This window comes from Taudactylus pleione, unplaced genomic scaffold (assembly GCF_031769625.1).
Source record: "Taudactylus pleione unplaced genomic scaffold, aTauple2 ptg000019l, whole genome shotgun sequence".
NCBI lineage: Eukaryota > Metazoa > Chordata > Amphibia > Anura > Myobatrachidae > Taudactylus > Taudactylus pleione.
Window position 1 is genome coordinate 20180938 of NW_028284421.1, and position 288358 is coordinate 20469295.

Consider the following 288358-nt stretch of genomic DNA (forward strand, 5'->3'; position numbering starts at 1 on the left):
GATTCCTAAGAAACCTCTGATCTCTGCCTCCACTCACCTTAAAAAGGATCATTGGCTGCCCAACTAGGTGAGTGCTAGTGTTCCTTTGAACCTTTGCCTGCACACAGGATCTGTATTTTACTGATCCTGGAATATCTCTATGGGATATGCCTGCTGCTGTCAGGGCAGAGAGCCAGAACCCACCCTCACAGGAGTCAGAGATATGGAGGGTTTCCCTGCTCCACAGAGGCTGAGCAGCAGTGGCATAACTAGGGGGAGTCGAACGGGGGCTCGTCACCTGGGTGCCATCGGACAGGTGACGCGGGGGGGGGTGCCGCTGCCCGCGGTCAAGGACACGGGTGGTCAGTGTAGTGTGGACTGCACGGAGTGCAGTCCACACTACACAGTAACAAACACAGCTGCCGGCTAGTACACTCGTACACTGTATAAGGGGCACTACTGGGAGCACTGCATAGGGGGGGACACTACTGGGGCACTGTATAAGGGGCACTGCATAGGGGGGACCACTACTAGGGGCACTACTGGGAGCACTGTATATGGGTGACCACTACTGGGGGAACTATATAAGGGGCACTACTGGGAGCACTGCATAGGGGGTACACTACTGGGGCACTGTATAAGGGGCACTGCATAGGGGGGACCACTACTGGGGCACTGAATAAAGGGCACTGCATAGGGGGGCACTATTGTGGCACTGTGTAAGGGGCACTACTGGGGGCAATGCATAGGGGGGACCAATACTGGGGGCACTGCATAGGGGTACCACTACTAGCAGCACTATATAAGGGGCATTACTTGCGGCACTGTATAAATGGTACTACTGGGGGCACTGTATAAGTGGCACTACTGGGGGCACTGCATAAGGGGCACTGTATAAGGGTGCATTACTGGGGGCATGGTATAAGGGTGCACTGTATAAGGGGCACTGTATAGGGACACTACTACAGGTGGCACTGCATAAAGGGTGAAGCTACTGGGGACATTGCATAAGAGGCACTATTAGAGTGGTCATTGCAAGAGGGGCACTACTACTTGGGGCATTAAGGTGCATATGGAATGGAAAGGAATGTTCCCAGAGTGACAAGAAATGGTGGTGTCATGTTGCCACACCCCCATTTCCAGTGACCACTCCCATTGTGGCACGTGACCATGCCCACTTTTTTTATGCACACCATTTTTTAACTTGCCCTGGGCTCCAAATATCCTAGTTACGTCACAGCTTAGCAGGGATGCAGATTAATGAGATGGGTGCTGGACAGTAGAAAACCGGCTCCCACCTGTAATAGTACTGCAGCCACCCAGGAAGAACCAGCGCTGCCAGACTCAGTAAGAATCTTGGCTCTGTCGCGTTGTGACACTGCCTAGCCATAGTCTTTGCTTCTCAGTCTGGTGTCACTGTTACATTCATCTGTTGCTTCTTCCCCAATGCCATCTATGGGGGCCACACATTGGAATTTTTCTGAAACATACTTTAAGTAAGTTCTATACACAGTTCATGTGACACACTTACGCAACAAACGTGGTATTGCTATTGTTCCAAAATGTCATGCTGAAAATCTTAATGTGTGTGATCTTGTGAGCATGTGTATATACCATGAAGTAAAGCATGAAATGTTGGTTGATTTATTAGCAGGAAGTATTTAAAATATGAAGAAGTAATTTAATATTACTGTAATTTATATCAACAAAATCTTTGCTTCCAAAAAAGTTTTAAATGATATGCTTCAGAAAGGTATTGGTATTATAAACTACAATAGAGCAAATGCTTTACCCTACCATCATTTTCGAGATATTCTTCTAAGACACATTTTAGAGTTCATATTCCATACCACCCCCTGGTACACTTGTTTTATATAGGGCAAGCATTACTAAAAGTATTACAGTGAAGTAAACTGATCATAAGGTTTTACGAGGAAAGAAAGAAATCCTGAGAAGCTTTGCAAACACAGCCTCACCTTCAAATCGACTGAAGGCATTTACCATGTCAACATTCTGACAATGTTATAGAACCAACCAAAGTAAAAGAAAATACTGCTGTAGGTGCACTTGAGACCATTTATAAGTAAAAAAATTTAATTTTATTGATATACATTAAAATATATCACAAAGATATCAATAAAGCAACAGTGAAATATTTAAAATTAAGAATTGTGCACAAAGATATAGAATAAGTGTATTAAAATATTACTCAAAACTCTATGGCTGCTGTCTCAGTAATTTGGCATTATTTTCGTATAATAAAGGCTATATTGCCAGTGAATATCTCCTAAATGTTAATTCTGGATTTTGGGTACCCTCAGTTTCTCTGACGTTACAAAACTTCCCATATATTCCCATATATTATTAGTGTGTTAATATTCTCTTATTGGTTCAAGTGAATCAGACAAATATTCAAATGTAAGTATTATACCTTTTTCTATCCACTTTCATTCATTAGCACTGTGAGGTGAGATACTTTGTTCCTAAAACTGTGTTCTGGAGATAAAAGACACACTGGGGTAAATTTACTAGAGTGAGAGTGTTTAGAAGTGAGTTTTAAAAGTGATGTTGCCCATAGCAACCAATCAGATTCTACTTAACAATTAACTAGCACCTTCTAGAAGATAATAGCTAGAATCTGATTGGTTGCTATGGGCAATATCACTTTTAAAACTAATTTCTAAAAACTCTCACTTTTGTAAATTTACTCCACTGTGTCCAATTTATAGATATCTTGTTTCCAGATTGTATCAGAGCTTAAACAGACTCAGTATATATCTCCTCCTAATTGACCACAGTTATACACCCAGGCCTCTCAAAACTGTATTTTCCTCCAAATATGATTGTTAATATAATATACATAAGGTAATCATCCAATAGATAATTTATCCCACACTTCTGTGGCTTTATATACAATACCTAAATATGGGGCTTTATAGTGTCCTTTTTATACACCAGGGATAGGAAACCTCAGGCCCGTGGGCCATATAAGGCCCCCGGAATAATTTGGTCTGGCCTTTTGAGCTTTTTTCTGCTAGCCTCATCTGGCTAGTAGGGTGCGTAGAATGGCACCCTGCAGCCAGAATCTATGCAGCAGTGCCGCCTGGAGCCATAGGCGTCTTTATAATGGGTGCAAGGTGTACGGTGCACACGGGGGGCCCACACTGAACACCCTGCACCGATAGGTAATTATACTTACCGCTCCGCCGATTCCCGAAGTGCTGTGGCGCTGCAAAGCAGCAAACACTCACTGGGAAAATGGCGGCGGCCATTTTCCCAGTGATCTGCGCATGCGCAGGAAAGATGTCCCCTGGGAAAGTAGGCACAGGCGCCATTTTCCTGGAGACCCGCGCATGCGCAGTAGATGCTCCGGTTATTGCTGTAATCACCGGCGATTGTGGTATCACCCCCGTGTGACATCACACGGAGGGGGCAAGGCCTGCATCGGGCCCGCGAATAATGTTATATATATCTGGAATGGCCCTCGGCAGAAAAAAGGCTCCCCACCCCTGTTATACACCAATAGATAGATATGGTTCTATATAGTTTTTTGCGGGTTATCCCATCCAAACTCTTACGTTAAGTTCACTGCTATATTGAATGTGGCTGGATTCTATTGTCAGTCACAAACTACATATTGATGCATAACATTGAATGACATTGACAATATGTATTTATGGATAATTAAACTATACAAACACTGGGAGTCCCCAGTTGTTTAAGTCATTAACTCATATCCTCACAAAAATAATTATCACAATCCTAGGTTGCATTATAAAGGCCGGGATGTACTAAAGGAAAAATGCGGTAAAAACCCCATTTTCAGGGTTTTTACCGCATTTCCATATGTTCTAAGCCCCGGGCACACTTTTATCGGTGCAGAGGGTAACGCCAGAAAAACCTGGCCTATAGAAGCCAAGCGCTGGCCCTCACTCACCTGCTCTCCATGGTTGCCGGCCCGCGCTCTTCCTGAGTCCTCCACCTCCTCCTAATCTTCTTCCAGGTGTAGGGAGGAGGAGGAGGAGCCCGGGGCTTCCTGCACAGGTGACCAGCAGGAAGTTCCCGGGCTCGGAGGGGGCGGTGTCCCACGGAGACCCTGTCACCTGGCGTCGGCTGCTTCGCAAAGGGCAGCTCTTATCGCAAGAGCTGTCCTTTGCGATACTAATCGCATATGTTAGTACATATGACATTAGTAAGGTTGCGGTGACTGGCGGAATGGTCACCGCAACCTTAGTACATCCCGGCCAAAGTCCCCTATTATAAACATCACATTCGTTATTCCAGTCTTTCTTTCAATGTGTGTGAATCTTGTCTGTTTCAGACAAAGGTAAGAGGGAACTATGTAGCAGTATTAGTGATTTATGACAATGTGGTCTTAGGTTAACAGGTTCCTGCCTGTATAACTTATGCTCTGACAGGCAGTCTCTATTAACCCACGTCTGCCGTTACTCTCTATTCAGACTTGGTATCAGCGTCTCCCGGAAGCGTGTGATTCTATGTTCCAGGAGCTCATATTTCAATCACATTATCATCACTGTGACATTTACAACAAATAGATAATTATCAAGACAGCAGCCATAGAAATGCCAATGCACGTTTCACCTTAGGCTTTTTCAAGGCATACTGACATTGTTAACATTAGGGGGCATATTTACTAAAGTGCGTGATTTTAGAAGTGGAGTTATTGCCCATAGCAACCGATCAGATTCTAGTTATTATCTTCTAGAAGGTGCTAGATAAATGATAGGTAGAATCTGATTGGTTACTATTGGCAACAACTCCACTTCTAAAAACACACACTTTAGTAAATATACCCCTGTATCTCCATTTTTAGCAATCTAATAAACAGAAACTCACTCTATACTGAATTAAGTCACTATATTATTGCCTTAGATACCATACACTCTGCTCGATTTCATCTTTTGGTGGAATGAAAGATCCAAGTGCCAGAGGGGGCCCGAAATACCTGAAAGCTTAGGGGCCCGGCAATGTGTTAATACAGCCCTGTGGCCAATCCACAAAATATGGTTTTAAGTATAGAATACAGGGGCTGATTTATCACAGGGGTAAAAATTGGTGTTTTTTGCTGGCTAAAGAGCTTATTTTCACTACCTACAGTATATACAGTGTTAATGGGGTTATCAGTTATAATAACCATTGGGCCCTGTTTTGGAAAAAAAGAGTCCTACAATGGCTTTACCAGAAGAGAAGCATTTTTTAGAAAGTCTTTATTCGTTGAATAAAGCATTTTATATAATGCAGTACTGTTTAAATAGATATTTCTCATTTATAAAATAGAGGTCTATGAGGACGGGGACAAGTGACCCTAACTACAGTTATTATACTTGCCTACTCTCCCGGGAGTCGCGGGAGGCTCCCGATTTTTTGGGTAACCCCCCGCACACCCCCGGAGAAGAAGGCAGACCTCCCACTTCCCGCCCACTTCCTAGTGAAGTGGGCAGGATGGGGAGATTTTCCAAGAAATTTGCGGGTCCGTATTGAGGGGGCAGGGCTTAATATTGTAAATCTCTGCATTTAGCTCCACCCCCTTTTCATGTACCCGCAAATTGCGGGGATTTACTGTAAAGGGGTGGGGCCTAATGACGGCTATAGCCTGGCCATGCTCCCCGAAGAGCAACAGGTCCTCTCAAGCTGATCCCAAAAAGGACTAATTAAAAGTCGGTAAGTATGCAGTAGGTGTGTGCCTTTTGCTAACATGCGAAACGTTGATACCACTGAAAAGAGAGCTTTGCTCAGCCTAACAAAAAAGACCCATAAATCATTTCAGTTTTTGAAGATGATAAGCGACACAGCAAAAGCAATTTGATTTTAGAAAATACATTCTTTTAAGTGTAAATAAAATGCATATGTGTTACCTGTCACAAATCACATAGTGGTCTTAAAATAAAATAAGTTCCTCCTAAGCCTCAGGCAAGTTCCTCCTATTGTAGACCTCAGGCTAGTTTAGTCTAATCTCCCACAGATACATGCACTTTGAGATCTAGCCAGCAGATACTCAGCTTCACTGATATTTATTTGAGTTGAGTGAAAGGGCACATGTGTCTCCACATTATTATTCTTTTACAGTAATGTCAGTGTTACACAAGACAATCCTAATTTTTACAATAACATTTACAGAGATTGTACTATGACAGCCGCCCTCTGTAACTTTCTTCAATATGTTCCTTGTCAAATAATCTTTGGCATATAGCAAACAGATTGCAATGATACTACAATGATCCACTGTTTATTTTATTGTGACATTTGTTTAGTTGCTTTCTAGCTGGTTGAAGTACATATGGGGGAACCCACACAATTTTTCCCCCCATATTTCAACAACCAGGATCGACTCAGGAGCCCGGTGCTGGTTCATTGAAATAAGGGGAAACCCCACAACATTTTCCCCCGTATTTCCTGAACCAGGACCAGCTCAAAATGCCTGATTCTGCTTATGCTTGGGAGGGTGTAATCCACATGATTTTAACCAGTTTTTTACACTTATTTTTTAACACTACACACACATAACAGCCTGCACAGAGCTCACTGATCTGTGCATGCTGCATGTACAGGTGGGTTTGGCTGTGGTCAGACACAGGGAACACAGGGAGAAAACAGGATCCCATACACCATTGGAAAACACAAAATGTATAATTCAGTGTTTCAGCTGTCAATACTCTCCTGTGTTTCTGTGGTGCTGAGTGTGTTGAAACTGGGGCCAGACACAACTGGGGCCAGACACAACTGGGGCCAGACACAAAATTATCCCTAAATGTTTCTTATTATAAAAAACATAGGAATTAATAAAGTACTATGGGTCTATTTATTAAGCCTTGGATGGAGATAAAGTACCAGCCAACCAGCTCCTAACTGTCATTTTTAAAACACAGCCTGTGACATGGCAGTTAGGAGTTGGTTGGCTGGCACTTCATCTCTGTTCACTTTATCTCCATCCAAGGCTTACTAAATAGACCCCATAGTATTTTATTCATTTTTAGATACAATAACATACACACACAGTATCATATTCAAATAAAAAATTAAATATTTATTCAAATAACACATAACTCCTGGGGGTGGTTCAATAAAAAGCGGCTTGTCACAAGCAAAAACATAAAACTGCATATATAAAATACACAATCATTAGACACGGGCAATGCCCATAGTGTTTCTCAGTCTCGCTTTATATTCAATCAGAGCAGATAATATAGATATAAAATCACGTCCTGCAACTTTCGGTCCTCAAAATTGGTAAAACTTGCAGGAATAAAGTCACAAGTAAAATAAAGTGTTGCTAATATGGCTATAGGGCCTGATTCAGAGCTGAACGCTCTGACCAGAGCGCTCGCTCTGAATCAGTGCCCTCCTACCTGAAAATGGAGCGGCCTCCTGGCCGCTCGCATAGCTGTGGGTGACCACCCACAGCATATTCGAGCGGCCAGAAAGATGGTCGCGATGGTCTTTTCCATCGCGACCATCGGGCTTGCGACGAGACCCTGCGGTAGGGTCTCGCTGCCGCAAGCCCAGGAATGATTTTGGCTCTATCAGAGCCAAAATCACTCCCACTGACATCACTAGTAATGTCAGTGGGGCCGGCTTCAGACGGTAGGCGTTCTCATGGGAACGCCTCCGTATGGCAGCCACGCCCCCGGCACGCCCACCAAAGGCACACCCACCAAATCAACATCGACAGCACGCCCCTTTTGGTGCGAGACCCGGAGCGACGGAGGGCCCGTCGCTATCCGGGTCTCGTGCATGCGCACGACGGAGCTCCCTCGACCCGATAGATCACTGACAGCTTGTCCACAATACGCACTGGAATTACTTATCCATCAGCAACTCTTTATTTGACTTGTGATTTTAATCCTGCAATTTATATCAGTTTCTAGGACCGGATGTTGCCGGATGTTCAACTTCCGGTACTACACTGCGTCATTTCTGACAGGTTCTTAACAGCAGGTATATAAAGGAAATGTCTGGACTTTACTTGCACAAACCATTTAAAAAAAGAAAGCACAGCTCAAAAAGCATCAAGGTTACATGCAAGCTACAGTACTTTGAGGGACTACCAACAGATGACATTAGTCCTGTCAGACCATATTTACTAAAGGTCGATTTTGGTCAATGTTTGGTAAATTTTTGGTCGATTTTGTATTTCAGGGTCTGAATTATACATTCACTAACATGATTATTGACATCTTTTTTAAAACAATGTCAAAAATCATGTGTTAGTAAATGTGTGATTTAGGGGCCTATTCATCATAACTAAAGTTTCCCAGGAGGTAATTAGGTTTAGAACTCGCATGGAGTTCTACCTCATTACCGGAGGAATTCATCATTCCTCCTCCCTATAACTATCTATTCCGAAAAGCTGTCATTTTTGCGATGACAGCTTTTCATGAAATAGAGAGTTATCCCTCTCTTCTCTAACTTACCGCAGCTGGAATCCGTGCTGCGCATGCGCTGTTACATCTGTAAAATCAGCGCATGTGAAGCACTGCCTACAGATTCGGTAAGTTTGTGCACCCCCTCCGCTCACCTGCCCCCCCTCCCCCCACCCGCTCACCTCCCCCCCGTCCAGCACTTACCTGTCCACGCAGCAGCCTCTGGCTCCGTCTGCTATGCGGTCATGTGGTCTCCCAGCAGCACACAGTACTGTTTAGAAAAAAAAAAATGTTTTTGTCTTTTTTTCTAAACTTTATTGTGTTCTGCTGGGGAAACCACATGACAGCATAGCAGATGGAGCCAGAGGATAGACCAGAGTGCCGGAGGGAGACGCCGGGGGACCTGCTCACGCTGACACAGGTAAGTGTTACCTACTATACGCCATCTCACAGTGGCGGATAGTACCTCCATCAAATTCCGAAAATACATAATTTTCGGAATTTGATGTATACCATAATTTCCATATCCCCATATGGGGAGTGTGGAAATTAACGCAGGGAGACTTAGCAAGGAGATATCAGTGTTATCTCCTGTGCTAAGTATCTTCATGAATACTAAAATAACGTTATTTAAGGAAAATGTCCTTAAAAACGTTATTTTAGTGTTGATGAATAGGCCCCTTAGTAATAACTTTAGAGATGATTTTTGACATAGTTTAAAAAAAGATGTCAAAAAATATTTGTTGGTAAATGTGTGATTAAGGGCTCTATTTACTACAGTCCACATTTAGAATGCTGATGTAGTCTGATATTTCCAACTAAATTTGCATTTGCGAATTTAGGAAATATCACAGGGATTTATCAAAAATCCTTTGTAGAGACAGAGCTTGCGATAAAGCTCTGTCCCTGCTTTGTCCCTGCGATTTCCTCCCGACACCCCTCCCTGTATTTTTCTGAAAAATACAGGGAGACTGTGTCTGTGCATGCGCCCGCCACTGGATACTGCAACACCCCATCACGACCGACCTACCCCGCAACATAGGCAAACGCAGGGGGGGTTTCCGTCTGCCTGGAAACCCCCCTCCCCAGCACATACCATGACCACAGTAGAAATAGTAATATAATAGAATTTTACTAGTGCTGCATGTACTTCACAGTATCACAAATGAAATAATTAGCACCACATGTGGATCTATTAACATGTATCAGCCAGTAATAAATAACCTGTGCACTAACTAGGAGTTCTGGAAAACATGCACTGTTAGGGATGGACTGCTATAGAGCCCAATATGTACATATATGTCCAGGGCAGTGCTAGGTTATTCTGCTGCTCCCCCAGACTCCCGGACTTGCTCCAATACTCTGGAATGGTGCTCACATCTAAAATAAAAACGTTCAGCTCAGGCAGGATGGCCATACTGCCGCATCTAATGGGTTACTGTGATCCTGTATATGGTGGAAGTATGACACACAATACACTTTATATGCAACATATTAAAGCTGGATAAGTGCTAATTCTGCCCTCTTCATGGAGTGGCCACACTCACTCTAAAATCAAGCATTTGGAAACCCCCCTCTAGAAATCCTGCGTTTGCCACTGCGCACGACCCCCCCTTCAGATCACACTTACCTTCCGTGACCTGTGCTCTGTTGATATCCTCTGGGGCTCCAGTCAGCTGGCTTCCCATCTTGCACTGTGACCCCAGTCAGCTGTTCTATACAGCAGCTGCCTGGGGTCACAGTGCAGGATCCGCAAGACCAGCTGACCGGAGCCCCATAGCACATCACTGGACACATCCCTGGATCATGTAAGTTATTTTTTTTAACATTTTTTTTTTTGTTGCAGTAACCAGCTTGTGGTCTATTTAGAGCACACCAATGATCACTGAGACAGGTTCCTGGCTCTGCTCTGCCTGTTAGAGCAAAGCAGGAGTCAGGTGAACCAGGGAAAACCCTGCATATCTCCATCTCCAGGTGGTGTTATTATCACAGGGCTTCCCCCAGTATTTTTTCACTTTCTATTTTTAGTAACTCTGGCCTGTTCACATTTCCCATTACAATTATGGGAAATGTGAGCTGGTTTGGAGAAGAATTTTACGAATTCTACTCCAATTGCCCTTTCGTAAATGTATGCGAAACTAAATAATGTGAAATGGGTGTGAAAACACCCCTTTTCACTTTATTTTAGTAAAAAATAATGTTAATAAATATAGCCCTAAGGGCCCTATTTACCACAATCCGCATTTAGAATGCAGATTGTAGTGTGATATTTCCGACTGAATTCGCATTGTGAATTCAGGCAATATCACAGGGATTTATTAAAAATCCCTTGCAGGGACAGAGCTTGCAATAAAGCTCAGTCCCTGCAAATCCCCTCCACAGCCGTATCACTGTATTTTTCAGAAAAAATACAGTGACAAGGAGCAGCGCATGCGCCGACCAAGGCGCCACTACTGGGGGCACTGAATAAGGGGAACTATCACTACTGGGGGCACTGCTTAAGGGGCACCACTACTGAAGGCACTGTATAAGGGGCACCACTACAATGGGCATTGCATTAGGGGCACTACTGCTGTGGGCATTATGTGTAAGGGGCACTACTGCTGTGAGCATTGTATAAGGGGCACTACTACTGTGGGCATTTTGTTTATTAGGGGAACTACTACTGTGGACATTGTGTATAAGGGGCACAAATGCGGGCATTGCTGTGTGTCATACATGAAATACATGAATAAGGGTCACTACTATGTGGTGTAATGTGAATCAGGGGTGAATCAAGATTGTGCTACTGTGTGGTGTAATTTGAATTGGGAATACTATTGCGTGACAACGCCCCTTGTTTTGAGACCATGCCCATTTTTAAAAAAAAGGGACTGAGGGTGTTGGTGAGTTCCACTACTTCTCTAGGACCACTTTAAGCACTGGGGGGAGCTTTAAGTTTAGGGTGCAGGGAGGGGGGGGTAGGGTGAGGGGGATGGTTAGCATACTGAACAACAAGTGTCGGTATGCTAGCCCTGTCGGGATGCCGGTTTTGGGATTCTGACAGCCGGGTTCTCGACTGCCGGCATCCCATACAAATTCCGTACAATGTAAATGGTGTGTGGTATATATATACTGTAGTTTACTCTGATGGTTTAATTCCTTATATTCAACTTAACTTGTTCTAATGCTCAAATTGTATAATATTTGACACGCATACATCTATTTCCTCTTTTTGGGGGATATGTCTCAAAAATAGGGGTGTGCACCGGCCACTTTTCGTTTTTTGTGTTTTGGTTTTGGATCTGGATCTTTCTTCGTGTTTTGGATCTGGATTGGTTTTGCCAAAACCACCCTTCCGTGTTTTGGGTTCTGGGTTTTGTGTTTTGGATCTGTATTTTTTTTTTAAAAAAAGCATAAAAACAGCTAAAATCACATAATTTGTGGGTTTTTCTGCTCCTATGCTATTATTAACCTCAATAACCTTAATTTCCACTCATTTCAAGTCTATTCTGAACACCTCACACCTCACAATAGTGTTTTTATGTCCAAAAGGTTGCACCGAGGTAGCTGGATGACTATGCTAAGCGACACGAGTGGCCGGCACAAACACGTGGCCCATCTAGGAGTGACACTGCAATGGCAGACAGGATGGCAGTTTGAAAAACTAGGCCCAAACAGTACATAATGCAAATGCAAAGAAAAAAAGAGGTGCAAGATGGAATTGTCCTTGGGCCCTCCCACCCACCCTTATGTTGTATAAACAGGACGTGCACACTTTAACAAACCAATCATTTCAGCGCCAGGGTCTGCCACACGACTGTGACTGAAATGATTTGTTCATTTGGGCCCCCACAAAACAAGCTGGCAATTAATCTGTCCCTGCACAAACTGGCTCTACGGAGGCAAGATGTCGTCCTCATCCTCCTCATCCACCGATTCCTCACCCTCTTCAGTGTTGTGTACATCCTCATCCTCACAGAGTAGTAACTCGTCCCCGCTGGAATCCACCAAAACAGGTCCCTCTGTACGTTCTGGAGGCTGGTCTCCCTGGAAGAGTTGATAATTCATTTTTATGAACATCATCTTCTCCACATTTTGTGGAAGCAATCTCCTACGCCTTTCGCTGACAAGGTTCCCGGCTGCACTAAACACTCTTTCGGACTACACACTGGAGGGGGGTCAACTCAGGTAAAATAGAGCCAGTTTGTACAGGGGCCTCCTAATTGCCTCTTTTTCCTGCCAGTACAGGTACGGACTGTCTGACATGCCTACATTCTGTCAATGGTGACAGTATCATATGCAGTGACAGTAGACATGTCAGAAATTGTTGCCAGGTCCTTCAGTCCGGACCAGATGTCCAAACTTGGTCCTGCCTGCCCTGCATCACCGCCAGCGGGTTGCTTAGGATACCTAAGTTTTTTCCTGGCAGCCCCAGTTGCGGGAGAAAATGAAGAAGGAGCTGTTGACGTGTCACGTTCCGCTTCAGCTGACAAGTGTTTTCACCAGCAGGTCTTTGCACCTCTGCAGGCCTGTGTCGGCCGGAAAGAGAGACACCACATAGGCTTTAAACCTAGGATCGAGCACGGTGGCCAAAATGTAGTGGTCTGATTTCAACAGATTGACCACCCTGGAATCCTGGCAAAGTGAATGAAGGGCTTCATCCACAAGTCCCACGTGCCGAGCGGAATCGCTCCGTCTTAGCTCCTCCTTCACTTTCTCCAGCTGCTTCTGCAAAAGCCTGATGAGGGGAATGACCTGACTCAAGCTGGCAGTGTCTGAACTGACTTCACGTGTGGCAAGTTCGAAGGGCTGGAGAACCTTGCACAACACGGAAATCATTCTCCACTGCGCTTGAGTCAGGTGCATACCCCCTCCTTTACCTATGTCATAGGTGGATGTATAGGCTTGAATGGCCTTTTGCTGCTCCTCCATCCTCTGAAGCATATAGAGGGTTGAGTTCCACCGCGTCACAACCTCTTGCTTCAGGTGATGGCGGGGCAGTTTCAAGAGTGTTTGCTGGCGCTCCAGTCTTCGGCACGCAGTCGCTGAATGGCGACATTTTTCAGGCCACCCAAAGCGTCTCCTGCACGCTCCTGACGCTTTTCAGAAAATTCTGCACCACCAAGTTTATTGTGTGAGCAAAACATGGGACGTGCTGGAATTTGCCCAGATGTAATGCCCGCACAATATTGGTGGCGTTGTCAGATATCACAAATCCCCAGGAGAGTCTAAATGGGGTAAGCCACTGGGCGATGATTTCCCTCAGTTTCTCTAGGAGGTTGTCGGCGGTGTGCCTCTTACTGAAACCAGTGATACACAGCGTAGCCTGCCTTGGAACGAGCTGGCGTTTCTGAGATGCTGCTACTGGTGACGCTGCTGTTGTTGCTGCGTAAGGTGATACATCTACCCAGTGGGCTGTCACAGTCATATAGTCCTTAGTCTGCCCTGTTCCACTTGTCCACATGTCCGTGGTTAAGTGGACATTGGGTACAACCGCATTTTTCAGGACACTGAGGACACTTTTTCTGACGTTTCTGTACAGTCTCGGTATCGCCTGCCTAGTGAAGTGGAATCTAGACGGGATTTGGAACCGAGGACACACTACCTCCATCAATTGTCTAAATCCCACTGCACTAATGGCGGATACCGTACGCACGTCTAACACCAACATAGCAGTCAAGGCCTCAGTTATACGTTTTGCTTCAGGATGACTGCTGTCGTATTTCATCCTCCTCGCTAAGGACTGTTGGAGGGTCAATTGTTTAGTAAAAGTAGTGGTGTTCCTACTTCCTCTCTGGGATGATGAACAACTCCCAGCAGCAGCAACAGCAGCAGCGGCAGCAGTAGGCGTAGCAATGCAGGATCCTCCGGAGGAATCCCGGATAGGAGAGTCAGTCATGCCAGAGACATGGCCTGCAGGACTACTTCCGATCCTGACTAAGGAGGAAATTGACGAGGAGGGAGTTGACGGTGTAGTTTGCAGGCGCTTGGATACAACAGGACAGCGGGATTTAGGTGTCCCTGGACTGCGTACGGTCTTAGCTTTTTATGAACGCGCTGCAGGTGCCGTATAAGGGAGGATGTTCCTAGGTGGTTAACGTCCCTACCCCTACTTATTTCACCTTTACATATGGTACATATGGCAAGACAGTTGTTGTCCGGATTTGGATTGAAATATTGCCAGACCAAAGAGGTGGAATGTTTGGTCTTCTGCCCAGGCATGACCGTGATGGGCTTTTTCATCCCACGGACAACAACTGTCTCCCCCGGAGCCTGATTTAAACAAACCACATCACCATCAGAATCCTCCTCGCCAACTTCCTCCTCAGCACCAGCTACCCCAGTATCCTCATCCTATTGTACTTCAACAGTGACATCTTCAATTTGCATATCAGCAAGTGGACTGTGGGTGCTCCTTTCAGCACTTGCAGGGGGCGTGCAAATGGTGGAAAGAGCCACCTCTTCCCGTCCAGGGCTGGGAAAGTCAGGCATCGCAACCGCCACCACACTTGGACTCTCCTTGGGGATTTGTGATATATTCTTAGAACGCACAGTTCTTCGCTGTGCTTTTGCCAGCTTAACTCGTTTGATGTGTTTAGCGGTAGGAGGGCTTCCATCGCCATGTGAAGCTAAACCACTAGTCATGAACATAGGGAAAGACCTTAGCCGTTCCTTGCCACTCCGTGTCATAAATGGCATATTGGCAAGTTTACGTTTCTCTTCAGATGATTTAAATGTTTTTTTTAAGGTCATTTTCCTGAACTTTGTCATTTGGGATTGTATGTGCCCTCTACTATGACATTGGGCATCGGCCTTGGCAGACGACGCTGATGGCATGTTATTGTCTATGTCATGACTAGTGGCAGCAGCTTCAGCACTAGGAGGAAGTGGTTCTTGATCTTTCCCTATTTTATTTTTATCGGAGAAAGTTTGGTCCTCCATTTAAGTTATATTGATATATACGTGCGGCTAAGGCGCACACAAACACAGAAAATTATTTTTTATTTTTGTTGGAGACTAGTGCACTTTGTGGGTTACACCACCCTTTAAGAAATTAGCCAGCCGGCTCTTTACTTATGGGACACAGGCGCACGCTTGGCGCTGCTCTTTTGTTGATGCACGTGCACCTACAGCCCACACAATTCACAAAGACAGGAAAAAAAAGGAGAATTTTAAATATTTTGTGGAGCGCACTTTGAGGGTTACACCACCCTTTAATGGACAAGCCAGCCGGCCCTTTACTTATGGGACACAGGTGCATGCTTGGCGCTGCTCCTTTGTTGATGCACGTGCAGCCACAGTGCACACAATTCACAAACACAGAAAATATTTTTTTATTTATGTTTGGAGTGCACTTTGGGGGTTACAGCACCCTTTAATGGTCAAGCCAGCCGGCCCTTTACTTATGACACAGGCGCATGCTTGGCACTACTTTGTTGATGCACGTGCGGCTACTGCGCACACAATTCACAAACACAGAAAATATTTTTTTATTGTGTTTGGAGTGTACTTTGGGGGTTACAGCACCCTTTAATGGACAAGCCAGCTGGCCCTTTACATATGGGACACAGGCGCACGCTTGGTACTACTCCTTTGTTGATGCACGTGCAGCCACAGTGCACACAATTCACAAACACAGAAAATATTTTTTTATTTGGTTTGGAGTGCACTTTGGGGGTTACAGCACCCTTTAATGGTCAAGCCAGCTGGCCCCTTACTTATGACACAGGCGCATGCTTGGCACTACTTTGTTGATGCACGTGCGGCTACTACGCACACAATTCACAAACACAGAAAATATTTTTTAATTTGGTTTGGAGTGTACTTTGGGGGTTACAGCACCCTTTAATGGTCAAGCCAGCCGGCCCTTTACTTATGACACAGGTGGACGCTTGTCACTACTTTGTTGATGCACATGCGGCTACTGCGCACACAATTCACAAACACAGAAAATATTTTTTAATTTGGTTTGGAGTGGACTTTGGGGGTTACAGCACCCTTTAACGGTCAAGCCAGCCGGCCCTTTACTTATGACACAGGCGCACGCTTGGCACTACTTTGTTGATGCACGTGCGGCTACTGCGCACACAATTCACAAACACAGAAAATATTTTTTTATTTGGTTTGGAGTGCAATTTGGGGGTTACAGCACCCTTTAACGGTCAAACCAGCCGGCCCTTTACTTATGACACAGGCGCACGCTTGGGACTACTTTGTGAATTGTGTGCGCAGTAGCCACACGTGCATCAACAAACACAGAAAATATTTTTTTATTTTGTTTGGAGTGTACTTTGGGGGTTACAGCACCCTTTAATGGTCAAGCCAGCCGGCCCTTTACTTATGACACAGGCGCACGCTTGGCACTACTTTGTTGATGCACGTGTGGCTACTGCGCACACAATTCACAAACACAGAAAAAAAAATTGGGGGGGGGCACTTGGGGGGAGCACCCCTGATGGACAGAGCACCCCCTGGACAACACTACAGCACCCCTTTAGGACTGGGACACTGCACAGGACTTTGGAGTGGACACAGCCCCTATGGACAACTGATTGTACAACACAGCCCAGCCAGCCCCTATGGACTTTGGAGGAGTGGACACAGCCCCTATGGACAACAGCAGCACAGCACAACACAGCCAGCCCCTATGGACTTTGGAGGAGTGGACACAGCCCCTATGGACAACAGCAGCACAGCACAACACAGCCAGCCCCTATGGACTTTGGAGGAGTGGACACAGTCCCTATGGACAACAGCAGCACAACACAGCCAGCCCCTATGGACTTTGGAAGAGTGGACACAGCCCCTATGGACAACAGCAGCACAGCGCAGCACAGCACAGCACAACACTACACTGCACTACACTACACTACACAGCCCAGCCAGCCCTTACTCCCACCCTCCCTCTTCACTGTCCACAGTCGAGTGAGAAAATGGCGCCGACGCGGGTACCTTATATAGGATCCAAAACCCACGAGACCCGGAAGGCGGGATGACGACATTTTGCCTCGATTTCAGATCCGAGTCAGGCGGGAAAAGTCGAGCCTGACTCGGATCTGCCTCGGATCGGGGGGGTTCGGATTTCAGAAATCCGAACCCGCTCACCCCAAATCAAAACATGCTGTAAACCCGAGGTCAAGTAAATTTTGACTACTTTTTGTAAAATATATCATCATATGTATCAAATATATTTCGGTGGGAATAAGAAAATGAAATGCTCCCTGAAATGCAATAACATCACATTTTATTTTATGCAAAATAATTAACTGCGCATGCTCTGCTTGTGAGTTGGACATGCAAAGTGCATTGATGTCAGCATCCTACGCATGTTACAGACAGAACAAATGGTTTCCTCTACTGATAACAATCTTCAGAAGAATAAGGTGACTGTGGGCTGTATTATTAACATTATTTTTACTAAAGTTTTCACACCATTTTCACATTATTTTAGTTTCACCTAAATTTACTAACGGGCAATTGGAGTAGAATATGTAAAATTCTACTCTAAGCCCTAATTATCACATATTTTTAGTAAGCAGATCGCATTTCCCATAATTGTAATGGGAAATGCGATCTGCCTGAGATTTACTAAACATAAAATGTGAAAAAATACCGGGGGAAGCCCTGTGATAATAATGCCACCTGGATTTGGCGTTATCCAGGGTTTCCCCCAGTTCTCCGACTCCTGCTCTGCCCTAACAGGCAGAGCAGAGTTGGGAGCCGGGCTCCAGTGATCAGCCGTGTGGTCTAACAGACTACAAGCTGATCACTGCTAAAAAATAAATAGTAAAAAAACTTACCTGAGTCCAGGGCCGGTGATCGGTGCTCCGGTGATGTCCTTCAGGGCTCCGGTCAGCTGGTCTCCCGGCTCCTGCACTGTGACTCTGGTCAGCTGCTGCAAAGAACAGCTGACCGGGTCACAGTGCAGGATGGGAGACCAGCTGACCAGAACACCCGGAGGGAGGACATCACCATAGCAGCGATGGCCAGAGGCAAGTGAAATTATGGGGGGGTTCATGAGGGGGGGGGGCATGGTGGCTCGCAGGGGGGTGTAGTGGCGCATTGTCAGCGCATGCGTGGCACCTTGTCACTGTACTTTTTCCAAAAAATACAGCGATAAGGCTACGGAGGGTATTTGCAGGGACAGAGCTTTATTGCAAGCTCTGTCCCTGTAAGGGACTTTTAATAAATCCTGTGATATTGCCTGAATTCCCAATGCGAATTCAGTCCGAAAAATACAGTGATACAGTGAGGGGATTTGCAGGGACAGAGCTTTATCACAAGCTCTGTCCCTGCAAGGGACTTTTAATAATTCCCTGTGATATTGCCTGCATTCGCAATGTGAATTCAGTCGGAAATATCACACTACAATCTGCATTCTAAATGTGGATTGTAGTAAATAGGGCCCAAAAGGAGGCTAGTAATATCTGTACACAAATTGGTTAGGTCATATATCAGTGGTGGCAATGTTTTTATTGTTAGAATATTTATTGGGCTGTATTTTCATGTGAAACAGGTGCTGGAGGCAGCACATAGAGAATATTTGTTATTTTCCTCCATGTGGTGTAGTTTATGTACTTCACCATAAAAACATCCTTATTTAGTGAACTCTTTCATCAGATATTACAATCCAAAGGTCATTTACTTATTATTAGTTATTTATATAGTAATTGCAAATTAAAATCTATCTACTGACAAATCACAGAGAATTTTTTCCTAATAACACCAGCAACAGTTGCCATTTAAAATACACGTTAAACATCGAGTACATTTCACGTGCTGAGAATAATACATACGATTTTCACTCACTTGCGATACAAAACTGGAATTTCCAAGCAGAATGACGAAAGTGACTGATTACCGGAAAAAAATATGTAAATTATAGTGAAACTGCTTCTTACATTCTGAATATATTATTTATTATGAAAATGTTCCAGTTTTTCATTTTAACGCATATTTTTTTTTTTAAAAACCTATCTTGATATAGATCTCCCTTTGAGTGGGGACACTACCCAAAAAGGTTGAGTCTAGGTGGGGCGTTGTCATGTGATGCTGACAACATGCCATATTGCCCAGTGGGGTGTTTACTGCTTCTGAAATGCAAGAGTGTGTGTCTTTGAAAGGCAGCATATATTACTGTACTTACTCTGTTTCTTCTCATTTTCCCATTAGCTGCTCCCCAAAACATTAATTAAAGTGGAAAAACAGTAAATTTTTTTATCTTGTGTCAAAAATCTGTATTCTTTTATAATTCAATTTAAATAGTATTTTAAGAGTATGTCTTGAAAATGGAGTGTATATACTGTAATTGCTTTGGGTGTTGTCGTGTCTATGTTAGCTGCACCCCAAAAACATAATTCAAGTGTAAAAAAATGTATCTGATGTCAAATAAAATCTGCAGTCTTTTACTAAAGCTAGCAAAAAAAAAGGTGAGGTAACAAACCATCACTAATGGGTGCATCAATATGTATAAAAACCAAACAATATAAGTATATGATTTATTAATTAATTAATTAATTAAAAAAACATCCACCTAGGTGGCAATGAGCAAATATTAAAAATATAATATGAAATAAAAATAGATAAGGTCTAATATATTTAACAAATGACACTGCAGATAGCAACTGCTAGACAAACCAATGTCACTTTCACCCTGTAATTGTATACAGTCACTTTGTACAGCAAGTACACCAGAGTGTTAAAAGGTCCAATCCAATAATGATGTTGTTGCATATTAGCCAACTATCCCTCATTGTCAGGGAGACTCCCTGAAATAGCAGCAATCTCCTTGTCTCCCTGAAGAGTCTAGCAATCTCCCTGATTGCACCTTACCCCCATTATGAAACTATTATATACAAAAACAGAGATATATACATTCAAATGGGATCATTAGTATCACTTACCTGCATTGGTTACAGGTAGAGATAAGCGTGTCCGGTTCCCCGGAAACTAGACCCACCCGAAATTCGTGTATCCGAGCTGAGATCAGAGTCCGGCTCGGGTTTTCCTGCCTAACTCGAATCCGAAAATGAGGCAAAATGCGTCATACTCCAGCTGTCGGATTCTCGCGGTTTTGGATTGTATAAAGGTTTCGGTGATCGGCAGCATTTTCACTCTGGCTGTGGAAAGTGTACAGAACAGACGTGCTGCTCTGTCTGTGCACATGCTGCTGTGTCACTGTGTTGTTCTGTTGGGGGCTGGGGCAGCAGGCTGCTGCTGTGTTGTCCATAAAGGGGCTGGGGCTGCAGTACATAAAGGGGGGCTTCAGTAATCAGTACATAAAGGGGTGCTGCTGTGTCACTGTGTTGTCCTGTTGGGGGCTGGGGCTGCAGGCTGCTGCTGTGTTGTCCATAAAGGGGCTGGGGCTGCAGTACATAAAGGGGGCTTCAGTAATCAGTACATAAAGGGGTGCTGCTGTGTCACTGTTGTCTTGTCAATCAAGGGGCTGGGGCTGCAGTACATAAAGGGCTGCTGCTGTGTTGTCCATAAAGCAGTGCTGCTGTGTTGTCCTGTCCATTAAGGGGCTGGGGCCGCAGTACATAAAGGGCTGCTGCTGTGTTGTCCATAAAGGGGTGCTGCTGTATTGTCCAGTCCATTAAGGGGATAGGGCTGCAGTTCATAAAGGGGTGCTGTGTTGTCCAGGGCGGGGTGCTCTGTCAATCCAGGGGTGCTCTTCCCCAGTGTAAAAAAAATCAAAGTTAAATAAAATTATCATTCCACAAAAAATTAAAAAATATATATTTTTTTCAGTTTTTTTTGTGTGTGTTAGCTATGCTACTATTGTTTGCTTACACAGACCGCAGTTTATCATCCACATATTTGTGACTCTGCAGGTGGTCCGTCCTCACTCCGCAGGGGTGCTTTGTCCATAAAGGGGTGCTGTGTTGTTTATCAAGGGACTGCTGCCAGGTTGGGAATTGCTTTTCTATTGAAGTGGAATCTAGATGGAATTTGGTAGCGGGGACACATATTGGAGGATATTATTAATATTATTATCCTTTATTTATATGATGCCACAAGGGTTCTGCAGCGCCTTACAAAGTACATAAACAAATGAGCACACAAGAAAAGCAGTTATTAACAGTACAGACAATGCAGGACAAATACATGATTTATAAACATTGCTGCATAACACTTAAATAAGCAGCATGATGTCAGCAACCAAGTGTTAGGTGCTGTTGTAAATGAAAATATAAGTAAGGGAAGGAGAAGCACATGAGGGAAGATGGTCCTGCTAGTGAGAGCTTACATTCTAAAGGGGAGGACCAGACAAACAGGGGTGACACAGATGGGCTGGATATGTGAGGAAGGAACATGGAGTAGTGGTGTCAGGGTTCAGCCTAGGACTGGCCATCTCTCACCTCCGTGCCGGCTTCCCCTGACTTCTCATGCGGTCAGACATCTGGTGCGTTGATGGGCGAGGTGCTGAGCATTCTGCCTTAGGTGCTTGCGGACTTCCATGGTTGGCTGTGTGTGTCAGGGATCGGAGTTCCCGTAATGGGCGCCGCCATGACAGTTCCTCTCATGTGACGGTATCCCAACCAATGGTAGCATGGTCTAGGTCAGCTGATGCTGTGCTCCAATCATCTGATACCCCTGGGTATATATCGGGCTCCAGAATGCCAGGAAGTTGCCTGATCAACAATTGTCACTCCTAGTGTGCTAGTAGAGTCTTGTTACAGGTTCCCTTGGTTTTTCTCGTTTCCCAGTGTTTCCTCGAGCTACAGTGCAACCAACATCCCTGTCTGTTAGCCTGGTATCCAGTGTCTCCTTTGAGCGACAGTGCGATTACATCCCTGCCTGTGTGCCTAGTCTCCCGTGTCTCCTTGTGAGCAACAGTGCAACCTACATCTCTGCCTGTGTATTTGTTCTAGTGCATCCACACACCATTATCTGTGTCTTCCTCGAGTGCCACTCCATGGTGCAAAAGTGCGTCCACACGCCATTACCTGTGATTCCCACGAGTGCCACCCCGTGGTGCAAAAGTGCATCCACACGCCATTACCTGTGTCTTCCTCGAGTGCCACCCCATGGTGCAGAAGTGCATCCACATGCCATTGCCTGTGTCTTCCTCGAGTGCCACCCTGTGGTGCAAAAGTGCGTCCACACGCCATTACCTGTGTTTCCCTCAAGTGCCACCCCGTGGTGCAAAAGTGTGTCCATGCGCCATTACCTGTGCCTTCCTCGAGTACCACCCCGTGGTGCAGAAGTGCGTCCACACGCCATTACCTGTGTCTTCCTCGAGTGCCACTCCATGGTGCAAAAGTGTGTCCACACGCCATTAACTATGTCTTCCCCGAGTGCCACCCCATGCAGAAGTGTGTCCACACGCCATTACCTGTGTCTTCCACGAGTGCCACTCCATGGTGCAAAAGTGCGTCTACACGCCACTACCTATGTCTTCCCCGTGTGCCACCCCATGGTGCAAAAGTGCGTCCACGTGCCATTACCTGTGATTCCCTCGAGTGCCACCCCGTGGTGCAAAAGTGCATCCACACACCATTACCTGTGTCTTCCTCGAGTGCCATCCCATGGTGCAGAAGTGCATCCACATGCCATTGCCTGTGTCTTCCTCGAGTGCCACCCTGTGGTGCAAAAGTGCGTCCACACGCCATTACCTGTGTTTCCCTCGTGTGCCACCTCGTGGTGAAAAAGTGCATCCACACGAAACTACCTGTGATTTCTCAAGTACCTCTCAAGTGCCAACTCTAGTGTACCTCTCAATAGCCAATTCCAGTGTACCTCAAGTGCCAATTCCAAAGAACCTCTCAAGTACCATCCCCTGGTGTATCTCCTTGTGTAGTAGTACCTTTGTTAGGCACTTCCCCTGGGCCACTGATTTTCGAGTCTCTATTCTAGAGATGAGTGGGTTCGGTTCTCAGAGAACCGAGGCCACCCGAATTTAGCATAACCGAGTCGAATCCAAGCAGGCTCAGAGGTTCCCGCCTTACTCGGTTCTCGAAACCGAGGCAAAACCATAGAGACAGAAATCTCGCGGTTCGCGAGCTTTCATCTCTATGATCAATGTAGTATATATACCATGCGACAGACGCCATTTCCACTCCGGCTGTGTAAAGTGAACAGGGAGGGTGGGTAGCGTAGGGCTGGGAGAGTACTGGTGCTATCTGCTGTGTCCTGGGCTGGTGACTGCTGATCCATTCTGGTCTCTGGTCATGGTGCTGTCACTGTCATTGTGCTGTGTGCTGATCCATTCTGGTCTCTGGTCACGGTGCTGTCACTGTCATTGTGCTGTGTGCTGATCCATTCTGGTCTCTGGTCACAGTGCTGTCACTATCACTATCACTGTGCTGTCTGTGCTGATCCATTCTGGTCTCTGGTGACGGTGCTGTCTGGTGATCCATCTGGGCTGTCTGCTGTGTCCTGGGCTTGTGCTGTGTCCATCTCTGGGCCCAAGTTCTGGACTCCAAAAAAAAAAGTTAAAAAAAAAATTGTCTTTTTAAGTTTGTATATTTTTCTGTGTGTGCATGCATGTTAGGCAGGCTTAACCACAGTAGCGCACAAGAGCCAGCCAGCAACGCATGTTGCACTTGCAACCTTGTGCTGCCGACTCCAGTCAATCTTAAAAAAAAAAACAATACAAGTGTCACTATCTTATTAATTTTTTCCTTCTGTGTGTGCATGGGTGTTAGGCTTAACCACATTAGTGCACAAGAAGATCCATCGACTACAGTACAGTCGTGTACAATAAAAATAAACAATACAAGTGTCACTGTCTTATATATTTTTTTCTTCTGTGTGTGCGTGGGTGTTAGGCTTAACCACATTAGCACACAAGAAGATCCAGTGACTACAGTACAGTCGTGTTCAATCAAAAAAAAAAACAATACAAGTGTCATTGTCTTATATATTTTTTTCTTCTGTGTGTGCATGGGTGCTAAGCTTAACCACATTAGCGCACAAGCTACAGCGACTACAGTCGTGTTCAATAAAACAAAAACGATTAAAGTGTCATATTTTTTTCTTATTTGTGTGGGTTGGTTTTCGGCTTAACCGTAGTAGTGGACAAGATCCAGAAAGTAATGCAATTTGCAGCCTTGTGCCGACAGACTCCAATCGTTCTTAAAAAAACAATAAAATTAAAGTGTCATATTTTTTCTTGTCTGTGTGGGTGGGTTTTCGGCTTATCCATAGTAGTGGACAAGATCCAGAAAGTAAAGCAAGTTTCAACCTTGTGCCGACAGACTCCAATCGTTCTTAAAAAAATACAATTAAAGTGTATTATTTTTTTCTTGTTTGTGTGGGTGGGTTTTCGGCTTAACCCCATTAGTGGACAAAATCCAGCCAGCAACGCAAGTTGCAACCTTGTGCTGACAGACTCCAGTCGTGATCAATCTTTACTCTGGGGCCAAGTTCTTCTGGAGCTGACAAAAATATAAATCATCATTTGTCGTTTTTTCTAATATTTTTGTGTGTGCACACGACTGCACGTGTGTTAATTTTGTAACTGCACCTTGGCTACGCTATTGGTGATTGTGAAAATGCTTCTAGACTGCAAAAAAATATGGAGGACTGTCACATGACAGGAGAGCAAGGCCAAGAACCACATGTTGTAGCTGCCGGCAGCAGTGCAAGGCCGTCAACTTCCTCGACCTCTAGGAAGGCCCATGCCCCAGGGCTTAAGTCACGCCATCGATATGGTAAAGCAGGTTTTACTGAAATTAAGAAAAAAACATTTCAAGGATATTTGACTTTAGATAAACCAAAAATTGGCAATATGCCATTCACTACACAAAGTGGCAAGGAAAGGATAAGGACTTGGCCTTCTTACTTTATGAAGAAGACTGCTGATTCTGATAGCCCTTCTGTTTGTAGTACTTGTGGTGGTAGTCCAATTAAAAATGTGAAAGTTGTTAAGACAGCTCTGGAAAAACCAACTGTGTGCCCTGAGAAATCGAAATCACAAATCCCCGAGGAGAGTGCAAGTGTGTCCGCGATTGCCATGTGTGAGCCCGACCTAAATACTAGTTACTGGAGGACCTTCCAGGTTCCAACATTTGTGTGCCCTCTGTAAATGTGGGGAAGGGCAGTCAACATCTTGCACACGTAGTCATTGAGGATGCTTCTGTGGAATTGCACATGGAGGAGGAGGATATTTTGATGGATGAAGGCGCTAAGGATGATAAGGATGTTGATGATGAAGATATTGGTGTTGGTGATGAGGATATTGATGCTGAGGATGTCCTTTGTGTAAGTAAGGCAACAGCTGTTGCCCATGGTTTGAAAAAGCCAAAGCCCATTGTTGTCATGCCGGGGACAAAAGACAAAAAAATCTACTTCTCACGTGTGTAATTATTTCCATCCCGATCCGGACAACAGTTGTCAAGCCATATGTGCCCATTCCCATGCAAGAGTGAGTAGAGGGAGGGACCTAAACCACCAAGGAACCTCCTCTTTGTTACGTCATTTGGAGCGCATTCATCAAATATCAAAGTGTACGTTGCAAAGTTCCAATACTCAAAACTTAACAAGTCCAGTGTCACCTACCTGCTCCAGTATACGCCATTACTGCAGTGGGTTTTCAACAGTTAATTCAGGTCCTGTGCCCTCGCTACCAGATCCCTTCTAGATTCCACTTCACTAGAAGAGCAATTCCAAATCTGTACAAGGACATTAAAAAAAACCTTATTAATGTCCTCAGAAATGCCGTTGTACCCACTGTCCACTTTACCACTGATATGTGGACAAGTGGGACAGGGCAAACTAAGGATTACATGACTGTGACAGCCCACTGGGTAGGTGTATTGCCTACCACAACACAGCAGCAGCAGCAACATCTACCAAAAGACAGCTGATACAGAGGCAGGCTACTCTTTATATAACTGGTTTCACTAAGAGGCATACCGCTGAGAACCTCTTAGAAAAACTCAGGGAAATCATTGCTAAATGGCTTACCCCACTTGGACTCTCCTCAGGATTTGTGATTTCGGACAATGCCACCAATATTGTGAGAGCATTACATCTCGGCGAAATTCCAACACGTCCCATGTATTACTCACACAATTAATTTGGTGGTGCAACATTTTTTTAAAAATGACAGTGGCGTGCAGGAGATGCTCTTGGTGGCACGCAAAATATCCGGACATTTTAGACATTCGGCAACCGCTTGTCAAAGATTGCATGATCAGCAGGTATAGTTAAATTTGCTCTTCCATCAGCTGAAGCAAGAGGTAGTAACTCGGTGGAATTCTACCCTCTATATGCTTCAGCAGATGGAGGAACAGCAAAAGGCCATCCAGGCCTATACAGAGGACTATGACATAGGCCGTGGAGGGGGAATGTACCTTACTCAAGCGCAGTGGAGAATAATTTCCGTGTTGTGAAAGGTTCTCAAACCCTTTGAACTTGCCACACGTGAAGTTAGTTCAGACACTGCCAGCTTGAGTCATGTCATTCCCCTAATCAAACTTTTGCAAAAACAGCTGGAGAAACTGAAGGAGGAGGTGAAACGGAGCGATTGCGCAAAGTATGTCGGACTGGTGGATCAAGCCCTTGATTCACACCAGGATCCAAGAGTCATCAATCTATTGAAATCTGAAAAATATATTTTGGCCACCATTCTGGATCCTAGGTTTAAGTCCTACCTTTTGAGTTTTTTTCCAAAAGACCAAAATCTAAAACTATGCAAAGAGGTGTTGGTCAAAAAATTAACAGCTGCAGCCACATGTGAAATGCCTTCATCTCCTCCTTTAGTTTCAACAGCTGCCAGGAAAAAACTAAATTTTCCTTACAGAATGCCTGCTGGTCATGCAGATCAGTCACCAAAAAATGACATCTGGTCGGGCCTGAGAGAACTGCCAGATTTTGAAATCTGAAAAATATATTTTGGCCACCATTCTGGATCCTAGGTTTAAGTCCTACCTTTTGAGTTTTTTTCCAAAAGACCAAAATCTAAAACTATGCAAAGAGGTGTTGGTCAAAAAATTGACAACTGCAGCCGCATGTGAAATGCCTTCATCTCCTCCTTTAGTTTCAACAGCTGCCAGGAAAAAACTAAATTTTCCTTACAGAATGCCTGCTGGTCATGCAGATCAGTCACCAAAAAATGACATCTGGTCGGGCCTGAGAGAACTGCCTACTAGTGACATGTCTTCTACCGTGACTATGTGTGATACGGTCTCCATTCACAGAATGGTGGAGGACTATTTCAGAGATAACATCCTAATAGACATGTCAGACAGTCCCTTTCAGTACTGGCAGGAAAAAGAGGCAATTTGGAGTCACATACACAAACTGGCTTTGCATTACTTAAGTTGCCCACACTCCAGTGTGTACTCCGAAAGAGTTTTCAGTGCAGTTGGCAACCTTGTCAGTGATCGGCGTAGGAGGTTACTTCCTCAATAGATGGAAAAGATGATGTTCATTAAAATGAATTACAAATTCCACGAGGAAGACCTCGACCAACAATTACATCAAAAAATGACAGAGGCGCCTATGGTGGAATCCAGCGGGGATGAATTAATATTGTGTGAAGAAGAGGATGTACACACTGATGGGGATGACGAGGATGATGACAACTTGTAATGTAAAGCTAGTTTGTGTATGGGATTATTTTTCTTATTTTTCTTTTCCATGTCCAAAGCACATTGGCAGCTTGTTTTATGGGGGTCCAAACAAACCAATAACTTCAGCCACAATTGGCAGTCCTTGTCGCTGAAATGACTGGTTTGTTAAACTGTCCTGTTTCGTATACAACATAAGGGTGGGTGGGGGGGCCCAAGGACTATTCCATCTTGCACCTTTTTCCTTTCCATTATGTGCTGGTTGGGGCATTGCTGCCTGACATTTTAAATTAATGTTATGGTTGGTTTAGGAACCAATTATTTATTTTTAAATTAATTTATGATCAGTGTAACAGCCAAGGGCTGCACCCAATGAATTGTTTTTAAATTAATTTATGTTCAATTTAACAGCCAAGGGCTGCACCCAATGAATTATTTTAAGATTAATTTATGATCAATTTTACACCTGGCTGTCACTGTCATCGGCATAGCTGTGCAGGGGTGCTGTGCTCCTGTCTGTCGAGGGGTTGTTGCCCAAAATAATAAATAAACAATTTTTTTTGTGGGCGTGTCAGCCACAACTGTCATTGGCATAGCTGCACAGGGATGCTGAGCTGCTGTCTGTCAAGGGGCTGCATGAATATTGCAATGAATACTTTTAAGTTATTGGGTTAAACATAGCAGAAATGTTATCCTAATAGCTTATAAAGTTATATGCTCTAAAACACTAAAGCCTATATTTGTAAAAAAAAACAAACTAAAGCCTAATTCAGCCAAAAGAGAGACTGACACCACGGCTAAACATAAGAGTCACCTTCTGGATATGAATTGTCTCATTTGCATTGGGAAAACACAACCCTCAGATGAGATGGATCTCAGCCAGTGGACAACATTGAAATCACCATTAAAAAGTCACAATGGAAGACTACAGTGTGGAGAATCTTTCTTGACAGTCAGGAGACTCCTCAGAGAACATGAAAAAAGATGCTCTATGTGCTGAACTTCAAGGGATTTCTCCATCATGTTCTGCAGTGTGGAAAGGTTTCATTCACATGTTTTCTATAAAGCAGGTCAAAGTTACAGCCTTCGAGGTGTCTGGTAATTCCTGGCAAAGGTGGGCGTTATATATAGCCAAAGATTATTACAAGCAAAGGATTCATCTGTCCGGAATCTGTCTGGGAATTCATGGATCGTATTTGGCCTGAATGCACTAAGACATCCAGTGATTCTGTCACTGTGTTCTGTAGCCCACTTTATTTCTACCTGAATCGCAAACTGAAATACGGAATAGTAAGCACAGACAACATGGAGGCCTTTGTTATTCCGCTGCCTGCATTCCAACCAATACCTCCCAGACTACACCCACTGTGGAGACCAGGTCTTGATAATGACCATCCCCATCTGTTGCTAGGCCTTCTTCTTCCAAACCATCCATCCTGGACTTCCTGTCCAAAAAGGGTAAGCAGGGTACAGAAAGAGGAGCTAGATGTCCCGAATGACATTTTTTTCTTCTATCATAGATGATGTGGAGAGATAAGAGCTTCAGATGTTGGACTTGGAACAGGGGCTCCCACCTATTTGGCTTCCGTCCAGAGAACAGAGCTCTGTTCCACAGGAACTGTCTATGCCTGAGCTGATAGGTAGGTAGTCTCGGTCTGTTGGTAAATACCATTCAGGAGATTACAACCCAGAATAACAACAACTATAATAATAATGTGTCCACTGATAACCAGCAACATACCCCATATGGCCAACTCATCATAACATGACACCCAGTTTGCAGCCTCCTCTTCCTTATGACACTAATCTAGTTGCCATAGTTGATCAATCAGCCATGTGTGGTCCACCCAATTTCTGGCTTTCTACATTCTAAGTTTCTAACATTCACATATCTAAGAGAAGTGGATAGTGGCAACAATGGCAATTTGAAGGCCACTAACTAACTATGTTTTTTTTTTAATGTCCCTGTACAGGTCGGAAAATTCCGTTACAGAAAAGAAGGTTTGCAAAGGATTATTTAAGACAATTGTCTATTTATTTTTGGAAAGCACGCTTCCTGATCCCCTTCTGGGATGAAAAAAATCTACTCCCAGCAAGCAGGCATGGCGCAGCCGCACAACGTAATACTTAAACCTTAGGTCTGAAAGGTTGCATTTGCTGCTCAGTTCCGCTTGTTCATAATATATCTCATATGGTTAAGTGGACAGTGGGAACAACGTCAGTTTGTAGGACACTAACTAACTATGGGCCTGATTCAGACCCACTCGCGAGCGGCTGTCCGCTCGCAAGTGGGTCGATGTTATGGACTGAGCATGCGCACGACGGAGGGAGCTCCGTCGTGTGCATGCGCCAGACGCGACGAGCGAAGGAAAGTCCTTCGCTCGTTGTGTCCGATCAAAGGGGGCGTGCTGTCAATGTTGATTGACAGCACGCCCCCTTTGGTGGGCGTGCCGGGGGCGTGCCTCCCTGACGGGGGCGTTCCCACGGGAACACCTCCCGTCAGAAGCCGGCCCACTGACATCACTAGTGATGTCAGTGGGAGTGATTTTGGCTCTGATAGAGCCAAAATTACTCCGGAGCTTGCGGTTGAAAACCTCAACCGCAGGCTCCGGCTCGCAAATTCGATGGTCGTGATGGTCTCGACCATCGCGACCATCACAATGCACGCTCGTATAGCCTGTGGGTGGTGACCCACAGCTATACGAGCGTCCAGGAGGACGCTCCATGAAAATGGAGCCCGGCCCTCATTCAGAGCGTGCGCTCTGCTCAGAGCGTACGGCTCTGAATGAGGGCCTATGTTTTTTTATGTCCCTTTCGGAAATGCCAGTTTATAGAAGATTTACAAAGCATTATTTAAGTAATTTGTTTATTTATTTTTGGAAAGCACACTTCCTGGTCCTCTTGTGAGCTGTGAGGTGGTCAAAATTGACTGGAAACTAGTGGAAATAAATGTTATTGAGGTTATTAATACTGTATGAACAAAAAAAGGCCAATTTTATGTGATTTTAGCTGTTTTTTTTATTTTTTAAGAAAAAAATCCAGATCCAAAACCAAAACCAAAACACGGAGGTGACGTTTTGGCAAAACCAATCCAGATCCAAAACCAAGTGAGATCCAGATCCTAAACTAAAACCAAAACACGAGGGTCGGTGCACATCTCTAGTTATTTCACTCTAGAACATTATTTAAAATGCAAATGTGTGACTTATCCCCCTATAGTCATATTTACCTAACCACACACTTACATGAGAAATACTGTGTATGGCCTTTTGTCATATCTCATTCCCACCCTCTGTGTTCACCACATCATTTCATGGGCCAGGATCATGCACCTCCACTTCTGCTGCAATATCCCCAAGGTCAGCCTGCACTTGACCCAGGGTAATGTTATGGAGTATGCAGCAAGTGTTAACTATGGGCCTGATTCATTATGGATCACTATTCTGCTTATACGCACACAATGCAGTTACTAATATCAGTGGTGCTATGTAAATGTATGCATTCGCATTGTGACCGCAGCCTGATATAAGGTCACCCACTTCCCCTTACTCCCATCCGTATACTAGGGCAACAAAGTGAAACAATCAGTAACATCAGGTAACATCAGACCCATACGCACAGTTAAGGAAGCCCAGACCCTACTCAGGAATTGCTTCTGGACATGCTATGAGACCTCAGGTGGCATCTGGTATTGCAGTGGATAATTTATGTATGCCCATGCAATGGCGTTGAAATGCACTGGCGCGCCTGCATTCACCCAACCACCCCCCATCACCACCCACAAATGGCACTTCCTGTCAATCACTCTGTCTTGGGTCTGCATAGCCTCTGCGATCGCAGTTCTGAGCGTCTGGCTTGCACATGCATGCTGTGATGCATACGCATGTGCAGTATGATTTAATCGACCGATTGCATGCGTATAAGCAACTTTGTTCCTTGCTGAATCAGGTTCTATGTCTTCTAATTTAAGGCATCATAATGTAAGATCCCAGCTGATTGGTCCAAACAGCAGAACCTGCTCTTTAACACCCCAAATCTCACTGTGGGTGGCAATGTGTGCATTGTACTGGTTTTGTGGAGTGCCTCATGGTGTCAGTCAACAAAGGTGTCATGAGCCAAGTTTGACACCCATACCCTGAATCACCTGTACTTTTTGTTGACACAAAAAATTATGGCATGCCAAACAACAAAAAATTTTCTACAGTATAACAGCTACTACAGCACACATGTTTACAGAAGAACGTGAAGGAACAGTTACATGTATACTTGGGACCAATTTAAAGTTTATAGTGAGGGGCCTTTACTGCACAACAAAACTTTACAAATAATGATAGGTGGTAGCATGCTGAAACTTGTAGTGCCATACACACACAGCAAAAAAATGCAGGTGCACACTCTACAGATTATTAATCAGATTATAACAAATTCTGCCATTTTCAAACAAAGACATTCTTAGCATAATATTGTGCAGTTACTGATTACTAATGTATAGAGTGTGCACCTGCAGTTTAGCTATTTAAAGTTGCTGTACTGAAAGGGTTTTTGGGGGCTTAAACAAGCTACCACAAACACACACTAAAATACTGTAGTTTTAAATTACTGTGTGGTAAACACTAAGCACATGCTTGTTTGTAACTCTGCAGTCAGATATGTACACACAACAGGTTTAGCACAAAAAAAAATGTTGTTGGGGTACAGCAAGTCCAACATACCAAGTAGTCAGCCCTCCGGCATGTGTGCTCTTTCAAACCTCTCCCATAGGTCTGACTGGCGCAGGAAATAGGAATCATGGGAAGACCTTGGAAAACCTGTAACCACACTGAGAATACAGAGGTTAGCATTGCAGACTACATTCACAGTGAAAGTGGAAGTTATGCCTATTAGCATAGACAAAACACCTCAAGCGTGGTGCTCTATTTCCAATGTGGGTGCAATATATGGCTCCCAGCACATTAGTGAATGCAAAGAGCCTATAGAAGGTTCACCTCAGGTCATGCCACTCGGACTCACAACTGGGGAATGAGATATATGTATACTACAACTTCTTCATGGCAGATTATTATTATTATTATCCTTTATTTATATGGCGCCACAAGTGTTCCGCAGCGCCTTACATAGTACATAGAACTAATAAGTGAACAAGAAACAAGTAACTTACAGTACATTACAGTGCAGGACAGGGACACAACTTATATACATTGCTGAAATAGTGATTAAAGCACTCACAATAAGCTGCCGGGAGTTGGCGGTCCCGTGTTAGGTGCCCTAATGGTGAGTAGAGAGTAGAAGAAAATGTAAAGAGAAGCACATGAGGGAAGAGGTCCCTGCTCATGAGAGCTTACATTCTAAGGGGAGGGGCAGACAGACAGGCGTGACACAGAAGGGGAAGATAGGAAGGAAAGAGCATGAGGTGGGTTAGGAGGAGTGCTGGAAGGCCTTGATGAAGTAGTGGGTCTTGAGAGCCCGTTTGAAGATTTGTAGAGAGGTGGAGAGTCTGATAGGGAGAGGGAGAGCATTCCAAAGGTAGGGAGCAGCACGGGCAAAATCTCGGATGCGGGAGTGGGAGGAAGTAATCAGTTGGCAAGAGAGGCGGCATGCATTAGTTGAGCGAAGTGGGCGGGTGGGAGTGTGAAGGGAGAGAAGGTCAGAAATGTATGCGGGAGAGGATTTGGTGAGGGCTTTGTAGGTGAATGTAAGAACCTTGAATTGGCATCTGAAGGGGAAGGGGAGCCAGTGTAGGGCTTGAAGGAGAGGGGAAGCAGATATAGAACGTCTGGAGAGGAAGATGAGCCGAGCAGCAGCATTGAGAACAGATTGTAGTGGAGAGAGGTGAGAGACTGGGAGGCCAGCTAGGAGAAGGTTACAGTAGTCCAATCTGGATATGACCAGTGAGTGGATGAGGGTTTTAGTGGCATCCTGGGTGAGGAAGGGTCTAATCCTGGAGATATTTTTTAGGTGAAAACGGCAGGACTGCGAGATGTGCTGAATGTGCGGTTTAAAGGAGAGGGAGGAGTCTAGGATAACTCCAAGACAGCGCACTTTGGGGCTAGAGGAGATAGTTGTGCCATCAATAGATAACGAAATTGTGGAAAGTGATGTAGTGGAAGAGGGTAGGAAGATGATCAGCTCAGTCTTAGACATGTTAAGTTTAAGAAAGCGCTGGGACATCCACGAAGAGACAGCAGAGAGACAGTTGGAGATACGGGTAAGGAGCTCAGGGGTGAGCTCAGGGGTGGAAAGGTAAATTTGAGTATCATCTGCATAGAGATGATATTGGAGGTCAAAGGAGTTAATGAGTTCACCTAAAGAGGATGTATATAGGATAAGTCTTGAGTTAAATGCCTTGAGAATGTGGCCAGCGTAATCCCCAACACCCAAGAGCTCACAGACTGAAAGGAGCCTGTGGCAAAAAGTGCAGGGCACACAGTAATTTATGCAGCCCAGGCACTTCAGAATTGCTGCCAGTCAAAGGTTCTAAATCATCTCTCACCTGCTTATATAAGTTCATGAGGTTTGTGCGGTTTAACCTAAAAAGATCAACCACCTCTTGATGTGAGAGGGAGTCCAGGTCCAACCACGATCTATAGGACCATTTGGCATATACCCGACTAGGGATCTACAGTAGATCTGGTGATGCTCCTGTGCCCTCCTCCTGTGCATCTCCTTTATACTGATGATCCCACACAAATACAGTTTATAGGAACTCTTCAGGAACACCATTGCTACATCCACACAGGTGATATTGATGAAGGTGTGGTTTATATAGGGGTATGATTGTTGATTATGGTGTTCTCCTATGTTAATATGCCTCAGATGTTGAATTTGGTAGCTTAAACTCGCCTAACTGATGCTGGATGATTTTTTTTGATTTTTGGTAATGTTTTTTTGCACGTTTTAAATTTGCACCCTTTTACATTAGGTGAGTTGTATGTAAAAAATGGGAAACCATTTGGATGCGAGTTTGTCCATTGCAAGTTGCGGGAATGCGAGAAACATGCAAATTTGTATGTCTTTGCACCCTATTACATTGGGCGACTTATAAAAAATGTGAATGTAGTGCTAAACTCACATTTTTAAACAAATCACAACCTATTACATTCCGCCATATAACGGTGAGACGATTTGGAATCAAGAGGATCAATTAGAAAGAGTATTGTGTAGTGTGTATGCTCCACATGGGTTGTTATGGGGATTGTTTTGGCTAGTCAGAATTGGTCTAGTCTAGTGGTTCCCAAACTGTGTGCCGTGGCATCCTGGGGTGCCTCGGGACACTTGCAGGGGTGCCTCAGGTTGGTGGTCCAGCATGAAATTAAATAATTTATAGTCAAAGTATTGTAAATATGTGGATAAACAGAAGCACAAACCTGTCCACCACCACAGAACTGAAGCTGATAGTGACAGGATGACAGGTAAGCAACATTTACTTAATTTTACTACATTTTCTTCTAAATTGCTCAATAAATTTTTGGCCTAGGGGTGCCGTGAAAACAATGCTGATACTCTAGGGCGCTGTGATTAAATAGAGGTGGAATTTAGTGGAAGCCAGGTAAAGCTTTGATTGATTAATCACAGTGTTAATTTGACTCTTCTGTCCCCTTTACACATCAAACTCTGACTTATGAAGAACTTTTTCAGGGGGAGGAACAAATATGGAGAAGCTTTCAAGTACCTTAGAGGAAAATTTCCACTTCTGAGTGATTCTAAAGTTAAGGAAGGAATCTTTGCTGGTCAACAAATTTGTCAACTTCTTAAGGATGAGAACTTCGACTGAGTCCTCCAGGTTAATGAGAAAGCAGCTTGGGAAGCCTTTAAAGTTGTTGTATGTGGCTTCTTAGGTAACAGAAGTGCTGGAAACTATGTTGAAATTGTGAACAACCTTCTAGAAAAGTATCATCAAATAGGCTGCAACCTGTCACTTAAAATCCAATTTCTCAATTCTCATCTGGACTTCTTCCCTGATCACTGCGGTGCAGTGAGTGATGAGCAAGGTGATTGCTATGCTTGCTGACTACTGTTGGACAGTGGGCCTGATTCAGCTTTGGGAATAGAGTAACATACAGCAAGTAACTGTGCATCTTGGTAAAACCATGCTGCACTGCAGGTGGAGCATATTTAAAATGTGCAGATAGAATTAGATTTGGGAGGGAGGTGTCCAAACTGAAATCTAAATTGCAGTGTAAAAATAAAGCTGTGCAGCATTTGTGGGCTACATGCAAAAGCAGCCAGTATTTACCCTTTGTGCAAAATAATTGTATGTATTTGCACCCCTAGCATTGCAACATGGTTTGTCCAGGTTCACAGATACTTGCTATATCTTACTCTATTCCCAAAGCTGAATCAGGCCCAGTGACAAGAGATGCCACAAAAGAGGAATACAAGCGACAATCAAAGAGAAAGCTCTCTCATGAATAGGCCACTATCTGAGATAGTACTTTCGGTTGCTGTATGTTGTTTCGTTTTGTATTCTTATTTGTGATTGATTGAATTGAAACTATTTATGTTGTATCAAGAAAAGATAAACTTATTTTAAATTTGCTTTTCACTATGACACTAGAGATAATAAAACCTTCTGAAGTCATATTCATTTTTCTTGACAAAGATTATTTTTAGAAAGGAAACAAACTATAAGTATTGCTTTGTTGCACAGTGCAATATTCTACACTCACCCCCTCAGTCTTTTAACATAAGCAAGGTTCTCATATGACTTTGGAGCTCAAGATCTGAAAGTTTTCACAGTTAACATTGTCTAAGGGGGATCCCCGATTTCTCTCCCATACCTTCCCCTCACTAGCCTCCTGCCCCATCCCCTCCTTCCAGTTTTTCTTTCCTTTTATTACAGTTCAAATACATTTGTTTGCAACTATGAAACAATTTCTGATGTTATTATGTCTGTTGCTTAAGGCATTTAAAAATAAACCTGAGTTCCTGTTATCAAGTACTTGAACTAGGTTTCATCAAAACCCACAGCACTGGTTTCATGTAGGAGAGGTGGCTGACCTGAGGTATTATTGAAGAAAGCTCAGAAATGTATGTAGTTAGGAGAAAGAAAAGAACAAACCTGTTTTGTGTCCTGTTTCTGAAAGAATGAAGAATGGCAAGAATGAGAGATAAGAGTAGATGGGAATTAGTTTCTGTTCTTTTGCTAAGGTGAAAAGATTACACTCTTATACAAAGACTAGCTCTACAACTTACACTACTGTAGCACTTTGTAGACATGCATTGTGGTGCAGATTGGGGCATTAAATATATTAGTCTAAAGCAGTGTTTTGCAGTACCTTTCCCCTTATATAACTCACTAAATATGTATATACAGCATTTATCAATGACTGTCACACCTACTAAGATGCAGATATAAAGGTACTGTGTCTACAGTATTTAAACCACTCCACCTAGGCAGTAAACTGAGGGGTTCTCTCCGCCTTAATCCTCCTTCCTTAATTTAAGACAGGGACTGACAGAGATCAAATTATGCGTGTGTGAAGAAGTCTATCCAGTCTACAAATCATATTACTCTGAAGGGCAAAATCTGTACACATTCCATTCATTTCTAGTTGAATATAAGTTATGATAGAGGGCTGAGTTGTCACAGACTGGACTTTCCCTTTAAACCAAGTTTCCTCATATCTATGTGACTATCAGACCTTGTTTATTTTAGACTTACTAATATTGTTAGTTTTTTTTAGTTCAATGTAACAGGTGTACCTTACCTCTTCTCTTACCATAATTTAGATTAAAGTTTCTGACTAAGGAGCATATTTATCAATTATTGGGTTTTAAATCCAATAACTGTAATTTCTTATCGCAGCTATTTGCGGCAATGAGAAATTAATTACCACTCGAATGTATCAATAGTTACTCGCAGGGATAGGGGTTCCGAAAAAAGCCAGTCCCTGCTACGTGCTCGGAGTGAAGTGACTGCACCAGCGGCCTCTTCACTTCTCTATCAGGACTCCTGTGCATGTGTGGTGTACTGACCATGCATGTGCGATGGCCATTGCCGGGGAGGGTTCTGGAGGAACCCTGTACGAGTAATTTTTGCAAAATAGTAGCCCATATGCTACTGTAGAGTAACACATTCCGTAGCTTGGTAAATCTGACAGCCTAGCAGCCCCCATTGAAACCTATGGGGCAGCGGCTGCTGTCAGAAATGTATCTGCTATTTTTGAGGAATATAGCGCAACTATTACTTGATAAATAGGCCCCTAATTCTTTATTCATTTCTTTTTGTGAATTTTTTCACAATTTAAAAAAAAAAAAAATTATTTAAACCTTCAACTATTTCAGATAGTAAAAAATAAGTTACTAAATTTTGACATCCTTTCTCTTAATAATTTTCACTGTCTTGAGCTAGTCAGTAGAAGGAAGCAAAGGGTGCAGGTAAATTAATTCTGTATCCAGAAATTAATACAAAAGGTTACTATTCATTCAGTGCTCTTCTTAATGCAGCCTATTACACCTATAGGTACCCATCAAACCCACATACAATTTCTAAGAAAAAGAGATTAAAAATACTGCTGTTCCAAGAATCATATGACAATACTAAATATATAAATTCAAAATATAAGTTCTTAATCAGTTTGTGTCCTTTTTTATGTAAATACACTTCATAAGTATTATCCTAAATATGGTGTTCTTCAAATACTTCTAAATCTTTTCCAAAGTGAGTCTGTAAGTAGTATAATACCTTGAAGAAATGCACACTATGTATATTATTCAGAAACTCAAAAACGAAAATCTCTTGAAAACAACATACCACAAAAACAAAGATTGTGTCAATATTGCATGGCAATACCACACCACGTGAAGCAAAACCACACACTATATTGTGGCTATCACCACACCCAAAGGTAAACAGCACTTACACCAACATAAACACTGCTCATATATTGTAAGATAGTCCAGATATAGAGCAAGTAAATGTAAGAGATCGCATACTGTGTAACCCCTTTTATGTAATGACGGTAGAAAAAATTGGAATCCCACAAACACTTTATACTGTAAGGATGTACTGTAAATCCATCTTAATAATGTTGTATAGGTGCTTTGTCCTGCAACATTCCTTATGTTTCTATGTGTTTCTTGGAAACATTTCACACAATTTCCTCACAAGAAAATGGAAAAGTGGATAGTGTACAGTAATAACTTTTTTAAGTCATGTTTGCATAAAATGGTAATTATACCACTCATATTTAAGAAGTGCGGAAATGCTTTTATATATACTCTACAGACTACTCTTGTTTGATGTGGGATCGCCATGTCTGGATTTAATGCAGAAGATCAGTAAAATTATATCAATCTTCTCTAAGATGGATTTTGTTTTGACGCATGCGTCGTTAGCGGTTAGATTAGTACTGTACATACACAGTTCAAAAAGAAAAGATGAAATATGTGCAAAAGTGCAAGAAATGGTGGGTACCAGGTAAGAATATCCCTGCTGCAGCATCAGGGCAAAAGACGGTGGGTACCAGGTAAGAATATCGCTGCTGCAACATCAGGGTTTTTGGATCGATTCTTTGAAAACATCACAGGTCTGATTCTGAGTTGCACGCAATGCCAATATTCAGGCAAATGATCTATGTTCTTCAGCTGCACATGCGTCTAAGCCTCTAAAAATGTTGCACAGTGTTGTATCCCATTGTGCGTACACACATTAAGACACATGGTATCCGAAGTGTCTTGGAAATGTGCTGAGCATTCATTTGCGATGACTGGGAGCAGTGGTGGTCCTAGGGGCAGGCAAGCAGGGCTATCACCCAGGGTGCTGTGGCCTGAGGGCATGGCCGCAGTCTCCCGCCGACACCATCTAATCTGACGGTGCCAGCCCGCTCTAGTCAAGCGCCACACTACAAGCTGCGGCAGCCGTGGTGCCATATTTACAAACAACACTGCTGTTCCCCCCCACTGAGAGTCCTAGTCTCCCAGAATGCCAGATTAAGGCAAACGGATCCCTCCCAGCAAATGGCCTCTTCCCCTCTGGCAAACGGCGACCCCCCCTTCCGTGTAGGGTGCAAGCAGCCCTGCTATTGTCTTTATTTTTTTTAATCCATGGCCACACACCCAATCAGGCCACACCCCCTGAGCTAAGGGCACCAAATAAAACACTTGCCCTGAGCTCCACAAAGTCTAGAACCAGCCCTGACTGAGAGTTGGCTATTCAGGTGCTGGAAGATCATAAATCTTCTGGGCAGGACCAGACTGGCCGGTCCGATGTCAAACCTTGGCCGAGCAACACCGCCAACCAGCACTCTGCTCGGCCGGGATACTGAAAGATTGGGGCATGCCACAGGGTGACTCGCGGTATGCCTCCTAAGGCAAGGCCACATGCCCCAGTCTGTCCCTGCTTCTGGGTGTGTTATGGGAGTATCGCAGGCATATTGTTCAAACTGGTTGTAAACTTAGACACTTAATAGCTCACATTGGAGACCATATTCTGGCGGAGATTCTGTACCTACCATCAGGCTGGTGCAAGTTGTGATGGTGTAACCAATGGTGGCATCTAAAGGCACACCAAAGAGTATTTCAGCATCTAAAGATGCTCAAAGTGGGCATCTCAGTCCTGGACATGCAGATGCATGGCTGTACACCAGGGATGGGCTTGAAGCAGCTTTAACATAAAGTAGCTCAACCGGCAAAAAATGCATACATGGAAGCGGCAGAGTCCAATTCAGACTCACCCCTGTTTCTCCAGAATCGATCCAAAAATAACGATGCTTCAGCGATTAAAATCGACCTTTATATTTGGTCGGAGATCAATGTATATCCCTACTCTGAATGTTCTTCTATGAGCCTTTCTCCTCCAATGATATATTAGGGTCAGAAAAATACATTGCCTCCGTAGTGTAATATGTCAAGACTATCACATTAAATAATTTTTCCAGAATAACCACTCACATTCACAAATCTTGTATTCTAAGTATGTATGATCCCAACGACTGCATCCCAACAGGGTTAGGATACCGACAACTGTCGGTCAGTATCCAAATGCTCCCCCTCTCCCTACCCCTAAACCTCCCTCTCTGCTGTCTAAACCTAACCTCCCCCCTAGTGCTTAAACCTAACCTCCCCCGCACCCTAAACCTAACTCTGCCCCCTTAGTGCCTAACCCTCCCCCTAGTGCCTAACACCAACCCTCCCCCTAGTGCCTAACACTAACCCTCCCCCTAGTGCCTAACACTCCCCCTAGTGCTTAACCCTAACTCTTCTCCTGACCCCAGTACTTGCTGTCAGGATGCCGGTACCGGGATTCTGACAGGTGTCGGGATTTCGCCACGTCATCCCGACTGTCAGTATTCTCAACGCATCGCGTTAAATATGTACACATTGCATGTATGAAAATATGCAACTGTAGCAGGCACCTAGATTTCTATTAAGATGCCCACCAGCGGCTTCGCTACTACAAGCGTCTGCGTACAAAGATTAAGCATTGGTCGCAGATCCTACCATGATCTACCATTTGAGCAACCCAATGGTCAGCAGAATGGCTGTGGGAACTGAGATGTTGGAGCCATGTTTTCTGCCTTACAGATGATAATGGCAGACACACCCCTGAAAATGGTAGCAACACACACCTGCATTTTTACCACCTCGCCCCCATTACCACCTCTCCCAAATGCCGACAGTAATGTAACTTGACACATGCACAGACCGTGATAATCACTCAACTGCCTAAACATCTGCATGGAGTCCATCTCTGAACCTATGTTTGGTTTTTGTCTTTTTTTTGGCATGGTGAGAGCTTCTATCAATTTAAGAGTAACAGATACAAACTTATTGTGAGACTAAAGCCATACCAACTGTTGTTGGACACTAGGGATGTGCGCCGGACCATTTTTGCCGGATTTGGATTTGGATTTGGTTCTAATTCGTCGTCCGGCTTTGGATTTGGATTTGCCAAACTGCGGTGACTGGCTTTGGATTTGGATTTGGATTTTTTTTACAAAAATTGACAAAAAAAGCTAAAATCACATAAATTGGTCTTTTTTTTCTTCCTAGAGTATTATTAACCTCAATAACATTAATTTCCAGTCAATTTAGACCATATCACAGCTTATAATATTGTTTTCAACAATATTGGCCAAAGGTTGCAGTGAGCTGACTGGTTACTAAGCGACAAAGCAGCGGCACAATGACACAGACACAACAGTATAAAGCACATCTATGACACTTTGCCACACAGCAGTGGCAGAAATGAAAAGTAGTGCACCCACCCAGTGGGTATGGCCAGCAGAGTCACAGTACTTGTTTACATAGTGGGCTACGGCCCAAAGAGTCACAGTGCACAATCTTATTCACATTACACCGCACATAGGGCCTGATTCACATTACACCATAAAGTAGTGTCTCTTATTTATGTTACGACACACAGTAGTGCCCCTTTTACACAAGGCCCACAGTAGTGCCCCTTTTACACAATGCCCACAGTAGCGGTGTCCCTTACACAATGCCCCCAGCAGTGGTGCCCCCTATGCAGTCCCCTTAGTAGTAGGGTCCCCTATACAGTGCCCCCAGTAGTATGCCCCCCAGTATTATGCCCCCCATTAGCATGCCACCCAGTAGTATGCCCCCCATTAGCAGGCCCCCCCAGTAGTATGCCCCCAATTAGCATGCCACCCAGTAGTATGCCCCCCATTAGCAGGCCCCCCCAGTAGTATGCCCCCCATTAGCAGCCCCCCCAGTAGTATGCCCCCCATTAGCAGCCCCCCCAGTAGTATGGCCCCCCAGTAGTATGGCCCCTCAGTAGTATGGACGCCCAGTAGCAGACCCCCCCAGTTGTATAGCCCCCCCAGTAGCAGACCCCCCCAGTAGTATAGCCCCCACAGTAGCAGGCCCCCCCAGTAGCAGACCCCCCCAGTAGCAGACCCCCCCCAGTAGCGCCCCCGGCCCTTGCACAACTTTCACAAGTTAAAAAAGAAAAAAACTTACCTGATTCCTGATTCCCCGCTCCCGCGCCGTCCGCTCTGCTGAGCCTGTCACACACTGCGGAGGGAGCCGGAAGACGGAGCTCATGTGTGAGCTCCAGCCGGCTCCCTCCGTGCAGCAGCCAATGAGAGTCTGTGTGACTCTCATTGGCTGCTGTAACAAACACACAGCTGCCGCTGGCGGCTGTGTGTTTGTATCTGTGTAGGGCAGAGCGCTATCACAGCGCTCTGCCCTACACAATAGGAGACCTGATGTCGGATTCTCTAGTGAGAATCCGACATCAGGCGGCCGCCGTTCGGCCCCGAACGGGGATCCGAGTCAGGCGGTGAACACCCGAACAGGGTTCGGGTGGACTCGGTTCCCCAATGTTCAGAGCGGTTCGGATTCCACAGAATCCGAACCGCTCATCTCTATTGGACACTAATCAGATGCCACATTATTGTTATTTTACTGCTCATTATAAGCTGAAATTTTTTTTTCTGAAACAGAAAAAATTAAAAACCAAAGATATTATATGGGTATTATTACAAATAATCAGAGTGATTTGTTTTGACAAATTTAAAAGCTGAAAATTCCGAGGCTCCGGAGCTGGCAGAGACTTGGCCTTGCATGCATTGACAATACAGTGATTTAGAAAAGTGGAGAAGTTGACCATAACAAGCTATCAGATTCCAGCTATGTTGTCAGATATCATTTACGATATTTGATTGCAATATAGTGCAAAATCAGAAATGACTGTAAATAAAAATGACTAAAAAAAAATCTAAGATCCCGATTTAGTGTCGACAATCTTAAAACATCAAGAAATAAACACAAAGTTTATGAAAATTTTAAACCATATGTATTTTTTGGAATTCTCATTTTAAATTTTTTTTACCTTGAAATGGTGACTTCAATAAGCCTAGTCATGTGGTATATCAATTAAAGCCTGTTATTTTATTTTTTTTTGTAATATCTTTATCATGGCCTGAAAAAATGGTTCTAAATATTTCAATGAGTGATATTCTTGTTATAATTGTTACTAATCTTAAATGGTGCTCTAACCAATCAGCTTCTTACTGTCATGTTTTAGGAGTTAGGAGCTGATTGGTTGGAGCACCATTTAAGATTAGTAACGAGCAGCGGCTCCTACCTGCCCTCTTAGATGAGGGGGGCTAACACCACCGAGAATCACTTACCCTGCCCTGGTCCCATGCCTGCTGCATAATCGCTCTGACAGGCGCCGGGACCTGCGCATGTGCAGTAGCGGCATAGAGCTGCTCCGCGCATGCGCATATGACCAGCTTCCAAAGGGCTGTATCATCTGCAGCCCCAAGGAGCCGGGTAGGGCTGGTAGAAAAGCAGAGAAGCGGCTTCCTAATGGAAGCCGCTCTCTGCTAATAGCAGCCCGTACAGGCAGTCCCAGGGGGAGGAGACACCTCCCCCTGAGACTGCCTGTTGTGACTGGCAGGTGGCGCTTCCAATAGGAAGCCACTGTCAGTCACAGTGTAGCCAGAGCAGTCATGGACTGCACTGAGGGCCTGATTCAGAGACGGACGCTATCTGTGGACGCTCGTTCAGAAAAAGGGGCTGGCTATTTAAATTGAGCGCTCGCTCTTTGTGGTCTGTTGACGCCTCTATGTCTGAGCGAGCGTCCGAAACATGCGCTCGCTATTTTGTAAAGACGCCCCTTGGCCGCTCGCATCATACGTCATCTACGCCATTTATTAGATTAATCGAGTACATCGAAAGGCGTATGAACTGCTCGCTATTCTTGTGGTAGCATTTTCCTACCGCAATCATGCGAGCAGTTCAGGCTAAAAGACAACCAACTGACGTGGTCGATGACGCTGCTTTGTTAATTATGCACACCCTTAAAACGCCCGTTTTGACCGTTTGGCACGCCTGCGTTCGGATCTCCACTCCCCGTTTTCAAGCACCTTCCCCTGTTACCACCCACAAACGCCTCATCCTGTCACTCAAATTAGCAGGCATTCGCTATTTTGCTAGCACGCGATTTCCGACCGCACTGACTGGTTGGCGCATGCGTATTACGACCCATACGCATGCGTAGATGTGCGAACATCGCTTGGAGCAAACGAGCGGCCACTTACGAGCGGCTCTGAATCAGGCCCAGACTACACTGAGGTGACGGATTTTACTGGGGGGGTTGCAGCCTCACAGCCCCTAGGCAAAATCCGCCACTGGTAACGAGTAATAAAAATAATATCACTCGTTGACAAATATGGGCCTTGGTCTTTTGACTTTTTGACAAATTTAAAACTGTGGGAAGCTTTGGGGACACAAGGCAATACATTTTGCTATTACAGTAACTGCAGATAACTGGACCTAAGAGGGAGGAGTAAGTGCCTCTATCTGCACTAGAGCCACACCTGCATTTTAGAATTTCAGAGTTCCTGATATACCTGAACAGTATACATTTGGAAACCAGCTTTGTTACATTTCATTTGTCCTGTTTATACAACTACGGTTTGGATTGTAGTGGAATGCAAATAAGGAAATGATCCACAGATTGGGAACTGACCATAGACAGAGGTAAGACAACAACTCTCTTTCTTTGAGTAAACCATATTCTGTATAAAATGTCTCACTTTAGATAATATTAATAATATAATATATATAAAATACAGCAAATTCTGCAGATAGTGGTATAAGTTTGTCACCAAAAGCATTGTAGTTATTCTGGTGTTAGAATGAAACTAACAAATACACAATATCATGTTAATCAAACTCAATTCCTATCTGACAGTGATGATGACTAGTTGAGATGAGTCAGTAAATCAAATCTGATACAAATAAAGAGAACAATTTTTAACATGATGTCAATTAAGTGAATGTTTCAGCATATAATAGAACAGGTGCAGGCTACCTCCGGTACTCCAGCTGCTGTGGAACTACACATCCCAATTTGCCCTGGCACAGTTTTTCTATTAGAGCGCACTAAAACGATGACAGGGCATTCTGGGATGAGTAGTTCCACAACAGCTGTAATACCACAGGTTGCCTATCCCTGTAATAGATAACTACTTTTGTGGAAAACTTTATTTTCATAGTTTTTTCTATTTTGGCAAAAGTTGTCAGGGCTTCCAGTTCAGTGCATACTCGTGACCTGGCAAGCCTCATATGCATTCGACACATGAGATATTAAATTAAGCCTTGCCGCTGTCAGGCTAGCACACCTAAGAAGCAGATGATCGCTCAGCTGCCCCAGCTAAGATATACATTAATGGTAAACTGATGTGTTAGAAGATTTTTCATCCCTGTTATACTATCAACAGTCTTTGTTAAATAGACCCTAAGGGCTCTCTTTAGTAAGCATAGAAACAACTTTCTCCAGCATTTTAGCTTGAGAAAAGACATTGCTTTTCTTCTCCCCATTTATAGAAGAGAAAACTGAAGTGAGATCGCTGAGTTCACTGAGCTTGTTTTTAATGTTTTTTCTTAGTACTGCAGCCCCATAGGTCTCAATGGGGGATGATAACTTATGCTATTTTCCGTATGGAGAATAGAAAAACATATATTTGTGTATATAGATAGATAGATAGATAGATAGATAGATAGATAGATAGATAGATAGACAGACTAGCTGGGATACCCGGCATTGCCTGGGTTGAAGACTGGACTCTGAAGTACACCGGTAGCCTTCATTTATTTACATTGTCCTTGCCTATAACCCCATTCCATTGATCCTGAAAAGGACCCCATTGTTTGCTAACATGTTTTCGGTGTTGTTTTGGTGCTGGCCCGCCAGCTGATTACAGGTGCGTACCGGCAGGAGGACATGGAGAGACAGCGTCTCTGGTCGCGAGGAAATCAGAGCTCACAAACTGGCTTCTGATTGGACTGCCGGTCCGTGAGCTCCGTTTGACTTGCAACCGATGCCAGATTCAAATTGTGCTGGTGTTGTCTGTCCATGTCTGCCGCTGCCTGCCGGTATGCTAGCTGTAAATAGCTGGTGGCCCGAAACCAAATCCAAACTTGCTGGCTGCTGATGGCACGCAGGTGGTGGTGAGAGGCTGCTGGAGGGACACAGGAGGTGAGTTGCTGGGGGGGCATAATGTGTAAGGGGGATTTCTGTGTGGTATAATGTTATAAGGGGAATTAAAGAGTGGCATAATGTGAAAGGGGTACTACTACTGTGTGGAATAATATGTTATTTGGGGCACTACTACTATGTGTTATAATCTATAAAGGGCATTACTGTGTGGCTTAATGTTATAAGGGGAATTACTGTGTGGCATAATGTGAAAGGGGTACTACTACTGTGTGGAATAATGTCTTATATGGGGCACTACTATTATGTGGCATAATCTGTAAAGGGCATTACTGTGTGGATCAATGTGTAAAGGGCATTACTGTGTAGTGTAAGGGGCATTACTGTGTGGTAAACTGTGTAAGGGGCACTACTACATAATGCCATAATGTGTATAAGGAGTACTACTGCATGACATAATCTGAATGGGCTCTGTATAGCATAACATGAATGGGCTCTGTTTGGGGGCAAATGTATATTTTTTTACCTCTGGGGGGCCCTTTTAAAATATTGCTATGTGGCTCCCGAAGTTCAAATTACACCTTTCTATGCAAACACAGATGGCTGACTAATATATATGGTCACTTTAAAAAGGACTAACTCTGGATTTAATTGAACTTGCATGAGTCATAAAGTTTGCTCATCCTAAGAGATAACATTTGTCAGACTGCCAATTTCCACTGGAACCAGCCCCTAATCCTGTGTAATGTAAGTGTCCCCAGTTTTAGATATTGTGTGACAGTGTCCCTGACGAAGTTCAAACATAGGAAAAAACCTAATCCTGGTCAAGTTACACCACCATACCAAATATGGTGGAGCTAGGTCCAAAATTCTTACTGTGCATCATTCTCTGATCAAAATTAAGTCATCAAGAAAACATGATTACCTATTTTTGGTTGCGGTCTGTGGCGAATGTCAAATCTAATGTGCATGGCGCATGCCCCAGTTATCACTGAACACGGTGTGCACATTAGGCATTATGTGTAACCAGGATGAATACCAGGAAAGGAGGAGGTTAAGGATTAGATATGGTATGGGAGAAGTGTGGAGAGCTGGAGGGAGAAAATGAAAGGGAGGAAAGCGGACTGGGAATGGTCGGCCAGGGAGAGGGCAAGACTAGGGCGTCAACAGAGCAGGTGAGACTAAGGTGGCTGAAGTATGGGCAAGACAGGAGCAGCAAAAGAGCAGTAGAGAAGGGGCAGACAGAGAGCGGGCAAGACCTGGAGGTAAAGGACACAGTATAGGGAGGAGGAGGGTCCCCGGAACTACATAGAAGGAGGGCAGCAGGGGACATAATTAAGGCAGCTCTTTAAATCTGAAGCCAATCAGCAGTTAGAAAGCATTAAGTCGCTGAAGCCTGGTATAAAACCTCAGACAGCAGATCAGTGGAATAATACCTGTCATCTGCCCAATTCTCGTGCCACACATCACACATGGAGAGAGAAAAGACTACTGCAGCTCATTGGCAGCAGCCACCCTGGACTCTCTGCAGCCCAGCATATAACAGCATGTGCTGGGGTCGGGAGGCTGGCTGAGCAGCAGCAGGCTCCTCACTTTCCGCTCGCTGCTATAAAACAGCCATAACTCTAAGTAAGAAGTGTTATGGGGGGTGACCGTACTGATTGCCCATCCCACCCTCACCCCGTCTCTACCACTGGACACTGGTGAGTGCTGGGCAAAGATCCTGGAGAGCATATTTCAAACTATTACCACATTTTTTGCTAAATAGTCCCCTAAGTCTCTGACAATGCCATTACTAGTTAATTGGTAGAAGTGTCTACAGCCCAGGAAGCTTTACTCGAACAGTCAAGCTACTGTACTGTATTTGAGTAAATGTCATGTTAATTACAATGACAATTACAATGTAATGTAAATGTGAATTTTCAGTTTGTTAATAATAATAATAATAATAATAATAATAATGATAATGGTAATAATAAAAATATTGCAAGAGATATCAGGCAGTGTTCTCCATGCTGGGATGCCGGTGGTGTTGGCAGTGTAAGGGTGCCATCAGTGTTCTCCGTGCTGGGGTGCCGGTGGTCAGCAGTGTGGTGTCCAAGAAGCCTAAATAGGACATGTTAAACCATACAGTTTTTTGTCTATTGAATGTCATGTTAATTACAATGACAATTACAATTTAATGTAAATGTGAATAATAATAATAATAATAATAATAATAATAATAATAATAATAATAATAAAAGTATTGCAAGAGATGTCAGCCCCAGGCTCATACTAACAGATCTGGCTTTTGTCAGTGTCTGGGTTAGTATTGGACTGGTATGATATGCAGATTTCACCTGCCAGATGTGCATGGATTAAAGCAGTATTTTTGTGCATGGGTTAAAGCAGTATTTTTGTAATAACTCCACGCTGTGCCCATTGATCCCAGCACTGTTCAGTATCAGTGGTGGTGAATACAGATATACTCAATTGACAGCTATCTACTGAATGATTGATACCCTCTGTGATCTCATTAGACTGACTATAACTTTGTAGGCTTAGAAGTGACCCAGATTGCCTGTAGAAGAAAAAGTCCAAAATTCATAGAACAAGGTGGATACAAGAGCCTTACCATATTCATTGATATGCTATTTTAACTTAAATTAGTGTTAGTGCAATCCAACATCTAGTTGTCTACAGTGGCGGATGTTACCTAGAGGCTGCAGCCCCCCCTTTCCCCTCCGTAATGCCCATCACACATTATTCCACGCACCGTAATGCCTATAACACATTATTCCACACACCATAATGCCCATTACACATTATTCCGGGAATCGGTATGAAATACCTCCAGCGGCATGGTGCCTAACCCTAATCCCCCCTCTAGGTGCCTAACCCCCCCTTCCCCGCTGCCTGAACCTAAGTCCCCTGGGGGGGTGCCTAACCCTAAGTCCCCCCCGGGGGTGCCTAACCCTAACCCTCCCTCCCTCTAGCCTAACCCTAACCCTCCCGGGGGGATGCTTAACCCTAAGTCCCCCCCGGGGTGCCCTAAACCTAACCCTCCCCACCCCACGGCTGTCCGCTCGTGGCACCCGGCATCCCTTCGATCAGGATGCCGGGCGCCGGTCTTTCGGTGTCGGGGAAATGTCAGGCGTCTACATATAGACGCCCAACATTTCACCCTTGCCGGGATATGACAGTTGGGAAGCCGGCTGTCGCTATTAAGGCAGCCGGTTTCCCGATTGTATACCATTATTCCACACACCGTAATGCCCATTACACAATATGCCACACATCATACTGCCCAGTACACATTATTCCACACACCATAATACCCTTTACACTGTATGCCACACACTATAATTACCTTTACACCACACACTGTAATGCCCATTACACATTATGCCACACACTGTAATAACCATTACACATTATGCCACATGTATTTTTGCCTCTGACACCATTTTATGCCCCACAGTAAGGCTTCTAATTACTTTTAAATGACCTGCTCATTATCAGCGGTTCCATGCTTGTTGTCAGGGGTTCCATGCTCGTTGCCAGGGGTTTAATGCTCATTGCTAGGGGTTTCATGCTCATTGTCAGGGGTCTCATGCTCTGTGTTCCATGCTTGTTGCCAGGGGTTTCATGCTCATCGCCAGAGGTTTCATGCTTGTTGTCAGGGGTCTCATGCTCGTTGTCAGGGGTCTCATGCTCATTGTCAGGGGTTTCTCGGGAGAAGATGCAACTTTCTGCATCTTCTCCCATCAGTGCCAGCATTCCCGGCACTTCCGTGTAATGCTAGGTGCTATATGCTGCCGTAACAGATTCTAGAGGTCCAGTAGGACCTCTGGGACCTGTCTCCTCCTTGGCTGTGGCCATTTTTGGAGGGACGTTTTCAGCAGATTCCATGTGGACAGCTAGTCTGCATGGAATCAGGTAGCCCCCAAGCCTCCACGGGGGTCTGTGGTGGCTATTGTTATGCCCTTAGGGAGGTGTTTTCTCCCCTTGGGACTGGGCTGCGATTAGCAGAGAGTTTGCTCTAGTGGGAAGCCTCTCCTCTGCCTATCAGACAGCCCTATCAAGCTTCTAGAGGCTGCAACTGATGCAATCGCTAGAAGCCGGTGTTAAGTCCCAATGCCGCATGTGTGCATGTGCTAGTCTTTGTGCCTGCCAGATCCGTTGCAGGCCCCGGGACCTGGCAGCCAGGAAGGGGCTACAATGTCTCCTTAGTGAGGATAGAAGCCTCGGAAGCCCCTCTTATCTAAGTGGGTAGGAGCCGCTGCTGGTTGTCTATTATTTCTATTTAAGTACTCTCCACTACCAAATTTATTCACTTGGAGTGTGTGCACAAATATTGTCTAGAATGTGATTTAAAAAGACAATATTAAATACAAAATGCGCCTGGTTTTGCATTTAATATTATTGCAACTTTAAATGCCATAGACAGCACCACTGAGAATTAAAGGCTGCTTAGCAAATATACTCCCTAGCTTCTGTGCAATGTTTCAGTGCAATTACACATACCATACAGTCAATCTGAAACAATAAGGCAAAGAGACAATTGTCCATACTTGCCGACTCTCCCGCAATGGCCGGAAGGCTCCCGAACATCGGATTGCACTCCCAGCCCTCCGCCTGCTTTCTTTTTCGAGCTTGAGTGGTAGAGATTCAGAAGTTTTCTGAAATTTTAAATCTTGTGTAAGAAGTAGATATGTGCACCAGACCATTTTTGCTGGCTTTGGTTCTAATTCGTTGTCCAGTTTTGCCAAAACGCCATGACTGGTTTTGTTTTGGATTTTTTTCCAAAAATTGGCAAAAAAATCTAAAATCCCATAATTTGGGCCTTTTTTTGTTCCTAGAGTATTATTAACCTCCATTAATTTCCAGTCATTTCCACTCAATTTTGGCCACCTCACAGCTCACAATATTGTTCACCAATATAGACCAAAGGCGCTGGCTAAACTAAGCAACAGAGCAGCGGCACAAATACACGGCAGTTATAGCTGTTTAAGAATGTTTTGCAAATTAGTCATGTATTAGCAATTACCAATCAAACCAACTCACAAGTACTTTCAATAGACAACAATCCAACACAGAAATTTACTAAGAATCATGCGTGGAATATCATTGCTCTAAAGTAGTAGTAGTTAACAAACAGCGAAGAAAAAAAAAACTCCCTCTTTAGGGCCCTGGGCCACTGATGACTGGCACTTTGTGCCCATGGGAAGCCCCGATCAATCAGCCTTTTTGTTGAGCAGTTCCCCAAAATCTCCCCAACCAAAAACTCTGCGTTCTGTACATACGGGTCAGAAACAGAGCAGGTTACAGTGTGGGTCATATACAGTGTGGCATACAGTGTGGGTCGGATACAACCTGAGTCAGTTACAGCGCAGGTCAGATACAGTGAAGATTACATACAGTGCAGGATACACTGTAGGTTGGATACAGTTTGGGTTGAATACAGGGAAGCAGTCGGGAAGTCGACGGACGAAATCCCAACCGCCGGCTTCCCGACTGTCTAATACTGGCAAGGCACTAAAAACAGGTGTCGAAATCTCGACGCCTGTCATTAGACCTACGCCGGGAGCCTGACGCCCGGCATACTGAACGAAGGTAAGCCGGGTGCCAGGCGCGGACAGCCGCGGGGGGGAGGAGGGTTAAGTTTTAAGGGCTCTCGGGGGAACCCCCCTGGAGGGTTAGGTTTAGGCTAGGGAAAGGGGGGGTTAGGGTTAGGCACCCCCGGGAGAGGTTAGGGTTAGGCACCCCCCCCCCCGGGAGACTTAGGTTTAGGCTAGGGAAAGGGGGGGTTAGGTTTAGGCACTTAGAGGGGGGCTAGGATTAGGCACTGTGGGGAAGGTTAGGTTTAGGCACCCCTAAAGGAGGGCTGGGGTTGGAGGGGCTAGATTAGGGTTACTTACCTTTAGAAGCAGTCGGGACTTCCACCCCTGCCGGGCTAGCGCTGTCAGGATTTAATCCGCCGGCCATGCAGTCGGCGGGATTACATACTGATCCCGGATACAGTGCGGGTCGAATACAGTGCAGGTCGGATACAGAGTGGGTTACAGTGCATGTCAAATACAGTGCGGGACTGATACAGTGCAGGTTGGATACACCAATGGTGTACTGACAGAGGGTATGGGCGTTGTTCTCAGTGCGGGGGTGCAAGCGTGGTCGGCAGTGCGGGGCTGACGGTGGTGTCAGTCGTGAGGGGGTGGTGGTGGTGTCCTTAGTGCGGGAGTGCTGGTGGTGTTGGCAATTCAGCGGTGACGGTGGTGTCGGCAGTGCGGGAGTGGTGGCAATGTCGGCAGTCCAGGAGTGCCGGTAGTGTTCTCAGCACAGATGTGCTAGCAGTATTGGCAGTGCAGGAGTGCCAGCAGTGTCCTCAGTGTGGGAGTGCCGGTGGTGTCGGTAGTGCGAGGTTGCCAGCGCTGTCCTTAATGCTGAGTTACCGTCGGAGTCGACAGTGCATGGGTGCCGTTGGTGTTCTCCATGCTGGGATGCCAGTGGTGTTGGCAGTGCGTGGGTGCCAGCAGTGTTCTCAGTGGACTGGTATGATATTCAGATTTCACCTGCCAGATGTTCATGGGTTAAAGCAGTATTTTTGTAATAACTCCACGCTGTGCCCATTGATCCCAGCACTGTTCAGTATCAGTGGTGGTGAATACAGATATACACCATTGACAGCTATCTACTGAATGATGATTCCCTTTGTGATCTCATTAGACTGACTATAGCTTTGTAGGCTTAGGAAGTGACCCAGATTGCCTGTTGAAGAAAAAGTCCAAAATGCATAGAATAAGGTGGATACATGAGCCATACCATATTCATTGATATGCTATTTTAACTTAAATTATTGTTAGTGCAATTCAACATCTAGGCCCTCATTCAGAGCCGGACGCTCTGAGCAGAGCGCTCGCTCTGAATGAGGGCCGTCCTCCATAAAAATGGAGCGTCCTCCTGGATGCTCGTATAGCTGTGGGTCACCACCCACAGCCTATACGAGCGTGCAGGTTGATTGTCGCGATGGTCTTGACCATCGCGACCATCGCCACTGCGAGCCGGAGCCTGCGGTTGAGTTTCTCAACCGCAAGGCCCGGAGTGATTTTGGCTCTATCAGAGCCAAAATCACTCCCACTGACACGGCTTCTGACGGTAGGCGTTCCCTTGGGAACGCCCCCATCTGGGAGGCATGCCCCCGGCACGCCCACAAAAGGGGGCGTGCTGTCAATCAACATTGACAGCACGCCCCCTTTGATCAGACACAACGAGCGATGGAAAGTCCTTCGCTCGTCGCGTCTGGCGCATGCGCACGACGGAGCTCCCTCCGTCGTGCGCATGCTCAGTGCACACCATCGACCCACTTGCGAGCGGACAGCCGCTCGCGAGTGGGTCTGAATCAGGCCCCTAGTTGTCTATAGTGGCGGATGTTACCTAGAGGCTGCAGCCATAACCCCCCCCCCCCCACAGTAAAATCTGCAACCTCAGTGAGTCAGTGCAGTCTGTGACTGCAATAGCTACACTGTGACAGGCAGTCCCCAGGGAAGGTGCAGCGGTGTAACTATGAATGTTGCTCCCCCTGCCAGAGAAGTTTCTGCCCCCCCATGGCATTTTGGTAAAACTAACAGGGCCATTTCTAGGCAATTTGGCTCCCAGTGCAAACAGTTAAAATGCGCCGTCACCCCCCATAGACAGATTATTTGTCATTTTTCCTCCTTATAGTAATGCCCCTTACACATTATGCAACACTCCGTAATGCCCATCACACATTATGCCACACACCGTAATGCCCATTACACATTATTCCACACACCGTAATGCCCATTACAGACATTACACATTATTCAGCACACCATAATGCCCATTACACATTATTCCACATACTATAATGCCCATCACAAATTATGCCATACACCATACTGCCCATTACACATTATTCCACACACCATAATGCCCATTGCACATAATGCCACATACCGTAATGCTGATTACACATTATGCCACACATCATAATGCCCATTGCACAATATGCCACACGCCATAATACCCTTTACACAATATGCCACACACCATAATTACCCTTGCACCACACACTGTAATGCCCATTACACAATATGCCACACACCGTAATGCCCATTACACATTATGCCACACACTGTAATAACCATTACACATTATGCCATATATATCTTTGCCCCTGACACCATTTTATTCCCCACAGTAAGGCTTCTAATTACTTTTAAATGACCTTTTCATTGTCAGCGGTTCCATGCTTGTTGTCAGGGGTTCCATGCTCGTTGCCAGGGGTTTCATGCTCATTGTCAGGGTTCTCATGCTCATTGTCAGGGGTCTCATGCTCTGGGTTCCATGCTCATTGCCAGGGGTTTCATGCTCGTTGTCAGGGGTTCCATGCTCATTGCCAGGGGTTTCATGCTCGTTGCCAGGGGTGCCAAGTTGCTGGTGGTGTCGGCAGTGCATGGGTGCCGGCAGTGTTCTCCATACTGGGATGCCGGTGGTGTTGGCAGTGCATGGGTGCCATCAGTGTTCTCCGTGCTGGGGTGCTGATGGTGTCAGCAGTGCGGTGGCAGTGGTGTCCTCAGTGTGGGAGTGCTGACGGTGTCGGCAGTGCAGGAGTGTTGGCAGTGTCCTCAATGCGGGAGTACTGGCAGTGTTGGCTGCGGGTGGCAGTGTCCTCGGTGTGGTGGCGGCTGCAATCTTGTATCCGTCAGCCCCATTAAAATCTATGGGGAAGCGTTGTTTGGCTTAGAGCTGTGAAAGAAATCTCACTCAGCCAATCTGCGGTCATCCCATTGAGTTCAATGGGAGTTTGGAAAGTGGCGCCCCAGCCAAAACTGCAAGAACCGACAGCGGAATCTTGAGGTCTTGGTTTTGCTATGGATCTGAGGCAGAGAGAGAGATCCAAGCTGTGGCACGGATCGACTCAGATCCCGGAAGTTCGGGTGTGTTTGGATTCCAAGGAATCCGAACCACTCATCTCTACTTCTTAAGAAGCCTTAATAGGACATGTTAAACCATACTGTTTTTTGACTATTGAATTTTATAGCTTTTATAAAGTTAAAAGAAGGGTGGACAGAGCAAGAGAGATGAAAGAAAATGCTGAGGGAAAGAGGGTAAATATGCTAAGAATGAAGGGGAGACACTGAGGAAGAGAAGGGGCATCACTAATGATGAGAAGGAGGACACTGAGGGAAAGAATGGGAACACTGAGGTTGAGTGGGGGGACACTAAATGAAAGTTGGAGGATACTGAGGGAGAGAGGGGGATGCTGACGGAAGGGGGGCACTTTGGGAGAATAGGATAGCTGCTGAGAGAGAAGGGAGTGTTCTGAGGTAGAGAAGAAGGGGATGCTGAAAGCTGGTTGCTGTGTGTGGTGGAGGGTGGTGATGGGATTGACTGCTGTGTGATAGGCGGGAAAGAGAAAATGGTAAGTTGAAACACAGAACACTGAGGGCCTGATTCAGACCCGCTCGCGAGCGCTGAGCGCTCGCAAGCGGGTCAGTGGTGCCCTAGAGCACATGCGCACGACGGAGGGAGCTCCGTCATGCGCATGCACGAGACCCACATAGCGACGGCCAAGCCGTCGCTATGGGTCTCGCACCAAAGGGGGCGTGCTGTCGATGGTGAGTGACAGCACGTCCCCTTGGTGCGCGTGCCGGGGGCGTTGCTGCCCAGATGGAGCGTTCCCATGGGAACGCCTACCGTCTGGGGCCGGCCTCACTGACATCACTAGTGATGTCAGTGGGAGTGCTTTTGGCTCTAAAGCTCTAAAGCCAAAAGCACTCCTGGGCTTGCAGCAGCGAGACCCTACCGCCGGGTCTCGTTGCAAGCCCGATGGTCGCGATGGTCTTGACCATCGCGACCATCTTTTTGGCCACTCGCATAAGCTGTGGGTGGTTACCCACAGCTATGCGAGCGGCCAGGAGGCCGCTCCAATTTTAGGTAGGAGGGCCCTGATTCAGAGCGAGCGCTCTTGTCAGAGCGTCCGGCTCTGAATCAGGCCCAGAGTGTATTGCAATTTGTAACATATATGCTTTAGATTGAACAGGCAAAAAAAATCACATTATAACTAATGTGCGTGGGATAGCGTCATAAAACTAATTATCATCTTATCAAAGTAGGAATTCGTCCAGACACTTGGCATGACTTAGACGCTCCGCCACAGGTTGCAATTCCGTGCTTGAGCACTGTTTCCAAAATTTGGTGTTTCGGGGCCTGCTGTCATTCAGAGGCGTACGCAAACCCAATGGTTGTGAGATATACACATGCACAGATGCCACTCAGTGCATGTACAGGTCTCGTTCAGTAAAATCATTCACAGCGCCCTGGATGCTGCGGGGGGGACCACAAAGCAGAGTTGCAGAAAACCCTTTGCATGTTGCCCCTCTTTTCTGGGTGTGCTGAAGCCAGTGGCACAGTTTGACACAGTTACACTGGCTTCAGAAGCATGAATTCACTCTTATGAAGCCAGTGAAGCTGCGTCCAAGCATGCGGCAGCTGTGCTTAAGACAGTAGAGCCTTACACAGAAGTTCGATGTGTGACCGATGCTTCTGCTTTTGTACGTAAGTGGCGGAAGCGAGACACCGGAGGTGGGTGTCTCAGTGCATAAAAGACATCAATTAAGTCATTAGCATATTTTCGCAAGTCCACTGCGCACAGAATCACAGCTGCAACAGGATTTGTGTCCATCTCTGAACCAGGCCCTAATAGTATACTAAGGCCCTCATTCAGAGCCGTACGCTCTGAGCAGAGCGCACGCTCTGAATGAGGGCCGGGCTCCATGAAAATGGAGAGTCCTCCTGGACGCTCGTATAGCTGTGGGTCCCCACCCACAGGCTATACGAGCGTGCATTGTGATGGCCGCGATGGTTGTGACCATCGCGACCATCGAAATTGCGAGCCGGAGCCTGCGGTTGAGGTTTTCAACCGCAAGCTCCGGAGTGATTTTGGCTCTATCAGAGCCAAAATCACTCCCACTGACATCACTAGTGATGTCAGTGGGCCGGCTTTTGACGGGAGGCACGCCCCCGGCACGCCCACCAAAGGGGGCGTGCTGTCAATCAACATTGACAGCACGCCCCCTTTGATCGGACACAACGAGCGAAGGACTTTCCTTCGCTCGTCGCGTCTGGCGCATGCGCACGACGGAGCTCCCTCCATCGTGCGCATGCTCAGTCCATAACATCGACCCACTTGCGAGCGGACAGCCGCTCGCGAGTGGGTCTGAATCAGGCCCTAAGTACTGATTTTAGGATTTGTTTTTTGTTGCAAAGATATTGGTTGATTGATATAAAGTAGAAAATTAAGCATAACGATGCATGATGCGAGTTACTCATGTAGGACCTTTGGCCCTGATTCAGAGCTGGACGCTCTGACCAGAGCGCTCGCTCTGAATCAGGGCCCACCTCCATTAAAATGGAGCGTCCTCCTGGACGCTCGTATAGCTGTGGGTCACCACCCACAGCATATACGAGCGTCCAACAAGATGGTCGCGATGGTCTTGACCATCGCGACCATCGGACTTGCGAGTGAAACCCTGTGGTCGGGTTTCTCAACCGCAAGCCCTGGAGTGATTTTGGCTCTATCAGAGCCAAAATCACTCCCACTGACATCACTAGTGATGTCAGTGGGGCCGGCTTCAGACAGTAGGCGTTCCCTTGGGAACGCCTCCGTCTGGCAGGGACGCCCCCGGCACGCCCACCAAAGGGGGCGTGCTGTCAGTCACCATCGACAGCACGCCCCCTTTGGTGAGACACTCCTTCGCTCGCCGGGTCTCGCGCATGCGTACGACGGAGCTCCCTCTGTCGTGCGCATGCGCAGTGGGGAACATCGACCCACTTGTGAGCGTACTGCCGCTCGCGAGTTGGTCTGAATGACCCCCTTTGTCTTTTGCCTTTCACCAAGATTATGTACTTTTTCCTCAATATTGCAGTTTAATTCGCTAATGATGTACTAAGGGCCTGATTGAGAGAAGGACGCAATGCAGATGTTTATGCAGTTGCACAATTATCAGTGGTCTATGTATGCGTCTCAGTCACGCTGCGCAGGCATCAAGTTTCATTACCAATGTTGCTCGCAGAGAGGATTTATTTGCAAAGTGATTGACAAGACAGGGACCGTTTGTGGGTGGCAAGGGGGGTGGTGACTAAAACACAGGCATATTGCGTCCATTTTCACAGTGTGTCTCAGACTGCGACTGACATCCTGTACGCAGAAAAAATGGCTCCAACATCTCCCATTTTGTGCAACCATAGGGTGTACTTAGAAGTCTGATAATCAACTGACCTGCGTCTGATGCTGTGTCTTCCTAGGCAGTTGCTTGGATATGCAAAGCCGCCAGTGGGTGTCTCAATACAAATCATGGGGGCTGTTACATTTGCATATTTTTGCTCATTCGCTGTGTAAAAACTTGCAGCAGTGGCAGCATTAGCACCCATCACTAAATCAGGCCCTAAGTCGATAACAGAGTAATAAGCTAAGCACATAGGATTAGTACAGCACAATAAGACAGATATTTTATGTAAAAGTCGCATGGTGCAGCTAAGTCTCAAAGTCTATGGCTAGCCAAACCGAGCTATTTGGCGCGATTTGAGGATAGGTGTATGAGACACATCTATAAATAACAAAGCATTTAGCAAAAACCAGTGTTGGGTTAAACTAACAATAACCTAAGGGTACACAAAGGAACACTGTGTTAAAGGTTGGGCCCTGGTACCTTGGAGGTGTGGAAACCTGGCCAGGCCCCATTCATGGTACGGTACATCCAGGGGCGTTTCTAGAGAGGAGGAGGCACGTGTGCAGTCTCTGACACGGGCCCCCTCCTCTACGCCCGGCGGCCGGCAGCGCACTGAGCTGTGCGCGGCCAGCGCCGGAGTTATAGACTCTGGGCACTAGAGTGTGCCCAGAGTCTATAGTGTATGCACAGATCACAGGGAAAATGGCCACGACGGCCATTTTCCAGTTGTTTTACAGCGCCGGACGCCAGCGCCGATGTGGAACTCCGGAGAGGTAAGTAATATTACGGGTGCAGGGTGTGCGATGTGGGACCCCCCTGGACCCAGGGGCCCGTGTTCCTGCACCCATTATAGATACGCCCCTGGGTACATCATCTGCTGTAGCCATATTGGGGTAGTGGTAAACGCCGTCTTTTTTTTTTTTTTTTAAGTGCCATATTGTTTAACTAGGGCAGTGGTTCTCAATTGCAGTCCTCAAGTACCCCCAACAGGTCATGTTTTCTGGATTTCTTTAATCATACAAGTGAGTTGATCTATTTTTCTGGATCAATAATTATCCCACATACTTTATTTCCACAGAAATAAAACCTGAAACCATGATCTGTTAAATCATAAATGTACTTGAGGACTGTAGTTGAGAACCACTGAACTAGAGCAAACACTGTTGCATGTTTAATTGTTTATAACTCAAGATGTGCCCTTTGACCCTCATTGTGTATTTTTCAAGATCCTGGGCCAAATGTAATAGCTTGCAAATTGCAAATGGTAAGATGTCAGCAATTTTTGACCTGGTTTTGCCATTAAACAGAATTGCTGTTTTAAATCACACCTCTATATTGCCAACATCTCCACAATGGCTGCACAATGGCTCACAGACTATTACATTTGGCTCTCTATAGGTAAACAGAACCTGGCAGGGGCATATCTATAATGGGTCCAGGGGGGCCCCGCACTGCACACCCTGCACCCACTGTATTACTTACCTCTCCGGAGTCCCACGTCAGTGCGGGGGTCCGGCGCTGCAAAAATGACTGGAAAATGGCCGCCGCGGCCATTTTCCCGTCGTTTGCGCATGCGCAGTACAGGGAAAATGTCCGCCACGGTCATTTTTCCAGTGACCAGCGCATACTATAGACTCTGGGCGCACTCTAGTGCCCAGAGTCTATAACTCCGGCGCTGGCCGCGCACAGCTGAGTGCGCTGCCGGCTGCCGGACAGAGAGGAGGGGGCCCGTATCGGAGACTGCACACGGGCCCCCTCCTCTCTAGAAACGCCCCTGGAGCCTGGGTTATCATGACTGTCTGGTCCTTGAGCAAGACAAACACAGGAGGTTTGTCATACTTAATTGTACCAAAAGTATCAAAGTGGGCCGCGTTTGTATAGTTATTTCACAGTGACAGGCATATCATTATAGAAACTGAGGGCTTGATTCAGCAAGGAACGCAGTTGCTAATGCGCACGCAATTGGCCAATTGTAGCGTTCTGCGCATGCACCGCAGTGCGTGTGCGCAAACCGGCCACTGCTATGGGGACTGTGATCGCAGTGACCATGCATACCCAATGCAGAGTGATTGACAGGAAGTGCCGTTTGTGGGTGGTGACGGGGTGGTGGTCGGCGGAATGCAGGTGTGCCAGTACGTTGAACACCGTTAGAGGGGCGTGCAGATATTATCCACTGCGATGGACTACACGGCCAGAGGTTTCATAGCGTGCATAGAAGTTAGCAATTTCTGAGCAAGGTCAGTGCTTGTGCAAGTGTGCGTGAGGCTGCGATAGTACTCGATTGTACTGATGGTTACGCAACATTACGGATGTGTGCTAATTATTTGAATTTGGATTTGGTTCTAATTCGTTGTCTGGATTTGGATTTGCCAAACCTGCTGTGACTGGTTTTGGATTTGGATTTTTTATAAAATTTAACAAAGAAGATTCAAATCACATAAATTGTTTTTTTTTTTATTCCTAGAGTATTATTAACCTCAATAACATTAATTTCTAGTAGGGATGAGCGGGTTCGGATTTCTGAAATCCGAACCCCCCCGATCTGAGTCGTATCCGAGTCAGGCTCGACTTTTCCCGCCTAACTCAGATCTGAAATCGAGGCAAAACGTCATCATCCCGCCTTCCGGATCTCGCGGGTTTTGGATTCTATAAAAGGTCCCCGCGTCTGCGCCATTTCTCACTCCGGCTGTGGACAGTGAAGAGGGAGGGTGGGAGCTAGGGCTGGCTGGGCTGTGTTGTGCTGCTGTTGTCCATAGGGGCTGTGACCACTCAGTCCATAGGCGCTGACTGGGCTATGTTGTGCTGCTGTTGTCCATAGGGGCTGGCTGGGCTATGTGTTGTGCTGCTGTCATAGGGGCTGGCTGGGCTGTGCTGTGCAGTCAGTTGTCCATAAGGGCCACTCCAAAGTCTATAGGGGCTGGCTGGACTGTGTTGTACAGTGTCTCATAAAGGCTGTAGTCCTAAAGGGGTGCTGTAGTGTTGTCCAGGGGGTGATCTGTGCATCAGGGGTGCTCCCCCAAAGTGAACTCCAAAAAAAAATATTTTTTTTTTTCTGTGTTTGTGAATTGTGTGCGCAGTAGCCGCACGTGCATCAACAAAGTAGCGCCAAGCGTGCGCTTGTGTCATAAATCAAGGGCCAGCTGGCTTGTCCGTTAAAGGGTGCTGTAACCCCCAAAGTGCACTCCAAAAAAAATATATATTTTTTTTGTGTTTGTGAATTGTGTGCGCAGTAGCCGCACGTGCATCAACAAAGAAACACCAAGCGTGCACCTGTGTCATAAGTAAAGGGCTGGCTGGCTTGACCGTTAAAGGGTGCTATAACCCTTAAAGTGCACTACAAACAAAATAAAAAAAATATTTTTTTTGTTTGTGAATTGTGTGCGCAGTAGCCGCACATGCATCAACAAAGGAGCAGCGCCAAGCGTGCGCATGTGTCATAAGTAAAGGCATGGCTGGCTTGTCCGTTAAAGGGTGCTGTAACCCCCAAAGTGCACTCCAAACAAAATAGAAAATTATTTTCTGTGTTTGTGAATTGTGTGCACTGTGGCTGCACGTGCACCAACAAAGGAGCAGCGCCAAGCCTGCGCCTGTGTCCCATAAGTAAAAGGCCGGCTTACTCATCTCTTAAAGGGTGGTGTAACCCCCAAAGTGCACTCCAACAAAAATAAAAAATTATGTTCTGTGTTTGTGAATTTTGGGCCTGATTCAGAGCCGGACGCTATTTGCGGACGGTCGTTCCTAAAAAGGGGCTGGCTATTTAAATTGAGCGCTCGCTCATTGCGGTTTGTTGACGCCTCTATGTCTGGGCGAGCGAACGAAAAATGCGCTCGCTATTTTGTAAAGACGCCCCTTTCGCATCACACGTCATCTCCGGTATTTATTAGATTAATCGGGTACATCGAAAGGCATTTGAACTGCGCGCAGTGTTTGTGGTAGGTTTATCCTACCTATATCACTGCAAGCAGTTCAGGCTAAAAGACAACCAAGTGACGTGGTCGATGACGCTCCTTTACTAATTATGCACTCCCATTAAACGCCCTTTTTACCGTTAGGCACGCCTGCGTTCGGATCTCCACTCCCCCGTTTTCAAGCACCTTCCTCTGTTACCAACCACAAACGGTACATTCTGTCAATCAAATTAGCAGCCCCTCACTGTTCTGCGAGCGCACGATTTCCTACCACAATGACTGGTTTGCGCATGTGCATTACGACCCATACGCATGCGCAGTTGTGCGAACATCGCTCATAGCGAACGAGCGGCCCCAAAGTACACTCCAACAAAAATAAAACATTTTCTTCTGTGTTTCTGAATTGTGTGCACTGTACGTGCATCCTCAAAGCAGCAGCGCCAAGCGTGCGTCTGTTAAAGGGTGGTGTAACCCCCAAAGTGCGCTCCACCAAATAAAATAATCTTCTTTTTTTCTGTGTTTGTGAATTGTGTGGGCTGTAGCCGCACCTGCGTCCTCAAAGTGCACTCCAACAAAAATAAAACATTTTCTTCTGTGTTTGTGAATTGTGTGCACTATACGTGCATCAACAAAGGAGCAGCGTCAAGCATGCGCCTGTGTCCCATAAGTCTATTAAAGGGTGGTGTCCCATAAGTAAAGGGCCGGCTGGCTCATCTCTTAAAGGGTGGTGTAACCCCCAAAGTGCACTCCAACAAAAAGAAAAAATTACTTTCTGTGTTTGTGAATTGTGTGCACTGCACGTGTATCCTTAAAGCAGCAGCGCCAAGCGTGCATCTGTCCATTAAAGGGTGGTGTAACCCCCAAAGTGCACTCCAACAAAAATAAAATATTTTCTTCTGAATTTCTGAATTATGTGCACTGTACGTGCATCCTCAAAGCAGCAGCGCCAAGCGTGCGTCTGTCTGTTAAAGGGTGGTGTAACCCCCAAAGTGCGCTCCAACAAAATAAAATAATCTTTTTTTCTGTGTTTGTGTGTGAAATGTATAGCTGTAGCTGACATGACTAGTGATGTCAGTGGGAGTGCTTTTGGCTCTGATAAGGCCAAAAGCACTCCAGGGCTTGCGGCAACGAGACCCTACCGCAAGAGACCCTACCCATCGCGACCATCATTTTGGCCGCTCATTTTGGTCACCCACAGCTATGCGAACGGCCAGGAGGCCGCTCTTAAATTCAGAGGGACGGCCCTGATTCAGAGCGAGCGCTCTGTCAGAGCGTCCGGCTCTGAATCAGGGCCTGTGTGCACTGTACGTGCATCAACAAAGGAGCAGCGCCAAGCGTGCGCCTGTGTCCCATAAGTCTATTAAAGGGTGGTGTAACCCCCAAAGTGCGCTCCACAAAAAATAAACAATTCTTTTTTTTCTGTGTTTGTGTGCGAAATGTATGCGTAGTAGCCGCACGTGCGTCAACACAGCAGCAGCGCCAAGCGTGCGCCTGTGTCATAAGTCAAGGGCCAGTTTGGACATCTGGTCCGGCCTGAAGGACGTGCCAACAATTTCTGACATGTCTACTGTCACTGCATATGATACTGTCACCACTGACAGAATGGTGGAGGATTACATTGGTGACAGCATCCAAGTAGGGATGTCAGACAGTCCATACCTGTAATGGCAGGAAAAAGAGGCAATTTGGAGGCCCCTGTACAAACTGGCTTTATTTTACCTGAGTTGCCCCCCCTCCAGTGTGTAGTCCGAAAGAGTGTTTAGTGCAGCCGGGAACCTTGTCAGCGAAAGGCGTAGGAGGTTGCTTCCACAAAATGTGGAGAAGATGATGTTCATAAAAATGAATTATCAACTCTTCCAGGGAGACCAGCCTCCAGAACGTACAGAGGGACCTGTGGTGGTGGATTCCAGCGGGGACTAATTAATACTCTGTGAGGATGAGGATGTACACAACACTGAAGAGGGTGAAGAATTGATGGATGAGGAGGATGAGGATGACATCTTGCCTCCGTAGAGCCAGTTTGTGCAGGGATAGATTAATTGCCAGCTTGTTTTGTGGGGGCCCAAACGAACAAATCATTTCAGCCACAGTCGTGTGGCAGACCCTGGCGCTGAAATGATTGGTTTGTTAAAGTGTGCATGTCCTGTTTATACAACATAAGGGTGGGTGGGAGGGCCCAAGGACAATTCCATCTTGCACCTCTCTTTTTTTCTTTGCATTATGTACTGTTTGGGGCCTAGTTTTTCAAACTGCCATCCTGTCTGCCACTGCAGTGTCACTCCTAGATGGGCCGCGTGTTTGTGCCGCCCACTCGTATCGCTTATCATAGTCATCCAGCTACCTCGGTGCAACCTTTTGGACATAAAAACACTATTGTGAGGTGTGAGGTGTTCAGAATAGACTGGAAATGAGTGGAAATTAATGTTATTGAGGTTAATAATAGCATAGGAGCAGAAAAACCCACAAATTCTGTGATTTTAGCTGTTTTTATGCTTTTTAAAAAAAAAAAATACAGATCCAAAACACAAAACCCAGAACCCAAAACACGGAAGGGTGGTTTTGGCAAAACCAATCCAGATCCAAAGCACGAAGAAAGATCCAGATCCAAATCCAAAACACGAAAAGTGGACGGTGCACACCCCTAATTTCTAGTAATTTACAGTCAATTTAGAACACCTCACAGCTTATAATATTGTTTTCACCATTATTGGCCAAAGGTTGCAGTGAGCTGACTGGTTACTAAGCGACAGAGCAGCGGCGCAACGACACAGACACCAGGGTGCTTGTATTTTATACACAGAGAGTTAAGGCCCACAAAATCACGGTGGTTGTATACACACTTACACAGTGGGGTACAGCACCAAAAAATAAGTTTTATTTATTTTTTCTCTTTAATTTTTAAACTTTATTTTTTTTTTACACAGCCACTTGCAGTCAATGTGCCCCCCACACAGCACATAATTAGCAGAGTATAGCGCAGCATCAGCGTGCAGTGTGTCCCCCTATACAGCCAGCCAGTGATCAGCATGCAGTGTGTCCCCCTATACAGCCACTCAGCCAGCCAGCCAGTGATCAGCATGCAGTGTGTCCCCCTATACAGCCACCCAGCCAGCGATCAGCATGCAGTGTGTCCCCCTATACAGCCACCCAGCCAGCGATCAGCATGCAGTGTGTCCCCCTATACAGCCACTCAACCAGCCAGCCAGTGATCAGTGTGCAGTGTGTCCCCCTATACAGCCACTCAGCCAGCCAGCCAGTGATCAGCATGCAGTGTGTCGCCCTATACAGCCACTCAGCCAGCCAGTCAGTGATCAGCGTCAGGGCTGGCTCTAGGGGTGTTAGACCTGTGCGGTCGCACAGGGGCGCCACCCATAGAGGGGGCACTCCTCCCCAATATCACGTTTTCAGCAGGACAGTACTATCCCGCTGTTCCACCCGTGGGCCGAAGTGGCCCGTGGGTGGTCAAGTCGGGAGGTTGGGGACCCCCACTGGTGCCGGACCCCAGAAACTCTGAATGGATGCTGCGCGCATGCGCGCGACAACCATTCAGAGATAGTAGTGGGGCTGGGGGAAGCCCAGCTAGTGAGGCTCCCCCCAGCCTGACGTTATTTGGAGGCGGGCATGCCTCCTAATAACGTCACGTAGGGGACATGGCCTATGGTAATTAGACCACACCCCCATTTCGATAGAGCGCACTGGAGAGCGCCGGCACAGGGTGCCCCCTCAGCCAGACGCCCGGTTGCAGAGCAGCGTGCAGTACAGAGCGTGCATTAGAAACTGGACTCGGCGCCTTATGTAGAGGCGAACTCTCACCTCTTGCGAGAGTTCGGCACTCTCGCAAGATCCGATATCAGGACACTGACGTTCAGCTCGCAGTGGGGATCCCAGTCTGCGGGAACACCCGAGCCTCGGCTTGGGTGGACTTGGATCCTCACTGTCATGAGCGGTTCGGATTCCACAGAATCTGAACCACTGATCTCTAATAGCGGTCGCAATGGATTAGCATACTATCGCAGTTGAACTGCGTGTATAATTGCTATTGCATTCAGTTGCGTTCCGTAGTGAATCAGGTCCTGTGTCAACACAATTTCTGCCCAGCATTGTTTGTTCATACTCACATTCAAATTTTATTATCCTAGTCTTCCATACGCTATTGTATAACTTAGTACTTTAAACTTCATAGAAGAGTTTTCATTCAGGATAAAATACAATACAATACAATTAGGATGTCTACTCTGTAACTTTCCCATTGGATAATAGAGGTCCCAGCAAATAACAGTTTGTTTCTCTTTTAGGGGTCTATTCATCATCACTTAATTTCTACAAAAGCAGGTGAAAATTAACAATTTCACATGCAATTGTAGAAATTAAGTGTCCAGGCCATTCATCAAGAAGATAAAGCAGGAGATATCACAGATATCTCCTGCTTACCTTCCTTTTGCAGTATGGCCTGCTGTCCCCATACACTAGTATCACAGATATCTCCTGCTTACCTTCCTTTTGCGGAATGGCCTGCTGTCCCCATACACTAGTATCACAGATATCTCCTGCATACGTTCCTTTTGCAGAATGGCCTGCTGTCCCCATACACTAGTATCACAGATATCTCCTGCTTACCTTCCTTTTTGCGGAATGGCCCGCTGTCCCCATACACTAGTATCATAAATATATCCTGCTTACCTTCCTTTTGCGGAATGGCCTGTTGTCCCCATACACTAGTATCACAGATATCTCCTGCTTACCTTCCTTTTGCGGAATGGCCCGCTGTCCCCATACACTAGTATCATAGATATCTCCTGCTTACCTTCCTTTTGCGGAATGGCCTGCAGTCCTCATACACTAGTATCATAGATATCTCCTGCTTACTTTCCTTTTGCGGAATGGCCCGCTGTCCCCATACACTAGTATCATAGATATCTCCTGCTTACTTTCCTTTTGCGGAATGGCCCGCTGTCCCCATACACTAGTATCACAGATATAGCCTGCTTAAATTTCTTTCCCTGAATGGCCTGCTGTCCCCATACTCTAGTATGGGAACAGAGGCCCTGATTCAGAGCCGGTCGCTCTGACAGAGCACTCGCTCTGAATCAGGGCCGGTCTTTTTTATCTTTAGAACGGCCTGCCTGGCCGCTCGCATAGCTGTGGGTGACCACCCACAGCTATAGTGAGCGGCCAGGAATATAGTCGCAATGGTCAAGACCATCGCGACCATCGGGCTTGCGACGAGACCCTTGTGGTAGGGTCTCGTTGCCGCAAGCCCCAGAGAGCTTTCGGCTCAAACAGAGCCGAAAGCTCTCCCACTGACATCACTTGTGATGTCAGTGGGGCTGCCCCCAGACGGTAGGCATTCTCATGGGAACGCCTCCGTCTGGGCAGCCACCCCCCCGGCCTGCCCACCAAAGGGGGCGTGCTGTCGATGATGAGTGACAGCACGCCCCCTTTGGTCTCGTGCATGCGCACGGCGGAGCCGGCTCCGTCGTGCACATGTGCTCTCGGCCACCATCGACCCAGTTGCGAGCGCTCAGCGCTTGCGACCGGGTCTGAATCAGGCCCAGAATTCATCAAGCTCCAAAAATACAATATTTTCGGAGCTTGACTGTGGTGTTTACTCCTTGCAACCCGGGCTTGCAACCTGCTCCTTCCCTATGAGAAGAAGTCCCGGGCTGTGAAGAGGGATGCTTTCAGATCCCTCCGCCCCTGTCCGGCTCCTTTCACCGGACGTCGGGGCTCTTGTTCGCATGCGTCACCTACAGGTCACGCATGTACACTTGTCTCACTGCTCCGAATGGAGCATTGAAAAGATTCACTGCTCCGAAAGTGAGTGTCAGCGCTGGAACAATGATGAATTGCTTCAGCGCTCATGGCAAGTTAGTATGTTAATTATCGGGGTCCGTTCTGACCCGATAATTAACATACTGAATAGACCCGTTGTAGTAGTAAACATATCCACAAAACACACTAGTTTTGCCTCGATGGTTTTAAGGTAAGCTAATTCAAATAGTGAAAAAACCACAGTAGTGTTATTCCTGTAACAAAATTGCTAACTAGCACAGCCCAGTGCACAAAGCTAATATTACAAGAAAAAAAGTCACTAACTGAAACTTCACTGAGAAAAATGAAATACACAGCTGCCTGGCATTTCAATGATTATTAACTTGTCTTAGTAACTTGTGTACAGTACAGCGGCGTCACTGACCTTCGTGACACCCAGTACAGCTGGAGGGCAACCCTCTCGAGCACGTGCCCGCAAGGGGCATGGCCTCATCCTGCAAAACCACGCCCCATTATGTATGCCAATCTTGGGGGTGTGACCGCATCTCACACACCCCCATTCTCTGCGCTCCGGCAGCTGCTGGGGGCAGCCTCTTCCCCGTCTTTCTCTGCATTGTAGCTGCTTGGTGACACCAAAATAGCAGAGCAGCTCTGCTATTTTGATGTCACCACCTTGGATGGTGTCACCCAGTTAGGCCCACACCCCCCTAGTGATGTCAGTGTTACAGTATGTTCATATTGTAGCTACAATATGTTTGAGGTACACATATCAGACCCACTAAGTTTTCAGTTATTTCAGATAAATTCAGAAACCTACATTTTAGGAGAAATAAACGATGTGAGAAAATGATTTCTATTAGCGCAAACGGAGGTCAATGCAAGCATGTACTAAATCTATATGCAAAACAGTCATACTGTACATATTTGACATTTGAAGTTGCTGTTATGACAAACCTTAACAAAACTGTAGCATTCTTTACGCTACACCCTGCTGGAAACCAACTGGAAGAAAAATAAGTAATTGGTCAGGGCCTTAATGTGGATACTTCTGTAAGCTTGCTTTTATATTTCATTGCTCAATTTCTCAGTCACCTATCATTCTTATACAGATTAGTTTTAAAATATCTAAAAAAAAAAACCCTAATCTTACATCCATTTACCACTATTCAGACTGCCATCACTCACTGGGCCTGATTCAGCATGGATCGCTATTTTGCTAATGCGCACGCAACACAGTTGCTAATATCAGTGATGTTTTACAAATGCATTTCAATCGCAGCATAGCATTGCAATCACAGCCTCACATAAGAACGCCCACCCTCTCTTGTCTCACATCCGCAATACTTAGCAATATAGCGAAACAATCGGTAACAATGGGTAACATCGGACCCATACGCACACTTGCACAAGTCCAGACCTTACTCAGAAATTGCTAATAGCCACGTAAGCTATGAGACCTCCGGCTGCGTAGGGCATCACAGTGGATAATTTATGCACGCCCCTGAAACGGCGTGCCAATGCAGTGGCACGCCTGCGTTCAGCCGACCACCCCTTCATTACCACCCACAAAAGGCACTTCCTGTCTATCACTCTGGGATGGGTCTGCGTAGCCTTTGCGATGGCAGTCCAGATCGTTGCGGCTGGTTCATGCACTGCAATCCGTACTCATGTGCAGAACGCAACAATCGGCGAATTGTGTAAGTATTAGCAACTGCGATACGACAGTGCAAACCTAAGTTTGCTCACAAATAAAATAGACATATTCAGTATATTCTATAATATCTGGTAGTAAAAATGTCAACAAGTCACATGTTAGCAATAAAAGGATTAACGACTTTTGAATTAAACATTCAACAGTTAGCAAAAATATATACCATAATGGTGAACTCTGTGATCAAATACAGAATAGTGAGGAAGATATTCAAATGTTCTTTCTCCTATACTTATGTCCTGAAATCATGAAAATAAGGTTTGTATCCTGTAGCTCACATGCTGTGGACACATCCAGCATGCCCTGCCACAGTTTTAGCATGTAATAACAGGGCATGATGGGATGTGTATTTCCATGGCAGCTGTAGGGCCACATGTTAAATACCCTTGTAGTAGTTGTTAATACTGTTTACATTGGTCTCATTTATTTTATGATGGCTTCATACCAAGAATGTAATAAATTGCTCACTATTGTGACCAGCAGATTATGATAATGGAGTCTGGAGGATGCGTCTCTCTCTTTCCCCAATGTATAAAAAACAGAATAACAGAAAAAGAAATTCTCTAATAGTTTTACACTGACATAAATAAAATAATCAAGTGCAAAAAAAAATTGCCTCTCTTTTGATTATAGTCACTACTTCAAAATCTCATGTACGTCAGCACGTTAATGATATCCAGGAAATCTTCTCTGGGCAGTGCATTTGTGTGTATATCGCATATAAAAGAAGGGAGAAGCAATCTAGAAAAAACATTTTCTGAATTGTGCATTATTGACAAGAAAAAAACTACTTTCAAGACTAACAGCATCACATTTGCTGATCATTTTTTTTAATATACTGTAGCACCTGAGGCAGGACCGGCCCTGATTCTAGGGCATAGTGTGGCATATGCTGGGGCACTGTGCAGTATATATTGTGAATTGGGATACAGTGACCCCAAAAATATGAATGCCTCCGGTCCCAAGATATTGTTGCCGGCCCTGTCCACAAATCGGGTTGTGTGGTACTCTTCCATGTAGGACAGGCATTTGGCTTTAATGCTCACCAGCTGCCCAATATATCCCAACCCTTGACAGGTGCCATTGTAATGAAATAATCAATGTTATCCACTTTACCTGTCAGTGGTTTTAATGTTATGGATGATGAGTGTATATACCTTTAGGAGGCATTTCTTTTGTATTTAATAAAGGGCAGGTGATAATGACTGGTAGTAAACTTAGTGCATATAGCACGCTGCCGATGCAGAGCTGAACACAAGATGAGATGCATGCAGCTCTGCATACATGCAGGCACATGCTCTTTTTATGGACAGTAGTAGTCTGGGCTGAATTGGCCTTATAATTCCCAAGATTCCCACTGGGCCGAGGGGACTGTAGGGCCAGTCTGCATGTCTCATGGTCCCACCCCAAGTAGCGTGTCACCTGTGTGTATTGATTGGCCAGAGCTGCTAAACTGCAGACAGGGCCTGTGAGCAGGGTCCGGTGGTCGCCCAGATGATGACCCCAGCAGTGGTCGATTCCAAAGAAGCAAGATGAAGGCCAAGGAGCTGCTCAGGAGGCTGCTGTGGGTGTGCTGGGCCAGGCATGGCCCAGCAACAAGACCAGGTCAGTGCTCCCATCCCCCCAACCCAGTGCCTCCCCATCCCAGTGTCTCCCACCTATCCAGCTCAGTGTTTCCCCCATTCCCTACGCCCCTAACCTGCCCACTATCCCCCAACCTAGAAACCCCCAGCCAGCCCAGTTACAATGCCCCCCTATTCAGCCCAGGGTCTCCCCTTCTCCCGGGTCCACCTTTCTCTTCGGAAAATGGCTTGTGGGCATGACTTTTCACATAAGTCCATGCTCCTTGCCATAAGGCCACACCCACTTTCAGGTGCCAACTCCCATTTTTTCATCTCTGCACTGCCCCCCTTTGTGGCAAGTGGAGAACCAGCATCAAACAATCAGTTTGATGTTTGACTCCTGAAGAAGAGTGGCATACAGATGTTTCCACATACACTTAACCTCAAATCACATCAAATAGCCAATTTTGGTGTGCCACAGACTTTCTGACTAAGCCACACCATGACTTTTTCACAAAATATACATCTTATTCGCATTGCTAATGTGACAAACTACTATGCACAGGTACCATGGCACTGACAGTGCATGAAGCTGCTGTGTGCGACTCAAATGCTAAACTGTAAAAAAAGGAGGTCTGAAATGAGTGAGCTGCACCATGCCTCGTGCTACCTATCATTGTACTTAATATGTGACATCAATTCTGTTGCAGCAAAGTACTAATCTAGTGTGCCTAGTACACAATAAGCAAGTTTGTATGTGACTATGATGCAAATAAGATGCTAAATTTTGGAAAAAGTGTAAAAGTCCGGAATCTCTACTCCTGTGGCCTTCCCACTATGAGCTGCCTCTGCTAAATATTCCCTTGTTTTGATCTGTGTCCTCCCACTCTGTAACATCTGCTGCCTACTGACTTCTACGACAGACCACATAATGCCCTCCTTGATGATCCAGTGCATGTACCTGAGTCATCCTCCTGCCTGTGTCTGCTATTACCTCGTCAGCTCCCATTCGTCTGTTACCTCTTACCCCAGCAATGCACCTCTCCAGCCGACGTGGGACTTTGGAGAGATAAGTATTACAAAGTATGGGTGCAGGGTGTGCGGTGTGGGCCCCTCTGGACCCAGGGGCCCGTGTGCACCTTGCACCCATTATAGATATGCCCCTGACTATATATCTTTTTGTTTCTGGAAAAACTGCTTCAATGTGCAGCTCCCAAGGCACCACCCATTAAGGCAAACTGTTTTCTCCAATAGGACAATCTACCTATCCTTTGTAATACACTTTAGTTTAATATTAGAGATGAGCGGTAAAGATTCCTTGGAATCCAAACACATCCGAACATCCGGGATCCGAGCCGACATGGGACTTCGGGAGTAAGTATTACAAAGTATGGGTGCAGGGTGTGCGGTGTGGGCCCCTCTGGACCAAGGGGCCCATGTGCTACGCACGCCTTGCACCCATTATAGATACGCCCCTGACTGTATATCTTGTTATTTCTGGATAAACACATATGCGGACAAGAGGTCACCTGATCGGGAGAGTACTCTTGCCGTGGGAAAATATCTCCTTTTAAAGGTATTAATGTTGTATATTTCCTTTAGAAAATGTATTAGAAACATATGAAGGGATTAAATAAAACTGCCTCCATCACAATCATGTATTGATTTAATAGAAATGGATGTTTGATCTAATAATATACACAGGTGTTTTAGATTTCGATTAGCTATGGAGTGTAAAAGGAGCCTCTGGAGACCATTTAGGTTATGCTTCTGATGGAGCTGGTTGATATTTGTACTAGCGGAACGCGTTAAGAAACTACCTCAGTATATTTACATGGAAGGAATTTGTATTGTGACTAGGGGTGTGCACCGGCCACTTTTCGTGTTTTGTGTTTTGGTTTTGGATCTGGATCTTTCTTCGTGTTTTGGATCTGGATTGGTTTTGCCAAAACCACCCTTCCGTGTTTTGGGTTCTGGGTTTTGTGTTTTGGATCTGTATTTTTTTTAAAAAAAGCATAAAAACAGCTAAAATCACAGAATTTGTTGGTTTCTCTGCTCCTATGCTATTATTAACCTCAATAACCTTAATTTCCACTCATTTCCAGTCTATTCTGAACACCTCACACCTCACAATAGTGTTTTCATGTCCAAAAGGTTGCACCGAGGTAGCTGGATGACTATGCTAAGCGACACGAGTGGGCGGCACAAACACGTGACCCATCTAGGAGTGACACTGCAGTGGCAGACAGGATGGCAGTTTGAAAAACTAGGCCCCAAACTGTACATAATGCAAAGAAAAAAAAGAAGTGCAAGATGGAATTGTCCTTGGGCCCTCCCACCCACCCTTATGTTGTATAAACAGGACATGCACACTTTAACAAATCAATCATTTCAGCGCCAGGGTCTGCCACACGACTGTGGCTGAAATGATTTGTTCGTTTGGGCCCCCACAAAACAAGCTGGCAATTAATGTGTCCCTGCACAAACTGGCTCTACGGAGGCAAGATGTCATCCTCATCCTCCTCATCCACCGATTCCTCACCCTCTTCAGTGTGTACATCCTCATCCTCACAGAGTATTAATTTGTCCCTGCTGGAACCACAGGTCCCTCTGTACGTTCTGGAGGCTGGTCTCCCTGGAAGAGTTGATAATTCATTTTATGAACATCATCTTCTCCACATTTTGTGGAAGCAACCTCCTACGCCTTTCGCTGACAAGGTTCCCGGCTGCACTAAACACTCTTTCGGAGTACACACTGGAGGGGGGGCAACTCAGGTAAAATAGAGCCAGTTTGTACAGGGACCTCCAAATTGCTTCTTTTTCCTGCCAGTACAGGTACGGACTGTCTGACATGCCTACTTGGATGCTGTCACCGATGTAATCCTTTAACAGACAGACGCACGCTTGTCGCTGCTGCTTTGAGGATTCAAGTGCGGCTACAGCCCACACAATTCACAAAGACAGAAAAAAAAAAAGAATATTTTTATTGTTTGTGGAGCACACTTTGAGGGTTACACCACCCTTTAACAGACAGACGCACGCTTGTCGCTGCTGCTTTGAGGATGCAAGTGCGGCTACAGCCCACACAATTCACAAAGACAGAAAAAAGAAGAATATTTTAATTGTTTGTGTAGAACACTTTGAGGTGTCACCACCCTTTAACAGACAGACGCACGCTTGTCGCTGCTGCTTTAAGGATGCAGGTGCGGCTACAGCCTACACATTTCACAAAGACCGAAAAAAAAAGAACAATATTTTAATTGTTTGTGTAGAACACTTTGAGGTGTCATCACCCTTTAACAGACAGACGCACGCTTGTCGCTGCTGCTTTAAGGATGCAGGTGCGGCTACAGCCCACACAATTCACATAGACAGAAAAAAAAAGAACAATATTTTAATTGTTTCTGTAGCACACTTTGAGGGTGTCACCACCCTTTAACAGACAGATGCACGCTTGTCGCTGCTGCTTTGAGGATGCAAGTGTGGCTACATCGCACACAAGTCACAAACACATTAAAAAAATAGTTTTTTATTTTTTGGAACACTTTGAGAGTTACACCACCCTTTAACAGACAGACGCACGCTTGTCGCTGCTGCTTTAAGGATGCAGGTGCGGCTACAGCCCACACATTTCACAAAGACCGAAAAAAAAAGAACAATATTTTAATTGTTTGTGTAGAACACTTTGAGGGTGTCACCACCCTTTAACAGACAGACGCACGCTTGTCGCTGCTGCTTTAAGGATGCAGGTGCGGCTACAGCCCACACATTTCACAAAGACCAAAAAAAAAAGAACAATATTTTAATTGTTTGTGTAGCACACTTTGAGGGTGTCACCACCCTTTAACAGACAGACGCACGCTTGTCGCTGCTGCTTTAAGGATGCAGGTGCGGCTACAGCCCACACAATTCACAAAGACAGAAAAAAGAACAATATTTTAATTGTTTGTGTAGCACACTTTGAGGGTGTCACCACCCTTTAACAGACAGACGCACGCTTGTCGCTGCTGCTTTAAGGATGCAGGTGCGGCTACAGCCCACACAATTCACAAAGACAGAAAAAAGAACAATATTTTAATTGTTTGTGTAGCACACTTTGAGGGTGTCACCACCCTTTAACAGACAGACGCACGCTTGTCGCTGCTGCTTTAAGGATGCAGGTGTGGCTACAGCTCACACATTTCACAAAGACCAAAAAAAAAAGAACAATATTTTAATTGTTTGTGTAGCACACTTTGAGGGTGTCACCACCCTTTAACAGACAGACGCACGCTTGTCGCTGCTGCTTTGAGGATGCAAGTGTGGCTACATCGCACACAAGTCACAAACACATTAAAAAAATAGTTTTTTATTTTTTGGAACACTTTGAGAGTTACACCACCCTTTAACAGACAGACGCACGCTTGTCGCTGCTGCTTTAAGGATGCAGGTGCGGCTACAGCCCACACATTTCACAAAGACCGAAAAAAAAAGAACAATATTTTAATTGTTTGTGTAGAACACTTTGAGGGTGTCACCACCCTTTAACAGACAGACGCACGCTTGTCGCTGCTGCTTTAAGGATGCAGGTGCGGCTACAGCCCACACATTTCACAAAGACCAAAAAAAAAAGAACAATATTTTAATTGTTTGTGTAGCACACTTTGAGGGTGTCACCACCCTTTAACAGACAGACGCACGCTTGTCGCTGCTGCTTTAAGGATGCAGGTGCGGCTACAGCCCACACAATTCACAAAGACAGAAAAAAGAACAATATTTTAATTGTTTGTGTAGCACACTTTGAGGGTGTCACCACCCTTTAACAGACAGACGCACGCTTGTCGCTGCTGCTTTAAGGATGCAGGTGCGGCTACAGCCCACACAATTCACAAAGACAGAAAAAAGAACAATATTTTAATTGTTTGTGTAGCACACTTTGAGGGTGTCACCACCCTTTAACAGACAGACGCACGCTTGTCGCTGCTGCTTTAAGGATGCAGGTGCGGCTACAGCCCACACAATTCACAAAGACAGAAAAAAAAAGAACAATATTTTAATTGTTTGTGTAGCACACTTTGAGGGTGTCACCACCCTTTAACAGACAGACGCACGCTTGTCGCTGCTGCTTTGAGGATGCAGGTGGAATCTAGACGGGATTTGGAACCGAGGACACACTACCTCCATCAATTGTCTAAATCCCACTGCACTAATGTCGGATACCGGACGCACGTCTAACACCAACATAGCAGTCAAGGCCTCAGTTATACGTTTTGCTTCAGGATGACTGCTGTCGTACTTCATCCTCATCGCTAGGGACTGTTGGAGGGTCAATTGTTTAGTAAAAGTAGTGATGTTCCTACTTCCTCTCTGGGATGATGAACAACTCCCAGCAGCAGCAACAGCACTAGGAGGAAGAGGTTCTTGATCTTTCCCTATTTTATTTTTATCGGAGAAAGTTTGGTCCTCCATTTATGTTATATTGATATATATACGTGCGGCTAAAGCGCACACAAACACAGAAAATATTATTTTATTTTTGCTGGAGAGTAGTGCATTTTGTGGGTTACACCACCCTTTAAGAAATGAGCCAGCCGGCTCTTTACTTATGGGACACAGGCGCACGCTTGGCGCTGCTCCTTTGTTGATGCACGTGCAGCCACAGTGCACACAATTCACAAACACAGAAAATAATTTTTTTTTTGGTTTGGACTGGAGTGTACTTTTGGGGGTTACAGCACCCTTAACGGTCAAGCCAGCCGGCCCTTTACTTATGACACAGGCGCACGCTTGGCACTACTTTGTTGATGCACGTGCGGCTACTGCGCACACAATTCACAAACATAGAAAATATTTTTTTTTTAGGTTTGGACAGGAGTGTACTTTCGGGGGTTACAGCACCCTTAACGGTCAAGCCAGCCGGCCCTTTACTTATGACACAGGCGCACGCTTGGCACTACTTTGTTGATGCATGTGCGGCTACTGCGCACACAATTCACAAACACAGAAAATAATTTTTTTTTGGTTTGGACTGGAGTGTACTTTCGGGGGTTACAGCACCCTTTAACGGTCAAGCCAGCCGGCCCTTTACTTATGACACAGGCGCACGCTTGGCACTACTTTGTTGATGCACGTGCGGCTACTGCGCACACAATTCACAAACACAGAAAATAATTTTTTTTTAGGTTTGGACTGGAGTGTACTTTCGGGGGTTACAGCACCCTTAACGGTCAAGCCAGCCGGCCCTTTACTTATGACACAGGCGCACGCTTGGCACTACTTTGTTGATGCACGTGCGGCTACTGCGCACACAATTCACAAACACAGAAAATAATTTTTTTTTTGGTTTGGACTGGAGTGTACTTTCGGGGGTTACAGCACCCTTAACGGTCAAGCCAGCCGGCCCTTTACTTATGACACAGGCGCACGCTTGGCACTACTTTGTTGATGCACGTGCGGCTACTGCGCACACAATTCACAAACACAGAAAATAATTTTTTTTTTGGTTTGGACTGGAGTGTACTTTCGGGGGTTACAGCACCCTTAACGGTCAAGCCAGCCGGCCCTTTACTTATGACACAGGCGCACGCTTGGCACTACTTTGTTGATGCACGTGCGGCTACTGCGCACACAATTCACAAACACAGAAAATAATTTTTTTTTTGGTTTGGACTGGAGTGTACTTTCGGGGGTTACAGCACCCTTAACGGTCAAGCCAGCCGGCCCTTTACTTATGACACAGGCGCACGCTTGGCACTACTTTGTTGATGCACGTGCGGCTACTGCGCACACAATTCACAAACACAGAAAATAATTTTTTTTTTGGTTTGGACTGGAGTGTACTTTCGGGGGTTACAGCACCCTTAACGGTCAAGCCAGCCGGCCCTTTACTTATGACACAGGCGCACGCTTGGCACTACTTTGTTGATGCACGTGCGGCTACTGCGCACACAATTCACAAACACAGAAAATAATTTTTTTTTGGTTTGGACTGGAGTGTACTTTCGGGGGTTACAGCACCCTTTAACGGTCAAGCCAGCCGGCCCTTTACTTATGACACAGGCGCACGCTTGGCACTACTTTGTTGATGCACGTGCGGCTACTGCGCACACAATTCACAAACACAGAAAATATATTATTTTTTTAGCACTTGGGGGGAGCACCCCTGATGGACAGAGCACCCCCTGGACAACACTACAGCACTCCTTTAGGACTGGGACACTGCACAGGACTTTGGAGTGGAAACAGCCCCTATGGAGAACTGACTGCACAACACAGTCCAGCCAGCCCCTATGGACTTTGAAGTAGAGGACACAGCCCCTATTAACAACAGCAGCACAGCACAACACAGCCAGCCCCTATGGACTTTGAAGTAGTGGACAACAGCAGCACTACACTACACTACACTACACAGCCCTAACTCCCACCCTCCCTCTTCACTGTCCACAGCTGAGTGAGAAAATGGCGCCGACGCGGGTACCTTATATAGGATCCAAAACCCGCGAGACTCGGAAGGCGGGATGATGACGTTTTGCCTCGATTTCAGATCCGAGTCAGGCGGGAAAAGTCGAGCCTGACTCGGATCGGACTCGGATCGGGGGGGCTCGGGGGGGTTCGGATTTCAGAAATCCGAACCCGCTCACCCCTAATTGTGACCAATTGGCAGTGTGGATTTAAGCAAATTCTGGAGATTGGAAAGCTCCGTATGGACCTTGGATTACAGCTACAAGTGAAATTCAATAACAGCCCCAGTATATGCGGATCCCATGCTAAGAGGACTGTGACAATTTCTTCTGGACTTTAATCACTTGATAAATCCTGCTGTACAAGAACTGACCATTTGGAGCATGTTCTAATTACTATTTGTACCATATAAAGGTCACTAACCGTTTGAAGGATAAATGCTGAATATATTAACTCCTTTATACTAAATTCTTCTTATGTATGTGTATTTATTGTTATTAAATGGGTTATGATTTTTATTCATTATCACATCCGTTTCTCTGATGATTAGTAATATTTTTACATATTTAAGAGCTGGTTTCTATTTATTTTATATTTAAAGAGTGTGTATTTTGAGAGGCACCATATATTAATCTACTTACTGTGTGTGGTTGTGTCCCTGTCAACTGCACCCCAAAAATAATAAGTGCAACAAAGCAAAAAAAAATCTGGTGTCAAAAACATCTCATGTCTTTTATAATTCAATTCAAATCATATTTTAAGAGTGTTTTGGAGAGGCAATGTATATTACTGTACTTATTGGGAGTGGTCATGTCCCCATCATCAGCTGCACCCCAAAAAAAATAATTGAAAAAAGCCAATTTTTTTCTGGTGTCAAAAACATCACATCTTTTAAAAATCTATTCAAATCATATTTTGCAATGCCCCCTGTATAAGAGCTCCTTATGCAATGCCACTGTAGTTGTGCCCATTATGCAATACCCCCTGTATAAGAGCCCCTTATGCAATGCCCCCTGTATTAGAGCCCCTTATGCAGTGCCCCAGTAGTGCCCATTATGTAGTGCCTCCAGTAATACCCTTAGAAGTGCCCCTTATGTTGTGCCCCCAGTAATGCCCCTAGTAGTGCCCCTTATGCAGTGCCCATTATGCCGCGCCCCTTATGCAGTGTCCCCTGTAATGCCCCTAGTAGTGTCCCTTATGTAGTGCCCATTATGCAGTGTCCCTTATGTAGTGCCCATTATGCAGTGCCCCTTATGTAGTACCCTCAGTAGTGCCCATTATGCAGTGCTCCCAGTAGTGCCCCTTATGTGGTGCCCCTTATGCTGTGCCTCCTTCCAGTGTAGAACAGGCCCCACTGCCGTACTTCTCTCTTACTTACTCTCTCCTCTCTCTTACTTATCTCTCTACATGCTGGCCGCTGGGCACTGCACCCACGTAAACGCTGCCGCTGACTGGATCTAACTAGATCCAGCAGGCGCAGTCTCCTCTCATCGCGGGTGATGCTGGTGAAGTCATGATGTCACCCACGCACCCGCGAACTGCATCACCCGGAACACTGGCCTCTGAAGCAATCAGAGGCTTCTTTAGTCTCTGATAGCTTCAGAGACCAGCGTTCCCAGTTTTAAATACAGTAAACACTGACTGATCGGAGCCGAGCTACGATCGCGGCAGGGGTTTGGCCCGCATGATATTTGGATTTGGGCCCATACGGTCAGGCCGCATAAAATGTTTATTGGGCAGCATGCCTGATATAGGATATCATGGTCCAGAAGATGCTTGTTTGTGCAGGAATATTACCAATGTCATCATCATACAACACCGGATCAACCAAACTTGTGCCCCCTGTGCCACTTCCTTCCCCCTGCGTCTCTCAGCCATATGATAATTTCTTCCCTGCGTCATCTCTCAGCCACACTATCATCTTGCCCCTGCATTTCTCAGCCACACCATCATGTCCAACAATTGAAGAATCAGTGGAGCGCTTATTCCACTTGGTGATCTAATTGTTTACACAGCAGCTGACATATAGAGGAGACTGCCAAATTCCTCTCAACAAATAGAAATAGACAAAAAGAATATGTCTGCGCTAGTGTTCACAAACACAATAATAAAAAATAATCATAAATTATCAATTTATTGCACATATATCTAGAACTGCAGTTCCTATAAGCATTTCAATTAAACAACTTAATTACATAGAATACCAGACAGTATCTGTATAATTAACCATATGACAATGGTGAAATATTTGCACATAAATAATTACTAGCTGTAAAACACAATTAGACAAACAAATGTTGAATTAATGTCCCACCAATTGGTGGGGGACAAAAAATGGGGAAAAGACAAGTAGCAATTGTCTAAAATTGAGTGGTATTCACAATATCCCCAGGGTTAACAGGAACAGAAGATAGGACTGCTTCTGTTCCTGTTCGCATTTGGAGACAGCAACCACTTTTCAGCCGCTTTCAGCTGTTAGCAGCCACCACCCATTGCAATTCATCAGCGGGAGTCAAGAGCCTGCTGGAGCAGACGGACCCCCTTTCAGCCGCTATTAGCTGGCAAACAGCCACCACTTATTGTATCCAACCAGCGGGAGTCAGGAGCCTGCCGGAGCAGACAGACCCCCCGGGACTATTGCGCCACACGGCTAGCTGTCACTGTGTCAGCACGCACCCCACAGTGCAGCATTCAGCGTGTCTGCACCATTGGGAGCCAGTGACCTGCCGGAGCAGACGGACCCCCCGGGACTATTGCGCCACACGGCTAGCTGTCACTGTGTCAGCACGCACCCCACAGTGCAGCATTCAGCGTGTCTGCACCATTGGGAGCCAGTGACCTGCCGGAGCAGACGGACCCCCTCGGGCTGCATGAGCTGATGGTGAGCGGCTTGTTATACTATCATTTACATCCACATGTACTACATTGTGTCCCCCAATTCAACGGACACCGTGGATGTTAATGACATTGGATTATCAAAAACTTTGCCACTTGTTTCCATTCTTTAGGAGTTCATTTGGGAATCCCATTCAGTTAACCCTGGGGATATTGTGAATACCACTCAATTTTAGACAATTGCTGCTTGTCTTTTCCCCATTTTTGGTCCCCCACCAATTGGTGGGACATTAATTCAACATTTGTTGTGTTTTACAGCTAGTAATTATTTATGTGCAAATATTTCACCATTGTCATATGGTTAATTATACAGATACTGTCTGGGTATTCTATGTAATTAAGTTGCTTAATTGAAATGCTTATAGGAACTGCAGTTCTAGATATATGTGCAATAAATTGATATTTTATGATTAATTTTTATTATTGTGTTTGTGAACACTAGCGCAAACATATTCTTTTTGTCTACACCATCATGTCCAGCCTGGATCCTCTCAGCAGGGCCGTAGAGAGCCCGGCCAGGCCCAGGTAACAGAGGGGGCATGGCCTAATCACAGGAGGCGTGGCCATGCCCCCTTGACAAAAAAAAGAGAGAACAAATCACTTTTGCTGCACGCTGGGGAGGGGGGCGCTGTAAGCCCCTCCAGCCCGGCGCTAAACAGGGGGGGAGTGCGATCAGTGTGATCGCCCCCCCCACAGCCATAGGAGACTGCTCCGGCTGCTGCAGCAGCCGCGAGTAGTCTCACGCTGCAGCCCAGCACAAGCTGTGTGCTGAGCTGCTGTGAGGGGGGGGTGTTGCCGGGCCCCTCTAGCAAGCCCGGGCCAGGGTAAACTGTACCCGCTCCCCCCCCTCTCGGTGCCCATGCCTCTCAGTACACCATCATCTCTTCCCTCTGTCATCTTTCAGCACACCATCATCTCATCCCTGTGTCATCTCTCAGCCACACCATCATCTCCACCCTGCATCTCTTTGCTACACCATAATGTTCCACCTGCATCTCTCACCATCCCACTTCACTACATGTCTCTCAGTCTCCCCCTCCGTTCACTCTGTGTCAAACAGCCCCCCCACCCTTCATTCTTTGCCTCTCTGTGCCCCCCCTTCATTCTGTGTCTCTCTGTGCCACCCCCTCAATCTGTATCTCTCTGTGCCACCCCCTCAATCTGTGTCTCTCTGAGCCACCCCCTCATTCTGTGTCTCTATGTTTCCCCCCTCCCTTCTCTCTCTCTCTGTTTCCCTCCTACCCCGGTAACTGCCAGCCACCCTCACCTCTGCCTTCCTATATATTAATACCACATTCATCAGTGTGTGCTGTGCAATTAGTTATTTCCTCTTATATATCACTGTACAGTCCCCTCCCCCTTACATAATAAATTAAATCTATACGGAACACATTACCTAGCTCTGGCTGTGTCAGGAATGTCTGTGATAAAGTGGCAGCTAAAGCCCCTGTGGCCCCGCCTCCCTGCTCTGTGACTGGGAGACTATAAGAATATGGCTGCCGGTCACCGTACATAAGGATACCATTAGACTATACAACTGTTACTCTAGTGATGAAGCTGTGAGTGGCAGGTGCAGGTGGCTGCTAGTTACAGGATGTCCTCAGTACTTTGTGTCACCTGGTTGGCTACTCGCTGCTACCAGTCACTGATTGGTAGCAGTGAGTAGCCAATCAGTTGGCAAAAAGCACCAACGGCATCCTATAACCTGTCGCTCACAGATCACCACACTTAGGAGAATTAGAGGAGGGTGGTCAGGGAGGCAGGGCAGTTACCAGAACATTATGAGACCCACGAGGTGGCAGGGTACGCTGTCCTGGCCTGGCACGTGCCCTGCTCGCTCCTGCCGTAGTTACATCCACTGACAGTCAGGCATCTTCTGTAAACCTCGCATGCATCACCTTCTTGGTCTGACTCTAGATGTGTCACTTCTAAAACAGACAAATCAGTGCACAAAAAGAACAATAAGGCTGAAGAACAAACTGTGTTCACAAACTTCAGAAAAGTCTAAGGGTGTCCACAAGTGCTATGTGCGAGTCTGACATTTCTGATTCTGCCACTGTAATTAGGACCAGTGCAACACACTCAGCAATGTCTGCATTGCTATAGAGGCGCTCTCCCCGCCTGCTGCTACTTAGTCCAGTGTTGCTCCTGCCAGGTGCCGCTGTTCCCCATGGCTGGGTCCCTGCCCTCTCCTCCCCTTCGAGACAGACAGTGCTACATTGGGGTTGTGATGTGAGGGACTGTGATATGATGGGCTGTGATCAGGAGAGCTGTGATGTGAGGGGTTGTGATGAGGGGGCTGTGGTGTGATGGTATGTGATAAGGGGGGCTGTGCCTAGGGGGGCTGTGGTGTGAAGGAATGCGATGAGGGGGTCTGTGCTGTGAGGGGGCTGTGCTGTGGGAGGGGCTGTGCTGTGAGTGGGGCTGTGATTAGGGGAACTATGTGAGGGGCTATGGTGTGATGGTCTGTGATAAGCGGGGCTGTGCTGAGAGGGCTGTGCTGTGAGGGGCTGTGATGAGGGGGCTGTGATGTGAGGGGCTGTGATGAGGGGGCTGTGGTGTGATGGTCTGTGATAAGGGGGGCTGTGCCTAAGAGGGCTTTGGTGTGAAGGAATGTGATGAGGGGTCTGTGCTGTGAGGGGGCTGTGCTGTGAGAGGGGCTGTGCTGTGAGTGGCTGTGATTATGGGAGCTATGTGAGGGGCTATAGTGTGATGGTCTGTGATAAGGGGGGCTGTGCAGAGAGGGGCTGTGGTGTGAAGGGATGTGATGAGGGAGGCTGTGCTGTGAGGGGGCTGTGCTGTGCGAGGGGCTGTGCTGTGACTGGCTGTGATTAGGGGAGCTATGTGAGGGGCTGTGATGAGGGGGGCTGTGCTGAGGGGGGCTGTAGTGAGAGGGGCTGTGATGAGGGGGGCTGTGGTGTGGGCAGTTGAGATAAGGGGGGCTGTTATGTGAGGGACTGTGCTGATGGGGGCTGTGATGTGAGGGGGGCTGTGCTGTGAGGTGCTGTGATGTGAGGGACTGTGATCAGAGGGTCTATGTTGTGAGCAGCTGTGATAAAGGGGCCTGTGCTGTGAAAGGCTGCAAAAAAGGGGCTGTGGCTTGGGCCAGCCCTGCCTACATCAGTCTCTCCACCAAGAACATAATGGGCTTCTGTGTACAGGCAAGTCTAGTGTGCAGCACCCAGCTGAGCAGACTCATCGGGAAGGAGGGGGTGGAACAGGAGTCAGAGTGTAACAGCAGCTGCCGCCCTGCCCCAGCACCTACTAGATCCACAGCAAGCTCTTAGGAGGTGAGAGCTTATTTTAGAAAAACAGTGATTGGGCATAATAATAGGGGTATTTGTTGTAGGATGTGGGGAGGGTCAGTGTGGCATTTGTTGTGGCATTGGGAGGTCAAAGTTGCATGTGGTGGTCTGAGTGGTTTGTGGAGGCATGTGCAGTGACAGCACATGAGGTGGCCCAAGTGGCATGTGGAGACATGTAAGGTGGTCCAAGTGGTATCATTCTCCTCTATCTGTTCTTGCCTATGTCAGCCTCTCAGCCCTTTTCTTGCTGATGTCATCCTCTCTGCCCATCCCTTGTCTGCGCCAGTCTTTGCCCATCCTCTGTCTGCACCAGCCTTTCTGCCCATCCGTTATTTGCACCAGCCTCTCTACCAGCAGCATGGATAGATACCAGCATATGCTCTCCACTGCCAACACCTTCATCATCAACCACCTCTCTAGAGATCGGCGGTGGTCCTGTATCCAATTTACAAAGAAAGACTAACTTCCCTATCCATGATTCCCAAAAAGAGTCTTTGCACGCTAGGGCTGCTGCTGGGGCTAAGTCTTCATCACAGAAGGGGACCAAGAAGATAAGTAGTTTCAAACAACAATTGACTGTGAAACAATGATTTGCAAGAGGAACCAAGTATGACAGCCACCATCCTGTTGCACAGCGGATTGCCATGACAGCTATGTTTACGCCATCAATGCATCTTGTTTAAAACGATTAGATAAGGTCATGTGTCGACAATCACAATCAAAATCCACCTAGATTATATTTTACCAGAACAGCAATTCTTCATCTGTAACGTGACATAAAAAGTTATTCTTTGTCTAGAAAACGCTATTATACAGACTATCCACTTAATTAAAGATATGTGTACAAGTGGTACTGGTCATACTAAAGATTACATGACTGTGACAGCATACTGGGTGGGTATATAGCCTTCAGCAGCAGCAGTATCTAACACACAATGGGCCTGATTCACTACGGATCACTATTGCGATTGCAGCTGTGATACGCACACAGTTCAACTGCGATAGTATGCTAATACAATAAAACAAAATTTAAGAGCACACACTGGCGCAAGCTCGCTGCCAAAATGTAAAAAAACCAATGTTCCCACCGAGAACAATAATGATAAAATACAATATATAAAGTGGTAATACACAAAGGCGCTGATGCAATCAAAGATAAATTGAAATTAGCAGAATAGAGAGAAAACAAGGAATGTCCAAAAAAGTCTCTCATATATTTTTCCTTTAATCTGTTGATCTTAGGTTTTTTCAAATGTAGTCAGTCTAGTTCCATTTTTCTCCAAAGCATATAAAAAGGAGACAAAAAGGGAAAAGAGGAGACCACAATATAGTGTAGTATCTCACAATTTAATTGAAAAAAGGCAAAAAGGGTTCAAACAAAATATTTCTCATATGGATTTCCACATAAATAAGATGATGCACAAGCAGAATGTTTTTTATAAATTCCACAAAAACAAAAATAAAATAAAAATAATGCACAATGTAAACACTTTCTGGAATCACCCAAGGTACAAATGGTATCCAGATATGTAAAAGGTTGGAACCGTAACGTATGGCACCAGATTCGGTGCTTCAAGAAGACATAAAAACGTGAGACTTCCGGATCATCACCCTTGTCCCTTCAGGCTTCTGGTGTGACCAGCCAGACACAGTTCCAGGTTTCCAATATGTTAAGAGCAGATAGATCCCAGCTTCCAACGCGTTTCGAGTATTAAATACTCTTCCTCAAGGCTGTATGGGATCATGGGATGCTAATCCATTGCGATCGCAATGCCGCCGCAGCACTACATAAGGATGCCCACTTACCTTACTCACATCTGTAATGTTTCTCAAAACTGCAAAACCATTGGTACAAATCGAGTATCATCTCAGCCTCACGCACCCTTGCATAAGGTCAGACCTTATTCAGAAAATGCTAACTTCCTTGCACGCTATGAGACCTCAGGCTTCATAGGGTATCGCAGTGGATAATTTATGCACGCCACTGCAACGGAGTTGAAACTTACTGGCACGCCTTACGTTTCGCCGACCACCCCCCATCACCACTCACAAACGGCACTTCCTGTCAATCACTCTGTGATGGGTCTGCGAAGTCACTGTGTTCGCAGTCCCGATTGTAGTGTCCAGTTCGCGCACTTGCACTGCAGAGCATACGCAGTACGCCACAATCAGCAGATTGCATGTGTATTAGCAACTGTGATCCTTGCTGGATAAGGCCCAATCAGACAGGCTACTAAATGTATCACTGACTTCACTAAGAAGCATACCAGTGTCATTCGGTTGAAAAAAACTCAGAGATAGTAACATGGCTTATCTCACTAAGGGGTCTATTTACTAAGCTGTGTTAGGAGACAGAGTGAAAAGTGATAAGGTACCAGCCAATCAGCTCCTAACTGTCATTTTTCAAACACGGCTTGTGAGATGGTAGTTAGGAGCGGATTGGCTTGTACCTTATCACTTTTCACTCTGTTTCCTAACACTGCTTAGTAAATAAACCCCTCAGGGCTGTATTTACTAAACTGCAGGTTTTTAGAAGTGGAGAAGTTGCCCATAGTAACCAATAAGATTCTAGCTAATATCTTCTAGAAGGTGCTAGATAAATGTTAAGTAGAATCTGATTAGTTGCTATGGGCAACATCTCCAGTTCTAAAAACCCGCACTTTAGTACATAATCCCCTAAGACTCTCCTTATGATTTGTCATTCCGAATAACGCAGGTGCTGTAACATTGTACGAGTAATAGAACTGGGTGAATTTAAACACGTACCATGTTTTGCACATACAATAAATATTGGTGCATCAGAATTTCTTTCAAAATGACAGGTCCATTTAGGAAATTATGGCTATAGCCCATAACATTTCTGGACATTTTCGGCATTCAGCAACCACATGTAGAACATTGCAGCAGCTGCAAAAAAAGTGCAATTTTCCATGCCACTAATTGAAGCAAGAAGTAATAATAACCAGGTGGAATTTCCACCATTATATGCTTCAGCAACTAGAGGAACAGCAACTGTCACGGATTTAGGATTCTATTGGTCTGGACCCTTGGGTTTCACTGAGCTGCAGGTGAGACTAGGAGGATGTATGTAGTTCTTGCTTATGGTGTACACAGGTAGCCCTGCACATTAGTGGCATGGACTAGAAACCACTGTCCAGAGTTATGCAGGAATAATGACCTGAAACTGAGGAGTGTCAGCCTGCAGCTTTCTGGGTTTAACCTGGCCCATTGACCTTATACATGCCAATAGAGCCAAGTTCACACTCCAGGACTCTGGAGACAGTCACAGAACTCAGGGATATATATAGTAGTGGTAGAGTTGGAACTCAGGACAGGAATCTGAGTCTTATGTATCCAGGGTAAGACTTGCGGAAGCCAATACCCTGGGACTGCTTAGACACAAGACCTGGAACTGGAACCTGGTCAGGAACTCAGGAACTGAAGGACCAGAATTGGAAATACAGTATTGCTGATCACTCCAGCACACCAGCCTGTATTCTGCACACTGACAACAGCCCTGACTCAGCACCAATTACTTGGGAGGGGGTGAGGCAATTTGAAAAACTAGTTATGATGAACTTAACCTGTCCACCCTCGTGTGTGTATCGGAAAGAGTATTTAGCACAGACAGGAACCTTATGAGTGATCAGCATAGGAGGCTGCGTCCAAAGAATGTGAAAAGTGTTCATCAAAATTAACTACAAATTTAAAGAGGAATAATATTGCCACCAATTACAAAAAGAGACTGTAACTGTGGATTCCAGTGGGGAGGAGCTAGTATTGTGTGATGATGTGATAATGAGGATGATGACATCTTGGTAACTTGGTTTCACCAAACTACCAAATCGGCGGCCTAAACAAACCAAGCACTTCAGCCACAAAAGTGGCAGTCCCGGTCGCTAAAGAGGTTGGTTTGTTATACTGTGCATTTCCTTTTTAATATACAGTATAACATAATCCTAAGGACAATTCCATCGTGATCCACTTTTCATTATGGGCTTTTCCCACCTTGCTATATTGGTTTAAAAACTACTAGCATTTTACTCCACCATCATTTACCTTTACTGGCCTGAGGCCAGTGATTTTCTGGTTAAAGAAGTTTGTTATTATTATCTTTTCTACTAGGCTGTTATTCTGGCTTGCATTGCTCGTATTGGCCTGAGGACTGTGATTTGCTGTTTGGATTTAGTTTGCAATTGAAAACTCATTTGAAATATTTTTTCCACTAGACTTTTACTTTAAGGCTATTTGTTCTCGGTTATTGAAAACATTCTATAGGATTGTATAGTTTATTAAACTGACATCCTATCTGCCACTGCTGTAGTACTATGTACCATATTTGTCCTATATACTTTTAAACTGTCATTTGTTTGTGCCACTGCTCTGTTGCTTAGTTTAGCCAGCCAGCTCGTTGCAGCCTTTGGCCAATAGTGGTGAAAACAATATTGTGAGCTGTAATGTGGTCAAAACTGACTGGAAATGAATGTTATTGATATTAATAATACTGTAGGAACAAGAACAGGTCCAAATCCAAAAAATTTGAGGGGGTTTTGCCAAAACCAATACACGAAGGTCTGCGTACATCTCTTGCTGTAACATGGAGTAAGATTTTGTAAACCTGTTCAGTATACATTGCCACGTACTGTATGTTTGAATATATATTTAATACATATATTAAAATGTACACTGTTTATTTCTAGAAGTAGAAACTGGAAATACAGCATTGTTCCTTCAGCAATGGCATTATGGAGGGCAACTATTCTAACACTATTAATAACAGGTAAGTGATATATACAAATAGCTAGCATACAAATATGTCCAGAAAATCTTCTGGTGTAACCCTGTAACATTCTACTTTTGGGGATAAATTTACAAACCGTCCATTGTGGGGTTTTTTTGGTGATTTTTCTGTCGATTCTGCAATCCTACTAATTTCAAAACCGATAGAAAACCGTACAAATGACTGACTTTACAACACTTTAGAAGCCGCCCAAATAATAGACTACCAACCAACTGACAAGCATTTTGAGTTCTAAAACACATTCTGTTGGACAAAGCTTCATCATGATGCCTATAAAAAGGGACACAACCATGTGGCCCACTGTGCTTGTAGGAATTATGTCCTTTCAAGGGTACTCTATGCTCAGCACTTACCTGAGATATGTAGCACACCATCACTTGAATTAATGGAGCCAGGAGGCAGAAACAGAGGACCAACAGTGGCTTCATTTGGTGCCACAGAGCCTACACAGGCCTAGGTTCTTCCGTGGGCAGTTAAATCTCAAAGCAGTGTCTGATGCGAGGCCATACAGATGTTCCGCCTCAGTCATACCAACTTAATGACCGTGTATGATTTTGCCAAGGATCAGTTTGAACCAGACACTGCACGGTCATGTGTCAAATCAGACCTGAACAAGCTGCTGTGTGCTCTGCATTTTTAGCCACTGGCTCCTTTGAGTCAGTCTCCTCTAAGCTGCTGGGCATATCACAGCCAACTTTCATACGGTATCTCATCCAGGTCATGCAACACGCAAGACCCTTTCCTATGCTTACATCTGTTTTCCCAGCCAGGAGTCCCAGTCACATGAACTAAGGGTAGCTTTCTATAGTCTCTCAAGTATGTCTAATGTCCTGAGAGCTATAGACTGTACACACATTGGGTTGAGTGCGTCTGCACTCCTCTGCCATCTTTGCCTTCACTTTGCACTTGATGTCAGTGAAGTGCTTGTCACACTGGGACCTGCTCCTCTTGAAATGGCCGACAGCATTAATAGCATCTACTGTCGCCATCCACGGCTGCTTCATATGCCTAGATAACATGTGTGAAGCCTGCCTGCCAAAAAGGGCACTGATGCGTCTACCAAGGTCACATTTTCCTTGTAACAAAATTGAACATTACATCCAGACTTAGTTTTGCCTACCTCCCTCTCCTCCTCTGAATCAGACTCCTGCTCCAATTCCACTATAATGCCCTCCCTATCCTCCTCTATGTTCCTTCTGCTCTCCCTCTCCATCTAAACAATTAACAAATAACACAAAGAAGACAGCAAGACAAACAGAGAAAAAGAAAACCTACACTAATACTACACTCCTTACAAGCTCACAACAGACACACACTAATACTGACAAAACAGAAGAAAATGCACAGCAAACAAAAAATTTGACAAACTTTTAACTAAGGGCCTGATTCAGCAAGGTAAGTTATTGCGATCGCAGCTCCGTAATTGTACGCAGTCTCACTGTGAAAATATGCTAATGATTGCAATCGCAATGCCATAGCAGCCTAATATAAGGACACCTACTTTACCTTACACACACGTCTGTAATACTTAGCAGGACTGCGAAACCATCGGTAACATCTAGTACCATCTCAAGCCTCACGCACACTTGCACAAGGCCTGACCTTACTTAGATATTGCTAACCTCAGCGCACGCAGTGAAAGCCCAAGCTGCGTATGGCATCGTAGCGGATCATTTATGCACACCCCTGCAATGGCGTTCAAACTAGGGATGTGCGCCGGACCATTTTTGCCGGATTTGGATTTGGTTCTAATTCGTCGTCCGGCTTTGGATTTGGATTTGGATTTGCCAAACTGCGGTGACTGGCTTTGGATTTGGATTTGGATTTGGATTTTTTTACAAAAATTGACAAAAAAAGCTAAAATCACATAAATTGGTCTTTTTTTTCTTCCTAGAGTATTATTAACCTCAATAACATTAATTTCCAGTCAATTTAGACCATATCACAGCTTATAATATTGTTTTCAACATTATTGGCCAAAGGTTGCAGTGAGCTGACTGGTTACTAAGCGACAAAGCAGCGGCACAACGACACAGACACCACAGTATAAAGCACATCTATGACACATTGCCACACAGCAGTGGCAGAAATGAAAAGTAGGGCACCCACCCAGTGGGGTACGGCCAGCAGAGTCATAGTACTTGTTTACAAAGTGGGCTACGGCCCTAGGAGTCACAGTGCACAATCTTATTAGCATTACACCGCACATAGGGCCTGATTCACATTACACCATAAAGTAGTGTCTCTTATTTATGTTACGACACACAGTAGTGCCCCTTTTACACAATGCCCACAGTAGTGACCCTTTTACACAATGCCCACAGTAGCGGTGTCCCTTACACAATGTCCCCCAGCAGTGGTGCCCCCTATGCAGTCCCCTTAGTAGTAGGGTCCACTATGCAGTGCCCCCAGTAGAATGCCCCCCAGTAGTATGCCCCCCATTAGCAGGCCCCCCCCAGTAGTATGCCCCCCATTAGCAGGCCCCCCCAGTAGTATGCCCCCCATTAGCATGCCACCCAGTAGTATGCCCCCCCAGTAGTATGGCTCCCCCAGTAGTAGGCTGCCCCAGTAGCAGGCCCCCCCAGTAGTAGGCTGCCCCAGTAGTAGCCCCCCCTGTATTATGGGCCCCCCCTGTAGTATGGCCCCCCCTGTAGTATGGCCCCCCCTGTAGTATGGCCCCCCCTGTAGCAGCCCCCCCCCAGTAGTAGTAAGACCCCCCAGTAGTATGGCCCCCCCAGTAGCAGGCCCCTCAGTAGTATGGCCCCCCCAGTAGCAGACCCCCCCCAGTAGTATAGCCCCCCCCAGTAGCAGGCCCCTCTGTAGTATGGCCCCCCCAGTAGTATAGCCCCGCCCAGTAGCAGACCCCCCCCAGTAGTGCAGACCCCCCCTGTAGTATAGCCCCCCCCAGTAGCAGGCCCCTCTGTAGTATGGCCCCCCAATAGTGCAGATCCCCCCCAGTAGTATGGCCCCCCCAGTAGCAGACCCCCCCCCAGTAGTATAGCCCCCCCCAGTAGCAGGCCCCTCTGTAGTATGGCCCCCCCAGTAGTATTGCCCCCCCCAGTAGCAGACCCCCCCCAGTAGTGCAGACCCCCCCCAGTAGTATAGCCCCCCCCCAGTAGCAGGCCCCTCTGTAGTATGGCCCCCCAAGTAGTATAGCCCCCCCCAGTAGCAGACCCCCCCCCAGTAGCGCCCCCGGACCTTTGACAAGTAAAAAAATAAAAAAAATAAAACTTACCTGATTCCCCGCTCCCGCGCCGTCCGCTCTGTCACACGCTGAGGAGGGAGCCGGAAGACGGAGCTCATGTGTGAGCTCCAGCCGGCTCCCTCCGTGCAGCAGCCAATGAGAGTCTGTGTGACTCTCATTGGCTGCTGTAACAAACACACAGCTGCCGCTGGCGGCTGTGTGTCTGTGTCTGTGTAGGGCAGAGCGCTATCACTGCGCTCTGCCCTACACGCGAGGAGACCTGATGTCGGATTCTCTAGTGAGAATCCGACATCAGGCGGCCGCCGTTCGGCCCCGAACGGGGATCCGAGTCAGGCGGTGAACACCCGAACAGGGTTCGGGTGGACTCGGATCCCCAATGTTCGGAGCGGTTCGGATTCCACAGAATCCGAACCGCTCATCTCTAGTTCAAACAAACTGGCACGCCTGCGTTTCACCAACCACCCCCCCTCCTCACCCCCAGAGTTTTTGTCTAAGTGTGTGATGTTGTTTTCCACTGGAAATGAGAAAACTGATGGACTTAACGTCAGCAAAACCCGATCAACATCGCCGCCGGGTTTCAATTGACAATGAGAACTGATGGATAATAAATACACTTTTTTTTTAGACACAAGAGCGCCGTCGATAACTGTCGGTGTCCGTATGTTTTTAAACTGACGATAAAAACTACAGTAATTTATTTTTTTAGTCTCAACCCTAAAGGCCCCCATACACAGTGCAATAAAGCAGGCGATCCGACTGATTGGTGCGATTTGCCTGCTATATCGCACTGTGTATGGTCCTGATGTCGGGCCGAGCGCGCTCCCATGTCCCATGGGGTCGTACATCGCAACCCCTGATCTTTCTGCAGGACCATTCGATCAGGGGATGCAATGTGCGATCCCATGCATTGCTATGCGGGTGAGGGAGGGGGCAGCCGCAATATCGGGCAGTCGGCCACCCGATCGCACCATGTGTGCGGACCACACGATATGTCGGACGGATCCCCTATCACCTCGCACGGTGCCTTCGCACCGTGTATGGGGGACCTTAATCCTGCAGGTGTGAAATTTTCAGTTGTGGAATTTAGCCATTAAAATAAAGGTTATTAGCTAACTGCAGAAAAAGCAGATGTCAGAAACAGTGTATTTTAGACAACTGCTTTGCAACTACATAGGTGCACATCAACTGTAATTTTTTGGCAAGCGCCTTAGTACAAAAATACTTTTGTAGGATTTCATGTTTTAATGAGAATTAAATATACTCTTGCATTTAAATTAGGGGTGAGCGGGTTCGGATTTCTGAAATCCGAACCCCCCGGAGCCCCCCCGATCCGAAGCCGATCCGAGTCAGGCTCGACTTTTCCCGCCTGACTCGGATCTGAAATCGAGGCAAAACGTCATCATCCCGCCTTCCGGGTCTCGCGGGTTTTGGATCCTATATAAGGTACCCGCGTCGGCGCCATTTTCTCACTCGGCTGTGGACAGTGAAGAGGGAGGGTGGGAGTTAGGGCTGGCTGGGCTGTGTAGTGTAGTGTAGTGCAGTGTAGTGTTGTGCTGTGCTGTGCTGCGCTGTGCTGCTGTTGTCCATAGGGGCTGTGTCCACTCCTCCAAAGTCCATAGGGGCTGGCTGGACTGTGTTGTGCAGTCAGTTGTCCATAGGGGCTGTGTCCACTCCAAAGTCCTGTGCAGTGTCCCAGTCCTAAAGGGGTGCTGTAGTGTTGTCCAGGGGGTGCTCTGTCCGTCAGGGGTGCTCCCCCCAAGTGCAAAAAAATTTAATATTTTTTCTGTGTTTGTGAATTGTGTGCACTGTGGCTGCACGTTCATCAACAAAGGAGGAGTGCCAAGCGTGTGCCTGTGTCCCATTAGTAAAGGGCCGGATGGCTTGTCCGTTAAAGGGTGCTGTAACCCCCAAAGTACACTCCAAACAAAATAAAAAATATTTTCTGTGTTTGTTGATGCACGTGCATCCACAGTGCACACAATTCACAAAGGAGCAGCGCCAAGCGTGCGCCTGTGTCCCATAAGTAAAGGGCCGGCTGGCTTGTCCGCTAAAGGGTGCTGTAACCCCCAAAGTACACTCCAAACAGAATAAAAAAATATTTTCTGTGTTTGTGAATTGTGTGCACTGTGACTGCACGTGCATCAACAAAGGAGCAGCGCCAAGCGTGCGCCTGTGTCCCATAAGTAAAGGGCCAGCTGGCTTGTCCGTTAAAGGGTGCTGTAACCCCCAAAGTACACTCCAAACAAAATAAAAAAATATTTTCTGTGTTTGTGAATTGTGTGCACTGTGGCTGCACGTGCATCAACAAAGGAGCAGCGCCAAGCGTGCGCCTGTGTCCCATAAGTAAAGAGCCGGCTGGATCATTTCTTAAAGGGTGGTGTAACCCACAAAGTGCACTAGTCTCCAACAAAAATAAAAAATTATTTTCTGTGTTTGTGTGCGCCTTAGCCGCACGTATATATATCAATATAACATAAATGGAGGACCAAACTTTCTCCGATAAAAATAAAATAGGGAAAGATCAAGAATCACTTCCTCCTAGTGCTGAAGCTGCTGCCACTAGTCATGACATAGACGATAACATGCCATCAACGTCGTCTGCCAAGGCCGATGCCCAATGTCAAAGTAGAGGGCACATACAATCCCAAATGACAAAGTTCAGGAAAATGACCTTAAAAAAAACATTTAAATCATCTGAAGAGAAACGTAAACTTGCCAATATGCCATTTACGACACGGAGTGGCAAGGAACGGCTAAGGTCTTTTCCTATGTTCATGACTAGTGGTTCAGCTTCACATGACGATGGAAGCCCTCCTCCCGCTAAAAAAATCAAACGAGTTAAGCTGGCAAAAGCACAGCAAAGAACTGTGCGTTCTAAGAAGATATCACAAATCCCCAAGGAGAGTCCAAGTGTGGTGGCGGTTGCGATACCTGACCTTCCCAGCACTGGACGGGAAGAGGTGGCTCTTTCCACCATTTGCACGCCCCCTGCAAGTGCTGAAAGGAGCACCCACAGTCCACTTGCTGATATGCAAATTGAAGATGTCACTGTTGAAGTACAACAGGATGAGGATACTGGTGTAGCTGGCGCTGAGGAGGAAGTTGGCGAGGAGGATTCTGATCTGGTGATGTGGTTTGTTTAAATCAGGCTCCGGGGGAGACAGTTGTTGGCCGTGGGATGAAAAAGCCCATCACGGTCATGCCTGGGCAGAAGACCAAACATTCCACCTCTTTGGTCTGGCAATATTTCTATCCAAATCCGGACAACAACTGTCTTGCCATATGTACCATATGTAAAGGTGAAATAAGTAGGGGTAGGGACGTTAACCACCTAGGAACATCCTCCCTTATACGTCACCTGCAGCGCATTCATAAAAAGTTACTGTCAAGTTCACAAACTTTGGGTAAGACCGTAAGCAGTCCAGGGACACCTAAATCCCTTTTTCCTGTTTTATCCAAGGAATCGGTGGATGAGGAGGATGAGGACGACATCTTGCCTCCGTAGAGCCAGTTTGTGCAGGGACACATTAATTGCCAGCTTGTTTTGTGGGGGCCCAAAACGAACAAATCATTTCAGCCACAGTCATGTGGCAGATCCTGGCGCTGAAATGATTGGTTTGTTAAAGTGTGCATGTCCTATTTATACAACATAAGGGTGGGTGGGAGGGCCCAAGGACAATTCCATCTTGCACCTCTTTTTTTTCTTTGCAGTATGTACTGTTTGGGGCCTAGTTTTTCAAACTGCCATCCTGTCTGCCACTGCAGTGTCACTCCTAGATGGACCATGTGTTTGTGCTGCCCACTCGTGTCGCTTAGCATAGTCATCCAGCTACCTCGGTGCAACCTTTTGGACATAAAAACACTATTGTGAGGTGTGAGGTGTTCAGAATAGACTGGAAATGAGTGGAAATGAAGGTTATTGAGGTTAATAAACGCATAGGAGCAGAAAAACCCACAAATTCTGTGATTTTAGCTGTTTTTATGCTTTTTAAAAAAAAAATACAGATCCAAAACCCAGAACCCAAAACACGGAAGGGTGGTTTTGGCAAAACCAATCCAGATCCAAAACACGAAGAAAGTTCCAGATCCAAAACCAAAACACAAAATACGAAAAGTGGCCGGTGCACACCCCTAATTTAAATATGTCATTGTTCAAAACAAAATATAATTTTTGCATGTGGGTGCAATAAAGAATGAATAAGGGAACTTAGGGACTGATTCAGCTTGGATTGCAGTTGCTAATATGCACGCAATCGGCCAATTGTTGCTTTCTGCGCATGCGGAAGCATCGCAGTGTGCGAGCCAGCCACTGTGATTGCAGTGGTTACACAGACATATCACAGAGTGATTGACAGGAAGTGTCGTTGTGGGTGGTGGCGGGGTGGTGGTCGGGGAAATGTACGCGTGCCAGTGTGTTCGCACACCTTTTCAGGGGCCTGCATAAATTATCCACTGTGACAGCCTACGCAGCCTGAGGTCTCATAGCGTGCATGGCTGTCAGCAATTTCTGAGTAAGGTCAGGGCTTGTGCAACTGTGCGTGAGGCTGCGATGGTACTCGATTGTATGATGGTTTAATTATTCTGCTAAGTATTACGGATGTGTGTAAGGTAAAGTGGGCATCCCTCTGCAGTGCTGCAAGGGCATTGCAATCAATGTAATGTAGGTTTCAAAGGTGAGTAGCCCTTAATTTGCGCAAGAAATACAATTCTGCAGCTCTCAAATACACAAAAATGAAGTAATAACAACTTCAACAGGATACAACAAAACAGGAAATAGTGTCTTGGATAGCGCTAATTGTATGTAAAGACTTAAATTAGGAAGGGAAATATGCATAAAATACCCATCCAATACAAATAAAATTATGGCCCTCATTCAGAGCCGTACGCTCTGAGCAGAGCGCACGCTCTGAATGAGGGCCGGGCTCCATTTTCATGGAGCGTCCTCCTGGACGCTCGTATAGCTGTGGGTCACCACCCACAGGCTATACGAGCGTGCTTTGTGATGGCCATTGAAATTGCGAGCCGGAGCCTGCGGTTAAGGTTTTCAACCGCAAGCTCCGGAGTGATTTTGGCTCTATCAGAGCCAAAATCACTCCCATTGACATCACTAGTGATGTCAGTGGGCCGGCTTCTGACGGGAGGCGTTCCCGTGGGAACGCCCCCGTCAGGGAGGCACGCCCCCGGCACGCCCACCAAAGGGGGCGTGCTGTCAATCAACATTGACAGCACGCCCCCTTTGATCGGACACAACGAGCGAAGGACTTTCCTTCGCTCGTCGCGTCTGGCGCATGCGCACGACGGAGCTCCCTCCGTCGTGCGCATGCTCAGTGCATAACATCGACCCACTTGCGAGCGGACAGCCGCTCGCGAGTGGGTCTGAATCAGGCCCTATATCATTTATTCAGACAAAATGATTAAAAACAAGAATAATAATAACATGGACATAAAAGAGGAATCGGGATCCTAGATATCAAAGTCTCACCAAGTGGGGATGCTGCGGTGGGTTAATGCTAAAGGTTAGCAAATGGTCCCGGGCCAAAATTAGCTCGGTACCACCGCAGAAAACTTTTAGTAGTCCAAATGGTGGCAGAATCCCAAAAGACGATCCTCCTGGTTCACAAACTTGCACCTCCTGCAATGCGTTTCGGACCTCTCAGGATCCTTCCTCAGGCAAAGGTAGTTTGTGGTTGAAAGACAGATCCTATTTATCCCCTGTAGTGGTTTCTTATTGGTGCTCCAATTCCCGCTTTTTTCGCAGCAAACATTGCGATGACATCACTTTCGGTCTTAACTGAAAGCTGCTTGCGTTCCATCTATTGCAACTTCCTGGAAAAACGGAAGTAATGTGCGTTCCATAGCGCGATCATGGTTCTCTCTGTTGTCGCTCAAAGAGTTGCTAGAGGATGAATACCGGACTCCAATCGCGGCCTTCTTTGTAGGGTTTTTCTGCGGACTTGGGGCCTAATTCAGCCCCCCCTGCGAGCGCTGAGCGCTCGCAAGTGGGTCAATGTTCGCCCAGTGCCAAGCCGACGCTATGGGTCTCGCTACAAAGGGGGCGTGCTGTCGATGGTGAGTGACAGCACGCCCCCTTTGGTGGGCGTGCCGGGGGCGTGGCTGCCCAGATGGAAGCGTTCCCATGGGAACGCCTACCGTCTGGGGCCAGCCCCACTGACATTACAAGTGATGTCAGTGGGAGTGCTCTCAGCTCTGATAGAGCCGAAAGCACTCCAGGGCTTGCGGCAACGAGACCCTACCACAAGGGTCTGCGTGCGTATTAGCAGCTGCGATTGCAATAGCGATCCAAGCTAAATCAGGCCCTTAGACCAAATTCAGCAGAGTCCAACCACCAGAAGATGATGTTACAATCCTAGCACTGCCTGTCATCTTGCCTTTTCTAGAGGCATAATACAAAACAACATGCAGAATGTTATTGTTGTACTTTTGTAAATGATGCCTAATATGTTTTGATTTTATTTTTTTTAAATACAATACTTATTCTAAATATATTGTACTTACAGTGTCAGGAATTACAACCCCAGCTCCTATTTTAGCCTCAACAACAGATGTGGCTTCATTATCAAACACCACTACCATCTATACTTCAGTACCAACCACTGAACAGACTTCCTACAATAACATAACTTCATTACCAGCTACATTAGCTTCCAATGCTTCAACTTCATTGTCATCTACATCAGCCTCCAATGCCCCAACCTCATTATCAGCAACTACAGTCTCTGATGCCTCAACTTCATTACCAGCTACATCAGCTTCCAATGCTTCAACTTCATTGTCATCTACATCAACCTCCAATGCCTCAACTTCATTATCAGCAACAACAGCCTCTGATGCCTCAACTTCATTACCAGCTACACTAGCTTCCAATGCTTCAACTTCATCTACATCAGACTCCATTGCCTCAACTTCATTATCAGCAACAACAGTCTCTGTTGCCTCAACTTCATTACCAGCTACATCAGCTTCCAATGCTTCAACATCATCTACATCAGCCTCCATTGCCTCAACTTCATTATCAGCAACAACAGTCTCTGGTGCCTCAACTTCATTACCAGCTACATTAGCTTCCAATGCTTCAACTTCATTGTCATCTACATCAGCCTCCATTGCCTCAACTTCATTATCAGCAACAACAGGCTCCTATGCCTCAACTTCATTACCAGCTACATCAGCTTCCAATTCTTTAACTTCATTGTCATCTACAGCAGCCTCCATTGCCTCAACTTCATTATCAGCAACAACAGTCTCTGTTGCCTCAACTTCATTAACAGCTACATCAGCTTCCAGTGCTTCAACTTTATCTACATCAGATTCCAGTGCTTCAACTTCATCTACATCAGCCTCCATTGCCTCAACTTCATTATCAGCAACAACAGTCTCTGTTGCCTCAACTTCATTAACAGCTACATCAGCTTCCAATGCTTCAAATTCACCTACATCAGCCTCCAATGCCTCAACTTCATTATCAGCAACAACAGTCTCTGTTGCCTCAACTTCACTACCAGCTACATCAGCTTCCAATGCTTCAACTTCATTGTCATCTACAGCAGCCTCCAATGCCTCAACTTCATTATCAACAACAACAGTCTCTGTTGCCTCAACTTCATTAACAACTACATCAGCTTCCAGTGCTTCAACTTCATCTACATCAGCTTCCAGTGCTTCAACTTCAGCTACATCAGCCTCCATTGCCTCAACTTCATTATCAGCGACAACAGTCTCTGTTGCCTCAACTTCATTACCAGCTACATCAGCTTCCAATGCTTCAACTTCATTGTCATCTACAGCAGTCTCCAATGCCTCAACTTCATTATCAGCAACAGTCTCTGTTGCCTCAAATTCATTAATAGCTACGTCAGCTTCCAGTGCTTCAACTTCATCTACATCAGCTTCCAGTGCTTCAACTTCATCTACATCAGCCTCCAATGCCTCAACTTCATTATCAGCGACAACAGTCTCTGTTGCCTCAACATCATTAACAGCTACATCAGCTTCCAATGCTTCAACTTCATTGTCATCTACAGCAGCCTCCAATGCCTCAACTTCATTATCAGCAACAACAGTCTCTGTTGCCTCGACTTCATTACCAGCTACATCAGCTTCCAGTGCTTCAACTTCATTGTCATCTACAGCAGCCTCCAATGCCTCACCTTCATTATCAGCAACAACAGTCTCTGTTGCCTCAACTTCATTAACAGCTACATCAGCTTCCAATGCTTCAACTTCATTGTCATCTACAGCAGCCTCCAATGCCTCAACTTCATTATCAGCAACAACAGTCTCTGTTGCCTCAACTTCATTAACAGCTACATCAGCTTCCAGTGCTTCAACTTCAGCTACATCAGCCTCCATTGCCTCAACTTTATTATCAGCAACAACAGTCTCTGTTGCCTCAACTTCATTAACAGCTACATCAGCTTCCAGTGCTTCAACTTCATCTACATCAGCCTCCAGTGCTTCAACTTCATCTACATCAGCCTCCATTGCCTCAACTTCATTATCAGCAACAACAGTCTCTGTTGCCTCAACTTCATTACCAGCTACATCAGCTTCCAATGTTTCAACTTCATCTACATCAGCTTCCAGTGCTTCAACTTCATCTACATCAGCCTCCATTGCCTCAACTTCATTATCAGCAACAACAGTCTCTGTTGCCTCAACTTCATTAACAGCCACATCAGCTTCCAGTGCTTCAAATTCATCTACAGCAGCCTCCAATGCCTCAACTTCATTATCAGCAACAACAGTCTCTGTTGCCTCAACTTCATTAACAGCTACATCAGCTTCCAGTGCTACAACTTCATCTACATCAGCTTCCAGTGCTTCAACTTCATCTACATCAGCCTCCATTGCCTCAACTTCATTATCAGCAACAACAGTCTCTGGTGCCTCAACTTCATTACCAGCTACATCAGCTTCCAATGCTTCAAATTCATCTACATCAGCCTCCAATGCCTCAACTTCATTATCAGCAACAACAGTCTCTGTTGCCTCAACTTCATTACCAGCTGCATCAGCTTCCAATGCTTCAACTTCATTGTCATCTACAGCAGCCTCCAATGCCTCAACTTCATTATCAGCAACAACAGTCTCTGTTGCCTCAACTTCATTAACAGCTACATCAGCTTCCAGTGCTTCAACTTCATCTACATCAGCTTCCAGTGCTTTAACTTCGTTTACATCAGCCTCCATTGCCTCAACTTCATTATCAGCAACAACAGTCTCTGTTGCCTCAACTTCATTACCAGCTACATCAGCTTCCAATGCTTCAAATTCATCTACATCAGCCTCCAATGCCTCAACTTCATTATCAGCAACAACAGTCTCTGTTGCCCCAACTTCATTACCAGCTACATCAGCTTCCAATTCTTCAACTTCATTGTCATCTACAGCAGCCTCCAATGCCTCAACTTTATTATCAGCAACAACAGTCTCTGTTACCTCAACTTCATTATCAGCTACATCAGCTTCCAGTGCTTCAACTTCATCTGCATCAGCTTCCAATGCTTCAACTTCATTGTCGTCTACATCAGCCTCCATTGCCTCAACTTCCTTACCAGCTACATCAGCTTCCAATGTTTCAACTTCATTGTTGTCTACATCAGCCTCTGATGCTTCCACTTCATTATCAAGAGCAACTGGATTTGATACCTCATCTTCATTATCATCTCTCAGTGCTTCCACTACATCAGCATCTAATGTCCCAACCTCTTTATCGGTTCAGACAACCATTCAATCAACAACTGTCATTGCTACTGTCATTGTGCCTTTGGAGTTTAAGATTACCAATAAAGACTTTACTAGTGAACTGCAGAACAACACATCACCTGAATTTATTCAACTGAAGAATATTGTGGAGAATGAGGTAAGGACAGTGACATCATGAGGGGAATGCATGCCACACTCAGGTGTCCTCTGAAGTGACAGGAGCCTGGTGCTGTAGTGTGATATTCTCCTACAGCACCTGGCTCCTGTCATAATAGAGGAGCTGACAGCCCAGTCTCAGGAGACAGCCCAGCATTTCCAGCAATGCTGGGCTGCCCCCGGAGTGAAGTCATCCGGATCCCCCGTGAGACAATGCCCTTTATTTTAGGCCACACCCCCTTTTCAGGCGCGGGCGCGCCTCCATCTTGCAGGAATAGTCAGAGTGCTATATTTCAGAGTCTAAAATACTTATATTGGAAAACCCGCAATCCTGGTTAGGGCTAGACTTTCATGTATTGATACCAATTAGATACTGTACAAGGCATTCAAAAATCATAAGAGACAAACCTGAAATTGAATGTGAACACAATTACTTTAGTTTTTGGGAGAAAACACATTTGAGCACTGTGGTGCTCATACTGAATTTTAACACATTTAAATTCAAAATATAGACATACTGTAAAATGCGCTTCCACAGGGTATATGGATTAATATAAACATATAATCACAAAATTAAGAAATACAAGAGCACAACTCCAAATTAACTGATTATATATAAATAAATACATTTTGTAGTAAATAGAGGTTTTTGGCATAATCTTGGCCAAAGTTATGGGCCTACCCACCACATCCGGGTAACCTCTGTAGGGTAGGTCCCTAACATACTAGGGTTCAGATCCAGAGTGCAGGACACCCCCAAACTAGCCCAGCTAAGCCACCCCAAGGCACTGCTCTAATAAGAAAAGTGAAGTGTAAAGGAAATAGTTAAGAGCAGCTGCATACAAAGAATAAAAATAAAAAAGCAAAATACATATATAAAAAAACAGACAGTGAAGCGTTAAAATGTGTTATAAAGGAAAAATGTGTAATAATGCGTTGCCCTGAAGCAGATCCACCAAAGCAATTCAGGGGGACCCACACCCCAAAAATGAACCAAAGCTGCACTACACAGTCTAAATATTTGCAGGACTTACCTATATTGTGCCTCTGACTGGTGTGCATATTGCAATGCCAGACTCCATGCTTTAAACCAATGTGGTAGGGGTGCTAGTCTGAGTAGAAAGTGTCTCAAGCTTTCAGGTGTGCAAAGCAATGCGCTGATTGGTGTACATAGAAAATGGGCCCAGACTGCACTTGTATTTCTTCTTTTTGTGTATATATATATATATATATCAATGGTCTCCACAGGTAGCACCTCCAATTATATATATATATATATATATATATAAAAATATATATATATATATATATATATATATATATGTTCAGTGTGTGCAGTCTGAGGCCCATTTTCTATATAGACAGATAAACATCTTTACAGCTCATCTTACATTGTGGGCCGTATTTGTGGGACATTGAGGACTCTATACGTGATATTCTTAAAGGAATGGTGCTCCTTTTTGATCATATGTGCTTTCTTGGTTAAATCCCGCTTCTCTACCTTTTGTGGCACTTGGGCTACTCTTTATCTGTCTTGTCTACTACACCATGGTAATGCATGTTATCCTTTTTGTATTTATATGTTATTTGTTGGTAGTTGGTTAATGCTATCAGTGAACATAGCTGCACCCTTACAGAAGCACAGGAGACACTTTTTTTATGTTATATACTGTAAAATGCATTAACTATTTATAATCCAATTACACATACTTGCTAATTTAATGTCTCCACGTGTCTACCAGTAGCATACCTACAACCATCAGGTCAATATAAGCTCCACACTTGATCCACTGAAACCTGTGTGACCAGAAACATTCACTGTTGCATGAAATAATGGCCATTCTTGTGCAAGATATGTCCTTTTAAGTCCGCTAATTCACACAGTCCCAACCTGGGCCGTAGCTCTTTTTGAGATTCTCAAATCAGGACACTTGGAAGGCATAGGTCAGGAATCACCCATAATACTTAGGGCTGAATTCTATCAGCCCCGTTATTTTAACGGGGGTGAAAAAGGGTAGTAGCCTCGGGCTTTAACACCTGGGGCTATTCAATTTCAGCCCCTTTTTAACACATGGTAAATTAACATTTTAACAGGCATTAACACATAGAATCTGTGCTAAGTTTACGAACCTATGTGTTAACAGGGCTGCGGGACCTGTTAACATGCTCTTAATTGGGGATTTCTTTTTGGGTCTGAACCATTTTCCTTGCATACAGGATTGCAGTCACAGTGTGTGACACGCCCCTGAAACAGTTGTGATACACCTGCATTCTTTGCCACCACTCCCCATAACCTCCCCCAAACGCTCCCTGACTGTCAATATAATTGCTAGTAAAGTCGCTACTCGGGTAATGTACCTTGACGGGTGTGCATTGCGACTTATATGCATGCGCGGTTTACCGATCATCACTCAACTCTGTAAACATAGGAATAGCGTACAGCTCTAAATCAGGCCCAAGGACTCCTGTCTAATTGGAATTTTGATCACTAGATATCTCCTGTCCCTAGACAATTTCATTTACCAACCTTTTATTGTCTTGTAGCACTGAATCTTGCATTAAATCTAAAAGAGCACAATTTAATGTAAGGATAGCACACAAATCTAGATAATATTTCTCTTGGAGCACAAAATGTACTGTATATGATCTAAGTATCGTGTGATGCTAATGTACAGTGCGCACAGCTGCCAATGATGAGCTGTCACCCAAGAAACTGCTTTTACTGCCGTGTATCCCACTGTAACCAGGGGGGCAGGAAGTTGGAGAGATGGGAGCCAGCCGTTATTGCCCAATTGTAGAGACAGTAGGTATCTGTTTATGTTATGCTTTCACCTGCCGGTGCATATTGCATATTGTGTTTATGCTCCGATACTCCGTTAACATTTTCCATGTATACCTTGTATGGGGCAGTATATATTTTGTGGTGCCTTAAAAATAGATATTAGTAATAATAATAATACCAGACATTGCAGACATCGGCGAGATTCCGGCTAATGTTTTAAAGTAGCAATCATTTAAAAGGCAAAACCAGGTTAGTTTTGCCTTTTAAGTTATTGCTGCTTTAAAACATTGGGTAGACTCACCGGAATCTCGCAGATGCCTTCAAGTCGCAGGCTATTACATTTTCCTCCCAGTGATTGTTACTACATTCTATCATTATTATTGTATTTTTTGTATTGCAGTTGACAAACATTTACAAAAGCAAATTTGACAATTTCAAGAAAGTAACTGTGACAGGATTCACGTAAGTTAATTTTTTAATAAGTTAATTAAAGGAGATTTCTATAGCATTACCAGGGCAATTATATATACATATACACAAATATCTGACAATCAACAGTTATTTATGTGACTAATCTCCTTTGGCACTTTCAAGCTCTTTATTTTGTTTTGTAAATGATTCACAAATAGAAGTGTGTTATTGAAATGTGGCACTGCTGATTGAGGAATTGTTAATTGTATCATTGGCATACAGACACGTTCTAATCTCATACTAGTCTCTTTAATTTCTTCTGTAATCACTAGTACTGAGCTATGCAACTATTGCAGAGCAACAGGGTTTGTGTTGTTTCATTGAGATTGAGATACGGAGGTGGAGTGACCTAAGAGTGCTTTACAGTCTCTGCACTTAAAACAAGACTTTAAGGTGTGTTTGACTAGGGTCTGACTCTGAACACCTCATTAATGCATATTATTGTTTTCAATGTTCACCTTCTGCTTCTCTGTGAGTACTTTGTTAATCAACCAATTTATTGTCTTGTTTATAGCAGCATGACTGGACATACCTTCCAACATTGGAGGTTTCCAAAGTGGGATGAGGAAAGGCTGTGGTACAATATGGGCATGGCCATGCCCATGGTGCCCTTTTTTGTCTTAATAAGATTACTTATATGCTGCATGCTGTGGAGATACCTGCCTGTATAGTGAACAGCAGTACAAGACTCCTCAACCCACCTGCAAATTGGGAAAATTGTCCTGTCCGCAGGACAAGTCTCAAAAATATGGGACAGTGCTCTCAGAGCACCAAATGTGGCCACTGATTGCCATAGGGTCCCACCATCGCTAGAGTCCATGACTGGACCAACATAGCCCTGCCATTAGAAACACCTATCACCTCACAAACTCCTCAAACAACTGATCCACAATAATGACTAGGTCTACCTCTGGCAAGTGCACCCTATCATGTCTTTACAAATTATTGGAAGATGCCTACAAGGTGGCTGTGTAGTGGATGTGAGCAAGGAAGTTAGTCCACATGTTGATTCCAAACCAGAGTAGGTTAGTAGGTTTTATTGAAGATAACAGGATACACATGACTGAAGACAAACAGCAGTCAATACAATAAGGGATCTCTCTTGGACTAAGTACTGTACAGCTGTACAGCACTGTGAGGGTCCAGTATACAGTGTCAGACTTCTGTACACGCAGATCCTTTTATAGAGCCATGTAAACAAGTCTTGCACCTAGTCTAATCAGTCTGACCTTCATGTCTGGTGACTCAGACTTGTGACTCAGACATGTGATGTTATTAAAGGCAAATGAGTCCTACACAATAACACACAAATAAGAGATAGCATGTAGCAATTAACCATTTAACTACATATCAACACTCACCCTCGCTTAGAGATGTCTTCTAAATATTTAAAACTTTTTCAAATTCTTCATATAATTCTTCATGTAACAAAACATAATAAAAGCAAAAAGCAAAATAATAACAAACATCATTAATCATCACATTTAAGCCATACTTAACTACTTTTCTGCTTTCCAGGAGCAGCCGGAGAGGACCTGCTGCTCTCAGCTTTGGGGGCGGGGCCAGGTTATAGTTGTCATTAGGCCCTGCCCCTTTTACAGGAAACCTCCATGATTCGCGGATCTGTGCGGAGGGGGTGGGGCTAAATGATGTGAATTTGTGTCATTTTGCCCCGCCCCTCTCCACGGACCCGTAAATTTCTCTGAGAATCTCCACATCCTGCCCACTTCACTAGGAAGTAGGCGAGATGTGGGAGATCTGCCTACTATTCCAGAGGTGCGGGGGGTTACCCAAAAAATTGGGAGCCTCCCACAACTCCCGGGAGAGTAGGCAAGTGTGATTTAAGCCCACATTTTTTGTGATGTAAGTCCTCTAGTGAGTATATCAGCAATATTTTGCTCATTCATGATATACTTCACAGTAATTAACTTATTCTCAACAAGTTTACTAAAAAATGATAATTAATAGCGATGTGCTTTGATCTGCCATGGTGCTTCTTACTAGCAGACAATCCTATAGCACCTTTATTGTCACATAGGATGTTGAGAACTTCTTTAGAGTTAAACATTTTTAGCTCACAAAGTATATTTAACCCAAAGTGCCTCTTTTGCTGTTTCAGTCAAAGCCATATATTCTGCTTCTATTGAAGTTAAAGCCCATGTTGGTTGTTTCTTACTTGACCAGCTAATCACTGCACCTGTTAATTCAGCTAGGTATCCAATATACAGATGAGTCCTTACACATCTTTGCTGCAGTCATGCCAAACAGTCCCTCGTGGCGCGCCAGGTCCCGTAAGACTATGCTAGCGTCTTTTTTGCATCTTTTTGTTTTGCTGAAAATGTGTCTAAGTCGCAAGACGCACCAGCAGACTGTGCTTATTAATTTTATATGCGACACTTGTATATCTGTGTGTGACTGAGTCTCTGAATCTGTATACTGTATGTAGTGCTAAACTGTAGTGGCCGCAGTTTTTTTTATTCCAAGTTCCGTTATGGGTTATATACAGACTCAGGTTCACAAAGATATACAAGTGCATTTATTTTGTCCAGAGCAAATTAACCTACCACTGTAATGAATTTTTGAATTGTGGGAGGAAACCTATGCAAACATTGGGAGAATAGACAAATGCCACATAGTTAGGGCCATTCAGTTAGGGCCATGGCAGGAATTAGATAAAAAATCTCAATGCTGGGAGACAGTAATGCTAACCATTACAACAACTGTGTTGCCCTTAATATTACTTGCATCAACCAAATATGTTATTTCAAATGAGAACTATGATACAGAGAGTAGGCCCTGATACCTGACGACGCATGCGTTCCACTAAGTGTACTGTACTCAGAGATCGCTGTTGCATACCCGATCACTCTCATTTCAGATGGCGGAGGATAGACATGGGCATTCCTAGGAGGTAACTGGGAGGTGGCCTGAAGTGAACGCACAAAAGGCCATCTCATGGGCTCAGAGCTGGATTAAGGCTTTGGGGGGCTTGTGGCACTTAAGACTGGGGGGCCCTAAAGACCAACAGTTGGGATACAGGTATCGGGTCATAGTGAGTAAGTCTTTGACATACACATGAACAGGGGGCATGTCCCCTATTTCACTTCACACTGGGGGCGTGCTCATCACTTTCGCAGCTGCTGGGCTGCCTTCAGCCTCATGTCCTCCAGCCCACCGGTGGGACAGTACCCAAAAAACAGGACTGTTCCAATAAAATAGTGATGGTTGTGAGTATATTCATACATACATACATACATACATACATACATAGCAGAGATGAGCGGTTCGGATTCTGTGGAATCCAAACCGCTCCGAACATAGGGGATCCGAGTCCACCCGAACCCTGTTAGGGTGTTCCCTGCCTGACTCGGATCCCCATTCGGGGCAGAACGGTGGCCTCCTGATGTCGGATTCTCGCAAGAGAATCCAACGTCAGGGCTCCACTAGTGTAGGGCAGACCGCTGTGATAGCGGTCTGCCCTACACAGACACAAACACAGAGCTGCCAGCAGCAGCTGTGTGTTTGTAATAACAGCCAATGAGAGTCAGGCAGACTCTCATTGGCTGCTGCACGGAGGGAGCTGGTTGGAGCTCACTCATGAGCTCCGTCTTCCGGCTCCCTCCGCGCGTAATAGAGCAGCAGAGCGGGACGGACGGCGGCAGGAGCGGGGATTCAGGTAAGTTTTATTTATTTATTTATGTGTGTGTGTTTTTAATGGGGCGCTACTGGGGGACATGCTAATGGGGGCACTGCTACTGGGGGGCATACTACTGGGGGGGCATACTACTGGGTGCATGCTAATGGGGCACTGCTACTGGGGGGCATACTACTGGGAGGCATACTACTGGGGTCACTGCTACTGGGGGGCATACTACTGCGGGGCATACTAATGGGGGCACTGCTACTGGGGGGCACTACTACTGGGGGCACTGCTACTGGGGGGCACTGCTACTGGGGGGCATGCTACTGGGGGTATACTACTGGGGGACATACTACAGGGGGGCATACTACTGGGGGGCACTGCTACTGTGGTGCATACTAATGGGGGCACTACTACTGGGGGCCAGCTACGGGGAGGCATACTACTGGGGGCATACTACTACTGAGGGCACTGCATAGGGGGCCCTACTACTAAGAGGACTGCATAGGGGGCACCACTACTGGGGGCATTGTGTAAGGGACACCACTGCTGGGGCATTGTATAAGTGGCACTACTACTGTGGGCATTGTATAAGGGGCATTACTGCTGTGGGCTTTATGTATAAGGGTCACTACTGTGGGCATTGTGTAAAAAGGTCACTACTGTGGGCATTGTGTAAAAGGGGCACTACTGTGTGTCATAACATAAATAAGAGACACTACTTTATGGTGTAATGTGAATCAGGGACACTACTTGCGGTGTAATGTGAATAAGATTGTGCACTGTGACTCCTAGGGCGGTAGCCCACTTTGTAAACAAGTACTGTGATTCTGCTGGCCGTACCCCACTGGGTAGGTGCATTACTTTTAATTTCTGCCACTGCTGTGTGGCAATGTGTCATTGATGTGCTTTAAACTGTGGTGTCTGTGACGCTGCTTTGTTGCTTGGTAACCAGTCAGCTCAATGCAACCTTTGGCCAATAATGGTGAAAACTATAATTTAAACTATGAGATGGTCTAAATTGACTGTAAATGACTGGAAATTAAGGTTAGTGAGGTTAATAATACTCTAGGAAGAAAAAAAATCCAAATCCGGACGACGAATTAGAACCAAAGCCGGCAAAAATGGCCCGGCACACATCCCTAATACATAGTCACTCACCTATACACATATATATTAGAGATGAGTGGGTTTGGCTTTCTAGAAACCGAACCCACCCCTACATACCAATTACAAGTGAATCCAAGCTGTGGCTCAGGGTTTTTCAGACAGGCTCGGATTCCAAAACGAGGCAAAGCGACATTTTCCCGGAGTTGGATCTCACGTGTTTTGGGTTCGATTTAAGTCCCTCCAAAGGTGAATCAGGCACCATTTCACAGTGGACGCCAGGTGTAGAGCACAGTGCAGGAACACATCCCAGAGCTCCTCCATACAGGGCAGCATTATATTATTTTTTACTGTTGCACACAGCCCCCCAAGCTCCTTCTAATATAATGGGCAGCTTTATCTGGGCAGTCAGAGCTCCTCCTAATATACAGGGCAGCATTGTATTCTTTTTTTAATGGTGCACACAGATCCCGAAGCTCATTCTTATATAGAGGGCAGCATTATATTATTTTTTTTACTGGTGCACACAGCCCCAAAGCTCCTCCTATTATACAGGCAGGATTCATTGGCATTAACCTTTTATTGGTACACTGCATAGTCACTGGTGCTGTAACTTAACTGCCCACAGTGCAGCCCAGAACTCCTGAGTCCAAATGCAGGGGCAGCATTAACCCTTGGTGCACACTGGTGTTGTTTTTTTTTCACTGCCCGCAGTGCAGCCCAGAGCTCCTAATACAGGGCAGCATTAACCCTTTATTGATGCACACAGGTGCCCGCATAAGTTTTTGGTGTGTGCCACCATTACTATAATATAAACGCAGTGATTTGCAGTAGTGTGTAAAATAAATATATATAAAAAAGAAAAACCTGCGTGTGTTCAGTGCCAGGAGTCGCTGTGTGAAGTTGCTGTCAATTGTTAAAAACCAGAAAAAAGTTTTCTTTGTAAAACGTGTTTGTGTGTTCACTGGGCAGTGCGCTATTAACATTATAAAATTAAATAAACTGTTGTGGGTGCAGTCCACCATTAATATCAGCAATGTGCGTTGTTGTAATATACACTATATATATATATATATATATATATATATATATATATATACATATATACACACACATCATAAACACTTGTAAACTGCCACACACATATACCCATGCATATATACTGCCATACATGTACTGTACATAGTCACACACTTATACACATACTGTTGCACACATATACACATTCATATGTACAGTCACTTTGACCGGATGCCTTTCGTCTAGGACGGCCCTGGTCACGGGTTAGCGCTTTCGGAATCCCAATCACTGTCAGTGACCGCCAGTCACTGACTCCGCCCACTGCGCCGTGGACATATAACGATACTACCACCACCAAACTCTACCATCGGTGTTTGGAACCGCTTTTTACGTTACCCTCAGGCTCCTACCTCGGCACCTGGAACCGCTTCTGCTGCGTATGCTTTTGACTAGCTGCGGCCACACCTCCTGATTGGTGTCGGCTGATTCCTCCTGATCCCTGGCAATGGACCAGGTCTGCACGGTAGCTTGGCAGAGGGCTTGAACTTCGAGACACGGAGCTCTTACCCAGAACAGCCGGAGAACGGAATAGCGTTTGGCGCAATTCTGTTGGTCGCAGAATTGAGGCGATTGAAGTCAGGCAAGATGTTTATTGCTCAAAGTCTTAAAAAAGACTCAACCTTCCGGATGAAGGGGTAAATTCAGCATACAAGAAATCTTATCAAGTCAGCAGTTCTTCTCCTCAAAGAAGTTACAGGGTTGTACCACATACAGGGCTCACAGGCCCTCTTTTATGCCACTCCAATACACATTACCACAGGGGGTAAGTCCACCCTGGGTTCCTTCTAGCCAATCAGGCTGTTTCACAAAACATAAATAAATACGTCTTAAATTTCACAGAAATGAAATCAATTTCCTTGATACCACCCAAAAACATTTGGTTTCCTGCAATAATCATGAAAAACAAACACTTTTTCCCCAGAAGTGCACACACACAGGAGACAGGTCTCAGGCCATTTCAAAGGAAGATTTGGCAATTTGACTCTCTTCACACCTTCCCAAAGCTTCTATCCTGGTCTCACTTGGAATGCACTTCAAAGAAAGCTGTGTTACACAATGGGTTTGACCACTACCATAGGTCAGGACAATTAACATATCACTTCCTATGTCAGGAGGGAAATCCCCATTACACTAATATACTCTTAAACCATATAGTGCATAGCCTATTAAATATACATTTCTTCATGCACTAATGCATTGCAGATTAGCTGCAGTGCATTACAGCAATACATATATACTTTAATACAGTTTATTATAAACCATGTGCAGTGTGCTTTTACACTGTCCTGTGTCCTGGGACTTTACCTGTTTCAGCGCTGGTCGCAGTGGGAGCTGGCTCTGTCTCCCAGCGTGCAGCCACACTCTATCCACACTCCCCCAGTGCAGTGGGTCCTGGCCGCGACATATAAAACATTAAAAAACACATTTATTAACACTCAGCGCATAGCGCAGAGTATACATTTACAATGGGCGCCTGGCGCCTTTTTGTCCTTTTAAAAATGGCGCCGCAGCACGGGGGTTAACCCCATCAGTGCCGCGACCACGGCCGCCATTCCACACGTGAGGCTGGCCTCCGGCCACGGTCACACACACACACACACACACATACATACAGCCACACACTTATACACATATATAAATACTGTCACACACATATACACAGTCACACACACACACAACCATACACATATATATACTGTCACACACATACATAAACATATACGCATACATACTGTACAGTCACACATACATATAGTCACACACTTGAACACATATTCATTTAGATAATGCCCCCTCCCTCCATCCCTCTTATCTTATTTAATCACTTAGCACATTGTCTACAGCTGCTCCTGCCTCTTCCCCTCCTCTCTCCCATGCTACTGGCACTAACTGACTGCAAGTGCTTCCCCTCCTCTCTCCCATCAGATGCTGTTTTAGTGATTGCCTCAGCACAGTTTTGAAAATTTATACTGGGTAAATTACAACTACTGCTATACTAAGAGCAATTTATCTAAAGGAAGTTAGGAATGTATTGTGAATCTGTGTTGGCCTCCCCCTTCTCACAAATTGTTTATCTTAGACTTTATTGCATCCCAATTTAGTGTGTGTTAGAGCTTTTGGGGTGGGGTCCCAATCAGTGAGCACAGAGACACATGTTTGTAACTTTAGATATTACTGCTCCCACAGGCTGCATAGCCGGAGGCTGCCATAGTCTGTGTTAAGATTCCAAGTGTTCTGATTATAAGTGTAAATACAATTTGATAACTAAGTCGGAGTTACGCTGGAGTTAAACTGGAGGAAAACGAAACTCAAAACCAGAACACTTTCTGAACAACAAGAAGCAACATACTTATGTGAATGAACAAAATCAACATCTACTGCTGTATCCAGGCAACTACTTACTGCACTCACTGCTTGCACACTGCAAGTGCTCCCCTGTCTGTGTGCTGCTCTTGTTGATTGATCTTTGTTGATCAGAACACTTTGGACTGGATCAGCTCGGGTACATTGTAATTTTGTCCTCATTCATTTTGTATTGCCTTTTCCAATTGTGTCACATCTATCCACATTAATCATTTGTTTATAAACTAATTCCTGCACCCACTACTCACATACCTCTCCTTTATATATCACTTTTGGAGCTGCGCTCATACATTAGCAGCACTGTTCTTTACATGTATTTTTGAACATTTAACAACTTTAATCCACACTGACTCTATATCTCACTGTCTCTACATCACACAGCCTCCACATTACACTGTCTCTATATCACACTGACTCTATATCTCACAGCCTCCACTCCAGTTTACATCTCAATTATTACCTTGTCCACAGCATGAACACCCTTACTTCACACAACCCCCATATTCTATGTCCACATAATCCTCTACTTTATCCGTCCCTCTCTTCCCCCTCCTGTTTCCTCCACTTGCTGTTCTTCCTTTTTTTCTCTCATCAGTCTGCTTCCAACCCTCTGCTTCTTTCCCCCACTTCTCCTATACCTCCACTCTCAACCACCTCCCTCCATGGTCTTGTTACCCCACTACTAAGCCCCATTCCCTCCTCGTTCTGTCTGTCACCTCCAGGGCTGCCAAGAGAAATTCTGGGCCCGGGTACTGCAACATCCTGTGGGACCACATCATGTATGGCTGCACCCTTTTGTGAGTGGGTCTAGCATGTGAGATGCACCCACTCACAGGAGCATGGCATAGCACCCAGCAGCTGGAACTAAAGTAGTCACTACTGTATTAGGATGGCGGGACAGTCCCATAATAGCTGCATTTCTTGTCAGGCTGTATATAGATGCTAAAATGTAACACACAAATTAAAGTGCTTCTACTTTACTTTGTACATCTCTCATGTAAATAACACAAACAATCTATTTTCTATCATAGAGATAGATGTATGAAGGACTTAATTTTTACATAACATCAGGTCGTCTTATACACACACATTCCGCAGCACATATCCTAACCCACTGCTCCATGCTCCTTCTTCACTATCTACCCCTCTGTGTCGCCCCTGTCTGTCTGCCCTTCCCCTTTAGAATGTAAGCTCTCACGAGCAGGGCCCTCATCCTCACGTGCTTCTCCTCCCCCTACTTATAGTATAATTTACTCCTAACTCCCTACAATGGCACCTACCACCTGGTTGCTCATGTCCTGCTGCTTGTGTTTTGCAGCTGAGTTTATAACCTTGTCCTTGTCCTGCATTGTTTTGTATTACTATTAACTGTTTTTCTTGTGTGCTCATTTATGTACTGTGTAAGGCGCTGCGGAACCTTTGTGGCGCCATATAAATAAAGGATAATAATAATAATAATAAAGTGTCGTGCAGTCCCGTCCCCCTACCCGGTCTCCACTACCTTCCCTCTCCTCTTCATTTCTACATCTTGCAGTGCACTTTTGTACTGCAGCTGAAATACAAGCTGAATGAGGGGTCCTGAGAGAGGTGGGCCTGGGAAAACTTGTCCTTATGCCGGGAGGCAATCGGGAAGCCAACTGCCTCAATACCGGCAGCCGGCTTCCCGACTGTCATTTCCCGGCAAGGGTGAAATGCCGGGTGTCTAGATGTAGACGCCCACATTTCCCCGATGCCGGGAGACCGGCGCCCGGCATCACGATCGTACTGATGCCGGGCGCCGTGAGCGGACAGCCGTGGGGGGGGAGGGTTAGGTTTAGGGCTCCCGGGGGGGACTTAGGGTTAGGCACCCCCCCGGGAGGGTTAGGGTTAGGCTAGGGGGAGGGAAGGTTAGGGTTAGGCAGCCCCGGGGGGGACTTAGGGTTAGGCAGCGGGGAAGGGGGTGGTTAGGGTTAGGCACTTATAGGGGGGATTAGGGTTAGGCACTTGGGGGGGAAGTTAGGGTTAGGCACCCCTAAGGAGGGTTAGGGGGGTTAGGTTAGTCTATACTTACCTATCCACGATCGGGATTTCCAGCGCTGTCGGGCTTCCGCTGCTTCGAACTCTGCTCCTGTCGGGCTGCCGCTGACGGGAATCGAACCGCCATGCAGCCGGCGGTATTTCATGCCAATTCCCTTATGCCACCCCCCCTTAATGCGGCATTCACAATTGCTGAAGGAGAAGGCTGAGAATAACATTTGCATATTATCGCAGCTGAGAATACTACAGAATTTGCAGCCGTGCATGCATAAAGGTTCACCTCTGAATCAGGCCTAGTGTTATTTGTAAGAGACCTTCCTGACAATATATAGCTGTTGTACAATTATCCATTTTAGAATGTCCTGTCAAACAAAGCTGTAACTGCTAAGATTATTTAAAATAAAGTTACATTTTATGGATAATGTACAAATTACCATTTCCCTGCAGCAAGGTTGGTTATTTAGCTGTTATGAAAATATAAGATACCTCTTTGCTTCATAAATAATGAGGCGGGGATGTATTAAACCTTCAAGAGAGATAAAGTAGAGAAGTTGCCCATGTTAACCCTTCAGCTTTTAACTGTCATTTTATAGATAAATGAAGATGATTGGTTGCTATGGGCAATCATCTAGCTATCATTATCTCGTTATCTTTCTCAAAAGATTTGATACATCTCCTCCAAAGTTTCTTGAATATTACTAACCTTACTGATGTAACTGGTTAATAGTGAATTTGTGAATATCTGCAGTTCATAAAGGAATTCTGGGCCTGATTCAGAGCCGGACGCTCCGACCAGAGCGCTCGCTCTGAATCAGGGCCCTCCTACCTAATATTGGAGCGGCCTTTTGGACGCTCGCATAGCTGTGGGTAACCACCCACAGCTTATGCGAGCATCCATGATGATGGTCGCGATGGTCAAGACCATCGCGACCATCGGGCTTGCGACGAGACCCTGCGGTAGGGTCTCGCTGCCGCAAGCCCAGGAGTGCTTTTGACTCTATCAGAGCCAAAAGCACTCCCACTGACATCACTAGTGATGTCAGTGGGGCCGGACCCAGACGGTAGGCGTTCCCATGGGAACGCCTCCGTCTGGGCAGCCACGCCACCGGCACGCCCACCAAAGGGGGCGTGCTGTCAATCACCATCGACAGCACGCCCCCTTTGGTGCGAGACCCATAACGACGGCTTGGCCGTCGTTATCCGGGTCTTGCGCATGCGCGCGACGGAGCCGGCTCCCTCATGCGCATGCGCACTTGGGCAACATCGACCCGCTTGCGAGAGCTAAGCGCTCGCAAGCGGGTCTGAATCAGGCCCTCTGTCTTAGCAAGTAACTTACACTGATACTTATTCTTCAATCCTGCCCGGAATAATTTATTTGTTAACAGTTTTTAATTGGAGGTATTTATTATGAAGCAGCACTTTACAGAGCATATTTATTCAGTCACATAAGTCCCTGTCCCAGTTGAGCTTACAATCTATATCCTAAACAGAATACACATTAGGGTTGATTTTTGTTAGACGCTACAAGATTGTCTTTGGAGTGTGGGAGGAAAGTCAAAGAAACCACAGTGAGAACATACAAACTCAACACAAATCGCGCTCTGGGCAGACTCAAACCCAGGGGCGGATTGGGAATTTAAAGTGGCCCTGGAAAATAACATGAAATATAATCAGTCATTTTCTGTCAGAGCTTGGTGTTTAGATAAAAAATATCACTTACCACAAATTATATTTTAATTTGCCAGAAACAAAATCTGAAAATAAATGCCTAGACCTTAATCAGGGCATGATTGCATTGATTTGTCACTCTTTACCAAGTAGTTAACAACGTTCCCATAACTCGCCCATAGAATGGACTATCACCGTGTGACTGTTTAGCCACCGCCCAGTCTCCAAGAAATGTTTTTTGTTTTTTTTTTGTTTTATTTTTAAATAACAATCATTCAGCATACTTACATTTTGCCCATGGTCATTGGTTGATTTACATGTAAGGGTGTAGTTTGTTATGCCCATTTTGAATACATACTGTAGTGCATGATATGTATACATGTATCTACTCATCAGCAAAGTTTTCAGGAAATTGTATACACACTGTATTGTAGCAACTAATCTAATGGCAGATTATCAGATGTTTTCCAGAACTCACTGTCATCTCAGAAGGGATAAGCCAATATTATGGAGCTAGAAATAAAGTATATTTGTGCTGTGATAGGCTACAGAGGGCTGTAATTGAGCACCCATGATCTGTAGTTGGGCAGACGTCTAACTTTCTTTTGCTTCTATTTTTGCAGGAATGGCTCCGTGGTTGTTAGTTCTACACTTGAATTCAACATTAGCACTACTCCAGTACCTTCAAGTGACAACACTGTGCGTGCACTGGTCAGCAACCTTGACAACAGTAGCAGCATTGGGGGCTTAGAACTTAAGAAAGAAAGCATCAGTTCAAATAGTGAGTGAGAGAAACATATATATATATATATATATATATATATATATATATATTTATAGTTATAAGATTATAATTATTAAGTGGCAATTTATTAGGCTGTACTGTACATTACAAAATAACCTTGGCGCCTGATGGGGACCTGTGGTGAATAAACTCAGAAGGTACAGCTGCAATTTGCAGAATTGGAGATTGCCTGTCTCCAATACAAAAAGAGAGCTGAACAGGGGAATACTGCAAAGGCGCTTATACCATCATAAAAAACAACAAATTAGTGCAAAATGTATAAAATGTAATGTAATATTAATACATATAAACAAAAACAAAACTAGTTGCTCCCAGGAGTAAATAAATAATAACACATAACAATCAATAATAAAAGCAGTTGTATGAGAGCTTGATAAATGGTAATAGATAAGCAAAAAAACTTGTATTGAAACCTCAGTAATGCTGTTGGCAAAACTAGATGGTAAAGGATAGTCTTTTGCCTAGGGCACCAAATTGGCAAGGGCTGGCTCTGCGTGAAATCACTCTCTGCAGTGTCAGAAGATGCGTGCATACCCTATTAGCATATGCAGACTTATGCAATACTGTCAATTATACCTGTCTGTCCTGTAAAGGTGGGAATGGGCATTTTAATGTAGGCCGATTGCTTTAACTATCATAGGGGGTGCAGCTGCTATAGGGCCTAGCCCGCCTCAGGGGCCCGGCCCTACCCCTGTACCTACGCTGCCAGGCCAGCCCGCGTCCTCCTTCAGCAGTGTGTTGCGCAGGCACATATGCCCTCCCAGTCACCTCCATCTCTCTTCTCTGACTGATACTGGGAGGAGGGGGGCTGTGATCCGGGGATGTCCCAGCAATCTCAGCATGGCCATATATACATAGCTTTAGATTGTTAGATATACTGTACTTAGCATTTTACTGTACCTCCCACATCATCTTCTCATTTTGTAAGTGCATCCTGTGGACGGATTCATTATATTATAAGTTGCTTACAGTAGACACACACTTTTCCCATCAACAGCTACAGCTATTAAATGTTCCCCACACCACTTAGATGGTAAATTCCAATACCTTCTGTTTCAAGTCATTGCATGAAATTCTTTTTTGTATTATAATCCTGCAATGTACAGTACAGGGGAATACTGCAAAGGCGCTTATACCATCATAAAAAACACCAAATTAGTGCAAAATGTATAAAATGTAATGTAATATTAATACATATAAACAAAAACAAAACTAGTTGCTCCCGGGAGTAAATAAATAACACATAACAATCAATAATAAAAGCAGTTGTATGAGCGCTTGATAAATGGTAATAGCTAATAGCAAAAAAACTTGTATTTAAACCTCATTAATGCTGATGGCAAAACTAGATGGTAAATGATAGTCTCAAATAGAAACAAAGGCCCTCATTCAGAGCCGTACGCTCTGAGCAGAGCGCACGCTCTGAATGAGGGCCGCCCTCCATAATTATGGAGCGTCCTCCTGGACGCTCGTATAGCTGTGGGTCACCACCCACAGCCTATACGAGCGTGCAGTTTGATGGCCGCGATGGTCACGACCATCGAAACTGCGAGCCGGAGCCTGCGGTTGAGGTTTTCAACCGCAAGGCCCGGAGTGATTTTGGCTCTATCAGAGCCAAAATCACTCCCACTGACATCACTAGTGATGTCAGTGGGCCGGCTTCTGACGGTAGGCGTTCCCTTGGGAACGCCCCCGTCAGGGAGGCACGCCCCCGGCACGCCCACCAAAGGGGGCATGCTGTCAATCAACATCGACAGCACGCCCCCTTTGATCAGACACAACGAGCGAAGGACTTTCCTTCGCTCGTCGCGTCTGGCGCATGCGCACGACGGAGCTCTCGCCGTCGTGCGCATGCGCAGTGCACACCATCGACCCACTTGCGAGCGGACAGCCGCTTGCGAGTCGGTCTGAATCAGGCCCAAAGTCTCCAGTGTTAATGGTAACAGAAGAGATAAACTATTAGTTCCACAGCGGTTTAAATAGAGTGCAAATGCACTGAGATGGTAATCCTTTTTGGGAGTAAAATTTATGTAATGATGTATAGGAGAAATACTCACTCCAGTATAGTCCTCTTTAACAGACTCCAGTCTGAGTGTTTAAATGTGGTGGTTCCAACAGCTAAAGGATGCGATGTAACTGCCAAGCCGTAAGTGGAGGGTCCTGGAAGTCAGCTCCAGACAGTCATGGTCAGCTGACCGCCGGTCTCCTGAGTGAGTCCTGGGCCACGCTGGTCCTCTATAAGCAGGGTCTCTGTTCAGCTGTATCTGCTTGCTCCGGCAAGCCAGTGAAACAAAGCTCTCTGGTGTGGAACAAGTGGCAGATGAGTGCTCCAAATGAAATGGCACCTGTTATTTCAACGCGCGTTTCCCCGTGGTACACGGCTTTTTCAAGAAGCAGGTGTCTGAGTGAACAGTAGTAAAGGTGATGCTGTATAAGTTGTTTTTTTTAATTGGCTCAGGTGTCTGGTTCTAAATTCTAATTAGTACTCCCATTTTTACAAGCTCTTACTCATTAGGACACATTGCTTAAATGCTATATACTGAAAATCCTTAGACATTCCAATCTGCAAAATGGATAAAACCAATTGCATTTGCATAAACAGATATGTATATAATAATATAATAATAAAGCATATAGAATATACACATATATATATATATATATATAGATTATTACCAAAAAATAACAAATGTATAATTATAATAAAAATAATAATAAAAACAAATGAAATAAATAATTTCATTAATTCTATCCAAAGGATCCGACATGCTTCAGAATTAATAATAAATACACACTTAATTAATCCAAAAAATAAACATACATATATACATACTTATAGATATATATGTGTGCATGCATGCAGTACGCACGCATAGACGCATGCACACACACATACACACAAAAACACATACATAAATGTGCACAACATCACACATAAATGCAATTATAGGAGTGTGGATAAACCACAGATAACAACAGATAGTGACATTAATGAGTCACGAGTCCTGATGTCAGCAGTGTTTAGTCGCCACAAAATCAATTATCAATACTGTGTGTTAACCATTAGACACAAATGGAATTATTATATGTGAATAGATCATAAAGCATTTGTTGTATATAAAAATATACATAAAATGTATAGTGAGTAAAAAGCACATTTACATATGTTCTACATATATATATATATATATATATATATATATATATATATGAATGTATACTGGTGACAGCTAAAGATAGTGGATGTGGATAGATCTGTAACCTGATCAGATCTACAATTAAGAAGAATACAATAAAAATGGTGGCAAAATAGGAGAGATATATAGAGAGACAAATGGATCAGTGCAGAGGTATATTATATATCCTCCAAAAATTGTCGACATAGATACAGCCCCTACAAGACAACAAGGGAAAGGTATATAAAAATATAACCGCATAATCCTAACTCTAACCTCAAATTCTATATCCCTACAAGGCAACAAAAAAATAATAATAACAAAAATAAGCAGATAGAAACAGATCAAACGAACCATAGAGAGGTCTCAAATGTTGTTAGATAAACTCTAAATCTATATTTTCGTTTAGTCCTTGAGGCTTTAGTGTTTGAAGTTTACAGATCCAAGCGGCTTCCTGTTTACAAAGTTCTCTATAGCGATCCCCACCTCTTGGTGTAGCAGTGATGTGTTCCACTGCTGTAAGTTTAAGTCCCAATGGATCTTTAGCATGACATTCTAAAAAATGTCTAGATAAACTATGATTAGGAACTCCTTTGATCACATTACATGTGTTCAAAAAATCTAACCTTAAGAGGGCGTGTAGTTCTCCCTATATAGTAGAGATTACACAGACACCTCAAAAGATAGATAACATAACTTGAGTTACAATTTAGAAATGATGTAATCGTATATTCTTTATTAGAGTGTGAAGAAAACACTGATTTGGTTTTGTTGTCCACATATGTGCAGGTCAAACATCCGTTGCTGTTACAGCGATAGAACCCACAAAGAGCTTATTTAGTGAGTGTTTGTTGTGTTAGTGATTTGTTACTGGTGGAATTACAGAAAAAACTTGGTGCTAAGATATTTTTTACTTTCTTAAAAATTATGTTTGGCCTTTTCTCTAAGCTTTGGGCTAACATAGGATCTGTAAGGAGTAAATTATAGTTTTTCTTCAAAATGAAAGTAATCTTCTGTGCTGCTATATTGTATTTGGAAATAAAGAATGGTCCTAATTCAGATTTAGTATCTAACCTCAGTGTTTTGACCTCTAATAGAGATTTTCTATCTATGGATAATGTATCTTTAAATGCTTTCCCTAAGATCTCAGGTGGATAGTCACAATGCACAAAGGGATCTGAGAGTTCGGATACTTGATTCTCAAAGGTTTTCTCTGAGGTGCAGTTCCTCCGAAGACGATACATCTGACTCTTTGGAACGTTATTGAGCCAGCTTTTTCATGGTTACTGTTGAAAGGTATAAAGTTCAGAGTGTCCACAGGTTTTTTTATAGGTGGAGGTACATATGACTCCGTTTATAACCTCCAAAGTAATATCCAAAAAATTAATTTGTGAAGGACTGTGTGTGAAAGTGAAGGATAACCCAAAATCATTGTGGTTAAGGAAAGAAGTAAACTCAGTGACTGAAGAAACATCCCATCCCAAATAAAAAATAGGTCGTCGATAAAGCGACCATAGAGGACCAGGTTCGCAGTGAACGGGCCATTCCAAATGAGCAGTTCTTCCAGGCGGCTCATGTAAATGTTCGCAAAACTGGGTGCGAACCTGGTCCCATCACAGTACCGAGGACCTGTAAGTAGGGAACATGATCAAAAAGAAAATAAATTGTGACAAAATAAATGTGGTAGAGGCCAATAGAAATTCACGCTGTTTGTCTGTGGTTCCCCCATCTTTAAGACACAAGTCTACAGTTGCAACTCCCTGTGTGTGGGGAATGTTGGTGTAGAGTGCCTGAACATCACAGGTCACAAATAGATAATTGTCCTTCCAAATTAATCCTTCTACCAGGGTTAGAAAATGTCTAGTGTCATTGATGTGGGACCACATAGGCTGTAGAAAGGAATCAACATAAAAGGAAAGATTCAAAGTTAAACCAAAAATGCCTGAAATAATAGGATGCCCAGGTGGATTGTGTAGAGTCTTGTGGATTTTAGGTAAGTGATAGTAAGTGGGAGTGATGGGGTATAGAGGATAGAGGAAGTTAAATTCCTCTTTTGTCAGAACACCATCAGAGATAGCCTTTAGGAGTAAAGTTTTCAGATCCTTTTGAAATTTAGGAGTGGGGTCTTTATCTAATGGGCGATAAAAATAGCAATCGGACAATTGTCTTTTGGCCTCAATTAGGTAATCTGATGTATCTTGCACCACCACTCCTCCATCCTTATCTGCAGCTTTTATTGTAAGAGAATGATCATGTGATAGAGATTTAATGGCGTGTATTTCTTTAAAGGACAGATTATGTAAACAGGGATGTATTGATTTATTACACAGTTTGCAAAAACCTTCCAATGTTACATTATAGAAGGTGTCTATGGCACTAGTTTTATGATGGATTGGAAAAAACTGTGACTTCTTTTTAAATTTGTTCTCTATGTTCTTCCTATTTATATCATATATTGGGATTTCTATAGAGGTATTAGTAGATGAGCCATTCTCCTCAAGGAGTTTATTCAGAATCTCTAATCCAATATTGTCTGATTCAGTGGTGTAAATTCATCCCAGACGCCCGGGGGCAAGTTATCATTTAGTGCCCCCCTATCCCCCATATTTACAGCCCTAAGTGGGGTGAATATATTGTGGGTGATGGAGGAGGTGCCCCTTCAGTGCTGGCGCCCGGCGGAAGGTGCCTCCATTGTCTCCCATACTTCTGCCCCTGGTCTCCTTCAGTTTGATTTTTATTTAGTGATTTTACAGTGAAATACCTCTTCCTACACAGACTTCTAATATATCTATTGAGTTCAACAAAAAGCTCAAAACAATTTGGCTGGGTCGTAGGTAGAAATTGAGACCTTTAGATAATACAGTAAGTTGCTCAGTTGTTAATTGCTTAAAGGATAAGTTGTAAACACCCCTTGATTTTATCTGTGTTTGTAATTTCTTTGTTGTCCCTTTCAGTTTGTTTGCCTCTCCCTTGTCTTCCTCTAGGACTAAATCGGATATTCTTGCTCTTTTTGTGGAATGCGCTAGAGTTTCGTATTTGTTGCGGTGAAGGAATTGACTTAGATGATCTCGATTGTGCCTTCTTAATTCTCTTCTCTCCCCCCTCTCCTTCCCTAAAAAAAAAGAAGAAGCTGGGGGGCTCATTCTGTGTGGGGATCTATACAGTGTGGTAGTAAGTTTGTGACTCTTGTATATATCACGAGATCTAATTCCGGAAGGATTATCAGTCCTATCAGAATAAGCTAAATCCATTTTAGATGTATGGTTAGTAATCATATCTCTATGCCTATAAGTGTGGGATTTGAAAAGCGGTCTTATCGTTGGGAGGGGCATTAGGGGGCCAATCCCTTCTTAGTCTGATGCGAGGTTTATTTTTATGAAAAGTTCTCACTTTATTTGCACCATAATCCAAGAGATCTCTCTTAAATTTTATCTCTCTTTTTGGATATTACTTTGGAGGTTATAAAGGGAGTCATATGTACCTCCACCTATAAAAAACCTGTGGACACTAAGAACTTTATACCTTTCAACAGTAACCATAAAAAAGCTGGCTAAATAAAGTCCCGAAGAGTCAGATGTATCATCTTCGGAGGAACTGCACCTCAGAGAAATCCTTTGAGAATCAAGTATCCAAACTCTCAGATGCTTTTGTGCATTGTGACTATCCACCTGAGATCTTAGCGAAAGCATTTAAAGATACATTATCCATAGATAGGAAATCTCTATTAGAGGTCAAAACACAGAGGTTAGATACTAAATCTGAATTAGGACCCTTCTTTATTTCCAAATACAATATAGCAGCACCAAAGATCACTTCCATTTTGAAGAAAAACTATAATTTACTACTTACAGATCCTATGTTACCCCAACGCTTAGAGAAAAGGCCAAACATAATTTTTTAAAAAGCAAAAAATCTAGAAAATATCTTAGCACCAAGTTCTTTCTGTAATTCCACGAGTAACAAATCACAAACACGACAAACACTCACTAAACAAGCTCTTTGTGGGTTCTATCGCTGTAACAGCAACGGATGTTTGACCTGCACATATGTGGACAACAAAACCAAATCAGTGTTTTCTTCACACTCTAATAAAGAATATACGATTACATCATTTATAAATTGTAACTCAAGTTATGTTATCTACCTTTTGAGGTGTCTGTGTAATCTCTACTATATAGCGAGAACTACACGCCCTCTTAAGGTTAGATTTCTTGAACACAGACGTAATGTGATCAAAGGAGTTCCTAATCATAGTTTATCTAGACATTTTTTAGAATGTCATGCTATAGATCCATTGGGACTTAAACATACAGCAGAGGATCACATCACTGCTACACCAAGAAGCCGCTTGGATCTGTAAACTTCAAGCCTCAAGGACTAAACGAAAATATAGATTTAGAGTTTATCTAACGACATTTGAGACCTCTCTATGGTTCGTTTGATCTGTTTCTATCTGCTTATTTTTGTTATTATTATTTTTTTGTTGCCTTGTAGGGATATAGAATTTGAGGTTAGAGTTAGGATTATGCGGTTATATTTTTATATACCTTTCCCTTGTTGTCTCTTGTAGGGGCTGTATCTATGTCAACAATTTTTGGAGGATATATAATATACCTCTGCACTGATCCATTTGTCTCTCTATATATCTGTCCTATTTTGCCACCATTTTTATTGTATTCTTCTTAATTGTAGATCTGATCAGGTTACATAGAACATATGTAAATGTGCTTTTTACTCACTATACATTTTATGTGTATTTTTATATACAACAAATGCTTTATGATCTATTAACATATACTAAATCCTTACGTGTCTAATGGTTAACACACAGTATTGATAATTGATTTTGTGGCGACTAAACACTGCTGACATCAGGACTCGTGACTCATTAATGTCACTATCTGTTGTTATCTGTGGTTTATCCACACTCCTATAATTGCATTTATGTGTGATGTTGTGCACATTTATGTATGTGTTTTTGTGTGTATGTGTGTGTGCATGCGTCTATGCATGCCTTGTGTGTATGTATGTATGCGTGCGTTCTGCATGCATGCACACATATATATCTATAAGTATGTATATATGTATGTTTATTTTTTTAATTATTAAGTGTGTATTTATTATTAATTCTGAAGCATGTCGGATCCTTTGGATAGAATTAATGAAATTCTTTATTTCATTTATTTTTATTATTATTTTTATTATAATTATACATTTGTTATTTTTTTGGTAATAATCTATATATATATATATATATATATGTGTATATTCTATATGCTTTATTATTATATTATTATATACATATCTGTTTATGCAAATGAAATTGGTTTTATCCATTTTGCAGATTGGAATGTCTAAGGATTTTCAGTATATAGCATTTAAGCAATGTGTCCTAATGAGTAAGAGCTTGTAAAAATGGGAGTACTAATTAGAACTAGGGGTGTGCACCGGCCACTTTTCGTGTTTTGTGTTTTGGTTTTGGATCTGGATCTTTCTTCGTGTTTTGGATCTGGATTGGTTTTGCCAAAACCACCCTTCCGTGTTTTGGGTTCTGGGTTTTGTGTTTTGGATCTGTATTTTTTTGAAAAAAAGCATAAAAACAGCTAAAATCACAGAATTTGTGGGTTTTTCTGCTCCTATGCTATTATTAACCTCAATAACCTTAATTTCCACTCATTTCCAGTCTATTCTGAACACCTCACACCTCACAATAGTGTTTTTATGTCCAAAAGGTTGCACCGAGGTAGCTGGATGACTATGCTAAGAGATACGAGTGGGCGGCACAAACACGTGGTCCATCTAGGAGTGGCACTGCAGTGGCAGACAGGATGGCAGTTTGAAAAACTAGGCCCCAAACTATACATAATGCAAAGAAAAAAAAGAGGTGCAAGATGGAATTGTCCTTGGGCCCTCCCACCCACCCTTATGTTGTATAAACAGGACATGCACACTTTAACAAACCAAACAGTTCAGCGCCAGGGTCTGCCACACGACTGTGGCTGAAATGATTGGTTCGTTTGGGCCCCCACAAAACAAGCTGGCAATTAATCTGTCCCTGCACAAACTGGCTCTACGGAGGCAAGATGTCGTCCTCATCCTCCTCATCCACCGATTCCTCACCCTCTTCAGTGTTGTGTACAGCCTCATCCTCACAGAGTATTAATTCGTCCCCGCTGGAATCCACAACCACAGGTCCCTCTGTACATTATGGAGGCTGCTTTCCCTGGAAGAGTTGATCATTCATTTTATGAACATCATCTTCTCCACATTTTGTGGAAGCAACCTCCTACGCCTTTCGCTGACAAGGTTCCCGGCTGCACTAAACACTCTTTCGGAGTACACACTGGAGGGGGGGCAACTCAGGTAAAATAGAGCCAGTTTGTACAGGGACCTCCAAATTGCTTCTTTTTCCTGCCAGTACATGTACGGACTGTCTGACATGCCTACTTGGATGCTGTCACCGATGTAATCCTTTAACAGACAGACGCACGCTTGTCGCTGCTGCTTTGAGGATGCAAGTGCGGCTACAGCCCACACAATTCACAAAGACAGAAAAAAGAAGAAGAATATTTTTATTGTTTGTGTAGCACACTTTGAGGGTGTCACCACCCTTTAACAGACAGACGCACGCTTGTCGTTGCTGCTTTGAGGATGCAAGTGCATCTACAGCCCACACAATTCACAAAGACAGAAAAAAAAGAAGAATATTTTTATTGTTTGTGTAGCACACTTTGAGGGTGTCACCACCCTTTAACAGACAGATGCACGCTTGTCGCTACTGCTTTGAGGATGCAAGTGCGGCTACATCGCACACAAGTCACAAACACATTCAAAAAATTGTTTTTTATATTTTGGAGCACTTTGAGAGTTACACCACCCTTTAACAGACAGACGCACGCTTGTCGCTGCTGCTTTGAGGATGCAAGTGCGGCTACAGCCCACACAATTCACAAAGACAGAAAAAAGAAGAATATTTTTATTGTTTGTGTAGCACACTTTGAGGGTGTCACCACCCTTTAACAGACAGACGCACGCTTGTCGCTGCTGCTTTAAGGATGCAGGTGCGGCTACAGCCCACACATTTCACAAAGACAGAAAAAAAAGAACAATACTTTTATTGTTTGTGTAGCACACTTTGAGGGTGTCACCACCCTTTAACAGAAAGACGCACGCTTGTCGCTGCTGCTTTAAGGATGCAGGTGCGGCTACAGCCCACACATTTCACAAAGACAGAAAAAAGAAGAATATTTTTATTGTTTGTGGAGCACACTTTCAGGGTTACACCATCCTTTAACAGACAGACGCACGCTTGTCGCTGCTGCTTTGAGGATGCAGGTGGAATCTAGACGGGATTTGGAACCGGGGACACACTACCTCCATCAATTGTCTAAATCCCACTGCACTAATGGCGGATACCGGACGCACGTCTAACACCAACATAGCAGTCAAGGCCTCAGTTATACGTTTTGCTTCAGGGTGACTGCTGTCGTACTTCATCCTCATCGTTAGGGACTGTTGGAGGGTCAATTGTTTAGTAAAAGTAGTGATGTTCCTACTTCCTCTCTGGGATGATGAACAACTCCCAGCAGCAACAACAGCACTAGGAGGAAGTGGTTCTTGATCTTTCCCTATTTTATTTTTATCGGAGAAAGTTTGGTCCTCCATTTATGTTATATTGATATATACGTGCGGCTAAAGCGCACACAAACACAGAAAATATTTTTTTATTTTTGCTGGAGAGTAGTGCACTTTGTGGGTTACACCACCCTTTAAGAAATTAGCCAGCCGGCTCTTTACTTATGGGACACAGGCGCACGCTTGGCGCTGCTCCTTTGTTGATGCAAGTGCAGCCACAGTGCACACAATTCACAAACACAGAAAATAATTTTTTTTTTGGTTTGGACTGGAGTGTACTTTGGGGGTTACAGCACCCTTTAACGGTCAAGCCAGCCGGCCCTTTACTTATGACACAGGCGCACGCTTGGCACTACTTTGTTGATGCACGTGCGGCTACTGCGCACACAATTCACAAACACAGAAAATATATTATTTTTTTGGTTTGGACTGGAGTGTACTTTGGGGGTTACAGCACCCTTTAACGGTCAAGCCAGCCGGACCTTTACTTATGACACAGGCGCACGCTTGGCACTACTTTGTTGATGCACATGCGGCTACTGCGCACACAATTCACAAACACACAAAAAATATTATTTTTTAGCACTTGGGGGGAGCACCCCTGATGGACAGAGCACCCCCTGGACAACACTACAGCACCCCTTTAGGACTGGGACACTGCACAGGACTTTGGAGTGGACACAGCCCCTATGGAGAACTGACTGCACAACACAGTCCAGCCAGCCCCTATGGACTTTGAAGTAGTGGACACAGCCCCTATTAACAACAGCAGCACAGCACAACACAGCCAGCCCCTATGGACTTTGAAGTAGTGGACAACAGTAGCACAGCGCAGTACAGCACAACACAACACTACTCTGCACTACACTACACTACACTACACTACACAGCCCAGCCAGCCCTAACTCCCACCCTCCCTCTTCACTGTCCACAGCCGAGTGAGAAAATGGCGCCGACGCGGGTACTTTATATAGGATCCAAAACCCGCGAGACTCGGAAGGCGGGATGATGACGTTTTGCCTCGATTTCAGATCCGAGTCAGGCGGGAAAAGTCGAGCCTGACTCGGATCTGCCTCGGATCGGGGGGGCTCGGGGGGGTTCGGATTTCAGAAATCCAAACCCGCTCACCCCTAATTAGAACCAGACACCTGAGCCAATTAAAAAAACAACTTATACAGCATCACCTTTACTACTGTTCACTCAGACACCTGCTTCTTGAAAAAGCCGTGTACCACGGGGAAACGCGCGTTGAAATGACAGGTGCCATTTCATTTGGAGCACTCATCTGCCACTTGTTCCACACCAGAGCGCTTTGTTTCACTGGCTTGCCGGAGCAAGCAGATACAGCCGAACAGAGACCCTGCTTATAGAGGCCCAGCGTGGCCCAGGACTCACTCAGGAGACCGGCGGTCAGCTGACCATGACTGTCTGGAGCTGACTTCCAGGACCCTCCACTTACAGCTTGGCAGTTACACCGCATCCTTTAGCCGTTGGAACCACCACATTTAAACACTCAGACTGGAGTCTGTTAAAGAGGACTATACGAGTATTTCTCCTATACATCATTACATCAATTTTACTCCCAAAAAGGATTACCATCTCAGTGCATTTGCACTCTATTTAAACCGCTGTGGAACTAATAGTTTATCTCTTCTGTTACCATTAACACTGGAGACTTTGGGCCTGATTCAGACCCACTCGCAAGCGGCTGTCCGCTCGCAAGTGGGTCGATGGTGTGCACTGAGCATGCGCACGACGGAGGGAGCTCCATCGTGCGCATGCGCCAGACGCAACGAGCGAAGGACTTTCCTTCGCTCGTTGTGTCTGATCAAAGGGGGCGTGCTGTCGATGTTGACTGACAGCACGCCCCCTTTGGTGGGCGTGCCGGGGGCGTGCCTCCCAGACGTGGGCGTTCCCAAGGGAACGCCTACCGTCAGAAGCCGGCCCACTGACATCACTAGTGATGTCAGTGGGAGTGATTTTGGCTCTGATAGAGCCAAAATCACTCCGGGCCTTGCGGTTGAGAAACTCAACCGCAGGCTCCGGCTCGCAGTGGCGATGGTCGCGATGGTCAAGACCATCGCAACCATCAACCTGCACGCTCGTATAGGCTGTGGGTGGTGACCCACAGCTATACGAGCGTCCAGGAGGACGCTCCATTTTTATGGAGGACGGCCCTCATTCAGAGCGTGCGCTCTGCTCAGAGCGTCCGGCTCTGAATGAGGGCCTTTGTTTCTATTTGAGACTATCATTTACCATCTAGTTTTGCCATCAGCATTAATGAGGTTTAAATACAAGTTTTTTTGCTATTAGCTATTACCATTTATCAAGCGCTCATACAACTGCTTTTATTATTGATTGTCTGTGTTATTTATTTACTCCCGGGAGCAACTAGTTTTGTTTTTGTTTATATGTATTAATATTACATAAAATTTTATACATTTTGCACTAATTTGGTGTTTTTTATGATGGTATAAGCGCCTTTGCAGTATTCCCCTGTACTGTACATTGCAGGATTATAATACAAAAAATAATTTCATACAATGACTTGAAACAGAAGGTATTGGAATTTACCATCTAAGTGGTGTGGGGAACATTTAATAGCTGTAGCTGTTGATGGGAAAAGTTTATGTCTACTGTAAGCAACTTATAATATAATGAATCCGTCCACAGGATGCACTTACCAAATGAGAAGATGATGTGGGAGGTACAGTAAAATGCTAAGTACAGTATATCTAACAATCTAAAGTATGTATATATGGCCATGCTGAGATTGCTGGGACATCCCCGGATCACGGCCCCCCTCCTCCCAGTATCAGTCAGAGAGGAGAGATGGAGGTGACCGGGAGGGCATATGTGCCTGCGCAACACACTGCTGAAGGAGGACTGGCCTGGCAGCGTAGGTACAGGGGTAGGGCCGGGCCCCTGAGGCGGCCTAGCAGCTGCACCCCCTATGATAGTTAAAGCAATCGGCCTACATTAAAATGTCCATTCCCACCTTTACAGGCACAGACAGGTATAATTGACAGTATCGCATAAGTCTGCATATGCTAATAGGGTATGCACGCATCTTCTGACAATGCAGAGAGTGATTTCACGCAGAGCCAGCCCTTGCCAATTTGGTGCCCTAGGCAAAATTTGGACTGTTGCCCCCTACCCCTACACATACATACATATAATATATATATATATATATATATACACATATATATATATATATCCATACATATATATACATATATACGTACATAGTAATGCCCCTGTAGTTGTGCCCATATACAGTAGTAATAACCCCATAGCAGTGGTGTAACTAGGGTCTCCGGAGCCCAGGGCAAGAAGAAGAACGGCGCCCCCCAGTCCCCCCACCCCACAAACACACACACACACGTAGCAAAAATATTTGCACGCCGGAGGCGCACGGCAAAAAAATGGGCACGGTCCAATAACAGAAGGGGCGTGGTCACTTTAAATGGGGCGTGCAAACATGACATGCTACCAATTTCTTGTCACTCTGGGAACATTCCTTTCCATATGCACCTTACCTATATGGTGGTTTCTCACAAAATGGAACCTCTGAAGAAATGTATCTTCCCTGGGAAGACGGCGTCTTCAGTCGGTTTTCTCTATTCATGTAGGTCACTTTGCCCGAAACTTGCCTGTTTGTGTAGGAATATTGATAAAGGTCATCATCATACAACAGCGGTTCATCCAGATGTGTGCCCCTTGTGTAACTTCCTGCCCCCTGTGTCTCTCAGCCACACCATCTCCCCCTGAGTCGTCTGTTAGCACACCATCGCTTCCCCCTCCTGTATCGTCTCTTAGTCACGCCATCATCTGCCCCCCCCCCACGTCATCTCTCGGTACTTGTACCCTGTCATCAATTACTGTCCAACGTCATTCCCTAATATCCACATGGCCACAGAGTGGGAATAAAAACCTGTGGCGAGCGAACAAATTTCTTCTTTTTGTGGACTGTATAGGCAAGGTACTGTACTTCCACCGTCACTGCACGTCACTCTCAGGTACAAATACTGAAGGGGATCTATACACTACCCTGTGTATTTGATGGACACAGATATGCACACAGACACATACACACACACTGACACAGATACACACGCTGACACAGATACACCCACACATGCTGACATATACGCACACACGCTGACACATACGCACACACGGTGACACAGATGCACACATGCTGACACATACGCACACATGCTGACACATACGCACACATGCTGACATATATGCACACACGCTGACACAGATGCACACACGCTGACACAAATGCACCCACCCTGACACAGACGCACCCACGCTGACATATACGCACACACGCTGACACAGATGCACACAAGCTGACACAGACGCACAAACACCGACACAGATGCACACACGCTGACACAGACGCACAGATGCACCCATGCTGACACAGATGCACACACGCTGACAGAGACGCACAGATGCACACACGCTGACACACTGACACAGACGCACCCACGCTGACACAGACGGCCACAAACGGACACAGATGCACCCACGCTGACACAGATGCACCCACGCTGACACAGACACACACAAGCTGACACAGATGCACCCACGCTGACACAGACGCACACACACCCTGACACAGATGCACAGACGCACACACACTGACAAAGCCTACACAGGCACACACATACATCTCTTTCATATACAGCCAGCCTGAGCCAAATACATACAACAGATGTAAAAGTCATCTCCCACAGGCACCTTCCACCCCCCCTGGCACTACATACTGGTACTCACTTGCAGTGCAGATCCAGAGCACTGGGGAAGGAGAAGAACTCAGTATCTGCCAGGTGTCACCCGGCGTCGGCAGCAAGCCCTCAGGATCAGCAGCATGCAGCTGAATGAATGATAGGAGACCTGCTTTAGAGGGGCTGTGCGCTTTTGCTGCAGCTCCCCCTACAGTCAGCCCCGGCACTAGCAGGCTGCTCAAGTCATTCACACACAGTAATTGTCGTCTGTTAGGGAGCAAAGGTTCCGGCGCGGGGGGGAAGCAGAGAGCGGGAGGTGCAGGTATGATGCTGCAAAGCCATCGGATGCCCCTGGGATTCCTGAGTCGCCCCTAGGCATTTGCTTATAATGCCTATGCCTAGGGCCGGCTCTGATTTCACGCAAGATACACTATGAAATCTGGTGTATATCCCACTCTGCATCATGCCCAAAGTGTATGTTTTAGTCTGGTTTAATCAGTCAATATCATTATAATAATAGGTCACATTCAGAAATAACCACAATTCCAATAGGTCCACTGACTAGACATTGACTAGCATATAATGTGGTTGGATGCCTCTGCCCTGCTAAATGAATCTCTTACTTCAAATATAATTATATATACACTCAGAGCAGAGTAGGGAGCTCCTGAGAGTGTATTTGGGTGCCTAATAGGGAGGAGCCTGGCATTGGCCCTCACGGCAATTCCACCACTGGACTGGCTCAGGGAGAGTGTGTCCCCTGATAGTGGTGTGATAGTGATGTGGAAACTCTATCACTAGGGAAAGATTATGATCCACCTAAGTGTAGGCCTGAAAGAGGTCAGCACAACCTGCCAGCTAAATAGCACACTTTGTTCAAAAGTGTAGAGATCACGTTGAAGGTCTCCAGTAATAGGAATGAACAGTGAGAGAAGGCAGGGACCATATACCCTGCCAGAAATATGGACCATAAGGACATCGTAATCTGAATTGCAGTGAGAGCATACAGGATATCACCAGAGATAGATACAAAACAGAACAGATGAGTGCTTAGAAGAGTTGTCAGAGAAGAGAACTAGTTTGGGGCTTCTTGATACCCCACTTTGGCAAGATCACTGCTGCCTGGTGGTTGCTAAGATCCATAACTTGCAATAGTTTCTCCTACCACACAATTACTTTACTGCTGAAAGCTGAGGCAGAAGTGCAATTAACAGACACTGCTAAAGTACCCTGACACTGCAAAAGGGACTGTTATACATCTATCACTATCCAGAGCTGGACCATGCTGAATATTGCCTCTGAAAGACACACAACCCTACCAATCCTACACGAATGGATGCCCAGCATAACCAACTGGGGAAGGCCCAGGACAAGGGAGACCTAGAGGAACAAAAGCCAAGAGGAAACACCCCTGCTGTCAGCTTAGTCACCTGATGCTGTGAAGAGTATAATCACTGTTCATGATGCCAGTCAGTCTCATTAAACCATTGAACTAGTGGATCCGGCAGAGGCCATTGAACACTCTGTTGCCAGTGTATTATCTACAGAGTAGACAGTTGAGGGCATGTCCTGCACTTGACAGTTTTTAGCTGTGCATTTCAGAGGAAAGTGCATCAATATTTTCCTGGCCCTTGACAGTTTGGGGTTGTGCATTTGGTAGTGGGAAAGGCCATTGGTGGATTTTCCACTGGATCCCTGCTTAGCTGTATGTATTTACAGAGGTTGGTGAGACCTCTTAATATTGACTAGTGGAGACTGAATTGAATTATTGGAAGATCTGCTATGTATAGTGCCACCATACATACTAACAGGACCAGTTTCCCTTATTGCTTTATGGTTCAAGAAGTGACATCAGCTTTGGGATATGTTTTGACCACATTTATGGGAAGTTGGTGGGGGCATACAGAATATATAGACTGTCAGCCAACCCAGGAGGCTCAGGGGATAGGAGATACAACTGGACAAATCAGCAATAGTGGTCACAAACTTTGGACTTACACATGGTAAAAATCCAGAGGTAAGCCTGATCTACAGGGGAACAAGGACTTGAAAGTAGGAGGAAATGAAGTGTTCTCTTATTTGTCTATTCACATCAGTCCCAGCCCCAATGGAACTTACAATCAATATTCCCTAGCACATGTACACGCACATACTTACACACTAGGGTAAACTGTTGTTGGGAGCCAATTAACCTGCCAGTATAATTTTGGAATGTGGGAGGAAATTAGAGTACCCGGAGGAAATTCATGCATGCACAGGGAAAATATACAAACTCCACACAGTTAGGGCCGTAGTGGGTATTGAACCCACAACCTCAGTGCTGTGAGGCAGTGATGCTAACCATTACATCTTGAATTATTGTGTGTTCATGGATATCAAAACTGGTAGAAGTATAGCACCCACTGGTCTAACTGCAAAATCAGAGGGATACTGAAGTATTGCCAGGACTGACAAGTCCACTCCCTTCATCTGGGTCTCTGCAGGTCTTGTAGATCTGTGTCTGCCAAAAGCATAGTCACAATGAAGTATGTAGCTCCAGCGGAGAAGCCATCCCAGGATTGATGCAAACCCGAATTGAGTACACAGAGGTGGCCACTTATAAACCGATGTAGTCATTTATATTACTGTTACACTCATTGCAACTATGACTTAATTTTCCTTTTCTTAAAAGCAATATAATTGCTGTATTTGTATTCACCCCTTTATTTACTGCTGGTTTCTTCTTTATTAATAAACCTTAAATATTATATTACTGGATATTGATGTGTGGTTCGGTTCTCCAGAAATCCGAATCCACCCGAATTTGGGGAATACAGGTGAATCCAAATCGCGGTTCTAATCTCCTGAGGAGATCCGGGAAAATCCGGGTCGCGGTTCTGATCTTTTTGCAGTTCGGAATTCGGATTTTAAATCCAAGTTTTGAATTTTGGATTGCATAAATTACATGATTTTAGCTTTTTTTAAAACTTTTTATCTATTTTTTATTTAAAAAATCTGGATCCAAAAGCAAAACCAAAACACTCGAGGGTGGTTTGCAAACCAAATCCAGATCCAAAACCTTGAAGGAGATACAGATCCAAAACCAAAAACAAAACATGGGCCGGCGCACAGCCTTACTGGATATTTGCCTGGATGTCAGATATGTTCCAAGTTCATGATACTGAGGGCAGCCAAGGGGCTGGTAGTAACATGGTAAGGGCTGACGTGGTATGAGACAATTTGCCAGTTACTCCAGTATATACACTCTGTGGTTTGGCTGGGGCAACATAGCCATAGGTAAGACTGGTATAGTAACTCCCCACAAGACACTTATCTTTCTATAAAGAAGCTGCTCTCTGCACCTGGCAGTGTGCAGGGCAGGAGAGAGATCACATGAAGAGAAGGAAAAGCTGGAGACTCATTGAGGGAAAAGGTGGGAAAGAATATTTCATCTGCAGCACAGTGCATTAGTGTCTGGTTCCTGCAGTGGTGTTGGGTGGGCTCCACAGGGCCCACTAGGGTCTGGGTTGTCCAACGGTTGATCCATCCCTGATGCTATGATGTACTCTTAAATCAGCTTCTGCTGGCTAGACCACATAGCAGAAATGCTGTGAAGTGTACAGGAAGCATGTTTGGAAGTGAGCATAGCGTAATTTTAATAACCACCAAGCTAGGTCAGTTTTATTAATGTCTCACAGCTCTCCAGCTGTATGATCTGTAAAAAGCCGGAAGAGAGCATATTACATAAGTCCTTAAGTAGTGGAAGGGTTCTATATGCTGCTCTCCATTTCTATTTCTCTCCGCATTTCTCTATTTTGTTTTTATCATCCATTATTTTTTACAGCAGGGTTTGGTAACTTTAATCTTGCTCTGTCTGCCACCTTAAACTAATCCATATTTGGCACGAGTGGTCAATTTTGCTTTTAACATGTTTGAGATGCTGAGATTTTGATACTCTCATGTTTTTGTTTTTTTTGAGAGTTGAGAGGTTCAGTTTTGACTTTTTCACCAAGCGTAAATTCAGATTAGTTTGGATTTATCTTATTGGCTATCCAAAACATGTGAGAGCTTGATAGTCAATACGATGCCGTTTTTGAGATCTAAACACAGCCGAGTAAAACCGAATCGCTCATCTCTAGTTTTTTTTGTCTATAAATCAGTCCTCGTACTTTACATTTTCACCTTTCTGAGTAATTATAATGTGGTACATAGAGATATAAGCTTTGGTAATCATTTGTTGAAGATTTAACTTAATTGCATTATTTTGCTTTGTTTTACAGATATAAGTGTGCTCAACCTACAGCCACTTAATATTTCTGTCAAGTTTCTCATTATGACACCATATAATAAATCTGCCGAAGAGACACTGAAAAATCAGACAGTCACCTGGGTATGTTCCCTGCCTTTCTGGATAAACTACATCATCGGGCAATGAGAAGACCTCTGTCTTGTCCTTAGCACTGGTGATGTTCTAACTAACTGTGATAGCTATTTTCTTTTCAATATACTATCTAACATGTATACAATAAATGTGGGATGGTCATATTTTGTACTTCTAATGATCATTTATCCACCTGCTCACACTGTTATTTCATAACTGGTACCATGTATGACATTTAAAAATTTCCCTGCAGTTTCAGGATGCTTCATTAGCGGTTCTTAACAGTACAGCGGCAGCTGATCCACAAATCACATTCACGTAAGTAGAGACATGTCAGATGTGTGGGTTTTAAAGGCATCGGATCATATTCAGAGTTGAACACAAATCGATTAATGTTCACATTTATAATGAGATCAGTAACGTATATCATCACCCACTAACCTGCTTTTACAGGCATGTACAGATGTATTACAATATGGTTTGATGAAGAGCCAGAGATAGATAGATAGATAGATAGATAGATAGATAGATAGATAGATAGATAGATAGATAGATAGATAGATATTAGGAGTGACTGCCAGTCTTGCTTTGTAGTAATGCAATGCATTTATTGGTAATTTTTGTTCACAAGGGCAGGGTCATTAAGTGAAATGAGTGCCCACAATATCTGTGCTGTGAAGCCCTATATCCTAATATGCAGAATACAACTGACAGTAATACAGTCACAAGGTAAATGTACGTACCACAAAAATATACTTTCAAAAGCAATATCTGATTTCTCTATTCTGTGTCTGATTTTCATTTCAGAAATGTCACTGGCTGGACTTACACTAGTGCATTTTTCACAATAAACACCACAAATTACTTAAATGTAAGCAAAGCTCTCAACCATCTCATATCAAGAAGAGGGATCGCCGGATTCTCCATTGTGCCAAGTACACTTAATGTTGAAGGTGAGAAATGTAGCAACAATTGTAAGTCCTAACAACAGTTTAGAATACTTAGGGGTCTATTTACTAAGCCTTGGATGGAGATAAAGTACCAGCCAATCAGCTCTTAACGGCCATGTCACAAGGCTGTGTTTAAAACATGACAGTTAGGAGCTGGTTGTTTGATACTTTATTTCCCGTTTACTTTTTCTCCATCCAAGGCTTAGTAAATAGACCCATTAGCAGGTAAATTGGAATTTCTGTTTAATCTGATTGAGTCTGACAGAGATTTGGGGGTAGATTTATAAAGCTTCTCGGCAAGTTTGGCTTCAAAATGTTTGGCTTAGTGACGCATTCAATTTTGACGCAAACCTGCAGATCAGAGGTGAATTGATACATTGACATTTGGCTCCTACACAGAACTATTAAAACTGAATATACAGTATTTGTCTTTTATACACTGTAAATACTGTATATGCCTATTGAAATGTAATGAACTACTAAAAAAACACTAGTTTGAGTCACGTGCCAGCCATACATCGGTCTTAGGTCAAAAATGTAATTAAAATCAGAAGTTTGGGATCCCAGACCAGCCCACTAATACTTTCAGGAACACCAGCTCTTCTCACAAATGTCACAGTGGCTGTACTGCCAGTTTGGGCCTGACACCTGAAGTGTTGTAATTTGCTACATCATTTTATGGATTGCTGTGCATTGGAAAATATGTGATTTTTTTTTTTTTTTACGCAAGACAGAGATGGAGAAAGACAGAGCAACATATGCAAAATAAATTTGCTTGTTGTTTGTCTTTACAGTTAATCATTACAGATATAAATATATATCATTCATGTTAATACTGAAAAGACATATTTTGAAAGCAACTTGGTTCAAATCTCTAATTTACAATTTTTTGCCTTATTTTACAATTGGAATAATAGAAATGTCTACAGTTATTTTAGAAGATAAGGATTAGCTATACAGTATAAGCCAAATATATATTTTTGTTTACATTGTCCATTGTTATATTACATAAAAAAAAGAAATTCACTATTACTAAAACTAGGGGTGAGCGGGTTCGGATTTCTAAAATCCGAACCCCCCCGAGCCCCCCCGATCCGAGTCCGATCCGAGTCAGGCTCGACTTTTCCCGCCTGACTCGGATCTGAAATCGAGGCAAAACGTCATCATCCCGCCTTCCGAGTCTCGCGGGTTTTGGATCCTATATAAGGTACCCGCGTCGGCGCCATTTTCTCACTCGGCTGTGGACAGTGAAGAGGGAGGGTGGGAGTTAGGGCTGTGTAGTGTAGTGTAGTGTAGTGCTGCTGTTGTCCACTACTTCAAAGTCCATAGGGGCTGGCTGTGTTGTGCTGTGCTGCTGTTGTTAATAGGGGCTGTGTCCACTACTTCAAAGTCCATAGGGGCTGGCTGGACTGTGTTGTGCAGTCAGTTCTCCATAGGGGCTGTGTCCACTCCAAAGTCCTGTGCAGTGTCCCAGTCCTAAAGGAGAGCTGTAGTGTTGTCCAGGGGGTGCTCTGTCCATCAGGGGCGCTCCCCCCAAGTGCTAAAAAAATAATATATTTTCTGTGTTTGTGAATTGTGTGCGCAGTAGCCGCACGTGCATCAACAAAGTAGTGCCAAGCGTGCGCCTGTGTCATAAGTAAAGGGCCGGCTGGCTTGACCGTTAAAGGGTGCTGTAACCCCCAAAGTACACTCCAGTCCAAACCAAAAAAAAAATTATTTTCTGTGTTTGTGAATTGTGTGCGCAGTAGCCGCACGTGCATCAACAAAGTAGTGCCAAGCGTGCGCCTGTGTCATAAGTAAAGGACCGGCTGGCTTGACCGTTAAAGGGTGCTGTAACCCCCAAAGTACACTCCAGTCCAAACCAAATAAAAAATTATTTTCTGTGTTTGTGAATTGTGTGCGCAGTAGCCGCACGTGCATCAACAAAGTAGTGCCAAGCGTGCGCCTGTGTCATAAGTAAAGGGCCGGCTGGCTTGACCGTTAAAGGGTGCTGTAACCCCCAAAGTACACTCCAGTCCAAACCAAAAAAAAAAATATTTTCTGTGTTTGTGACTTGTGTGCACTGTGGCTGCACGTGCATCAACAAAAGAGCAGCGCCAAGCGTGCGCCTGTGTCCCATAAGTAAAGAGCTGGCTGGCTCATTTCTTAAAGGGTGGTGTAACCCACAAAGTGCACTACTCTCCAGCAAAAATAAAAAAATATTTTCTGTGTTTGTGTGCGCTTTAGCCACATGTATATATCAATATAACATAAATGGAGGACCAAACTTTCTCCGAAAAAAATAAAATAGGGAAAGATCAAGAACCACTTCCTCCTAGTGCTGTTGCTGCTGCTGGGAGTTGTTCATCATCCCAGAGAGGAAGTAGGAACATCACTACTTTTACTAAACAATTGACCCTCCAACAGTCCCTAGCGATGAGGATGAAGTACGACAGCAGTCATCCTGAAGCAAAACGTATAACTGAGGCCTTGACTGCTATGTTGGTGTTAGATGTGCGTCCGATATCCGCCATTAGTGCAGTGGGATTTAGACAATTGATGGAGGTAGTGTGTCCCCGGTTCCAAATCCCGTCTAGATGCCACCTGCATCCTCAAAGCAGCAGTGACAAGCGTGCGTCTGTCTGTTAAAGGGTGGTGACACCCTCAAAGTGTGCTACATAAACAATAAAAATATTCTTCTTTTTTCTGTCTTTGTGAAATGTGTGGGCTGTAGCCGCACCTGCATCCTTAAAGCAGCAGTGACAAGCGTGCGTCTGTCTGTTAAAGGGTGGTGACACCCTCAAAGTGTGCTACACAAAGAATAAAAATATTGTTCTTTTTTTTTCTGTCTTTGTGAAATGTGTGGGCTGTAGCCGCACCTGCATCCTTAAAGCAGCAGCGACAAGCGTGCGTCTGTCTGTTAAAGGGTGGTGACACCCTCAAAGTGTGCTACACAAACAATAAAAATATTCTTCTTTTTTTTTCTGTCTTTGTGAATTGTGTGGGCTGTAGCCGCACTTGCATCCTCAAAGCAGCAGCGACAAGCGTGCGTCTGTCTGTTAAAGGGTGGTGTAACCCTCAAAGTGAGCTCCACAAACAATAAAAATATTCTTCTTTTTTTTTCTGTCTTTGTGAAATGTGTGGGCTGTAGCCGCACCTGCATCCTTAAAGCAGCAGCGACAAGCGTGCATCTGTCTGTTAAAGGGTGGTGTAACCCTCAAAGTGCGCTACACAAACAATAAAAATATTGTTCTTTTTTTTTCTGTCTTTGTGAAATGTGTGGGCTGTAGCTGCACCTGCATCCTCAAAGCAGCAGCGACAAGCGTGCGTCTGTCTGTTAAAGGGTGGTGTAACCCTCAAAGTGAGCTCCACAAACAATAAAAATATTCTTCTTTTTTTTTCTGTCTTTGTGAAATGTGTGGGCTGTAGCCGCACCTGCATCCTTAAAGCAGCAGCGACAAGCGTGCATCTGTCTGTTAAAGGGTGGTGTAACCCTCAAAGTGCGCTACACAAACAATAAAAATATTGTTCTTTTTTTTTCTGTCTTTGTGAAATGTGTGGGCTGTAGCTGCACCTGCATCCTCAAAGCAGCAGCGACAAGCGTGCGTCTGTCTGTTAAAGGGTGGTGACACCCTCAAAGTGTGCTACACAAACAATAAAAATATTCTTCTTTTTTTTTCTGTCTTTGTGATTTGTGTGGGCTGTAGCCGCACTTGCATCCTCAAAGCAGCAGCGACAAGCGTGCATCTGTCTGTTAAAGGGTGGTGACACCCTCAAAGTGTGCTACACAAACAATAAAAATATTCTTCTTTTTTTTTCTGTCTTTGTGAATTGTGTGGGCTGTAGCCGCACTTGCATCCTCAAAGCAGCAGCGACAAGCGTGCGTCTGTCTGTTAAAGGGTGGTGACACCCTCAAAGTGTGCTACACAAACAATAAATATATTCTTCTTTTTTCTGTCTTTGTGATTTGTGTGGGCTGTAGCCGCACTTGCATCCTCAAAGCAGCAGCGACAAGCGTGCGTCTGTTAAAGGGTGGTGTAACCCTCAAAGTGCTCCAAAATATAAAAAACTATTTTTTTAAAGTGTTTGTGACTTGTGTGCAATGTAGCCGCACTTGCATCCTCAAAGCAGCAGCGACAAGCGTGCGTCTGTCTGTTAAAGGGTGGTGACACCCTCAAAATGTGCTACACAAACAATAAAAATATTCTTCTTCTTTTTTCTGTCTTTGTGAATTGTGTGGGCTGTAGCCGCACTTGCATCCTCAAAGCAGCAGCGACAAGCGTGCGTCTGTCTGTTAAAGGGTGGTGTAACCCTCAAAGTGCGCTCCACAAACAATAAAAATATTCTTCTTTTTTTTTCTGTCTTTGTGAATTGTGTGGGCTGTAGCCGCACTTGCATCCTCAAAGCAGCAGCGACAAGCGTGCGTCTGTCTGTTAAAGGATTACATCGGTGACAGCATCCAAGTAGGCATGTCAGACAGTCCGTACCTGTACTGGCAGGAAAAGAAGCAATTTGGAGGTCCCTGTACAAACTGGCTCTATTTTACCTGAGTTGCCCCCCCTTCAGTGTGTACTCCGAAAGAGTGTTTAGTGCAGCCGGGAACCTTGTCAGCGAAAGGCGTAGGAGGTTGCTTCCACAAAATGTGGAGAAGATGATGTTCATAAAATGAATTATCAACTCTTCCAGGGAGACCAGCCTCCAGAATGTACAGAGGGACCTGTGGTTGTGGATTCCAGTGGGGACGAATTAATACTCTGTGAGGATGAGGATGTACACAACACTGAAGAGGGTGAGGAATTGGTGGATGAGGAGGATGAGGACGACATCTTGCCTCCGTAGAGCCAGTTTGTGCAGGGACAGATTAATTGCCAGCTTGTTTTGTGGGGGCCCAAACGAACCAATCATTTCAGCCACAGTCGTGTGGCAGACCCTGGCGCTGAAATGTTTGGTTTGTTAAAGTGTGCATGTCCTGTTTATACAACATAAGGGTGGGTGGGAGGGCCCAAGGACAATTCCATCTTGCACCTCTTTTTTTTCTTTGCATTATGTATAGTTTGGGGCCAAGTTTTTCAAACTGCCATCCTGTCTGCCACTGCAGTGTCACTCCTAGATGGACCACGTGTTTGTGCCGCCCACTCGTATCTCTTAGCATAGTCATCCAGCTACCTCGGTGCAACCTTTTGGACATAAAAAAACTATTGTGAGGTGTTCAGAATAGACTGGAAATGAGTGGAAATTAAGGTTATTGAGGTTAATAATAGCATAGGAGCAGAAAAACCCACAAATTCTGTGATTTTAGCTGTTTTTAAGCTTTTTTTCAAAAAAATACAGATCCAAAACACAAAACCCAGAACCCAAAACACGGAAGGGTGGTTTTGGCAAAACCAATCCAGATCCAAAACACGAAGAAAGATCCAGATCCAAAACCAAAACACAAAACACGAAAAGTGGCCGGTGCACACCCCTAACTAAAACATGTAGCTACTTGTGCCGGGGTAACCAATGGTTACGTCATTCTCTACTCTCCTTTTACCACTCAGCGCAGTACTTGAATTAGATCCGGTAAGTAACGAGGAATAAATGTAGAGATAGGCTGAGTTTCCTTTTCACTTCAATTAGAAGCTCACTTTAGAACTACCAGTATCCTCTCAGCTTGTTTTGCACAGTCCAAACTCTAAAAGGAAATTAATGTAGAGTCATTAGGTGCATCAGTAACCAGTGGCATAACAATGGGGGTGTGTGGGATGCGGGCCAAACTGGGTAATATTATCCTAGGGGGTGACACCAAAATAGCAAAGCTACTCTGCTATTTTGGTGTTACCCTCTCTGATGGTGTCACCAAGCAGTAGTGAAACTGTGTCAGAAGTTGGGAGAAGCTGGGAGCTGTCCAGCAGCTGCCAGAGCATTGGGTAGGCTTCCAGCATGATGAGAACAGGGGAGTGACAAGCGGTGATACACCTAAAAGGTCATATAACAGTGGGCGTGGCTTCGTGGGCATAAGGCCACACCCCCTTTTGATTGCAGGCCATCGGCGCAGTAGCGCACTGGGTAACAACAACCCCAGTGATGTCACTGTTAGTAACCACAGCCAATCCTGTGAGCAGATCATAACAATCTAAGGGGTCTATTTACTAAGCAGTGTTAGGAGACAGAGTGAAAAGTGATAAGAAAGTGATAAGGTGCCAGCCAATCAGCTCCCAACTGTCATCTCATGAAAAATGACAGTTGGGAGCTAATTGGCTGGCACCTTATCACTTTCTTATCACTTTTCACTCTGTCTCCTAACTGCTTAGTAACTAGACCCCTATATTTTAATGGAGTTATCCTAGGAGATAAAATAATACAGGTAAAATACTTTTTAAGTAATATATAAAGATGAGTGAAATATCAAACGTTTTGTTATTGAAATGTGAGGTCCTACCATAAACACCTCATACAGCATGATGAACTGACTGTCATCCCAGCATTTCATACATGTCTAATTTAAGTTCACTAAAATGCAAATGTAAGTAAACAGTGTGAAATAGTATACCATGGAATAGCAAAGCAAAACTGGAACTTGCATATATCCTTAGCATACTGCCTGTGTGAAATGGGAAGTTGTTGTAATGAATTATCCAAGTTTTCCGGTAAACTTCTAGAAGTGGCATCTCATCTCTTTACCTGTAGCAGCCCCCTTTTACATAGAGCAGAGATTGCTCACCTCTACTCAGGTCTTATGAGTGTAATAGTATAGATTTACATGGTGCTGGTGAAGCATCAATATATTTTAGATTGTTGAGGTAATAATTAGAGATGTGCGCCGGACAATTTTGCTGGTTTTGGTTCTAATTTGTCATCCGGTTTTGGTTTTGCCAAAATGCTGTGACTGGTTTTGGTTTTTTTCCAAAAATTGGCAAAAAAAGCTCAAATCACATAATGTGGGCCTTTTTTTGTTCCTAGAGTATTATTAACCTCAATAACATTACTTTCCAGTCATTTACACTCAATTTTGACCACCTTACAACTCACAATATTGTTCAAAATACAGGCCAAAGGCTGCAGTGAGCTGGTTGGCTAAACTAAGCAACAGAGCAGTGGCACAAACACATGGCAGTGCAGGAGTGCCAGTAGTGTTCTCAGCGCGGGGGTGCCAGCGGTGTCGGCAGTGTCCTCAGTGCGGAATTGCCAGCGCTGTGGTGTCGGCTATGTAGGCAATGCAGGATGCTGGCGGTATCGGCGTCTTGCGTCCGTCTGCCCAATTGAAGTCTATGGTGAAGCGCTGATTGGCAGAGAGATTGCTCTCTCAGCCAATCAGCAGTCAGGCCATTGATTTAAATAGGACTTTTGAAATTGGAGTTCAAGCCGACAGCGGGATCTTGAGGTTTTGACTCGGCTAGGGATCCGAGGCAGACGAGCTGTGGCTCGGAACCCAGAATTCAGGTATGTTCGTATTCCAAGGAATCCGAATCGCTCATCTCTAGTAATAATAAACAGAAGAGCAATACAACAAGTAAAAGTCAGATACAGATCTGAATCTGGGGCAGATGACTAACAGAAGAAATGGCCACAAGCTGAGCTCAGGGAAGGCAGCATGAATCATAAATGTTAACAGACAAAATCAATGCAGGCAGCAGACCAATTAACATTTATAAAGAGTAGCACACACACATTATGCCGTGCTTTACAGAAAATATCTAGTTAGTCAAATCAGTCTCTGTGCGGTTGGAGCTTACATATTCTATATTCTATACCACATTAAGACACCCCCTCTAGGGTTACATTTTTGTTCAAAGCTGACCTACTAGTATATTTTTTGGAAGGAACCAAGGTACCTGGAGGAAACCCATGCAAACAGGGAGAGAACATACAAACTCCTCAAACGCATTAACAGTCAGATACATTGACCATAAAGCAGCTCAATGTCCCTTTGTGAGGAATGTTTTGGTATCTCCTGAAATCTTGTTTGACTTCTTACAATAACATAATTCATGCACTGTACATTTCATCCCTTTCTCAATGTGTATGTATGTACTCTAAATACAGTATTTTCACTTATTTTCTCACAGGAAGCACGGGACAGTTCAACTTAACCAGCGTAACACTGAGAATATTGAACATACCTCAATCAACGGATTTATCAGATAAATCCAGCAACATGTTCCAAGCTAACGCTAAAGCAATTCAAGATTCTGTAAGATTCTGATGCATTTTAGCCTAGATTCTTTCACACAAAACAGTTAATTTTTCCATAATTCATTAATTCATTTCACATTAGCAGCACAAATTATCTCAGATTAGTTCTCCTTGCTAATTTTTAAGGTGTGTATCCACTACGCGATATTAATGGACGATTGAGCGATAACGATATCGGTATCGTTCAGACGTCTATTAATCGTGCACTGATCAGGCACTAAAATGTTAGCAATGACCAGCGATGCGCGTTCATGCTGGTCGTTGCCGGCATCGCTCCTACGATATCGTCAGGTTGACCATGTTCGGGGATGAGAGAGGGTGCCTGCACTGAACGATGTATCATTCAGTGTGGGCACTGTGCAGTTTAGTGAACAACTGAAGGATAACAATATCATTATCGTTCAGTCTTTCAGTTAGGTAGTGGATACCCGCCTATACAGTAATTTACCTGTGACCTTTTACCATGTTTCCTTCTGGCCTAACCTCTACAGCCATGGCCAAAAGTTTTGAGAATGACACAAGTATTGGTTTTCACAAAGTCTGCTGCTTCAGTTTTTATGATGACAATTTGCATATACTCCAGAATGTCATGAAGAGTGATCAGATGAATTGCAATTAATTGCAAAGTCCATCTTTGCCATGACAATGAACTTAATCCCAAAAACAAAATTTCCACTGCATTTCAGCCCTGCCACAAAAGGACCAGCTGACATCATGTCAGGGATTCTCTTGTTAACACAGGTGAGAGTGTTGATGAGGACAAGGCTAGAGATCACTCTGTCATGCTGATTGAGTTAGAATAACAGACTGGAAGCTATAAAAGGAGGGTTAAGCTTGAAATCACTGTTCTTCCTCTGTTAACCATGGTTATCTGCAAGGAAACGTGCAGTCATCATTGTTTTGCACAAAAAGGGCTTCACAGGCAAGGCTATTGCTGCTAGTAAGATTGCACCTATATCAACCATTTATCGGATTATCAAGAACTTCAAGGAGAGAGGTTCAATAGTTGTGAAGAAGGCTTCAAGGTGCCCAAGAATGTCCACCAAGCGCCAGGACTGTCTCCTAAAGTTGATTCAGCTGTGGGATCGGGGCACCACCAGTGCAAAGCTTACTCAGGAATGGCAGCAAGCAGGTGTGAGTGCATCTGCATACACAGTGAGGCAAAGACTTTTTTAGGATGGCCTGGTGTCAAGAAGGACAGCAAAGAAGCCACTTCTCTCCAGGAAACATCAGGGACAGACTGATATTCTGCAAAATGTACAGGGATTGGACTGTTGAGGACTGGGGTAAAGTTATTTTCTCTGATGAAATACGCTTGTCCAGAGAAGGAAAGGTGAGCCCTACCATCAGTCCTGTGTCATGCCCCACTAGTAAAGCATCCTGAGACCATTCATGTGTGGGGTTGCTTCTCAGCCAAGGTAGTGGGCTCACTCACAATTTTGCCTAAGAACACAGCCATGAATAAAGAATGGTACCAAAACATCCTCGAAGAGCAACTTCTCCCAACCATCCAAGAACAGTTTGGTGACGAACAATGCCTTTTCCAGCATGATAGAGCCCCTTGCCATATGGCAAAACCGATAACTAAATGGCTCAGGGGAACAAAACATTGAATTTTGGGTCCATGGCCAGGAAACTCCCCAGACCTTAATCCCATTCAGAACTTGTAGTCAATCCTCAAGAGGCGGGTGGACAAACAAAAACCTACAAATTCTGACAAACTCCAAGCATTGATCAGGTAAGAATGGGCGACCATCAGTCAGTATGTGGCCCAGAATTTGATTGACAGCATGCCAGGGCGAATTGCAGAGGTTTGAAAAAGAAGGGTCAACACTGCAAATATTGACTCTTTGCATAAATGTAATGTAGTTGTCAATAAAAGCCTTTGACACTTATGAAATGATTGTAATTTTACTTCAGTATACCATAGTAACATCTGACAAAAAGGTCTAAAAACACTGAAGCAGCAAACTTTGTGAAAACCAATACTTGTGTCATTCTCAAAACTTTTGGCCATGGCTGTACTACCTTCCATTTATCACCAGCATTGTCTTCATTCACAGCCTTCACCTCCTCAGATTTGTTTTCACCTCATTAGTACTACAGGCATGGGTTTAGGGACACAAATGATTCATTTGACATGTTGTTATATGAAGGCAATTTGCACCTTTAAATAAGAGCATCTCCAAAGTATTAACAAAGTTTAAATCTGCATCAGATTACAGAGTACCGTTACTATTTCTCTTTGGGATTAATATTTACAATATAGGGAAATTATATTGTTTTTGATACTTGTTCTGCTTGTTCATTCTTATTTTACATAATCCAATTAACTGCCCTCAATTTACAAGACATGGTTCTACCACTACATTATTCACATCAAATTGTCCATATTTCCTAAACCAAAGGAAATTAAATGTGAACTAAGTAACAACTTGAGTTCCTTATTTTATTTTGCAGTTCAAGGAAATATTTGCCAACCAGCAACTTGTGGAACCGGTTGTCAACAACTTCACGTAAGTTTATACTGTATTTTGCTCCATATATTTTTAGTGTAAAAAATTATTGTTTGACTATAAAGTATGTCTAGCAAATCTCTATTTTTTAAAAAAAAATTCTGATGAAGAAAACTGATATGATTTACTGTACCTCCTACCTCTATGTCTATTCTTCCTGCTTACAGAACACACGTCTAGAATCTTCATGTGTGTCTTTTATGCTGTTGTTTTTGTCAGTCAATGTTTTATTTAAAATTATTTCTTCAGACTGGGATTGCTGTCTGGTATATTATATAAATGCAAGGATAGCTGTAGAGCAGTATGTGTTCAGGGCTCAAGAGCCAGAACAGTAATGCATTAGGTCAGAGGTTCCCAAACGTAGTCCTCAAGGTTCCCCAACAGTTCAGGTTTTAGAGATATCCATGGCTGAGCACAGGTGGTTAAATCAAATTGGTACTACTTAAGTCACCTGTGCTCAGCCATGGATATCTCTCTAAAAACTGAACTGTTGGGGAGCCATGAGGACCGCGTTTGGGAACCTCTGCATTAGGTAAACACATCAGAGTTAGAATTCAGACCAGGTGCTTAGCTAGACTGGGGTTCAAGAACCTGAACAGGAATAATGTTACAGGCAGGGATGGACTGGGGCTGCAAAACAGCCCTGGCATAAGTCCCTGATAGGGCTGGCTCATGAGACACGCCCAACCAGGCCTTTTATAGCCTTAATTGAAAGCTACCATGATAGCACAAGGCAAAATTTTTAAACAAAACAGAAAATAAATATGCCCACAGTCGGTTTTATCCATATTATACATAATACCAGCAAACCCCTGTATAGATGTGTCCCTCTGTATCTGGGAGGTGAGTACATTTAACTGCAATGTAGTGGTGTGCTGGGAATATATGCTAGTGTAGGGACCTGCAGAAAAATAGGGGTCCCTTGCCTCTGGGCTGCAGGCTTAAATGCTTTGATCAAATCATGACAAAATCCCCTTTGTTTCATTTGCTGCACACACACAGATTTGTAGTATATTATTGCTAGTGCCCAAAGCAAAAGGTTTTTTTGTATACATTTATGCCATTAATACTGCTAAGCTGCTGGTACCATGTATAATATGGGTAAAACCGAGCGCACGCACATTTCTTTTCTGTTTTGTTTTGAAATCTTGCCTTGTTCTATTATGGCAACTTTCAATTAAGGCTATATAAGGCCTAGTTGGGTGTAGCTCAAAAGCCAACTCCTTCATAGATGTGTCCCTCTGTATCTGGGAGGTGTATACATTTAACTGCAATGTAATGGTGTGCTGTTGCGGTGCCATCACACAGCGCGCAGTATGCTCTGTGGCAGAACTGGGCGCCCACTGAAATTTTTATTTGCCGGGTCGCCCCCGCTGCTGTGTGTATCAGCAGCAGTGTGCCTAGCTATTTCACTGTAGCCCTGCCGGCTGACTTGCTGAGCTGTCACTGACAGCTCCACCTCCCCACGCTCCCGCACTCGACCGGCGCACATTCCAGTCCAGTCTCCACTCTCCCACAGTGGGAAGAGTGAGGAGCCATTTTTTGGGGCACGCAGGCACGGTCCAGACTCCAGAGTGACAGACTGACAGTCCGTAAACAAGGCGGCAGTAAATAATGGATTCCGCCGTCAGGGCCTGATTCAGACCCAGTCGCAAGCGCTGAACGCTCGCAACCGGATCGATGGTGGCCCACAGCGCATGTGCATGATGGAGCCAGCTCCGTCATGCGCATGTGCGAGACCCGGATAGCGACGGGCAATCCGTCGCTCCAGGTCTCACACCAAAGGGGGCGTGCTGTCGATGTTGAGTGACACCACGCCCCCTTTGGTGGGTGGGCCGGAGGGGTGGCTGCCCAGACAGACCCATTCCCATGAGAAAGCCTACCATCTGGGGACGGCCCCACTGACATCACAAGTGATGCCAGTGGAAGAGCTTTCGGCTCTGTTTGAGCCGAAAGCTCTCTGGGGCTTGCGGCCACGAGACCCTACCACAAGGGTCTCGTCGCAAGCCCGATGGTCGCGATGGTCTTGACCTTCGTGACCATCATCCTGGCCGCTCACATTAGCTGTGGTTGGCAACCCACAGCAATGCAAGTGGCCAGGAGGCCACTCCATAAAATAAAAAAAAGACGCCCTGATTCAGAGCGAGCGCTCTGTCAGAGCGTCCGGCTCTGAATCAGGGCCTCAGTCCAGTCCGAGGTCACCAGTCTCTCATTGACCAGGTGAGTGCTGGCTACATATGGGAGAGTGCCCCGGCGAGGAGGAGGAGAGGGATGGGGGAGGGAATTTTTCTACTGTGTGGCATAATGTGTAAGGGGGGTTTTCTACCTTGTGGCATAATGTGAAATGTAGGGGGGTTTCTACTGCATGGCATAATATGCAAGGGAGGGGGGCTTTCTTCTGTGTGGCATAATGTGTAAGGGAGGGGGGTTTCTACTGTGTGGCATAATGTGTAAAGGAGGGGGGTTCTACTGTGTGGCATAATGTGTAAGGGAAGGGGGGTTCTACTTTGTGGCATAATGTGTATAGGAGGGGGTTTCTACTGTGTGGCATAATGTGTAAAGGCGGTTTTCTACTGTGTGGCATAATGTGTAAAGGAGGGAGGGTTTCTACTGTGTGGCATAATATGTAAAGGAGGGACAGTTTCTACTGTGTGGCATAATATGTAAAGGAGGGACAGTTTCTACTGTGTGGCATAATGTGTAAGGGAGGAGGGGCTTCTACTGTGTGGCATAATGTGTAAGGGATGGGGTGTCTACTGTGTAGCATAATGTGTAAGGGATGGGGGGTTTATACTGTGTGGCATAATGTGTAAAGGAGGCAGGGTTTATAATGTGTGGCATAATGTGTAAAGGAGGGACAATTTCTACTGTGTGGCATAATGTGTAAGGGAAGGGGGATTCTACTGTGTGGCATAATGTGTATAGGAGGGGGTTTCTACTGTGTGGCATAATGTGTAAAGGGGGTTTTCTACTGTGTGGCATAATGTGTAAAGGGGGTTTTATACTGTGTGGCATAATGTGTAAAGGAGGGAGGGTTTCTACTGTGTGGCATAATATGTAAAGGAGGGACAGTTTCTACTGTGTGGCATAATGTGTAAGGGAGGAGGGGCTTCTACTGTGTGGCATAATGTGTAAGGAATGGGGGGTGTCTACTGTGTAGCATAATGTGTAAGGGATGTGGGGTTTATACTGTGTGGCATAATCTGTAAAGGAGGGAGGGTTTATAATGTGTGGCATAATGTGTAAAGGAGGGACAATTTCTACTGTGTGGCATAATGTGTAAGGGAAGGGGGATTCTACTGTGTGGCATAATGTGTATAGGAGGGGGTTTCTACTGTGTGGCATAATGTGTAAAGGGGGTTTTCTACTGTGTGGCATAATGTGTAAAGGGGGTTTTCTACTGTGTGGCATAATGTGTAAAGGAGGGAGGGTTTCTACTGTGTGGCATATTGTGTAAGGGAGGAGGGGTTTCTACTGTGTGGCATAATGTGTAAGGGAGGGGGGTTCTACTGTGTGGTATAATGTGTAAGGGAGAGGGGGTTTCTACTGTGTGCCATAATGTGTAAAGGAGGGAGGGTTTCTACTGTGTGGCATAATATGTAAGGGAGGAGGGGTTTCTACTGTGTGGCATAATGTGTAAGGGGTATTACTACTGTGTAGTATATAAGAGACACTGCTATATAGTAATAGTAATGTGAAAAAGGGACACTTTTGTGTGGCATAATATGTAAGGAACTTAACTACTGTAGTCGTCATGTATAAGGTTAATTACTACAGTAGGCATAATGTGTAAGGGGTTTATGTCTAGTCTTTCTGTCCTTTTACAACTATGTGTAGCTTGCCTACTCTCCCAGGATGTGCAGGAGCAGGGGCGTATTAAGAGAGGAGGGGGCCCGTGTGCATTCCCTGTCTGTGGCCTCCTTCTCTCTCCCCGTCAGCCAGCAGCAGACTGATGCGGCAGACCGGTGACCGCAGCATCAGTAGACTCTGGGCACTAGATGGCGGCCACCTGGGCATTGCGTTGCTGCCATTTTCCTGGCGATTTGCTCACTGCGAATGTGCAAAACACCGGAAAAATGGCCACGGCGGCCATTTTCTGGCATTTTGTGCAGGTCTGAGACACCCAAAGCGGGACATCTGAGAAGTAAATATTAGATTATGTGTGCAGGGTGTGTGGTGTGGGCCCCCCCTGGACCCAAGTGCCCGTGAGGTAGGTGGTCCAAGTGGCTTTATAATGTAATTTTGATTAATTGTGTCATCATACTGTACCTCCACTCATCCACCTACTGCACAATGCTGCAGATCGGTATATATCATTTCTATATGACATCTCAATGTTTAGACTTTATTGTGTCTGACTATCTACTTAAATATTTTCACCTTGCCTTTACAGTATATAGATAATTGTATAATGCATGTGTGTCTACTTGCATACCTGCCTGTTTCTATGAGGCTTATTGTCGACATTCTATGAGGCTTCTGCAAAGTTGAAGACAAAATATGTCTTGTAGCCAAAAAAGCATAGCAAAAATAGCTTGTATGCAGAATGCAGTTATAAGGACGACATTCACATTGTCGTCAATCATAATGTTGACACCACAATGTCGATAGTTATGATGAAATATCGACTTCAGCTTGTCGACATCCTCAGAATATCGACGTGTTCACAATAACAATCCTCTAAAAACTGTCATTCTCCAATTTATTGTTCATCAAAATCCTGAGAGGGGTCTTCTGTGGGTCACATAGGCAACCCCAGATTGAAAAAATAATAACCTTTTAACAAATGATGAATTGCTCCTTGTTGAGCTTCCTACACAAATGACTAATGAGCAGCTTCTTACTTTTATTTATATAGCGGAGTTTCCTCATGGCCTGAGGCCAGGCTATGGGGAATTTCCACTGCAATACATTGAAGTGATACGCTGCTATTGTACGATACACTAATATCTTATGCTATTTGTGTAAATTACTGTACAGACAAATATGCATTTTACATAATAGGCATTTACACTTACCTTTTTTCATAAATTGCGTCCAACCCTATATGAATAATTTCTGTTCTGATTATGTTTCTCAGTCTGTATAGTGGAATTCTTGTTGGTTGCAGACACAATAGCAAATTGGATGAATTTGTTGTTTCCTCTTGTTACTTTGTTTCATGTTATTTATTTATCGGAGTCTTTCAACCCACCTAACTCCTAAATGCCTATTCCCATATACAGAAATGATCTCCTCATGGTCAAAGCCTCCATTGATCTGTACTTCCAAGATAGCCCAACCAACGTTGCCCAGGAAATTATAAAAAATGAAGCTAAGTTCAGGAGCAGGAATATCATTGTGGATCTATTTTATTTGGATCCCAAAGGTGAGCTATGGAATAATGTATCATTTTACAAAATCTCGGGGTTAATCTCAAATGCAAGTATACTATCCATACATTTAGATTAAATATCTGAGAATGTGTAGTAAATTTATAAATCAGAAATTGATCACACATCACTACATGTTGTAAATTGATTTCTTTTTGTAATGAACTCTTCTTTAGACTGAGTTTTTTTTTTATTTTGGTGCTCATGTTATTATTATGCTATTTTGCCACCGCATAATTGTATGTTTGTTTTGTTCTATGACAGTTGGTGTTTTAGTGACATTCACATTTATACAGGACTATACAGCTAGTCTTGCCAATGCTTCGTCATCTGATGCCAGTAACCTCCAAGATAAAGTTCTGAACTCGGTATGTGTTGTATCTTATATTTAACTTATATGTGGGAAATAAACATCTTCCTTTATCACAGATAGTGGGAAATTCTTATATACATATATTTTATCACATATGCAAGGCAGAACTTTGTTTCTGCCAATGTTGTTGCTGTTTTTTACTTTCACTTTCTTGCTTACTATATACTGGTGCCTTTCGTATAGAAACTTATAGTGCATTACATAGAAGAAAAAACATAGAAGGAAAAAACATGGGGCACTTATTATTATAATGCATTACATGAAATGTAGCCGATTCAGGCTAAGTAGAAAAATTCATGCAGTATGTACTTGCACTAATTATCTGATCACTGATGTTCCAAATAGTCTTTGCTGAAATCCTCTAAATCAAGGGTAATTCCAATTTTAAATATGCTGAAATAAAATAGAATAAACTAATCTGGTGTATTACCCTCAAACTCTGGCTTTATTATCAAAAATAAAAATGCTCACATATCATATACTGTATGTAAGCTGCAGTTAACTGAAAATGATCACCATTTTTTTTCACACTGACAGATACAGTATGTGCTCCCATATACATCAGCCTCTCCACAAGTACAGATAATTATAAAATAAGAAAGAAAAAAAAAGATATTTCATTAAAAACAGATTGTAGAAGAATTCTGTCATCTTTCCAAATATTATAGCTTGATATTCCTGATTGTATGGCTGGCAGACTACAGTACAGCAGTAACGGAAGTGGCTTTTATGTGAAAATATAACAAGACTCTCAGAGAAAATAGAATTAGAATAAATAGATCAATTTCTATATCAAAATATTGTGTATATATATACAGTCAGGTGCATAAATATTGGGACATTGACAGAATTTTCATATTTTGGCCTCTATTCACCACCACAATGGCTTTGAAATGAAACAAACAAGATGTGGTTTAACTGCAGACTTTCAGATTTAATTTGAGGGTAATTACATCCAAATCAGGTGAACGGTGTAGGAATTACAACGGTTTCTATATGTGCCTCCCACTTTTTATGCACCTGACTGTACTTCCAGATGGGATGCATTTGAATATACACATTCCTGTCTCCTTTGATATAACCCAATTACCATAATGATTGCTCTGACAAATTTGCATGCCCCTAGCTCTCTGTAATGTGTAACAACAATGTGACAGCACAGGGAACGATGGGCCTGATTCAGCTGCGGAAGTAGTTGCTATCGCAGCTACTAACATGGTAGCAGCTGCTATAGCACTATTATGGTAATGCAGCAGGAAGCGTCACGCCTCCTGCATGCATTATTGAACCAAGCTGCGTCCAACGATGCAGCATCGGATCATCTGCAATCCCATCGGCCGGCTGAGTGACCATGGGGTCACGCAAGCCGGCCGCCGCAGATCCTGAAAAGAGGCCAGGAAATTTCCATCAGCTGTTGGAGATCCTGGCCTCTCCATGGCCTCCATTTTGGGAAATGGAGGCCATCACCGCCCCCTCCCCACCCTGCCCCAAACTGGCAGCAGGCAATCTGCTGCTGAACTTCGTCCAACATCGCAGACCCATACTGTACATGCGCAGTATTGATATGGTGCATGTGCAGATTACTCCTGAATCAGGACCAATATACAATATTGGGAGATTAATGTGAGTGCCGAGCTTGGAGAACTGTAAGGAAGGATTGTGTGCAGTGAGGTGCTTACAGACCAATTAGGTGGAACTAAGAAAAAGCAGTACAGTAGGTAATAATAAAGTGCATAGTGGGGGTCACTGATGAGTATTTGATTGCATCACTTAGCAAGTGGTGCTTGAAGGATTTTAAAGGAGTGGAGTGACAATGTTAGGCAAAAGTTGGAATGGAAGACGTTTAATAGATATGTAGCAGCATTAGAAAAGTGAGATTAAGGGGTAAATTTACTAGTGAGAGTTTTTAGAAGTGAGTTTTAGAAGAGATGCTGCCCATAGCAACCAATCAGATTCTATTTAACATTTAACTAGCACCTTCTAGAAGATAATAGCTAGAATCTGACTGGTTGCTATGGGCAACATCTCTTCTAAAAACTCTCACTTTAGTAAATTTACCCCTAAGTCATGTGGAATTTTGAATTGAATGCAATATTTAATAGGAGCCAGCTGACAGATTGAAAAATGGTTGACTGATATGCACTCTCTCTTGAAATCAGTGTTCTAGGGGCCTGATTCAGCAAGGATCGCAGTTGCTAATGCGCACGCAATTGGCTGATAGTTGCGTTCTGCGCATGCATATGCATCGCAATGCACGAACCGGCCACTGCGATCAGGACTGCAGAGGCCACGCAGACCCATCGCGATCAGGACTGCAGAGGCCACAAAGACCCATCGCAGAGTGATTGATTGGAAGTGGGAGGTGACAGATGGGTGGTCAGGCGAACGCAGGCGTGCCAGTGCGTTTCAGTGGTGTTGCAGGGGCGTGCATAAATTATCCACTGCGATGGCCTGCACAGCCTGAGTACTCATAGTGTGCGTGGCTGTTAGTAGTTTCTGAGTAAGGTCAGGGCTTGTACAAGTGTGCGTGAGGCTGTGATGGTACTCGATTGTACCGATGGTTTTGCAGTCCTACTAAATATTACAGATGTGTGGTGAATAAAGTGGGCGTCCTTAGGTTATGCCTCGAGGGCATAGCGATTGCAATGTATTAGCAATGGATTAGCATACTGTCGCAGTTTTCGATCCATAGTGAATCAGGCCCTAAGATAATTATGGTATAAGAATATTTGTAAATCTTTTCCATTGTTTCATTGTTTTGCAGGTGACACCAACACTGCAACGGTTTTATGACAACAGTCTGCAAGTACCACCAACAGTGTCATTTAAGTATGTACCTTCTAATTTGAATTCACACCATGAACATGTTGTTAATAGGCATGTAAAAATCTGTGCATTCATTTTTTTAATATTTATACTATTGAATGTGAAGAAGTCTAGTAAATGTCAAAAATCCACATTGGTAAATTTATCAAGCAATGTTTTTTGGGGCAGGAATTAAGCTGCTGCACATCAACCCCTTTCTCCCCTGGTACTAATTGTGCCTACTCTTACTCACTTTCTCCCTCATCTACTATACTAATTTTCCTCCCCTCTCCTAGCTTCCTGGCCCCCATGACCCTACCCCTCCGGCTCTCCTGGCAATACTATCCTTACCACCTTTCTCCTGCTGTCTTGCACTCCCTACCTCTCCATCTGCTCACACCTTGCACACAATGCCTTAATCCTCTGTTCCCATACTCTACCCTCTCTCACCCCAAGTTTTGCCCCCTTTATCTGCCTAACCTTTCAAAGCTGATCCACATCACTCTGCTCCCCTTCTGGCTTTCATTTGTGCCCTCCTAAAAGCTAGCTCCATCTGTAAGAAAGTCTGACATCCATGAACTATTAATCTCTATTTGCTTCAACTCCCTCCCTATTCCCCTATGATGCCACTTCCCCCCTATGATATGTTTCCACCAATTTACCAGGCCTGGGAACTAACCATGTGGTGGTATGACACCATTCTATCCTCTAGCTGCAGCTTCCATTTCATACCATCTGAACCCTCCCTCTCATTCTCCTATGAGTGACATTTTTTCATCTCTTCTTATCATTCCGCCTTATTGCAGTAGTGCAAAAAGAGGGGATTTTTGAACAGCACTGGAATAAATGAATCAGTAATTATGTACATATTTAGGTAACTAAAGGCTTAATGTGATCCTTTCCCCACAGATTATGATAAGACTCTAATTCAGGCTAATAGTATGCGGGAGTATTACTCCTTACCGCTAAAGTCTATGTATATGAGGTAAAAGCAAAAGGAGAGGTGCTGTAGATAGATGCACTCCACCACAAAACACCTACTTTTTGTTTTTCCTCATATGCACCATCATACAGTAGTCACTTCCCACATTACGGCCCATCATTCAACTTCCTTGATAACTTTGTGGCCTGATTTCCCCACTTTTTATGCTCTGACCTTTCCTGTCTCATCCTGGTTGACTTCAATTTCCCCATTGTCAACCCGAAAGACATCATCACCATCAAACTTCTTTTCCTCACGTTCTCTTTTGACCTGTCACAATAGTCATTATTCTCCACTTACTGACTCAGTCACCCCGTTACAAAATCCAGTTACCAAATAATTTGTGTTTATTAATCTAATAATGGTGTGGACAAATTGCACCAACTAAAATTTCACAAAGTTAAAGGGAATTTTTAGCATAAAAATTAATACTATAAAATGCACAATTAATAATAAAAATAGAATAAAGTAGTTTAAAAATGAATGAGCGGAGAGAACCCTAGCAACTCGTTTCACAGAGTCATCGTCTGCTTCCTCAGGCTGAAGAAGCAGATGTTGGCTCTGTGAACCCTGACTGGTACTACACTAGCATCAGGACTGCGATCATGCAGATCCCCAGGTCTTGATGTAGTGAGGGCAGAGCCATATATATTACTCACAAAGAATATTCTATCACTCTGCCCATTATATTATATACTCAGGGGCGTTTCTAGAGAGGAGGGGGCCCGTGTGTAGTCTCCGACACGGGCCCCCTCCTCTCTATCTAGCAGCCGGCAACACACTGAGCTGTGCGCGTCCAGTGCCGGAGTTATAGACTCTGGGCACTAGAGTGCGCCCAGAGTCTATAGAGTATGCACAGGTCACAGAGAAAAGGGCCATTTTCCCTGTACTGCGCATGCGCAAACGGCAGGAAAATGGCCACGGCGGGCATTTTCCGGTTGTTTTTAGAGCGCCGGACCCCTGCTCCGACGTGGGACTCCAGAGAGGTAAGTATGCTATGGGTGCTGGGTGTGCGGTGCGGGGGCCCCCCTGGACCCAGGGGCCAGTGTGCCCCGCACACCCTGTGTCACGCTGGGAGGCGGTTTTCTGGAAGCTGAGGCCTGAGGCTGCGGGAGGAAACGGAGGCGAGGGGCCTGAATGTCCGCATCCACGGGTCTTGGTCGTTGGCGAGACCTAGTCAAAGGTGCGGAATCTAACCCACGAGATGGTGTTCGCCAGTGACCCCACCAATCGGGATATGGGCTTGAGCTGCACCTCGTAAGCAAGTCGCAGTCCTTTGACTAGGTGACCAAAGTCTGCGGGAAAAAGGAGAGACGAACTCGTGGCCCAAAGGGTCTGTGCCAGTAAGGGGCACGTAGGGACACTGTACTTGAGGTACAAGGAAGTGTGCACTGTGGACACACTCTACCGGGTTGCCGGTTAGAAATATCTTTTATAGTGCACACAATTAACACATATACAAAAATGTCAATATATTAAAAAAGTAAAAAGTTTATCTACCAATAGTGCAAAGTTTATCTGCCTCATTTCTGTCCAATACCATTAGGTAAACAGATAAGGGGTGAGAGGTCTTCCTCCAATAGGGCAGAGTAATCTGTTACACATTGATCCTATCTCTATAACTTTGCCTATTATGTTTAATTATATGTATAACAGCATAATATAACTACAGTGGTTATTCACCTGTTTTAGTTTTACTATACAATTATTGCACTATTGGTAGATAAACGTTTTCCTTTTTTAATATATTTACATATTTGTATATGTTTTAATTGTGTGCACTGTAAAAGATATCAAACAACCTACAATAGAGGTACCCCATGTGAGAGGGTCCCACTATTTATACACTGTATGATTGGCAATATTTTGATCTTTTTCATTTATACATCTGTGTACTGATATGTATTATTGAATCTTTAAATAGAATTGGTGGAGATTATACCAAGAGGTAAATTATTCCATCTGTTTCAACTATAGATCAACATGGGTTAAATAATTGAGTTGTGATAAAATGCAGCATATTAACCTATCCCAAACGGAACATGTGACATTGAGACAGAGAATGTGTTCTGTTAAAAATTAATTTCTGTCCTGATAATAGGGAGATCACGAGTTCTATATTTGGGTAATCGGTTATAAAATATTTCACTCTTTTTTGCTTCAGTATACCCTGTGCAATTAAGTAAGAAAATATAAGTTGCTTAACTTTTATTTTAATTAGGCATTTTGCCAGATCAACGGGTATACACACTTAACTGAGCTTCTTATTTATTATAGAAGACAATGGCCCTCATTCAGAGCCGTACGCTCTGAGCAGAGCGCACGCTCTGAATGAGGGCCGGGCTCCATTTTCATGGAGCGTCCTCCTGGACGCTCGTATAGCTGTGGGTCACCACCCACAGGCTATACGAGCGTGCATTGTGATGGTCGCGATGGTCGAGACCATCGCGACCATCGAATTTGCGAGCCGGAGCCTGCGGTTGAGGTTTTCAACCGCAAGCTCCGGAGTGATTTTGGCTCTATCAGAGCCAAAATCACTCCCACTGACATCACTAGTGATGTCAGTGGGCCGGCTTCTGACGGGAGGTGTTCCCGTGGGAACGCCCCCGTCAGGGAGGCACGCCCCCGGCACGCCCACCAAAGGGGGCGTGCTGTCAATCAACATTGACAGCACGCCCCCTTTGATCGGACACAACGAGCGAAGGACTTTCCTTCGCTCGTCGCGTCTGGCGCATGCGCACGATGGAGCTCCCTCCGTCGTGCGCATGCTCAGTCCATAACATCGACCCACTTGCGAGCGGACAGCCGCTCGCGAGTGGGTCTGAATCAGGCCCTATATTGGTAGATTGTCTCTATTTAGAGGAACACTGCAGCAATATATTTGGCTCAAGTTGACTGCGTAAATATTTTTATATTTATTTTTGTTTTGTATTATTGAATGTTCTTTGTCTGTATTATGGAGTCCATAAAATGTATTATCTTATGTGAGTAGTTATTAAAAGTTATGTTTTAGACAATTTTTTGTCAATTAATGAGTGCACCTTAAAGGGAAACTCTTTGCTTTAGAATCACTCTTGTATGATTCTACACCCAATATATCCAAGATTGTAAACTAGACTACTCTGGGATATGTGATTAGTTAGATACCTAATTTCTTCCAAACCATAAGTCTATTGGGGGGTATCCACTTAGCGATTTAGCCAAGCAATTGCACGATAACGACATCGTTATCGTGCAATCGCTTGCAAATCGCGCATGCATCGGGCATGTTTTGGTCGAAAGCGACCAGCGATGCACATGCCCGCTGGTCGCTTCTGACATCCGACATCGCCCGTACATGCTGGTCAACCTGATAATCTTGTCAGGTTCAGCATGTGCGGGGATGAGGGATGTGCCGGGACTGAACGAGTGAACGTTCAGTCTAGGCACATCACTAGCTATGCAAACGAGAGCACGATTGCAATGTCGTAATTGTGCTGTCGTTTGTATATCTACAAGTGGATACCCCCCATTAGGACTCTCAAATCAAAGCCCTAGTTATGGTAGAAATATAATTTTTTTTGTCCAACCAGATTGAATATGTTGATGTCTTTGTTCCCTGCTTATGTTAAGCCACACCATTTGCTCAGACGGCTATTTGAATACCCCTGCTGTTTCAGGTGCCAGCTGAGCAGCTTCAAGTCCTCTATATGCAGACACAGACAAACAGAACTGTAAATAGACTTTTTGGTGCCCTGTGCTAGAAAGAGCATTGGCGCAACGCCCCCCATTTTTCAAATAGGGACAAAAAAAATTAATTGCCTCATGGAGAAGGGCCAGGGAATAGTTAAGGGAGACCAGGAGATGCTGGGGATGAAATAAGAGGAAACTACAAGTAAGAATGATAATTAACAGAAAATGGCACAGGCCGCACTACCTAAGTTACGGCCCTGCAGACAAAAGCCTTATGTATGTTACCAATCTCCTTCTCTAGGTAATTGCCTTTCCTGCTCACAGGATATCCTAAGGGGTGTACATTTTGATGAAATTACACCATCCCTTTCTGGTCATTTACATGCTAATGAAAAACCTTCCATAATATTCCTAGATACCTCATGTGGGTGATAAATGCAACAGGATGACAAAACCTAACAAATGGGCATTCAGATTACCAGCCCTAAGTGACCTTATACTTACAAAAATAGATCCTATATACACTTACAAATTGAGCAATGGTTGAATTATTAATAATGGAAGATATTTTCAGCTCTACAATGCCTAAGCCTCACAATCCTCAAAACAGGGAAAGGACTTCTAGCTCTTCTTCTTACTCCTAACCCTCTCTCCTGTTAAACTACTAACAATCTCTCATTCTAGAGAAACTTGTTTACCCCCCCACCCCCTTTCCTCTCTTAGAATTCCCTCCTTAATCCCCAAAGCGCTCCAATTTCAACTGAATATGTACTTGTTAGGGGCTGGTACACCTATTACACCCTTGATTGCCTCTAGAACACTGCACCCAATATTAAATTATTAACTTGACTTTTTTACCTTTTGTTTATTAACATCATCCTTTATTAGCAAAGCAGCAACATATTTTGTAGTACTTTACATTAAGGGGCATATAAATCAAATAATGTGTGCGAGATATCCTTCCAAAACACCAGTTTTCAAGGGGGTACCTACAAATAATAAGTATCCCCCTAATGTAACATCAGGAGGTATCTGTTGCAGTCCTTCCATTTCTGATAGCTGCATAGTGATGGATAGAGAGCCAGATTTACCAAGCTCTGGAATGTGAAGTCTTTTCTACCATAATAAAACTACCCTGGTGCAATCAGTAAGTAAACTTTGCAAGACTGTTATGTAAATATCATCCACAGATTAATATTTTTACCACAAACCCTAATATTGCACTTGTCCTTCATCAATCCTTAATCTTTTTTCCTCTAGGAATGTCGATGGGTCAGCAGGCATGGTAATTCAGTACAAGCTCAATTACACAGCAAGCGTGGATACTGTGAAAGTTATAAACTCTCTTCAGGATTTATCAAATTTAACCAGTATCATACGCAGGGCAAGTTTGTATGTGAACAGTAAGTGCATGCATGACATTGTTACACTATTATTGTTACCTTTTGAAGGACTTTTAACATAAATTGGAAAGTAATAATAATGAGGGCAAAACTTAATCGTTTTAACTTAAACATCTGTCCTTTAAACCACTGTCTAGTTAATTTGTCATTCTACCAGTTAATCTATCACTGACCCTTAACTTGTTAGTAGCCCAACCTTAATACAAGTCTTAAAACTGAGTGACATGCGATTATTGTAAACTATATATAATTGATTACTTTACTATGAGGTACAAGGTCTATATATATACACAAGTAGGAAGGCAGAAAACTGGTGGTGTAAAGTAAATTTAGAAAGTAGGGCTTGGGGAGAGTCCGATAACTAACAGGAGAGAAGGATAATGGGTGGGAAGCAAGGAGACGAGTAGAAATAACTGAACAGTGTCAAGACAAAGGAAAAGTTCCTAACAAGTAAAGGGTCAGAGGGGGATTAATTGGAGGAGGTAAGAGGATAAATTAACTACATAGGGGTTTAAAAGATGAAATATTAAAATGAATATTAGGAAACTTAAAGTTTTGCCTGTAGAGCTAAATATTATTTGATTTTTGCCTGCTACTTTTGACATTTTACTTAGCCGCTGTCTCAAATCTGTGTCTAATTATTATTTTGATGACTTTCATTGTCCTGGGCCCTCTGTACAACTAAAGTATGCTACGTTTCTTCAGTATATACTTATAAGTGTCAGATGGTGTTGAATGTAGTGAATAGCCTGTCCAATATACACTGTGATGGGTAATGGTAGGTTGTGTCTCTACCCCTTCTGTTTGAAGTTTTTTTGTAAAAAAAAAAAACTACATATAAATGTTGCCAATAATAAATTGGAGGTGTGTAATCGCCATTTCAGGCCATTATGAAGCCTCGGCAGACAGACTATTGCCTATGCAGCAATGCACCACCACCACTTATAAACAATACATTATATAAATGTTATCAATACAAACATTTGATAAATTATTCGAATCAATCACTCAAACACAGAAAAATAAAGTATAATAAAGGAGGCAGGCGCAATAAATAACAATTGGAAGTTGCTATCAATAAACCATCTAAATGCTTCTGCACCAGACCCTCATGTAATTCTTATATATTAAGAATCCTATTACTATAGATATATAGCATATACAGAATAATACACAACTGGTCCATAAATTTCACTCAGCTTGTCATATTCTATAATTGTAAAACTGTTTTTATAATTTTTAATTTTGATTATTTAATGACATTTATTTGTAGAGTGCCAGCATATTCTATTTTTGCTCTCAATAGCCTCCCTTATAACTTGTATTGGATATCTTGGATACTGTATCTTCGATCTATAAACTATCCACATGCATTTTTTAATGTACTGTATAGTAAACATATCAAATGTTGTGCATTTTCTCCAGTTATTATATAATATGATGTGTTTTGCAAGGGAACTCAACTTTAAAAATATTAACACTTTTCCAGCTCCCCATATATTGTATAGACTAACTGGGGGCAAAAGTTTTTCTATCACCTTTCTGCATATTTGCCGGTAATACTACTCCAAAAAATAAAATAATTAAGACTTAGACAGACAGTATAAACAGTACAGACAGACAACACAGATGGCACCCACTAAAATCCTCACATAAAAGCTTTAATCAACAGGTGATGTTAGATCATATAGACAGTCTCCATAATGGGTCTTTGTCATGATCATCACAGAGGAACAGTATATGACACAGTAACAACCTACATGTAGATCAGCATGTATATAGATGCATGTTGTACCTGTATTATATTAATGCAGAGTGCCTCAGTGCCCACCATATAATGCAGAGTGCTGCAGTGCCCACTATATAATGCAGAGAGTGCTGCAGTCCCACCATATAAATTAATGCAGAGGGCCACAATGCCCACCATATAATGCAGAGTGCCTCAGGGCCCACCATATAATGCAGAGAGTGCCACAGTACCCACCTTATAATGCAGAGAGTGTTGCAGTGTCCACCATGTAATAGAATGTAGCAGTGCCCGCCATATTATGCAGAGTGTGCCGCAATGCCCACCATATAATGCAGAGTGCCTCAGGGCCCACCATATAATGCAGAGAGTGCCGCAGTGCCCGCCATATAATGCAGAGAGTGCTGCAGTCCCACCATATAATGCAGAGAATGCTGCAATGCCCAACAAATAATGCAGAGTGCCTCAGTGCCCACCATATAATGCAGAGAGTGCTGCAGTGGTGCCTACCATATAATGCAGAGAGTATCTCAGTATCGGCCATATAATAGAGTGCCGCAGTGCCCACCATATAATGCAGAGTGCTGCAGTACCACCATATAATGTAGAGAGTGCTGCAGTCCCACCATATAATGCAGAGAGTGCCACAGTACCCACCTTATAATGCAGAGAGTGTTGCAGTGTCCACCATGTAATAGAATGTAGCAGTGCCCGCCATATTATGCAGAGTGTGCCGCAATGCCCACCATATAATGCAGAGTGCCTCAGGGCCCACCATATAATGCAGAGAGTGCTGCAGTGCCCGCCATATAATGCAGAGAGTGCTGCAGTCCCACCATATAATGCAGAGAATGCTGCAATGCCCAACATATAATGCAGAGTTCCTCAGTGCCCACCATATAATGCAGAAAGTGCCGCAGTGGTGCCTACCATATAATGCAGAGAGTATCTCAGTATCGGCCATATAATAGAGTGCCGCAGTGCCCACCATTTAATGCAGAGTGCTGCAGTACCACCATATAATGTAGAGAGTGCTGCAGTCCCGCCATATAATGCAGAGTGTTGCAGTGCCTGCCATATAATGCAGAGAGTGCCGTAATGCCCGCCATATAATGCAGAGTGCCTCATTGCCCACCATATAATGCAGAGTGCTGCAGTCCCGCCATATAATGCAGAGTGTTGCAGTGCCTGCCATATACTGCAAAGAGTGCCACAATGCCCGCCATATAATGCAGAGTGCCTCATTGCCCGCCATATAATGCAGGGGTGTTTTAAGAGAGGAGGGGGCCCATGTACAGCCTCCGTTTGGGCCCCCTCCTCACTGTCAGCGGCTCAGCACACTTTTAGCACAGTAGATTCTGCCTTCATGCGGAAATATGGAGCCCGCGCCTACTTTCCCAGGGACTTTTCTGCGCACACGCAAATACTGGGAAAATGGCCGCCACCATTTTCCCAGTGAGTGTTTGCCGCTCTGCAGCGCCAATCTGGCCATGATCCAGGGATGTCCCAGCTAGCTCAGCACGGCCTCGCCCCTCCCAGCTTCAGTCAGTGATTAGAGACGGAGGCAGAGGCAGAGGCGGCCGGGAGAGCAGATGTGCCTGCCCTAACTAGTTGGCACTTTGGAGTCTATTTATCAAGCAGTGAAAAGTGTGTAGAAGTGGACCAGTAGCAGCCATAGTGGACCATAGCAGCCAATCAGCTCCTACCTATTATTTTATAGACTGTACTTGATAAATGCTACTTGAAAGCTGATTGGTTGCTATGGGCAACTTCTCCACTGGTTCACTTCTCCACACTTTTCACTGCTTGATAAATAGATCCCATATCTCTCTCCATTTTATCTCTCTCCAAGGTTAATACATCTCCCCCTATGTCACACAGAAATCCCAGTACCCCCCATGCTGGTGATGTAGTTATGTGTAGGGGCATTTTGGTGATCGTCCCAGCTGCCCTGTTGTTAAACCAGCACTGCTAATGATTATAACAAAGGACCAATATGGAGAGTGAAATGTCAAAATGATTTCCGATCATATGAGTGATTTCAAGCTTTTATGTGAAGACTTTTCTGGGTGCCCACTCTGTTATCTTTCTATATTTCTGGATTATGGTTACAGTACCATTGTAGAGCACCCCAACAGCGATTCAGGTTAGTAGATGTGAGTGCAGGTATTTGGACTTCTATATATAACATAATATATTGTACCATTTATGTACACAAGCTGCAGCTGGTACCTTATGACTACACATTTTATTCATTGCATTAATAATAGCTGTAGAGGTTGAATAATGTTCACCAAGAGCAGCAAAACTGCATACACATTGTTTTGGCTATAAAAGAGAGTGCCTATACTCCAACACTAAAGTAACAAATGTAATGATAATAATGTCACCCAACTCACAATTACAATCATTAATCATTTAATATCATACAAGAACATGTAAAAATAAAAGAGAGCTCACCGAATATAAAAAAACAATAATGTAGACTCAATAGCAACAAGAAATTGAAAGAGTATCTACTGACAGCTGAATAACAAATAGTCTTAAGTAGAGATGAGCGGGTTCGGATCTCAGAGATCCGAACCCACCCATATTTCGGGGATCCGGGGCAATCCGAGCGACGCTCGGATCTCCCTGCCTGCCCCGGATCCCTCACCTGAGGCAAAACCTCGCGACCCCGCTGTCGGGTCGCGAGGTTTTGTTTTGAGCGGGCTAAACGCTGACGTCTGTCACGGCTCTCAGCCAATCAGCGTTAAGACCACTGAAAATGACCTAGGAGAGAGAAAAAGATGGCGCCCGCCGCCTGACACCATTGGCACCCCCACTGGCAGCATCCCCCGCTCCCGACACCACAGCTGCCGACACTCCTGCACTGCTGCCCCACGTACTGAGGACACCGTCAGCGACCCCAACACTGCCAACACAGCTAGCAAACCTGCATTAAAGACACCGCTGGCACCCCCACACTGCCGACACAGCCAGCAAACCTGCACTAAAGACACCACTGGCACCCCCACACTGCTGACACAGCCTCAAACCTGCACTAAAGACACCGCTGGCACCCCCGCACTGCCGACATCACCGGTACCCTTCACTGAGGACACTGCCAGCACCTGAGCACTGCCATTCCATGTACTGAGGACACCATCAGCAACCCTACTCTGCCGACACTGCTTCACAGTAATTGCACTATTGGTATATCCAACCCACACTGTAAAACACACTGTATCCATGTTGGAAATTAGAAGCTGAACTGCCACATGTTAGTGCCACCCACTGTGTCACTTAGCTTAGTCAGCCAGCTAGCTGGATGCAACCTTTTGGCCTTAACTAGATGAAGCAAATAATATTGTGAGGTGGTCAAAATTCATTGGAAATTACTGGAAATAAATGTTATTGAGGTTAATTATACTGTAGGAACAAAAGCAGACCCATTTTATGTGATTTTAGCAGTTTTTATGTTTTTTTAAGGAAAAAAATCCAGATCCAAAACATGAAAACAAAACACCAAGGAAAACAATCCAAAACCAGATTCAGATCCAAAACCAGGGGAGATTCAGATCCAAAACCAAAACCAAAACACAAGGGTCGGCGCACATCTCTAGTCTTAAGTTGATGTTCTATTGTAATGGTCGGTACACACGGGTTGATCAGACAACGATCACATATCGTTGTTTGAACGTCCTGCATGTGCTGGATGTTCAATATCGAACATCCAGCAACATGCACCAACCCCCTAACGACTTAATGATCCCGCGATCAATGATTGCGGGTCCCAAGAACAAACAGGCTAACCTGGTCGATATCGACCATGTTGGCTTGCATGCACAGGCGATGGTCGATATCGACCATCCATGCCCACGCAACGACCAATGTTTGGTCGTTAGAGGGGTTGAAAAAAAGAACGATATAAACGATCAAACAATAACGATATCGTTATCGTTTATATCGTTCTTTTAAGTTGGACCGTGTGTATGCACCATAACAGTCCCAGCTCAGTACCTATAAAGAGTAGTGAATCTAAATAGTTCCGGATCTCAAAGAGTCAGACAATGTCTAATGACATAGATGGAAATATTTGCCGACCGTTGGGGCTAATTGCCTAGAAAGATCCAGGTGAGTCATTCAAATAGCCATATGAGTATCCAGCTGGAGAATTACCATTTCCAATAGTCAGTGTACTGTATGCTAGCATATGATGCCTTACTGTAAGGCTATTGGCTCCACTTAGGTGGCTGTAATAGATGCTGTAAGATTATTATTTTACCATTGATTTGGTACTAAAGTAGGCATCTTACATGCAATATACTATATGTTTAGAACTTTAGACTATCTGAAAGTCTTTTTTTGTTTGTTTTAGATGTGAAGACCAATTTTGATGCATTTACATATCACCCAAGATTCATCAACATCGATTACAATACAGATCTAAAAGACAGAAACAGCGAAAGATTCAAGAGCCTGGAGAGCAATGTTACTAAAGGGGTAAATTGCCAGAATAAATAGTTTTGGAACCCAGATCTACAGAATAAAATAAAGTACAAACGTATTATCATCACTAACTGACAGCATAGTCCATAGTAATACAATTATCAATGGTGGCCCCTGGTGCATAAATATGTTTTGCCCACCCTACTCCATCCCCACACGAGAACATAATATCTCCTTGGTTCTCTGGGGCTCTGGCTTCTTACTTATAGCTCACCTACTTTAAACAATTGGTCACATGACTGCCAATATCAACTGGTCCCGTCTCCCCATTCATTCTGCAGGATATTTTAAGCCTACTTAGTGCACTAGATAGGTGTCATATCTTTAGTCTTAGTCATCATTGTTGCTTGGACCATGTTTGGCTGCCTGGCATTCTCTGCACTTTAAATCTACTTGCAAGACCTTAAAGCCTGGTATCCACTCATACCAGGCTCTGGTACTCTTGTGCCTCATGCCTCACTGCCTTCGGTCAAAACTCTGATACTTTGGTGTCTCTGTTTAGCATTTCAGTTTCCCATACTTCTGTGCCCATTTACCATTCCTGTTGTTCACATTTGGCATGCACTCACCAGGCCACAACAGTTTTTAGCTGTGAAGCCCAAGGCACCCTAACAGTTCAGGTTTTAATGATAACCATGCTTGGGCACAGGTGACTTAATTAGCACTTCGGTATTTTAATTTAACCATCTGTGTTCAACCATGGATATCCTTAAAATCTGGACTGTTAGGGTGCCTTGAGGACCGAGTTGGGAACCTCTGCTATATACTCTGCCAGAGAGTATAGCAAACCAATATAAAATATATATATTTTTTATAATGGCATTCCTTCAAATATGATATAGACACATGCTGAAAAGAACATACAGTACTGTATTTAGCCATTGTGCAGTCTATTTCTGTGGATGGAGAAAGCAGTAGTATAGGCCAAGGGTTCTCAATTCCAGTCCTCAAGTACCACCAACAGATCATGTTTTATGGATTGCTGGGTCAGTAATTATCTCACCTGTTTCCACAGACTGAAATCTTCAAAACAGGACATGTTGGGAAAAAAACCCAATCACTTCTATAGACGATACTGTAATTTCATTAGTGATGCTAATATTTCACTCTTCATTAATATGGGAAATATATATTTATAATCATGCATATGTCACAACACATTCTGACCAATATTGCCGCAATAATGATATCAGCAATTACATTGATGGAATGGTTCTCAATATTTTTAAATTTAGTACCCCCTGGCAGAGCATTTTTCATTAATGTTGCCCCAACATTTGCACAACAAACAATTGTAATGAATATAAATGCTATTAGGTAAAATCATACTTGCCAACTTGACTGATTGTCAGGGAGACTCCCCGAAATTGCAGCAATCTCCCTCACTCCCTGAAGTGTCTAGCAATCTCCCTGATTGCACCTAACCCCCATTATGTAGCTGTTATATACTTGGGAAAAAATAAATCACAGATATATACATTCAAATGGTATAATCAGTGCCATTTCCCTGCATTGGTTATTGGTTATAAGACACAATGAGCATGATTCAGAGTTGGTAATAGAATAAGAAAGAGCAAGTAAAGGGGCCTATCCATTAGGCGACCTGAAAAACTGAACGTCTAGCGTTCAGTCCTTCAGGTTGCCGGGTGCGGTGTCCTTACTGAACGGCGTTCACTGAACGTCATATAGTGCAGCAGACCGACCTCCTATTTTGGAACATGTGAACCTGATGCTCGTCGTCAGGTTGACGGGCATGTTCCACAGAGAGTCGAGGTCGGCAAGGACCCAGCGTGCACGCACATCGCTGGTCCTTGCCGGCTATCCGATAGGCGACTTTCTGGAAGTTCTGTCCAAAACCTCCTGGTTTTGGTCAGATCGTTCAAAAAGTCATCTAATGGATAGGCCCCTTAACTGTGTACCTTGGTAAAACCATGCTGCACTGCAGGTGGGGCAGATTGAAAATGTTCAGAGATAGTTAGTTAGATTTGGGAGGGGTGTGTCCAAATTGAGATCTAAAACGCAGTGTAAAAATAAATCTGTCCAGCATTTGTGGGCTACATGCAGGGGCGTAACAAGAGGTATGGGGACCCCAAAATTTCCTCACCCAAAGCCCCGTAATACTTACCTCCTCCTGAGCCCGGCGTGTCATGCCATCTCTCCTCACTGAAGCTGAGAGGAGGCATGCCCGTGTTCCAGGAATGTCATCATAGCCACTCCTCCTCCCAGCTTCTAAGAGAGTTGATGTAATTTTCAGGAGCCAGTCGCGAGCCAATCACAAATTGCGGACAAGCAGCCGCTGCCGATTGGCTACTGGTCCATGAGTTCCTATTGGCTCGCGACTGGCTCCTGAGTCCTGATTAAAAAAGACATCAGTGCTGGCTTTACTTGTCAGGGTGCAGGGGGTCGCTTGCTGGGCCGGCGCCTCCGGGCCCCACAGCAAGCGTACAACTTGCACCCTCTATAGTTACGCAAATGGCTACCGCATTCCAATGACCACACATGCACAATAGCTCTGCGAGGTCCAAAACCAGAAATAAAGTGTAAATTTTACTAAATTGCCTTCACAGATATTTCCAATACATTTCCCCTGATAATTAATTTCTTCTTGCTGTGATATGCGGCAACAAAAGATGTTGAGTGCTATTAAAGAGAAATATGCCCCTTAACCTCCAAAATGCACATACAAGTTAACAATGGCTTACGCACAACCTCTTGATTGTGCAAAACTCTGTATGCTGCATCTTACACTAAAAGGTTTACTACTTCAAAAGTTATTCTTTGTAAGCAAAATTAAGATATGGCAAACTAGTTATAGGCCTACTTAAAAGCAACAAAAATAGGCAAACACCATGGGTAAATTTAATAAGCGTGTTTTGTAAAAGCGCCAGTTGGTGGTTTTGCCACTGGCCTTGAAAGCTTCAGATTTATACCCCTTTTACACCAGAGCAAAAACCTGGGTTTTTGCTGGGTCTACCCAGGTTGCAGCTCAGAGTAAAAGGGTCCCTGAAAAATAGCCCAGGTCAAGTGACCCAGCAATCCAACCCAGGTAGCTACCAGGGTTGGACCCAGGATGGACCCGGTTAATGGTGCAGTGTAAACGGTGCAACCCGGGTTATCTGACCTGGATCATGCCTAAAATGAGCTAATTGGTGGTTGTGGGGCATTCACCTCCCACTTTTTATGATCTCACAGCTTTAGCAGGGCAGACCTGAGTTCAGTGTGAACAGGGCTGACCTGGGAGTAACCCAGATCGAAGGTGCAGTGTAAATGGGTCTGACCTGGGTCTGACCAGAGTTGGAACTATGTCCAAAAACCCAGGTCGGACCTGGATTTTTAGTGGAAAAGAGGTATTACTAAAGTAAAGTCACCATAAAACCACCTGTTAAGAAAACATCACTAAACACATCGCCGTCCCAACTATTTTTACATATAAAGAATAGAAACCATCAAATTTATCAATCAGTCGCTGAGATGCTTGTGACAGATGAGGTGTTATGCCACAAGGATTCTGGGGGATTCGGGATTGATTTGGCTCACCATGACCCAAAGGCGCAAAGTCTAAAGACCTGCCGCAAGTTTGTGTTAGGAAAGAGCGCTCTTCGCTATCTTTGTCCAGTGCTATGACTCCAGGCTGCAAAGGGCATGACCTCCAAACTTGTGCACTACTGTATATGTGTGGCCATAATGCACGTCTTCAGCTCCGTCCTCAATATTGAAAGGATGTGCCCCTGAGAGTCTCCACAGTGGAATGTATAGAACAGCGTTACGGTGACCTGCAAGTTCCACTGCACCACCGCAGCTCTCCTGCAACATGTAAATAAGCTAGTGTGCATACTCCACTGCCACCGCTGTATGTATACACAGTCACACAGGTGTGTGCCCCCATTCGTCCGCACAACACCTCTGCTTCCCTATATGTTCATGGCTGGATCTGTGGTGAGCCCACCTACTTAATAGCTGGGCAGCAAATCAGAAGCAATCTCTTATCAATAAGTGACTACAAGTCACCTGCCAGGTCTAAAGATCAGGATAGCGGATTTAGACCTGGCAGGTTTGATTGACATGCTTTGATGTTCAGTTTGGACATTAGTAAATGTCACAGTTTGCAAAGAGCTCATCAGTGACAAAAACCATGCAGTTTCACACTTTAGTACATTTTTCCTCTTTTAACACATTTACCATATTTTTATTTTACATAATATACATTATACAGACATTTAACCTAATAATGTTCTCTTTTTATTTCAGCTCAGTAATACTGTTAAAGGTTTCAATTTGAAACAGTTAGTAGTGCTTTCATTCACGTAAGTTCCAAATATGATCTATTAACGTTGTGCTCTTTATAATCATAATTGTTTTCCTTTTAACTTTGGTATTTTATAAAGATTAATTGGAAAAAGTGCCTTGTTACTAACCTGCAGGTTTACTTGTTTCATATCATGGCTGAATGGTGCGCTTCATGGCTTATTGCAGAGTACATAACTAAACATTTAACAGTCCAGGGATGAATAGCAATTAGTGGTGAGTTTAATGCCCAGTAGCATTCTATAATTAGTAAGGGAAATGTGCACAACAGATGGCCTATCACCAACCTGCCAGGGGCAGAACTTTCGGAGACAACGGAGGCGCCTGCCGCCAGGCTCCGGCTCTGAAGGGGCACCTCCTCAATTGTCCACAACATATTCAGCCAACTTAGGGCTGTAGCTATGTACCAGGAGTGTACCATCATGGCTGCCCAATACATGGCACCCCTTCCCGGCACCTGAGAAGCCACCATACACTAGTGGAGAGCTCCATGTCAGACTATCAGCTGCTGCCTTCATCTATCTATAGCCTGTCTGCATGCCAATTGCTACATTACAGTGTCACCGGCTGTGACTGGGTGGGGGGGCACCAAATTATAACTTGCCTCCGGGCGTCTGGAATGAACTTACGCCATTGCAACCTGCAATGTAATAAATGCTCTAAAGCTGATAAAACTGATCAGTATTCTTTTAAATATTAATTAAAATAAGCAATACAAAATTAAATATTGCTTAAACCATGAAATACAGTAATAGCAAATGTTCTATGTCTGGATTACCCTGGTGCATTAGGTGGTTGAAATATTAAAGTTATGCTAGGGGCACAGCCCTACCTGGTGTGGTTTGCAGTTGGGCAATACAAGACAAAACACCCTGCTTTGGAGAGATGGAGACTTCCTGGGCAGGGTCATATCCAGGGGGGAGGTGTGACGCTGGGCAGCAGCTCTCCCTCTCTCTGCCTGCATAATGTGCCACTGCGCTCCTATGCAGCAGCCAGCAGTAGTGGGCAGGTGAGAAGTGGTATAGGGGGTAAGGAGATTACACTGATCTGCCACTGCTGGCTGCCTAGTGTTAAAGACCGTACAGTATATGCAACGTTTCTGGTGTCAGATGGAAGGAAAATTATGAACCCTGTATCAAATGTTACCTCCAGAACTGGTCCTGATCTTTTAGGTACCCTATGTAAAGTATTAGCTGTGTACCCTCTGCCCCCTTAGAGCCTGTCCTATCATGGGGGCAAGGGCCTAGCACCTACTATGTTAGCGCCCATGGGCCTAACACCCAAGTATAGCCTAAGGGCGTAGTTCCTAAAACTCTGGTGGTCTAGGGAGGTAATAAGAGAACAAGGTGCCCGCTGGGACCTTACCTGCTTTGTCAACTTTGGCAGTCATAGAGGGGCAGAGGAGTAGCGAGGAACCATGGCGCCCGGAGAAATTGCATGTCATAGCGTCCCCCACCCCCTGTACTGAACTGTGCCAGTGGGATGTGGCCAGCCTGTGGGGGAATACTCAAGTGAAGAGAGAAATAGCAAACAGTGGCAGTATCATGCATGCATGGAGGTACCATTGGGGGTATGGAGGTACAAAATGCTTCAGTGATGTACTATCTGACATTAAGAGGTAGCTGCTTTGGCACCACTTTATTTATGTATAGCACCTAGGATCTGACTTTTATCTCCTTTGAATCATTGTTATTAGTAAATAGAGGAGATTGTATTATATATTCTGATCATTTAACTTAAATTGACAGAATACATGTGCAAAAGTGAAATTCCACAGGGTGCACAGCTCATTACTGCAATTACTACCCCAAGCAGCTTGCACTGGAGTGGGAACACCTATGGGAAGCTCCCTTCTCAGCTATGCTCCTACTTAGCAAATATACATTGCACCTACAATATATTAATGTGAGTACTACTAACCATGTCATGTTCTGTCTGCCACCATTATTATTATTTCAGGTCTCCTAATATTTATTAAAATACATTTCAAATTACATTTTGTGGTCAAGCCTGGGAACACCTCATAGCAAAGCAGTTACTTTATTTAATCTAATACCTTATAATTGAAGTTTAGGACTTTACCTCAGATGTGTCACTATTAAGTCCATTGAAGCACAATGAATGAATGAGGAGAGAAGGAGGGAGGGGATCAAAGAGGACAGGGGAGAGGAAAGTGCTGATCAGAGCGGGAAGGTGACAGAAGCCAATAAGAAAGGAGAGGGGAGGGGCAATGCCAATCGGAGTGGGGCAGTGACAGAAGCCAATAAGAAAAGGAAAGGAGAAGAGTAATGACAGAATCCAATAAGAAAGGAGAGGAGAGGGGCAATGCTAATCAGAGTGGGGCAGTGACAGAAGCCAATAAGAAAAGGAGAGGAGAGAGGTAGTGACAGAAGCGAATAAGAAAGGAGAGGAGAGGGGCAAAGAGCCGATCAGAGAGGGGTGGTGACAGAAGCCAATAAGAAAGGAGAGTGGAAAGGCAGTGACAGAAGCCAATAAGCAAGGAGAGGGGAGGGGCAAAGAGCCGATCACAGGGTAGAGAGGGGAGGGAATTAAAGAGGTAAGAAGTGAATGTAATCAATCTGAAAGGAAAAGGGAAGTGACAGAAGATGATCACAGAGGAGGAAGGTCCGGAGGGGAGGCAATCTGGCAGCTTGAGGGAGCATGAAATGTAGAAATGGATCTCAGATCCATAACATAGTTAGGATATAGAGCAAACAAACCAGATAAAACTAACAGGCGGCCAACATACTGTGCAGCACCCCTTGAATCCCAGAACCTGTATGGGACCCTCTGTCCATTTTGGCTCCCAAAGCTCATGCTACACCGGAACCACCCTCGCTACACCCCTGCAGAGGGGAGCTCTTCTATGTTCCCTCTCTGCCATCGTATTGACTTTGTGATACTGATGATGCAGCTTGCCGAGATTGGCTGCTGTGAGCAGCTCCAAATTGCAAATGCTGCTGTTGCCCCCTCTGGAGCTAGGCTACCCTAGGCAAGCACCTAGGTCACCTATGCCCAGAGTCGGCCCTAGTTACCTCTAACATGTCAATGGTGAATGGGTTAATGTAGGCCTTATATAAAGTTTATAAACATGCAAAGACACTTCTCCCATTGCCAAAATAATCATTAGACCTCAAAACACTTACCAACACTAGGTCTATGCATTGTTCATTTAAGCTTGGCCTTTAGTCCTGATAAGATGTTATTACATTGCATTGTGGTGGAATATGATGGCAAAATGTAAATCAAAAAACATATACATATCTTTATTGAAACCCTTAGCACTCTCTTAATACAAAGATTTGACCTTTTTGAACTTCGTATTGTCCCCATCTATTCTTCACAATGTACAGGTATAAGATTTTTTTAAGAACGTTGAAGATCAGGCCAGGGCTGTAATTGACTTTACATAGCACAGGTGTCAGTAAATTCTTGGAATCCATCAGTTTGATTTTAATGATGAGAGGGGTCTTTGGGCCTGATTCAGAGCCACTCGTTAGCGGCTGCTCGTTCGCTCCGAGCGATGTTTGCACAACTGCGCATGCGTATGGATTGTAATACGCATGCACGAACCAGTCTGTGCGGCGGAAAATTGTTTGTTCGCTAGATAGCGAGTGCCTGCTATTTTGAGTGACAGAATGAGGCGTATGTGGGTGGTAACAGGGGAAGGTGCTTGAAAACGGGGAGTGGAGATCAGAACGCAGGCGTGCTTAAAAGGTCAAAGCGGACGTTTTATGGGTGTGCATAATTAAAACAGCAGCGTCATCAACCACGTCAGTTGGGTGTCTTTTAGCCAAAACTGCTCGCAAGATTGCGGTAGGAAAAACCAACCACAAGACTAGCGAGCAGTTCGATGTACTCGATTAATCTAATAGCGGACATGACGTATGATGCGAGCGGCCAGGGGGCGTATTTTTCAAATAAACGAGCGCATGTTTTGTTCGCTCGATCAGACATGGAGGAGTCAACAGACCGCAAGGAGCGAACGGTTCATTTGAATAGCCACCCCCTTTTTCTGAACGAGCGAGCGCTAATTGCGAGCTTTGTGTTGTCATTCTTCACTTCTCACCTCACTTTTCTAAGTCAGAAGCAGCGATGTCCGTGTCAGCGTCTTTTGCTGGTCGCACAACTGTGACTTTATGAAAATGCCATTACTAAGCCCCTCCCTGGTGTACATGTGCAAGACAGAGATGCTCACTCTCAGCATTATTAGATTGCCTTATGGCACGTGCAGATTTTGCTTCTGAGTAAGGGCTCCAGCGTGAGAGATAAAGCATCTGTGTATACAAACACTTCAGTAACATACCCACAACATTCCCATAAAATCGACCTTCTCCGAGCATCTGAACAGACGCCTCCCAGACACTGCCGAAGAACCTCCAATATATTTTCAATATACTTCACTGTGAGATACTAATCTGTTGCATAGTTAAAACATGTGTAGCTTACTAGAATGACTACAAATGGTGCACTTCCTGTGTACTTTGCAATACTTAGATTTTCTAAATGTTGAAATATAAATTGTCAAGGGCTGCACAGTAAGCAGAATAGCCACTGTCTTTCTCTATTGCTTCTCTGTTGTTTATTCTAAGTATATTCTATGTATAATAGAGGTAATCAGCAGAGTCAAACCAAAACAAAAGAATGATAAGAAGTTAGAACTGGAGGAGGACAGAGTTAGGGGCCCATACATCAGCAATCACAGATTCTGTCATTTTCTCCCTCTGAATTAAAGATTCCCCAATCCACCAATGTGCATCCATACATTACAGATAGTTTTTAGTGATTTGCATATCGTTTTCAACAAATCACAGACCTGACAATCATGATAAGCTCATTACTTTACTAGTAATAGTCTGCCGATCGGCTGATTGTCTCCATACACTACCAATCTACAGCCTGATTGATCACTATAATTCAGCACGTTGGACAACCTGATTTACTAATTCAGATCACTTTTTGCTAGGAATTGGCCAATCGGTGAACCTCATACATTGCCAACTTTTTGGGACAATCATCTGCAAAACCACAAATTGACCCAATTAATGATGCATGGGGTCCTTAAATTGAATTAAAAAGAAAAGCATAATAATCTATTTGAAATCCAGTGCAGATGGAATACCTAAACCTCAAATACCAGTTTACTAAAATGTATGCATAGTTACTTAGGCTACATTTAAATGTGTGCGTTTTTAAATTTGTCCTCATTATTGTTATGTGTTGAGTTGTTTTTATTGCTTTATTGCATTTCACTTTAGGTGAAAATAGTTATGTGTTATTTTTTTATTGTACTGATCTGTTTTATTAATGCGTGCTAACTTAATCGTCCCATTTATAACTAAGAAATAAATGTTGGACTTATTTCCAGGTCAAATTTAAACTCCTATTACTTACTTTAGAAGATGGATGGTACCTGTATGTAAGAAACACAGAATATGCATAGCACAGTATTGGGAACTGTAATTGTCGGAAATAAATATTATTCAGTTTAAAGTAACTAAAACAAAAATTGAAATTAAATTATCTTTCTTTACCCATAACATGTACCTATCTCCTTCTAAATAAAGTTCTGTTTCTGTAATTGCTAAATATGCCCAAAGGTCAAACACAACATGAATACCGTATTTCACTCTCTCTTTTTCTCATACAGACAAGGATCAGTAATCAGTGCAGTGGAGATGGCTTTTCCTGGAGGGACCACATCATATTCCCAAGTGGCTCAAGAGATAGTAAAGAACAGAAATGAACTAAGTGTCTATGGTCTGAGTTTGGATCCTCAGTCTATCTGTGAGTTTCCAGTAACTATGTAGTGGCTCATTGAGGGTTATGCAATGTGTATCTGGTGCAATACAGCACAATAAAAAGAGGAGTGGATTTAGTAAGCGCAATTGTTATTGGTTGTTTTTCTGTGCTGTGTATTCCTCATTAAATCAAGCAGCATGAGGTTTACCCAGGATGCAGTCAGCATCCCGACTGTCTAATCCCGGCAAGTGTCTACTGACCGGCGTCAAAATCCCGACACCTGTCATTAGGCTTACGCCGGGAGCCCGACACCCGGCATACCGATCGAAGGTAAGCCGGGCATCGGGTGCGGACTGCCGCAGAGGGGGGGGGGGAGGGTTAGGGGCTCCCGAGGGGACTTAGGGTTAGGCACCCCTTCGGAAGGTTAGGGATAGGCTAGGGGAAGGGGGGTTAGGGTTATGCCCCCCCGGGAGGATGTTAGGGTCAGGCACCCCCCCGGGAGAGTTAGGGTTAGGCTGCAGGGAAGGGGGCTTAGGTTTAGGCACTTAGAGGGGGGTTAGGGTTAAGCATTTGGGGGGAGGTTAGGGCTATGCACCCCTAAGGGAGGGTTAGGGTTAGAGGGGGGAGGTTAGGTTAGTAAATAGAAAAAATACTTACCTGTCGGGATCTTCACAGCGGTGCTTCTGCTGTCGGAATAAATCATACTGATTCCTACTTCCCATGCAGGCCACATGCAGAGCACTCTGCAACTGTAGCTGGTATGGCATTCATAGACCACTATACCAGTGATTGTGTTACCTTGCTACGAGTTCTGTTTACAGCATCCTTAATGCTGTGGACTTTAGCTTGCGTAAAAATGTGAAAGTAGACGATGTACTGATATAGGAGTTATTGAACTCCATGCCTGCAGTTCATGGCTCAGGGTTTTCAAATTTGATTCAGGGTCTTAAAAGTTAAAACCAACTGATTGAATCAGCTCTAAGGTTAGCATATTTTGCATATTTCTTGAATGATAAATAGACTACAAAACATTAAGTCGAACTGTTTGTGTACTGTATAGCATTGTCGCCAAAGAAAAATTTTTTAGAAGTCAAATGCCTGTAAACATTCATCTGCTCAGCTCCCTCATCAGGTTCAATGCTGTTCAAAACAGGTGTGGAGCACAGTAGCTTCACAATGTAGATTATTTTATTAAAAGCAGAATACAACGTAGAGGGTAGGTTCAAGTGGCAGGTGCAAGGGTGTAGTAATGTGATTTGTGCCACCATGGCTCCATCCACTGTGACATCATGCACAAATCATGGCATCAAACCATGAAGTGTTAGTCCATGATTATGTGATTTGCAGCAAATAGTCGTCCCACCCAGATCACAAGGTGGGTGTGCAGAATGCTGTCAGCAAGATTGCCTGGATATACAGTACCAGGAGAGTAGTCAAGTACTGATGAGATTATGAATAGCAAAAGTCCCATAATCATACTTTTATCTTACTAAAAAATACAGAGTTTGTAGGACCACTAGGCCAAAAATATATATTGGAAAAAAGGTATTAGCAACAATTAATTATAATAAAAAAATTATTATACATACTAGTAGCTATTTTTATATATATTGATGTTAAATTTTAAAGGTCATTTAATGATTAAAATAGTACAAATTTACCATCAGATATAAATTAGCTCAGATATAGTACTTAAATGTTAAAATACTTTTACTCTGTTTTTTTTTTTTATTTCAGATCCCTCTGATGCAAGTTACCCACCTACTGCCAGTTCTTTCCCAAGTTATGCCGTGGCTATAATTGTCATGTGTATCTTGCTCATATTGTTGATCCCTATTCTCATACTTGTGGTGAGTCACAATAAAAGACTTGGCAAAGTTAAGCTCTCATCCCAGTGGCACCCCTTCAGTTTCTTCCAGACCTTCCCTCTTCCTCTCTCCTTCCTTCCCGGTCTCCCTACTGTTACCTTTCTCCCTTTTCAAAATATTGCTGCCTGCACACACACCCTTCCTCCTTCAGCCCCTGCTTTTGCTAAGCTGAGGATTTTTATAAACAGTTATAAATGTAAAGAATATACGGGCCTATGTATCAAGTCGTTTTTTACATAAAATTATGCAGAAACTGCAGTTTCTGCATGTCATGCAGTAGAGTAGAGCATGTTACACTAATTAGATGCTACATTGTATCAGACGCACAGATACTCTTACACTATTGTATAATTGTAATGGCCACTGTCTAGCCTAGGAGTAGAGAATGATATGAAAACGATTATGTTTATATAGTGTTATTTAATAGTATTTTGATGGACAATTATGGGTTGACCCATTAGAAACGAGTCACTAGTTATTTTCATATGACTGAAGCTGCATACACACACAACGATTTTTTTAATGAACGTTTTGAGTAAACGATTTTTTCCCTTGAAAAAATTTACTAAAATCGTTTACTAAAGTTGTTCATTTACTAAATGTCATGAACGATTTTTATGAACTACAAACGATTTTTGTATATTCCCTTAATGAAAATCGTTGAGTTGACAAGTCTGACTGAACGACAAACTACAAACGACAAACTACAAACGTGAACGCGCATGAACGATAATCGTTCATCGTTTGACTCAGAAAGTGAACGATTTTTGCCATCAATTATCGTTAAACGATATCGTTTAACGATAATCATTAAAAAAATCGTTGTGTGTGTATGCAGCTTAAAGGATCAATTTGCCCCAGTAAATTCAATTGAAGCTTGGGAATATTGTAGTTGAATATCCTAAATTATAGTGACAAGACCAGTATTACTTCAGATTATCACTTACACTTACACTTGTGGATTTTTAAACAGTTAATATTTAGATACACACTTTAAGTCAATATATATATAAATGATAGTAGGAGACATATGGACCTGATAGGGGTTCAGTAATTCAGTATCTAATTTGTAGTGACAAGATCAGTATTGCTGGACATTACTCTTAAGTCACTTGTATTTGTGGATATACAGCCAGCTATAATATCTGGATAATAGTATAAATGAATACATGTGATACTAGGAGACATATGGACCCAATAGGGGTTTAATAATCACAATTACTCCAGTATCCATGTGAATTTTTTTTAAAATCTTATTATTCCTATATTCAGAGGAACATTAGTAAAGTTTCACCTGTGGCTGCTCCATAGCCTACACATGAATAAATATTCATCATTTATGCTGCTGAGATAAATTAATTGGAAACTGGGTTTGAACAATCAATTACTAAAATACTGTTATGGATTTCTGTTTGAGGATGTATATTCATCTATAGAGATTACTGTTGGCAATTTAATTACAACTACATATACCTGTATCTTGTGATATATTGTCTTCACAAAACACCAGACAGCTAATACATCATAGGTTAGAGAGGAGTACGAAATATGTAATGTGACTGCGTACATTAACCATCATCATATATTATAATCATACGCCAGGTATATTATTAAAAGGGGTGTGCACCGGACACTTTTCGTGTTTTGTGTTTTGGTTTTGGATCTGGATTGGTTTTGCCAAAACCACCCTTCGGTGTTTTGGGTTCTGGGTTTTGTGTTTTGGATCTGTATTTTTTTTTTAAAAAAGCATAAAAACAGCTAAAATCACAGAATGTGTTGATTTTTCTGCTCCTATGCTATTATTAACCTCAAAAACCTTAATTTCCACTCATTTCCAGTCTATTCTGAACACCTCACACTAGTGTTTTTATGTCCAAAAGGTTGCACCGAGGTAGATGGATGACTCTGCTAAGCGACACGAGTGGGCAGCACAAACACGTCTAGGAGTGATACTGCAGTGGCAGACAGGATGGCAGTTTGAAAAACTAGGCCCCAAACAGTACATAATGCAAAGAAAAAAAAAAAAAGAGGTGCAAGATGGAATTGTCCTTGGGCCCACCCACCATTATGTTGTATAAACAGGACATGCACACTTTAACAAACCAATCATTTCAGCGCCAGGGTCTGCCACACGACTGTGGCTGAAATGATTGGTTCGTTTGGGCCCCCACAAAACAAGCTGGCAATTAATCTGGCCCTGCACAAACTGGCTCTACAGAGGCAAGATGTCATCCTCATCCTCCTCATTCACCGATTCCTCATCCTCACAGAATATTAATTCGTCCCCACTGGAATCCACCACCACAGGTCCCTCTGTACGTTCTGGAGGCTGGTCTCCCTGGAAGAGTTGATAATTCATTTTTATAAACATCATCTTCTCCACATTTTGTGGAAGCAACCCCCTACGCCTTTTGCTGACAAGGTTCCCGGCTGCGCTAAACACTCTTTCGGAGTGCACACTGGAGGGGTGCAACTCAGGTAAAATAGAGCCAGTTTGTACAGGAGCCTCCAAATTGCCTCTTTTTCCTGCCAGTACATGTACAGACTGTCTGACATGCCTACTTGGATGCTGTCACCGATGTAATCCTTTAACAGACAGACGCACGCTTGTCGCTGCTGCTTTGAGGATGCAGGTGCAGCTACTGCGCATACATTTCACACACAAACACAGAAAAAAAAAAAGGATTATTTTATTTTTTGTGGAGCGCTCTTTGGGGGTTACTCCACCCTTTGACAGAGAGACGCACGCTTGTCGCTGCTGCTTTGAGGATGCAGGTGGAATCTATACGGGATTTGGAACCGGGGACACACTACCTCCATCAATTGTCTAAATCCCACTGCACTAATGGCGGATACCGGACGCATGTCTAACACCAACATAGCAGTCAAGGCCTCAGTTATACGTTTTGCTTCAGGATGATTGCTGTCGTACTTCATCCTCCTTGCTAGGGACTGTTGGAGGGTCAATTGTTTAGTAAAAGTAGTGGTATTCCTACTTCCTCTCTGGGATGATGAACAACTCCCAGCAGCAGCAACAGCACTAGGAGGAAGTGGTTCTTGATCTTTCCCTATTTTATTTTTATCGGAGAAAGTTTGGTCCTCCATTTATGTTATATTGATATATACGTGCAGCTAAGGCGCACACAAACAGAAAATATTTTTTTATTTTTGCTGGAGAGTAGTGCACTTTGTGGGTTACACCACCCTTTAAGAAATGAGCCAGCCGGCTCTTTACTTATGGGACACAGGCGCACGCTTGGCACTACTTTGTTGATGCACGTGCAGCTACTGCGCACACAATTCACAAACAGAAAATATTTTCTTATTTTGTTTGGAGTGTACTTTGGGGGTTACAGCACCCTTTAACGGACAAGCCAGCCGGCCCTTTACTTATGGGACACAGGCGCACGCTTGGCGCTGCTCCTTTGCACTGTGGCTGCACGTGCATCAACAAAGGAGCAGTGCCAAGCGTGCGCTTGTGTCCCATAAGTAAAGGGCCGGCTGGCTTGTCCATTTAAGGGTGCTGTGGCTGCACGTGCATCAACACAATTCACAAACACAGAAAATATATATTTTTTTTTGTTTGGAGTGTACTTTGGGGGTTACAGCACCCTTTAACAGACAAGCCAGCTGGCCCTTTACTAATGGGACAGAGGCGCACGCTTGGCGCTGCTCCTTTATTGATGCATGTGCAGCCACAGTGCACACAATTCAAACACAGAAATTTTTTATTTTTTTTTGCACTTGGGGGGAGCACCCCTGATGGACAGAGCACCCCCTGGACAACACTATAGCACCCCTTTAGGACTGGGACACTGCACAGGACTTTGGAGTGGACACAGCCCCTATGGACAACTGACTGCACAACACAGTCCAGCCAGCCCCTATGGACTTTGAAGTAGTGGACACAGCCCCTATTAACAACAGCAGCACAGCACAACACTACACTACACTGCCCAGCTAGCCCTAACTCCCACCCTCCCTCTTCACTGTCCACAGCCGAGTGAGAAAATGGCACCGACGCGGGTACCTTATATAGGATCCAAAACCCGCGAGACCCGGAAGGCGGGATGATGACGTTTTGCCTCGATTTCAGATCAGAGTCAGGCGGGAAAAGTCGAGCCTGACTCGGATCGGCGGGGTTCGGATTTCAGAAATCCGCACCCGCTCACCCCTAATTATTAATATATCTATTTTTTTGTGGGTCTATTCACAATAATAATAATAAAATTATATATATATATATATATATATATATATATAGTGTTTTTCTGGGTGAATCACCTGCAATTGTAAGGTACATTCATTAGCCTCTACATCAGGGGTTCCCAACCACGGTCCTCAAGGCACACTAAGAGGGAGGGAGGGAAAAAGGGGAAAAAGCCTAGATCTTCTAGCGACTCGGTGAATGACAGGTACGTAATACTAATAACTAATAATGAAAAAGTGTAAGGTATCAATAAATTTAAGATATCAGTACTACATACATATTTGTTATTCATATTCTCTTTATTTACAAGGCTGTACTGTACAGTGGGTAAATAAAGCATAGTACATATATGTAGAGAGGGCCAAAACTCAAAGGGAAAATAAAGCAGAAATCCCATAATACCAAAAAATTTAACATACAGTAATACATAAATAATAGGCACAATACCTAACAAACATAAAACAGAGTACAGAACATGCAGCAGATATAATAGAAGAGCACACAGGTAGATGAGATGGGAACCAGCAAGAATACAGGAAAAGAGAGGGACAATATTATTTGAATATATAAAGTTTTTTTTATTTGTTAATAGTCTCTTCATTTCTATGGCCGTTTCAATTGTTGAGCAATTTCTTTATTATTATATGTATTAACTTGACTGTTCCTTCTCATTGCTAGGCTTTAAAAACAGATTTCTTCCAGAAACTTTGTAAAGCTTGCTCTCTGAAGGCGCCATATACACGTTATGAGTTGAATGGTTCTGACGATAGTTTGGATAACAACATGGTAAGCTTCTAATTTATTTACCATAGATCAAGAAAATAGTCCTCAAATAAATCAGGCCTATAGCTTCCTATATGTCAATCCCAAGATGGCACATGAGAATAGCTGTTATCGCAAAGAAATGTATCAAGATTTGTATGCGATATATTCCACCACTCATTGCATCCACAGCAGCATTTATGAACACTGTATGCATTTACAAATGAGGTTAAACCCACAAAGGACAGCTCGTCTGATAAGAGATGTCCTTTGCAGTGTGAGGACTGCAGGGTGTATGACTTAGGAGCAGCGGGGGACACAATAGGCTTTTATTAGGCAACTCGATCCATAAATGCCATTGCCTATGGGGTACGAACTCCAGAAAGTTTCGCTATTGATGCATAAGATGATTGTGGTTAAACCTCAAAAAGCTGCAGTTTTCAGAGTTTTGACCGCATTTTGGGCTTGATCCCACCCAAAAACTGTTCCAATAATACACCAGAACCTTCTGATGGAAATTGATAAAGGAACAAATGTTCCCCGGATTGTCATCATGGCACTTTGTAATTACAGAAATGACAGCAAAAGAACTGCAGTTTTAACAAGCAGAGCAAGCTTTGTCACATAGGTGCCCTAACTTTGTGCTACAAATTGTGCTATTTACATAGATAGTCGTTTTAGTAGACAAGGCAACTTCAAATCAAATTCTCCAAATAGACAATGGAGTAATGTCACATCTGCAGTCAAATGAAAGGTCAAGTCCTTTAGTTGTTCCCTAGGATCTTTCACAACGTTTGACATGGGGTGGGAGGTATCACACATCACATTTTGAATGTGATGCATCCAGCCACTGATCGTATGCATAGCGGCATTTATTAATGATGAAAAGGTCCTAGAGGCCTTGAAACCCAGATTCTTGTTTGTGTGAACTGCGACCTTCAACATACTGGATCGATTTAACCAGAGGACTGCCGCCTATTTCTTTCTACGGGGGCTGTATAGATACCTCCTATGGAGCTACAGTAGCTAGATAGAGATTATATATACACAGTCCAGGATCTGGCACTCCCAATTACCTAAAGAAGCTGTTGCCAATGCTTGTTGGGGAAAAAAAAAAAAAAGGATGGGGTTATGAGAAAGAGAAAATATATATTTTACACACACACACAGTACACCAAGAACAGAAAAGTTAAAATGGGCCAGCTGTTTGTATACGTATTTTTGTGAACCACCTTTAAGATAGTCAAACAAGCTTGAGGTGTACCATTTAAAGTTAAAGGAGGAATGGCTGAGGTTACAAATTCCAGACATGGCTGTAAGTGGACCCATTATATCAGTTAAGGACCGTTTTTTACTATTTATTTGCTATGCGAGAGAGCTCCTGTAGCCTTCTATCATTAATTTAATTCATATAGCTCTTCTATTATACAGATTTGTAGACCATTCACATACATTATATAAAGGAATAAGATGTTGAAATAAAAAGTTGAATTCTGTAATTTATTTGAAATATATATATATAAAAATTTGTTTTATTCTCACTCTTCTCTAGACAAGATTTTATGAGGTCAAACTTTAATCATCTTCAACAAAGACTCCTTAAAGCACCCCAAAGACAAGTTTTGTTCCTGTAATCTCATTGGTACACAAAGAACTCCAAACTTTGCTCTAAACACCGGAAGGGACCTATTCTATGGTACTACTCAAAAAATTAAAATCAGTATGGTAAATATTTATTTCTTATGGTAAGCTAAATATTTTAGCCGTTTATTTTCTTGCACTCTACTCAAAATAGGATAGTTCCTGCATCAGCAAAAAAGGTTCCTTCCTCCTCTTACAGCTGCAAAACATACAAAGCGGCAAATCACTGTGTGCTTTATCTGATTCATTTCACTTTTCTATACTGTACATAGGATTATTGCAATCACCAAAGTTGTCAACAAAATCTGTTCACTTCAAATATATGAATCCTAAACATCTGAACAGGAATATTATCATCACCCGTGGACCATGTTATTTTTTTTTTGTTGATTAAAGTTTCTTACCTAAATAAAATGCTGCAGTAGTACGAAAATATTACAGAAACACACAATTGGATGGATTTTCTATACAAATTAAAACTTTTGAAAGTGGTGTAAAGATTAGCCACTTCCACTTGGACCTCTCAGGCTATATGATGACTGGATGAAAAAGTCAGATGGGTTAGAGACAATAGACAATTTTCATACAGCTAATATTTTTTATTTATTTAATACTGTAATTAAGATACAATTCTGCATCTGTCATCTGGGAAGGAGTCCCAATGACGATAATACTCTCCATTAGACAGCAATAGCAGTAGTGACAGGTTACAAGATCATGTACAGAAGCAAGATTTTCAAAACAATAACAAAGAACAACTTTCCACAAAAAAAAAAAAGAAGTCACTGTCTGCATATTGCAATACATACGCACATCTCATCTTAGAGAATGTTTGTAAATGTACTGGAAATTTCTAATAAAATATTTTAACAATTGTACTTTGTTTGCAGATCGAATGAGGTTTCATTGGCAGGATGGGGGTTTGTTTTTATATTTTAGCTCACTTCTTATAAAATACAATCCTCAGCAAAGTCTAATCTGTATTATTATTTGTAAATTATAATAAGTGAGAGTGAGGCAGACAATTAGAAAAGACACTTAAGGGAAAGAGAATAGACATTGTATGACATAAATCACAGGCATCATATTGACTTGTATACAATACACACAGTTGTCTCCAACTTACCTCCACAGAAGTAAGGCCGGCTACGCACGGCCAATATCGGCATGACAAATTGTGCATATCGGAGAGTGTGTAAGCACCATTTTGCGCTCCCGCAGGTCGTATGCGATGTCTTCTGATCGGCCGTGTTGCATGACCAACCGGAAGATATCACATGCGATTAGGTGCCGATCATTTAGTGTGTACAGCCACCCGGACGACCAGACAATATGGCGGTCCGATTTGGCCAATTTTGACTTTATATGTTGCCAGTGATCGTTGTAATGTGTACGGGAGCAGCGATAAATCATATGCAGTATTGGACAGTGTGTATGCTCAATATCTTATGTTCTGGCTCCAAGGGAAATTGGATTTAAAATCGGTCCAATTACAAGTTGTTTAGGTGTGTACCCACCCTTAGATATTGTAAGGTTTGGAAATGTTCTACCATACACACTGTAATACAACTTGTGCGCAATGAACCAAACCCCAAAGTAGTTTGAGTAAGCACTCAAATTCCTAGGGGACTTCACTCCTTGATGAAGTTCCCTAGTGGATGAAATGCGTTGGGATAGCTGCCTCTTGCCTGAATGAACTACTACAGATAAGCACTATATGAATTTTCCAAGAACTTCAGACTTTATAAAAACTGTTTTTAAAACATCTTCCTGTTTTAAATTGATTTTTTATGTGGATTCTCCTGTGCTTTTAGTTGCATACTACAGCTGCTACCTATTTTAGATGATTTAAGGCTAATAATTTTGTTTTATAAAAATATTTATTTGCACTTCATGCACTTTGTGAAATTCACCGTGTGCACATTTAATTCTACTACCAGAGCCTCCTGGAAACAGTACTAAGACCTGGTAGTTTTTTTATTGCATGTATGTTTGTTTTGTTCACTTATATGTTATAATCATTAAATTGATATAGATAGATATCCATCTATCAATCTTTAAATTTATGCTGCTTTTAGAACATTTGTAATCAATTTATTTATTTTGCACATTTGCACATTGTTTGGTTCAATATACGTCAGTCGCTTAAGACCTATTACATTTACACAATTCACACCAATGGGCCCTTGCAAAGTCCTATTTCAATAGGTTCAGCTGACTCCCTGCACAGTTCAGGAGAACGTATTCCACGACATTTTTTACACAAATCCTCTACTAAGTAGATAAGTTGGCGCCGGTACCTCGTTTTATCTAATAGATAGATGTGGTACCTGCAGAGAGAATTGATATATACACAAAAAGAAATACAAGTGCACTTGTATTTCTTTTTGTGTATGTAATCAGGTCTGGCAGCTGTAGAGTACTGTTGGCTACTACCCAAAAGGTATACATTACTTTAACAGGACCTATAGCAAAATTTTGGGGAAGGGGGTTTCTGGTGATGGAGTCTATTACCCAGCTCATATATACAAGGTCCTTGAAGGAGGTTGAGCTGCGTATGGAGATAGTGGAGCACAAAAAAAGTTACTAGACTATTGCATGAATAGGAGAGGCTGCTCCCCATATCTCCCTCATCAAACGGGTATAAGGAGGACGACCTGGGCAACCATTTTTGGTGCTACCCAGTGACTATATCATTGAAGAGAGGATCTTGTGGGAAGTGAAGAATTGCTTTAATGAAGCATTCCACTCAGGTGTGTTGTAGGCTCTTTTTCACTAGTCTCTGCCTTTGTCCAACACTTTAGCCCACAGAGGAAATAGGGTCACTAAGATTTGTTCACATTATATCAAGTGCCTAAGTGGAAGGTGGAACCGAGGGACCATGCAGTTGGTCTAAATCAGCACCCATCTGGTAAAGGTCAGGAGGATTTTGTGTTTATGGCATTCACAAAATAATGAGAGACATTATGATCTATGTAGTTTGTTTTGAATGGTTACATTTGTAGACTACAAGGTTCATGTAGGGCATAGAGGCAGAACAGTGAGGGAAGGGACTGACTGGCATAGACCAAGTACAGTAACATTGTGCTAATGTTCCTTATGTCCCATGGAAGGTAAAAAGTAGCCACAAATATTTATTTTAGGAGATGCCTCTGTTGCAGCTGATTTCTCCCGCTACCACATCCATGCAGTTAATGCTTGCATTAGGTGCAAAAATATAAGGATAACAAATAACTGAAGATAAAACGCCTCCTTGAAAAAATATGAAATACTAATAATGCAGATATCTGCAAAAGGATACAGCAATCAGAGATGGCAATGTGAAAGCAGGGAAGCCAAAAAGGCTCTTGGCCACACAGCTCTGGGCTGTATTACCAAGGGGAATTATGCCTGCAATATAACATGGGTTCCAATAGGTGTTACCTAAATGAATACATTTCTTCCTAGGAGAATATAAATATTCATAGAGAGAGGTGTGTCCACATACACCCAACCTCAAATCACACCAAATAACCCCATTTAGCATGCCAAACTTGTACACTATAAACAAACTGATTCAAAATTGAGTAATAAGTGTACAGTCTGTATAAAAAATAATAATAGGTCCTGATACAAGTGACCAACACCATGCACACTTATGCTTTATCTGCTGTTTTATACTAATTCCTATGCGCCGAGTACACTATGTTCAAACTAAGATCTACATATTGGAATATGGTATGTAGGATTAATAATGGTATCCTATTTAAATGTATAGGTTAAAAGAGGGATGTCTTATTTTTAAGTTAACTAACAATATTCATGTCTAATAGGGGTTGGGTAAAATATTAAACTAGAATGACTGACACGATTAGAAATAGTTACCATTGAGGTTTGTTATTAAGAAAAAAAAAAAAAAATACTACAGGTTGAGTCTCCGATATCCAAAATACCCCTTGTCCCAAGCATTTTGGATAATGGAATAGTCCGTATTTTGGAATATTTGCATATCATAATGCAATATCTTGGGACTGGGACCCAAATATACACACAGAATGCATTTGTGTGTTATATACACCCAGCCTGCAAGTAATTTTATACAATATTTCCAATAATTTTGTGGCTCAAACAAAGTTTGTGAACAGAAATAAATTTCATGTATGTTTCATATACACCTTATACACAGAGCCTGAAGGTAATTTTATACAATATTTTTAATAATTTGTGCCTTAGACAAAGTTTGTGTACATTGAACCATCAAAAATCAAAGGTTTCATTATCTCAGTTATGCTGAAAATATTTTGTATTTCGGAATATTTGGATATGGGAGACTCAACCTGTATAACATTGAATATTGCATCTTATATGAGTAAATTTTACAAACTAAGTGATTACTTAAAATGTTAAGTATTTTTGGGTCAAAGTTATTACTTTGAAGAACATGCAAAATCTTATTAACCAAAATAAACAAGTCACCAACTGTTTTGATATAGTTAAAAGGGTTTCCTCAAGTTAACCCCTGCTGGACACAACATTTTCAAGTGAAAAAGATCTAGAATCCAAGTTTGACTGGAGGTACTGTACCAGCAAAATATAAAAATTAAAAAATACAAGCATTAGAGATTGACAAACCCACACACACTTACTTTTATTGCACTTTATTAACTTTTTTTCAGTAAACAGTTAGCTGGTAAGACTCCACTGAGTCAAGTAGGGATCAAAGGAAAACTTGCAGTTCAACGGTAATGGTCCCGGTCTGAACTTAGGAAGCAAATAAGATGTTCAGAATCCTGCCTCATACTAAAATGCTATTAGCAAACACTTTTAAAAAAAAAAATGGGAGGGAAATTGGGATGACGACCCATGATTAATGTGACAATAAAATAAATCTGACTTTGTGATACATTTGCAAGCCATACTCGTGTTCTGGGAAATTACAGCAGGACACTAAGGTGGTCTTTGCTCTGGGTCCACACATCTTAGGCTGGGTACATGTAAAGATTTTCTGTCCAACCATCCAACTAGTTGATTGGTTGGAATGAAAATCTGGTAAGGTATGAAAGCAAATAACAATCAGCAATTTGCTACCAAATGCCGGAAAATGGACAAAAACTGTTTGTTAAATGTTTGATCTAAACAATTTGTTCAAACTTGTCTGAACGCCCATTTTCATCTGTTTTCTAGCATTTAGGAGCAAATTGCTTATCAGTTACTCCCATACCTTACCAGATTTTCATTCCAACCAACTAGTTGGATAGAAAATCTTTACGTGTGTACCCAGCTTTAAGGCCCCCATACATCAGCAATAAATTGGTTCAAATCTGAATTTTGCATAAAAAAAAAAATCTGCAATGCATGGGGTTTACAAACAGATTCTGAACAGAAAGGGATTAGAATTGGGGAAACATGTTGTCCAACATGTTGGATTTCACAGAACAATCTGGGCTATAGATTGCGTATGGTAAAAATCAGCCGATGTGCTGACCGTTACTAACAAAATGATGAACCTTTCAAGATTGGTAGATCTGTCTTTTCTGAAAATGTTCCGTAAATCACTGAAAACTATTTGTAATGTATGGGAGCAGCTTGGTTGGTGTATTGGGGAATCTTTAAATTGGGAGGGTGGGAGAACGAGTCACAGAATGCATGGATCTTTTGAGATCGCTCAAGTATGGGCCCCTGTAAACTAGGAACACACTATGCCAGGGGTTCCCAACCACGGTCCTCAAGGCACACTAACAGTCCAGGTTTTAGGGATAACCATATTTGAGCACAGGTGACTTAATTAGTGCCTCAGTTATTTCGATTAAACCATCTATGCACAGTCATGGATATCACTAAAACCAGGACTGTTAGTGTGCCTTGAGGACCAAGGTTGGGAATCACTGCACTATGCAATAATCAGGCCAATCAGCTGATTTTTGGCTGCTTGGTCTGATCATCTCAAGGCTGATTATCAATCTGAAAGCAGTCGTATTAGATAATTGGATCATACCTGCTGCATGACATTTGTCGAAAACAATGAGCCCGGATCATGCACATTTTGAAGTGTGTATGCATTTCCGATCTGTCCAACATTACTGCCCATAGTTTATTTAAAAATGTCACCGTGGTGATGTTTTAGAACAGAAAAATGTTTAGATCAATAATTCACTAGTGCATATACTAGAAATTGTGCACCTAGCTTCAAAGCGGTCTTTTATTATTATCTTCCAAGTCTTGCAATTCACATGTAATTAGTATAACTTCAGTTCAAAATGCCTTCAAAAAGGATAGAAAACAATAAAAAGCACCACACATCATTCTTTGAAATAAATACAATGAAACAAAACTTGAATTATTTAATTCACCAATCACCATTTATTTAAATGTTAAAATCAGAAAATGCCATCTCTGGTGAGAAGAAAACCTATTCATATGCCACCACCAGTAATCTGTAAATCCCTCTGTATCATACAAGTTTATGCAGCACATTCCGAAGTTGTTTGGGTCAGGCAGAATGGCCAGAGGATTGACAATAGAAAAAGAACTTTAATGATCCCCTAGCTTTCAAGCAGTGAACATCAAATATCTTCGGCTTTCATGTTCAGAATACACTGCTACAAGATGATCTTAAAGGAAATTCAAACAAAACATATACATCTAGATAAGTACTGCCAATCATCTCCTGGGCAGCGGCACAGGTCTCTGTCCACTCTGCAGTGTAAATAAATTGTAGAAGGTTCTCCCAGTACATTTTCTATTTTCATTAAGCTTTTACTTAAACCTTACAGCATGAGGCAATGGACAACCTTTTTTTCCTTAAAAGAAACATTTCTGTTTAGAAGATAGAAGGCAGCTTAAAATATAAGAATAGTTGATGCACCAGTGTGCAGAACACCTTTCATACAGCAAGTGAAGGATATTCTTTCCAGTGCATTGTGTGTATTTCTATAGTCCTCAGCACTGAAATAGCAAAAGCTAGGATTTCATGCCATCCACGGCAGCCAAACAAAATATATGGAAGTAGCTTCACAGCATTTTTCTTTCAAGTTCTGTTGCCAACACAAGAGAGTCCAAATATGAAAAATTCCTCTTTTGAAATACGTAAAGCGCTATTCACAAACCGTATTTACCATGTGTACAGCGTATGCAATGCCAGCCGAGAGCGGCCAGTACACGAACGGCTCCAAAACACCGCTACCTCCAACACGTTTCACAGCTGCTTCAACATCACAGATATATCTGCTCCAGTTAAAATCCACTGGAAGTCAAGACTACGGCTATTTGAGGGGAAGGGGGAAAGAAAAAAAAACATGCAAACATCAGTTGTTAGAAGCAGATTTCCAATATAGCAAGTGTTCCAATTACCTGGTTTAATCCTAGAGTTATTTTCACAAGCAGAGTATGTATAACTACCCCTAATACAGGGAAAAAAAAAAAAAACAAGAAAGGCATAAATAGTGTAAAATACAATATTGTATGCCTAAAAGGGTGTATTTACCTGGTTAATGCTGCACAGAAAACAAGAAAAGAAATTAACTTCAATATTAGATATATGATGGACAAAACCAAAACACATGAGTATAAAATTCGATTCTCTCTCTCTCTCCACACACACACACACATTATATATATATATATATATATATATATATATATATATATATATATATATATATATATATATATATATATATATATATATATATATATATATATATATATATATATATATATACACACAGTTACTGCTGGGGCGCTTTAATCAGACTCTAGAACAATGATAAAGTCTTTATATTCCTTATGTTGTATAATACAGTCCCTTCAAGGCTTAAAGGTTCCGATTCTTTTTCTCTTGGAGATTAAAATCACCGATATTCGTGCTTGTTTTTCAGAACTGGTCAAATGAGTTTGTAAAATGGAGCTTGTTTAACGTCCTCCTTGAGGTTCTATAAAGATACCCTCATACCAGAAAACACCCAAAACAGGCCCAAAGGCCAAAATGAATAATAATTCCTGGTCATTAAAATAGACTTATTAAAATTCCACAATTGCAGATGGACAGAAGATCTTACATGAATCAGATATGTCAACATCCACTACATAGATAAAATAGATTCCTCTACACCTTCCAATGGAGGGAAATGTTTTAAGTATAGTATCCACCTTTAACATAAATACATGTTTCATCTTTTACCAAGACTTCTTCAGGGGTAGATCTCAGAATGAAATTGCACACATATGATCTTAGTATGACAGTGTTATATATATATATATATATATCAGCTGTGAGGTCATATTGATTCTGAGAATCGCATAGAACACTGGCATACTAAGATCATGTGTGTGAAAGTTCATTCTGAGATCTACCCCTGAAGAAGTCTTGGTAAAAAACGAAACAGTGTTTATGTGAAAGGTGGATACTATACTTAAAACATTTCCCTCCATTGGAAGGTGTAGAGGAATCTATTTTATCTATGTAGTGGCTGTTGACATATCTGATTCATGTAAGATCTTCGGTCCATCTACAATTGTGGAATTTTAATAAAAGTCTATTTTAATGACCATGAATTATTATTAATTTTGGCCTTTGGGCCTATTTTGGGTGTTTTCTGGTATGAGGGTATCTTTATAGAACCTCAAGGAGGATGTTAAACAAGCTCCATTATACAAACTCATTTGACCAGTTCTGAAAAACAAGCACGAATATCGGTGATTTTAATCTCCAAGAGAAAAAGAATCGGAACCTTTAAGCCTTGAAGGGACTGTATTATACAACATTAGGAATAAAGACTATCAATGTTCTAGAGTCTGATTGAAGCGCCCCAGCAGTAACTGTGTTGTATTTATACTATAGTAGTCCTACTAACAGAGGACTTACTGAAGGGTGCAGCTGCATTTTGATTAAAGTGCAGGCTGAATTTTTTGAATATATATATATATATATATATATATATATATATATATTATATATCACACTCTTAGTGGCAGCTGCGTGCTAAATACAGTCAGTTCCTGCCAGCCAGCCCAGGTCTGTTACAAGTCCCTCCACACACACACACGGGGGTTGAGATGCAAGATTGGTTGAGGAGGGGATTGAGGGGAGATCAATGGTCCACCCCAGGACACAGATGTAAGATAGGAGGAAGGATGAACTTTTACGTCCAGAAAATAGGAGCAGTGGTATGTTCTATATAGGAACACCAAACATATACAATCTCATAAGGTAGAGATTTTATACATTTACAGAAACAATTGTCAGTACTTGCCACCACTATTGCAAATGTGTATCTCATGAAAGAAAGCAGAGTTTTGTTCATATTTTGATCAAAACATTTAATCTCCTACACTACCATATGTGCTTCAGTCATCATTAATTTGAAATGTCAGTACATTTTAACTGCAGAGACAGATACAGAGACTAACATCTAGACAAGGCTTGGCTTGTGAGCCATACCAATAAAAGCCCTAAATAGCCATAAATTGACAACAGCTAGGACATTGAAATTGAATTTAAGGTTGATATACTGTACTTAAGCTTTAAGCTACAGTACTAACACCATAGAATGAAAAAGGTGGGAGCCACTACAAATATAGTGAGCTATTATTAGTGCAAGACACAGATAATCAGTGGTGTTGATAGGTACCAAATCAATTACTTTCATCTGAATCCATTCTCACCTGCTCTATGGATGCTCTAAATGCCCGATTATCCATCTCAAAATGGTGACTTTGGTTGTCCTGATCATGATGCTGTTGAATAGTGGCTTTATTTCTGTGGCCAAACATCTTAGTCTTAAAGCACTACAAGAGAACATAATGAAATTTATTGCCAAATGCTTGCCAGTCAGCCCCCCTGCTCGATATTCATTTGCAACTATGAAGTACCAAGAATCAATTTCCTTTTCCAGTGTATGGCTAGCAAAAGTCTATGCTTTCCTTAGAATTAAGTAAATCAAAGAGTTTAAATTTTAAGCACTCCCCACTTTTGATAGCAATTCACTTTAATATGGCCCGTATTTTTTTCTGTAATTCAGACATTTATTAAGTAAAGCTGACATTGAGTTGAATGCCTTCTTGAGACCATTGCACCATAATATATATATATATACACATATATACACATATATATATACATACATACATATATACACATACATATATATACACACACACACACACACACTTCCTTTATACATTTTATACCTTTATTTATACTGTATATATGGAATGTTATCTACAAGCTTATGTTTGTTGCTTTTTTATGCACTTCCGGTTGGTCATTTGAGTTTTTTAAATTAACAATAAAACTTTACTTAGTTTAAATACAAGTCAGTGAGTGTGACAACCCATATCCTTGAAAAAGTACCCCAGAGGTATGAAACGTGTTGGATGCACACAAGAACCAGAGAACAGCGCTGCTACAAGTGACGTCATCAGTTGCTGTTCGGCAGCCCGTCTGCAGCTGGACTCACTGACCGAAGTCCAGAGGCCGCAGTACGGAGAGGAGGAGCCAGAAATGGAGACTGAAGTAGGGAAACCATAGGGTCAGTCAGAGACATCTGTACCATCCAACATTGGCTAAGAATACCCGGACACACACTGAGCACCGGGCTCCCAATCCATATACAAAAGAGCTATAAACATTGGGCCCGGTAAAATATGCCATATTAGATGCCTAATACACAACACTCTATATAGATGCAATATACACATTTTATTCAGCGCTCATTTTATATATTTAGAGTGAAGGCTTAAGCCATCACTATGCTTCTGGGTTTAGGTCCACTGCACATACTGCGCATGCGTGGCCATTGCATGCGTTATTGGAGGCCAACTGAGAGGGATCCAAAGAATCAATCTCTTGAAAAATCTGTTAGATTAGCCCATAGGTTTCTATAGACTAAAGCCACAGATTGAGTTAGTGGCGGGGGTCAAGCTCCAGATTGCTACGCATTCCAGAGCTTGGTAAAACCAAACAGCATAACAGTCCCCATATATTCAATTGTGGGTGCTTTCCTGTCAGAAAAGGTGGGACAGAGGCAACCTTCTGCAATCTCCCCTCCATTTTAAATCCGGGGATGAATATTATTTGCCAAGGTATATAATACAGATATTATATGTATTATAAACCAAGGTATATAATACAGATATTCTATAGTAAATATGTCCCTAAGTGAGAAAACCAAAAGGAAGACTAGTAATACTGTAGGATAAACATGACAAAGCACAGTGACTACCATGCATCTATAGTTCTATACCAATAGACCAGCCAAATGACTCATCTGCTCTGTGAAGGGAGTAAACTGAATTGTACCTGTGCCAATCCAATCCTATTTAAGAAGATACCTTAAATATGATTGGATTTGGCACAATGGTCATGTCCCACTATCCTTCACCAGTGCAATACACTGCCAAATAGTAGGGGTAGCAGCTGTTATCCATGCTATCACAATTAGGACTTTCACCAGCATGAGCACAGTAGACAAAGAGGGGTATCATTAACTACTAAGGATAAATGCTACTTGAATATATAGGCAGATGGTAAAGCCAAGGGAACAAACCCCTTGTACTGGCAATACATCTGACCACATCCCATAAAAATTCCAAAAATTACATAGATGAGCTTGACATTTGGGACAACACTGGTCACCGGCCTGGTTAAACAAGTAACATAGCTTGAGATTAAGGACACAATAATGTCAATTTAATAAAAACCAGAGGGGCTGAAATGAGCTTGAATACAGCGAATGCTTCCCAGGCTTATAGATAACAATGAGCGCAGGATCTCACTGGAGTCATAAAATGGATTAAAAGTATCAAAGAGCCTAGGGACATAGAATAATAGAATGTCCTGTGTTCTACACAGTTTCACAGGAATCCCATCTGACCCCAGGGCATTTTGATTAAAAAAAAAAAAAAAGTAAATTGCAGTATCCACCTCGGCAAGCATTATAGGGGCAACTAAAAACCTTTACTAGCACCAGAATGCAGGTAAATAGAAAACCCATTCAAGTACCAGCCAGCTCTGAAAAAACTGCAAATGAGGAATAGACACGGCCATAAAACTCCTGGAAAAAAAATAATAGTTATGTCCATAGATTAAAAATGGAGTACAACAGCACATGCATCAAATTGAACAAATTAAAGAAAGTTAAGTTAAACCTGTTTGAGTACTGCCAGAGCCACGTCACCATGACCTCCGGACCCAGCCAATCAGATGTGCTACTGTGCATTTGCGGCTTGTCTGCACATCTCCAGCTCCGTCCTCATTTGCAGAGAGGGTAGGTTACACCAGAGTCCTTGCTAGTGCCACTGTATCACCACTGTGTGAGTGCAGCTGTGTCTCACTAAACAGCACACCACCTGTATTAAACCTCCACACATTTCTGGCTGGATCTGTAGAACTGCTATGTACATTGTATACTTACTGCATTAACTCGGTTATTCAACATCTCATTCTACCTGGTTAATAAACCTCAGTCTGGTTAAGTTATCATATGCACAAACATCCATCACACACCGCTGCCACCTATAACCACATCTATAGAGTCGGACAATAAAATCATCCATAAGAGAGCAGGCACTGTTAGCGCTCCATCTGCCAAGAGTCAAAGTTAGGAACCTAGTTGGAACATCTAAAGCCGCATACTCACTAGACGATGTGTGTATGTGGAAACATCACCGGTGGGGGTGCCGACAATGTACATCGTTGAACGATATCGTTATCGTTCAGTTTTATCATCTAGTGTGTATGCCCCTTAAGAGTTTCAAAGAACTGAGCAATAGCAACCCCACGGGACCGTTCAGGAAATGGCTATAGTGTATGGAAGCTGCAACCCCAGCAAATGTCTCTTATCTTGTAATTTTTGCCCATGGCTCTTATGAACATCTACAGAGAAGTCTGGAAACACTAGTAGTTTAATACCATAGTGCCTTGCAACTGCGTCAACCTCAGGATAGTGTATCTAATGAAAAACCTTGGTTATAAAAGTGCTCAGAGGAGCCTAGATGGAGAAGAGAGCACTATTTGGGCTGTTTCCATAGTAAACTTGGTGATGAAGGCCTTTTGGGAACACAGCTGGACTAGCCATTTATCCCCACAAAATGTTCATAATTTCTGTAGTGTCACCCCTCTTTGTTGAAGGGTTTCAGCTCAACTGCAGCAATCTACGATTCAAGAGAAGAAACTTTCATTTTAAGAAGTATTGTGGTATCCTCCTAATTAGATATGCATATTCTGCCACTCTGCTCCTGAACTTCTGCATTTCTTGAAGAAATGAAATCTCTAACTTACTAATAGTAGATAATTATCATCTTAGGGGAAGACTGTGGGGTTTTAGGTTGTAGCAACTGTCAGCAGAGCAGGCCCAGGTTAGTTAGAAGCAGTGGTGGAAGCTGAGCAGCCGCAACAATCCCCAGCAGAGACAATGTCAGATGGAGGGCAAAGGCATTCTCCACATGGCAGTTCACATACACCCGAACCTCACATTTAAAGGACTCAAATAAGAGAAACAAATTACTTCAGACAGCAGGAGTACACAACAAGCCAAATCACTTCTTCATACTATTCCAGAAAGCTGCGTGACCAAGATGGTGTGAAGAGAACTTGCAGGCGGGAAGGCAAAAATGCAGACACTAGTAAAAGGGGTCAATGATTACCAGCTTGTTTCTGCAGCTGATCAACCCACAGGAGATGTGACAAACCACGGCACAAAGAGCCCCCGGCAACTGTGGAGAGAGGCAGGCCATGCTTTCTTGATCCAGGTGAGTACACAGATCAAAGGGAGTCAGATAGCAGCTGCTGGGCAAAACAGAAGTAGCAGTACTATTCAGGGGTCTACACGTAGGGGCTTCACAGTCAGCAATGCACTGGACTCACTGCTAAGGGTTTTTTGAGATTAGTGCTCATCATATTCAGGGGAAATGCAGGACTTAGTGGGGAAGGGGTCCATAATCTCTATCTACATATATCTCCACATACACACACACACACATTCATTTACCCATCCCCCCCCCCACCCACACACACACACACACACACACGACGGCACTCTCGGATACTCTCAGACAGTATCACAGAGACCTCAAAAGTGGCATAATCGCACTTGAGGTGGGGGGCAAGTTACTTTAATTTTCTTTTGCCCCTTGCTGCACAGGATGAGTGGAGCTTGGCTTCTGCAGTGTTGCTGTATATATGGGAGGACAAGCCCCACTCCACAGCAAAAGGGTTAACTATTTACTTGAAAGTTGAGAGAAGAACAAAATTGAGCAGCTATGAAATAGGTAGAGATTATGGCAACAAGGTTTTTGGATATCAAGTTTTAAATCCAACCTTCATAAAAATAAATTTAAGGTGGAACCAATATCTTACTTGCAATACAAGTTTCCAAATGTCATTTTAGGGTAAAAATTCTCCATAATACCATTTTCAGTCAACAATTAAGCAGTTGTATGTAAAAGTAAGTATTTATACAAATACCATATAAACCAGGGCAGGAAAGATCAGGATGATGAGTCCACATATCACAATAATTGCCACACCATATCCAGGGAAATCCACATATTCATATTGTGGTCCGGGACTGGAATCTAAATTAAAACCACAAAGAATGAGCGGTTAAAATGTTTAACAATCTAATTCAGTGAATCTCAACCTAGACCATTAACTTTTCCCAACAGTTCATATTTTGAGGATTTCTGTCTGTGGAAGCAGATGACAATTACTGACCCAGCAAAGTAGATCAACTAACCTGTGCATTATTAAAGAAATCTACAAAACATGACCTGCTGATGGTATTTGAGAACCCATGATCTAAATTTTAGCAAGTATGAGAATTAATAGACTAACACAAGAAAAAAAAAAAAACTGGGTTCTAAATGCCATTAAATATTTATTCAAGTAATGCAGTTTTTATTCAGTGACTTAAATCCACAAATTGGCTGCATTCAGTTTAACTCAAACTCCTGCTCTCTTATACATCTTATACACTAAATTCCCGGGTCTGACCCAGTATTTGGTTCCAAACTTAGTCAGACCCAGGACAGATCCCCTTCAGACCGGGGCGCTGACCCGGGGTATTCCCGGGTCGGCGCCGTCCACACTGCACTCGTGTGAAGTGGAACTGGTCTGCCAGCGCTTGGAGAGGATATCACCTCCAAGCGCCGGAAAATCCGTAACTCTCCATCCTGTAAACTGGATTTGACCCTGGTTACCAGTTTACACAGGTTGTTCACGTATTAAAGCCTGCATACTACCCAGGTTGGACTGCCAGGTCACTCGACCCGGGAACCCAACCCTGGACCCTTTTACATCTGGCAGCAGTCCAGGCTAACACGGCAAAAACTCAAGATATAGCGGTGATGTAAAAGGGGTATTATTCACACTTGTTTCCCCCCCCCCCATCTCCATTACCAGTACTATGTATACCTTTATGACTCCTAACAACAGTAGGAACTTGTATGTGCAGTGTTCTGAATAAAATTTTTTTTATAATAATTCACTCCATCAATGATTTGTTTCTTTGATCTGTATAGGACCAGTTTAAAAATTGTTAAACTAATTCGATTTTGGCTAGGTGTGCATACTTTATGTGCTTATTACTCAGCCTTACCCGGCTGGCAAACTAAATTCCTAACACAGAAGGAAACTGCTCTCCTACTAAACTGCTTAGCAACAGGCATCTCCAAGCTCCGGGCCACCCAGAGGTTTCCAGAGTCAAGATATAATAGTTTTTTTTTCCTGGGACCTGTAACCTCTGAATTGTCTTGGCTCACTTACTGTCTTCACTGGACCCTAGTATATCACTGCAGCTTGCCTCTCTCCACATCTTAAAAAGGTTAGCAATTTATTACTACTACCAGGGCTCTCTACCGTGGCCCTTAACATTTTTCTAGGCATTACCCTATGAGAATGTTAAGAGTACCAGGCACAACCACTAAAACACAGCCTATTAGGTTCCAGGTTCAAGCCTGTACAGCATATAACCAGATCAAGCCTGTACACCAAGGGTTCCCAACCACGGTCCTCAAGGCACACCTACAGTCCAGGTTTTAAAGGATAGCCATGGGTGACTTACTTAGAACCTCAGTTAGATTGATTTAACATCTGAGCTCAAGCATGGATAGCACTAAAACCAGGACTGTTAGTGTGCCTTGAGAGCCAAGGTTGGGAATGACTGCTGTACACCATATAACTAATAGTTCAACGTTTGTCCAGAAACTCTAGGGTTCCATTTAATAATCAGGATTTCACTCTACATGAGTTCCCCATCTTCTCTCTTCCTGTACTTTCCCAGAATGGTCTACCACCACACCATCATGGTACCTCAACAAATTGCTTCACTACTATGTACCTTTACTTCTCTCATTACTCTCCATGGGCCCTACTTACTACAATCCGCATTTGTAATGCAGATTGTAGTGTGATATTACCGACTGAATTCTCATTACGAATTCAGGCAATATCAAAGGGATTACTACAAATCCCTTGCAGGGACAGAGCTTGCGATAAAGCTCTGTCTCTGCGAATCCCCTCCGCAGCCTTATCAAGGTTTTTTCGCAAAAAATATAGTGACAAGTGCCGACCATCGCTAAGCCCCGCCCCCCCGTGATCATGGACCCCTGCGACCCCCCCTCCATTAAATACACTTACCTGCAGTTATCGGTGCTCCGGTGATGTCAGCTGACCGGAGCCACGGAGGACATCCCATACTGCACTGGGACTCAGGTGATGACCGGGCACCAGTGCAGGCTGGGAGACCAGCTGACCAGAGGGAGGACATCATGGGAGCCCCAATCACTGGTCTCTGGACTCAGGTAAGAGGGGTTTTTTACTATTTTTTTTCTTTTTTTTAGCAGTGATCAGCTTGTGGTCTGTTTAGACCCCACTGCTAATCACTTGGGCCGGCTCCGGGCTCTGATCTGCCCATTAGAGCAGAGCAGGAGTCTGGTAACTGGAGAAGACCCTGGATAACGCCACCTCCAGGTGTCTTTAATATCACAGGGCTTTCCCCTGTATTTTTTCACAATTTATTTTTAGTAACTTTGGCTCTGTTCTGCCTGTTAGAGCAGAGCAGAAGTCCAGTAACCGGGAGAGATCCTGGATAATGCCACCTCCAGGTGGCGTTATTATCACAGGGCTTCCCCGGTATTTTTTTCACAATTTATTTTTAGTAACTACCAGGCAGATCGTATTTCCCATTACAATGATGGAAAATGCGATCTGATTACTAAAAATAAGTGATAATTAGGGCATGGAGTAGAATTTTACGAATTCTACTCCAATTGCCCTGTAGTAACTTTAGGCAATACTAAAATAATGTGAAGAGGGTATGAAAACACCCTTTTTCACTTTATTTTAGTAAAAATAATGTTAATAAATATAGCCTCAAGTCCCTTTCACACTGCCACATCATCTAGTTAATACCCAAAATGAAACCACCTGAGCCTGCAGTCTTTTCACCCCACTCGAGAATGTAAATTCTCATGGGCCTCTATACATTGTCAGGGACAGAGACCTGGTAACATGGTTATGTGGTGGAAGGGTATGCTTTGGTGAACAGGTGGGTTTTCAGTGCACATTTGACGCTCTGCAGGGTCGGGGAGAGCCTGATTGAGCGAGGAAGCCCATTCCAGTGGAGGGGGGCTGCACGAGCAAAATCTTGGACATGAGCATGAGATGAAGTAACCAGGGTGGAGGAGAGGTAACAGTCATTGGCAGACCGGAGTGAGCGGGAGGGAGTGTGTAAGGAGATTAGGTTGGAGATGTTGGGATCAGTAGAGTTAGAGAGGGCCTTGTATGTGAAGGTGAGGAGTTTGAAGGAGGATTCTGTAGGGGAATGGGAGCCAGTGAAGGTTTTGGCAGAGGGGAGCATCAGAAGTGGAACAGCGGGAGAGGAAGATAAGTCTAGCTTCAGCATTGAGAACAGACTGGAAGGGGGCAAGATGGCAATGTGGGAGGCCAGTAAGGAGAAGGTTGCAGTAGTCAAGCTGAGAAATTATTAATGAATGAATAAATAATCAGTTTGGTAGCATTCTGGGAGAGGAAATGCCTAATGCGAGCGATGTTGCGTAGCTGGAACTGACGGGATTGTGCCAGAGATTGAATGTGGGGGGTGAAGGAGAGTGTGGAGTCAAGGGTGACACCCAAACAGTGAAGTTGGGGGACAGGGGAGATGATTGTGTTGTCAACAGTGATAACGAGATTGGATGGAGTTGAGACTCTATTAGGGGGAAAGATGATGAATTCGGTTTTGTCCATTTTGAGCTTCAGAGAGCGCTCGGACAACCAGGAAGAGATGGCAGAGAGGCAGCTGGATACCTGAGAGAGGACAGAATGGGAGAGCTCAGAAGAGGGGAGGTATAGTTGCGTGTCATCGGCATAGAGGTGGTATTGGAGGACGAAGGAGCTGATAAGTGCTCCTAGTGTAGAGGTGCACAGGGAGAAGAGCAGCGGGCCCAGGACAGAACCCTATGGGACACTAATGGGAAGGGTGGAAGGGGGGGGAGGTGGAGCCAGAGGCAGACACTGACAGGAGCGGTTGGTGAGGTAAGAGGTGAACCAGGCATGGATAGTGTTAGAGATGCCAAAGGTCTGAAGGGTGCAGAGGAGAAGAGTATGTGTCGAAGGCTGTAGAGAGGTCCAGGAGGATGAGCAGAGAGAAGTGGCCCCTGGATTTGGCTGCAAGCAGGTCATTGGTGACTTTGGCCTGGGCAGTTTCAGTGGAGTGAAGTGAGCGAAAGCCAGATTGAAGTGGATCAAGGATGGAGTTGTTAGAGAGATAGCTGGTGATGCGGCTTTAGACAAGCCGCTCAAGTAGTTTGGAGGCAAAAGGGAGAAGAGAAATGGAGCGGTAATTTGCGGGTGAGGACAGGTCAAGGTTGGGTTTTTAAAGTATACCAGTAGGTGTGACAAGAGCATGTTTGAATGAGGAGGGAAAGATGCCGGTGAAGAGAGATAAGTTGAAAAGGTGAGCAAGGTGGGAGCAGACAGTGGAGGAGAGGGAGCGTAGAAGGCAAGAAAGGAGGGGGTCAAGGGGGTGAGGAGAAGATGAGGGAGTGGACCTCATCACCCGTGGTGGGGCTGAAGGAGCACAAGGTGGGATGGCCGGGAGGTACGGATGGCAGGGGAGGTAGGGTTGCAGCAAAGAGATTGAAGGAAATACTGTGACGAATTGCCTCAATTTTGGAAGAGAAGAAGGAAGCAAAGTCAAATGCAGTGAGGGAGGATGGGAAGGACGGAGGGGGGGACGAAAGAGTGTTGATAGTACCAAAAAGGCGGCGGGGATTGGAGGACTGAGAGGTGATGAGCGACCGGAAGAAGGATTGCTTGGTGAGGGAGAGGGCTGAGCTGTATGAGGAGAGGACAAACTTGAAGTGAAGGAAGTCCGCCAGAGAGCGAGGTTTGTTCCAGAGGCGCTCGGCTGTGTGCTAGCACTTTTGGAGAAACCGGGTCAGTTTGGAGTGCCAGGGTTGAGGTTTGGACTGACAGAGGGGGACAGAGGAGGTGGGGGCAACAGAGTCAAGTGCAGAAGTGAGGGTGATGTTGTAGAAGTAGGCTGCCTGATTAGGGCAGGCCATGGTTGATAGAGGAGAGTATCAAGTGATGAGGACAGGACAGCAGGGTCAAGAGTCTCAAGATTGCGTCTGGTGATGGTGGCTTTGGGTGAAGGGAGGAGTGGAGGAGTGGAGTGAAGGAAGCAGATGGTGGTCAGAGAAGGGGGGAAGGGAGAGTTGGAGAAGTAAGAGAGCACACAGATGGGTGAAGACAAGGTCAAGGGAGTGGCTGAGACAGTAGGTAGCGGTGGAGATCCATTGAAAAGTCCAAAGGAGGAGGAGAGAGCAAGAAGATTGGTGGATGCAGGATTAGTGATGTCAATAGGGATGTTAAAGTCACCAAGGATTATAGAGGGAAGGTCAGCAGAGAGGAAGTGGGGAAGCCAGGCAGCAAAGTTGTCAAGGAATTGGGTGGGAAAGCCTGGGGGACGGTAGATGAATGGGATAGAAGAGACGGATAAAGTGTACCTCAAAAGGTGGAGAAAAAAAAAGGGAGGGCTCAGGTGGGATAATGTGAAAGGTGCAGTTGGGGGATAAGAGGATGCCCACTCCACCGCCTTGGCGGTTGTCAGGTCTGACAGAGTGGGTGAAGGCGAGGCCCCCATAGGAGAGTGCAGCGGGGGAGGCAGTGTCATAGGAGGAGAGCTAGGTTTCGGTGATGGCAAGATGATTTAGAGAGAGTGAAATAAAAAGGTTGTGGATAGCAGGCAGTTTATTGCAGACAGATCTGGTGTTCCAGAGAGCACAGGAGAATGAGAGGGAGGGGACGGGGGATATGTGGATGAGATTGTCTGGGTGAGGGCATGTGGGCTAGATCTAAGGGGAAGGTGTAAGCCGGTGTATATGGTTGGTATGGGGCAGGGGCGAGGAGGCACGGTGGCTGACTCAGGGTGGAGGGAGAGTGAAAGTTGGCAGGAGAGCAAGCAGGATGTGGGCAGGAAAGCACAGCAGAGGATGCAGCTAATTAGAGGGGAGGCAGACAATTAGTGTGATATGGTGGTGAGGTAGTGGAAGAGACTAGGTAAATAGTGTTGGAGGAAAAAAGTCAAATGATGAGTAGGAAATAATACACTGGTAAGAAGTAGATTTAGACAGGGTATTCATGTGTATATAAAGCAAATGACATTCACAATTACAGAAAAAAAATATATTGTTTTTTGCACTTGGGGGGAGCACCCCTGATTGACAGATCACCCCTCTGGACAACACTAAAGCACCCCTTTAGGACTACAGCCTTTATGGGACACTGCACAACACAGCCCAGCCAGCCCCTATAGACTTGAGTGGACACAGCCCCTATGGACAACAGCATCACGACACAGCCCAGCCAGCCCCTGTGGATAACAGCAGCACAACACAGCCCAGCCAGCCCCTATGGACAACAGCATCACAACACAGCCCAGCCAGCCCCTGTGGATAACAGCAGCACAACACAGCCCAGCCAGCCCCTATGGACAACAGCAGCACAGCACAGACCAGCCCAGCCCGCCCTAACTCCCACCCTCCCTCTTCACTGTCCACAGGCGGAGTGAAAAATGGCACCGACGGAGGGACCTTTTATAGAATCCAAAACCCGCAAGATCTGACAGCGGGATGATGACGTTTTGCCTCGATTTCAGGTCCGAGTCAGGCGGGAGAACTCGAGCCGGACTCACATCCGACTCGGATGGGGGGGGGGGGGGTTCGGGTTCCATAGATCCGAACCCGCTCATCCCTACTTTAAATACATACAAAACATGTAAGTTGACATATCACAGGAACAGACAAAAGATAGGCCAAGTACAAAGGGGCGCGTGTAGGGTAACTCACTTTCTTGTTGGGCAAGCAGAGGTGAGTCACAGGGAGGGTAAGGGAGTAAAGAAGCCTGTATACACCATAAGGATGAGCATAGTGTCAGTTGTTGAATGGGAATCAAAATAAATCTGTGCTTTACTAAAATGTGAGAAATAGTATTAAAACATTTTATAACCATTTTAATTGTTTTAAACTAAGTAGCTGCACACAAATAGAATGTGTGCGACTCCAAATGAAAAGACTTATCTGCATAGAAAAATAATCCTAGTCAGCAAATACGATAAATCCCAGAAGTGGCCAAAGTAAGTGGTCACATTTAATCAAATACTTTTCTTCTTAGATGAAAACATGAAAGGAACACTAGTGCTGTAGATGCAATCAAATGTGCCAAATGTCAGGTCTTGCTCCACTATTTAATGCAGTCTGCGCAGGTCGTTGCAAGAAGAGTATAATTACAAAAGATCACAACTTACAGAACGCAATATTCAGCAACTAAGTGGAGCAGTGACGCGTGGTAAGGTAAATGTAAATCTGGCTCTGATACTAGCCAGTGCCTCCCCAGCCACTTCCACCGCTGTTACCAAATAAACCTAGCATCCTGGTTAAGAACATGTGAAAGTTAAATTTTTACACTCGGCCAACACCTTTTGTAACAAAATATGGGCCCAGTACCCAGAGTGTGCAGTATACAGAAAAGTCCTGTATTTGGAGCAAAACAGAAAATGCACATTACAGTAGCAAGCATGAGGTTTGTAAAACAGAGGCTCAAAAAATTACACCACGTGAAAATTTGCTATGGAGATGCAGTTAAAGTGAGAAAAAGTTGTGGAAGATCACAAATGTCCCAGGTGACAATTAAAATTCTGATCAAGTAGAGCCATGGAAAAATATTGGCTTAGCAGTAGAACAGCACGTGTATTCCATAACTCATGGCACAATGTCAGCACATGACATGTGGATAACCCTGCAGGCAGTGTATGAACATAAAGGTCTGATGAAGAGGAAAAACCTGAGGTGCACACCAGGGCTGAGCTGGCCATCCGGCCGTTCTGGCAGATTGCCAGAAGGGCCGATGGCCAGATGGGCCAATCTGGTCAGTGCCGTCGAGGGGGTGCCCAGATCAGCATGATTTAGTGGGCATGCAGCCACAGTCCTGGAAACACAGAGCAGCCTATATTACCTCCTGGCTTCGGTCGTGAGTCAATCAGAGCTTGCAGACAGCAGCCAATCAGCAGTGCCTGCCAATCTGTGAGCTCCAGTTGGCTCATGACAGATGCCAGATTTGACTGACAGCTGCACTGTCTCCCATGGCTGCATCTGTAAGTTGGTGAGCTGGCGGCCCTGACTAATGTGCGTGGAACTTTACTGTGGGGCATAATGCATTAGAAGTGGCATGGTGTGTGGCATGTGTTAGAAAGGGCATTAATGTGTGTGGCATACTGTACTACTGTGTGGCATAACGTGAATGGGCTCTACTGTGGTGTAATTTGAATAAAGGGCACTACTGTGTGATTTAACATAAATAAAGGATACTACTGTAATGTGACGAAGGGGCACTACTCTTTGGCATAATTTGAATTGGGGGTACTATTGTGTGGTCACGCCGTTTCCCAGTGAGACCACACCTGTTTTTTTTCATGTCATCCTCTGTGTTCAGCACCCCTGCCCTAAAAAGTTCCTACAGTGAACACTATCTAATCCTCTACAACTGCTGAGCTAGCGCTTGGTCATTTGGAAAAATGCCTTCCCTTATCTTTGCGTGTGACCTACCACAATGAAGTGCCAGCTTTACTTAACAGAACCAACCAAATGTCTGACTATGGTACATGTTTGAATTCCCTGCAGGATTTGCTCTGTTGTGTGTTTTGTAATACAGAGAATGATGTATACTCGTATGTGGTGCAAATATTAATTATATTTGTAAGAGCATAGACTAAAAAGTGGGAGGAGTCAGAAATCGTAAGGGGAGGAGTCTTTGCCAGGACCTAGATGCTGACGCGAGGTGGGCCTGTGTGCTTTAAATGCCAGGGCCTATTTTCAGTCCCAGTCCTGCCCTGGCATACACTGTAAAGTACCAAACTGAGCACATGAAGATACATGAATAAGTATATAGACATGTTATCCATATCTCAGAAATTAACAGATTTTGCAGCCATCCAACTGGATTCCTGCAAAATCGGATATCGGAATTTGATTGCTTAGCAGTGGTTTTGGGCCTGTGCAACTAAGCCATCAATGGAGATCATGAGGGCTAAGCAGCTGCATTTCACAAAAGCTTACTGGTTGATACAAATGCTGATAGATAGGCATTTTGGGCTTAGTGTCCTCTGTGAGAGAAGTATAAAGTGTTTCATATGTCACAAAGTGGGACATAAAGCCTGTGAATGCAAATTGAAAGATTCAACTGGCACACAAAAGCAGCTTTAAATGTCAGACAGTAGCTGGAAGGATTGCCGATACATAGACTTGGGAGCCACAAGGCATTTCAGCTACGATAAAGTGTGACCATAGATTTCAGGGCGATCAGAGAAAGTCCTTACAGCCACAAAAGTCAAAGCAATAACAGTGTGCCTGAAAGATGAAACCATAGTCACAGACAGCCAGTATTTGTTATTCGTACCAGTTTTGAGGACCAACCTTATTACCATAAGTGTCCTAGAAGACCAGAGATTCAAGGTTAAGTTCACAGAGGGCAAGAGTGTTGCTGGGAGTAAAAAAAAAATAAAGGGACTGTGATAGCAATGCAACCCAGTGTCAGCAACTATAAATCCTTGACACATATGAGTGTTACGTGATTTGCCTCTGATGCAGGCCAGTCTATGGAGCTGTGGCATACCTGTAGATGACTAAGTCACCCAGGGTATGATAATGTCCACAAACTTCTTGATTATATGGTTACTGTAATAGCCGTGAACAATCCAGAGACAATGGCATGCGAGAGCTGTTTAAAGAGAAAGCAAACCCATTCTACCCTTCTGAAGACAGGAACCTGAACTGAGGCATCACTGGTATTGGAGCATACAGACATGTTTGTTGCGATGGAGGTAGAAACGATAAGCAGTTATTGATGTTTCTTACATTCATTGAGGACTTCACAAGTCATCGCACATTTATTTAATTAAAAACTAAAAGTGAGGTAATAAACAAAATTGCAGACAAGAGTTTGATGGAGACTCCAACGGGTTTACAAATTTAAGATCTTGAGATTTGAAAATAGCGAAGAATATGAGAACAAGTGTGTAGCTGTCTTCTTGAAGAAATATGGCATTGAGCACAGCTAACCATTGCATACACACCTGAACACGACGGTGTTACAGTGTAGGCCAACTGCACAATTATAAAGGGCGTGCGCACTATGCTGAGTGATGCAGGCATAGAAAACAGTTTTTGGGCAGAAGCAGTGTCTACCACAGTATATATGAGAAACTGAGCCCGCAGTAGCTGTGAAATGCGAAAAACCGCTAGAGGCATGGTCTGGAAGAAAGCAGTGTTAATCATCCCTAAGGAGTAGAGGCATAAACTGGATCCCAAGTCAGTGGAGTATAAAGCGTGGATACTTCCAAATAAAAGGATACAGACTATGGAACATTACAAACAAAGCTTAGAAAATCCAGGGACATTGTATTCCATGGAAACAGCCCCACTTAATGTGAAGCTGCAACCAAAACAGCAACACATATGTTGACAGCTGGAAGAGTGTCTGAGTTAGAGACTGCCAATGTGAACATCCAATCACAGAGCAGGAAAATAAAAAAAATATATATAAAAACCCCTAAGGATATCTGATAAAACATTTGTAAATATTGCATTCTGTGAACCTCAAAATATCCAAGAAGCAAAGTCAAGTAATGACTGGGAGGAGTGGAAATCTGCAATAGCTAAATACTTGACATCATTGATAATTATACATGTACAGTTATCAAATGGTCAACACCGCAAGACAGTCAAGAATAAGTGGATCTTTTATATTAAAAAAAAAAAAAGAAACCTAAATGCAGAGACAACTATTGCCTGTTATAAAGCCCACCTTTTCACTAAATGATATACACAAAAATCCAGGATTTGCTACAGGGAAATCTTCTAACCTGTTGCAAGGTACAGTACATTACATTTAGTCATTACCATATCTGCAATGCATTATTTGCTGCTGTACCAGTTAGACTTTAACCCCACTTACTTAAATGGATAATTAGTTGAAGAAATTTATATGGAACCTCCTGAGCATTACAATGAAAACATGTTCCAAGAATAAGGTTGCTAAATTGGGATGAGTCTTTGGTATGCCCAATTGTTCAGGTTTTGTGAGGAGGAAGGCTGCTCACTGGAGGTGTAGCCACCGTCATTGATGGCTGTCTGGTGGTTTCTGATGCCCAGTCACAGTGTCCAGGAATGACCCCACTACACATCCACCAGCCACGACATAGCCAGCTACATCCTGAACCCAGAAGTAACTTGCATTTTCCTGGGGTGCAGCAGCTGGATATGCCAGTGACACTACCACCTAGGCATTTGTAGTTACAGTGCCTGTGACTCAGGGTGCAGGGCACCATGGGTGACATGGGGCAGCTGCACTAATTTGGGCAGAGAGATGCAATAGACATAGAAGAACTTACTGAATGCTTTTGTATTAGCAGCACTGAACATTTTCTAAGTTGCACCAGCAAAACACCAGGGAGTGCCTTTCAGAAGTGGGGCTTATAACCTTTAGAAGTTGGTGCTTATGTAGGTAACATAAGCGGAGAATATTATGTATTTCATGAGAAAAGTTGGGAATAAAGAACATATGTCCCAATAGATACCAGATGGGACATCATTGTTTCAGGGTGTAAGTGTAATTTTGCATCTCCTGTGCCCACTGTTCATCCCAGAGCAATAAATGCATGTTTCTCATTATGCTTCTCTGAGTAATGTGCACATACTGCAAGCAAAGTTGAACCAGTCAATATTTATTGATCATGAGGGTGTGTCCCAGCTTTTTATTTTTGAAATATAGCAACCCTAAGCAAGAAGGAATTTTCTGTCTATTAAAAAAAGAATTGTCTAAAACAGAGAAGTGTCATTCTTGGTACATTAAGCTATATGCTGCACTATTAGAGATGAACTTTGTGAGTTTAGATACTGATCACAGTCTATAGCACAAGACAAAAAAAAAAAAAAAAAAAAAAAAAAAAGAGTACAAATTCTTCATTATAGTCATATACATATACCACTGCTAGCAGGTCAGGAAAAATATACAGTCAGTGTCAAACAGCTGTTAGAACAAAAATTCAAGTTTAAAGACCTGGGGCCTGCACATCACTTGTTAGGTTTGGGGATTTTCCAAAACATGAGTTCAGGAACTGTCACAATTGATCAACATTGATATAAAGAAGCAATACTTACCAAGTATGCAATGACCGATGCAAACCAGTCAGTACTCCCAATGACCGATGCAAAACCAGTTAGTACTCCCAATAACAGAATCAAAACCAGTTAGTACTCCCAATGACAAAAGCACAACAATTATAAGAGATAGTGTTTTGATAGAGGAAATTAAGAAAGTTCCTTATTGGAGGTTTAATGTATGAAAGCATTTGAACTTGTCCAAACATCACACATGCTGTGAGCCAATTTGCAAATAATCCCGGGAAACCCTGGACTGCAGTCAAGAGAACCCCGATGAGGATTTAACTTCTTTAAAATTAGAGTTTTCAAAGTCTGGAAATTCTGTATTTAAATCTTTCTGTGATGCAGACTGGGGATCAGATGAAGATGACAGTCATTCATATACAGGATACCTGTTTGTACTAGCAGCCAGCTATGCAAGCAGAAAGCAACCCACTGTCATCCTATCCACCACTGAGGTGGAATACATGGCATTTACAGAAACTGCTTAGGAAGCCTTATGGTTTAAAAAAAAAAAAAATGTAAAAAAACTTTGGGGTATATGTTTAAGACTGCAAAATGTTTTAAATTACCAGTCATTTAAAAAGGCAAAACTAAGCTGATTTTGTCTTTTAAATAACTGCTACTTTAAAACATTGGGCATTCTTGTTGATACTTGAAGTCTGCAGCCTATTACATATGCCCCTTTGTGGGAGTTAACCCTTTTAGCCAAGATGACACTATCAGCATGGAGTGTGACAAGGGTGCAATTGACTTGTCTTATAGTACCAAGCACCATGGACGGTCTAAGCACATTGCTATTAGACATCACTTCATTCATGAATTAGTGGAGAAAATGTCTATTAGCGTAACCTATGTAGCAAACATATATTGCCACTGGTATGCCAACAAAGGGACTGACATCACCATTGCTAAAGGTGTTCCTGAAAAAGTGTGGACTGGAATATATTTGAAGTGCTATATTTCACTTTTTATTGCATAGTCTAAATGTCTTTGGTTATAGGTAGACTTTGCTAATGCTGTGCATACACTATACAATTACCTTGACAATCTGCCTATTATACGCTTTATCTACACAGCATTTATACAAATGTTTTCCTATGGACGGACTCAATGGTCCCAATAGTGACTTTATTCTTGTGTAGGAGGGACTAACGAGTCATTTTATTATCCACAGTGGTATTGTAATACCATACATATTTCTACTAGTGGCTTATGTTATCCTGGACATTTACCTTATAGCATCAGTATGCTGGAGACATATCATTGTGTTTTATTGTGCATTAAAAAGTGATTTATTTATTTATCTATTATACTTGCTTGATTTTATGTATGTTTGAGCAGCGCTTTCCACCTAACTTTGTCTAATATTGGCGAATCCCCCAGATAACTGTACTGTGTATAAGCGCAATCATAAAATCTTGGTCAGTCATACATACCAAATTGTCCATGTTGAAGTTACAAGTCAGCTGCATCAGGAAATGTATGCACTGCCAGGGTCGACTGGTGGACAGTTACCATTTCCCAGGGGAAAAACTGGGAAAGTTCTCTTTACCAGTATCATGGCCAATACATTGTAAAATATCTCAGTGTATGGCCATGAAATCAACTGGCTGCCAGATGAAATATGACACATTTTATCTATCAGTGTATACCCAACATAAGAAATGCTCAAGTGAAGTGTAAAATATTTTTTAGGCAAGTATAGACCATCTTGAACGAGGAGGGGGTGTTGGAGAGTACAATCCAGCACTGTCCCCTCTTGCATACAGTGATGTACCAGTGGAATGATGTCACTGCTGTATAGTGAGCATGTGCAAACTCTGTTTGCACCACTGTGTAGAGTGTTGCATGGATGTGCAGTACCTAACTCCTGCTGTGAGACCTATTACTGCTGTCATAGCCATTAATCTATTACCACTGTTATCCCTGTGCCTACGGCTATTACGGTGACCACCACTGTTACCAAATAAACCCACTATCCTGGTTAAGACATCTGTGTGGACTAACATTCATTTTACATTCTGCTGCCACCTATTGTGACCAAACAGGTTCTACCAATAGATGGGTGGTCGACTGATGAAATGGTGTGTTTTGAGTGCATGTTTGAGGCTGGTAATATTGGTAGAAAGTCTGACTTGGTGAGGGAGTGAGTTCCAAAGGAGGGGGACAGAGCAGGAGAAATCTTGAGAGGTGGGTGTGAGATGAGGTAACAATGGGGGAACAGAGGCAGTAAAACATTGAAAATGGCAAGTTGGTGGTAGGGAGTGTGGAAAGAAGTTATGTTGAATATGTACGAGGGGTGAAGTGATCAAGTGCTTTGAGTATGCAGGTAAGGAGTTTCAATTTAATTCTGAAGGGGATGAGAGCCAGTGAAGCAGGTTGGTAGCATGCATTTATTCTATTAAGTTGTACCCATGTACCTGTTATGTTTCTAAGTTTCACTTAAGTCAGTTATGGTAGGAGCTGTGGAACCTGTGGCTCCCTACAAACAATGATATCTATGACATTTTTGACCCTCAAGATTACATGGTATGTGTAGGGGTATTGGCAAATGAGGAAAATTTAGATGGAGTATTGGTGAGTTTTTAAAGTGTCTGAAAGGTTATCAGATCTGTGGAGCAGAGGGCAGGAGGGAGTATTATGGAAGATGTTAGAGATATAGAGGTTGGGGGGGTAGGAGAGAGAGCATTATAGGCAAAAGTCCTAGTGAAAAAAAAAAATTATATATATATTTTTTTTTAAGTCTAGATGCAGCATTGAGAATGTACTAAAGTGGAGAAAACTACAAGACCACCATCCAGGCAGATGATATGAGGAACAGAAAAGTCTAGTGTTGTCAACTGTGAGGGAGGGTCAAAGTAGGGATGGGGAACTCTACGGGGAGGGAAGACTAAATTTAGTTTTAGATGTGTCTAGTTTAAAAATGCTGGGACATCCATGAAAGGATAACAGACAGGAATATTTGCAATTCAGGAAAGAACGGTAGATTTTGGTGCTGTCAGCATGGAATCCGTATGAATAACCGGCAGTTCAAATCCCAACACCGGAAGACCGGCAGGAGTGTAGATCCAGAGAGGTGGTTTAGGCAGGTACAACTAACCTTCCACCCCCCCCAACCTAACCCTAACCACCCCATCCCCGCAGCCTAGACCCAAGTCTCACAGGGGGGGTGCCTAACCCTAACCTCCCCCATGGGGTGTATAACCCTAACCCCCCCTTCCCCTAGCCCAACCCTAACCCTCCCAGGGGGGTGCCTAACCCTAAGTCCCCCCTGGGAGCCCCTAACCTAACCCTCCTCCCCTCCCCCGCCTTACCTTCATTCGGTATGCCGGCTGTTGGGCTCCCGGCATAGGGATAATGATAGGCATTGGGATTTTGACGCATATCATTAGACCCCTGCTGGGATTAGACAGTCGGGAAGCTGGCGGTGGGCATTTTGACAGTCGGCTTCCTGACTGCATCCAGTCAGCATGGAGGTAGTACTGTAAACAGAATTAGATTATCATCATCACCACACAAACTTGGAAGGGTGTACAGTATGGGTGGGCAATAAGCAGCCCCTCAGCTGTTGTAGAACTACACATCCTAGCATGCCTGGCCAGTTTGGTTATTTGGCCATGCTAAAACGGTTGCAAGGCATGCTGGGATTTGTAGTTCAACAGCTGAAGGGCCACTTGTTGCCCACCCCTGGTGTACAGTGATAGACAATCTTATTCACTTTGGGAGCCTCAGTGGGTAGCACTCTAATCTTCAAAATGGCCACACATTACAGTTAACATAAGTAGCAAGTTAAAGTAATGCATTTATGCAATGAAAGACACCTACAGTATCTGTAATTACATTCACCAGGCTATTTAAAACAAGCTATAAAACAAATATGACAACGCAAAATAGGCCCAAGTGAAGGGTGGGGAGGGGCACATGCAGCCCTGTGGCGCAAGTAGCCTTTCACTGGTGTACAATGGTAAGGGGTAAAGGGCCTAGAATGATCCTTGTGTGACCCCAGCAGGTTTAGAGGGATAATTGCAATCTCTGGTTCCTCCTCCAAAGAAGTGGTTGTAAAGGTAGGAGGTAAACGTGGGGAGAACAGTGCCATGAAGGCTAATTGAGTAAAGGGTGTACAGAATTATGTTCTGCAGTGTCTAAGGGGCCTATTTATCCATCCAATCAGCTCCCAACTGTCATTTTTCAAACAGATGATCGTTAGGAGCAGATTGGCTGCAGTACCATTCTTATGTGGATTTTCACTACTGGAAATACCACTATTAGATACTAAGTTATGCTAATATATACTGTATATGTATGTATGTACACAAGTATATGTATATATAGATCCTTCCTATTACGTTGTTTGCGAGAGTGTTGGCAAAAACCTCTGGGTGAGCAGCTGTTACGGGCAGCAGAGGATTTTTATCCATACACATCTGCTGGTGCCTGGATCATTTGATTTTCCATCATATGCAACAAGTTTCATCACTCATCCATATGATAAAACTGGTTGATAAATAGGCCCCTTCATTAGAGAGATACAAGATGATTAAAAAGTTGAAAATTAACCTTTGACTTGGCAGAGAGGTGACTTTATAATAAGGGCAGTATCTGGAGTAGATGGGACATAATCCAGATTGGAGCGGGTCAAGGTAGGAGCGAGTAGAGGAATTTGGTAAGTTGGTTCAATGTAATTTTTTTTCCTGCCTATGGGTTTAGATATGTATATAGTTCAATGCCTCCATACAGGATTGGAAGACCTCACTAACACAATTTGTGCAATGTATAGATACAGTGGCTGATTCTGAGTTGGGAGCAAAGCAAAAATAGGACACGTTTGCGAACCATTTTTCATTGCAAGGGGTTCAAATATATATATTTTTGCATGCAGAGTAAATACTGGCTGCTTTTGCACTAAGTATGAAACTTGTGAGTACGCACAAGTAATACAATTGAAATGAATGGAAAAATTGCTATTACATAATTGATACCAGCATCATGGTTCATCACAATAAAAAATTTTTGGATGACTAAGTTGGTGGTGCACCCTAAAGGTTTGTGCTAAACACATAAAAGTACTTTCTGCAAGAAGCAGAGGAAAAGGACAAATATGCCTTTGTAGGGGCACTCTTATGACAGATAATTGTTTATATATGGATGATGGAATGATTAGTATGAATAAAACTTAACGTTTAATATACACCTTTAAAAGGAAGTTCTCCCCAGAGGGTGATGTTGTAGATATAACAGAAATCTACTAAGGACAAAAAACAACAATATAAACGTCCTTTGAAGTGTAAATTTGTATTATTATTTATTATTGATAAAAATTCAATGAGTAATCAGCTCCTGTTAAGGGTAATGAATATTCTAATTAACCCTAATTTCAATCTACAGGGAGGCGCATATGATTACTTCATACAGTACATATCTGGCAAACTATAGTAGTTTTTAATTAGATCTCTGTTGTGATCGACATACATAAATGATAGTCGGTCAGAAACAATTATATATTGTAAGAAAACACACTATGATAACTAAGAAAGATGACTTACTAGGATAATCCAGCAGCTTTGAAATCTGTGTCCCCTGTAGATGAGTGAGGGATATATATTGTAATTATCACTATCAGCAATGTCAATATATGTGTACTGATATTAAAGTCTGTGTCCCCCTATAACTAAGAGGATTGTGCTTGGGAGGACTTTTATCCCAAGTATGTTAACTCATATTGGTTTTTAGCAGATATGCTAGGTAAAGAATAGTACACCTTGGAGTAGTGATAAATGCATATATTAAATTGCCATATTATATCAGCAGAGTTTGCACTATGAGAAGCAAAGTGATATCCCAAAACAGAAAATGTATATGAAAAAGAAAAAATCCAAACAATAATGGTAAGTACACAATGAGTGTTACATGTACTGAATAATGACAGTTTTCAGTGCAATAAAGAAAAATAACAGAAACAATTATACTTGTACTGAATATCAACCTAAACCATGGACATATGCAACATATTTGTGTACATATGTAATAAAGGATGTGCCCTGAAAAAACAGGGTTATGTATCACAACACAAGGGTAAGTCAATGCATAAGGTGAATTACAATATATAAAGAAAAAAAATCATTAATAATTCAAAAAATGTTAATGAACATAGAGAAGCAATAGTATATATACTGAGTAGTGACACTCATCAGTGTCAAAAAAAAAAATTTGCACATGTACTAAATGAAAACAGAGAATTTGACATATAGCATAAATAGATATATATAAAAAAGGTTTAAGCTGAAGAAAGTAAAACCTGGAATAAAGTAACGTGGAGTCACTTCTACTTTCCCCTGTCTACATCAAACAGGGGATGAGAGAGAATACAACGTTTATTCCAGGGGAAACAGACAGCGTTTCTGCTGTCTGAGAATAGAACTAAATCTCACCCCTGTTACTCTCAGGCATTGCAGGGGGAGTCACAGACTAGGACTCAGATGAGAGAGCGCGGGAGAACAATAGAAAGATACCTCACAGGGAAAGTCCGTGGGTCAGAGCTGCTGGTGTGGTTATTCAGAGATCAGCATGGTAAATGAGCATAGACAGAGACAGGACACAGACTTTATCACTATCTGCAATGTCAATATATGTGTACTGATAATTACAATATATATCCCTCACTCATCTACAGGGGACACAGATTTCAAAGCTGCTGGATTATCCTAATAAATCATCTTTCTTAGTTATCATAGTGTGTTTTCTTACAATATATAATTGTTTCTGACCGACTATCATTTATGTATACGTCGATCACAACAGATATCTAATTAAAAACTACTATACTTCGCCAGATATGTACTGTATGAAGTAATCATATGTGCCTCCCTGTAGATTGAAATTAGGATTAATTAGAATATTCATTACCCTTAACAGGAGCTGATTACTCATTGAATTTTTATCAATAATAAATAATACTCATTTACACTTCAAAGGACGTTTATATTGTTATTTTTTGTCCTTAGTAGATTTCTGTTATATCTACACATCACCCTTTGGGGAGAACTTCCTTTTAAAGGTGTATATTAAACGTTAAGTTTTATTCATACTAATCATTCCATCATCATCCATATATAAACAATTATCTGTCATAAGAGTGCCCCTACAAAGGCATATTTGTCCTTTTCCACCGATTCTTGCAGAAAGTACTTTTAAATGCTTTTGCACTAAGCCTGCAAATGCTGAATAGCTTTAATTTTTATACTGCAATTTAGATGTGAGCTACTGTAGAATATGTCCCTCTACAATCTAAATCAGGCCCACCTACAGTGCAACATTCTGGAAAACAAAAATAAACTAGTGAAATTATACAAAGTTAGTGACCATTAAAAAATAATATCACTTAAAGACCCAGTGACATCTTAGGAAGTTAAAGACAACTGACAAACAAGTGCATTTTAGGGCATGTTTGAAACAATACAGGCTAGTAGGCAGTCAGGAAAGGGAGTACCAGAAGAGCCAGAGAGAAGGTAAATAATGCAGAGGCAAGGCAACACTCAGTACATGTGCCCCAACGTATGCTAATTTATATTTAGGCTGGTGGGAGCAGGTGGTGGTCTTTTCAGAGGAAAATTTAAAATACACAGAAAAGCTAAATATGTGGTTTAGATTTATAGATGACATCTTCATTGTCTGGGAAGGAGAAGAGAATATCCTAATGGAATTAATTGATAAACTCAATGATAATGGTTTTATGGTAGGTCTGCGCTACAAAAAAGGTCTATGATGGTCTCTAGCTGCTAAAGTGTACGAGGTACCCTAACCTCGTGAAGGAAGTACTAAAATATAAAAAGGTACTTCAGCGCTTGGAGATCACTTGACTAGAAATTAGATATGTATATATGTATTAGTAATAATTAGTGTTTGGTATGACTAGCTCGGAGTCAGAGTGTTAATGACTTAAATAAAAGTCCCGGTGTGAACCACCTGCTGTTGGATGGGCGTTCTTAACAAAAATAGTCAATGTGACTTGCTTAACCTGGTGGCAAAAACTTTTGGCAGTACGTTCTTGCAATATATAGTGCACTAGTCTGATATTGATGCGGTTATTGTTGATGTAATATGTCCAAACTGGACCAATCTCAAGCCCTCTTTACTGGTATGCTGATTCCACAGTTCCTCTCCACCTCGAAAATCACATAGAAACAGAACCGGAGCATCAGGTACTGGAATACACTATTATGCAGTGCATAGGTAAGTGATGTTAACTTACCCGATCTCTGTCGTCTGCCTGCTGGTTCACCAGATACCTTGCTCCACAGGGGACGACAGAGATCGGGTAAGTTAACACCACTTACCTATGCACTGCATAATAGTGTATTGTCCAAACCAATGGAGAGAAATTTAGTGACAGATGCCAAAAGAAAACAGCAACTAATAGTATTTTACACTATCAGAGCTCTCATTTTCCAGCTATAAAAAAAAATTGTGTCCCGAAAGGGGAATTTATTTGAATGAAAAGAAATTGCTCTACAGAAGAAACTTTCCAAAAAAAGAGCCAAGGAATTAGGTGGTAAATTGAGATCTTGAGGTTATAGTAATCAAAATCAAGAAAGCTTATCAGGAAACAACTGAAAAATAGAGATACACTATTATACCAGAATGATACAGGAAAAAAGGTGAAACCAGATTTGTGGGTACTTTGTAAACAATGGAAGAGTTTACAGACTGCTCCAGAAACATTTACATGTACTCAAAACAGACGAGAACCTAGCAGCTGTTAAAGGTCCAAAAATTAATAGCTGGAGGACGTCACAAAATTTCAAGGATTGTCTGATAGTCATTTTGATATCAAGAGGAAATTTAAAGAACAAAACACTGGATCCCATAAGTGTGGACATTGTAAGGCCTGTGAATTCATGGTAAAAAGATATTACTACGTGAATAGGTATGGAAATAGATGTGAGAAAGGATTTCATTAATTGTTCAACACTTGGAGTCATACTGTCTGATATGTCCATGTGGAAAGGCATATGTTGGTATGACCAAAAGACATCTGCAAAAGAGGATATTAGAACATGTGTCCAATATCAATAAAGCATACAAGGACAACAACAGAATGAAAAGCTCTAACTAGTGTGTAGCCAGACACTTCTTGCGCTATCAAGGTAAAAGTAGTGGCCTGATTGCATTTGGAATGGAGAAAATAAAACTTGGCCTAAGAGGAGGTGATATAACTCATGAACTCCTTAAAAAAAGTATCCAAATATTCTTGATGAACAGTATTACACCACTGGGTCTTAATGAACATAAATTTTTCTATGTTTCTGTAGACCAATTGATCACCACGTATATAAGTGATAACCTTCTATATAATACCAATACCTCCAAGGTCAACATGTTGAATGATGATCTGTATCGATTGATATACATGGTATAAATTGTTGAGGATCATTTACACTGACTGAAATTAGCACTATTTGAGGGCTGTAGATGGTGTATGCTAAATTCACTGATGTTATGGTATATTAATTTGAGACACTATAGCACAATAATTAATATTTAATAAATTATGTAATATAAATATAACAGTTTAATTTATATACACTATGCTCTAAAAGATATATCTTAATTTTAGATCCCACTTAATAGTTTTATTCTAATAGAGAAAATGTATTTCATTCCACATAAATGTACTGTACTTCATGATAATTAATATTTAAGTTAATTCGTATAATATATAACATTATTTACACTAGGTTAATATTTACTTTGGTATTTATTAATTTAATAGGTAAAGGTATTGAATTTCACAATGTACCTCACGATAAGTTAATGTGAATAATATATAATATTGTTTACAGGTTGGGCAATATTTTTGTATTTATTCATTTATTAAGGAATATCACTAATTATAATAAATATTGATTTTTATACATTTATTCACATTAATAGCTTATAACAACAGATACAAATCAAACCATTTAGGATACAATAGATATTAATTAAAATGTTGGAATAAGCAGATATAAATAATTATATAAGGATTTCAATTAAAATATATAAATATAATAATTGAATATAATATATATTTCAGTTAATTGTTAGGTCATATTTTAGACCTGTATATATCAGACTATATATTCATGTTATTTTAGATGACACAACCTATATAATTATGATCTATAATGATTGACATGATGACCAGAGAGGTGGATTGCAATTTTCAAATGAACACTGAAGGGATTGGAGGTTCAACACATAAAAGAACCAGGAAAGGCAACGGTCGGCTTGCCTATTTGAAAAAGCTACAGTGAAACGCACATCCCTGAGGAAAATCTCGAATAAATGAGATTGAAACATCAGAATTAAGGCTTAAAGAGTCCTATGTTTTCATTTAATTGAAAGACCTGCGAGTGCCACAGTCTCTGCTTAATATATATATATATATATATATATATATATATATATATATATATATATATATTACACACACACATATACACACTGCAATAGATGTGCTAGATAACAGAATTATTGTAGCACATGTAAGCGATTGTCAAACTGACCACGGCTGGGGACTGACACCATAACAGTGTCATTACACCCAACATTGCTGTGGATCAGTGATGTGAGACACGCTGCAAACAGGTCACAGCTGCGGTATCGCTACAACTCACTGACAGAGCTGTTACTATATGGAGCAGTCAATAAGGGTGAATACAACAGCATTCTCTAATCCATAAAATAATAATATTGTGTTAGGGCTCTCATTTAAACAGCTAATAGCACAATATCTGCATTAAATAAATGGAGAGAAATAGACACTAGTTCCTGCATTTAAAATATTATAAATGTGATGTGGAATGAGAGTTCACATGTAAATCAAATACTGAAACAAGATTTGTTGGATGCATTCAATTACAAAAAAAAAAAATTCCTATATATCATATCTTTATATCTAACAATATAAATCCAGCAATTTTGCACAAAGCTGAATGATTAGGGACTCTTAGTAAAAATAAGATACATTATTTCCGGAATTTATGTGGATGGGAATATGAGACATTGTATCTCCATAAACATGCTGCTGTAACACACCTTAAATCTGTGGGGATATTTATATGTTATTAAACAAAACATCCAATTCCCTGTTGTATTGATGTTCTATAAATGTGTATAGAGCAGATTACATCTGCATTTAACTGTTAGCAATAAGATGAATGAGCACTCTATACATGCAGCACAGTAATAGGAAAACGGGACACAGATAATCATAGCCTTTGTTTTAATACTTTCTTTACTTATCTATACAAGTTTTTATTTTGCTGAATTTTGTTTGTAATTATGTGTTTATTAAAGTACACCTAATAAAGGATACATTTTATAATAAATACACTTATGCAAATATAAGTGCACTCCAATATAGGGACCACTTTCTCCTTGCTTTCTAAAGAAGCGAGCGCTCGTTCTGTATGAGGGCGGCCGCTTCATTTTTGAAGTGCGGCCTCCTTCGCGACTGACCAGGTTGATGGTCGTGATGGTGAACATAAGGTTGAGGCCTCCTAACGTTGGGTCTCGGCAGCCGCAAGCCCCAGGGAGCTTCCTGCTCTGGAACTGATGTCAGTGTGGCCGCCCACGAAATGGAACGCCTCTGTTTCGGAAAACACCCCCCCCCCCCCCTGCCAGCCTACAAAATGGTTCGAGCCGTCAATCAACATCAACAGCCGCCCCTTTTGTAGAGAGCTCCGGAGCGAGAGAGTTTCTCCCTCGCTCTGGGGCTTGCGCACGTGCAGTGCGGCCGCTGCGCATGCGCAGGGCTAACTATCGATCCGGTTGCGAGCACATCGGTGGTTGCGACCGGGTCTGAATGAGGGCCAGAGTCCTGAGGAATGCCAACACGAAGACAGTTAGTTTGAAGTATGGAGAAAAAGAAGATGAAAGCAAAGAGGGTAGTGCCAAGGCACCTATGACACTGGAGAATTACAAAGGCAGCTGATAGGCTGAGGAGGATGGAAAAGTGGCCACTATTTTTAGAGAAAAGATGATTGAAGATGGAGCGAGAGGTAAAGAAAGAGGACAAGCATTGGATAAGGAGTCATTCCAAGAGTTTGGAAGCAAAGGGGAGGAGAGAGATGTGGCAGTAATTAGAGAGGAAGTCCGTATCAAGAGGGTTTTTTTTTTTTTTTTTCTAGAATTCCTTCTGCCTTTGTCATTGGAGTAGAGACAAGCTACCTTTGAGATTTGAGTCATCAGAGTCTACTTGAGGGAAATTAACTTCTAAGACCTTGGAAAACCTTTTTGTAAAAGCTCCATTCTCCTGGATGAAAGACATTGGCTGAGCTAATCAGCCATGCTGTTGCCCTTGCACAACAGAGGATTGGAAAGGGTCTCCTGTCTATGGTATGGCTGCCAATACCTCCATCATGGTCCTGCTTCTGGTGCCATTAGTTAATGAAAGTAACTCAGGGACTTTTCAGATTGTTTGAAGGATTCTCAGGGAATGCCACACTGCCCTCAACTCTAGAATGTTTACACGCAGTTGCCTTTCACTCAGTAACCATGTGCCCTGCATCACTTCTGCTAGCAGATGAGAACAAACCTGTGGGGCTGAAATTCATTGTGAGCACAATCTATTCTGGTTCTGAGACAGAAACAATAAAACTTCAACCATAAATCTTTTCACCAACTGAGTTACTCCATGGTTATTTCTTAGTATGAAGACTTGATCCATTGATTGCAGGATCTTCAACTGGAGCAGTTTATATTGTTTGCCACTTTCCGTAAAAAAGAAATACAATGCCTATGATCCCAGGAGACAGAGAAAAGCCTATATATGCACCATTGGTGAAGGGCTGTATGCAGTATGAATAATTGACTGCTAAACTGGAAGTGATGACCTATAACTAAAAATCTGAGAAAGCAATTATGTTAAGTTATGACCTGAATAAGCATTCTAAAGATCAGGAGTTCTCAAACTGTGTCCTCAAGGTAACCTAGCAGTCCAGTTTTTAAAAATATCCATGCTTAAGCATAGATTTAATTAGTACCTCATTAAGCTTGAATATACATCTATGCACAAGCATTGATATCTTTAAAACCTAGACTGTTAGGGTTGAAAGCTACTGCTGTAGATCAATTGAGGTAACAAGATAAAGGAAGACTTCTTTATAGCAGAGTTTTTCAAACTCTGTCCTCAGGACCCCACACAGGTCACACTTTCCAAGTCACCCAGCAGGTGCACAGGTGTATTCATTACTCACTGACATTATAAAAGTTCCACAGGTGGAGTTAATTATTTCACTTGTGATTCTGTAAGGAGACCTGGAAAACATACACTGTTCGGGGACAGAGTTTGAGAACCTGTGCTCCATAGCATGAAGAAGTACAGACCTCAGAAATGGATTGAGTAAATAAATTGTCAAGCAGAACAAATAAAGGATGGTTTGGAACACACTTGCTTATGTTTCTACCAGGTTATACAATAAGAAATGTATTCATTTCTTTATTTTACTTTTTTCAGGTGAAGGGATCTTTAAATTTTAGGCAAAACCTTAATTACCTCCAACCACTATAGTTCTAGAATCCACTTTATATGATGAGGATCCCAAAATGCCATCAGATCCAAGAGAATTGAGTAATAGTTTCAAGATTTCCTTACTGCCAGGAGCTGGTAGTTGATACAACAGGTCCCCTCTGCACACCACAGAGCCACTCCTAGAGGTAAAATTAAAAAAAAAAAAAATGGATTATAAACAGTATCTCAATTTAAATTCACATAACCCTAGAAAGCGAACAATGGGTCTGACGCACATGGCCATTTCTAACTTTCCAATGAACATCATCCAAGTGGCAGTGATGTGCAGCCAGGTGAGGCAGCTTAGCACTTCGGTATACTTACTATAAAAATGCTAACAAAAAAAATCTGAAAGAAATTATAAATATCTTTGTATTATTCTAATCATTTTTATAGTTCAAACTCTGGAGTAAAAAGTGTATGGCAGGTGAGGTACTGCCTCCCCTATCTACCTTTTCTGCACATGCCTGATCAAAACACACCAAATTTCCAGCACTGTATACTGCTGCACCTTTAATGCCCACATGAACCCTCGGGTTCATATATGTATCTGTAAATCTAGCTGTGGAACTAGCCAGTGCCTCCCCAGCCATTTATCTCACCACATGTCACTGCCAAGTGGCAACTTTAACTTGCTCAGTTAAGATGTTGTTACAGGACATTCTGCAAAACAATGTACCTGCAGTTGGAACCAATAGGTCTACCAAATCCAAGAGATATGGAATATGTCCATTGAAAAAGACCAAAAGACATGCCAATGAACGCATCACAAGCCGATGTGCATGGAAAATCAGGCAAGGATTTGTTCTGATTGTATTTGAATGAAAAAAACTTTTTTTCAGTTGTAATTACTGGTTTCGAACATATAGTAGCCATATTTTGCACACCATTGTTCGATAAATGTTCTGGATACTACAGATTTTTCATTTTACAGGTATCATAGATCCAGGTTAGCCCTTTAGCTTTCTAGGGTTATACTGTGTGGAGAAGTATCGTTTTTGTACATCTTTGTAACACACAGTTAGTGGAATATTAACTGTATTTATCCTTTGAGGTGCTGCACACATTAATAACCTTGATCTTCTCTCAAATCCTCTTACTCCACAGTTCCTGGAGGGTCAAACCCCAGGCAGAGAGGCAAAGACTCCACGAGCAAAATGCATGAATAAAAACAGTTTGGGGATGCTATTCAATATATTAAACTATGTTTCTTTGTTTAATCAACTCCTGGACAGTGTTTGTTTGCGAATAGGAACCAGGGGCCTCAAAAAGGGGGGGGGGGGGATTTTGGAGAGTGGGTACCAATTACCTGGGCTTGCTGGAGGGGCCCAGGTCCAATGCCGCCCCCCCACCCTCTTTCCAGCCCAGTACACTCTGCTGTATGCTAGGCTGCAATGGGAGACTATTGCTGCTGCTCAGCAGCAGTGAGCAGTCTCCTCTGCCTGTAGGGGGGGTGAGCGATCACACTAATCGCGCTCCAACCCCTCCTGGATTTGCGCCCTCCTACCCAGCACTGCAAAAATGTTTTGCTTTCTTTTTTTTCTTAAGGGGGAGTGGCCAATCCTTCCTTCCAGAATTAGGCCACACACGTTTCCCCAGGGCAGCTCTCTACAGCCCTGAAAGGAATCTAAAAGTTCTGCCATTTTTTTCTAAATAAACTTTGCAATAACTCATAGGTGGAGTACTGCCACAAGACCAATATTGAAAGAACATGTAAGAACCCTTTCCAAACACACTGTTCAGTAAATACTTATTAAAATAGTTAAAAGTTAATGCTTAAGAAGTCAATAACTATGTTAAAGATGCTGTAGTCATACATTGGCAAGTTTAAATCAGTTCGGTGCCATAGGGGCGGTGCATATATTGTTGTTTTGCTGCAGTTGGTCATTGGATTCTGTGGACAAAATCTGTTCCTGAAGCATTAACTGTCCCTCATGGAAACAAGACATCCTAGTCTGTGGGTGACTATTAGGCCAAATTACTGCTGATTTGTATTCAGTGAGTAATCTATCAGTATAAAGAGTTACTACTCCACAAACAAGCAGTCTTTCTGGAATAGCAGTATACCAGTGGCATACTGTAAGATCAGTGGCTGGTGAGGCACGGACTAGTATCAGAGCCAGATTTACACACACACAGTATATGGACCCAAAAGTGTTACCTTAAATCCACCAATTGGCAGGTTGCATATTAACATACATTCCCCTGTATCTCATCAGAATTGACAGCACAGGAATACTCAAAGCCAACAGCACAATAACTAGAAATACATTCACCTGTATCTGAACAATTCAGGATTTATTGATTTGTGTCATAGGTGGTTATACTCATGTAAAGAATCTCATTTATTCCAGTTAAGACCCAACACTAAAACTAAACTAAATATAATGTCCAGGGATTCAGTTTACCCAATAATGGACACAGATTCTGCTACTCCCCACGATGCGCTAGTATCTTCCCTACTCTTTACTTCTTACTGCGTCTTCTAACACTTTCTCTGTCTCTCCTGCCCAACACTAGCACTTCTCCGCCACCACCAACTGCCACCTGCCTCCAACTGTAACTTGCCTTACATCTGACACTGCTCATGGGGCGTCCCCTCAACATCTTGCACAACTGCAGCAGCTGCTAGGAATAGTAGCCTGTGTAATAGCATGCGCATACACTGTAGCACAATGCTGTGTCAGAAGTAAATCCTCGCATAGCGGGTATTACACCGGTCTATAGCAATATTACATTATTATGGCAAGTAATCACCGAGGATTGCAAAATTATTTTCATTCCTTAACCCAGTGGTCCCCAAACTTTTTTGAATCATGAAATTTTTTCCACAGCACCCCTAGGCCAAAAATGTTTTATTGAGAAATTTAGCAAAAATTATTCAATTAAGTCAATATTGTTTACCTGTTATTCTTAGGCTCAGCTTTGTGGTGGTGGACAGGGTTGTGCTTTGGTTGTCCACATATCTTATGATTGGTGGCCACCAACACTTGTTTTTCCCATCACATTGACCATAAAGATCTTGATTTGGTTCTGAACCACCAACCCAAGGCTCCCTCGTAAGTACCCCAAGGCACCACGGAACCCAGTTTGGGAACCACTGCCTTAACCACTTACCTAGCACGGTCATATGGGTAAAAACTGCAGCAAGGAATACCATGCGAACAGTACTCTGGGGTGAATGCACTGAAAAAATACAGGGGGGGGGGAACATAGCTCCCCTTTGAGCACTAAAATGTTTATCTCTGCAAGGATCAGCTGCCGCAGTGGGAAAGAAAATTATTCCACCGCCACTTTTACATATCCATCCACTTCTCCAGACTGCAGTTGTGGAGAAGTCTTTAGCAAGCCTTGTTTTACTGCCTGAAACAACAATAGTAGACCCACAGATGATGACCCGTTCACTGTACCTGTAATTTTGATAATGATAACCAGCCATGCACCAATTTTTCTTCATTTTTTTTAATGGTGGTAATAAAATGTAGAGCTTAAACAAAAAACACTGGTCTAAAATTGAAGTGTGTGGTTCTCCCCTGACCACAGAGACAATGGAGGAGGTTTGAAAGCCATAGAGATTTCTATACCATCCATCTGATAACAGAGTGGAATAGTGATTATAAGATGCCAAGTGGATTCAATAAATATACAATGTATAAAACTTTACAAATAGAATAATTTCAGACATTAGCCTATATGAGAAAACAAGCTGAAACTTACTTAAATTCCCGGATTATCACCTGGAGGGGATTGCTGTCATGAAGCGCAGATTGAACCTACAAAACCACAAGAGAGTTGCGTATCAACATCAGGGCCTTGTTCCTGTATCTGGAGCTTGTCTTCTTGTATCTGCAACAAAGCTTGTGGCGACGACAAAATCACAAGTTAATTATGAACAGACTGAATATTTTCTGGTACCTTTGTTTCTAGCTATGCTATTTCAACCTTTTCCTGAGCCATCCTTAGGTCCAAATGACATTAACGATTATTGATTCATTAACTGCCTTAGCTACCAGGTATAGTTTTTGCATGTCTATTATATATTCCTGCCATGGGTTTTGTTTAGTTTGTGTAAAACAGGTGTTCATGAAATTCTGAAAGGTGTGGACGACAGGCACACATATCTATATTAAGTCCAAGTGTTCCCTCCATTAGCTATCTCCTGTGGCACCACTTGCTTTTCCCAAGGGATCCCCCTTTAGGTATAGAAATTGCTAAAGCAGCTGCTAGCCATCAATGTACTAAGAGCCTGATCTAGCAAGGAACGCAGCAGTGTATTTGCACGCACCTGGTCAATGTTTTCACACTGCACGTAGGGACGCAGTTACATGGGCGTGTATAATTAAGCTGTGCAGCTGCATACGCAGCCAGAGGTCTAGTTGAACACAGGAAGTGGCCAAAATCCTGAGAGGTCTTGTCAACCATTATTGTGCGTATGGGTCCTATGGTTCTCGATGTTACCGATGGTTTTGCTGTCTTGCGAATGTAAGGAAAGGTAAGGAGGCGGTATTATGTAGAGCTGGGTGTCTGCATTTTGTGGTGCGGCAGCAATGTGATTTCATGCATTTGTACAATTTCGCAGCAGCCAAGTGCGTATGCAGACTTGCGTTCTGTGCTGAATCTGTCCATAAGTAAATTATAATGTAATTTTGCTTCCCCTCTATGGAAGTCAGTGACAAGAAAGTGCAAAAGGAAAAGACTGACAAAGGACCTTTACAAAGACAAATGGTCCATATTATAGATCTCTCTGTCATAAACCAAACTGGCAGAATTCTAATCATTCAATGAGTGCAGGGGTATTCTTCCTATACCTTTTAGGGAACCATCACTGTGGGCAGGGGGTGCTGTAGAAGGGTTGGGTACTGTGGTCAGAATCCAGACGCCAGCATCCCGACAGTGTTAGGATGCTGACACCTGTCGGTAAGTATCCTAACCCTATCCTTAAACCTAACTCTCCCCGCTGCCTAAACCTAACCTTTCTCCTGTAGTGCCTAACCCTACTACTTGGTGTCTAGATGACGGCGCCGGCATTATGACTGGTGTCGGGATTCCGGCGCCTGCATTCTAAGCACCGGCATCCGACAGCCGTGATTTAAACTACATCCCCTGCAGAAAAGACTAGTGGATAAGAGACATGGGTCTGTATCCCTTTGAATTGTTATGGTGCATACACACTGGGCAATTTTACTGAGCAATTGCACGATTACGATGTCGTAATCATGCAATCGCTCAGTAATCATGCACTATAATAACAGAAATGACCAGCAATGCGCGCTCCCGCTGGTCATTCCCAACCTTGTCCATCGCCTGAACATGCAGCCCAATCTGTCAATAACGACAGATTGGCCATGTTCTGGAATGATGGAGGGTGCCTACACTGAACGACTGATCATTCAGGGGAACAGGAACGACTGTACGATTACGATGTCGTAATCATACGGTCTTTCCTAATCGCCCAGTGTGTACGCACCTTTACTGTCCAACTTGCACTTTATTATATTGTTTCTCGAAGAACTTTATTAAGCAAGTTTAGACAGTAAAGACGGTGAAGGTCAAACCGCATTAACAGCAAAATAGCCAAAATATTATTAATGTAAATCAAATGAGACATTTATAGCTATGTACTGTAGATTATAATTGGGAGAGGCCGACACGTCTGCTTTTTATAATTCACTGCAAAAACTTTGGTGCTGTGTAGCCAATCTTTAAATTATGTTTTACATTAAAGTCAGTTGCCTACAACCCCCCAGTTATTCACTGAAATGCTATATATGCTCTATTAGGCCACAAGCCACCTCTGCCAATCTGAATGCTAACCACTAAAATATAGAAGTTGTCACCAAAAAGTTTTGCGATTTATGCAGGCCATTGAAATATAAGCCAACTTCTAATTAGAGATTAGCGGTTCTGCTTTAACATTTGTCACAATTGCTTTTTTTTTGTAACATCAATATTTATTAAGAACATTTTTCAAATACAAAAATCCCAAATATTCAAATACAACTTTTTATATATTTAGAAAAAGAAAAAAAAAAAAAAAAGAAACAAAAACCCAAAATAAAAGAAAATAGATTTAAAATAAGAAAAAGGGGGGAGGAATAAATAAAGCAGAAAATAAACAATGTCAAATAGAAACATCTGAAGACACAATGAAATACATATACAACATATGGGTAATATCTTACCAACAAATGGAACAAACTAAAATCCGAATCAGGTATCTTGCTGTTGCAAAGTTTAGGAATCCGGAGAAGGGGAGACTAGAAATATGGATCTGTTGAAAGACACCAGCTCCTTCAGTGATGTAAAGATGCCAAGACATCCATTTCACCAAAGGAGAATTAGGTGAAGTAGAATAGGGATCATCATAAACCTCCATTTCAAAATTATACTGAATTTTTGAAAATACTCGAGATATAATGGAGGGGTTTGGAGATTCCACAATTTCGCCAGTGTAGCTCTAGCCGTCAGCAAAATTTGGCCTGTCAGATAACATTCACTTTTAGGAATAGAACGGGGACACAAATTAAGCAATGCTAGAACCGGATTCAGATTAACAATCATACCAAGAAATTTAGACAAGTCAAATACCTCAATCCAGAAACCACGAAGGATTGGGCAATACCAGAAGACATGAAAAATGGTACCCTCCTGCGAACATTGGCTCCAACAAAATTTTGAGCAGGAAGACCACATTTTGTGCAATTTAATTGGGGTGAGAGAGTCTATGGAGTAGTTTAAAATGCATCTCTATATGATTGGTACACCTAGACATGTGAAACGAATTAGTATAGATACTTTCCCATTGTAGTGGGGTAAAAGTATGCTGCAAATCAAATTCCCATTGGAGTTGCGTTGTAGACTTGTTGATAGGTGTAGACTGTATAACCACATAAGAAATATCCCCCTAGAGGTTTGTGAAGATAGTTTACTCAAGATCAATGGACGAGGTAGGGACAATGCTCTGGGTAATTTATTGCATGTCGTAAAGCCAATGGGTTATTTGGAGGTAGGAATAGTGGGGAATCCAAATGTTGTTTGGAGTTGGGAAAAAAAGACTGTAGAGAGTCACCGAGAAGGAGATCATTTAGAGTAGATACCCCATGGGAGATCCATAAGGTATGGAAGAGATGGGGAATTAAGAAACTCAACGCTTTAATAGATAAATTTCTAGAGGGCAGATCCCAATCTGCATTACATATAACCGTAGTATCCCATGCCTTTAGAGTATCCACAATAGCTAGTATACAAAACTTAGGAAGGGGGTGGACCTGTTTTGGAAGCCAAAGCAGATCTGTTGGAGGGAATCCTGCCAATGTAGTATGTTCTAGGTCGACCCAGGGTTTGAGCCCAGGGGGCAGGAACCAGTTGTGGACATGTGCCAGCATACAGGCTGATTGATACAAGGAAAGGTCAGGAAGCTTCACCCCACCATATCTTTTTGGAAGAGCCATCTTATGGGCGGCTAACCGTGGGAGCTTGTTTTTCCAAACATATGATAGCATTCATTTTGTAAACATCGTTAAATAACTGAAAGGAAAAATATAAGGGATAGTTCGAAATAGATACATTAATTTGGGGAGTAATGTCATTTTAAAGGCAGCAATGCATCCCAACCATGATATCTCATAGGAACTCCAGGTGCGAGTTAGCGCAGAAATGTATGTGAACACTGGCGGTAAATTAACTTCAAAAACATCTTTAACATGGGTTGGAATCTGCATACCAAGGTAAGTGAGAGACAGTCTTCCAATTATAAGGAAAATTAAGTTTGAGAAGGGATAGTACAGACGAGGAGATATTGATTGGGAGGGCATCGGATTTAGATTTAATTTGTATAAAGAAGCTGCACTAAAATTATCCAAAATATTATGTAACATAGGTAAAGAAGTTAAAGGTTTGGTAACAAATAGGAGGACATCGTCAGCAAAGAGACCGTTTGTGAGGACCATTCAGAGTAGGGTAACCAGGAAATTCTGTAGAGTCCCTGATTTTTTGAGCTAGAAGTTCCATAGCAAGAACAAAAATGAGAGGGGAAAGCGGACAACCCTGCCTAGTGCCATGAAATATGGTGTTGGAGAGGAAGCCATTGCTAAAGACCCGAGCAGAGGGGTGTTGGTACAAAGCCATTATTGAATCCAATATGGCACTGCCAAAACAAAAGAGACAGCGTTTACTTCATATAGTCCCAATTAAGCCTATCAATGGCTTTCTCAGCATCTAAAGAAAGCAGGATGAATTGTTCCTGGGACAGAGAGCAATTGAATTATCAGAGGCTTGTCGATCCAAGACAAAACCAACTTGGTCAGGGTGTATAAGCTGTGGGAGAAGGGGGGAAATTCAATTTGCTATAGGCCGGGCAAATATTTTGACATCCGTATTTAATAACGCTATTGGTCTATAGTTCTTAACATCTAAAAAATCTTTACCCGGTTTAGGGATAGTAACTATATGAGATTCCAAAAGTTCAATAGGGAAACGGCCTAGCTTAGTAGCTTCATTAAAAAGGTTTACTAGAATAGGAGCTAAACCAGCAGAAAAAAAAAAAAGTATATAAAAAGGTGTTAATAAAGCCATCGGGGCCTGGAGCTTTGCCCTTAGGGAGAGTTTTAATAACATGCTCAACTTCCTCTAGAGTCCAAGGGGCATTTAGTAAGGCTAAATCTTCCCTAGATAAAGATGGCAACTTCAAACTAGAGAAAAAAAAGGAAATAGTATCATCACTAGTAGTTTGTGGGGTTACAGTGTCAGACGGTAAATCATAGAGCCAGCATACTATTGTGCAAAAAGGTTGGAAATATGTTAGGGATTAAATGTCTTTCTATGCTGACCATCAATCAAGCAATGGATTCTATTCCATGCCCGTTGACCACATAACCTGCGAGCTAACATTCTACCTGCTTTATTACCTGCTGTATAGAATTTATGCCTACTTTTAGTAAGAGCTGCCTGCATACGACCCATTAAGAGTTTCTGCACCTTTGATCTAACTGATACCAGCTGTTTTTTTAAATTCCCTAGCTGTGGCCATTTTCCAGTTGTTTTACAGCACCGGACACCAGCGCCAACATGGGACTCCGGAGAGGTAAGTAATATTATTGGTGCAGGGTGTGCGGTGCGGGGCCCCCCTGGACCCAGGGGCCCGTGTTCCCCGCACACCCTGCACCCATTATAGATACGCCCCTGACCCGCATCACAGCTTTTAAAGCACACCAGTGGGTAAAAACAGAAATGTCCTCAGGAGAGTTAGTGCCAGTATATTGAGAAAAGGGAGGCTAAAAGCACCTGGACTACTTCAGGGGACTGAAGGAGGTGATCAGATAACCTCCAATTTGGCACAATTTCTGATCTCAATGGCTATCAAAAACACATTGAGGTGATTAGCCAATAAGATGCAGTTTTTAAGATCCAAACAATTGAGTAAAACAGAATCGTGTGTGGTACATAAATCACTACAACATGACGACACAGAATATGCTTAAGGGAAGGGGGAAGACTGAGGATGTATTACTTCCCCATAGGATTGTAGATCAATTGCAACAGAGGCAATAGGAGGTCAATACAGTAGGGGAATTTGACAATGTATGTGATATACAACTATTTTAAAAATATTTTAGGAAAAAAATTGATGTTAAACCTTAATTATGGTCTTAACTTTTAGGGAATATTACAGTAAAAATGTAGGTCTGAAAAAATTATACATCATTTTGGAGCAAAATTATTTGTCTTCATTACAAAGTATGTTTTACCTTCACGTATCATTATGCTGCAAACATTCACACATCTTCTAATATAAAAAAGTATTATGTACTATTTAAAAGGGTAGAGCTGCATAAACCATGCTAGACACAAAAATGACCACCATTCATGATAGTAATCCAATCAGTAAACAGAAGACACTTAAGTCAAGCAGGTCACAAACCTTACACATCACACCTGTGAGGTCAACAAATGCGCACAGCAACTCACCACCACTGATAGATCTTTGCTAAGTATCTGGGATTCAGGAGAGGACATATCCAATAACTTTAACACAAATGGTTGGTTTATCACACGAAAGACAATGGAGTGAACAAGCAACTCACTGAGCTTGCCTAAAAAGAGAGCACAAGCTTAGTACATTAAGAAATGAACCTTTTTAGGATAGAATGACAAGGAAAGAGGTTTTACAGTAACAATACTAACCATCCACAGTGACTGAACTGAAGTCCACAGATCTGTTAATAAGTGGCAGCAGAGTTGACAGCAGAGACTGCACATTTATATGTACAGGAGAGTTCAGACACAGGATACCTCTGACTTCTAGATCACCATGTACGTCTCTAGGAAATTGAAATCAGCACTGGACAGTCAAACTTGGTAAAATAGACTTTGGAGTTAGGTCTGCTTTCTCACCAAATATAACCGGTTTAAACCTCTCCTGTGACTTATGGTGCATACACACGATCAGATTTTTTCTTCAGATATGGACGATAACGATTTAAAAATCGTTCAGTCGTTCATATCTGATGAAAAATCGTTCATATCTGACATGCCTGAACGATGGACGATCAACGATGCGCGTTCCCGTTTGTCAGATAACGATATCTGACATCTGATGGGTTTGCAGTCAGACTTGGACGATTCCATTCATTTTAATGCAGTCAAAAATCGTTCAAAACTTTGGTCAAATCGTCCAAATCGTTCAAATCGTTTAATCGTTCAGTCGTTCATCTGACAAATCTGACAAGTCTGACAAATCTGACCGTGTGTACGCTCCATAAGACAGACAATCCCAGCATCCTGTAAATTGTTAAAAGATGGGCACAGGAATGTTTAGTATAAATCTTTAATCATTTTTGCTGTCAAAGACAGTTGGGAAGTACCTTGAATTTTCCAGAAAAGTGCTGGATTTTACCACGAAAATCTGCTACTTTTACTTAACTAGGATATGGAAACGCAGCTGTTCTAGTCATCACAGGAATGTCCTATGTTTCAGAATGATGGGATTGTAGGTCTCCAAGCATGTTTAGGAAGTTCAGAGCTATAACCTTTATACCAGCAATTACGCTACCAACTGAAACCATCTTCGAACCACACGTGAATCTTAATCCAACGTTAGGCAAATAAGTCCAGAATATGAACCTTAAAGATTTCATATTTTTCTTAGTATAAAATCGAGCTAGGGAAATAGAACTACAAAGTGATATCCCTTCTGCTCTTCACAATGTGCCACAGACAGCAATGAATGGCAAATGAAAGTGAGAATATCACCTGTGATCACGCAGCTAGAAATAGTGTCACAAATCCAGTCCCTACAATTGAATCTGTGTAGACAAACCAACTGTTGAGCTCGGAGGATGAGTGAGAAAGTTAAGGGAGAAACAGTGATAAAGGTGTGAATTATCCTTTATTTATATGATGCCACAAGTGTTCCACAACACCTTACAAAGTACATAAACAAACGAATGAACAAGAAACCGTACAATGCAGGACAAGGACATTGTTTATGCACATTGCTGCATTAGCGATTATAAAACTCAGAATAAGCAGCAGGGAGTCAGCAATCAAGTGTTAGGTACCATTGTGGGGATTAAGGAGTAGAAGAAAGTATAAGTAAGGCAAAGCACATGAGGGAAGAGGAGACTGCTCATGAGAGCTTACATTCTAAAGGGGAGGGGCACACAAACAGGCGTGACGCAGATGGGTTAGACAGTTGGGAAAGACAAGATATTATTTGAAACCTATACCCAAAGTTTCCATTTGGGGAGGATTTCATTCTAAAGAAAATATATAATACATATGAACAGAGCATAAAGCCGACATTCATATAACATGAAGATTAAATGTAAACAACCACATAGTAGCAGTTATGGCAATGTGTGGTGAACAAGTCAAAATCAAATAAGGCATTCAATCTTATGAGATTTATTAATCGCTGTGTTTTAACAGATCATGAGAATTGTCTGCATGATCTGTAGAAGACCTATTTCTAATCAATGAGCATTCTATGCATCACTATTGGCAAAAGTCATGCTCTAAAAAGGAGAGGCAGAGACCAGAATAAATATTTGTTCAAACATGAAATCATATAGAGCAGCTTTAGAATCTGACAGCAGATGTGACCACCTCTTTCAGCTGCATGAGCTCAGGTGAAATTCTTCCTCTTATTTACTGTTCACTGCCGTCTGTAACACACGGAGAGACGCAGAAGGGATATCACTGTACACTCAGCATCTATTTCCCAATCTCACTTTTATACCAAATCATTTAGGCTCAAATTCTGCATATATACACATAGATTATATATATATATATATATATATATATATATATATATATATATCTATATCAATAGCACTGTGTGGCTGAAATCAAGAACACTGATCTTTGTTACAAATCCCTGTAAGTACTGTGATGAACAAATACACTTGACAATAAAATGAGGTTGTGCCAAATTGTCCGAATTTACTTTAGACCATACTGTGACACAAATAAATAAATCAGTTGTAAGTATCACAATTTGTGATCATATTTTCACTTATTTTACACAGCAGGAATACTAGTCTACCTTTAGATAATGTAAGTTTGTTTTGCAACTAAATTTTAAATATAACAATAAATAATAAGTTTTAATCAATCAATTAAGAGTGCCCCACACATGGAGTCCTCTCCCTCTTGTTGGGGTTATGCAGAGTTGGTAATCTGTGGCTTTCTTGATGTCCGTCTTATTACTCAAGCTTGAGGGATAACTAAAATCTTTGTTTTTACAAATAATGTGTGATTTCAGCACATTTCTTCCATGGCTTTGCAGAAAAGGTGTACAGTTCTAGAATACAACTATCCCTCCATTACATATATATATATGCAAAGTGTCTAAAAAATAAATGTGTGCAAGTCATCGGTCATTTCTTACCGAATTTGTGAAAAGGAGACGTTTTTGATTGGAAATGTTACATTGACAGCCTGAAACACCTATTAAAGCAAATGGTAAAAATATATACAATATATTTAACAATTGAAATAAAACATGAGGTATAATGAATATTCTATGAAACATTTTCAGAAAAAATGAATGGCTAGAAATGGTGAAGGTAGAGAAGAAAGAAAAAGTAAAAAAAATATGAGAAATCAATTAACATGCATTAAATATAAGCTGCTTTTAGGTTTGTGGCAATAATTCTGAGTAGACATATCTATTGTACATCCATAGATGAATGCAGTGTTTAATTTAAAATGCTTTAAGCCAGTGTGTGAGTAACCAGCTGCACCTGTTTTGGCAAAGCAACATCCCTGACCTCACCATGTAATGTGAAATGGTAGATGAAAGACTGTCTCAGATTTTATCTAGTAGTCAGATAAAATGAAGCACCTTACTACCTAGTGTCCTATAGGTAATCTATAACCATTTTTTTAGACTTTGCAGCCCACAGGTATTAATAGCACAAAACTTATATAAAATATTCACCCTTATATATCCTATAAATCAAAGACATACCCCCCAAAGTGTGTTTAATACCATTAAATGGCTTGTATTTAGGTATTAGATAGTATAACGTGGTGTTAGTTATTTAGAGTAACACCCATAACATTTATATATGCTTTTTATTGTTATTGCCCAAAAATATGAACCAAACAAGTCTCAGTCAACCAGATGATACCAAAAAGGTCCATACAGACAACTGACACCATGGCTGATGTGTGTGGGCTGCAGGAAAAGACAAGTCTTCATTAGAAGATCTTTAACCACTTGCCTGTTGTGGGTGCATAATTTGCCACCATGCCAGGCTGTAAGTTTCCTGACATGGTCGTAAACAATGCGACCTGTCAAACGCAAACTGGGCAGCTGCCGGAAGATAATCTTCCAGCAGCTGCCAATGGTAGAGGGACCTCCCTCTATCTCTGCACCCTCACCAGTATTTGGCGTGCTGCTGATCAGGCTGGACCCCTCGGCGGCTGCAGCTGCCGGGGAAATGTAAATGAACCAGCCCCCAGTATATCCAGCAGCAGCAGGGAAGAGCATATTATTGTTGTGTATCAAAACTTTTTTTTTTTTTTTTTTTTTTTTAATAAAATAGTGTTGGATAAGTTTTAAATAGATGTTCTTGACCTTATTCAATCATAAAAAAAAAGAAATTCTGCGCAGTAGCCAGGTAAGTGGTTAAGAACTAAGAGCCATAAAGTATCATCAAGCTGTGGAGATGAAATGTTGCTACTCACATTAAATGCTTTGGTCCACACCAGTCAAGGCATTTTCATACTTCTGCCTACCAGAGACTAGCCAATAAAAATAAAGATGTAAGCCGGAATAAGAATATCACCATACCTGCTTTTGTAGGTAATCCAGGAAATTTTGCTCATCTTGGTAATTCTCTGAAACTGCAATATAACCGACACGCAGAACCAGGAAAGAGATAGGCAAAGACAATGCCTCTAAGTTGTTCTGCGTATAGCCTGAGGGATAAAGTGAAACGACTTATACCATACAATTTTACCAGCCTATTATATTAGGCTATTACATTATTACCTCTACAGAATATTAATACAGAAAGGTTTAGTTCCATATGAACGCATTGCCACAGTCTTAAAATGGTTCACTTAAGTCCAGGACCCGAAAGCTATTGCAAGTCCCACAGAACTGCCTGCACTGTAAAAGTGGTATGGTATATTCAAGAACCACAATAATGTCATTCAACACCTGTGATGAGAACCCAGCCTTACTCCTGGGCCAGCCAGCCATGGAGAACCATATACAATGTAATTCTTGTATACAGATTTAAATAAATCCAGTGCTGTGACAAAACACATTATACAGTACTGTATGTGCCTCGGATAAAAGGAGAACAGGCCAGGGGTGTACTGACAACTATACTTGTATACTTGGAGGGAAAGCACTAGTAAGCTGCCTGTAATACAACATGTGAGCATGGTTAGGTTTTACGTGACAGCAAGTAATAATTGAGTTAAAAATTACAGTTCAGATTTTACAAGTGTTTAAATTTGTCATTGTAATATGTCGTCTTCCCATAACATTATATAAATATTTTACAGTCAGTCATTTTTATGTTGATACATGCAGTTTGTGAGGATATTCGTGTTTCTGTGGAGTTGGCATAATTAATCACTGGGAAATGCTCTACCTACCCCTTATTCATCTTACACCACAATGACAACTACAATTTGATCAAAAAGATCAGTAAATAATTATTGCTATCTATATCCAATCATAGGTCAATAAAATTAGAATAACTCCTGCAACTCATTTAAATTGGTTTGTCCAGAACATTTTCCCATCTGAAACAGTGTTGCACAGGGGTCAACACTATGTAGAACCTTGAATGAATAAAGCAAGCAGTGACATGTAACTACGAGAACGCGGATTAGAGAGCACATCAACTATACTCTTCATTTCTCGTTGTATTCAAAGAATGCAGAGCTTACTGTAGAAGGGAAATTAATGGACAGACAGGTGGGGGTTCCCAGGATTGGAATCCTGCAGTTTGTGATAGTTGGTGATAGGAGGTTGCTTAATAAAATACTTTTTGTTTGGGTATTGTTGAAAAACAATTTTATTATAACAAAAAACTAACTTAATTCTTCTCACTGCCCTCCCACTAGAAATACTGAAGTCATTTGAATTTCACCAGTCAATAGAATAACTAATATGAGAAGGCCATGAATAAGAAGAACACTATGGGTTTTATAATCATTCAATCATTCCCCAGTTAAGCAAGAAACCGTCGCCAGTTACAAAAATTGCAGGAAAGAATGGCAAATACATTTAGGGTGCTACCCTGTCTTGTTAGAAACCCCAAGCATTTTTATACCCACAAATGGAACTTGAATGTTATAGGATTTAGGACGTTACTATAATCAGGACATCCACAAAATGTGGGAAACAAGAACCAATGCAATAAAAAACAAAAAATGTGATGTCTCGCACTAAAGATAATCCCCTATGTCCCCCCTTGTTACTAAAAGACAATAGTGTAGATGTACTATACTAAGCCTTAGGGGTAAATTTACTAAGATTCGAGATTGGTCAAGATGCCAATCTCGGATGAGTTTAGGACTGATTTTCTTCTCGCAAATTTACTAACAGCAAAGTCAGGTGAATTAGAGAGAGATCTCTTCTCACTCGGGTGAGATAGCAAACTCAGATCAACTCACCATCAGACAACTCGGAAGTACTTTTCACCTAAAAGATACATCTCTGAAATTTACCAAGAATTGGGATGACAATCTCGAGTGAGATGACAGCAAACTCTCTACCCAACTGTCTTTTCAAACTCTCCACCTCTTGAGCTGCGAGTTTGGCAGAAACATACAGAAATCATTGTGATTTGTGTATGTTTCTGCCTGTAAATAGTTAAATTAGGGTTAATTAAAAAAATAAAATAATAAAAAAAAAAAAGACGTAGGGTCCCCCCCCCTCCAAAAGCATAACCAGCCCCCTGGGCTTGTCAGCCATGCCTGGTTCCGAAAGTTATGAGGAACAATATGAGCAGGGTTCCACCGTAATTTAAAAACCAGTCCTGGTTTTAAAGATAATGGGAAAAAAAATTATGTAGGGGTTCCCCTATATTTAAAGCCAGCACCAGATCCAAACCAACCGGGCTGTAATGACACAGCCAGGAGACCCTATTTCCGGGTCTCCAGGGCCAAAGCATTCTCACTACAAAGCCGGTCAGGCCAAGCCAGAGATCTCAGGGGAGATGGGGACCCCGGAAAAAAGGGGTCCCCCCCCTCTCCCGAAACCCCAGGCTTGGTCTGAAGCCCTGGGCTCTTCCCCACACCCCTGGTCTGTGGGTACAGGGGTAATAAAGTATAAAAGAGAAGTAAACTATTGTATTTTACAGTGGAACTACAGGTGCCAGCATGCTTGCCCTTTGGCACTTGTGGAACTACAAGTGCCAGCCGGCACCCATACCACCACTGTAAAATAGTTAAAGACACATCACACACCGTATATAGTAGGGGTGTGCACCGACCACTTTTCGTGTTTTGGTTTTGGATCTGGATCTTTCTTCGTGTTTTGGATCTGGATTGGTTTTGCCAAAACCACCCTTCCGTGTTTTGTTTCTGGGTTTTGTGTTTTGGATCTGTATTTTCTTTAAAAAAAGCATAAAAACAGCTAAAATCACAGAATTTGTGTGTTTTTCTGCTCCTATGCTATTATTAACCTCAATAACCTTAATTTCCACTCATTTCCAGTCTATTCTGAACACCTCACACCTCACAATAGTGTTTTTATATCCAAAAGGCTGCACCGAGATAGCTGGATGACTATGCTAAGAGATACGAGTGGGCGGCACAAACACGTGGTCCATCTAGGAGTGACACTGCAGTGGCAGACAGGATGGAAGTTTGAATTATGTACTGTTTGGGGCCTAGTTTTTCAAAGAAAAAAAAAAAGAGGTGCAAGATGGAATTGTCCTTGGGCCCTCCCACCCACCCTTATGTTGTATAAACAGGACATGCACACTTTAACAAACCAAACATTTCAGCGCCAGGGTCTGCCACACGACTGTGGCTGAAATGATTGGTTCGTTTGGGCCCCCACAAAACAAGCTGGCAATTAATCTGTCCCTGCACAAACTGGCTCTACGGAGGCAAGATGTCGTCCTCATCCACAGATTCCTCACCCTCTTCAGTGTGTACATACTCATCCTCACAGAGTATTAATTCGTCCCCGCTGGAATCCACAACCACAGGTCCCTCTGTACGTTCTGGAGGCTGGTCTCCCTGGAAGAGTTGATAATTCATTTTTATGAACATCATCTTCTCCACATTTTGTGGAAGCAACCTCCTACGCCTTTCGCTGACAAGGTTCCCGGCTGCACTAAACACTCTTTCGGAGTACACACTGGAGGGGGGGCAACTCAGGTAAAATAGAGCCAGTTTGTACAGGGACCTCCAAATTGCTTCTTTTTCCTGCCAGTACAGGTACGGACTGTCTGACATGCCTACTTGGATGCTGTCACCGATGTAATCCTTTGACAGACGCACGCTTGTCGCTGCTGCTTTAAGGATGCAGGTGCGGCTACAGCCCACACATTTCACAAAGAGAAAAAAAAGAAGAATATTTTTATTGTTTGTGGAGCACACTTTGAGGGTGTCCCCACCCTTTAACAGACAGACGCACAGCTTGTTGCTGCTGCTTTGAGGACAGTATCATATGCAGTGACAGTAGACTTGTCAGAAATTGTTGGCACGTCCTTCAGTCCGGACCAGATGTCCAAACCGGCCCTTGACTTATGACACAGGTGCACGCTTGGCGCTGCTACTGTGTTGATGCACGTGCGGCTACATCGCACACAAGTCACAAACACATAAAAAAAATAGTTTTTTTATTTTTTGGAGCACTTTGAGGGTTACACCACCCTTTAACAGACAGATGCACGCTTGTCGCTGCTGCTTTGAGGATGCAGGTGGAATCTAGACGGGATTTGGAACCGGGGACACACTACCTCCATCAATTGTCTAAATCCCACTGCACTAATGGCGGATACCGGAAGCACGTCTAACACCAACATAGCAGTCAAGGCCTCAGTTATACATTTTGCTTCAGGATGACTGCTGTCGTACTTCATCCTCATCGCTAGGGACTGTTGGAGGGTCAATTGTTTAGTAAAAGTAGTGGTGTTCCTACTTCCTCTCTGGGATGATGAACAACTCCCAGCAGCAGCAACAGCACTAGGAGGAAGTGGTTCTTGATCTTTCCCTATTTTATTTTTGTCGGAGAAAGTTTGGTCCTCCATTTATGTTATATTGATATATACGTGCATTTAAGGCGCACACATACACAGAAAATACTTTTTTATTTTTGCTGAGTAGTAGTGCACTTTGTGGGTTACACCACCCTTTAAGAAATGAGCCAGCCAGATCTTTACTTATGGGACACAGGCGCACGCTTGGCGCTGCTCCTTTGTTGATGCACGTGCAGCCAGAGTGCACACAATTCACAAACAGAAAATATTTTTTATTTTGTTTGGAGTGTACTTTGGGGGTTACAGCACCTTTAACGGTCAAGCCAGCCGGCCCTTTACTTATGACACAGGCGCACGCTTGGCACTACTTTGTTGATGCACGTGCGGCTACTGCGCACACAATTCACAAACACAGAAAATATATTTTTTTTTTAGCACTTGGGGGGAGCACCCCTGACGGACAGAGCACCCCCTGGACAACACTACAGCACCCCTTTAGGACTGGGACACTGCACAGGACTTTGGAGTGGACACAGCCCCTATGGAGAACTGACTGCACAACACAGTCCAGCCAGCCCCTATGGACTTTGAAGTAGTGGACACAGCCCCTATGGACAACAGCAGCACAGCACAACACTACTCTGCACTACACTACACTACACTACACTGCCCAGCCAGCCCTAACTCCCACCCTCCCTCCCTCTTCACTGTCCACAGCCGAGTGAGAAAATGGCGTCGATGCGGGTACCTTATATAGGATCCAAAACCCGCGAGACCCGGAAGGTGGGATGATGACGTTTTGCCTCTATTTCAGATACGAGTCAGGCAGGAAAAGTCGAGCCTGACTCGGATCGGCCTCGGATCGGGAGGGGCTCCGGATTTCAGAAATCCGAACCCGCTCACCCCTAGTATATAGTACAAGTTTATTACACACATGCCTCAATTACTCATACTTACCTGTACCAGCCAGTTGGTCCACTTATTCAATGTAGAAATCAGTGTGGAATGACCTGCAAAAAAAAAAAAAAAAAAATTGTATACTCACCTACATCCTGGCGCTGCTCTAAGTAGCATCCGCAATCTTGTTAAAATGAAACTACTTACCCAAACATGTGTAAGTATATGCTGTTGCATATACTTACACCTCACAAAATCACAGATGAGCAAAATCATCTGTTATTTCTCACGGGCCACTAGCCAATCAGTGGCCGCTTTGCATGTAGCGGCCACTCATTGGCCGATTCCACATGGGTCCCAACCAATGAGCAGCCACTACATGTAAAGCGATTGGCTAGCATCCCATGAGAAATAACAGATGATTTTGCTCATCTGTCATTTCGCGAGGTGTAAGTATATGCAACAGCATATACTTACATATGTTCGGCCTGGTTCGGGTAAGTCGGTTTGTTGTTTTAACAAAATAGTGGATGCTACGGAGAGCAGCGCCAGGATGTAGGAGTGTATATAATCTTTTTTGCAGGTACTTTCACACGGATTTCTACATTGAAGAGGACAGACTGGCTGGTACAGGTAAGTATGTGTGATTGAGGTATGTGTGTAATAAACTTGTACTATATAAGGTGTGTGTGATGTGTCTTTATGTAACTATTTATATTACAGTGGAGGTACGGGTGCCGGCCGCCTGCTGGCACTTGTAGTTCCACAAGTGCCAAAGAGCAGGCATGCTGGCACCTGTAGTTCCACTGTAAAATACAATAGTTTACTTCTATTTTACACTTTATTATCCCTGTACCCACAGCCCTGGGGTGCGGGGAAGAGGCCCGGGCTTCAAACCAAGCCTGTGGTTTCGGAAGAGGGAGGGACCCCTTTTTGTGGGGGTCCCCACCTCCCCTGAGATCCCTGGCTTGGCCTGACCAGCTTGGGGTGAAATTGCTTTGGGCCTGGTAATAAGGTCTCCTGGCTGTGGCATTATACCCCCGGTTGGTTTGGGTCCGGTGCTGGTTTTAAATATAGGGGGAACCCCAATGCAATTTTTTCCCCCTTTATTTAAAACCAGAACTGTTCCTGCAGCCTGGTGCTGGTTCCTAAATTACAGTGGAACCCTACTGGTTTTGTTTGCCGTAATTTTCGGAACCTTGACTGGCTGACATGTCCAGGGCTGGTTAGGCTTTTGGTTAAATTAAATTTAAATTTAACCAGTTTTTTTACAGGTACAAGACACAAGCAGCTTACACATCTCACAGATATGTGCAGGCTGCTTGCTCGCTTGGGAGAGTTAAGCTGGCCACACATCTGAAGATTATCTGTCCAACCAGCCAACTAGTTGATTGATTGGTTGGAATGAAAATCTGGTAAGGTATGAAAGCAAATGACAATCAGCAATTTGCTCCCAAACACTGGAAAATGGACCAAATCTGTTTGAACAAATTGTTCAGATCAAGCATTTAAAAAACTTGTCTGAGTGACAATTTTCATCTGATCAGCAATTTGCTCCTAAATTCCAGAAAACAGTTACTCCCATCCGTTACCAGATTTTCATTCCAACCAATCAACTAGTTGGCTGGTTGGATGCAAGTTGGTCTAGTGTGTGGCCAGCTTTAGGCAGAGAGAAACTCTGCAATCTCCGGTGAGTATTCTCCTGCAAAACATGCTACTCGGGGGAGATATCTCGTTCTGCTTCACCATCGACCAACTCGATTAGGAATAAATCGCTTGTTGGTAAACTTGAGAGATAAAAAGTCAATCACCCGAGTTCAGGCGAGTTACAGCGAGATTAATCTCTCTGCAAATCAGGACATTCTCGATTCTTAGTATATTTACCCCTTAGAGATCAAGTGGAGAGAGAGAAAGTACCAACAAATCAGCTTCTGTAATTTTTCAAACACAGCCTGTAAAGTGTAAGTTAGGAGCTGATTGGTTGGTACTTTCTCTCCAAGGTTTAGTACATCTACCCCAATGAATAAAATAGTTCTCATCTTTCTAAGTGCATTTCCAGTTGTACCCATAATACGCAGCCACAGATGGCTCAGGAGAATCAAACCTTGGGATCTGGAAGTGCCACTAAGAACACGCTAGACAGTTACACACACTGTGCAAATAGAAAATGGGAGAGAAAAAAAAAAAGCTAAAAAACAAAACCAAGTGCTTTAAGTTCTATTGGAAAAAAGCTATATAAATATTATTACAATTGTAAAGACAATATATACTGTACACACCTTTGCTTTCCACAGTGGAACCATTAATATTCCACCTAAAATAATTGTTTGTTCCATAAACCGCAGACAAAACAGTCCTCACAATGTCCGAGCCACTTGGTGTGGGAAAACTGTTATCAAATACAACATTACTCTTCACAATAACCGAGCCATGCCTAAAAGACAAAACTAATTAAACATTGTATAAAAACACAATGAAAAAAAAAGTCAGCCATCACACACAGTACTCAGTATATAGTCTATATGGAACGTTTATGTTAAGACTGACAAGCAACATCAGCCAGCAACCAAAAGTTTACATAGCGCAAATCTAAACAAACCTGAAGTTTAAGCAATTAATATTTCATATAGGCCAGAGGTTCCCAAATGCGATCTTCAAGGCTTCCGAACATTTCATGCTTTAGAGATATCCATGGTTGAGCACAGGTAAGTAAATCAAATTGACTGAGGTACTAATTAAGCCACTTGTGCTCAACCATGATCTCTCTAAAACCTGAACTTTTGGGGAGCCTTGAGGACAGCATTTGGGAACCTCTGATATAGGTTTTAATGACCCACATACTGTATATATTTAAATTCAAAGATATTGTTGGGTAATAAGTGCTTGTTGAACAAATCATCTCTTCAAACAGCAATACGGGCATAGTGTTGACTAAAAGAACTTCAAGGTATTTAGGGGCATATGTATCAAAGCTTGATGGGAAATAAAATTGTGAAATACATATCACCAACCAATCAGCTCCAAACTATCATTTCTTAAACACAGCCTGCAAAATGTTAGTTAGAAGCTGATTGGTTGGTGATCTATATCTCACATCAAGCTTTGCTGCATATGCCCCTTAATCTCTATTGCCGATAGATAAAAAGGTAGAAGCCAAACTCAGAGCTTGATAATTAAAAAGATTATAATTGCCTCATTCTATGCACTGTATTTACCCAGCACCTGGAAAATCTCTTGCAGTGTAACCCACAAATAGCTACTTACAAAAACTCCAACAGTTCTGTCTGTACATATTCTTGTAGGTAATGGGTGGAGAATATTTTGTTCATCTGTAAAAATATAGAATGTTAATAGCTCAGAACAATGCTAAAGTTTACAAAACCCAATTTTTTTAGATTAAGAATGAAACGAAAACAAAAAAATATATATATATATTCCTTTTGGGACGTCTACTGTAATTTGACTCCATTGAAAAATAAGCAGAACTTTTCAGAAAGTTATACAAGAGGGCAATTTATCTCCGCTCTGGAGTTCTGTTTGCGGAATTAAACTAGGGTAAGATATCAAACATGAAATCCCACCAGAATGTACTTTAAGGGGTTTTGCAAACCTCAAGTTTACAATGAAAAGAGCGCTCTGTGGGCCTGATTCAGAGATGGGCGGCGTTGCAACTGAGTCTGTATGTAGGATGTGTCTGTAGTAGAAAGACGCCCACTGCAGCTGGGTTCGAAGATGCAGCATCGGATCATCTGCATGAACTTTGGTTACTCAGGATGGACAGTGTTTTCATGCTGTCGGGCCAGTGAAGCTGCCTCAGAAGATACATACCCTGGTTTAGCACATTGACATGCCCCCATTTTGTAAAACGCTTCCCCCATCCTCTAACGGCTGCATACGGTCACTGACCTGACGTCTGCAGCCATACTGTGTCTGACAACACAGGACCGAATCTGCAATTGCACAGTTCAACAAACATCAGAGATGTACATAAACCGGAATTTGTATGACACCGCGAGACCTAAGCCCGACGGATGAAATACCGACGCCGGAAGTCTGGCAGATTAAGATCCTAACAGCCCCTGGTAAGTATCCTAACTCTCCCCTCTCCACCCCTAACCCAAACCCTCCCTTAGGGGTGCCTAATCCTAACCCCCCCCCCCTCTGCACCTTAAACCTAACCTTCTTGGGGGGTGCCTAACCCTAAACTCCCCTCCCTCCTGGGGGTGCCTGACCCTAACCCCCCTTCCCCTAGCCTAATCCTAACCCTCCCGGGGGGATGCCTGATCCCAAGTCCCCCCGGGAGTCCCTAAACCTACCCCCCCCCCACGGCTAACTGGTTCAGTCGCCCAACTTACCTATGTTCGGTATGCTGGGCGTCGGGATTTTGGCGCGAGACTGATAGGCATCGATATTTAGACGCCTATCATTAGTCCAATGCCGGGATTTCACAGTTGGGAGCTGGCGGTCGGCAAATGCCGACCACCGGCTTCCTGACTACATACCAAGTAAACCATACAGTTTGCGTACATCTCTGAAGTAGGCCCTGTGTTTGAAGAGGGATCTCTCTGCTTCCTCACATTCTCTTTATGCGCTTGCACCAGAAACTGGCTGCAAACCAGCTGCAACCAGTAGAGAAAGTACAGGATATAGCATTCAGCAGGATAGCCGCTTTTCTGAACAGCTGTCCCATATCACCATAAATAGCAGCAATAGATGTTAGCTTTCAGGGTACAGCACTCTGCAGTTATTAATGAATATGCTTCCTCATGTTTATATGATAGAATGACGACTGTTTTACATAGAATTTAACCAAATATTTGTTTTTATTTTCTAAACTGTACAAGAAAATGAAAAAGAGGGCATCGCTCACCACAAGCTTTACTTCTCTCTCCAGTCTCTTGTACTCATCCGTTGTAGGATCACCAAGCTGTTTGCTGTACAATATACCAGTAAGATGAAAGCTCATTGGCATTTTCACCACAAGTGGCCTGCTTGTTGAGAGACTAGATGTCGAGATATAGTTTGTGGAATTTACAGAACTGGTAGGTTTGGGAGGGAAAGTAGTTGAAGATTGGGGTAACCAAAATCTAGGATCTGGAGTCTGAAAGTTCTTTGCAGGCTCAGAACTAGAGCTTGTATGAGCCATAGTTGTACCATTTATGGACTGGAATGGTGTAGAGACTAAAGGCGGGCTGGAAGCAGTGGAAACAAGGAGATTGAAAATAGATGTCATAGAACTTGTGCTGGGCCCTGTTACAGACCTTGGAGTCTCGTAGGATGAAGAACCAGCAACTGTACCCGATTTGGGAGACTGATGAGAAATACTGTAATCTTGACTGGGACTGGTTGTGGTCTGCTGAAGCAGATGTTTACCTGTAGAAGATAGCGTAGTACTGACCTCATGAGTAGTCATAAAAGGGTGATCAGATGAGGGTTTTACCGGCAATGAAGTCTCCAAAGCTGCCTCAGTGAAATGAGTAATTTGCATCACAGCAGACATGATAGTAGAATGCAAAGTTTCTTGTTCTGCTCTGGCAGGAAGGGACACATTCAAACTTGAAGGATAGGAAAAATTTGTAGTATGATCCTTTGTGTCACTGAAACTCAGAGGCGCCATTGTACTATAAAGTGACCTTTGAGACAAGTTCCATTTGGGGTTGGCAGAAACTGTAGAATCAAACTGGGATGTTTCAGAATTCCATTGTGGCTTTATATAAGTGATAGATTTACTGACCCCATCAGGAGAGGTTGTTGGACTCTGTGTAGTTTGGACTAAATTACCATTTTCTTTAACTGTATCATAAAACATGTCATTCTGAAAAGGGAAAGGATTCTCAGTGCTAGTGAAAACAGTCTCAGGATAGTGCCCACTTGTAAATGTATTTGATGTAAATGGAGTTTCAGACCTTGTACCTTCATCTAAAGTCACATGTATGCTGGTAAACAGTCCAGTGTTGTCACTTTCATATGTAGTAATTTCTATGGCTTCTGGAAAACTTGTAGTTTCTGATAAGGTAAGTGGGGTCTGTGTAACTGTTGCATCAGTTCCTTGCAGAATACCTGTCCCGTTATCTTTTTCCCAATAGGACCATGAAGTAACAGTTAAAGGCATTTTATAGTCAGTTTGAAAGTTATCTACATCACTTGACGCATTGGACTCCTCTGTTGTGACAAATTTTTTTAAAGTGGACCTGGTAGAGAAGGCTTGGGGTGCACCAGTGTACGTTTGCTCACCCGAATTTAACTCATGTTCAGTTGTTGCAGCAATATCGGACATATGCAAGTTAGTAAAGAGCTGTGAAGTAACATTTAAAGGCATTTTATAGTCAGTTTGAAAGTAATCTATATCACTTGACGCATTGGTCTCCTCAGTAGAATTAATTTTTTTTAAAGCTGACCAAGTAGAGAGATCTTGGGGGCCACCAGTGTACGTTTGCTCACCCGAATTCAACTCGTGTTCAGTTGTTGCAACAATATCAGAAATATTCAAATCAGTTAAGGGCTGTGAAGTAACATTTGAATGTACATTATAGCCAGTTTGATAGTACTCTAAATCTGTTGATACATGGGCCTCCTTTGTAGAACTGAATTGTTTTAAAGCTGACCAAGTAGAGAGATCTTGGGGGGCACCAGTGTACGTTTGCTCACCCGAATTCAACTCGTGTTCAGTTGTTGCAACAATATCAGAAATATTCAAATCAGTTAAGGGCTGTGAAGTAACATTTGAATGTACATTATAGCCAGTTTGATAGTACTCTAAATCTGTTGATACATGGGCCTCCTTTGAAGAACTGAATTGTTTTAAAGCTGACCAAGTAGAGAGATCTTGGGGGGCACCAGTGTACGTTTGCTCACCCGAAATCAACTCGTGTTCAGTTGTTGCAACAATATCAGATATATTCAAATCAGTTAAGGGCTGTGAAGTAACATTTGAATGTACATTATAGCCAGTTTGATAGTACTCTAAATCTGTTGATACATGGGCCTCCTTTGTAGAACTGAATTGTTTTAAAGCTGACCAAGTAGAGAGATCTTGGGGTGCTCCAGTGTACGATTGCTCACCCAAATTTAACCCATGTTCAGTTGTTGCAGCAATATCAGACATATGCAAATTAGTTAATGGTGTTGAGAGTGAGTCATGATTAACTTGTGGAAACTGATTATATAAGGCAAATAAAGTATTGACAGATTTGCTATCCACCATTAATGAACTTCTCTCCATTCTTCCTTCTGTACTAATCATTTCATGCACTACTGCAGTATCATGATCTGGGTTAGAGGATGATGTGATTTCTAAAGTTCCTCTGGTTGAGGGCAGAGCAGAAATACGGAAGGCATCTGAAGCAAAAGGTGCCAATTGTCTATCATCTTGTTTTTGTGAAGTGAAGGTATGAGGTGAATCAAGGAGTGTTGATGCCGGTGATGAACTCATATCAGAAGAATATACAGCATTGTAAACCATTTCTGTGGGCTTTTTCAAACTTGAACTAGTCTGGGACTTTACAGTAATAGAGGAGTCAACTTGTAGACCAGTAGAAGTGGCCTCAAATATAGAAGTTAGTATAGTGTTTACCGTGGTGGTCTGAATTGGTGGATGGACAGGCATTACAATTGACATATTTGAAGTGTCAGTAGCTTTAACACTATCTCTGTGCTGTTCCATTGTAGAAAATGTTTTAGTAATATAATTTGAAGACTCATTTGATGTAGATTTTGTGTAGCCATCACTCCAACTGGTCAAATCTGGTAATGGGGTAGAGATAACCATGTCACTGGAACCATTCGTGGTTAAGACTTCAGAGACAACTGTGACCGGGAAATGGTCACCTCTCCAATCTGTAGCATGTATGGACTTTTCAGTATGTGGTCTGTCATTAGAAGGCATACTGGAGTAATGCAAAGCAGTGTCTGAACTTTCTGAAGATAATGTAGATTGAGATTTGGTTTCTTCTTCATTTAGTGGGTGTCCAGTGGATGTATTCTGCTGCTTACTAGTTAGAGAGTATTTCTGTGTTGACAGCACTTGTATCTCTTGTGCAGATACTGAAATGTTGGGTTTTGTCTCAATCATGTCATCGTCCAAAATAATGTCTTTGCGGAGGACATTGATATTTCTTAAAGTCTCCACTGGAACGCTTGATGGTGTACTGCTAATCTCATTCTTGGCAACCGATTTACCACCCACCTTTGGAGACCAAAGAGAAAGTACATGTCCACTAAAGAAATGTCTGATTATTTCATTCATAGCTGATGTAAATTCTGATGAACTTACACTTTTATTCTGAGACAGGTTATCCAATTCTCTCTTTAAAAGTCTGTTTTGCTTATACTGTTTGGTGGAGATTACTGAAGGTATATGGCTATTGCCATGCAAAGTCTTTAAGAATTTTTTCTTCCAGAAAGGTACTTGAGTGCCGGAATGCTGCTCATCAGGAAAATGCGACCTTTGCAGCAGTGTCTGTGGAATCTGTCCTGCATGGATTGTTTGAGAGTGTGGTGAGGAGGCAGGCATTGCCTGTGCCTCTGCCCATACAGTCAGGCCAATAAGACAAATAAAGAGAAGCAACAAACGCTGCCACCACCACAGACTCTGTATGGTGACTCTACTCCAGGGAACACAGCTGTCACCACAAGAGTCTAGCCATTTGCCATCTTTCCGTTTTGCAGGACTGTTAAAGAAATTCAACATTGCGTGAATTCACCAAGGCACTGAAATATGAAAGAATAGGAGACAATTAATTTGCATGGAAAGAACTAAACGTCCCTTGTGCACAACTATCAATGCTTGAAAATATCTTGGAACAATTAAGGCCAAATTCCACTATCAAACTGTGCACAAACTGGCGAGTAATGGGAATATTTCATGGACCAGTTTATCAAGTCACATATCTTTGTAGACTAAAACCTTGTTCAGCCACTACTATAGTGCAATATTTAATACTATGGAAGAAAAAATAAATTGGTCATTAGAGAAAAATAGTGACCTTAACTTGCAAAAGACCAGCAAAGATTTTTATGAAAAACAAAAATTAAAGTAACATTCTTAAGTATTGTGAGCAGGCAGGGGTATCTTGTAAACAATTTAGATTACTGGGATCTACATAGCACTGGACTAAGGGCCTGACTCAGCAGAGGATGCAGGAGCTATCGTAGCTGCTTACACGGTAACATCTGTGATAGCTCTAATATGGTAATGCAGCAAGTGGAGTCATGCCTCCTGCATGCATTACTGATCTGAGTTGTGTTCTAGTACACAACATCTGATCATCGGCAAGACCATCGGCCGACTAGGTGACCCATGGGGGTCACTCAGGCCAGCCGCTGCAGATGCCAAAAAGACAGGAAATCTCTGTCAGCCGATGGAGATCCTGGATTAGTCACTCCCCCACAATGGCGGTGACACGCCTCCATTTTGGGGAACGTAGGCCATTGCCACCCCATCCTCCCTCCAAAATGGTAGCAAACTGTCAATCGCTGATAGTCTGATGTTTAATGGTGAGCGACAATGCAGATCCGTACTGCACATGAGCAGTATGGGTCCGGCACATGCTCAGATTACCGAATATCGGGAATCTCCATCCACAAACTAGCTGCATTCTCTGCTGAATAGGGCCCTAAATTACTAATAAGCTCTATCATAATGTAATGGAGTGTACAAATGAAAAATCACACACTTCACATCAGAGCACTTGCCAGATATCCAACAGTGATGGAAACTCAAATAATATCTCAAGGCATTGCTGAAGATGAAAGGCTATACATGTCTAAAAATATAAAAATGTATAAAAATATATGCTCCCATCACAGTTACCACCCCTGTCCGTGGCTCACATGTGAAACAATAACTAATCCCGGTACCACCCAGCCACCTCCTTCCTCTGACTCTGAGGCCAAAATGCTGGGCAGGCTGCTCTTCATAGAATGTCCAGTCATGGAGAAGACTGAGCTGGGCCCCTAGACTTCTGTGTCCCCTGCCCCATTATTTGGCAGCCCTACCCATGCAGACATCCTTTTAGACTAGTGGTTCCCAAATGTGATTCTCAACCCTACCAATCCAGGGTTTAAGGATATCCATGCTTTAGCACAAGTGACTTAATTAGTTAACCCTAACCTCAGTCATTTTGATTTAACCATATGTGCTCAACCGTGGATATCCATAAAACCATTAGAGCATACTTTCCTACTTTAAAATTTTCTTATCCAGGAGGTGCCTGGAGAGGAGATGCAAGTTGGCAACAATGGGGCACAGGGCCAGACTATCCGGATTATTAAGCTCCATCCACCGTGGTAAAATGCTGTGAGTACCATATATTTAAAAAGGGGGCAGGGCCAAATGTTATTCTTCGAATCACTGCATTAGGCCCCAACCCCCCCTCCCACTCACGGACCTTTGATCCCCATTCTGCCCACTTCACTAGGAAGTGGGCGGGATGCAGGAGAAGTGCCTCCTCTTCCGGTGGTGTGGGTGAATCCCCGAAAAATTGGGAACCTCCTGCATGATACTCGGATCCTCATAACAAGGCCAAAGGAGATCGGTTACCCTTAACTTAATATTTTCGCCACATGATATTATTTTAGCGATAAATTTCCGCACACAACTTCCTGTAACGAGAGACCCCCCTGTAATTTTAACTGTACTTATTAAAGGTTATATTTTATTCTTATTCTTCATGAGAAAACTAATCTAAAAGAGTGCCCCAGCAACAAGCCCTTTTTTCCTTTCTTGTGTTCTTTGTATACCTTGGGAGCACCACCTACAATGAATCATGATACTTTATGATCATTAGGATGTAATATTGTTGGTAGGTACTGATTGAGTACTTAATTTTGTTCTGTGCAGTATCTTCCCTTTCCTTGCTTCAATGTAAGCCTCCTGCATGTTCCAGGAGAGTAGGAAAGTATATTTTAGAGTGCCTTGAGGACTGTGTATGGGAACCACTGCTTTTACACTGCTGCTCCTGAAACATATGAGCAGACTTGACAACTAAAAATAAACAACAGATATAATCTCGCACCAATAATCTATAGATCAATAAATAAATTACGAAAAATATATATATTTAGTATCTTATAATCTCCCAGAACCCATCATCTTCACCTATTTCATATAGACAATATTCTATGTAAATGAAGGTGCTACCAGAAATCTTATAACATCTATTAGAAACAACACAAGAAAAGATAAGATTTTGTCTGGTGCACTGATGGGATACAAATTATCTTAATATTCTATCGTAACTCAGAAATCATATAAAATATAACTTTTATTTGGATTTATTAAAATAATAGCTGTGTCCAAAAATAAAGGCGAAATATAATTAAAATAAAAAGGTATAAAGAAGATGTGTAAACATATGTAAGAAAAATTACATATGGTAAAGATTGGTAAATGAATACTGACTCGGTAGAAACTTTACCACTGGATAACAGAGTATCTGCAATGTATCTTTATTGAGGGATGTTACAGCCTTGTTGCAATTACAAAAAAAGCAACACATGCCAGCAGCATAAGACTACTATTATTTAGAATCCACATTACATGTATATACATATAAGATGTATCAACTGCTGGAGGAAAGCTAATTAATACTGGGGCTATTTATAATACTGATTACATTGCAGAACCTGTGAGAAAAATTTACCAACAGTAATATATGAACTACTTCTCTTGTATACTCCCCATTTAACAAAAACCTAATTAACATATGCTGGTGTTACTATCTCTCATACACATAACCTATGTTAGAATTTTTATGAAGGTACAAATATGTCATATAAACGTTCTGCAGCAATATTGAAATCGCAAGTATTTTTTGACAAACCACACATTATAAATACTGGGTATCACATTGAATACGTGTGAAGGACCGACGACAGGTGGGATTTTAAACCACTTAATTTTTCTTACATATGTTTACACATCTTCTTTATACCTTTTTACTTTAATTATATTTCGCCTTTATTTTTGGACACAGCTATTATTTTAATAAATCCAAATAAAAGTTATATTTTATATGATTTCTGAGTTACGATAGAATATTAGGATCATTTGTATCCCATCAGTGCACCAGACAAAATCTTATCTTTTCTTGTGTTGTTTCTAATAGACTTGACAACTAATCACCCCTCTTCCAAAGTCACTGAAAGGATTCCATGTGTGTGTGTCTGTGCATGTCTGTGTTTAGATATGTATGTATGTATGTATGTATGTGTGTATGTAGGGGTTAAGCGGGCCAGAATGGGGTGGAACTGTGTTCCATCAGTTCTATTTGGAGACACCTTCTCTAGCCCACCTAACCCAGCCTGTCAGCCCAGCTCCGCAGGGAGATGCCGGGCGCCCACTGAGATTATGTTACTAGTGGGCGCCCGGGTCCTTCCCCGCAGCTCATTTCTGAGCTCCGGCTTCCAGCTCCCCCCACGGGCACTATGGGAGAGACGTCATGACATTTCTCCCATAGTTCCGAGGAGCCACCAGTCTGACCGCAGCGGATGCAGAAGCGGGTGCTTAAGGGGCACTATCAATGGGGTCATTCCATAGGGGGCAACACTACTGTGGGCTCTGCATAAGGGGCACTGTCACTACATTGGGCATTGCATAACAGGCACTACTGTTGTGGGCATTATGTATAAGGGGCACTAATGTGGGCATTGCGTATAAGGGACACTACTGTGTGCCATAATATGAATAAGGGTTAGTATTTGCGGTGTAATGTGAATAAGATTGTGCTACTGTGTGGCGTAAATTGAATTGGGGATACCATTGTCTGACCACACCCTTAATTACATAAGCACTGGGTGGGGGGTGAGTTCCACCACTTCTAGCACTGTACGTATGCATGACCCTGCCTATATATCTATATAGGCAGGGGAGGGGGTTGGCTGGAGTGACAGGGGGCTAGTGAGACTCTGTAATATGTACCCGGACGTCATCAGTTACTATCCACGTAGACATTGATTTAGAATAGTAACCTGCCCATGCCCGAAGCGTGGCGATGAAGGAAGCCCGCAAGGGTTTCTAAAGTAACATCGCTTTAAGAGCACTGCACTTCCGCCCTCACTCCATGTCATGTCCAGGTACATTAACTTAAGGGAATCTATACACAACCCTGGTGTGACGGGCTGAAGAGAAAGGGGGCTAGTGTGACAGGGGGCTGTTGTATGATGAGGACATTGGTTACATTCCTACACAAACAGGCATCTTCCGACCCATGTGATTTCCTACATGAAGAGTACAGACAGAAGACACTGTCTGCCCAGGGAGGATCAGTTTCTTTAGAGTTTCCCCATTGCAGAGAAACCACCATATAGTGAAGGTGAATTTTTATTGAGTATACACAAAACTGGAATTTATTAGTGGGTTGGAGTATACCTAGCCCTCTATGCCCCAGTTTGATGCTGCCCCTAATGTTTGTTTTTAATTTCCCTTTAATTTATCCCCACATGCTGGACACACCTCCTCCCTGGTACACTTGGGGACGGGGTGGCGCGCTGTAGCACGCACGTGCTCCGGGCACCCTGGCCACATGTTACACCTCTGCGGGTGTGGTGCACACAGGGTCCTGGGGCAACATCAACTTAGTTCCCTCATTTTATTAGCTACACTGACAATTTTAACAAATGTTCACTAAAAGCTAAAGTTATGGCAACAACCTGGGTCCAGGGAGGCCCACACCACACCCATTTAATACTTACCTCTCCAGAGTCCCTCGTCAGTGGTAGCAGAGCTGTACAAATCACAAAATTATGCAGTAACCATTTTCACTATTTTGAAGATGCATAGTAGGAAAATTAGCAGGAAAAAGGCTGCCGCACCATCTCCCGGTGACCTGACCATGCAAAGTAGACTCTGGCACAACTAATACCCAGAGACTACTTCTGCCTGCGGGGCCCCCAGAAGGAGACTGCACACCCTCCCCCTCTTATTACATCCCTGGACTAAATAGTTACTGACATGAGGCAGGATTACTAAAAACATTCATACAGTATATACTGTGCAAAGTAGATGTGAGCGGGTTCGGATTGCTGAAATCCGAACCCCCCCGATCCGAGTCCGATCCGAATCAGGCTCGACTTTTCCCGCCTGACTTGGATCTGAAATCGAGGCAAAACGTCATCATCCCGCCTTCCGAGTCTCGCGGGTTTTGGATCCTATATAAGGTACCCGCGTCGGCGCCATTTTCTCACTCGGCTGTGGACAGTGAAGAGGGAGGGTGGGAGTTAGGGCTGTGTAGTGTAGTGCTGCTGTTGTCCACTACTTCAAAGTCCATAGGGGCTGGCTGTGTTGTGCTGTGCTGCTGTTGTTAATAGGGGCTGTGTCCACTACTTCAAAGTCCATAGGGGCTGGCTGGACTGTGTTGTGCAGTCAGTTCTCCATAGGGGCTGTGTCCACTGCAAAGTCCTGTGCAGTGTCCCAGTCCTAAAGGGGTGCTGTAGTGTTGTCCAGGGGGTGCTCTGTCCATCAGGGGTGCTCCCCCCAAGTGCTAAAAAAATAATATATTTTCTGTGTTTGTGAATTGTGTGCGCAGTAGCCGCACGTGCATCAACAAAGTAGTGCCAAGCGTGCGCCTGTGTCATAAGTAAAGGGCCGGCTGGCTTGACCGTTAAAGGGTGCTGTAACCCCCGAAAGTACACTCCAGTCCAAAAAAAAAATTATTTTCTGTGTTTGTGAATTGTGTGCGCAGTAGCCGCACGTGCATCAACAAAGTAGTGCCAAGCATGCGCCTGTGTCATAAGTAAAGGGCCGGCTAGCTTGACCGTTAAAGGGTTCTGTAACCCCCAAAGTACACTCCAAACCAAAAAAATATATATTTTCTGTGTTTGTGACTTGTGTGCACTGTGGCTGCACGTGCATCAACAAAGGAGCAGCGCCAAGCGTGCGCCTGTGTCCCATAAGTAAAGAGCCGGCTGGCTCATTTCTTAAAGGGTGGTGTAACCCACAAAGTGCACTACTCTCCAGCAAAAATAAAAAAATATTTTCTGTGTTTGTGTGTGCTTTAGCCGCACGTATATATATCAATATAACATAAATGGAGGACCAAACTTTCTCCGATAAAAATAAAATAGGGAAAGATCAAGAACCACTTCCTCCTAGTGCTGTTGCTGCTGCTGGGAGTTGTTCATCATCCCAGAGAGGAAGTAGGAACATCACTACTTTTACTAAACAATTGACCCTCCAACAGTCCCTAGCGATGAGGATGAAGTACGACAGCAGTCATCCTGAAGCAAAACGTATAACTGAGGCCTTGACTGCTATGTTGGTGTTAGACGTGCGTCCGGTATCCGACATTAGTGCAGTGGGATTTAGACAATTGATGGAAGTAGTGTGTCCTCGGTTCCAAATCCCGTCTAGATTCCACCTGCATCCTCAAAGCAGCAGCGACAAGCGTGCGTCTGTCTGTTAAAGGGTGGTGACACCCTCACAGTGTGCTACACAAACAATTAAAATATTGTTCTTTTTTTTTCTGTCTTTGTGAAATGTGTGGGCTGTAGCCGCACCTGCATCCTTAAAGCAGCAGCGACAAGCGTGCGTCTGTCTGTTAAAGGATTACATCGGTGACAGCATCCAAGTAGGCATGTCAGACAGTCCGTACCTGTACTGGCAGGAAAAAGAAGCAATTTGGAGGTCCCTGTACAAACTGGCTTTATTTTACCTGAGTTGCCCCCCCCTCCAGTGTGTACTCCGAAAGAGTGTTTAGTGCAGCCGGGAACCTTGTCAGCGAAAGGCGTAGGAGGTTGCTTCCACAAAATGTGGAGAAGATGATGTTCATAAAATGAATTATCAACTCTTCCAGGGAGACCAGCCTCCAGAACGTACAGAGGGACCTGTGGTTCCAGCAGGGACGAATACTCTGTGAGGATGAGGATGTACACACTGAAGAGGGTGAGGAATCGGTGGATGAGGAGGATGAGGATGACATCTTGCCTCCGTAGAGCCAGTTTGTGCAGGGACAGATAAATTGCCAGCTTGTTTTGTGGGGGCCCAAACGAACCAATCATTTCAGCCACAGTTGTGTGGCAGACCCTGGCGCTGAAATGATTGGTTTGTTAAAGTGTGCATGTCCTGTTTATACAACATAAGGGTGGGTGGGAGGGCCCAAGGACAATTCCATCTTGCACCTCTTTTTTTTCTTTGCATTATGTACAGTTTGGGGCCTAGTTTTTCAATGCCATCCTGTCTGCCACTGCAGTTTCACGCCTAGATGGGTCACGTGTTTGTGCCGCCCACTCGTGTCGCTTAGCATAGTCGTCCAGCTACCTCGGTGCAACCTTTTGGACATAAAAACACTATTGTGAGGTATTCAGAATAGACTGGAAATGAGTGGAAATTAAGGTTATTGAGGTTAATAATAGCATAGGAGCAGAAAAACCTACAAATTCTGTGATTTTAGCTGTTTTTATGCTTTTTTTCAAAAAAATACAGATCCAAAACACAAAACCCAGAACCCAAAACACGGAAGGGTGGTTTTGGCAAAACCAATCCAGATCCAAAACACGAAGAAAGATCCAGATCCAAAACACAAAACACGAAAAGTGGCCGGTGCACACCCCTAGTGCAAAGCTACATAAACATCACCTCAGTGCCCTCATTTTATTAGCTACACTGACAATTTTAACAAATGTCCACTAAAAGCTAAAGTTACGGCAACAACCGTTACCTGCTGGTATAGTAGCGCATGTAGAATAACTGCTACAAGTGATTCAAACACGTTGATGATAAAACAAAAGGCATTGTCATTTAATTGTGCTATTAACTTCAAAATTTACAAGTTTAAAACGTGCAAACCATTTCTATTTCTTTGACTCATGGTTAAAAAAAAAAAAAAAAAACAACATTTCCCTGCATTAAAGATAAGCCATTTAGTAATATCCCTCTGGCAGTTTTGCAAAATCAATGCACTAGCATGGCCGCGAAGTTCAGCTGTAGTGCAGTGATTCCAAACGGAGTTACAAAAATCTCCAGCTCACAATAAATTAGGATAGATTGAACTTTAACATGTGCTTATTTTTAAATAAAAAGTTAGAACAAATAACATTAAACACAATTACTTCATTCAATTGGTGAACATTTTTAAAAAAGTAATTACATTTTCCTTTAAAAATACATTTAAAACTAATTATCAAATGAAGGCAATAGGTTTATAACATAATATTCTGTAACCTAGTTTATATAATATCTTTGTGTTACTTACCATAAAGCACTTACATTCAGAAGAAATACAATGCAAGGTACCACTGTTAAAAAAACCTTTCACCTACAGACAGTGGCTGCTAGCTAAAGGGGAAAATGGCCACTGATCTGCTGTAGCCTTTATCTCCTCTGTGCTGCTGGCAGCCTTAATGAGAATCAGATGGATATTACACACAGTTGCTTTATGACACAAATCATGGAGGGACAGAATATTATTGCCCCCAAACACCTAACTATAGATACACACTCTCCAAAGTGACTCCTTCCATTCAGTACAAATATCTCACTTTATTCTTGTAGTTAGTAGCTGAATTAATTAATTAAATAATCAATGACATGGAGGGTGCTAACAATTAATTACTTCAGCCCTGAACTGAGATAGTAAATTTATGGGGAATTTGGATGCACAGCATTTTGCACAAGGTGGTAAAGGTCATGTCAAAGGCCTTGTATACAGTAGTTATCAAATAGTTTAGCATAAGCACCTAGTCCTATTGGAGAGAAGCACTATATAAAATATTATTATCTCATTATGCATAAATAGGAGCAAACTATTACGTTTACTAAATTAATTGCAGCAAATATTAAAAAATGTTCTGTAAGTACAAAACAGTGACTACAAATTTACATTTATGCTGTGCTTGGGGGTCAGTCATAATATGTAATTTTTAATAGTATATATTTGGAATTGCATTTCTGACAACATTCTAGTAACAATTAGCTAAGCTGAAATTAGTTATTTTGCATTTAACACCAGTTAATTAATTCACCAGGTTGTTTCAGGTGCAGAAGAACTGGAAAGTATATGACCATACTGATTTCACAGTGTGAAAATGTGTCCATTTGGCAGTACGGTGCTTTATGTTTCATTTCTCAAGCCCCTAAGGTATGCATGCAGTACCCACACATTTCCACAAGAGGGTGGACTAGCACATTATTACTTGTACATTTAAAAAAAATAATAATAATTTGTCATTATTAGTATATACTACATTGCTAAGTGACCAGCAGATTAATTAGAGTTTTGGGGGGCCGGGCTATCATGCTTTTGTATACACTTCTACTCTGTACTACATTACAGATCTTGTCATTAATGTTTTTGCATGATGAACCAGAGAATAAAGTCATTTAATGCATGATAATTTATAAAAAGGTAACAATACTCAAAGTTTTCATTTTCTGTACCAACTCATTGCGGCGGGTACATACATCTTGCTGTTTTATAATGCTAGTAAAAGCACAGATCAAGCACAAACACTTTTGATTCGTTTGAATTTTACAGCCATTTCAATATGTTGAAACGCACAGGAATAAAACTGGTAAGATGCTAATACAAAATGCTAAGGGAATGCAAGGATTTAGTAAGAACAAATAATGAATTCCAGTGTCATGCGCTGTTAAAATGCATTTTACAAATAGTGGGTACACCTTGAACTGTAGTGAGTATGTATGTTGAGAACGAAAAAATGTTCATACACAGTTGAGATCATTTTTAAATAATTACTGTTTATTTTATATAGCACCAACTTAATTCACTATCACTAATCCAGAGGAATCTATTTCCCCTTTTACACCAGATCAAAAACCTGGCTTTTTGCTGGGTCTACCTGGGTCGCAGCTCAATGTAAAAGGGTCCCTGAAATATAACTCAGGTCAAGTGACCCAGCAATCCAACCCAGGCAACTACCAGGGTATGACCCAGGATGGACCTGGGTAATGCTGCAGTGTAAATGGCGCAACCTGGGTTATTCGACCTGGGTCATGCCTAAATTGAGCTGATTGGTGGTTGTGGAGCAGTCACCTCCCACTTTTTATGACCTCACAAGTTTAGCAGGCTAGACCCAGGTTCAGTGTGAATGGGGCTGACCTGAGAATAACCCAGATCAATGGTGCTGTGTAAATGGTGTCTGAGCTGGGTTGGAACCAGGGCCGGACTGGCCATTGGGCACTTCTGGCACATGCCAGAAGGGTCGATGGTCAAGTGGGCTGGTCTGGCTGTCCGTTTGGATGCCATACAAAATGTCTTTCCCAAAATGGCTGCCTCCTGAGAGAAGACATTTATTTCACATTAAGAACAGTAATGACACTAGAGGACCCGCTAGTCCTCTAGTGTCCACTGGCCATGGTCTGCCAGCGGACACTAGAGGACCAGCGGGACCTCTAGTAACAGGTGCTGTCTGACACACCCCCCCTGCCTGCTGTGTGTGAACTTCTGTGAAGAGCTGGAAGTGCCGAAGAGGAGCAGCACGACTCTACAGGAGCAGGAGGAGACCCAATGCAACCCTGAAGTGGAGAGGAAAAGGGGCACTACTGAACACTATCAGGTAAATGTGTGCACTTTATTTACTTTTTAAATCTGTTGCTCTTTACCCTAATGAGAGACCACTTTATATGTATAATCACTGTATCTCCCCCTCAGTATCCCAGGCCTCATCGTCCCTGTAACTCACAATCAGTGTCCCAGCCCCCACCCTCAGTATAACACACCTCAGTGTCTCAGCCCCCCCCTCCATGTAGCCCTCTCAGTGTCCCAGCCACCACCCTCCCTGTAACCCCCAATCAGTGTCCAAGCCCCCACCTTCTCTGTAATCCCCAATTAGTGTCCCAGACCCCACCCTGTCTGTAACCCCAATCAGTGTCCCAGCCCCATGCTCCCTATAGCCCCTTAGTGTCCCAGCCCTCACCCTCCCTGTAACCCCCAATCAGTGTCCCAGCCCCCATCCTTCCTATAACACCCCTCAGTGTGCCAGCCCCACCCTCCCTATAGCCCCCTCAGTGTGCCAGCCCCACAGACTCACAGTATCACACGGGTGGTCAAAACGTCCGGCATCCATACACAGTGACCGCAGCTCTTGGGGACTGCCCGGCACTTAAGTGCCCCAGGAGTGACAAAAAGGGTACGCATCATAAAGAAACGCCCCCTTTTCTTTGACCACACCCCCTTTTCTGAAGCGCGTGCCTCTGGCGTGCGCAGAAGTGCTCTATCTCTAGGTCCGGCACCCTGCCTACTGCCGGACCTAGAGTGAACACTAAATACAGAGAATAATGTACACTTTTATGTTGTTCTAATATGAACTATATGTGTAACAGCATAGACTAAGCAGTGGGAAGAGTTAGGAATAGCAAGGGGAGGAGTCTGTGACAGGAACCAGATGCTGTCCTATTAGGTGCGAAGGGTGCAATGTGTCATTGCAACAGCGTTTAAATGCCGCCAATGGCACTGCAGCTCACACCCTTCGCTACTCACGCCAGGATTCACATAATTTTGCTCGGAGCCCTATGAGGCTGCAAGCAATATTAGGCGAATCCGGGCTGCTGTAAAGTGTGGCCACTGACGCGATGCTTTACAAGCACCTGTGCAAAGTCATTAAGCTGATATGAGCGACCACCATACTTTTTGTTTATGGGTGTAACTAGACCTAGGGGGGCCTCAATGCAAAATGTTCATGCCCCTCCTACCGTGCACTGCTTAGTGTGGGGCTCGCACTCACTTCCTGAGGCACATCTGTCTTGGCCGGATCCATCTCTCCAGTCCTCACTGTTGCTGGTTGAAGGCATGGCCATGCTGAGCCTGTTGGGACATCACCGGACCAAAGACACGCCTCTTCTCATCATTAGTGAGGGGAGATGGAGACGGCCAGGACAGCAGATGTGCATGCAGCAGCACACTGCAAAGAAAGAAAAAAACACCCACAGGGCTCAGGATGTGAGTACTTAGGAGTACACTGTAGTGTGGTGTAGCGTAACTGAGTGCAGGGGGAGAGCCGGGCCCTGGAGATGGCCTGGGCACCCTTAGCAACTGCACCCCCTCCACCTACTGTAGATACACCCATGCCTGCATGTATCCTTCACCTCCACACCAATGGCATGATATCACAATTAAATAATATATGTTTAGAGTGGAAATTAAGACATTGATATGTAAAATGACAACCTCTATTGTGCCTCCTGATGTGAGAAAGTATGGCATTGTAAGCTCTTGCAAGCAGGACCCTCTACCCTCTTGTGCTTCTCCGTTCTCTACTTTCATCTACTTCTTAATACCCACCAGGGCACCTAACACTTGGTTGCTTTGCTCTGTTGCTTCTCTGGGTGTTATGGTCGCGAATTTAGCAATGTATAATATTCATGTCCTGTATTGTATTGTACTGTAAATCACTGGTCAACTTATTTGTTTATGTACTTTGTAAGGCGCTGCGGAACACTTGTGGCGCCATATAAATAAATGATAATAATAATAATGGCATTGGTCATTTATCAACATGGGAAACTCCACAGTAATGCAAGCCTTGCTCGAGCAAACACTTATACAGTACATCTGCTGCAGGAAATGTACTGTAAAGTCCATCTTTGCCCAAACAAGGACAGAAACTGGCTTTGTGCATACCAGAATGCAAATAAAAAGGTTTTATAAAGATTCCAGTTTAAACAAAAGACAAACCAAACCAATTGAAATGTTTCAAATACTATGACATTTTAGTTTGTTTATAAAAAGTGATAAAAATAAATGCATGATGTATCAAATATGATACAAAAATATAAATGCAAATTTGTTATTTTTTTATTTTTGTCAAAAGGCTCAATTACCACTTCAGTTTTTAAAAAAAAAAATAAAAAAATTTCTACCTGTTATTTGATGCGTCAGGCTATGCAGAGTATATTTACTAAAGAGAGAGGTTTTAGAATTGGAGATGTTGCAACCAATCAGATTCTAGATATTATCTTTTTAGTAGGTGCTAGTTAAATGTTAAGTAGAATCAGATTGGTTGCTATGGGCAACATCTCCACTTCTAAAAACTCCCACTTTAGTAAATATACCAATTAGAGTAGGTTGCATCTCCAGATGCGACACTTTAGAAGGAATAAAATGGCCGGTATTTGAAGCCATGATACAAAGGTATATATTGGTACTTTCAATTGAATACGAGGCAAATCGGGCACGCATGCGATACTTTTCCGCCTGCAAAACAGGTGAAGTAGGCGAAAAGTCCGGGCCACGAAAAAGTATCGCGGCTAGGCTAAAATTGAATACGATTCCATATTGGTAAGTGCTGCAAGGCTTTCCATTTCATCACATGCAATGGGGCTCCCCAAGGATCAAGTCTGTGTAAACTAAGTGTTATTTGTTTTGGGTTTGTTTTTTTATCAATTCTATTTGTATTTAAAGCCTGAACATAGGGGGATCCCCGTGTATATAGACGATTATTAAATTGGTGAAAGAGAGAATGTAGTTCATGCTTTGGCAACCATGGGTATGCTGGCACCTGTAGTTCTACAGGCACCAATAACTTTTTATTGCTGTTTTTGTTCCCGATTGTAAAATGCAAAGAAATATACTGATGCTATATAAATAAATGTTAATAATGTCCAGTGGTATATTCACATTGGCTGTAACAGACTTTAATAAAGTTCATGTCCTAAGAGTGTTTTTGCATTTTCTTTCTTGCTTAAATTATTGTAAACCTTACATGTTACCTATGTTCACACTTACCGGCATTGGGAAGTCCTTCTTCTGGAGAGGGAGGTCCAGGTGGGCAGCTTAAGGGCATAGTGCATCAAAACATATAATCATGGCCCCAAACCCTGTAACGTTATACCATAATATTCAAAAATACATTGCAGTGGTCTGGGTCATATCGAATTGCATCATCAGGCCACTTCCTCCGCCCACTTTAAAGAGAAAGCTCTGGGATATGGGAGACTTTCCCCCAAATTTGGGAGTCTTGCAGACATTTAGGGAGTGTGGGCAAGTATGCTGGGTTTGCAAATATTACTAAGAATGCTTCAATTTACATAACTACAAAAGTATGTAATTGGCCCTCATTCAGTTGGTGCATGAAAACCATTTATTACTTAAGCTGTGTTGAAGAAGAAAACATTCCTGACATGTATATTGGCTGCTTGTGGTTAATATTGTCTAAGATACTGTAAGCAGGATATCGTTATCAGACCGGCAGGCGGCATGCCGCCGGTCTTAATCCCGACACTGAAAGTCCGACACGGGATATAAGATAGGCATCGAAATACTGATGCCCTTCTTAATCCCGATGCCAGGATCCAGAAGGACGGCAGCCCGAACGAGGTTAGTCCGGGGCACCCTTAGCGTTAGGTTTAGGCAGTGTAGCGGGGTTAGGGTTAGGTTTTGGAGAGGAGGTTAGGGTTAGGCACCCCTAGGGGGGAGGGTTAGGTTTAGGCACCACTGGGGGTGGGTTAGGGCTAGGCATGAAGGGGGGAAACTTAGGTTTAGGCACTAACGGGGAGGGTTAGGGTGCGGGGTGGGAAGGGTTAGGGTTAGGCTACAAGAAGGGAGGGTTAGGGGGAGAAGGGAGTAGGGTAAGTATACTTACCTGACCCGTCGGGATACCAACCATCGAAATGCCACTGTCGGTATTTTGACAGGAGGCATCCCGCCAGCTGGCATTATATACCGATTCCACTGTAATCAATACATTGCACTATATGTTAGTGTAGTGTGTTTCAGATTTATTCCTTTAAGAAGGCAACTTGAATCTAGAGGTTAAAAGTTGACATGGTCTGAAGTGATGATTTAATTTCATTGGTAACTGTCCGATCTCCATATCCATGTAGGAGGGTCAAAAAGAAAGGTCAAGCAAAAATAGTTAAATGTGTAGATTTATGATGACCCCACATTCCATTTCTTAGTGTTAATGGATGACTGGTAATTAATGTATTGCCCTTTAAATTTATGTAGTCTGGTGCTTATCTGCATGAAAAACAAATGTATCTCTTGTATGAGAAGTGTCTACATCTGGCGTGAATTCAAATGAAGATGTTTGCTGCTTTATCAGCCATTAATCTGATACATGGCTGTAAGACACCAAATATGTATGCACGAATCTTTTCTATTGAATTTATTTATTATTTAAAATTATCTCCTATTTTAGTTTTACAGCAATTACAAGGCTGTTACATGAAAAGGATCATAAAATAAGTACTTACATAAACATGTAATCAGCATTTTAAACATACATATTTGTACTTAATTAACTAACAATAACATACAGTACATACTGTACATTCATTCATATTCATTTGTATGAAGGAGATTAGTAGCATTTTAACTCTTGTAAAGAGACTGGATGCTAAGGGTCATGACAGTAATAACCCTTCAGTTTGCTCCAGTTGTAGCTTAACAAGACATCACTTTTGTTGAGACAGCAGGTCAGACAGCTGTGAAAGCAGGGCTGGAAGAAGAACCCTTATCTGTCATTGTAAACTGATAGTACAGACATTCCTCACCTAACGACCAAGTTCCATTCCTAGGACTTGGTCGTTAAACGAGTCGGTCGTTAAGCGAGGACATATAGTGGCCGGGAAGTAGCAGGACCCAAGCTGAGGGGGATATGTGCCTGTGTGTGCCCCACCTCCTCCGAGAGCACGTTGCCATCCTTGCGAGGTGTCCTGTGTGTCTCGCACCACAGCCAGGGCTTCCTCTTGCGGCAGAGTCTGTCTTTTTTTTTTATCACTGCAAGTCACACTTACAGTAGCTGGTCGGAGCACCGGTCGTAAGTCCGAACGGTCGCTAAACAGGTAGGTCGCTAAGTGAGGAATGTCTGTATATGATCCTCTCTGTGACTTCAAAACAATCTTTTTAGCCATCTGAGTAGGTTGATCAACAAAGGAAGCACACTCATCAGTAAACCTCTTACTATAAGGTTCTGTGAACCAGATGCCTAACTAATTGCATAACATGGCTTTGGAAATATTCTGGAGCAAGCAGGAGCATAATCTGTAATATACATCAGACATGATCAGAATTAGGTGGCCCCAGTTACTGTATGTTATTTCCATTTTTTCTGTGCAGCTTCTACAACACACCTCTAATGCAATTACCATAAAATAGGTTGTGAGATATACACCAAGAGGTTGGTAAAAAAAAGTCTATAATTTCTAGATTCCTTCTATAAAAGAATGTTGTGCTCCAGCATGAGGACATTATCAAAGTGCCAATACGGGGGATGGGTAGGGGGGGGTGCATAGGTTATGGAGATTATGGCAAAGTCCTGTGTTGGAGCTAGATTGCCACAGTAGAGGAGAAAGAGGAGATCTTGGCCACCAAAAGGTCTGATAGTGTTACGGAAACTCGCACATTTGTTTAAGACATCTAGAGCCAGGGAGAGGATCTTCAACAATAAAAGCCACCTGCTGTTCCCTTAGTGATAGATATTCACACCGGCACTTAGGTGGCCGTCTGGACTGAAGCCTCCAGCAGTAGAGGCTTACACAACTGACTAGAGCCGGCTTACACAACTGACGAGAGGGTGCAGGATTGCTGGTTGGAAATACAGTAAGGCTGAGAAGTGACAGTCCAACCACTGCAGGGACTAACAGGAGTGAAGTTGCATGCAGGCAGAATGTAACTCGCACAGGGATGCTGGAAAATGTGCACCAGCAGTGGCAAGTGGTGATGGTTTCAAGTGCGACTAGGGACTATGGTGCGACTGGGTCGGCAGGCAGGAAGCAGCTAAACACCGGGTAAATAGTCGCTAGCTATGGAGCAGGCACAAACGAGACTGTGGTACTGCAGGGTTTCAGGCTATAATATGACTGAGAATGATATCCGGTGTGGCTGAGCCGTGGGCTTTGGAGCGGCTGCTTCGTGGTCTGGAGTCACCCGTCTGCAGGCTGTAGGATGACTGGACTGAGAACTATGATGCGGCTATGTCACGGCTGAGAAATGCCAGGAGCATGGTCGCTGATGCGGCTTAGACCGTAAACAATGATGCAGCCTGTGGAACAACAGAACAAGGCACAATAGTGTGGCAGAGCCACTGGCTGACATAGCAGACAAAGGTCTGAGTGCGGGTAATCCACCGGCTGAGGTTTGTCAGGCAGGCAGGCAGATGCTGATTCGGCTATGACCGCAGGTTGGAGTGACAGATCCGTGGATGGTCATGTGGCCTATGCCGCGGACTGAGGAACAGGAGAACAAGGCACAATATTGTGGCTAGGCCACTGGCTGATGTAGCAGACTAGGGTCTGAAGTGCGGCTATTCCCACGGCTGAGGTTTGACAGGCAGGCAGATGCTGATGCAGCTTTGACCGCAGGCTGGAGCAAAAGGTCCGTAGATGGTGATGTGGGTTTAGCCACGGACTGTGAATGGGAAGGTGGCGGCTGCAGGTGGAATACAGCAGATGACACAAGAGCGACCTCAGGCTAGGAAAGCTGAATCAGGAAACAGGTAACAATGAGTAGATCGCAGGAACAGTAGAACAAGGTCAGAGCTGGCTAAAACACAAGCCTTCACATCAGTTCATGCAATATTGGAGTTCAAAATCTGAGGGGAATAAAATTCTCTTTGCTGGGATGTAGCTCCTTGGGTTAAGTGGACAGAGCTATTCAATTGACTGCATTGCGTCCGTCACTTAAGCCGGAAAGATGCACTTTACCGCTACTAATACCCTGTGCTTAGTCGCCCTGTGGCACTAACAAGCACCAATTTCTGCTCACACCTCAGGAGGCTGCAAGCAAAAATCTGCTAGTCATGGGTTTACTGCACAGGCAACTGAATAGCTCCGGGCACTTAACCCGGGAGCTACATTCCCGCAAAGAGAATTGAATTCCTCCCTATATTTTACAATCTATGGACCTGATTCAGATGTGGGCGCAATGCCTATATTATTATTTACGCAGATTAGTATTATCATTATTATCGTTTATTTATATGGCGCCACAAGTGTTCCGCATAGCCTTACAAAGTACGTAAAAAAATAAGTGACCAGTGACTTACAGTACAATAAAAAACAATGCAGGACAAGTAGTTACATTAGCGACCATAACAACCAAATAAGTAATAGAGCATAAGCAACCAAGTGTTAGATGCCCTAGTGGGGAGTAAGGAGTAGATGAAAGTAAAGTAAAGAGAAGCATAAGAGGGTAGAGGGCCCTGCTCATGAGAGCTTACATTCTAAAGAGGAGAGGCAGACAAACAGGCATGACACAGATGGGGTAGGCAGGGAGGAAGGAGCATGTAGCAACAAGTTAGGATGAGAGCTGGAAGGCTTTGATGAAGTAGTGGGTCTTGAGAGCCATTTTGAAGGATTGTAGAAAGGTGGGAGAGTCAGATAGGGGGGAGAGGGAGAGAGTTCCAAAGGTGGGGAGCAGCATGGCAAAATCTTGGAGGCAGGAGTGGGAGGATGTAATCAGTTGGCATGAGAGGTGGCATGCACGAAAAGGGCGGACAGGAGAGTGAAAGGAGATGAGGTCAGAGATGTAAATGGGAGAGGAATGGGTGAAGGCTGTGGAAGCGAGTGTAAGAACCTTGAATTGGGTTCTGAAGGGGAAGGGGAGCCAGTGAAGGGCTTGTAGGATGGGGTGGCAGATGTAGAACATTTGGAGAGGAAGATGAGCTGAGCAGCAGCATTGAGGACAGTCTGGATATGACCAGTGAGTGTATGAGGGTTTTAGTAGCATTCTGGGTGAGAAAGGGTCGGATCTTGGAAATATTTTTGATATGAAAATGACAGGACTGTGAGAGGTGCTGGATATGTACTTTGAAGGAGAGGTAGGAGTCCAGGATATCTCCAATACAGCACTGGGGCTAGAGGAGATAGTTGTGCTGTCAATTGATAATGAAATTGTGGGAGGTGAGGTTATGTGGGAGGGTGGGAAGATGATCAGCTCAGTCTTAGACAGATTAAGTTTAAGAAATCGCTGGGACATCCAGGAAGAGATAGCAGAGAAACAGTTGGATATACGAGTCAGGAGAGAGGGGGAGAGGTCAGGGGAGGAAAGGTACAGTAGATCTGATTATCATCAGCATAGAGATGACATTGGAGTTCAAAAGAGCTGATGAGTTCACCAAGAGAGGACGTTTCAGCAGGCCCGACGACAGGGGGAGGACTAGGGGCACAGCCGTACTGGGCCCTGAGATTCTATTGCCCCAGAGGGCCCCATCACTGCATGGTCCATCATATCAGCGAAGGAACGTGCAGCCAGTGCATCGCACCATGGCCCACAGTAATGAGGGGGCCCGCAGCGGCATTGACAGCAGTATTGTAATGAGTCAGACTGATTCATTACAGTACACTACTGCGGGCTGTAGAAAAAGGAGAAGGTGATCCGACCCCCTTCCTCCCCTCCTCTTACCTTCTTCTCCTCTCTGACACTGACTGCAGTTGCCGGGAGCCTGACGTCACACTCTAGTGACTGTCCCCGGTGCAAAAACTCTCTGCCTCTGGCTTTGCCCTGCTGCGGCCAGGGAAAGTTTTCTGATGTAGACAGAGTCTTTGCACAAGGACTGGGTGAAGGTGAGTTCCTTACCAACAGTATTCATATTCTCATTTTTTTTTTCTCTCTCTCTCCTAGGGAGGAACAATTTCTTCAAAGGTTCCCCATTGCAGAGAAAACACATATAGGTAAGGCAGACTCTCAAACGACTGGCCTGTACCTACCAGGGACTCAGGGATGGAGGGAGGCCTAAAAAAATGTGCGTACTGGGCGCCGTGATTTCTGTTGCCAGCCCTCCGTATCAAGGGAGAATAGGAGAGGTGGAGATCTGGGGGACTGGTGGAATATGATGTCCTGATGTATGGAATCAATTTTAGATGTAAAGTAGGTAGCAAAGTCAAGGGCAGAGAGCAAGGAGGGGGTGGGCAGAGGAGAGAATTGAAGGTGGTAAATAGATGCTGGGGGGTTGAGGACTGGGAGGAGATGAGTTCTTCAAATATGACTGTTCAGAGAGAGAAAGGTCAGCACTGTAGGATGAGAGCATACATTTGAAATGGAGAAAGTCTGCCTTAGAGAGTGATCTTCTCCACTGTTGCTCGGTGGTTCGTGAACACTTTTGCAGGTATCTAGTGCATTTGGAATGCCAGGGTTGAGGAGATTGAGTGATTGCTAGCCATTGCGCACGCCAAGTGATTAAATTGATTACGCTCACACAGAGGACAGGTAGCCAGCGTTTGGAGGAGATAACAGGGGGGGGGGGTTAAAGAAACGCAGGCATGTTGGACCATTTAAACAATGTTTTCTAGGCATTCATAAATTAGCCACTGCATACTTGCATCGGGGAGCCCGCCGGGTGTCTGGAGACCCGCAGTGCTTGCGACAGCTTAGTCTTACTCAGAAGTTTGATGGCGCCTGATCTGCATTTGATGTTTATAGTTTTGTAAATGAGCAATGGATGTGAGATGCTTTCAGTGGCCATTTCTAAGCACTGGATGTCGAGCAAGTCATTAACATATTTTCGCAATTGCAAATCCGAGAGAAATCGCAGCTGCACACTGGATGGCGAGTGTCATTGGCATATTTTAGCAATTGTGAATCCATGAGAGAGTAGCAGAAATGCGAGTTTTTTATCCAAAGCCAATTAGCTTATCAGTGTATATTTTAGTTGGGAGTGGGAAGGGGGGTGGGGAAGTGGGGGTGGGGAATAATTCAGGCTCCACACATACAGTGCCTTGGTCAGTGTGGCCAAAGACCCAGCCCACATAGCTAAAATGGCTGCCACAGCACTGTAGGGGATAACCCTCGTGTTTGTGCGCCATTTTTGAAATGACCAATCAGTGCTGAGGTGCCAGTTGTAAATCTGATAGCTGTTGGCAAGGAGCAAGACTGCAGCCAGAAGTGCATAGACCCAGGCTAAGTGGCCTCTGCATGATGCTAGGACATGGCATAGACAAGTTCCAGTGCTGGGACGGACTAGTGCCAACAGTAATGCGCATATATGTATTAATCAGGGGCGTAACCCAATTTCCTCGGGGACCCCATAGGTCTACCTATCCTCCCAGCCCCAAACTACTTACCTCCTCCCGAGCCCGGTTTGCTGCTCCATCTCTCCTCACTGAACTTACTGAAGCTGGGAGGAGGTGTGGCCGGGGATCTCATCATAGCTATGCTTCCTCCCATCTTCAGAGAGCCGATGTAATTTCTAAACAGGCGCCGGTCGCGAGCCAATCAGAACTCGTGGACCAGCAGCCTCTGCTGATTGACTGCTGGTCTGCGAGTTCCTATTGGCTCGCGACCGGCTCCTAAATAAAAATTACATTGGCGCTGTACTTGGCAGGTGCAGGGGATTGCTTGCTGGGCCGCCGGGACCCATAGCAAGTGCACCAGTTGCACCCTCTATAGTTATGCCAGTGGTATTAATATATATATATATATATATATATATATATATATTGCTGTAAAGCACTGCAGCTCTGATCTGCCATGCATTGGTTTATGAAGGAGTATTTAAGATGTTTACATGTATTTGTATTTAAGATGTGTTTAAATGCACTTTTTGTATGTGATTGTATAAGGGATGACCAACTTCTGTGACTGTAGGAAATTAGATGCTAAGGGTAAATTTACTAAGATTCAAGTCTGATCGAGTTTTTTTTAAACTTGATTTGCATTGCCGAATCTTGGGTGATTTTCCTCTTTTTAAACTCGCAAATTTACTAAGAAGTGAGAGTAGCTGAAAGTGAGTTTTCCGATGGTGAAGCAGATCGAGATTTCTCCCCTGAGTAGCAAGTTTAGCTGAGATTACTCACCCGAGATTGCAGTGTTTTCTTTCTGCAAAACTCTCCCGAGCAAACAGCCTGCACATATCAGTGAGATATGTCAAGGCTGCTTGTGTGTTCTACCTGTTAAAGAAGGGTTAATTATTCTTTAAAAATTACATAGGGTCCCCCTTCCCCCCCGCAAAAGGAATAACCATCCCCGGACTGGCTTGACAGCCAGTCCTGGTTCCAAAAATGATGGGTAACAAAACAAGTAGGGTTCCCCCGTAATTTAGAAACCAGCACCTGGCTGCAGGGCCAGTGCTGGCTTTAAATATAGGGGGGGGATTGCGTAGGGGTCCCCTATATTTAAAACCTGTACCGGACCCAAACCGAACGTGGTGTAATGCCAAAGCCAGGAGACCCTATTACTGGGTCTCCATGGCCAAAGCATTCGCACCCCAAGCCTGTCAGACCAAGCTGGGGATCTCGAGGGAGGTGGTGATCCCACAAAAAAGAGTCCCTGCTGCCAGGTGCTGGTTTCTAAATTATGGGGTAACCCTATTCGTTTTGTTCCCCATAATTTTTGGAACCAGGACAGGCTGACCAGTCCGGGGCTGGTAATGTCTTTTTTTTATATAAACACTTTACATTAACTACACATGCAGAAACATACACAAATCACACTGATCTGTGTATGTTTCTGGCAAACTCTCAGCTCAGAAGGTGGAGTGTTTGAAACTTCAATTTCTCTGCGAGTTTGCTCTAATTTCACCCGAGATTATAATCTCGAATTTTAGTAAATTTGCAAACTGCATCTTTTTCGTGAAAAGTACTTCCGAGTTTGCCCAATGGTGAGTTGATTCGATTTTGCGAGCTCACCCGCATTTTACGAGTGAGATGAGAGATGTCACGGCCAGGGTATTTCAGCATGGCGCTAGGCGGGTGTTACCTGTGAAGTCGTTGTGGCGCAGGCTGTCTGGTGGCGGAGCTGGTGTCTGGCAGGGGGCTTTGGCTGCACGCGTTTTTGTGCGGACCTGTTGTCACTTTGCGCTGGTAAGGCCTGGTGGCGTCTCCATTCCGTTTGGAATGGGCACCGCCATTTTGCCTTCTGGCCATGTGATGCGGCTGGCCAATCCTGGTGAGTCACATGTTCCCTCCGGCCAGTAACAGCACGGCATGGGGTATTTAGGAAGGGTTCAGTGCCTCCCTTCTTTGCCAGTGCAACGTGTATCTCAGCCTAGCTGAGAGGGAGTTCTCTGTGCTTATCCTGTTCCTGTGAATTGCTGTCTGCCAGTCTGCCTGTCAGCTCGTAGCTTCCGCTGGACTACCCTGCTTCCTCCACCACCCTTGCCCATACCTGAGTGCCTGAGCCTGCTGACATCCTGCTCATTTGCCTTAGTTCATTACCTGCATACCTGGCTTATTATTTCCTGCATCACTACCTGCATACCTGGTTGATTATTCCAGTCTCACTACCTGCACACCTGGACAGTTCTAATTGTCTCTACTTGGACATTAACCCATTACTCCCACCACAGAACTCTAGTGCACGTTTATATATACCTGGACTTTTATTTACTGCCATATTTTATGTCTACTCAAGCACGTATTAAAAAAACCTAGTTTTATGTTCAAACCCGCTTCTGTGATCGCTCCTACTACCACCCCGGGTCCACAAACAACCCAGAACATAACAGTTTGCACTGGCCTTATGGAGCCGTCCATGGATCAGGAGTCAGGAGTGGATTTGTTCCGATGCATTTCTGGTCGTTTAGAAAATCTGGAAAACATGCAGCATCAGATGGCTCAATTTTTGCAAGAGATATCTAAGCGACAGGATAGTTTGCAAACTTCCTTTTCTACCCCTGGAGTACCAGCAACTACATCCGCATCAGTGTCTGGGAATACAGGAGGCAGATCATCTCCAAGCTTACATCTTCCTTTACTAAGTAAATTTGACGGCAACCCTAAACTCTGCCGAGGATTCCTAAATCAGTGTGACATACATTTTACATTGCAGCCCGACAACTTTCTAACTGCAAGAACTAAAGTGGCTTATATAGTCTCTCTGTTATACGGCCAGGCCTTGGAATGGGCTTCCCCACTCTGGGAGTGCTCAGATCCACTGCTGGATAATTACGCAGGCTTTGTGTCATCCTTCAGGAGGCTTTTTGATGAACCAGGGCATACTGTATCAGCATCATCAAACATCATGACACTGAGACAAGGGGTCCCGTCCTGTCAGTCAATATGCCGTGCAATTTCAAATTTTAGCATCAGAGCTCAAATGGAATGGGGAAACCATCACCTCGGCCTTCTGGCATGGGTTGTCAGACCGACTAAAGGATGATCTAGTCACTCGAGAGCTTCCTACTAATCTGAACGACATGATTTCGTTGTGTATCAAAGTTGACCTACGCTTCAGGGAACGTCAGGCTGAAAAACACAGAACTGACCGGTAAAGGTCATTTGCCCCCTCCATTTCTACCCGTCACATTCCTTCTCCTACTGAAGAGGAGCCTATGCAGGTGAGTCATACACACCTCTCCAAAGAAGAACGTCAGAGAAGAATGCAAAAGAACCTCTGTCTGTACTGCGGAGAGTCTGGTCACCTGCTGATCTCCTGCCCCCGTAAACTGGGAAATGCCAAATCCTAACTGACCATGGAGACATCAAGTTAGGAGTTATGAGCCCGTCTCCAAAAATTAAAGATTTCACAATTACCCTAGCTTTGGATCTTAAATCCAAACCTGTCTTTGCTACTGCTCTACTTGACTCGGGAGCAGCCGGAAATTTCATAGCGTCTAGTTTCATAGATAAATTTCAGATTCCTTGTTTTTCTCTTAATCATGCCATCTCTCTGACCTCTATAGACGGACGTCCTCTAACTAACGGGATAGTCACCAAGGAGACTCAACCAGTATTGGTCCAAATTGGGGCACTTCATTCTGAGTCATTAAAATTCCTGGTGATATCAGAGGCCTCTCAAGAAATGATTCTTGGTCTACCCTGGTTGCATCAACATAATTGGAGTTCTATGCAGATTCTTTCATGGGGTATGGACTGTCAGAAATCCTGTCTTCCAAAAATTCAACCTGTAAGAAAGACCGTTCCATTAGTTTCTTCTGCCATTCCCAAGGAATATCAGATGTTCGCTGACGTGTTCTCTGAGCAGCAAGCAAATATCTTACCTCCTCATAGGGAATGGGACTGTCCAATTGATTTGATACCTGATGAGATACCACCTCGTGGTCGTACCTATCTGCTATCTTTGCCTGAGACTCAAGCCATGACCGAGTACATTCGGGACAACCTGGCTAAGGGGTTCATTCGCCCCTCTACTTCACCTGCCGGAGCTGGGTTTTTCTTCATTGGCAAGAAGGACGGTGGTTTAAGATCATGTATCGATTATTGAGGCCTTAACGACATTACTGTAAAGAATCGATACCCTCTTCCCCCGATTACTGAGTTGTTTGATAGGGTCAAGGGCTCTGTAATTTTTTCTAAATTAGATCTAAGAGGGGCTTACAATCTCATTCGTATTCGAGCTGGCGATGAATAGAAGACCGCTTTTAATACCAGAGATGGACATTTCGAATATTTAGTAATGCCTTTTGGATTGTGCAATGCCCCTTCTGTCATTCAGAGTTTCGTTAATGAGATTTTCCAGGATCTGTTATATGTTTCAGTTGTTGTCTATCTGGACAATATACTGATTTTTTTCACCCTCTGTGGCTAAACATCAAGAACATGTTAAAGAAGTTTTGATCCGTTTGAGAGAAAACCACCTTTACTGCAAACTGGAGAAGTGTGTCTTTGGAGCGCCCAGTGTACCTTTTCTCGGCTATGTTATTTCTGGCTCCAGTTTGGAAATGGACCCCAAGAAGGTACAAGCAATTCTGGATTGGACCCGACCTCAGACAATGAAAGCCATCCAGAGATTGTTGGGCTTCGCCAATTATTATAGATGCTTCATTAAGGCATTTTCTACATTGCTGGCTCCCATTACAGCCTTGACCCGCAAAGGTGCTAATCCTGCCCAATGGTCACCTGAGGCAGAGTCTGCTTTTCATCTTCTAAAACAGGCCTTTATCTCAGCACCAGTTCTTCGACAAAGATCTGGATAGGCCTTATTTGTTGGAAGTAGTCACATCATCTGAAGCCATGGGAGCAGTCCTGTCTCAACGTTATGAGGACAATTGAGTCCATTCTTGTGGGTTCTTTTCTAAAAAATTCTCACCTGCCGAAATGAACTACGCCATAGGTGAACAAGAACTACTAGCTGTAAAGTTGGCGTTGAAGGAATGGAGATATTTACTAGAAGGTGCTAAATTTCCATTTACTGTATTTACGGACCATAGAAATCTCCTATTTCTTAAAAACCTTCAATGTGTGAGTCCTCGTTTAGCCCGCTGGGCAATATTCTTTGCCAGGTTTCAGTTCACCCTGACCTTCTGGTCTGGAGCACTTAATCAGAAGGCTGATGCCCTATCGAGATCTCTCCTCTGTGATGATCAATCTGAAAATCAAAGCAATACCCCTGTCTTGGAATCAAGAGTTTTTGCCACATTACAGGTTCAGCCTCCTACAGGAAAATTGTTTGTGGCCCCGGAATTAAGGAAGCGGCTTCTCACTTGGGCACATTCCTCTTGCTTCGCAAGGCACTCAGGCACTTGGAAGACTTTGGAGTTCCTGAAAAGACACTATTGGTGGCCTTCTATGAAAGCAGATATAATGGATTTTATCTCTTCCTGCTCCTCCTGTGCCCAGCATAAATCATCACGACAAGCTCCGGCTGGGGAATTGCTTCCGCTACCCACTCCATCACATCCATGGACACATCTCTAAATGGATTTCGTCACAGACCTGCCAGTCTCTCAAGGCTTCAATACTATCTGGGTTGTAATAGACCGATTCTCTAAGATGGTCCACTATATACCTTTGAAGAAGTTACCTTCTGCTCCTGACCTGGCACAGTTGTTCTTCCAACACATATTTCGTCTTAATGGCCTTCCTGCTGAAATTGTCTCTGACCATGGTGTGCAGTTTACTGCAAAATTCCGGAGGGCTTTGTGTTCTGTTCTTCAAGTGAAGTTAAACTTTTCCATGGCCTACCATCCGCAAAGCAACGGCTCCACCGACAGAGTTAATCAAGATCTAGAGACTTTCTTAAGAATTTTTATGACATCTTCCCAGGACAATTGGGCTGCCTTGCTGCCGTGGGCCGAGTTTGCACATAATGCTTCCTACCAGTCGTCAACTAACCAAACGCTATTTCAGGTTGTTTATGGCCTTCATCCTCGTGTTCCCGAATTCCGAAGCCTGCCTGTTTTTGATGTTCCGGCCATGGAGGACACGGTGCAGAATTTTGCTGCCATCTGGACTCAAGTACGAACTGATTTGCTGAAGGCATCCTCTCGCTATAAGACCCAGGCCGATAGGAAGCGCAGAATAGTTCCACGCATGCAAGTTGGAAGCCAGGTCTGGTTGTCCACCCGGAATCTTCATCTGAGAATTCCTTCAATGAATTTTGCACCACGCTTCATTGGTCCCTTCACCATAACAGAAGTCATTAATATAGTGGCCTATCGTCTACAGTTACCCCCATACCTAAAAATCCCTAATTCCTTCCATGTTTCCTTATTAAAGCCCCTAGTTCTGAATAGGTTCCACAGTGTGCTACCTGCTTCTCCTCGAGTCCAGACGGAGAGAGGAGTTGAGTTTGAGGTCACCCAGGTCTTGGACTCTCGTCTATGCAGAGGTCATCTACAGTATTTGCTAGACTGGAAAGGTTACGGTCCAAAGGAACGTTGCTGGACCGATGCTCGTGATGTCCACATTCCCACGCTCATCAGGAGATTTCATTCTGCCCATCCGGAGAAGCCTGGTGAGTGTCCTGAGGCCACCCCTAAAGGGGGGGTACTGTCACGGCCAGGGTATTTCAGCATGGTGCTAGGCGGGTGTTACCTGTGAGGTCGTTGTGGCGCGGGCTGTCTGGTGGCGGAGCTGGTGTCTGGCGGGGGGCTTTGGCTGCGCGCGTTGTTGTGCGGGCCTTTTGTCACTCTGCGCTGGTAAGGCCTGGCGGCATCTCCGTTCCGTTTGGCATGGGCGCCGTCATTTTGCCTTCTGGCCATGTGATGCGGCTGGCCAATCCTGGTGAGTCACATGTTCCCTCCGGCCAGTAACAGCACGGCATGGGGTATTTAGGAAGGTTCAGTGCCTCCCTTCTTTGCCAGTGCAACGTGTATCTCAGCCTAGCTGAGAGGGAGTTCTCTGTGCTTATCCTGCTCCTGTGAATTGCTGTCTGCCAGTCTGCCTGTCAGCTCCTAGCTTCCGCTGGACTACCCCGCTTCCTCCACCACCCTTGCCCATACCTGAGTGCCTGAGCCTGCTGACATCCTGCTCATTTGCCTTAGTTCACTGCCTGCATACCTGGCTTATTATTTACTGCATCACTACCTGCATACCTGGTTGATTATTCCAGTCTCACTACCTGCACACCTGGACAGTTCTAATTGTCTCTACTTGGACATTAACCCATTACTCCCACCACAGAACTCTAGTGCATGTTTATATATACCTGGACTTTTATTTACTGCCATATTTTATGTCTACTCAAGCACATATTAAAAAACCTAGTTTTATATTCAAACCCGCTTCTATGATCGCTCCTGCTACCACCCCGGGTCCACAAACAACCCAGAACATAACAAGAGAACTCTCTCCCAAATTCACCAGAGTTTGCCTTTAGTAATTGTCTTCTCAACCAAACTCGAATCTTAGTAAATTTACCCCTAATTGTCATTTCCTAGCAGGAGTCTGATGAATGTCAAGATATCTTTTGGTCAGTGCACTCCAGGTGAGGCCTAGATCTTGAAGTTATCAGTGGAAAGGTGCGAAGGGTGTCAAATGACCAAAACTTTGTTTCCAGCACGTCCTTTGAAATGGCACTTTAGGTGGTCTCTTGTGTGTCTGTGCTTTTGGGGAAGAAACATTTTTTTTCCCATGTTTTCCTGCACATTGGAGGAAGACAAATGCTAATACTATTGCTGGTTACCCTGCATACATATTTTGACTCTGTGGGGTCTATTCATCATCACATAATTTATACAAAATCAGGTGAAAAATAAAATTTTTGACCTAATTTTGTATAATTTAAGTGTCAGCCCCATTCATCATTCTTGTAACGCAGTAGATATCACAGATATCTCCTGGTTACAATTGTGCCTCGATAATTTCCATTATGAAAGTCATCAAGTTCTGGAAATGCTTTTTTTTTCGGAACTTGACTGAGATGGTATACAGCCCCCGATAATCTTCACAGACTGTACAGCAGCCTGTGAAGATTTACAAGGCAGTCCAGCTACTGCAGCCAGCAGAGGGATTTATTAAGATCCCTCCCTGCTGTATCTGTACTGCAGAGCCCCGGAACTAATAGCTCCGGTGCACTGCAGAGAGCTGAGGGCACCAGTGGCAGAAGACATGAGGACACACAGGTAAGAGGGAGTGGGTCAGGGGTTAGGTGCAGAATGTACACTCATGGGGGGGA

At 43.4% G+C, this 288358-nt stretch overlaps 2 protein-coding genes across 4 annotated transcripts; one reads left to right on the forward strand and one right to left on the reverse strand.

Moving 5' to 3' along the window:
* The first annotated feature begins 45268 nt into the window (after positions 1-45268).
* On the forward strand, positions 45269-192400 carry LOC148540393 (uncharacterized). The gene is made up of 20 exons (XM_088444600.1): positions 45269-45316; positions 90305-90384; positions 100129-103493; positions 106675-106736; positions 119244-119401; positions 139241-139350; positions 139595-139659; positions 140149-140294; positions 148319-148443; positions 150906-150961; positions 156187-156329; positions 156598-156701; positions 159471-159535; positions 165426-165568; positions 171676-171800; positions 176055-176110; positions 181762-181898; positions 183591-183703; positions 188610-188717; positions 190246-192400. Exons 1-20 carry the CDS (start codon positions 45282-45284, stop codon positions 190270-190272), a joined length of 5223 nt encoding a protein of 1740 aa, XP_088300726.1. The 5' UTR covers positions 45269-45281; the 3' UTR covers positions 190273-192400.
* A 4240-nt stretch (positions 192401-196640) lies between these two features.
* On the reverse strand, positions 196641-267521 carry LOC148540394 (uncharacterized). 3 transcript variants are annotated; one of them, XM_088445854.1, is made up of 14 exons: positions 267359-267521; positions 255040-258878; positions 253434-253498; positions 252449-252603; positions 244889-245016; positions 243479-243537; positions 240769-240905; positions 240553-240677; positions 234304-234359; positions 230572-230726; positions 204778-204887; positions 199977-200099; positions 197664-197713; positions 196641-197575 (listed from the first exon to the last, which is right to left on the reverse strand). In XM_088445854.1, the coding sequence occupies exons 2-13, from the start codon at positions 258856-258858 to the stop codon at positions 197708-197710; spliced, it is 4938 nt and encodes a 1645-aa protein (XP_088301980.1). In that variant the 5' UTR covers positions 258859-258878; positions 267359-267521; the 3' UTR covers positions 196641-197575; positions 197664-197707. The 3 variants fall into 3 exon arrangements, with proteins under 3 accessions (XP_088301980.1, XP_088301972.1, XP_088301965.1); XM_088445846.1 differs by lacking the exon at positions 197664-197713 and having other exon boundaries at positions 267373-267520; XM_088445839.1 differs by lacking the exon at positions 197664-197713 and having other exon boundaries at positions 267359-267520.
* Positions 267522-288358: the final 20837 nt, after the last annotated feature.

What these genes read in the sequence shown, in the direction of transcription:
- LOC148540394 (XM_088445854.1), bottom strand. Translation starts at nt 258,858, where the DNA reads ATGTTGAATTTCTTTAACAGTCCTGCAAAACGGAAAGATGGCAAATGG. An exon ending in AGAGAGAAGTAAAGCTTGTG is followed by an intron (nt 253,499 to 255,039) that starts GTGAGCGATGCC and finishes ATATTTTTACAG; the next exon opens with ATGAACAAAATATTCTCCAC. An exon ending in TTCCACTGTGGAAAGCAAAG is followed by an intron (nt 245,017 to 252,448) that starts GTGTGTACAGTA and finishes TTTATCCCTCAG; the next exon opens with GCTATACGCAGAACAACTTA.
- LOC148540393 (XM_088444600.1), top strand. Translation starts at nt 45,282, where the DNA reads ATGATCCACAGATTGGGAACTGACCATAGACAGAG. An exon ending in TCTAACACTATTAATAACAG is followed by an intron (nt 90,385 to 100,128) that starts GTAAGTGATATA and finishes TTGTACTTACAG; the next exon opens with TGTCAGGAATTACAACCCCA. An exon ending in AGAATATTGTGGAGAATGAG is followed by an intron (nt 103,494 to 106,674) that starts GTAAGGACAGTG and finishes TTTGTATTGCAG; the next exon opens with TTGACAAACATTTACAAAAG.